This window comes from Bubalus kerabau, chromosome 2 (genome assembly GCF_029407905.1).
Source record: "Bubalus kerabau isolate K-KA32 ecotype Philippines breed swamp buffalo chromosome 2, PCC_UOA_SB_1v2, whole genome shotgun sequence".
Classification (NCBI taxonomy): domain Eukaryota; kingdom Metazoa; phylum Chordata; class Mammalia; order Artiodactyla; family Bovidae; genus Bubalus; species Bubalus kerabau.
In genome coordinates, this window is record NC_073625.1 from 8,191,969 (window position 1) to 8,458,723 (window position 266,755).

Consider the following 266,755-nt stretch of genomic DNA (forward strand, 5'->3'; position numbering starts at 1 on the left):
ATGGAGACCCAGGCCGAGTGAGGAGACGGGACATGCGGTGATGCCTCCTCTGGTTCTCGCAAATCGCTCTGAGGGGATGGTTTCTTGATCTGTAATGAAGGGCTTGCACTGGGCAGCTTCCAGCCCTGACATCCTATAATCTTGGGATACTGATTAATCCATGGGTGTGAGGTGCTGGGAACCTGGTGACTCCATCAAGTTTCTGACGCTCACCGAGCCCCACATGAGGTTAACTCTTACGAAAGTGCGATCTGGGAGGATTTGGGAGGCAAAGGGACAGACGATGAGGGTGGGGCGGGTGTGGAGGGCTGGGGAGGAGTTCAGTTTTTGGTCTGCTGCGTCCCAGGTAAATGTCAGCATTACAATCTGCCTTCTTGAAGGAGCCTGCGACGCAAGCCTAGAGCCGAAATGAAGCGGTCACAGCCTGAGGGAGGATCAGGAGTCACGGGCAAGTCAGTTTCAACAGATATTTGTTGAGCTCTGAAGGGTGCAAATGTTCTTCCATTCAATCTGCAAGCATTTATTTAACATTTATTATGTGCCCAGCGCCCCAACTCTGCAGGGTGGGAGGGTCAAAAAAAAGGAGACACTGTCTCCCATCAAATTCAGCAGAACATGCAGCTATGGGCCAGTGGGAAGGGCTGTGGATTTGGGGTTCACCTCTGAGACCCCAGTGTTTCATCTGTCAAATGGAGAGTTCATTGGAAAGACCAATATCTTAAAGTACGTAAAACGCTTCATAAAAGCCTAAATGACATAAAGTATATAACAGGCTTCATAGACGCACAGAGCCTGCTCTACACAAAGTCAGCTCCGTGTCTTCAATGACGCCATCAGGCCAGCCAAGCACAATGAGCCTGCCCCTCCTCCGCCCCCAGATTGTTCCACCACGGGGAAAGGTCGCCAAGAAAGCAGCAAGGTGAATGCAAAAGGAGGAATATTTTGATTTAGGACCCAAGTGAGTTTTAGTCCCAAACCAGGAGCTGGGGCTTTCTGACCTTCCCCATCTTTTAAAAAAAAATTATTTATTTTTAATTGAAGGATAACTGCTTTACACTAGCATGTTGGTTTCTGCCACACATCCACACGAATCAGCCATAGGTACACGTACGTCCCTTCCCTCTTGAACCTCCCTCCCACCTCCCAGCCCATCCCGCCCCTCTAGGTTGTCACAGAGCCCCGGTTTGAGCTCCCGGAGTTATACAGCAAGTTCCCACTGGCTGTCTCTTTTACAGATGGTAGTGTATATGTCTCTATACTACTCTCTCCATTCGTCCCACCCTCTCCTTCCCACCTCTGGGTCTGCAAGTCTGTTCTCTCTGTCTGCGTCTCCATGACCTTTCTCATCTTTCAGCGGCTTCATACTCCGGGTACTCACGCCGCAGTCCACCGAGCGTGTGCCCTTCACCCAATCTCCTTGCCACCAGGCGAGGCGGTGAGAACAGGGAGGGAGCGGGAACAATGAGCTGTCTGCACCAAGCTTGGGACATCGTCAGTGGAACACCACGCTGCACAAACACAGGATGTGACTTTTCAGCTGCTGCGGAGGGAGGGAGAGTGGTGTGTGGGGAGGTGCCCTCCCCCTGTCCTGGGCCAGTGTCAGGGCCAGGCCAGGGGACAGGAAATGATCGACCACTTCCCAGGGTGCTGGAGAGGGCAGAGCAGTCATGGGGGTGGGCAAGGCTCGAGCCATCCTGGAAAGGAGGCTGCCCTCATTCTCCAGACTGTACTGGAGGGAAGCAGAGCCTCCCTGGAGACTCAGCCATAGAGGTGAGGATGTGTTTGCAAATGGACCATGGGCTGGAAGGCTTGCAAGAGGGAAGCAGGGATCCTGGCAGAGCACGCACTCCTCTGGGGAGTCCTGTGTGTGCAGACATCCCGAAGAGAATCTCTGAGTCCATCTCAACAGGCACCTGAGGAAAAGCCAGTCCTTTGTCTTCTTGCCCTTGTGATTTTGATGTGGAAGGTCACGAGCCACCCCAGAAGCAGGCTCTGTTGCCTTTGGGCCCCTCCCAGAAACCCTGACTCTAGTGCAACTAAAGCAACAAGTCCCTCTGTGTCCTTTCTTTAAAAACTTTTTATTTTATATTGAAGTATAATTTGATTAACAGTGTTGTGATTCCCTGGTGGCTCAGTTGGTAAAGAATCCACCTGCAATGCAGGAGACCTGGGTTCAATCCTTAAGTTGGGAAGATCCCCTGGAGGAGGGCATGGCAACCCACTCCAGTATTCTTGCCTGGAGACTCCCCATGGACAGAGGAGCCTGGCAGGCTAGAATCCTCAGGGTCGCAAAGACTTGGATACGAGTGAGTGACTAAGCACAGCACGCACAGTTAATTAACAAAGTTGTGACAGTTTCAGGTGTACAGCAAATTGATTCAGTTATTCATTTACATATATCTATTCTTTGTCAAATTCTTTTCCTATTTACGTACTTACATAATATTGAGCAGAGTTCCCTGTGTTAACAGTAGGTCCTTGCAGGTTATCAGTCCAGGATCTCAGAAAAAGAATAGAGGCACAGAGTGCAAGAAATGTTTAACAAAGACCTAGAAGAACCAAAGAACAAACAGACAAAGAGGAACAATGCAAAGACTGAGATGAAAAAATACACTAGAAGGAATCACTAGCAGAATAACGGCGGCAGAAGGATAGATAAGTGACCTAGAAGACAGAATGGTGGAAGTCACTGCCGCGGAACAGACTAAAGATAAAAAGAATGAAAAGAAATGGAGGCAGCCTTTTAATGGTTCTCACAGGGCAGGCACACCAGGGGTGTCTCCTCTGCCCCACGTCCCTCCACTGGTACAAGTTTGAGGTTTGGGGATTTTTTTTAAAAAGAGAGATATATTCAAATTACAAGCAGCACTATTTACAACAGCTGAGACATGGAAGTAGATGAATGGATAAAAAAGAGGTGGTACGTATATACATATGTATATACAGATGAATGGATTAAAAAAAGGTGGTAGGTAAATACATTGAAATATTATTCAGCCATAAAAAACAATGAAACAATGCCATTTACAGGAACATGGATGAACCTGCTGCTGCTGCTAAGTCGCTTCAGTCGTGTCCGACTCTGTGCGACCCCATAGACGGCAGCCCACCAGGCTCCCCCATCCCTGGGATTCTCCAGGCAAGAACACTGGAGTGGGTTGCCATTGCCTTCTCCAATGCAGGAAAGTGAAAAGTGAAAGTGAAGTCGCTGAGTCTTGTCCGACTCTTAGCGACCCCATGGACTGTAGCCTATCAGGCTCCTCCGTCCATGGGATTTTTCAGGCAAGAGTACTGGAGTGGGGTGCCATCGCCTTCTCTGTGGATGAACCTAGAGATTATCAAAGATATGATATCCCATACGTGGAATCTAAAATACGATACAAATGAACTTAATTACAAAATAGAAACAGACTCACAGACATAGAAATCAAACTTATCAAATCAGATCAAATGAGAGGGGAAGGATAAATTAAGAGTTTGGGATTAGAAGATTTATATATAATTAAAACTATTATATGTAAGATAAACAGCAAGGATTTACTGTATAGCACAGGGAACTATTGAATATCTTGTAAAAAATCATAATTGAAAAGACTCTGATAAAGAATATACACGTATGAATCACTTTGCTGTACACCTGAAACGAATACAACATTGTAAATCTTCAATAAAAAGATACAATAAAATGAATAAGTGAGTTAAGTGAAGTTGCTCAGTTGTGTCCGAATCTTTGTGACCCCGTAGACTGTAGCCCACCAGGCTCCTCCATCCATAGGATTCTCCAGGCAAGAATACTGGAGTGGGTTGCCATCTCCTTCTCCAGGGGATCTTCCCAACCCAGGGATCGAACCCACATTGCAGGCAGATGCTTTACCATCTAAGCCACCATGGAAGCCCCTTATAAAATGAATAAATACATAAAAACAAGAGCTTCCAATGGAGCCTTCTCTTTTCCCAGCTCTTCTAGGAACTGCCTTTGAAAAAGACTCAGAATGGATTTACTCATTGAGTACTTACAGCATGAGAAATGCCACACCGAGCATCATTAGAAGACTACAGAAATGAAGATGATTTTGGTGACTCTTATAGTCTGGTCAGGGAGACAGACTTGGACACAAATCAGCAGCATTAGGCAGACAGCACTCATACTACCATGGAGGATAAAAGGGACTTCTTCCTCCAGGAGGATGAAGCAGGTTGGACTGGATGGTGGGACCATGGGTGTTGGTGGGGGGGCTTCCATCTGGAGCCAAGCTCAGAGGAGGGGAACCATAAGAAACTGAATATTTGGGGGTGGTCAGAGTCACCCTTGGGTGGAGTTGTGGTGGAAGGGGAGAGAGAGAGGTAGTTTGGGTAGCAGGGTGACTGTTTGGACTCTTCTCTGTGAAAGAAGGAGCAGGGAACATTTTCTAAAATGGGAACAAGGCTGTCGGGATGGAGTGGGCGCAGAGCAGGGAGGCCCGTCGGGGGTCACCGCGAGTCCAGGAGGGAGAGGAGGTGACTCAGCCCAGGGCAGTGTGTCCTCTGGGTCCTGGTCGCTCCGCATCTAAGTGGGGCCTCAAGGAGCTGAGTGTGTCTCATGGAGACATGGAGGCTCCATCCACGCCAAGGGGACCACTGGGCACGGTGCATCCAAGGACACCTGGGTGGTCACATGACACACGTTCTTCTGCGTTTGTGCTACAGCTTGGGGTCTGCAGTAACAGCCCTTTCTTCTAGATGCTTCAGTTAAGGGGGAGAGGAAGGCCAGAGAATAAGCCAGATCCAAGGGTGGGGAGGCTTCCCTGGTGGCTCAGACAGTAAAGAATCTGCCTGCAATGTGACAGACCCAGGTTCAGTCCCTGGGTCGGGAAGATCCCCTGGAGAAGGAAACGGCAAGTCACTTCAGTATTTCGGGAAATACCGGGAAATCCCATGGACAGACGAGCCTGGTGGGCTACAGTCCATGGGGTTGCAAACAGTCGGATGTGACTTAGTGACTAAACCAACCAAACAACCAAGGTGGGGGTGAGCCGCCAACACTCCACAAGCCCAGCTGAGCAGTGGTGCAGCCTGAGCATTGTAGAATTGATGAATGTCCGTTATGTGCTGAGCTGGTTATGCACCATCTTCCCCCTCCCACCCCCAGATCTGCTCTGTTAAGTGCCTGGTTTGGGAGGGTGACTCTTGTTCCCTGCTCTAGAGTTGGGCTTGACCTGCTTCTAAGGAATTGGACCTCAGACACCTGCCCACACACTATACCAAGTCTCTTCGCTCGTGTCCTCTGGGCATGGTAAATTCTAGTCTATGTACCACCTGCTTCCTGCCAGGACCCTGACTCATTGCTATCCATCCTTTCTATGTACCACTAATCCTCAGGACTGCCCTGGGAGGCGTTAGTTCCATTTGGTAGATCAAGAAAGTGAGGTGCAGGAAGGCTCCTGGACCACACCTGTCCAAGGGGCAATTGTGGAGGCTTCAGGCTGGGAGGCGTGACACGTGATCGTCCTGCTGACCTTGGCCACCGCAGGGAGGTCGGCCTCTTTGGACCCACAGCCAAGCCTGCATGAGCGAAAAATAAACTCCTATGTGTCAGCCGGGAGATGGGCTAGCTCACGACTCATCCTGAGCACCAGGCTTCTCTACGGTCACTTAGCCAGTAAATGGCAGGACCAGGATACACGCAGGATACAGAAAGCAGGCAGGAATTAATTAGGAGGAAGAAAGCTCCACACAGCGCTACGTCGAGTGAAACCAGAGCCCCGGGGAATTTTCTGTTGCTCACTTTTCCCACAGCTGTTCTACCCTTGCTAATGCAACCATCCATAACATTAGGACCTTACGCTTCTTGAGGGCTTCTTGTTTGCCAAGAAATGTGCTAAAGGCTTTACCTTAACTGGACTTCTGCTGAGATGTGCACTGTTATTATCCACATTTTTCATTTGGGGGAACTGAGCTCAGAGACATCGAGTAATTTTCCAAGTTGATATGGATGGTAAGCATCAACCCTGGGGTTTTTACTTGGACCATGTAACGTTACTTTCTAATGCCTCCCAAGACCACGGCCAATGCCAACAAGGAAAGGTGGTGTGAAAATACAAACACACACAAACACCGAACCGCTTGTGATGGAAGGGAGCAGATCCAGTGAGCCCTGAATGTTGGAAACATCCCCCCAGGCTCCGGCCACGGCGTCCAAGCATGTGCTCTCACCAGCCGAGATGAAGTCTTCCATCAACAGCTTTGAGCTACTCTGACAAACCCCGTTCCTGCTCCTACACGTGACTTGGTTTCCATTTTGCAAGCCCAGTGGGGAACTAGGTTCTTGGCACTGGCTCACCACGGGAGCCCCCTCAGTCCTGGCAACCACAGGATCTTCATCGTGGTGGGACAATCACACACCAGCCACTGTAACTGCGATGTGCAAACCATTCTTCTGGGAGACAATTAAACCTGGCTAAGAGTGGGCCTGACCTGGTTGGTGTCCAGCATCCAAGGGCCCATCCCCACAGGAGTGACATTAACCGCAGCGCCCACCACACCTCATCCTCATCCTGTGCGGTACCATTTTTCCTCTATGATCATCTTTACTTCTGTATCCGTCTTCCATTTGGTGCGTATAATTACACGCAGGCTAGCAAGAAATTCACATTAGGGAAGCAAAGATGTATAATTGTTTAATGAGATTATTTAAGATTAAGTTCCCTGAATATCAGAATGCAGCCTTTTTTAGGCATTCCCCTGTCCCCGTGTCTGAGTCTGTGGCATCATCCAAAATATAAACAACATTCATATATCCAGGGACATTCACTTCAAGGCTTTTTTTTTTTTAGCAGTGTGTTGGGGGGAACTGGCATGGTACTATTTCTTTTCCTACCAAAAGTTCCCCTCCCTCCCAGGGAAACAAGATTTTGAATATGGAAGGAAACTTCCTTTTATAACATATGGTATGGTGGAGTGTGTGTGTGTGTGTGTGTGAGAGAGAGAGAGAGAGAGAGAGAGAGAGAGAGAGCTCAGTCGTGTCTGACTCTTTGCTATCCCATGGACTGTGGCTCCTCTGTCCGTGGAATTCTCCAGGCAAGAATAGTGTGGTGGGTTGCCATTTCTTCCTCCAGGGGATCTTCCTGACCCAGGGATTGAACCCACATCTCCTGCGTTGGCAGGCAGATTCTTTACCACTGAGCCACCTTGGAATCCCGTAACTGACATACAACACTGTTTAAAGTATACAGCATAATTATCTGATTTATATGTGTTGCATGTTGATTACCAATTAAGTTTATTTAACATCCATTTTCTCAGATAGTTGCCAAAAAAAAGAAGAAAAATGTTTCCTTCCTTCTGATGAGAATTCTTAGGATTTACTCTCTTTGCAGCTTTCAAGTAAACCACACAGCCATCATGTTAACCACTGCATTCAAGTACTTATTCATCTTTTAACTTGAATTTTGTACCTTTTGGTCACCTTCGTCCAGTTCCACCTCCCTCCACATCCTGCCTCTAGTGACCACAAATCTGACCTCTTTTTCTGAGTTTTGGCTTTTGTTTTTATTTTAGATTCCACATATAAGTGAGATCATAACGTTATTTGTCTCTCTGTCTGACATTTCACTGGGCATAATGCCTTTGAGGTCCATCTATGTCATCACAAATGGCAGTATTTCCTTCTTTTTGGTGGCTGAACGATATTCCACTGTTTAATTACCGCATTTTGTTTACCAATGCATCTGTCAAGAGACTTCTTGTTTCCATATCTTGACTACTACAAATAATCTTTCCAGTGACTGTACTTTTGAGAAAGCAAGGGAAATTCTCAGCACTCAAAATGAAGCGAGCCCAGGAAAGCACAGGTTCTGGGAGTTTCTACGTATAGACCCCAGGAAAGTATTTATGGCCTCGGTTTCTGAGAGCCGTGGATATGAGTGGCCCCATAGAGTAAAAACTCTGGTGCTGGGAAAGATTGAAGACGGGAGGAGAAGGGGACGACAGAGGATGAGACGGTTGGGTGGCATCACCGACTCAATGGACATGAGTTTGAGTCAGCTCCGGGAGTTGGTGATGGACAGGGAAGCCTGGTGTGCTGCAGCCCATGGGGTCGCAAAGTCGGACTCGACTTAGCAGCTGAACTGAACTAAACAGATGGAGTAAAGAGACAAGGCCTTGGGTCCGTGCAGGTTGGGAAGTTGGAAATACGATTTCTTACATATATACACCACTCTCAGCATAAAGATGGACTCGAATGGCTCTGTACCAGCAAAGACATGACAAAGAAACTCATCTGCTTTGACCCTGACTCTAGATATGGGGGAAAGTCCTCTGAAAGCATATAATCACGGCCTTCCCTCAATGGGTTTAAGGAATGAATTTGAGCCATCTGGGCCGTCCAGAAACTCCAGGACTGGGAACTGTAACTTCCAGAGGTCTTGGGTTGAGGGCACCTGGAAGAATGAAAGGTAAAACCTTTTTGGAGGTTTGCATACTCAGCCAAAGCTTCGTGTGATTCCACAAATTCAGCTCGGTAAGTAGGACACAAGCTCATAGCCCCAGTTAAAAATGCAGGAGATAACAAGCCTCAGAGCAGGAGCCAGCAGGACCAGCCATGGGAGGGCAGACCCCCAGATGCTGGCAAGTCCCCTGAGAACTAAAGTGGGCATTCCACAGCCTTTAAAGAAGCAAAGGGCTTCCCCAGTGGCGCAGGGGTAAAGAACTCTCCTGCCAAGCGGGAGACACAGGTTCAATCCTTGGGTTGGGAAGACCCCCTGGAGAAGGGCATGGCAACCCACTGCAGTATTCTTGCCTGGGAAATCCCATGGACAGAGGAGCCTGGTGGGCTAGAGTCCACGGGGTCACAAAAGAGTTAAACACGACTTAACAACTAAACAGCAACAACAATAACATAGAAATAAAAGAGGGAATCAAAAACAGAAGCAAGAAATAAAATACTACCAAAGAGACAAGACAGACTTGAAAAAAAGACCAGTACTTTAAAACAAAATAAAACCATGATAGTAACAAAAATTAAAACTCAATGGATAGGTTAAAAGGTAGCTCAGTCAAGCTGGAAGAATTGGAAGATTCTTAGATAAAAGATTATATAATCCTTTCCTGGCCCTGGATAATTCAGTCTTCTTCTTTTTTTTTTAATTTATGTATAGTTGTATTGCAATGTTGTGTTAAGCACTGGTGTGCTGCAAAGTGACTCATTTATAAGTATATATACAGTCTTCCGTCTTTGTGTATGTTCAGGCCCTAAGCATCCAACCTGGTCGACTCCTCATGACACTGGGGTCCTAGAGCGATCTGATGTCACATGGGACAGAAGGACATCCAGTCTTTACATCAAGGTCAAAAGAACAACTCCCAACCTGGCATTTCCACTGACCACTCAGGGCCTGTAGGTCACAGCCAAAGAAGGAAGGGTTGGACTTTTAAATGAAAATTTTCTTTTGTAAAGCTACGAATGAGAATGAAGGTTTTCAGAAGCCAGCCACACAATTTTCTATTTAGGAGATAATATTTTCCCCCTAACTGTGCACAGTCATTCTGGTACATCTTTGGGGACTTAACCTTATTAACAAACGAACAGCTGAAACTTGATGTGTGTGCAACTGTTTAATGCTGAAATCTGCTCAAGGAAATGAGTGCGTTTGTGTAAAAAACTTAGGACTTTATTGTGCCCCAATAAGATGCTTAATTCTGTTGTAAACATAAGAGACAGGAAGAGTTGTGAACAGAAAAATACCCAGAGATCTTCCCCAGAATGCAACACAGAGAGATAAAGAAATGAAAAGCATGTGTGAGAAAGAAAGAAACACGATAAAGGACAGAATGTGTGTGTGTGTGTGTGTGTGTGTGTGTTCAGTCACTCTGTCACGTCTGACTGTGTCAGCATGGACTGTAGCCCACCAGGCTCCTCTGTCTATGGGAATCTCCAGGCAAGACTACTAGAGTGGGTTGCCATTTCCTGTCCAGAAAGGACAGAATTATAAGGTTTAAATCTCAGTGAGCTGGAATTCCACAAAAGAAAGAAAAAGAAAAATCAAACATCAAAAGGCAAGAAATTTTCCTGAGTTGATGAAAGATGGTGATTCTTGTTTAAGATGTGAAGCAGAGGGATTCCACGGTGACGGTAATCCCCCAAACTGTATGTTAAAACATTGCCACAAGCATATCTGGATTCATCGCTTGTGCCGTTTTCTTGTTTCTCTCTGATGCGGACGTGAGGCTGGGGTTCTCTCCGTGTCAGAAAAGGGAAGAAGTTAATGGCAGAGGCAACAGGCAGACAGGTGACTCTGAGGATGTCAGGACCCTGGGAAAGAGTCTATGAAAGGTCTCAGAGGGGTTACCGAGCCGAAGGTACGTTCATCTGAGTTGACAGATGAGGTAACGGGTGGGCTTCAGTGAGAGGGAGGAAATCCAGGACTATAATTTAGTAAGAGTTTTCTGGAACCTCAGTGCTAGAGCGGATTAAGTAGTTATGGCCTCGTGGCAAGTTCATGGGAAAGAGCCAGAGGGAAAATTAACTTGTATTTGACATGAAACACATACTCTCTGGGTATTCATCAGAGTAAATTATACGCAGTGGAGAAGTTTAAAAGCACTTCCTTCCCCCCTCCCCAGCTTAATGAATATGTACTGTTGGATCACACTGGACTGCCCTCCTGGTTTTAATAAACAGTCAACAACTTCTGATGCCTATAATCTAGTGTTTAGTTGTCCCTACTTATGATTAAATGGAAGGGGGATACACATTACCATAATCCCTAGGAATTGCACAATATTTCCCACCAACCCCTGGTTCCCTGCTCCTTAGCACAATGCGGGACTCCAGCCAGGCTGGCAGGCGAGGCCGTGGGAGAGGGCGGTGGGAAGTAGGCTTGACCTTGGGGGAGCCAAGGAGTCGTGTGAGCCGTCAGGCTGCCCAGCGGGAATGGAAGTGGCCAGCTGCCTAGGAAGGTGTGGGCGTGCTGGGTGGAGGTGCTGAGGCGGGCATTGTTCCTCTCACGCGGCTCTGAGAACTCAGGACGGGGGCTGCCCACAGCACCTGGGATGGTGCTCTAAGCCCCCAGTTCACTGGGGGATGCTGGGGACCCATGGCCGCTAGAGGGGGGTGGTTCAGGCTGGAGGCACTGCCGGGAGAAGCCTGGCCTTGGCTTCCTCCTTTCCTCCCGAGTCCACCTTGACTTTTCCACCAGCCATTCGTGCAGCAACAACACAGAAAACCCTAAGGCAAGGCCTATATTTGCACAATGAAAAGAGTCAGAAGGTTCCAGGAGGGCTTCTTAATGTGTGTGTGTCAGGGGGAGCACTGGTATATACTCTGCTTATCCTCACAGCACAGCTGGGAGGCAGATAGAGCAGGTGCGATCGTCCACATTTCAGAAAAAGGCACTGGAGAGGTGAGATCACGTGTTGAATGAAGGTCAGTGGCCAAGCAGGGGCCAGGTCTAGGTCTCCTGACTCTTAGTCAAGGAATCATTCCATCCAGACCTAGAAGCATCCTAATTAACACAGGGGAGTAAATGAAGCTCTGGAGGCAGGGATCCGACGTTAACTTCTACCCCCTTGACTGTGCTTGGATAAGCCAATATTCACAGGTGACTCCCTAATCCAAGTGATGATAGAGAAGAGTCATGTTAATGTCCCAATTTTGACTAGTTTGGTCCTAAAGCTCTAACCAGGTGGTTTCTGAAAGCATTTCCCACTCTGTGTGCACAGATTGCAGAGTGGGTAATGGTCCTCAAAATGCCATCCATTCTGCTGATGCAAGAGTATCTGACACCAACAGGTGTGGCCAGTATCATCACAAATGTAGGCGCATCACATTATGACCCTGAAAACCCCCCAGGTGTTATGGTCCCAAGTCTGAACTAAACAGACACGAGTTTGGGAAGGTCAGAGGGAGATGGAGAGACCCAGAGCAGCAGGCGGTACCACAGACCCTTTTCCCATCACCTGGTTCTTACTTCTCCGTGTCCACATGTACTGCTGGCTTCTGCTTCCGCTAGAAGTTCAGAGAAGAGGCAAAAAGGCCAGCCACCCACCCTGGGACTATGGGATGTCTAGGATAGTACTGCTGAGTCACTTTCCTACCCAAGCCAGGTATGAAGGGAAGGCGCCTTCCAACTCCCGCTGACGCAAGCATCCTCTCCGCCTCTCCCTACCCCATCTGAAACGCCTACTAGCAGAGGTTCTAACATAGGCTCAGGTTGCAGGGGGTGAGGGAGTGTGCTGAGAAAAGGAATCATTGAAAATAAACTTGATGCGGGAGTTACTGTAGTTTGTTAATTATTTCCTTAGAAGGTAGAAAGTAATCAAACAAGTTTTTAATGAATTTCTGCCATAGACTCAGTGCCATAATGGCCACTGATGGGCCACAGAAACCCCTGGAAGGGGCTGAGATCCAGTTAGAGTGTGACTTCAATGGATAACCCCAAACCGCGTATATTGGCTTCCCTGGTGACTCAGATGGTTAAGAATCTGCCTGCAATGCAGGAGACCTAGGTTCAATTCCTGGGTCAGGAAGATCCCCTGGAGAAGGAAATGGCTACCCGCTTCAGTATTCTTGCCTGGAGAATTCCACGGACAGAGGAGTCTGGCAGGCTGCAGCCCATGGGGTGTCAAAGAGTTAGGACATGACTGAGAGACTAACACTTCACTTCAAACCACATACAACAAAGCACTGGAATGTGCAGCGGAGATCAAAGCTGGCTTCCCAGTACTCCAGGATGTCTTCATGGAAGTGTTTCTAAGACACCAAAGTGCCCCACCTTCCACTAGACTGGAGGGCAGGGACCAACAGGGCAATGGATGGTCCCTGGGAGTTGGTGGGATGCTATACATTTGTCCGGAGTCAACCTTGCCTGCCTCCATCTGATTTAGTTAGGACTGGAAGGAGGCAGTCTGGATAAATTTGTCTGGATGAATCCTGAACAGGCAAGGACCCTAAACACACACACACACACACACAAACATGCACACCCACCTTCAAACTCTTTGGAAGTCCAGGTGACCTCCAAAAGTCCTGGTGACATCCAGGTGAAGGATGGTGACATCCAGGTGAAGGATGGTGACCTTGCCTTGTCTGCTTGCCTGTCTTGTATGACACATGGATGCACTGGACCTGAGTCACAGACCTCTTGGTAAATGAGAATGCACAGGTGAGGGACTGAAGCTAGGCGGGGCTTCTCCGCCTCAGCGCTGACCTTGGGGCCAGGCCATCTTTGCCGTGGGGTCTGCAGGATGCTCAGCACCATCCCTGGCCTCTGTCTACTCCCCGCTCCTAGCATCACCCTCCCCCTCCCCTCCTACCCCCTCCCCCCAACCCCCGATCAGGATGATCACCTGTGTCCCTAGCCTTGCCAGACGTCTGACCTGCTCCAGAGAAGGGGACACCATCCTAAGGGGCCACAGTAGGGTGTCCACAGCACGTGGCTATCCCTTCTCATCATTCATCACCTTTGAATCCCTGGACAAAGCCACTTGGCCTCATCAGGTGGTATTTCTTGAAACCTGAAGGGAATTTAGAGTTGATCAGAATCCAGGCTCTCCTTTAGAGACAAAGGCCTAGCAGGGAGCTTCATCTTCAGGGTGGTGGATCTCAATGAACCCTTCAGCATGTTCACTGTGCGGTCATTTAGATCTCTGGCCAATAGCCCAGCCAGCCAGCCCTCCCAGGGCCAAAGTTTACCACGTGGTAAGAAGTCACACTCAAAGGACTTCCCTGGCAGTCCAGTGGTTAAGACTCTGGGCTTCCAGTGCAGAGGGCATGGGTTCAGTCCTCAGTGGGGGAACTAAGATCTCATATGCCACTTCCCCCAAAATACATTTTTTTTTTTAAGTAGAGCTTGGAGCCTGCCTTCCCTGAGGGTATCCAACAGGTCCTTGTTGGGAGTGGGTTATCAGATTGTGCATTTTGTGTTGGACATAGACCCAGAAAACTAAACTCAGGTCATTTATTCCAAGTAAGTGGGGAGGAAAGCTGGCAGTTAGGAAGAAGCTGGGCAGGAATGGTTCTGGCCGAGGGGAAGCATGGAAACGCCGGTGGCCAGGGCTCTGTGGGTGTGTGGAATGCCCATGCCTGGCCTCTGTGGGACACGATTGTCGAGGGGAGCTGCAGGGCAGGGAGCAGACTGAACAGCCTTCGGCGCTGTCCTGATGGCCTTGAATTTACTCCTGTAGGCGACGAGGAAGACAGGGTCCAGGAGAGCCAGTTCAAGGCAGGAGGATTAGCTGGGAGGGCTCTGCAGCAGGAGCAGGGGCACGCGGAGGAAGGGAGAGGGCTGGGAAATCTGCTCAAGGATGTCAGCAAGGCTCAAGGACAACACCCAATGTCTGGGGGGCCTTCCAGCGAGACAGCAGCACAGAAGGAGTGGGGGTGGCCCTGTGCACCCTGAACGCCTGTGGGACTTCAAGTGGGCCTTCCAAATGTGGGGGGCACATCCAGGCTGGAGAATGGGGTTGGAAACCATGCATTGGGAGGAGGTGGTGGGTACCTGTCATGTGGGATTGGGTGACATTGCCGGGGGAGCATGGGTCAGAGGAAGGGGTGTGGTGGGGCCACCAGTGAACCGAAAGGAAACCTCTCTCCAGAAACCACCTTCCTGAGCAGTCCAGCCATTCCACTGGAAGTCATCAACCCCTTCCAGTCCATGATGGTTTCCTTTGAAACAGGAACAGTGGGTGGAATTGCCCAGGCAACTTACAAACTTTTTGTTTCTCAACTGCCCAAAGTGTTCACAGACTTTTATTTCCCACCACCAGAGACTCTCCTAAAGGCACAGAATGCTGGCTGGCACGCTGGCCGGGTTCCAGGATCCTTCTAATGAACTGTGAGCCTAGCATTTGTGGACAGCATTGTGCAACTTCTAAGGTCTGTGGTCTGAGGGTTTCATCCACAGCTTAATCGTCGGTGTAGACCCTTAAGATCTAGATTATAGCTTTCAGAGGTTATTGGCGGTTTACTGAAAGCCAAAGGAGAGTTCCCTTTTGCCATGGATTTGCAGTTCTCTGTATTTGCATTGGGGAAGGAGGTTTGCTTTGAATCGCCCCCTCTGCATGTAATTTCCTCTGATGAGTACCTATAGTGTCTGTGTTTCAGACACATGAAACGTGACTTGATATTTCCCCCTGGCTGTTTCCCATGAACTTGACCCTCTTGTTACATGGAGACAGTAGTACTGGCTGGAACCCTTCTCCAAGTCTTCTCGCCTCATCAACCATTTCAGTCTTTTTGGCAGTAACCACACCTCAGTCCCTTAGCTCTTTGATGCTGAATCAGATTCCTATCCCTCGGGGGAAAAGATAGTTTAAACAATGAGCTTTTTCTAAAACATTTGTGCTTTGTTTCATATTCCTATTTTCTTTTTCTTTTTTTTTTTGGATTTTAAGAAAAATTTATTTTATTGAAGTATAGATGATTTACAATGTTGTGTTAATTTCTGTTGTTCAGCAAAGTGAATCAGTTGTACATATATAGACATCATTTTTCATCTTCTTTATGGTTTATTGCAGAATACTGAAGATAGTTTCCTGTGCTACATAGTAAGAACTTGTTGTGTATCCCTCCTGTATAAAATATTAATAGTTTGCAGCTGCTAATCTCAAACTTCCAGTCTGTCCCTCCCCCGCCCCTGATTGAGTCCCTTGGTAACCACAAGTCTGTTCCCTGGTCCATCTGTGTTTCATAGATAAGTTTTCTTGTGCCCCTTTTTTAGATTCCACATACAAGTGTCTTTCTCTTTCTGACTTACTGAGTATGATGAATCCCTAGGTCCATCCATGTTGCTGCAAATGGCACTATTTCATTCTTTATGGCTGAGTAGAATTCCGTTGCATAGATATATATTTAAAGAGTCGGACACGACTGAAGAGACTGAGCATGCGTGCACCACACCTTTCTCCATTCATCTGCTGATGGATATTAGGTTCTTTCCATGTCTTGGCTGTTGTGAATAGTGCTGCTATGAACATTGGGGTGCCTGCATCTTTTGAAAGAGTTTTGTCTTGATATATACCCAAGAATGGGATTGCTGCATCGTATGCTAACTTTGTTTTTAGTTTTTTGTGGAACCTCCACACTGTTCTCCATAGTGGCTGCACCAATCTACATTCCTACGAACAGTGTGGTGGTGGTTTAGTCACTAAGTCCTGTCCGACTCTTGTGACCCCATGGACTGCAGCTCACCAGGCTCCTCTGTCCACGGGATCCTCCAGACAAGATTACTGGAGTGGGCTGCCATTTCCTTCTCCAGTGTAGGCAGGCTTTCTTTCCTCCACACCCTCTCCAGCATTTACTGTTTGTAGACTTTTTGATGATGCCCATTCTGAATGGTGTGCGGAGATACCACACCATTGTTTCAATGTAGTGTAGCTTTGATTTGCATTTCTTTGATAATTAGCAATATTGAGCATTGTTTCATGTGCCTGTTGGCAAATTATGTCTTTTTTTCAAGAAACATCTATTTAGATCTTCTGCCTATTTTTTGATTGGGTTGTTTGTAAAAATGTTCTATATAATTAATTATACAGAAGGCTTGGAAAGATACACATCAGATTGTTAACATTTATTACTTTGATGGGAAGGCTGTGGGACTCTAGGGAAAAAAACTGAATTAAAAAAAAAAACTCTTTTAGCCATGAGGCATGTGGGATCTTAGTTCCTTGACCACGAATTGAACCTGCACCCTCTGTACTGGCAGTGCAGAGTCTTAACCACTGGACTGCCAGGGAAGTCTCAAGACTGGATATTTTTAAAAGGAAGATGTCTATAGTTAAAATTTAGCATATGCACACAGTTAAAAGGAAGCAAGAATGATCAGCAAGATGTTACTAGCATATCTCTTAGGTGGAGTGGGATTTCAGGTGAAAAGTAGAAAAAGCATATATATATACATATGTATGTATGTATATTCACATTGGCCACCTATTGTACTCGTATTAGTGCTTTTTTGTATAATTTTTTGCTTCTTTCCTTAAGCTTTACATTTTCTGTCTTTATTGATGAAAAATTAGAGTTCAGAGCTGAAGGTAGGACTCAGAGATTAGAAGATGCCTTTGAGTGATCTGGGAGTGGCAGTGGTCCCAGGCCCTGCCGGCCTCAGGCGGTACTCACTGGAGAAGGATGTGGTCACAGGAGTGCGACAACACAGAGATTTCCTATTTAAGAATGAAACCTCCACAGCTCCTTCTCTGTGTGTGCTGGACAGTCATGCCTGTGTTGTGGGGGATATACAAGCTGGTGTTTCTCAAAGGTCAACTTAGTAGGGTTCTGGAAACCTAAGTCTATGTTTTATGAAATCCTTACCAGTTTCTTACAGCAAAATAGAACTGTGTGAGAATGTCAGAGAGCTAAGCACTACAATTCATGATAATGTGGGGAAGGGTCTCAGCTAGGAGACTGAGGTTCTAACTTTGTTGTTGCTTAGCTGCTCAGTTGTGTCTGACTCTTTGTGACCCCATGGACTGTAGCCCGCCAGGCTCCTCTGTCCATGGGATTCTCCAGGCGAGAATACTGGAGTGGGTTGCCGTTCCCTTCTCCAGGGGACCTTCTCAATCCAGGGATTGAACCTGTGTCTCCTGTATTGGCAGGCAGATTCTTTGCCACTGAGCCACCATGGAAGCCCCTGGCAAGGAGACAGGTTCTAATTTTAGTTCTCTACCAATTAGCCCAGTAGGATCCTTGTAAATTGTTCCTGCCCTTTGGGACTTAATTTTCCAATATATGTAAATGGTTGGAGATTAGTGCTTCTCACACTGCAGGGTTTAGACATATCTTGGGAATTCTGAGTTCTCTGTGAGAATTATTTTTTAAAAATCAAACTTGCAGAAAAGTCACAAGAGTAAGATAAGAACACACCCTTCACTTCCACTCACTAATTTATAGCCTTTGCTCTTCTATTAATTTTTTCACATTGATGAAATTCACATTGATGAAATTTTACATTGATGAATTTCCCTGGATCCTTCTGCTGCTCCTTCTTACCAAGGAGTGCCCAGCCTAGGTGTCTGTCCGTGTTTATCTTTCCTTTGGGGACGGGCAGGACTGCTCTTATTTCCAGGGGGTACCCAGAAAATGACTGAAGAGGTCTCTACAACATCCACATCAAGTAAAGGTCAAATGATACCATGGGGCCCACTCTAAATGATGGTTGTCCGGTAATTTTAACAGAAAGGAGCGGGCCTGTCAGACCCAGGAAAGCCCTCTCTCTCAAGTTATTAGCGTATTCACATCACCAGTAGCAATTTATTTCGAGCAAAACAACATCATCTGGCAAATTAATGTTGTAGGTTAAATTGCATGGGCTTGGAAGTAATATATTTATTGAACTGGTAAATCTGTTTTATTATAGCTCTTCAAGAGCTACAAGCATAAGGAATTTATATCAATAATAATGTTGGTGCAGACTACCATAAAAATAAAACTGGGGACACAAAAGAATGTGTTCCCAGGGCACATTACACATTAGTCCTGTTTGTAAACAGTGAGCTGGAAGAGTCAAGTTCGGAAGCTGTGCTTCCAGGGGTGCCTTGGGGAGAGGAGAGCGGGGGAGAATAAGGCAGTTGAAATAAGTGGGCTCCTTTATCCCATTTCGGTACATTGGCATTCTGGGTAAGATCTGGTTTAGAAAAAAGGAGTTTGGGTACCACCGATATAGATTATTCCTAAAACTCCTTTGAGCTTTAGAAACCAAAACACATTTATTTTTCTGACAATGAAAATTAGTGTCATTGTTTGGACTCCTCTTCATGTCTCACTGTCTCGAGTGTGTGTATATGAAGTTTTGTGGGTGTGCATGTGTTATTCAGGGCTCTCCAGAGAAACAGAACCAAAGTGGATACACATCCATTTTCCTGGGGACTTCTCTGATGGTCCAGGGGTTAAGAATCTGCCTTGCCATGCAGAGGACATAGGTTCTATCCCTGGTCAGGGAACTAAGAGCCCACATGCCATGGAGCGGCTAAGTCTGCCTGCCACAACTAGAGAGTCCATGCACAAAAATGAAAATCCCACCAGCCACAATTAAGACCCAATGCAGCCAAATAAGCAAAAAATAAAGTTAAAAAAAAAAGTGAATTATTCACTCTGAATGTAGTATCTGGGTCTTAATCATTGCACTTAATAAAAGATAAAAGAAAGATGTTGCTTGCCATATCAGTAAACAAGGCATGTCGCAGCCACCAACATTACATTACATTACCGCCAGCCCAGCAGTGAGCCCCGAGGGAATCGGGACGGGCAAAAGCCCTGCAGTCACTGAAACAGCGCATCCTGAGGCCACTCAGGATGAGAGGCCACGGGATACTGGCCCAGATAGCTAAGGCGCACACCAAGGAGTGATTTCAGTGAGCCCCGAATCTGCATCTTCCCATACACAGGAAAGCACCAAATTCATTAACTTGACATCTCTGGTTTTCTTTAATTAACAATGATCTTTTGATGTTCTGACTATTTGATTTTTTGCTGCAAAATCCCCCATATATCCTGGTATCCACCCCCGCCCCAGCCTCTTTGGAACAGTCTCTCAGCGTTATCTGAGATGCTGTGTCCCAGGCTTGAAGTCCTCAGAATGTCCGCTGAATAAAAGATAATTCTCAACTTTTAGACTATGCATTGTTTCAGTCAATATACACACAGGAGACAGCACGGGGAAAATTTATTTTAAGGAATTAGCCCACATGATTATGAAGGGACATGCCCAGAAATCTGCAGGGTAGACCAGCAGGCTAGAAACTCAAGAAGAACTGACGCTACAGTTCAAGTCTGATGATTGTTTGCCGGCAGACTCACCTCCTGCTTAAGTGAAGTCAGTTTTGTTCTGTCAACTGATTGGGTGAGGCCCACCCAAATTCATCATTGCAAGTGAGGTAACGAAGTCTCCCACTATTACTGTAAAACTCATCTGCCCCTTCCATTCTGCCTGTTTTTGCTTCATGTATCTTCATGGTCTGTCGTTAGTTTTGCAAATGTTTATAATTGCTGTATCTTCTTGCTCTATTGAAACTTTTATTAATATATAATGTCTTTCTTTGTCTTCTGTAAACATTCATGATTCAGTCTATTTTTTTTAATTTTATTTTATTTTTAAACTTTACAATATTGTATTGGTTTTGCCATATATCAAAATGAATCCACCACAGGTATACATGTGTTCCCCATCCTGAACCCTCCTCCCTCCCCATACCATCCCTCTGGGTCGTCCCAGTGCACCAGCCCCAAGCATCCAGTATCGTGCATCGAATCTGGACTGGCGACTCGTTTCATATATATTATACGTATTTCAATGCCATTCTCCCAAATCATCCCACCCTCTCCCTCTCCCACAGAGTCCATAAGACTGTTCTATACATCAGTGTCTCTTTTGCTGTCTCATATACAGGGTTATTTTGTCTTGTATTACTATGGCCATTCCTGCTCTCTTTTGGTTACTATTTGCATGGAATGTCTTTTTCCATCCTTCCCCTTTCAGCCTGTTTGTTTTGGGGTTTCAGTAACCCTAACCCATCTCTGTCTTTTCCTGCTCACACTCAGGTATTTGCATAGATGGGATAAAAGGGTATGCCGCGAAGCTGTGCTATGACTTTGCAGGCCTCTCCAAAGAGCCCTGATTCTAATTTGGCCTGAGTCCCAGCTTCCTGTGTTGTTTATCTGCTGCTCGAGTGACTCCTTGTTGCCTTCCTGGGAATGCCTTTCCTCTCTGGGTAAGACCGTTGCTCTACTCCTCCGCAGAGGAGGGACTATCACCATTTTATCTTGGATGATGGACGAGCTTTCCAATTGAAGTGCGAGCTGAAGATGGCACGGCCCCTTATGCTCCTTATGTACTTACCTTTGATCCGGTTGGAGTTCAACACATGATAGTCTCATTCTATGATTAAAGGTCTTTATTCTGCTCCCCAGTGACTCTGTACATAGCCTGTGCCCTGCACTACCATCTCCTAACAAAGCACAGTCTCGCGCCCAAATCAGCCTCCACATGGCACATCTCACAGCCCCTGTGTAAACTCAACACAGTTAAAACACAGTTTAAAAAGATTTTTTTTTCAATCAGAAAAGCAAAGCATGCTCATTAGAAGAAATATGAGATATACACAAAAGGAGAAAAGATAGTATCACTATTAATTTCACCACTGTTAACAGTTGAAATATTGTATTAAGTTTAAAAATTCAGAAAAATATAGAATAACTAAATCACTCCCTAAAATAGCACATATTAATAATTTGTCATAAAAGGATTACAGAGACCTTTCATTGGGGCTTCCCTGGTGGCTCAGATGGTAAAGAATCTGCCTGCAATGCAGGGTTCGACCTGGGTTCGATCCCAGGTAGGGAAGATCTCCTGGAGGAGGGAACAGCAACCCACTCCAGTGTTTATTGCCTGGAGAATCCCGTGAACAGGACTACAGTCCATGGGGTCGCAAAGAGTCAGACATGACTGAGGGACTAATTTTCTTTTTTCACTTTCTAAAAGAAATAGAAGATGGCAAATAAAGCTGAAGTGACTTTTGTCCTTCCCAGGTGGTGGTCCCTGCCCTCCCCAGAGGTAACTGCTCTGATGGGAGAAGGGGTGAGGAACAGAGGAGCAAGGTAACCACAGGAGTCCTGCACAGACATCCAGCCGGGAGGCCAAGCTTCAGGCTGCGTCTCCGCAGTGGGCTCAGCCAGGACTGCCCCAGATGGCGCCCGGGGGAATCTGACGTAGATTCAAGGTGCCTGTGCTGGAGGCCAAGCCTTGAGTCGAAGCCTGGGGCCCCATTTCCCTTTCAACACTGCTTGTGTTTGTTTCCCAGAGCTTGGGATACAAGCCATTTGGGGAACAAAGGGGAGATTTGGGTTGGGGCTCGGACCACCAGGGAACACACGAGCTGGCTGTGTTCCTGGGACAAGGGCAGCTCAAATCCAGGACTCCGTGGGGTGGTTTCCATGGGCACGAATTGGCCCGCATCAGAATTCCAGGGCACAGATGCCCTTCCCCAGATAGGAAGTGACCCTCGGAACAGAGCGTGGCCACCTCTGGGCGAGGTTCACACGTGCTCCCCCATCCCCGGGTCATGGGACACTCTTCCCGGACCCCATCACCTGCAGGCATGGAGGCGCGCCTGCAAGCCTGGTCTCTCCCAGGGGCATCGGAGGGGAGGGGCGTTGCCTGGAAACCTGATGGCGCCTGCATCTCCTAAGAGGAGACAGACTGTGAGGGACCACGGGGCCACCACATTCTTCTACTGGGCAGCCTGGTCCAGCTCCGATTTGTGACGCTTCCATTTATGAAACAGGGCAGAGTAGCCTCAGCACTCGGCCTCTGCAGAGCATGGTGGTGAGTGGTCAGCGCTGTCTTTGCCAAATGCCAGGTGTTTTGGGAAAAAAAAACAAGTCCACTGCAGCTGGAAGCGGGTAGTCATCAGCTCCCGGCAAGGATGTCAAAAGGCTGCATTTCTTACCATGGAGTTATCGTCTAATTGGCTTCCCCGGTCACTCAGACAGTAAAGAATCTGCTTGCAATGTGGAAGACAAGGATTCGATCCCTGGGTTTGGAAGATCCCCTGGAGAAGGGAATAGCAACCCACTCCAGTATTTTTGCCTGGAGAATCCCATGGACAGAGGAGCCTGGCGGGCTACAGTCCATGGGGGTCACAAAGAGTCAGACACGACTGAGTGACTAACACGTTCCCTCTGCTAGAATGTCTTCTCACTCAAGGAAATCAGAGAGTGGAGAGCTAACGGGAGTGGGCAGAGGCAAGGAAAAGTAATTCCCATGAATGTCCAGAGGGGTTTGGATATTTTCAGCTAAAAGAAAAGGTAAATTCTCATTCAAATGGCTTAAGCCATTCTAAAGGAGATCAGTCCTGGGTGTTCTTTGGAAGGAATGATGCTAAAGCTGAAACTCCAGTACTTTGGCCACCTCATGCGAAGAGTTGACTCATTGGAAAAGACTCTGATGCTGGGAGGGATTGGGGGCAGGAGGAGAAGGGGATGGCAGAGGATGAGATGGCTGGATGGCATCACCGACTTGATGGATGTGAGTTTGAGTGAACTCCGGGAGTTGGTGATGGACAGGGAGGCCTGACGTGCTACAATTCATGGGGTCGCAAGGAGTCGGACACGACTGAGCTACTGAACTGAAGCCATAGGAAGTATAAGAGCTCCCTAGTAAGAACTCTATAGAGATTGGGCAGTGGCAAGGCTGGTTTTATAAAAACAATAATGTCATCAAGGCCAAATTGGCTGTCTCTTTATGCTCTGTCATCCTCCACCCTCTGACTTGTTCACTGATTCTCCTCATGGGTCCCAAATGGCTGCAGTAATTCCAGGCTTCATATATTAAAAACAACATCCAGGCAGAAAGAGGGAATCAACCCTATCTTATATCCCATTTGAAGATTGAGGTAACCTTTCCATGGTCCTCAGAAGATTTCTCACATCTCATGGGCTCACAGGCACATTTAAACCAGTGATCTAGCAAGGGGAACGAGAGCGCCATATTGGGTTAGACAAAACTAAGGTGTCCCCTTGGGGTTGGAGAGGGCCCTACAGCCCTACACAGCTGTGAAGGTCAAGGCCAGTCAGAGGAGGGAAAAATAAAACCGGGGCTCTGTTAGAGGAAGGAAGGTGGGGAGTGACTGACCCAGGTGTGCACAGAGTTGGACTGTAGAAGCTAGAGGTGGAGCCAGAATGAGAATTGGTGTGAATAAAGGGGAAAAGCAATTCAAATAGCCTTGAGTGCTCATGACCAATTTTGTTGGATTGGTAGGTATGTGATAAGTGGCATGCAGAGGAATAGGTGAGCTCAGTAATTCTCAAACATTTGGTATTTATTCACAGTGGCATGTGTTTGTGTTTTGGTTGTGCTGGGTCTTCGCTGCTTTTGCACAGGCTTTCGCTAGTTGCGGCGAGTGGGGGCGCTGTTTTCGTTGCGGTGCGTGAGTTTCTCGTCGCAGTGACTTCTCTTGTTGCGGAGCATGGGCTCTAGGTGCATGGCTCTCGGGAGCTGCAGCTCATAGGCTCAGCAGTTGTCACTCAAGGGCTCTAGGGCACAGAGCCTTCATTAGCTGTGGCTCACAGGCTCCATATTTGCAGCTTGTGGGCTTAGCTGCTCCTTCGCACATGGAATCTTCTGGGACCAGCGATTGAACCTACATCCCCTGCACTGGCAGGCGGATTCCTACCCACTGAGCCACCAGGGAGGTCCCACAAGTGGCATTTCTTCAGCTGTGTTTTAAACTATATTTTCCACAACAAAAGAAAATTTAGTTGTTTTACATTTTACACATCTCTTTCATGTCTGAGTTATTATAAAAAAAGACTGCTCTCATATCTGCTTCTGCATTCAATCTGCTGTGTTGGTTGAAGTATATGAAGAAAATCTAGCTTCACACAGATAAACAAGAAAGGGGGGTAGCATTTTCAATTTTTTTCAGATGATTATGGATATTCTTTTTTGATACTACACCAAACCTCGACAAATAATAGTATTGAAAGTTTACTTACAAAGTGGAATCAGGACCATACTAATGAAACCTTCATACCATTTTCATGGTTACATTCAAATCCATGAGTCTGGCACTTTGGATGGATATTTTACTCATGAGTATCTCTATAACAACACAGATTTTTTCATTTGGAAAATATTGGTTTACTGAGTTATGCAGATCTTCTAAGCGTTGACATACTTCAAACGACACAAAAGAATCCATTGAAGTCGCCATCTATCTATCCTATAAAGTATTGGGAAGCTGTTGAACGCATGGTGGTGAATTCAGGTTTTACAGTATGGTGAGGTGGTGAAGAATCTATCTGCCAATGCAGGAGACACAAGAGACGCGGGTTCAATTCCTGGGTCGGGAAGATCCTCTGGAGGAGGAAATGGCTACCCATTCTGGTATTCTTGTCTGGAAAATTCCATGGACAGAGGAGGACTACAGCCCATGGTGTCACAAAGAATCGGACATGACTGAGTGACTGCGCACAATTTTCTCCTGAAAGTTCAATCTTAATCATAGCAAAAAAAAAAAAAAAATCAGTTGCTTTCCTTGGAATAAAGGGCTCACTCTGTTAATTTCCAACACAATGTCAGCCAAATACCCAAGTCTGAATAATCATGGTTAGTCTTTCTGCTGTTTTTTAAAGTAAAAGTGGTGTTCCATGACAAACGTAGCTTGTTTAACTCACGACTGAAACACGTGAAAGAGTTTTTCTCTGAGACAAACATCAAACTTCAGCCCGCAGCGTAAGTGCTTCCATTTTGTCAGGGAGAAATACCAGTACCATAATGATGTGTATTCAAGGAGTTGCGCTCTAATGAGATCAACAAAGTTTACAGGTTTGTCAAGGACACTGCTAAGTGAAACTGTTTCGTGTTTTCTTTTTCAGCTTCACGGTCCACGTTAGGAGGCTGGGTCCACGTTAATGCCACTTCCTCGATTCATGCTAAGGTGCCACCAGTTTGACTCACCTTGGCTGTTGTATCATCCATGCAAATGTCAACAGCCTTGTTCCAGGATAAACCGTGAGCCTCAAAAAAGTTATTCGACACTTTGTGTTTCTTGCCAAGCAACGAGTTTGTTGTCAGAAAAGGTCTTCGGCTCTTCAGCGTTTGTTGCCAGGTGTTCCCATGAAAGGTCTCAGATGTTTATTAGTTGGGGTTGGTAGTGGATTAAAAAACAGCAAACTCAGCCACCTCGATAGATTTGTCCATGGTAAAGGAAAAGTACAATTCTGCGCATGAGACGTTAGTCCATTTAGCACCTCTGTAGCCCAAACTTTCATGTAATAAGTTAGTGTTACTGGGAAGCAGCACTATGGTGATTTCCCTAAAGACCTCATCCAGCAGGCATTCAGCATTCAACTGTAAAGATAGCTTTTCAACTATGCTGTGCATTTCTTCAGCCAACCTAATAAGATAACTTATGCTGAAAGTTGGAGAAGGCAATGGCACCCCACTCCAGTACTCCTGCCTGGAAAACCCCAGGGACGGAAGAGCTTGGTAGGCTGCAGTCCATGGGGTCGGTAAGAGTCGGACATGACTGAGCAACTTCACTTTCACTTTTCACTTTCATGCATTGGAGAAGGAAATGGCAACCCACTCCAGTATTCTTGCCTGGAGAATCCCAGGGATGCAGGAGCCTGGTGGGCTGCCGTCTATGGGGTCGCACAGAGTCGGACACAACTGAAGCGACTTAGCAGTAGCAGTTAGCATGCTGTAAGTTGTTCTGGAGGTTTCCTCATTCCTATCTGAAAATCTGTAACAAATAACTTTTTGGTTTTAAGGAGCTCATCATGCCTATATTTAAAATATTAAATTCCTTTTTCGGGAAAAGCCGAGTGACTGGTCTCCAAGTGATACCACAACATAACTGGCATCACAATACTCTTTCTTTTAATTAATGAACATTAGCTTTTAGTGTGATTCTAGGTACACAGCAAACTTGAGCAGAATTTACAGAGAATTCCCATATACCCACACCCACTCGACCATCTACATCTTGAACTAAAGTGGTCCATTCATTACAACTGACGACTCATCATTATCACCCAAAGTCCATAGTTTACATTAGGGTTACTCTTGGTGCCGTACAGTGTATGGGTTTTGATGAATATAAATGACACGTGTCCACCCCTGTAGTATCATAGAGAATACCTTCACCGTCCTAGAAAAATGCTGTGTGCTCCGCTATGTCATTCCTCTCCTTCCCTTCACTCCTGGTAGCCTCTCACCTTCTTACCATGTCCATAGTTTTGCCTTTGCCAGAATGTCATATAATTGGAATCATACAGCTTGTAGACTTTTCAGATTGATTTCTTTCACTTCGTAATATGCATTTACGTTTCTTTTATATCGTTTCTTGACCTGATAGCTCGTTTCTTTTTAGCTCTGAATAATACTCCTTTGTCTGGATGTACCACAGTTTATTCATTCATTCACCCACTGAGGGACATTTTGGATGCTTCCAAGTTTTGGCACTCATGAATAAAGCTGCCATAAACATCCGTGTGAAGGTTTTCCTGCAGACGTGTTTTCAGTTCATTAGGATAAATACCAACGGGTGCCACTTGGATTATGTGGTAAGAGTACGTTTAGTTTCATAAGAAACTGCCAAACTGTCTTCCAAAGTGGGTGTACCATTTTGCATTTCCATCAGCAACAAAGGAGAGTTCCTGTTGCTCAACATCTTTGCCGGCATTTTCTGTCCTTTTGGATTTTGGCCACAATAACAGGTTCATAGTGACACCTCGTTGTTTTAATTTGCAATTCCCTAGTAACCTATGATGTTGAATATTTTCACATGCTTACTTGTCATCTGTATATCTTCTGTAGTGAGGTGTTTGTTCAAGTCTTTGGCCCATTTTTAAATCGGTTGTTTGTTTTCTCGTTGTTGAGTTTTAAGCCTTCTTTGTATATTTTGGAGAGCGGTCCTTTATCAGAGGTGTCATTTGCAAATATATTCTTCTGGCTTGTGGCTTGTCTCCCCGTTCTCTTAACAGTGACTTTCACAGAGCAGAGGTTTTTAACTTTGATGAAGTGCAGGTTATCAACTATTTCTGTCATAAATCGTATCTTTGACATCATCTCAAAAAAGTCATCACTATACCCAAAGTCCAGAGAAGGCGATGGCACCCCACTCCGGTACTCTTGCCTGGAAAACCCCATGGATGGAGGAGCCCCGTAGGCTGCAGTCCATGGGGTCACTCAGAGTCGGACCGGACTGAGCAACTTCACTTTCACTTTTCACCTTCATGCATTGAAGAATGAAATGGCAACCCACTCCAGAATCCCAGGGATAGGGGAGCCTGGTGGGCTGCCGTCTATGGGGTCGCACAAGGTCGGACACGACTGAAGCGACTTAGCAGCAGCATACCCAAAGTCATTAGGTTTTCTTCTATGACATTGTCTAGGAGTTTTTATAGTTTTGTATTATACATCCAGGACTATACTCCATTTTCCCTTAATTTTTGTGAGGGGTGTGAGGTCTGTATCTGGACTAATTTTCTTTTGCGTGTGGATGTCCAATTGTTCCAGCACCATTTGTCAAAGAGACTATATTTGCTTCTTTGTAATGCTTTGCTTCTTTGTCAAAGACAGTCGACTATATTGATGTGAGTCTTCTTCTGGGCTGTTTATTCTGTGCCATTGATTTATTTGCTTTTTCTTTCACCATTATCACACTGTCTTGAATACTGTAGCTTTATAGGGAATCTTTAAATAACGTAGTATCGGTCTGACTTTGTTGTTCTCAATATTGAGTTGGCTCTTCTGGGTCTTTTGTCTCTCTATACAAACTTTAGAATCAGCTTGTTTGTATCCACAAAAAAACCTTGCTGGAACTTTGATTGGGGTTGCACTGAATCTGTAGATCAAATTAAGATGAACCAATATCTTGACAACATTGAGTCTTGCTATCCGTGAACACAGAATACCTCTCTGGTTTTTTTAGTTCATTTTGTGTATTATTCATCAAAGTTTTGTAGTTTTCCTCTACAAAACTATATACAAGATACAAGTAGATCTTGTATATATTTTGCTAGATTTATACCTAAAATTTCATTTTGGGGGTGCTGATGTAAATGGTAATGTTTTTCATTTCAGATTCCTCTTGTTCGTTGATGGTATATAGGAAATCAATTGACTTTTGTATAGTAACCTTGTATCCTGTAACATTGCTATAATCACTTAGTTCAGGCAGGTTTTTGTTGATTCTTCCATACTGTTTACATGGATGATCAAGTCATCCGTGAATAAAGACACTTTAATTTCTTCCTTCTCAATTTGTATACCTTTTATTTCCTTTTCTTGTCTTATTGCCTAGCAAGTTACACATTCTTCTCAAATTCACATGAACCATTCAGCAAGATAAACCACATTCTGGGCCATAAAAATCGCACCGTAACACATTTAAAAGAACAAAAATCATACACGTGTATGCTCAGACCACAGTGGAATTAAGCAAGAAATCAATAACAGGAGGAATATGGAAAATCCCCAAACTTTTGGAGATTAAACAACATACTTCTAAATAAAACATGAGCAAAAATAAATATCAGGAGACATTTAAAAATTTTGAACAAAATACAAATAAAACATTAAAATTTTAATAATATACTGCAAAGGCAGTGCTTAAAGGGAATATTATAGCATTGAACACATATATTAGAAAAGAAGGGATTTCTAAAGCCAATCACTCAAGCTTCTCTTTTAGGAAACCAGAAAAAGAAGAGAAAATCCAAGGTAAGCAGCAGAAAATAATAGTAAAAATGAGAGCAGAAATTAATGAAACTGAAAACAGGAAATCAATAGAGAAAATTCATAAAACCTAAAGTTGGTTCTTTGGAAAAATCAATAAATTCGAAAACCTTCTTGCCAAGCTAAGAAAAAAAATGATGACACAAATTACTGTATCAGAAAGGAAAGAGAGGGTACTACTAAAGATTTCGTGAACGTCAAAAAAATAATAATAAAGGAATACTATGAATATCCCTGGTGCTTCTCAGTTCCTCTCCTCATCTTTGGGGGGACAGGATGGGTGGAAGGGGCTGGAGTTGGGCTTTTCTCTTCCCCACGTGAAAAGTACGGGGATCTGAGGCCAGGTATTTCCCTTCCCCGAGGTCATTAGGCTCCAGTAAATCCCTGACAGGCTAGGCTCTGGGTAAATAGTTCCTCCTAAGGGAAGCCCTTGTTAAGAAGAACAGAATTCTCTGAATCTGTCACAACGGTTATTTTCCCCTTCCTCCTGGCAAAAGCACAGGGATTTTTTTTTTCTGATATGCGCTATGAGCTCATGGAGGTCAGTTCAGTTCGGTTCAGTTCAGTCACTCAGTCGTGTCCAACTCTTTGCGACCCCATGAATTGCAGCACGCCAGGCCTCTCTGTCCGTCACCAACTCCCGGAGTTCACTCAGACTCACGTCCATTGAGTCAGTGATGCCATCCAGCCATCTCATCCTCTGTCGTCCCCTTCTCCTCCTGCCCCCAATCCCTCCCAGCATCAGAGTCTTTTCCAATGAGTCAACTCTTCGCATGAGGTGGCCAAAGTACTGGAGTTTCAGCTTTAGCATCATTCCTTCCAAAGAAATCCCAGGGCTGATCTCCTTCAGAATGGACTGGTTGGATCTCCTTGCAGTCCAAGGGACTCTCAAGAGTTTTCTCCAACACCACAGTTCAAAAGCTTCAATTCTTCGGTGCTCAGCCTTCTTCGCAGTCCAACTCTCACATCCATACATGACCACAGGAAAAACCATAGCCTTGACTAGACGGACCTTTGTTGGCAAAGTAATATCTCTGCTTTTGAATATGCTATCTAGGTTGGTCATAACTTTCCTTCCAAGGAGTAAATGTCTTTTAATTTCATGGCTGCAGTCACCATCTGCAGTGATTTTGGAGGTAAACCTCTCAAAATCATGGGGACCCCCATGCCTGGATCTTCTTGGAGTTTTTAACTCTCAGACTGTCCCCTCTGAGTCTCCAGAAATTCATCATTTATAGTTCAGGTTCCCTACCCAGGCACTGGGTCCCCCAGAATTTCCCACTTAAAGGTTTCATATCTAGTCAGTCATGATCCTCTCCACTTGTCTCTTTAATTTTTGGACAGCTGCTTGCTATATGACTTCACTGCTCTAATGACAGATCTAAGAGGTTGTTGATTTTTGTTTTGTTCAGCTGTGTACTTGTTGGGATGGAATGACCATGCCTAAGCTCCTTACATGAGGGACCAGAAACCAGAAATCACCCACCATAATACTTTCAGAAATAGTGATAAATTATTAACATGTATACAGCCTTCACCGTATTTTTATTTCTTATTCATGATTTCACCCTTTTTCTTTGAAAGTTCCTCCCTTCTGAGCAGAGAAATGACTATGTTTGTAGATGGTGAAGCTGTGGGTTGAGAAAGTAACCAATCATCTTTAAAAATAAGAATAGGGGGCTTCCCTGGTGGCTCAGTGGTAAAGATTTTGCCTATAATGCAGGAGCCATAGGAAACGCAGTTTTGATCTTTGGGTCTGGAAGATCCCGTGGAGGAGGGCATGGCACTCCACTATGGTATTCTTGCCTGGAGAATCCATGGACAGAGGAGCCTGGAGGGCTACAGTCCATAGGGTTGCAAAGGGTTGGATTAAAGCGACTTAGCACGCACCCATGCATGATTGCAATAGAGCCAATATTTTATAAGAACTATAAATGTAACATTGGAGAAGGCAATGGCACCCCACTCCAGTACTCTTGCCTGGAAAATCCCATGGACGGAGGAGCCTGGTAGGCTGCAGTCCATGGGGTCGCACAGAGTCCGACATGACTGAGTGATTTCACTTTCACTTTTCACTTTCATGCATTGGAGAAGGAAATGGCAACCCACTCCAGTGTTCTTGCCTGGAGAATCCCAGGGACGGGGAAGCCTGGTGGGCTGCCGTCTATGGGGTCGCACAGAGTCAGACATGACTGAAGCGACTTAGCAGCAGTAGCAGCATAAATGTAACATAACCTTTAAAAATTATGAATCACTATATTGTATACCTGTAACTTATGTAATACTGTACATCAATTATACTTGAATTTTAAAATCTCCAAAAAATGATTGCAAATCAAAGCAATAAAGTGTGCTTACTTCTTTTCCATGTAGGCTGGAGGCAAACTTTAGGGTGTCAAAATAACTACTGTATCCACAAATCAATCAATGTAATACACCACATTAACAAATTGAAAAATAAAAACCATATGATTATCTCCATAGATGCAGAGAAAGACTTTGACAAAATTCAACATCCATTTATGATAAAAACTCTCCAGAAAGCAGGAATAGAAGGAACATACCTCAACATAATAAAAGCTATATATGACAAACCCACAGCAAACATTATCCTCAATGGTGAAAAATTGAAAGCATTTCCTCTAAAGTCAGGAACAAGACAAGGGTGCCCACTTTCACCATTACTATTCAACATAGTTTTGGAAGTTTTGGCCACAGCAATCAGAGCAGAAAAAGAAATAAAAGGAATCCAAATTGGAAAAGAAGAAGTAAAACTCTCACTGTTTGCAGATGGCATGATCCTCTAGAAAACCCTAAAGACTCCACCAGAAAATTACTAGAACTAATCAATGAATATAGTAAAGTTGCAGGATATAAAATCAACACACAGAAATCCCTTGCATTCCTATACATTAATAATGAGAAAATAGAAAGAGAAATTAAGGAAACAATTCCATTCACCATTGCAAGAAAAGAATAAAATACTTAGGAATATATCTACCTAAAGAAACTAAAGACCTATATATAGAAAACTATAAAACACTGGTGAAAGAAATCAAAGAGGACACTAATAGATGGAGAAATATACCATGTTCATGGATTGGAAGAATAAATATAGTGAAAATGAGTATACTACCCAAAGCAATTTGTAGATTCAATGCAATCCCTATCACACTACCATGGTATTCTTCACAGAGTTAGAACAAATAATTTTTTTGTTTTTCTATTTCCACAATTTGTATGGAAATACAAAAAACCTCGAATAGCCAAAGCAATCTTGAGAAAGAAGAATGGAACTGGAGAAATCAACCTACCTGACTTCAGGGTTTACTACAAAGCCACAGTCATCAAGATAATATGGTACTGTCACAAAGACAGAAATATAGATCAATGGAACAAAATAGAAAGCCCAGAGATAAATCCACACACACATGGACACCTTATCTTTGACAAAGGAGGCAAGAATATACAATGGAGAAAAGACAATCTCTTTAACAAGTGGTGCTGGGAAAACTGGTCAACCACTTGTAAAAGAATGAAACTAGAACACTTTCTAACACCATACACAAAAATAAACTCAAAATGGATTAAAGATCTAAACGTAAGACCAGAAACTATAAAACTCCTAGAGGAGAGCAAAGGCAAAACACTCTCCAACATAAATCCCAGCAGGATCCTCTATGACCCACCTCCCAGAATATTGGAAATAAAAGCAAAAATAAACAAATGGGACCTAATTAAACTTAAAATCTTTTGCACAACAAAGGAAACTATTAGCAAGGTGAAAAGACAGCCTTCAGAATGGGAGAAAATAATAGCAAATGAAGCAACTGACAAAGAACTAATCTCAAAAATATACAAGCAACTCGTACAGCTCAACTCCAGAAAAATAAATGACCCAATCAAAAAATGGGCCAAAGAACTAAATAGACATTTCTCCAAAGAAGACATACAGATGGCTAACAAACACATGAAAAGATGCTCAACATCACTCATTATCAGAGAAATGCAAATCAAAACCACTATGAGGTACCATTTCACACCAGTCAGAATAGCTGCGATCCAAAAGTCTACGAGTAATAAATGCTGGAGAGGGTGTGGAGAAAAGGGAACCCTCTTACACTGTTGGTGGGAATGCAAACTAGTACAGCCACTATGGAGAACAGTGTGGAGATTCCTTAAAAAACTGGAAATAGAACTGCCTTATGATCCAGCAATCCCACTGCTGGGCATACACACTGAGGAAACCAGAAGGGAAAGAGACACGTGTACCCCAATGTTCATCACAGCACTGTTTATAATAGCCAGGACATGGAAGCAACCTAGATGTCCATCCGCAGGTGAATGGATAAGAAAGCTGTGGTACATATACACATGGAGTATTACTCAGCCATTAAAAAGAATACATTTGAACCAGTTCTAATGAGGTGGATGAAACTGGAGCCTACTATACACAGTGAAGTAAGCCAGAAAGAAAAACACCAATACAGTATACTAACACATATATATGGAATTTAGAAAGATGGTAACAATAACCCTGTGTACGAGACAGCAAAAGAGCCACTGATGTATAGAACAGTCTTTTGGATTCTGTGGGAGAGGGAGAGGGTGGGATGATTTGGGAGAATGGCATTGAAACATGTATAATATCATATATGAAACGAGTCGCCAGTCCAGGCTCAATGCACGATACTGGATGCTTGGGGCTGGTGCACTGGGACGACCCAGAGGGATGGTACGGGGAGGGAGGAGGGAGGAGGGTTCAGGATGGGGAGCACGTGTATACCTGTGGCGGATTCATTTTGATATATGGCAAAACCAATACATTATTGTTAAGTTAAAAAATAAATAAATGAAATGGAAACAAAACAAAACATAATAACTACTGAACAATAATGAGGTTAAAGAGATCATAGCAAATATAACTGAAGGTAGTAATAGCTCAGCAAAAGTACTAGAACAAACTTAGTTAATGTCTGAAAATGCACATATTTATATTCTAAGTATACTTTCTTGGAAAATTGTGGAAAACATTCCTGAGCAAATGAGAGCCAAAGGCAGATAATGTTGCAATATTATTGTAAGAATAGTTTCAACCTTGCAAACTTCCTAAAAGGGTCTTGCCATCTCACAGAGATCCCCAGAAATTAAATTAAGAAAGTTAAATGTGCATTAATTTTTTTAAACACCATCCTTGTAGAGAAGGATGCTGTATCAGCACAAAGGTCTGGAGACGTACAGACAAGATCAAACACGGCTCCAGGCCTGAGCACCAGTTAAGGAGGAATGCGGTTGACCAGTTGTTTTTTTACCCTGGTGCTTACAGTGGAAACAATGACTATCACAGAGGCTCTATGGAAGTGTTGAGACACTTTAAGTTAAAGGAGAAAGGACAGTTTAAGTTAGAAGAGAGGATACCACTCCCACATCCACAGTCTTTGAGTTTAGGGACTTCCCAGGTGGTCCAGTGGTTAAGACTCCATGCTTCCAACGCAGGGGTCACAGGTTCCATTCCTGGTCAGGGAACTAAGAAATTACATGCTTTTCAGAGTGGCCAAAAGGAAAAAAAAAAAGTTTTTGAGTTTAATTTGTCACTTTAAATTTATTTATTTATTTAAAATTTTAGCTGTGCTGGGTCTGCATTGCTACTTGGGCTCTTTAACTAGTTGTAGCAAGAGGGGTTACTGTCTAACTGTGGTGCTCAGGCTTCTCACTGCGGTGGCTTCTCTTGCTGCAGAGCACAGACTCTAGGGTTTTCAGTTCAGTCCAGTTCATTTGCTCAGTCGTGTCTGACTCTTCGAAACCCCATGAATCGCAGCACGCCAGGCCTCCCTGTCCATCACCAACTCCTGGAGTTCACTCAGACTCACGTCCATCGAGTTGGTGATGCCATCCAGCCACTTCATCCTCTGTCATCCCTTTCTCCTCCTGCCCCCAATCCCTCCCAGCATCAGAGTCTTTTCCAATGAGTCAACTCTTCGCATGAGGTGGCCAAAGTACTGGAGTTTCAGCTTTAGCATCATTCCTTCTAAAGAAATCCCAGGGCTGATCTCCTTCAGAATGGACTGCTTGGATCTCCTTGCAGTCCAAGGGACTCTCAAGAGTCTTCTCCAACACCGCAGTTCAAAAGCTTCAATTCTCCGGCACTCAGCCTTCCTCACAGTCCAACTCTCACATCCATACATGACCACAGGAAAAACCATAGCCTTGACTAGACGAACCTTTGTTGGCAAAGTAATGTCTCTGCTTTTGAATATGCCATCTAAGTTGGTCATAACTTTCCTTCCAAGGAGTAAGCGTGTTTTAATTTCATGGCTGCAGTCACCACCTGCAGTGATTTTGGAGCCCCCCAAAAATTAAGTCTGACACTGTTTCCAGTATTTCCCCATCTATTTCCCATGAAGTGATGGGACTGGATGCCATCCGGATGCCAGGGTTTTCAGGCTTCAGTAATTGCAGCTCCCAGGCTCGAGAGCACAGGCTCAGTAGTTGTGGGCTTAGTTGATCCGTGGCATGTGGGATCTTCCCAGACCAGGGATTGAACCTGTGTCTCCTGCACTGGCAGGCAGATTCTTTACCACTGATCCACCAGGGAAGCCCCTAACTCATCACTTTTTAACTTCAGTTTCTTCACCTCAGCCTTCTTCATCTGTAAAATGAAAGCTTTAGATGAGATACCTAGTCTCAAAAAAATCCCTTGCTCTTGCAATCATTTCTAATGAATTCATGTGCTGAAAAGTACAGTAATTCTTACTCTCCCAGTGCTGCAAAGTTGTATCAGCTCACAAGAGGGCACGAAAATATGGCCTTAGCAGTGTCTACAGACACATAATCGCCCACACCAGTGCGGTCCCCAGAACAGATAACAGCACTTGGAGAGTGCTTGGCTTGGAGAGTCCATGAGATCAAACTCCAATTCTAACCAAAAATATCTCCACTATTTGGCCTGCAGGAAAAAAGGCGTAAACAAAAGCCTTGATTTGACTAAAATACCAGCAGAGAGGGACACCATCTGTGACCTTGCTAAGGAATTTTAGAAGTGAGTGGCTAAGAGAGAAATCTGCAAGATGGCTGGAGTATTAACTGACTGTTCTAAAGGCTGCCTAGGAAACTTAACCAAGAAAGAACAAAGCAACAATTAACCAGCCTGCAATGCTTCAGGTGAGTCCCACCTAAAAGCCCAGTGGAAAAAAGTGTATAAATCACAGCTTATTGGAAAATAGGAAAGAGAAGACAGACATTTCATCTTTCGGGGTAAGAACAAATGGCTACATCTTCACATCTGTCCTCCAAACTCATGTGACCAAAATGTCTCCCTGGTCCACCCTGGCAGGAAATATACACAACAGGGAATTGTGAAGCCCATGGTTCAGCCTAATCAAGGTGACACATTTGAAAACCACTGCCACTGGATGACTTGCAATAAAAATTTTCTATCCTGGCTCTGTTAAATCAAAATATTGTAAATAACCTTTAGAGCAGCCGTCCCCAAGCGTTTTTGGCATCGGGGACCTTGTGGAAGACAATTTTCCCATGGATGGGGGGCGGGGGCAGGGGATAGTTTGGGGATGATTCAGATGCATTCCATTTACTGCGCACTTTATTTCTACTATAATTACATCAGCTCCACCTCAGACAATCAGGCATTAGATCCGGGAGGCTGGGGACTCCCACTTTATAGTTCTCACAGAAGGCCTGGTTAAATAAATTAGAATGTATAAATTGAAATACTGTACAGTCATTAAAAAGAATGAGAAAGCTTTTGCTTTACTGATAGGACACAGTCTCTGAAACACTGTGTCTGTTGAAGAAGGGAATTGAAACAAGAGGGCTTAACTAAATGTATCTTTGTTTACTTACATATACATAAAATATCTCTGAAATGATATGCAAGAAAGTATTGATGTTCACTGATTCCAGGGGGGAGAAATAGTGGTTTAGGGACAGAGGAACCAAGAAAATATCTTTTCACACCCTTTTAATTTTGAATCGTATGAATTGACCTATTTTTAAGTTAATTAAATTTTAAAAAGTGGAAAAAACCAAAAGGGTGCTTACAGAATATTCAATGTGTACCCAGCATTGTGCTACATATTTTCAGGGCCACTGGGATAACTCAGGATGCTCAAGCCTGGAGCGTCTCTTGCCCTGAAGGATATAAGCATTCTCCTGGGATTTAAATGTTAGTGTCTTCTGGGGACCACTTCTTTTCTCACTCCTCGGTAATCCCATCCACTCTAGTAGATCTTGTTGTTCAGTCAGTAAGTCATGCCCAACTCTGTGACCCCATGGACTGCTGCACACAAGGCTCCTCTGTCCTCCACTATCTCCCAGAGTTTGCTCAAACTCTTGTCCATGGAGTCAGTGATGCTATCTAACCATCTCTTCCTCTGTTGCCCCGCTTCTCTTTTTGCCACTAATCTTTCCCAGCATCAGGATCTTTTTCTATGAGTCAGCTTTGCACATCCAGTGGCCAAAGTATTGGAGTGTCAGCTTCAGCATCAGTCCTTCCAGTGAATATTCAGGGATGATTTCCTTTAGGACTGACTGTTTGATCTCCTTGCTGTCCAAGGGACCCTTGTCTTCTCCAACACCACAGTTCGAAAGCATTCATTCTTTGGTGGCCAGCCTTCTTTATGGTCCAGCTCTCACATCTGTACATGACTACTGGGAAAACAATAGCTTTGACTATATGGACCTTTGTCAGTAAAGTGATGTCTCTGCTTTTCAATTCACTGTCTAGGTTTGTCATAGCTTTTCTTCTAAGGAGCAAATGTCTTTTAATTTCGTGTCAGCAGTGATTTTGGAGCTCCTAAAATAAAATCTGTCACTGTTTCCACTTTCCCCCCTTCTATTTGCCAAGAAGTAATGAGACTGGATGCCATGATCTTAGTTTTTTGAATGCTGAGTTTCAAGCCATCTTTTTTCACTTTCCTCTTTCAACTTCATCAAGAGGCTCTTAGGTCCTCTTCACTCTTTGCCATAAGGGTGGTGTCATCTGCATATCTGAGGTTATTGATATTTCTCCAATCTTGATTCCATCTTGTGCTTTATCCAGCCTGGCATTTTGCATGATGTACTAGGCATGTAAGTTAAATAAGCAGGGTGACAATATACAGCCTTGACATACTCCTTTCCTGATTTTGAACCAGTCTATTGTTCCATGTCCGGTTCTAACTGTTGCTTCTTGATCTGCATACAGGTTTCTTAGGAGACAGGTAAGTTGGTCTGGTATTCCCATCTCTTTAAGAATTTTCCAGTTTGTTGTGATCCACATAATCAAAGCTTGAGCATAGTCTATGAAGCAGAAGTAGATGTTTTTTCTGGAATTCCCTTACTTTCTCCATGATCCCACGACTGTTGACAATTTGATCTCTGCTTCCTCCGCGTCTTCAAAATCCACATTATACAACTAGAAGCTTTTGGTTCATATATTGCTGAAACCTAGCTTGAAGGATTTTGAGCATAATCTTGCTAGCATGGGAGCTTTCCAGGTGTTGCTAGTGGTAAAGAATCCACCTGCACTGCAGGAGATCCGGGTTTGTTCCCTGGCTTGGGAAGGTCCCTTAGAGAAAGAAATGACAACCCACTCCAGTATTCTTGCTTGGAAAATCCCATGGACAGAGGAGCCTGGCGGGCTATAGTCCATGGGGTCGCAAAGACTTGGATATTCACTTGGTATCTCCAGTTTTCTTGAAGAGATCACTAGTCTTTCCCATTCTGTTGTTTTCCTCTATTTCTTCACATTGTTCACTTAAGAGGCACTTTTGTCTCTCCGTGCGCTTCTCTGAAAATCTGCATTCAGTGGGTATATCTTTCCCTTTCTGCTTTGTCTTTTGCTTATCTTCTTTTTTTTTTTTTTTTGCAAAGAAGAGAAAAGCTATTTGCAAAGCCTCCTCAGACAACCACTTTGCCTTCTTGAATTTCTTTTTCTTTGGGATAGTTTTGCTCACTGCCTCCTGTACAATGTTACAAACCTCTATCCATAGTTCTTCCAGCACTCTGCCTACCAGAGCTAATCCTTTGAATCTATTTATCACCTCCACTGTACAGTCATAAGGGATTTGATTTCAGTCATACTTGAATAGCCTAGTGGTTTTCCCTACTTTCTTCAAAGTAAGCCTGAATTTTGCAACAAAGAGCTCATGATCTGAGTCACAGTCAGCTCCTGGTCTTGTTTTTGCTGACTGTATAGAGCTTCTCCATTTTCAGCTATGAAGAACATAATCAATCTGATTTCGGTATTGATCATCTGGTGATGTCCATGTGTAGAGTCATCTCTTGTGTTGTTGGTAAAGGGTGTTTGCTATGACCAGTGTGTTCTTTTGAAAAAACTCTGTTAGCCTTTGCCCTGCTTCATTTTGTATTTCAAGGCCAAACTTGCCTGTTACTCCAGGTAACTCTTGACTTCCTACTTTTGTATTCCAATCCCCTATAATGAAAAGGATGTCTGATGCTGAAGAAGCTGAAGTTGACCAATTCTATGAAGGCCTAGTAGATTTAACTATCATCTATACGCTAAATTGTTTCAAACACATGTCTCTAAACTTGGGATCACCTCTCAGTTTTAGCCATACTATATATATTTGTAGTTCATTTTGAGAGAGTGGTTTCTACAAATACCAACACTCCCCAAAGCAAATCAACCATTTTCTCCACTCTCAAAGACTGCCCCTGGAAGCCCCAAACCAGATCCTCCTCCCAAATTTCCCATCTTAAATGGTTTTCCGTTCTGTGCTTTATTGTTATTAAAATGAGAGTTAACTTTTACAAGTCTGTCCTATCTTCTGCTTTGGCTTGAATGCTAAGGAAAACTTTTCTTATACCTAAATCAGATACAAATGTGTTCATGTGTTGTAAAGTTGCTAAGCCGTGACCAACTCTTGCGACCCCATGGACTGTAGCTGCCCAGGCTCCTCGCAGTATTTCCCAGGCAAGAATACTGGAGCAGGTTGCCATTTCCTTCTACAGGGGATCTTTCCAACCCAGGGATGGAACATGGGTCTCTTGCATTACAGGGCAGATTCTTTACCATCTGAGCCACCAGGGAAAACCCCATGTTTTCTTCTATTTCTTTTGTGGTTTAATTACATCTTTTTTCTTTCTGAAATGTATTTTGGTCTGAAGTAGCAATCTAACAACCCAACACCACTTATTGAAAAAAAAAGATTCATCTTTTATTTGCTTGAATAAGTTTTCGGCTGATTCTCTGGGGTTTCCAGGTAGTTAAAAACTTTCACTAATGAAAAGTTTTCCCTTCTTTCCAACATTTATACCACTTGCATTAGTCAGAACATTTTGGTTACCTACAATAGAAATCCTACTGAAACTGTCTTAGGCAAGAAACGAAAGTACCAGAATGGACAGAAGTTGCTTCCATCTTGGCTGAGTTTAGGGATACATATGATGTCTTATTTGTCTCTCTGACCCCCGCTCTGCTTCTTTCTCTGTGGTTCTCCTCTTCAGATGGGTGTACTGGAACACAGTGCTCAGTCATCCACAGACCCTCACTTAACAGACTCTTCTTGCCCTGGAGACATAACTCCATGGAGTCTTACTAGGCTGCCTGACAATGTTATTTTTAGTCGCTCAAGTTGCTGAAACCCAATACAGAAGTTGGCATCTTGTGCCAGGGTCAGGCAGCTCTATGAATAACTGTACCAGTTAGCTAGACAACTGGAGTTGGACCACACCTTCTTCTCTTGTTGTAAACGTCTTAGTCCCAGGTTATGGAGAGGGAAATGGACTGGGGAGGTTTCCATGACATCGGCATCTATTGATGCTGCTCTTCAAACCAGTCATCCAGAGCAGCTGCTGAGGGATGCCCGTCCACCTGGCACAGCCGCAGTGTCTGGAGGGAAGTGCCCAGCCCCACCCAGGAGTCTGGGTTTCCTCCCAGTTCAGGGTCTGCCCACGCCCACACCCCCACCACCATGGCAAACACCAGAGTCCGACTCACAGGGCTTAACCCTCCGCACTAGAGGTGAGAGCAAAGTACAGAACTTAGCTGTTGCAATTTGGCTTGATTATGAGACTGATTTCAGTATTTTCAAATATTTGGCTTTGTCTATTTTGTTTCCAGCCAAGCCACCTTGGTCTGGAATTTGTCACTTTGCTGGGACATTTTACTTAAGGCTTTGACTCTGATTTGAGCCTTAACTTCATGGGGCCTGAGGTCTGAGACCCAAGGGCCCCTTAGCTGACTACACAGATGACCGGCTTTCCGGCCTGGGGTGGGTGACCCTCAGGAGCCCCAGCTCCACTTTTTCCCTGAGGGTCTTTTACTTACAAACCCACTCTCTGTACCAATTTATACCCCACTAGAGCCTTTTGTATTTGAAAGCCTACTGTCCTCCTCATAAGTTTATTTTCAAAATCTGAGTCTGTTTTATAAATAAGTTCATTTGTATCATTAAAAAAAAAATTAGGTTCCACATATGAAAACCCCACTCAATTTTAAAAAGCCAAAATCATATAGGCCACAATTCTGCTGTCATGATGCAATAATTTTAAAAAGTAAAATAGACTGTTCTATAGAACAGTCTTATGGACTCTGTTGGAGAGGGAGAGGGTGGGAAGATTTGGGAGAATGGCATTGAAACATGTGTAATATCATGTATGAAACAAGTTGCCAGTCCAGGTTCAATGCACGATACCGGATGCTTGGGGCTGGTGCACTGGGACGACCCAGAGGGATGGTGTGGGGAGGGAGGAGGGAGGAGGGTTCAGGATGGGGAGCACATGTATACCTGTGGCGGATTCGTTTTGATGTTTGGCAAAACTAATACAGTGTTTCAAGTTTAAAAATAAAATAAAATTAAAAAAAAGTAAAATAGAAATTTCAATTGAAAACAGTCAAAAATCTTTTCAGTTCAGTTCAGTCGCTCAGTCGTGTCCGACTCTTTGCGACCCCATGAATTGCAGCACGCCAGGCCTCCCTGTCCATCACCAACTCCTGGAGTTCACCCAGACTCACATCCATTGAGTCAGTGATGCCATCCAGCCATCTCATCCTCTGTTGTCCCCTTCTCCTCTTGCCCCCAATCCCTCCCAGCATCAGAGTCTTTTCCAATGAGTCAACTCTTCGCGTGAGGTGGCCAAACTATTGGAGTTTCAGCTTTAGCATCATTCCTTCCAAAGAAATCCCAGGGCTGATCTCCTTCAGAATGGACTGGTTGGATCTCCTTGCAGTCCAAGGGACTCTCAAGAGTCTTCTCTAACACCACAGTTCAAAAGCATCAATTCTTCAGTGCTCAGCCTTCTTCACAGTCCAACTCTCACATCCATACAAGACCACAGGAAAAACCATAGCCTTGACTAGACGAACCTTTGTTGGCAAAGTAATGTCTCTGCTTTTCAATATGCTATCTAGGTTGGTCATAAGACACTCTAATTACAGAGTAAGGCCAAAATGGTATTTAAAGAAATTCATCACTTGAAATGACTTCATTACTAATTAGGAAAGTGTTAAAATAAATACATCAAGAATTCTCTTAAAGAAATTAGTAAGTAGAAAAACTATGTATTTTTTAAATCTAAGGAAAGCAGAAGAAACTGAGAAAGATAAGAGCCAAAATGATGAATTTTAAAATGCAAAAATGGTAGAATTAAATAAATTCAAGAGCCATTTCTCTGAAAACAACAAGCAACAATCAAATAGACACACCTCTAGTAAGTCCAATTATGAAAAATAAACATATAACATTAAATATTAGAAACAGATGCAGAAGAGATTTAACAAGTATAAAAAAAGACTTCTACAAATTAGAATATTTTCAAATATTTGAAATGTTGGAGAAAATAAATGCTTTTTAGATAAATTAAATAAACCAATATCGATGCAAAAAGAAATAGCAGAACTGAACAGATCAGTAAAGTTTAAAAGAGTTGAACTTGTCATTAAAAGACACTGCCAGTGAAACAGGTGTATATCCCAGCCAGCCCAAAAGATGAGCCTCGTCAAACTTTCTAGGAGTAGATGGTACAAATATTACTTAAAATCACATGGACACAGGGGAAGATTAAAGATCTCCCATCCATTGTACCACGTTAACATAACTTTATATCAAAACTTCACACAGATAGACAATTAAGCCCAATGTGGATGTTTCATGCCTGGAGACAGCCCTCTTTCTAGGTGAATGCGGAAGGGAAGTAGGTGAATTGATAATTTAGTCCACATGGGGTTGGTTCCCTCCTTCGGGGTGGGGGCTGAGTGCAATTGTGTTTGTACCAAGAATTGAGTGTTTTGTAAACTTTTTAGAGGAATATACATTTTTATATAAAAAGGAAAGTAAAGATCTCAAAACAATACATAGCCTTACCAGTACAGCTATCCTGATATTTTGTTATTCTAGTTCATTTTTTCCAGAGCCAAGCAACACACGAAATTAATCTTCTACCATTAATAGGTGGCAATTCACAACTTGAAAAACACCTGGGAAACTGGGATGCCCTTAGGAGGTGCCATCCATAGAGCAATGAGCATGTATGGACATGCATGTGTGCGTGTGTGTGTGTGTGAAAGAGAGAGAGAGAGAGAGAACACAAAGAGGACACACTTGTCCTCTGAAGGCTGTTATGTCACAGATATGTTCTGAATACGTGCTAAACTCAGATAATGCCCTTCTTGTTCATGGGGGTGGGACCTGTTACCTTGGTCACAGCCAATTGGACCAGAGCTGGAGCCTGAAGCCAGCTGGATTGCAGCTCCTCAGATGCTCATCATGGCTCCTTCACTGTATACGCTAGTTTGAGAGAGTTTCTATGTGGTGGGAGGGATAAATTAAGAGTTTGGTATTAACATATATACACACAAACATATATATAATACATGAGGACCCACTGTATAGCTCAGGGAACTATATTCAGTATTCTGTAATAATTGATATGGGAAAAGAATCTGAAAAAGAATGGATATATGTATAAGTGGGCTTCCCAGGTGGCTCAGATGATAAAGAATCTGCCTGCAATGCAGAAGACCTGGGTTCAGTTCCTGGGTCAGGAAGATCCCCTGGAGAAGGGCATGGCAACCCTCTCTAGTATTCTTGCCTGGAGAATCCCATGGACAGAGGAGCCTAGCGGGCTACAGTCCACAGGGTTGCAAAGAGTCGGACATGACTGAATAACTAACACACACACACATATGTATAAGTAAATCGCTTAGCTGTACATCTGAAACTAACATAACATTGCCAATCAACTCTGTTCCAGTATAAAGAAAATTAAATTAAAAAATAATTTGAGAGGGTTTCTAAACTTGCCACCAAAGCAGCTCTCATTGAATAAGCATAGGAAATATCTCTAAGGTACAAAGTTTGATGTAGACTTTTAAAATCCATTATATCGTCTTATCAAATACATTGTTCAAATTTTCCATTTCAAGGGTTGGCCCACTATCATCCACAGTCTCAGTCAGCTCAGGCTATAACAAATTCCATGGACTGGATGACTTCAACAACATTTATTTCTCACAGTTCTGGAGGCCGGAGGTATAAGATAAGAGGTCCAGCAAGGTCAGGTTCTTGGCAATGGCCCTCAGAGAGAGATCCCATGTGTCCCCCTCTTTTACAGGGTATCAACTGTCACGACCTCATCTAACTCTACTCTCTTCCCCAAAATCCCATCTCAAATCCCATTCGCTGGGGCTTAGAGTTTCAACATGTGAATTTGATGGGGGATATGTTCAGTCCACGGCACACAATAATCTAAGCTTCCTTCCTATGAAAGAACAAATTAAAACCCAAAGCAAGCAGGAAGAAGGGAATATTAAAGATAAGACGTGAGTTCAATAATACCAGAAACAAGAATGGTAGAGAAATCAATGAACCCAAATCTGGTTCTTTGACAGATTAAAAAAAGAAAAAAAATATTTGCTACACTGACCAAGGAAAAAAAGGAGTCACAAAATAGCATTACCACGACAGAACATGCAGATATTAAAAAGATAACAAGAAAACACTATCAAAAATTCTATGCTCATGTATATGACCATTTAGATAAAATCAACCAATTCTTTGAAAGATAAAAACTCACTCAAGAAGAAAATAGATGACCTGAAATAGTTCCGTATCTATTGAATACATTGAATTTGTAGTAAAATAAAATTAAAACTTTCTCATAAAGAAAGCTTCACACCCAAAGGGTTTCACTGGCACATTCTACCAAATGCTTGAGGAAGAAACAACTCTACATACTCTCTTCCAGAAAATAGAAGAGGAAGGAATACTTTCCAACTTCTTTTATGAGGTCAGCATTACTCTAGATCAAAAGTAGACAAAGATATTACAAGAAAACTACAGACCCATATCTCTTAGGAACATATAAAACAAAAACTCCCAGCAAAAATGTTAGCAAATTGAGCCCAGAAATATATAAAAATGATAATACAGCACAACCAAGTGGGGCTCATCCCAGGAGTGCAAAGATATTTTAATACTTGAAAATCAATCAGTGTAATTTAGCATATTAATAGACTACAGAAGAAAATATGTGTTAATTCAGAATGTGCCTGATGATACCTTGGTATAAGCCTTTAAAATAAATTTTGTCTTAAACTTGATGAATGCTTTTAATTTGACTACATAGGATTTCTTCACCTAGGAAAAAAAAATTTTTTAATTTGCTTTTGATAATTCCTTCTGCTTGATTTTTTCTGATGTTTTCTGTAGGAATACCAGCTATCCATGTGTTGGATGTCCTTGTCCTCTAAACACACATTCTCTGTGTTTCTCTGCTATTTCCCCTAAATTCTAGGATACTTTCTCAAGCCTGTGTTATCAGTTAACTACTGCTCTATGACAAACCACCTCAAACAAGATGGCTTAAACAGTAACCGTGTATTACTCACAGGTCAGCAGAGTGGCTCTGCCCATCTGAGCTGGACTCAGCTAATAGCTCAGCTTGGCTTCCTTCACCTGTGGCCAGCGGGAGGGATCACAGCCTTTGGCTGCGAGGCTATCTATAGCTGGAATGACTTGACGCTGCCCCACGTGGTCGCTCATCTTCCACAAGGCTAGCTTAGGCACGGGCTCAAGGCAGACGGAAGAGAAGGTGGGTAAGGGCTTGAGCACTTGTGAAGCCTCTATACAAGTCAAGTTTGTTCCTGTCTCTTTGTCAAGTCAGACAGCAGAGCCCAAAGTCAGAGTGGAAGGGACTCCAGAGCTATAGAGTAAAGGGCGTGCACGGGGGGAGACTATCACTCAGGGCCATTAATGTGGTCAGTCCACCACGTGCTTCCTTCACATTCCCTATTCGATTCTCTACACAATTCTGGTCCAAAGATTAGATTTTGCTGTTTTGTTTTTGGTTTCCTTCTTTTCCCTTTTTAGCTCATCACAGACCCGTTTCATTTTCCTCTATTTATACTTTGTGACTTTTCTGTTTTATCGTGACCGTGTCTTTTCTTATTCTGCTCAGTTTTTGAAAGTTTCTTCCGGTTGTTGGCGTTCCCATCAACGTCTTCAATATGCCGCTGCTCTAAACTTTGTTGCAATACATTTCTATAAGCCTCATTTGACCTCTTTTGAGAGAATTATAAAATGTTTTTTATCAGTATTTAGACCACATGGCCTCACTCTGTCCATTTGAGGGATGAGGCACTACCATGCCTAAAATAGACAGCCAGTGGGGAGCTGCTGTACGACACAGGGAGCTCAGCTCGGTGCTCTGTGACGCCCTAGAGGGGTGGGACGGGGGTGGGAGGGAGGGTCAAGAGAGAAGGGCTATGTATGTACACATGGCTGATTCACACTGTTGTACAGCAGAAACTAACCCAACATTGTAAAGCAATTGTACTCGAAAAGAAAACCACATCACATGAACCTGGAGATGATCATACTAAGTGAAGTAAGCCAGACAAAGACATATATCATGATATCACTTCTATGTGGAATCTAAAGAAAGGGACACAAATGAACTTCTTTACAAAACAGAAGCAGACTCACAGATATAGAAAATAAACTAATGGTTACCCAAAGTGAAAGGGGTCAGGAGGGATAAACTAGGAGTTTGGGATTAGCAGAAAGAAACTGCTACATATAACACAGATAAACAGCAAGGTCCTGCTGTATAGCACAGGGAACTGTATCCAATATCATGTGAGAAACCATGATGGAAAAGAATATTTTTTAAAAAAACAACGCATGTTTGTATATAACTGAATCACTTTGCTATACAGCAGACATTAACGCAACATTGTAAATCAATTGAAAAGAAAGAATTCCATTATTGCTTTTCAGGAAGAAGTGGGAAGGATATTCTGAATTGCAGGCAGCTTCAATGGCTACCATGACTATGGATGGAGGAAATTCACGGAAGATGGGAATGTTCTTCTCCTCCTGGTCACCAAGTGGCCCCACAGGACGGCAGGGCAGACAGAAACACGGCCTTCCACAGGCCACTTTAGACACGTTGGATTTCTTCTCTCCCACACCTTTGTAGGCCTGAATTCGGCCCTGGTATTTTCCTTAATGAATGCTTTTAATGTACCTTGTGTAAGACATCATTGTATTTCGTCTACTCACCCTACAAATTAAATTATTATCTTAATAGTTGACTAAATGGAGACCGATTTAGTTAGGTTAGACCCATTTAGTGAGGTTAAGTATTATATCCGGGTTCATATAATTGCATCTCTTCCGACGACTCAAGCAGTAAAGAATTTACCTGCAATTCAAGAGACTCAAGAGACCTGGGTTCGATTCCTGGGTCAGGAAGATCCCCTGTAGAAAGAAATGGCAACCCACTCCAGTTTTCTTGCCTGGAAAATCCCAGGGACAGAGGATCCTGGGGGGCTACAGTCCATGGGGTCACAAAGAGTTGGACACGACAGCATAGATACAATCTGTGATCACATACCTAATGAGAGAGAGACCGATAGACCTAGAATTGCAGTCCCCACCCATTCCTATACCCACCCCCAGTCTCCACTGGAGCAGGAAAACATATTGATGTGAAAGAATTCATCTCCCCTTCCCCCTCCTAAAGCCTGAGGCAGTGTGCTTTAGTGGGAAAGGTACGGATTTAGGAGCCAGAGAAGTTGGGTTTGGGATTTCGTCTCTGCTACCGTTGGTGAGATGGTACCTTGGGTCAATCCCTAGACTTTCCTCACTCTCCAGGTAGCACTAGTGGTAAAGAACCTGCCTGCCAAAGGAGGAAACGCAAGAGACGCAGATTTGACCCCTGGGTTACAAAGATCCCCTGGAGGAGGAAAGGGCAACCCACTCGGTATTCTTGCCTGGGAAATCCCCTGAACAGAGGCGCCTGGTGGGCTATAGTCCATGGAGTTGCAAAGAGTTGGACAGCTGAGCGACAGAGCACACACACAGCTAAGTATCTCATTTATACAGAGAAGTATAATAAAATCAGCTGTCTCCACCACCGGATACAGGAGAATCACGCAGGAACGTGTGTATTACAAGTCTCTGCGATAATCATAGGACCAGTTCACACCTGGATAGTCCTTTGTAATTTTCCAAGTGCAATCACCTTCTGAAATAATCCCTGTTTTACAGAGGAAAACCGAGGCTGAGAGCACTTGGGTATTGTACAGCTCACAGTCTGCAGAATTGGAACTGAAGCCAGCTTTTATTCCTCCAAATTCTATCACTTTCCCACACTCTAATGCTGCCACCTCATTTTCAAAAAGATTCTTTATTTCTCCAGCAGTTAACCATAGCATTTCATCCCAGAGCTTAGTCATTTTAAATTCTATTCTTAATTTGGTTTATATACTACTTTTTGGGAGCTCACCTATTGCACTAAGGAGATACTAATAAGTAAATAATGTCAGTTATTCATTATTCGTTTACTATTTTAATACAGTAAATCATATCGTCATGGCCAAAAAGTACGAAGCAGTTCTTTAAAGGTGCTTGTGTTAAAACCAGTGAGGAAATTGGGCCTGACATGTCCTAATCCCTGGTGCAGCTGAATACCGTTGCTAGTAGGGTGATTTTCAATAAAACTGAATATTCTCTTTTCAATACCATTTTGGAATTGAATGGTATTGAAAACAGAAATGATATTTTCAACACCATTGTTGGGTGACATTTTCAATAGAATAAACAGCTTGCCTGCATCCTAAGTACACACTTTTTAAAAAAACTCTCCAGCAGGTAACTATGTTTACATGGCTCTTTGGTCCTGGAACATATCACCGTCAAAGTGGCTTCAACCCTCCAGCCCGCTCTCTGCACAGTCCCATTGGAGAAGGCCACACAGACCTACCCGAGGGCCCGTTGGTCTAGATGGTGTCAATGCAGCCTTCTCATGGATTAAAGAGGAAATCAGCCAGCAAGCCTAGGACACAGGGTACAAAAAGAAAAGGCAGCAGACTGGGGCTGAGCAAAAGCAGAGAGGCAGAAGGAGAGAGCAAAGTCAGGAAACTAGAGGCAAAGAAGAAAAAGGACTTTGTGTATCCTTGGCATTGGCATCGCCCTGAGATGGGTAGATGCGCAGGAGAAGAAAGGGTGCTAATTCATATTCAGGCTGCAGAAGCCAAAAGGAGCAGTTTCTAAGAGCAGAGGCAATTAACTCACTGCCCACACACACAAGAGAAGCTAACCAGCCCCTCCTGACTGTCTCCTGGTTGGACTGGTGAGCGGCATGGACTCAGCGGGTCTCATGGCTGCAGGAACCTGCTGCAACCAGGCTTGACTTCCCCACATGCCCTGGGGTCTAGGTTGCTTTGCCCACGGCTGAGGCCACAGTGAGCCCAGGGACCAGCTGGCCTGCTCAGCTCATTCCCCAAGAGGAACTACTTTCAGCTTCAGGGTTTATGATTCCACTGCATTTCTATGTAAAACAAATCCCACACGCATCTATATTAAAATCAGAGTCCAGTTTGGAAAATGGTAGATGAAGTGGGTATGACCTCATTGTTGAAAACACAAAAATATGAAACTATTTTTTTAAATCATCCATAATCCCATAAACTCAGAGTAGTTAAAAAGTAATTGATATGTAACTAGGCTCTATATTTTCATAATAGTCATATAAAAAGTAACTGTCTGAAACCACCTCACCTTCCAGACAGAATCAAAGGATAATGACTCTGTTCTTACCTCTCGGTGTAGTATTTTCGTCCCCTTAAGTAATGCTTTTAACTTAGGCTACAGAATTCTAAACAATATTTTGTACAATAAAAACATCATAAACAAGCTGCTGCATGGGAGAGAGAAACCTCTGAATGTTCAATATGACAGGCTCAATTCCAGATTCGCTCCTGATCTTAGTCAACGTGCTTTTGTGTTCTTATGAGTGGGAGCTTGGGTCTGTGTACTCTTTTGCAGTCTGTTTTGTTCAGTGTATGTCATTTTCCGGACCCATTCCCCTAACTCATTTTTCCTTTGACATTGCAGGAGCCAGATTTATAGCCAGAGCTCCTGAAATTTTATTTTATTCTAAATTTTTACTGGAGTATAGTTGCTTTACAATATTGTATTAGTTTCTAATGTAGACTGACTCATTTTCTAAGCTGCCATTTCCCCCTTCGCTCAGTTTTTTAAAATTATATATATATATATATATATATATCAGAGGAGGCAATGGCACCCCACTCCAGTACTCTTGCCTGGAAAATCCCATGGACAGAGGAGCCCGGTGGGCTGCAGTCCATGGGGTCGCTCAGAGTCGGACAGGACTGAGCGACTTCACTTTCACTTTTCAACTTCATGCATTGGAGAAGGAAATGGCAACCCACTCCAGTATTCTTGCCTGGAGAATCCCAGGGACAGGGGAGCCTGGTGGGCTGCCGTCTATGGGGTCGCACAGAGTTGGACACGACTGAAGCGACTTAGCAGCAGCAGCATATATATATATGTTTTTTTATTGTGGGCTGTGGGTAGCCTTTCCCTTCTCCAGGGGATCTTCCCAACCCAGGGATTGAACCCAGGTCTTCCTCATTGCAGGCGGAATTTTTACCAGCTGAGCCACAGGGGAAGCCATATATAGCAAGTGGGGGCTACTCTCTAGCTGTGGTCCACGAGCTTCTCAATGCAGTGGTTTCTCTTGTTGATCCAGGGCTCCAGGGTGCGTGGTTTCAGTAGTTGGGGCACCTGGGCTCAGTAGCTGTGGCTCCCCGGCTCTAGAGCGCAGGCCCCCTAGCGGTGGCGCACGGGCTTAGATGCTCTGTGGCACACGGGATCTTCCCGGCCCAGGGAGCAAACCCATGTCCCTTGCCCTGGCAGGCTGATTCTTTACCACTGAGCCACCAGGGAAGCCCTATATATTTATTTTTTAACAGCTGCGGCTGGAGTTGGAATTCTTTTTTAAAAATTTTATTGGAGTATTGTTGCTTTACAGCATTGTGTTCATTTCTACTGTACAGCAGGGAGAGTCAGCTGTATGTAAAATGCAACCCACTCCAGTGTTCTTGCCTGGAGAATTCCATGGACAGAGGAGCCTGGTGGGCTAATAGTCCATGGCGTCACAAAGAGTTGGACACGACTAAGTGACTAACTTTCATCAAACAGAGAACGCTTTATGAATTTGCGTGTCATCCTTGCCCCGGGGTCATGCTAATCTCTATATTGTTCCAATTTCAGTATGTGTGCTGCTGAAGCAGGCACTCCCCAGTTCTGATTTTAACCCCTCATGCCAACAGTTTTGTTCCAGCCATGTCACTGGCCTGCTTAGAATCTTCGCTTGGTTCTCCGTTGTCTTTAGAATCAAAGCCATGTACTTCTCTGGTGGTACAGTGAATAAGAATCCACCTGCCAATGCAGGAGACACGGGTTCGACCCTTGGTCCGGGATGATCCCACATGCCGAGGAGCAGCTGAGCCCGTGCGCCACAACTACTGAGCCTCTGCTGTTGGGCCCAGAGGCGCAACTACGGAGCTTGTGCTCTAGGACCCACTAGCCGCAACTACGGAAGCCCGCCCGCCCTAGAGCCTGTGATCTGAGAGAAGCCACTCAGTGCGATGAACAGCCCGTGCCCTGCAAGGAAGCTAGCCCCCGCTCACCACAACTAGAGGATGCCCATGCCCTGCAGTGAAGGCACAGCCAGATAAAAAAAGAATCAAAGTCAAACATACGAATGCCTTCCCAACTGACCTCTTCGCTTTGTCCCCTCCTCCAGCTCTGGATGCAGAGAATTAATCAGACTTGATAAGCACCCCTGAGTTCTCTCAAGGATGGATGCCCACACCAGAGCCCACAGCCCCACAGCCCTGCACCCACTTGGCACTACCCAGCTTGCTGATCTTGCTGGTCTAACTGGTTCTAAACTCTGTGTAGACCAGTGATGCTTGATGCTTTTGGTTTTCTCGTCTGATCATTGCTTACTCAGAGGCTTTATCATCTTCACTGGGAGCACCCCTCATTTTCTCCCTGATTTGCCTTAGATCCTTGTTGTCAGTTTAAGATACCGCAAAGCTCGCCTCTTGGATCCATCAATATTTAATCCACATTGTCCTTCATTGAAGAGATATTCCCAGTTCTGTTGAACATTAATTCCCATATCTTTTGTTGGAGTGTGTTTGTGAGTTTTAATACTCATTCTTCACGATTATTCTACCACAGTCTTCTATGTGAAATTAATCATCACCTCCTCTAAGATCTTGAAAAACTTTATAATTCCTTTGTTTTATCCTCTTTTAAGAATGTCTTTTGATGGTCTGTTTCGCTGTCTGAAGTCTGACCTCCTCAAGCATAAGGACTGGGCGTTATTTATCTCTGAATCCCCAGTGCATTCTGACTCATGGTAGTTCCATGTTGGTGGAATGAATTAGAAGACCTGTGTTAGTGGTCCTGTGGTTCCGTTCAGTTCAGTTCAGTCGCTCAGTCATGTCTGATTTTTTGCGATCCCATGAATCGCAGCATGCCAGGCCTCCCTGTCCATCACCAACTCCTGGAGTTCACTCAAACTCATGTCCATCAAGTTGGTGATGCCATCCAGCCATCTCATCCTCTGTCATCCCCTTCTCCTCCTGCCCCCAATCCCTCCTAGCATCAGGGTCTTTTCCAATGAGTCAACTCTTCGAATGAGGTGGCCAAAGTATTGGAGTTTCAGCTTTAGCATCAGTCCTTCCAATGAACACCCAGGACTGATCTTCTTTAGAATGGACTGGTTGGATCTCCTCGCAGTCCAAGGGACTCTCAAGAGTCTTCTCCAACACCACAGTTCAAAAGCGTCAATTCTTCGGCGCTCAGCTTTCTTCACAGTCCAACTCTCACATTCATACATGACCACAGGAAAAACCATAGCCTTGACTAGACGGACCTTTGCTGGTAAAGTAATGTCTCTGCTTTTCAATATGCTATTTAGGTTGGTCATAACTTTCCTTCCAAGGAGTAAGTGTCTTTTAATTTCATGGCTGCAGTCACCATCTGCAGTGATTTTGGAACCCAGAAAAATAAAGTCTGACACTGTTTCCACTGTTTCCCCATCTATTTCCCATGAAGTGATGGAACCAGATGCCATGATCTTACTTTTCTGAATGTTGAGCCTTAAACCAACTTTTTCACTCTCTTCTTTCACTTTCATCAAGAGGCTTTTTAGTTCCTCTTCATTTTCTGCCATAAGGGTGGTGTCATCTGCATATCTGAGGTTATTGATATTTCTCCCGGCAAACTTGATTCCAGATTGTGCTTCTTCCAGCCCAGCGTTTCTCATGATGTACTCTGCATATAAGTTAAATAAGCAGGGTGACAGTATACAGCCTTGACGTACTCCTTTTCCTATTTGGAACCAGTCTGTTGTTCCATGTCCAGTTCTAGCTGTTGCTTCCTGGCCTGCATATAGGTTTCTCAAGAGGCAGGTCAGGTGGTCAGGTCCTCCCATCTCTTTCAGAATTTTCCAAGTTTATTGTGATCCACACAGTCAAAGGCTTTGGCATAGTCAATAAGCAGAAATAGATGTTATCTGTGTGGAATTAAAGGAAGTCATTTCCTCTCGGCTCTACAACTCCTTAGCAGAGGACCTTCCAATCCTGTGGTCTCTTGCCCATAGTTATTTGGAATTGGAGCATCAGAGGATGGTCCTGTGAGACCTTGAAGTAGGGCGGCCCTTCAGGGGGCGTATGAGCTGCTCATTAAGGAGAGGGAGTGGTCTGCAGAGGAGACAGCTAGAGTCCAGGGGGCCAGGGGAGGGAGATCAGGTTTTCCTTGGTTCTCGCCAGGTTTTCTGCTTCTGATGCCTCATGAAGCTTTGGTCATAAGGTACCTCTCTATTCCTTTAACTTGAGACCTCGCCAGTAAATGTCCCAGAGATACCTAGTTACCTGTTTTCTATTCAGTAAGAGAACCATTGCGACTTTCACGTTTTCATTAGAGGTCATAGTAACTTACGCAGTATTATGGCTAAGGCAACGTTTTATTCTTTTACTAGACATGGAGAATCCCATGGACGGAGGAGCCTGGTGGGCTCAGACAGCCCATGGGGTCACAGAGAGTCGGACATGACTGAAGTGACTAAGCATAAGACATACAAAGTCAACTCACCTTCAACTTAGTCATCAACAGATCTCTTCTTAACTGGCTTCTCTCTTGATTCTTCAGTTGGGCACTACCATGCTTATTGCAACTGAAGTCACAGGCCTCATTACAACTTGATTAATCTTTATGAATTAACAACAGCAGATGGTAAAGAATCTGCCTGCAATGCAGGAGACCCGGGTTCGATCCCTGGGTGGGAAAGACCCCCTGTAGAAGGGGATGGTTACACACTCCAGTATTCTTGCCTGGAGAATTCCATGGACTGAGGAGCCTTGCAGGCTACAGTCCAAGGGGTGGCAGAGTTGGTTATGACTGAGCGACTAACACTTCACACTTAAGAACATTGATTATGTAAACTCTGTTACTGTCTAGGATGACACGAATTCACTTTATATTCACAGTTCTTGGCATCCAAAATTTTCCACATGAAAGAGGAAAACTCAATTGGTGGGAGGACCCAAAAGAAAGGCAGGAATCAAGATCCCTCATTTATTTTATGTTTTTAGGACATAAATAAAAGCTAAACCAGTTCTAAGATTTGTTTGTCGTAGTTCATATAGTACCTGAATTGAGTATTCAGGTATTGAGTTCATATAGTTCATAGTACCTGAATTGAGTATTAAAATTTTTTTTCTTTGCCTGGTGCAGTTTGTGGGATCCTAGTTCCCCAATCAGGGATCGAATCTGGGCCCTCAGCAGTAAGAGCACGGAGTCCTAACCACTGGACAGCCAGGGAATTCTTAAAAAAAATTTTTTTAATTGCAGTATATTGATTTACAATGTTATGTTGGTTTCAGGGTTGTGTTGTGTTCAGGTTCAGCAAAGTAATTTATATACATATACACATGCATATATATACAGTGGCTCAGTGGTAAAGAATCCTCCTGCCAAAGCAGGAGACGAAGGATACAAGTTTGATCCCTGGGTCAGGAAGATCCCCTGGAGTAGGAAATGGCAAGCCACTCCAGTACTCTTTTCTGGAGAATCCCATGGACAGAGGAGCCTGGCGGGCTACAGTCCATGGGGTCATGAAAGAGTAGGACACAACTTAGCAACTAAACAACAACACATATATTTGGATGTTCTTTCTCATATTCTTTTCCATCATAGTCTATTACAAGACATTGACTATAGTTACCTGTCATACGTAGCATGTCTTTTCGTCCATTTTGTCTACAGCTGTGTATCTGTTAATCCCAAATGCCTAATTTAGCTCTCCATCTCTCCCCTTTGGTAACAGAAGATTGTTTTCTATGCCTGTGAATATGTTTCTGTTTTGTAAATATATTTATTTCTGTCATCTTTTTAGATTCCACAAATAGACAATGCCAAGTGATACTTGTCTTTCTCTGTCTGACTTACTTCACTTAGTAGAATAACTTTTATGTCCACCTATATTGCTGCAAATGGCCTTAGTTCATTCTTTTGTATGGTTGACTATCAACAACCTCAGATATGCAGATGACACCACCCTTATGGCAGAAAGTGAAGAGGAACTAAAAAGCCTCTTGATGAAAATGAAAGTGGAGAGTGAAGAAGTTGGCTTAAACCTCAACATTCAGAAAACAAAGATCATGGCATCTGGTCCCATCACTTCATGGGAAATAGATGGGAAAACAGTGGAAACAGTGTCAGATTTTATCTTTTGGGGCTCCAAAATCACCGCAGCCATGAAATTAAAAGACACTTACTCCTTGGAAGGAAAGTTATGACCAACCTAAATAGCATATTGAAAAGCAGAGACATTACTTTACCAGCAAATGTCCGTCTAGTCAAGGCTATGGTTTTTCCAGTGGTCATGTATGGATGTGAGAGTTGGACTGTGAAGAAGGCTGAGCACCGAAGAATTGATGCTTTTGAACTGTGGTGTTGGAGAAGCCTCTTGAGAGTCCCTTGGACTACAAGGAGATCCAACCAGTCTATTCTGAAGGAGATCAGCCCTGGGATTTCTTTGGAAGGAATGATGCTAAAGCTGAAACTCCAGTACTTTGGCCACCTCATTCGAAGAGTTGACTCATTGGAAAAGACCCTGATCCTGGGAGGGATTCGGGGCAGGAGGAAGAGGGGACGACAGAGGATGAGATGGCTGGATGGCATCACTGACTCGATGGACGTGAGTCTGAGTGAACTCCAGGAGTTGGTGATGGACAGGGAGGCCTGGCGTGCTGCGATTCATGGGGTCACAAAGAGTTGGACACGACTGAGCAACTGAACTGAACTGAATATTTCATTGAATACATATCTGGATCTATATGCCACATCTTTACCTATTCTCCTGTTGATGGACCCTTAGGTTGCTTCCATGTCTTGGCTATTGTATTCAGTGAATTTTTATTTAAAGAAATTTTATTGTATAATATAATACAGACCCCCAAATCCACACAAAACAAATATATAGCTTCATTAGTAATTATAAGGCAGACACCCCCTTGTTATTACAACTCAGGTCAGGAAATAGAGCTTGCCCTCCACCCCACGTGGCCATCACGATCACAGCTCCCCTCACGTTAAGCTTTAATTATACAAATGGCAGCAGAATTGTAGGCAATTATGCAAATAGTTTTCCAAAGAGAGTATTTACATATATCAGATTTTAGCACTTAAAATGATTTAAAAATCCTACTTGCAGTACAAAAATTATGAACATATTAATCACTACGCTCTATAGTTTATTGTGTGCTCTCTCTATAGGTAGATGGACATGTATATATCTTTAATATATTATCCTGGACAGATGGACAGACATTTTTTTTTTTAATATCTTATCCTCACTACACCCCTTACAGGAGTTTATTTAACAAACAAGGAAGCCAAAGATCAAAGCTAAAGAAGTTTGCTCAAGGGATAAAACTAGAATTGAAATCAAGGACCTTTCCAGGATCCCTTTCCAGGATCTCCTGCTATGATAATTCTAAATGGTTCTTATTTGTTGTTAAACAGGTTTACCACAATCTAAGAATGTTCTACTCTTGGGGTCACAAAGAGTCGGACACGACTGAGCAACTGAACTGAACTGAAGAATGTTCTGTTGCTGTATGTTATAGAAAGTAAGAAACTTCACTATTTTTAAAATTATATCACACAACCATTTCACTCTTGAGAACAGTCTCTTTCCTTGATTCATTCTAGCATTCTAGCAATGCTTCGTTTTTAGCATAAAATATGTAGGCTGGCTCAAAGTGAGTATACAACAATTCTTATGGAATACGTATTGTCAGATGCTACTACTGGGAATTGCATTTAACCCTGAAAACAGTTCTTTGAGGTAGGAGTGATTATCTCCATTTTAGAGATGAAGGTACCAAGTGCTATAGGTAAGAAAAAGAGCGGGGATGGAAAACAGGTCTTTCTGAGACCACAGCTCACACCACCAGCCCCTGGGATGCCTGCCCACCACACACACCTACTGACCTTGTGTTCACTCGGTCACTGGTGGTACCTGTGCTGCAGTCTTCTTTTTAAAAAACTGTAATACTCTTGAGTAACTGAGCTGAAACTGTAGCAGAAGGATATAATAGAAGCAGATGAGCAAACCCCACAGCCTGCACGTGCTCCTAACCCTATGCCTCTTGGCTCTTTTCCAGATCTACATGTCAAGAAATTAGAAGACAATTGCTTCCTGGCAGGAAAGCTACAGCAAACCAAGACAGTGTGTTAAAAAGCAAAGACGTCACTTTGCTGACAAAGATCCGTCTAGTCAAGGCTATGGTCTTTTCAGTAGTCATGTACGGATGCGAAAGCTGGACCATAAAGAAGGCAGAGCGCTAAAGAATTTATGCTTTTGAACTGTGGTGCTAGAGAAGACTCTTGAGAGACCTTGGACAGCAAGGAGATCAAACCAGTTAATCTTGAAGGAAATCAGCCCTGAATACTCATTGGAAGGATTGATGCTGAAGCTGAAGCTCCAATACTTCCACCTGCTGCGAACAACAGTCTCACTGGAAAAAAACCCTGATGCTGGGAAAGATTGAAGGCAGAAGGAGAAGAGGGTGACAGAGGATGCGATGGTTGAATGGCATCACCAATTCAATGGACATGAACTTGGGCAAAGTCCGGGAGATGGTGAGGGACAGGGAAGCCTAGTGTGCTGCAGTCCGTGGGTTTGCAAAGAGTCAGACATGACTTGGCGACTGAACAACAACAGAATAAGGGCTTTGGAGCAAAAGGAAGAATTCAGCCCATCCTTAATATTAATAGAAAGCCCTGGCGCCTGCAGTTTCTTTGATTTACCAAAAGGATACACATGAGAAGAGGTATGGAAACCTTTGCATCATACTTATTAGTTACTGTGGATGTTTTATCAGAGAGTGTTATGACAGAGTGGCAATGAAAGAATAACGTTTTCCATGTGAACTGGAGTTATTTTGAATTTAGTTTGTGCAGCAATTTATGTAAGCCTGTCTGTCACTGTGAAAGGCCTTGTCTTCTTTTGTTTTCAAAGTCATAACTTAAATGACAAGCAAATATGTTAAGTGGCTTTTGTGAACTGGCTACAAGCTTTGCGTGCCCAGACTTGTCTGGTACAAAGTGTACAAAACAGTCGTGTGATTTATAAACTATGGGGTAATTGAATGAATACAAAGAAAAAAAGGAATCCTCTATATTTTAGTATTTGGGAATGATACTCTAAAAATACTGTAAGGAAATTTTGCTGTTATTTGCTTGACTTTTCTCTGATGTCCAAGAGACTTGAATAAGGCTGATAAATCAGGCATGCTAATTTATTCCCCAGCAATAATATCTGTGCTATTTTCCACTGGAAACAATGCTTGAACCTCCAGACCATTCCATTTCTACCATGAGGATCATTGAAGCACAGAATAGCAAGGCTCTCAAGAGATAATATAATTCTGGTTTTTAACATTGAGACTTTCCCTAATTTCTATGGGCCCATATTTCTATCAGGAAAAAAATGGAGATATTATTATTACTTGAAGGATGACACAGAAGACTGAAGGTTTTGGTTTCTTTTAAAAGACTTTTTTGATGCAGACCATTTGTTTAAAGTCTTTATAGAATTTGTTATAATAATTGCTTCTGCTTTATGTTTTGATTTTTTTGGCTGCAAGATATGTGGGATCTTAGTTCCCCAACCAGAGATCAAACCCACAACCCCTGCACTGAAAGTCAAAGTCTCAACCACTGGACTGCCAAGGAAGTCCCCGGAAGGGTTTTGGGCATCGTCAAAGTGTGAGACATCTAGCCATGTGTTCACACATGGCAGTTTCATTTGATGACTTGATTCCTATACGTTGTAAGTTTTCCTGAGCTAGCTGCCTTTCCTGGGACTGCAGAGAAAGCTGAAGAATACATGCTATTGTGCCCTGGAGGCATTAAGAACTCCATGCATGTCTGATTTTCTCTTCCAAGCTCTTAAATATAGAAATCGGTTACACAGTAAAAGAATATTGAACAGCATCACCAAAGATTATCTCATTGCCTTCCAAGGGGCTCAGGTGGTACATCATTTAGGATGTGAACATCCCTGGGGGAAAGGCAGTCTTGTTTCCATTTAACAGACGCACAAATTGAGGCCTGGTGAGGTTAATAAGGTACACTCATATTCAAATAGAAATTGCACAGATTGAAACAGGCTGAAGCCTGGGTTTCAAGTTCTGTGTTCTGTTAACTAAACCATTATCTAGTTCATTTTCTCTCTCAGTTGGTGCTTTCAAAATTGTCCCAAAACATGTAGCAGTCAAGACTTGTCTTTGATTGCATTAAATGTGACTTGATACAAACTAAATCAAATTCGAATTATATTTTAACTTCTTAGGAGAAAGACGAATTAGATCCTTCTGATTGGCCCAAAATCAGAAGTTGTAATAGAGTTCAAAAGGAAATGGGTTGTTTGGACCATGAAGTGACTTCCCTCTATTCAGAATTGCTTCAAGCTAAATTTAAAATTTACTCTCAAACAGCTTGAGAAAGCAAACGTCATCTTCAGTCAGAGCTATCGGTAATAGAACACTACGTGTCTGGTTAATATGTTCAGTTCAAAGTTCTCCACAGCTATAATTAAGGACCAGTGTTTTCAAAAATTTTACAACTCTTTTGAAGCATACTTGGCTTGCCAAGGTCTTTTTTTAATAAACAAAGAAAGCATATATTTTACAAGTATTAAGTTAACATAACTAAGCGTTGTTATTAATTCTATTTCACTATGGCAACAGGCCTCGGGCTAAGAAGACACATTAGAAGTAGCCAAAAATACCCAGAACATTAAGTAAAGCTAGCGTGCAACCAGATAAGCCAATTTTGAGTAAGTAACCACTTCTCCAGCTACTTTGATTTATTTATCATTGGTAGATGAATGAAAATCTGTCCTTGGAACTGAGGTTTTTAAAACCCAGTCCCCAATCCTCTGCAGAAAATACCGCAGGACTCGAACATGAATAAAGAAAATTAACGCTGATGGTCAAAAGTCTCAAGGAAGAAAAGGAGGAATTCTTTTCTCTAAAAGATTTGCTAGTAAAGCTTTGACACCTCAACACAGCTGCCTGAAGTTTGTCTGCAATCAGCCAGGCCAGTGTCCCCTCCCGCGGTCCGGACTGTTGACACAGTTCGGTTAGTTTCTGTCCACGACAAATTGGCACTTGTCACAGGCCCTTGCCACCCACCTCTATAAGGAATAGATCAGGTGCTGCAGCTGCTGCCCTTCGACACCCCCTGAAAGGAGTTCAGGGTGGAGAGCAGGGATGAGGCACTCCGTACTTTAGGAAAACTGGGAGGGCAGGTCTTCAGTGAGATGTTTTCAGGAGCTGATTTTATGAGCCCAACTCTTGTATCGCCTCATATCCAAAAAAAGCACTAAAATCCTTTACAGTGACGACTGCTCCTTGTGATGAGCAGAAACCTTCTGGAAAAATATGTGCTTGATTGCATGTACTCTCCCTTCCCCAAAATCACATACCGACATTCCCCGCTGCCTCCTTGGAGCAGCTTCTCAGAGCTGTGTGCGGTGCTGTCTCCCGGGCTGCAGTTCTATTTTGCCCCACATAAAAGTAACGTGAAACTTTCATGTTGTGTATTTTTTCAGTCAACATTTCCAACTAGTAGTACTGTGTTGATTGAGGTTTTGCTGATATATGACAGTAATGTCATTAGATATTTAAAATTTTTGTCTTTTATGGGGGTAGAGTGTTGTGTTCATTTCAGGTGTACAGCAAAATGATTCAGGGATACATATACATTGGAGAAGGCAATGGCACCTCACTCCAGTACTCTTGCCTGGAAAATCCCATGGACAGGGGAGCCTGGTGGGCTGCCGTCTATGGGGTCACACAGAGTTGGACATGACTGAAGTGACTTAGCAGCAGCAGCAGCATACATATACATATATCTGTTCTTTTTCAGATTCTTTTCCCATATAGGTTTGCCTGCACAGAGTTCCCTGTGCTAAACAGCAGGTCCTTTTTGATGACCTACTTTTACATATAATAGTATAGATAGGTTAATACCAAACTCCTAATAATATATCCCTCTCCCCTAACCTTTCCCTTTGGTAATCTAACCATAAGTTTGTTTTCTCAGTTTGTGAGTTTGCTTTTGTTTCGTAAATAAAAGTTCATTTTGTAAATAAAGTTCATTTCTATCATTTTTTTTAAAGGTTCCACATAATAAGTGGCATCATGTATTTGTCTTTCGCTCTCTGACTTATTTCAGTTAGTATGATAAACTCTAGATCTACTATATTTTGCTTAAGAATGATAAATCGTGGAAGATGGTGACAAGTAAATTCAAATTGTGGTGCTGTTGTGATCTGCTAAATCTGAATGTAACCACAGAGAAATTAATTTGTAAAAGCAATCACCTGCACCGTGACTACTCTTTCAAGAAAAAGATGGAATTGGTCCACTCAAGACGGTCTGAAACCAGCTGGTGAATCTGTGGTTTCCCGGCAACCCCTGGCAGCTCAGGCCAGCTTCCTTCTCTTCGGAATTCAAAGAGCTTTGCATTTGCCAGCCTTTATTAGTAGGTGTAAACGAGTTTGTTGTTATTGTTTAGTCATATCTGACTCTTTGTGACCCCATGGACTGTAGCTCGCCAGGCTCCTCTGTCCATGAGATTTCCCAGGCAGGAATACTGGAGTGGGTTGTCATTTTCCTCTCCAGGGGATCTTCCCGACTCAGGGACTGAACTCAAGTCTCCCGCATTGCAGGTGGATTTTTTACCACTGAGCCATTAGGGAAGCCCTAAAATGAATTTAAGAAATCTCAAACCAATGGAAATATAAATTTGGAAAGGTAAATGTGTAACAACACACACACACAAAAGCTAACATTTTGGGATTGTTTGCTTCTTTTTGATTTTCTAGGCCACCATATTTATCGGTATGATGAACTAAAATTTAATTACTAATTTTTTGAAGAATAATTGTGTGTATATATATATGCATACATATATATACACATACATATATATGCACATATTTTTGTATGTATGTATATGGGCTTCCCAGGAGGTGCTAGTGGTAAAAAACCTGCCTGCCAAGGCAGGAAATGTAAGAGATGCAGGTTTGATCCCTGGGTTGGAAGATCCCCTCGAGAAGGGCATGGCTACCCACTCCAGTATTCTTGCTTGGAAAATCCCCTGGACAGAGGAGCCTGGCAGGCTATAGTCCATGGGGTCGCAAGAGTTGGACACGACTGAGCACACTTGCACGCATTCAGGATTGGAAGAGGCAATCCCACTGTTCACTTTTCTTCATTTGTAAAATGGTAACCAAAAGCACATCTCTATTCCTACCTCACTGAGATGCCCTGTTTTGATAGGAAACTGTAGAATCACTCACTTTATTTAGGAGTTCTAATGCATCTTATCATTTTGGTGGAGGAAGAGGTGACATTCTGATTGTTTGTGTTGGAACTAAGGTGGTGAAAGTGAAAGTCACTCAGTCATGTCCGACTATTTGCGACCCCACAGACTCTATAGTCCATGGAATTCTCCAGGCCAGAATACTGGAGCGGGTAGCCTCTCCCTTCCCCAGGGGATCTTCTCAACCCAGGGATTGAACCCAGGTCTCCTGCATTGCAGGCGGATTCTTTACCAGCTGAGCCAACAGGGAAGCCCAAGAATACTGGAGTGGGTAGCCTATCCCTTCTCCAGGGGATCTTCCCAACCCAGGAATCAAGGCGGGGTCTTGTGCATTGCAGGCAGATCCTTTACCAACTGAGCTATCAGGCAAGCCTGTGAAGATGATGAAAGAGGGCAGAATTAGACTCAGGGGCCAAATAAATAGGTATTTAGTTAACTGTTTTCATGATATGATTTCAGAGGCCATAAACATACTTTTATCCCTAAGAATTACCTCTCTGTAATGTTTGAAAACTTCACTGCTTTCCAACTGGGGGCTTTCTGTTAAAATGCAGAACAAACACCCCATAAGAAGTAACACTTTGACTGTTATCAGTTATTTATACTTTTGTGGAAGTGTGTTTTCGATTCTTTCTTGGAATAGATTTTGATAGACAGCAGAAGGATTTTGGATACTGTGGGAAGAAGCAGAGAAGAAATAAACATAATGTTGTCCAGACATCTGCTTTTCAGTTTGCCAATGATTCAGTTCAGTCACTCAGTTGTGTCCAACTCTTTGTGACCCCATGGACTGCAGCACGCCAGGCTTCCCTGTCCATCACCAACTCCCGGAGCTTGCTCAAGCTCATGTCCATCAAGTCGGTGATGCCATCCAACCATCTCATCCTCTGTCATCCCCTTCTCCTCCTGCCTTCAATCTTTCCCAGCATCAGGGTCTTTTCCAATGGGTCAGTTCTTTGCATCAGGTGGCCAAAATATTTGAGCTTCAACTTCAGTGGAGATTCATATGGTACAAAATATAGAATCTGGTTGACCAAGAAGTTGATTTACAAATGTTTTTCTATAACAAAGTGATTCCAAGCTTATATAAAAATGAAAACAGTACAAAGTGTTCTACATACTCTTCATTCCCTCTTGATAAGAGCCCCTGCTTGCTCTATCAATGTCTTTCCCCAACTGATTATTCATTATGCCTAGAATTTGCTTAGATTTGAGTTTCCAGGTGCTGGCACTTCTTTTTTTTTTTTTCCCCCAAAGAACTTTCTTTAGTATTTCTTGTTCAGCAGGTCGGCTGCTGATAAAGCCTTTTGATTATCATTTACTTGAAAGTATTTTATTTATCTAAACATCTTTGTCATGGCTACTTTGAAGTTCTTGTCTGCTAATTCAACATCCAGGTCCTCTTGGAGTCAGTTTGTTTTGACTATTTTTTCTCTTGACTATGGACCATATTGTCCCATTTCTTCTCCTGACTGTGGATCTCATTTTCATGCTCATTCTTGTACTTTTTCATTATATGTTGGGCATTTTGGATGACATGGTATTAGAGACTCTAGATTCTGTTAATTCCCTCTGAGAAGTGTTGGGTTTGTTCAAGCAGATGATTAAATTTGGCCAGATTCAAATTGTACCTGGCCAATGGAAAGCACCAGCTGAATGCCGCCCTTAGTCCCTTCAGCTGTTTGATTTCTGCCAGGTTCCTTGGGGTCTCTCACGTAGATTCAGGGATCAGCCAAGGACTTGGCAGAATTTGTGTGCAGATTTTGGGGTTCCTCCTTCTGGGGTTCACTTCTTTTTGGCGATCCACTTTTTTCTGTGATATTCTTCCTTACTTTTCAGTTTAGAAGTTCTGAGCTCTATCCTGTTTGTCAAATCAATTTCACTGTAGCTTTCTGCTTGAGTTCTAGTTATTCTCAACTGGTGGACTAAGAAATACCTTCAGGCAAAAAACCCATATAAACACAAATCTCAACCACTGCTGTTCCTTCTTTCAAGGGTTATCTTCTTCCTTGTTTCCCTGTTTATGCCTTCTTTCAAATTGTTTTCATGTTTTGTTCTGAACTCATTATCTGTAAGAGAGTCTGACACAATTATTCCTCCATTACCAGAAGCAGAATTATTTTAAAAATAAACACCAATTTTATAAATTTTATTATTTTTTTACTTTACAATATTGTATTGGTTTTGCCATACATCAACATTATAAATTGATGAGTTAATTAATTATTTCAGCAACTATCTACCAAGCATTTACTCTGGACTAGTTACAATGGCACCCCACTCCAGTACTCTTGCCTGGAAAATCCCATGGATGGAGGAGCCTGGTGGGCTGCAGTCCATGGGGTTGCTAAGAGTCGGACACGACTGAGTGAGTTCACTTTCACTTTTCACTTTCATGCATTGGAGAAGGAAATGGCAACCCACTTCAGTGTTCTTGCCTGGAGAATCCCAGGGACGGGGGAGCCTGGTAGGCTGCCGTCTATGGGGTCGCACAGAGTCGGACACGACTGAAGTGACTTAGCAGCAGCAGTTACTATTTATGAGAAAGCATTCCAGGTACAAGATTTATATTAGCACATGCTGTGTGCTTAGTTGCTCAGTCGTGTCCGACTCTGCAATCCCATGGACAGCAGCCCGCCAGGCTCCTCTGTCCATGGGGATTCTCCAGGCAAGAATACTAGAGTAGGTTGCCATGCTCTCCTCCAGGGGATCTTCCCAAACCAGAGATAGAACCCAGGTCTCCCGCATTACAGGCAGATTCTTTACCGTCTGAGCCACCACGGAAGCCCATATTGGCATGTAGTCAACTTAAATGTGCCTGGTTTTTTAAACTTCAAAATAAAATGTTATTCAGAGACATAATCCCTTCCCCCAAAATAAATAAAATACCTTTACTTGTTATATCATAAATATTTCATGTGGGACTTTTTTTTTCCAGATTTCTGAGGTCAAAGGGATTTGCAGTTGAGTTTAACAACATCAACATTGGTTGCAGTTAAAAATTCTCAGCTTTCTTCAGCCTGTTTGAAATCTGTCAAAATATTTCTTTCATGAAAATCCCCAGGATGGAGCCACTCTTTCCTAATAATGAGACCTCTGTTGCTTCTTGATTTGGAAGAGAATAAAGAAACTTTGGAATAAGAAACATCAAAAATAAAAGACACGAGTAGCACAGTGCTCCTTCAGTATCACATTTGGGACAGAGACGCTCCAATGACCCCAGACGGTTGCTTGCTTCCCCTCTGACTTATCCTTTTCCTAGCTTGGGTGTGCCTGCTGTACAGCTTTAGCTTTTTACTGTATGTAAATAAAATAAAGGTCCGCAGACTCCAGCGTTAAAGGCTGCTTGTTCATTTGTGGGTGAGAGGTCCAGGGTAGGAGAAAGACAACCTGTTGCTGGAAGTTTCCATGTAGGGCTCACCTCAGTTCTTTGGTTAACTCCTCATCCTCACTCTTAAATCCTTAATCAAGACTTAACCTCACCCATACAGCCTGGAAAGAGGCTGAAGAGGGGCAAAAAGACAGGTGGGAGATGCTTCCTGCTCTGTAGTTTTGTCTGGCTCTGACTTTATTAGGGAATCGCGTGGGAAACACATGAAGACTAAGCTCCAGTCGCTCTTCTGTGAGCTTTGCTATTTTGCATAACGTTGGATATAAGCCAAATGTCCTTTTTATTTCCAGAACCCATATGTTAATCCCAAACTCCTAATTTATCCTTCCCCATGACGTTTCTCCTTTGGTAACTGTTTGCTTTCAAAATCTGTGAGTCTTTTGTTTTGTAAATAAGTTCATTTGTAAAACTTTTTTAAAATTTCACATATAAGTGATATCATGTTATTTTATATACAGTAGTGTCTAAGACACATTTATTCTTAATATCTGAAGTTACTTTTAATACCATTTCCTCTCTTACTTTCACTGAATACTTGAATATATTTCCAACATTACAGCAATCTTACCATAAACTCTGCGTCTTACTTCCTGGTGAATCCTCAAGAACTCCACCGGAAATGGTGTAAGGTTGAGAACAAACCTTTGTGCCCTTGGAGCAGTGGGCTGGCCCAGCTGTGCACCCAGGGGAGCTGCCCATGGCACTAACCTCGCATCTTTCATGCAGTGAAAGAGAGGAACGAGGAAAAGGAGAACACCAGTGTTAGTGAGCTGTTTATTAGCCATTCCGCTTTTCTTCCAAAGAAAACAGCTCCTTCGTGGACCCTTGATGGATTCCCGGGGGCGAGGGGGTGCAGAAGCAGGACGGTCAGCTGGCGTGGCTTTGAAGTGTGGCCGCAGGGCATCCCCCCTTCCCTGCTCAGCTGTGGAAGCAGAGAGGAAACTTCAAAGCGGCCTCTCCATTGATCCTGCTGGTAGGGGGTGTGACTCCCATCATCAGGCTTTACAGAAAAATGAGGAGGAATCTTCCTCTCTCACTCACCAGAGTCCAATGTTCACCATCTAGTGGATGCAAATAAAAAACCATCTGATACTGTCTACAGTACAGCTCACTCAGTCGTGTCCTATGCGACCCCATGGACTGCAGCACGCCAGGCTTCTCTGTCCATCACCAACTCCTGCAGCTTGCTCAAACTCACATCCATCAAGTTGGCGATGCCATCACCATCTCATCCTCTGTCATCCCCTTCTCCTGCTCTCAATCTTTCCCAGCATCAGGGTTTTTTCTAATGAGTCGGTTCTTCACATCAGGTGGCCAAAGTATTGGAGCTTCAGCTTCAGCATCAGTCCTTCCAATGAATACTCAGGACTGATCTACTTTAGGATGGACTGGTTGGATCTCCTTGCAGTCCAAGGGACTCTCAAGAGTCTTCTCCAACACCACAGTTCAAAAGCATCAATTCTTCGGCACTCAGCTTTATAGTCCAACTCTGACATCCATACATGACCACAGGAAAAACCATAGCTTTGACTAGATGGACCTTTGTCAGCAAGGTAATGTCTCTGCTTTTTAATATGCTGTCTAGATTGGTCATAGCTTTTCTTCCAAGGAGCAAACACCTTTTAATTTCATGGCTAGTGGATACAAATAAAAAGCCATCACCATCAGTTTTGTTGTGATTTTTATTTATTTAGGTACACAGTTTGTTCAAATCAGCTGAGATAGCCAGTTTTCATAATTTGTCCAGGTTTGTGCCTCACATCAGTGACAGCATATGAACCACTCCCACTCCTGATTACATAAGAGCAAAGTTTAAGAGACTGTTCTCTCGCTGCTCTGCTTGTCCCAGGCCATAATTACCACTGTTTACAATCCTTCAGTCTACGTATTCATTCTGGGTACAGGTGGGGAATTCAAACTCATCTGTGGGTTAAGAAAGAATTATTCCATGTGATCAACAATCCACCTTATAAAATATATACATTTTTGAGTGACATAAATTTTAAAATAAGTGCAATTTTCTTGAAATTATTTCATTTGGCCTAAACTTTTTCATTTAAAATTTATATTCTTGGGACTTTCCTGGTGGTGCAGTGGTTAAGACTTTGCCTTCCAATCCAAGGGGGGCAGGTCTGATCCCTGTTTAGGAAGCTAAGATCTCACATGTCTCTTGGCCAAAAAACCAAAACACAAAAAACAGAAACAGTATTATAACAAATCCAATAAAGGCTTTCAAAATGGTCCACCTCAAAAAAAAAAAAAAATCTTTAAAAAAACCCATAAAATTTATATTTTTTACTTCATAATTGTAAAGGAAAAGGCAATAACATTTAAAATATTAACTAACTTTTAAAATTGCATTTTGATTCAAAAACAAATTCTTAATTTTTTAATATTAATTGGCTGCTCTGGGTGTTAGTTGCAGCATTTAAGATCTTTAGCTGTGGCACGTGGGATCCAGTTGCCTGACGGGGGCTTGAACCCCAGGCTCCCTGCACTGGCAGCATGGATTCTTAGCCACTGGACCACCAGGGAAGTCCTGAAAACAAATTCTTGAACAGTTATATGGACAGTTAAACATACCTGCTATTACCTCCAACCAGTTTTTCTTTAAATAAATAGGAAAAACTGGGCAAAAACATTTCAGTGTTTTCAGCATGAAGTTTTCAGCATAAAAATGGTACAAGGTATGAGTCTACCAGAAAGCTTATTATGGTTAAAAAAAAAAAAAAAAAGCCCAAGAAGCTAGATAGTTAAACATTTATAGTCATAGGATCCCAAAGCAAGTAGCTAGCACCTGTCAGAGGTGCCCATGTATTCAGCAGCACAGCCCTGGCATGGCTGGAAGAAGACTCTTCTGGTGGAAGGAACTCGTGGGAACACAATGAAGGGGAACGAACTCCAGTCCCAGGCAAGTTCCACAACTAGCTGGGGGGTGTGCGTCAGGATTTCATGGTGCAGAAAAGACAGTTTCCTGTGTGACTCCTGAAGAAGCAAAGATGGCTAATTCAACCGGAGGTGACAACAGCCACAGGAATACACATTAGTTAGTCCCTTATCCATTACGACATTTATCCCACGACAATCGAAGAGGAAGTTCTTTCAATGATTTGATTTTTATTTTTTAATTTTGCGAAAACGTTCAAAAGTGGCCTAGGCTCCAAACTCTTGAGCTTTTGCTCCTGACTGCATCCTGAAGCAGTGAAGGTCTTCACAAGGTAAGACTGCCACCTCTGCTGACCATTTACCTCCCCAGACTCTCTGTGTTCAGGCCTTTGGAGGCATTTTTAATTTGTGGAACAAATGATTTGGAGATAAAATTTTAAAAAGTGAAACCAAACACACCAAAAAATTGGGGGGAAAGTCACAAACAGAATGATTTTATGGTCATGATTTAGTAGCAGGAGGAGACTGCACTATTGAACAACAAGCATTTATGCTGCTGATTTTCTGAGATTTCATTCTAGCGAGAGCTGCACACTGTCAGTTTGGCTCTGTGGCTGCTGATAGTCATACTTCCTGGCTATTAGGAAATAAACAAAAGAAAAAACAAGAAAAAAGGAGATACAATTAATAAAGTCTCAAAATCATTATGAGCTCACATCATTAAATTACAGTCAAGTCATGATTCTCAGTAAAGAATTAGCTTGAGAGTGAAAGTGAAAGTGAAGTCGCTCAGTCATGTCTGACTCTTTGTGACCCCATGGACTGCAGCCTACCAGGCTCCTCCATCCATGGGATTTTCCTGGCAAGAGTGCTGGAGTGGATTGCCATTTCCTTCTCCAGGGGATCTTCCCAACCCAGGAATCGAACATGGGTCTCCCGCATTGCAGGCAGACGCTTTACCGTCTGAGCCACCAGGGAAGCCCCAAAAGAATTATCTTAGAATTAAACAATTTTTTTTCACTAGAGGAAATTTATGATACTTTGTGATCCTCTAATTTCTCATCAGTGCTGATATCCATTTTCAAATGTTTATTATTATTGTTTTGTACACTGGCTTATTCAGAACACTAAAATACAGAGTGAGTGCATGCTCAGCCATTTCAGTCGTGTCCAATTCTTTGTGACCCTATGGACTGTGTAGCCTGCCAGGCTCCTCTGTCCATGGGATTCTCCAAGCAAGAATACTGGAGTGGGTTGCCATGCCCTCCTCTAGGGGATCTTCCTGATCCAGGGATCAAACCTGCATCTCCCATGTCTCCTGCATTGGCAGGCGGGTTCTTTACTACTGGCACCATCTGAGAAGCCCAAAATATAGGGTAAACACTAATAAAGCTACTAAACTCAAAGTAACATTTTGTAATGTCCTTCTTTCTTATCCTCCATCTCCACCTCAAGAGAAATGATTAATAATGCTTTTGCCACACCATAAGGAATTTGACTATATATCAAATGACAAGCCTAAGACATTTACTGAACATTGTCATTAATGTAAACGAGAAGAAAAAACAGACTTGCAATTCTGTACCGTTTTTGTTTTTCTGAGAAATAATTATTGAAGGTCTTAACCTGAAAACTAGAGAGTGGAGGGCCAAAGTCTTGTGAATGGTTTAGCTTTGAAGCTTTCAGTCTCTTTGTTAAGTTTTTACCAGCAAAGGAAGAAATACTATTTGTTTATATACTCAGGGTAGATCCAGACTTTTGTGGCCTAAAACTTATACAATTTGGGGGTTCCTCTTTAAGGAATCTGCCTGCAATGCAGGAGACCTCAGTTTGATTCCTGGGTCAGGAAGATCCCCTGGAGAAGAGATAGGCTACCCACTCCAGTATTCTTGGGCTTCCCTGGTGCCTCAGTTGGTAAAGAATCTGCCTGCAATGAGGAAGACCTGGGTTTGATCCCTGGGTTGGGAAGATCCCCTGGAGAAGGGAATAGCTACTCACTTCAGTATTCTGACATGGAGAATTCCATGGACTGTATAGTCCATGGGATCACAGAGTCAGACACGACTGAGCAACTTTCACGTTCACTCTTTAAGGAAAGAGAAGAGAATCTGGAAGGAAGAGATTTTGTCTGCTTCTTTCTTGACCCTATGGACTAAATCAGGATTACATATGTCATCAACATTAAGAATGATGCAACGTGATGGGACTCATTAAATGTGCAAATACTCACTGTTTATAAGAACAACAGCTTCGAATCCACATCCTAATCTCCATAATCAGTGAATATGTTACCTTCTAGGGCAGAAGGGACTTTAAAGCCGTGATGAAGGACGTTGAGAGGGGGGATTATGTAATCACCTGGATTATTTGGCCCAACCTGATCCCAGGGGCCCTGAAAATCAGAGAACCTCTACTGGCTGAGTTCAGAGACAGAGGGGGCTATAAAAATGCAAGAATGATCAGAAAGACGCAATGCCACTGGCTTTGAAGACGGGTGAATGAGGCCACAAACCAAGCAATGCGGTAGCTTCTAGAAGCTGGAAAAGGCAAAGAAACACACTCTCCCTCACAGCCTTCAGAAAGAAACAAAACTCTGCTGACACCATGATTTTAGCCTAGTGAAACGGCTGTGGGACTTTTAACCTATAATTGTAAGATTTGTGCTGTGTCAGCCACTGAATTTGTGGTAATAGAGCAGCAACAGAAAACTAACACACCTTACAAATACAGGCATTTGGACAAATTTCATTTTTATGCCATTTTCATTAAAGAAGAAAAAGAACGGTACACTGGGTTTAAAATTGTATATGCTATGCTAGTGGATTTTTTTTTTTTTTTTTTTTTGATGCCAACTAACTTCTGGGAGTTTCTTGTTTGTTTTTGTATTTTGGCTGCCCTGCGCGGCATTGCAGATCTTAAGATTCCCCAACCAGGAATCGAACTCTGGCTTCTGCAGTGAAAGCACCAACTCCTAACTGCTAGGCCACCAGGGCACTCCCACTAACCTCTGTTTTGAGTAGGCATCAGGGAAAACCTAGTCCTTTAACTTTCCATACAGAGCTTCTCGCTCTCTGTGTTTTTGTTTTTAATACTTAGGTTTTCTTGGGGATTTTTTTTTTTGAGGTAAAATACAAAAACATTGAAATTTGCATTTTCGCCATTTTTAAGTGGTTCGGGGACAGAAGCTCCATTTACACTGCTGCGCTGCCACCGCCGCACCCGTCTGCCCGCCACCCCGCGCTGGCCTCTCTCCTCCTCGCACAGAAGCTCCCTGTCCCCTCCTCCTCCAGCTCCTGGTGAGGACTCCACTCTGTCCCTGGGAATTTGCTTCAGAGAAGTGAAATCACACACTATTTGTTATTTTGTGAGTGGCTTCCTTCGCTCCTGATAAGAGTAATTATGGAGCATAACGTCTTCGAGGTTCATGCCTGTTGTGGCACCCGTCAGAATTTCCTTCCCTTTAAAGGTTGAATGACCCCCTGCACGCACAGACCGCAGGCTGTGGACCATTCAGGAGCCAAGGACACTTGGGTTGTTTCCATCTTCTGGCTACTATGAATAATGCTGCTCTGTTAAATTCAGGTTTACTTCTTATTCTGAGCTAGTAACACATGAATATGACACAAAATGCGAAAGGGACGCAAAGAGGAAACACTGAAAGTGCATCTTCCTCCCAGCTGATCAGCCCTGCGGCCCCTTTCCACAGAGGAGCTGCTGTCTATAGTTCTCAGGGTGAAATTTATGCTGAAGAATTTTTAGAAGTTCTACTTGTGTTAGAAAAATTATATATATATATATATATGTATTTTTTTTTTCTACTTTTCACCTGAAATTCCAGTCTCCTGAGAGATACACTAGTAATATCTTGCTGATCATTCTTCCTTGCTTCTTTTTATATCCATGAGCATGCATGCATTCACATTTAAGATTTTACTGCAGACATCTTTCTTTTAAAAATACTGTCTTTTCTCCTTGAGTTCCACAGCATCCCCAACAAGGTAATGAATGCTAATAATCTCATGTGTATCTTTCCAAGATTTCCTCCAGGCTTGCATAATTATACAGAACATTTTTACAAACAATCCTATCAAAAAATGGGCAGAAGACTTAAACATACGTTTCTCCAAAAAAGACATAATATAGGGCCAATAAGCACATGAAAGGATGCTCAACGTCACTAACTATTAGGGAAAGGCAAATCCAAACTACAAGGATCAGAATGGCCAGCATCAAAAAGTCTACAAATAATAATGTGGAGAAAACAGAACCCTCCTACAGTCTAAACTGGTACAACCATTATGGAGAACAGGATGGACGCTCCTTAAAAACTAAAGCTATCCAATCCTGCAACCCCACTCCTGGACATATACCCAGAGAAAACTGGATATATGAAAAGGTACGTGCACCCTAATGTCCATAGGTGCATTATTTATAACAGCCAAGCCAAGTTCACTATTATAATAGCCAAGACAATGAAGGCAATTTGAACGTCCATATAAGCGAAGTCAGAGAAGGAAATATCGTTGATACCACGACATCTTAAAAAACAAAAAAGATATAAATGAACTTTTTTACAAAACAGAAATAGACCCACAGACATAAAGGAGTGGGGGGGAGATGAACTGGGAGGTTGGGATTAACACACACAACTGAATATAAAATGATGACCAACAATGACTTACTAAATAGCACAAGGAACTATACTCAGTATTTCGTGGTGTTCTATAGGGAAAAACAAATCTGAAAAAGAATATACATATATATAAATGTATGACTGAATCACTGGGCTATATACATGTAAACACAGGTGTAACACAACATTGTAACTCAACTACACGTCGGTAAGAAAAATGAGATAGAACATTTTTACTACGCATACATGTTGTAGTCACTCAGTGTTAAAGGAGTGGCACCCTAGCATATATACAATTATCTCTTGCCCTTCCTCATTTAATGGCACACCATGAAGCCACACCTCATTTTTTTTAATGGTGGCATCAGAGGTTGTGGCTTGGATGCAACATTCACCCTAGCTCTGCGCCCTTTAACCTTTGTTTCTTCTCCACCACCTACACACTCAGTGTTCGGATTCACAGGATATGTTAATAACCTCTGGCCTGGAAGCTGCTCCTATACGCATATAATGTGGCTGCCGTACGCAGTCATTTAATTGAAACTGAAGTGACTGCAAACTCTGTAAACACAAAACTCAAACCCAAACTAAAAGTAGCTTCAACTCAAAACCTCCCCTTAGCTGGATCCTCAAAGTGCTCGTGGCCACCTCAGCGCCACTGCACGTGCGGCAAGTCAGAGGAGGACCAGACAGAAATCTCATCGACTAGCAAAACATCTAATTCTTGCTGAATTTTCAAAAACATGATCACATGAACAGCTTGGTAGGGCTCCTTTCGGGGGGACGGCTCCGCATGGGGGAAGGGTCCTGAAGCTCTAACTTCATGCAAACCGGGTGCTACGCGTCTATTATCAGCTAATTTTTTTTTCACTGAAGTATAGTTGATTTAAAATGTTGTGCTAGTTCCTGGAGTATAGCAAAGTGATATACATATATATACATATTCTTTTCCATTAGGGTTTGTTACAGGATATTGAATATAGTTCCTTGTGCCACCATCATTTATTTCTGATAACCTTTGAAAACTACACACAAATTTTTTAAAAAAGTATGTATTAAACATGCTTATGTATGTAATAAGGCTTCCTAGGTGGCGCAGTGGTAAACAATCTGCCTGCCAAGCAGGAGACGAAGGTTCGATCCCTAGGTCAGAAAGATCCCCTTGGAGAAGAAATGGCAACCCGCTCCAGTATTCTTGTCCAGGAAACCTCATGGACAGAGGAGCCTGGTGGGCCACAGTCCATGGGGTTGCAAAGAGTCAGACAGGTCTGAGCGACTGAACAACATATATGTAATTAGGCAGAGTATACTTACAAATGGAGTACATTTCTAGCTGCTGTCTTAAACGAATTTTGCTTATTGTGTCATAAAAGTTGGGCTCTGACAGAGTTTCTGCTGGAGGTGGCAAACTGAATATCCTCATAATTTTCCTTTTATTCCTAAAACACAAAAACGATGCAGAAAAGAGATTTGTATTCTCAGCTATGGCACTGTAACACTCTCGTGATTGTAGTAACCAGAAGCTGCATTAAAAGGACGTAAGTGGCCATGAGTCCCTCTTCAGTTTTGTCCCCGTGAGATGCTACCTTGGCTCAAGTATTCTTTCTTTCACTAAAAGTAAGAAGCTGTACATGTACAGTCACAGAGTTACAAGAACGGAAAAGCAGTGACTGAATACACCCACTTCATACGACATGTCTCTCCTCATCTCCACAAAAAATGCCCTATTGTTTAGAAAAATGCACAGACAAAAAAAGTACGATTATTTTCCTCCCTGTCATGTCATGCAAATAAAGCTAATTTACTGGGGGTAGTGAATAAACAGAATGTGAGCAGACCTTAATTCTGGGAAACAATGAATAAAACTATTTCTTAAATAGAGTAGCATGGCCTTAGTGGGGTCATCTAGTTAAAACGAACAACAGCCTGTCTATGCTTTTAAAACAGTGGGGTGGGGAGGAGGCGGCAGCTCTCTTCAGGGGACCGCTGTCGCCTGCCAGTGGCCCTGGGGTGATCCGTGGGGGCTCTTCTCGCCCCTCCCCCCAGCCTGGAGTCCAGGAGGCCAGCGGCTCAGGGTTCACGGGGCTGTGAAGGGCGAGCCTGCGTGTCCCACGGGCAGGGTGAATCTGAACTATTTCTCAGGCCAGGCAGCAATTATTCTTGGATGACTAATTATCCCGGACTGTCTAAAGCCTCTGACCTTGGTACAGGACGTCACAAAGCATGTGGCTATGAGCAGAAGCAACTCAATCCAACTACTGATTTCTTCCTCTTCAAAGCAACACCTCCCTCCCTTGTTGTTCACTGTTCTTAAGGAGCCAGGGAGTGTGGAAAAGGACAGTTAAACTGTGCGACAGTGAGCAGGAAGTGACTCATGCGCCACTTCGGGGACACAAAGGTTAAATAAAAGCCCCTGTTCTCGGGGGACTGAGTGTTTGCGGGATGGACAGACAAGAAATCGAACCATACAACATCATTCACTAAGTTCTGGGACACAGTCATGCGTAACAAACAGAAGGGAAAGCTTGAAATGTGCGAGGACAGAAGTGCTGAACATGTAGGAGTTGGTGTTTGTGCATTTCAGGGACGTGGGCCAAAAATATGTGCTCGTCCGAGGGTGACAGTGAACTGGCTGAGTGATAACTCTGAGCTATATCAGAAGTGATAGAATGGGAGTACAGAGCAGCTGGCCTGGGAGCCGAGAGCTGCACTCACAGCCCGGCTCTCAGAGCAGCTGGGTTTTGCAAGCCAAGTCCTGGTGTCTGGTATTTGAGGGCAGGGCCGAGGAGAGAGAGCTTTCATAGTAGGAACCAAAATGCTGGTGAAATCATTTTTGTGCATTAAATTTAGATCAAACCAACCAACCTGCAAAACTTGCAAATGCTCAGGATCTTCTCATCAACCCTGAGAACCTCAAGCCTTTACCTCTTGGCATACATGAAGAGCCCGAAGCTGACGAGTATCACCACCAGGTACACGTTGGTGGCTTCATTCCAGGCCTCGTGGACGCTGTAGTCCATGGCCCCGTCGTCCCCCATCACTCCGTAGCCCCCAGGCATGGGCCTGTAAGACAGTAAAGGGGGCAGGTGACGGTGTGACGGCTGGACAAAGGCGGGCAAAGAGAGGGCCCGCAGGCCAGCGGCAGCCCCTGCTTGTCTCCCTGTGGCCCAGGAGCCAAAACTGGTTTTACATTTCCAATGGATACATTTTAAACGGTTGAGAGTACTACCAGTATCTTCCATTTTTGCCTCACAGCCCTCAAAGCCTCAAATATATACAATCTGGCCTGTTAAGATGTACAAAACAGAAAACAGACTCACAGACTTAGAAAACAAACTTATGGTTACCAAAGGGGAAAGGGGAGGTGGTGGGGAGGGATAAATTAGGAGTTTGGGATCGATACATATGCACCACTTATATATCAAATAATCAACAAAGATCTACTGTGTAGCACTGGGAACTCTAATCAACATTGTAATAAACTATATCGGAAAACAATCTGAAAAACAATGGCTATATGTACACATATAACTGAGTCACTTTGCTGCATACCTGACACTAACACAATATTGTAAACCACCAATCATACCTCAATATATTAATTAATAAAATAAAAAATTAAGTTAAAAAAAGGCAAGAAAAAGTTGACCAACCCTGATCTAGATCACTAAGGCACAGAACGCATTTCCCCTTATTTCTGACTTTGAAACATCACAGTTCCTACTTAAAAGTTCAAACTTGGAGATTAAAAAAATATTTCTAAAAGGATATGGGTTGAAATATCACTGCACATTTTCCAACCTGTAACTATTACCCAGGCAAATGCACCTGAATACTTATGACACAGGCCCACACAACTGGCTGGGATGCTAAGAGAACAGCACAGTGTTGGACTCGTGACAGTGGCTTTGATGAGATGCGCTGGCCAGGACCATGCTCTTCCACAGGCCCCTGACGCACCTGGAAAACGAAAATGCCTGCAGCTTTATCTATGCAGCCTTGGCCTCCTGGCCAAATGTGGTTGAAAGAAGCTATAAAAAGTCATTTTTTGCTATTTACACAGCTGTGACTTCTATTCAAGGAAGTGCATTCTTTGGACAGTCCCACAGAAAATAAGAGTGATAACAGCAAGTGTATCAAGTAGCAAGGGAAAGACTCCTGGTTTCTCACTTGCCGTTGGGAAGTTCATTGAATTGTTCCTTAAAGAGAAAGTTCTTCCCTTGTGTTAAATCTCAACTAAGTAAGTATAAATGACTCAATATGTGGAAGAAATTCAGAAGTGTTGTTTTAGACACTCTATCAAAAGGAGAAAAACTGAACAAATGACAGGTGATAACTTACTGTAGTTTCTAATGATAGTCATTTTCTAATACCAAGAAAAAGGGTATGTGGAATGTCTAAGAAATCATTTTGCAATTTTTTCTAGACATCCTAAAATAGTGAAAGCATTGTAGAAATTCCTCCACTGAAATATCTGTCCTATGAGCCTCCAAAATGTTTCTTAATGTAGATTTGTCTCAGTTAATAAGTGCACATTAAGGGCAGAGTCTGTTTTCTTTCTTACAGGTTGCTTCTGCATTAAATGAAATTTCCCCAGGGTCTGCTCCCAGGTCAGCTGGCATTTTGGCCCCTTTCTTACACCTGCAATCTCTATCAGAGGTCTGGGGAGATACTGTACTCATTTACAATAAAGTGAGTATCACTGAATGGCCATTTAACTTAAATTCTAGACACTGAGAGCAAGAGTAATGTCTCTGAAACATCTTTGTGTGTCTGATGAAAATACAAATTGGTCTTAGGAAAATTAGAGACTAATAAAAACAGAATTTAAATGATAAAATTTTATAGCTGCAAGATCTAAACATTACTAAATCATTAAACATACACAGTTACTAGCTACTGAAGACTGGCGATGGATTTTTTTTTTTTTAGAGAGTGGGAGGTGCAGGGGGATTTGACATTACTCAGTTTCGATTCTTATGCCTTAAAACTGAACTCCAGAGTTTCTCTGAACAGTACCATTATTCCTGGTAAGTAATCAGCCTATCTTAAAAGGGGAAACTTTTGGAAGATCAGAGACGATAACTGTCTTTATGGGCAAGGAATCTAGAATTTTTTTCTAGATTTTTGTTGGTGCCAAAATGTAAAATAACAATGACTGTTTCGGCTGTAAGAGATGACTTTAGGGCTTCCCTGGTGGATCAATGGTAAAGAATCTGCCTGCCAAAGCAGGGGACATGGGTTTGATCCCTGGTCCGGGAGGATCGCACATACCTCAGAGGAATTAAACCCTTGAGCCGGTGCTTTAGAGCCCAGGAAACACAACTGCTGAGCCCATTTGCTGCAGCTACTGACGCCCTTGTGCCCTAGAGAAGCCCCCACAATGAGAGGCCTGTGCACTTCAACTACAGAGTACCCGCCCCCCGCCCCTGCTCGCCACAACTAAAGAAGAGACTGTGCAACAACGAAGATCCAGTACAGCCAAAAATAAATAAAATTATTTAAAAAAAAGAGAGAGAGCTGACTTTAGGTGTCTGATTTGAGAAGCTGTGGAAGGCCTGGCGTTACCATGCCATCCCTGAATGGGGTAGGTTTTCAGGATTGGGAGTTAACAAGAAATTAGAGAAGGAACAAGGAACATACATATCTATGGCTACTGAGACATCTTGTAGGTGCCCTTTATCTGACACAACTGTGAAAGGGTCTCCTACCTGTGTTCTAACACCTGACTGTTCTGAGCCAGGTTAATCTCTTGCTTCAGAGTTTCACTAAATTCTGTTCCTGCACCCCTCAATACATGGTGTGTTCCTACAGAGCTGTCTTCCTCCTGCTACAAATATGCCAGTCTCTTGTTATATCTGGAGAAGGAGTCTAAAGGACTGCTGACCACAAATGGTGAAATTTTACCAAGAGTTATACAACTTGATTGGTATGCAATGACACTATGCAGTAACACTACTGTTCCGGGGACATGCAGTTGAGTTATTTTTAGTACTGCAGTTGTGAAAGATTTGCACCAGGGGTAGGCCCGTCCTGCCCATTCCTCCATCATGACCAATGACATGACTGTGTACGCCTGTCCAAAGTCACCGTGCAGACGATGGCTCCCTTGTGGCCTGAACTATGACCAGCCCCCTCCCAGCTCCCCACAGGCTAACCAAGTGTACACACACAACCTCCCTCTTGAGGACAAAATGCCCAGGGGCATTACAATGGTTCCTTCCTGGCAAATTAAGGGATATTTCAGCAAGCTCGCCGTGTGCTTGGATTGTCATGCAGGGCTTTTCTGAGAAAACGGAACCTTTCCCACATATTTTTCCTGTAAATCAATGCTTGAACTATTTCAGCAAGGAGTTGCTGAAATAAGTATCTAGAACTTAAAGGAGAACTTAAGTATCCAGAGATAAAGTTGGTAAAACATGAACAACTAGGGATAGATTTCAGTTTGACAAACTTCTACGTAGAGAACTAAACCTCTTCTTGGGATCAAGTGACTGTATCATAAACTATATATATATATATATATATATATATATATATATATTTTTTTTTTTTTTTTCTCCTGTTTGGGGTTCCTGATACTACCTCTGGTGGTGGTGGTTTGGTTGCTAAGTCGTGTCTGCCCTTTGCGAAACTATGGACTGTAGCCCACGAGCCTCCTCTGTCCATGGATTTCTCCAGACAAGAAGATTGGAGTTGGGTGGCCATGCCCTCCTCCAGGGGGATCTTCAATTTTGAAGATCCCTTGTCATCACGTCTTAAATGTTACCAATTTCCCCTCTCACTTAAGAGCTTTGTTATTTTGAAACGAATCCAGATGAGAATCACTTAAACAGTTCCACGAGTTCCTCACACAACACAATCCACCACCACCATTGACTGGATTCTTTTTCTCTCCATCCTCCGAAGCGCTCAAGGTTTGGGGCTCCCGGAGCGGAAGGGGACAAAGTTACGGGCCAACCCGCGGGCCGATGAAGGGCAGTGGGCATCTGAGGGTGCCCGTGCCGGGCAGCCCAGAGACTCGGTGACTCACCACCCGCGTGCTGGGCGCACTCGAGCTCCCACTTGGCAGGAGCCCCGGGGGTAACGGCGGCGGTGAGGGTGAGAGTTACACAACTCGCCCGGAGACACCCCCCGGCGGGGGAGTCACGTACTTGCGCGCTCCCGGCCCGACCCAGACGCTCGAGGCGCGCTCTTCCCGGAAAGCAGAGCGGGGGCCGGACGGTGAAGCCCCGTCCCGGGGCGGGCAGCGCGCGGCCCCACCCGCCAGCCCTGGCCTTCCAGCCCGCGTCTCTGGGGCGCGGAGCCGGCGGCTCGCCCCGGGCCTGGGGGCGGCGCGGCGGGGCGGGGCGGGGCGGGGCGCGCGGCGGGGCGGGGCGCGCGGGGCGCGGGGCGCGGGGCCACTCACGCGGCTCGCTCCGCCGGCTGCGCGCGGCCGGGCTGTTGCGCGAGGGCTCTTTGCGCCGCGCCGGCGGCCGGACGCGCGGACCCGGTTCCCGCGCGGACCGGACAGCGTCTGCTTCGTCACTTCCTGCCTGCCCGGCGGCTTCCGGAGGGAACGAGGAGCCAGGTCTTTCCCCCTCACCCACCCCGCCCCGCCCCGCTCCCCTGTCAGGGCGCGACCCGGGGAGACGCGGCCACGGCCCCGGGGCCGCCCGCGGGCGCGTGAGTGCGGCCCGGCTCCCCTCCCCGGCCCCGCGGCCCCCGGGGCTCGGTGGCCCGCGTCCGGCCGCCCCGGCCTGGAGTCCACCTGCGTCCGGCCGCGGTGCGCCCGAGCGCGCGCGGCGAAGGGACGGGGGCTCCCGGGAGCCGTGGCGCCGGCCCGGCGTGCGGGGAGGGCGTGTGCCTTGGCCGCCCCCGCCCCGGGTCGAGATTCAGCTTGGAAACGCAAAGATTTCCCCCCCCACCCCCCGCCCCAGTTCGTGATGCGGGCGTAGGGTTACTTTTCGTATTGACTTAGGAAAGCACGTGCTCTCCAAACTGGCTTTTGCGCTTTCCCTGTCATCGTAAATGATGCGTGGCCGAAGCGACTGAAATGTTTTAAAAGCCGGATGCGCCCAGGATGATGTAGTCATGTCAGTTTAAGTGGCTTTGGGGTATAATTTTGTGTGTGTGTAAGGACTTGCAAAAAAAATTCTGGCAAGAAACATGTAATGAATTTATGTAGGATTTCAGCGTCAGTATTGAAGTAATCAGATTTCAGTGGTTGGCACAGCCTCTCAAGTAAATGGCCCCTTATCCACGAGGTTGAGGTCTTAACTGTTCATTTTGAGCGAGTTCTCTAGGATCAGCTGACTGCTGATTATAATTTGCTCTAGACGACGTAGAGGTTGTGTCCTTAGTTGATAAGCAGAGATTAGAGCTAACATTTAACATTCTACCCCGTAGCAAGTTTTCTCTGCTTCTTTTCGGATCATTCTGTTCAAATTAAACTCAAGTCTGTCTAGATGAAGAGCATTGCTTGGTGCATAACATAAAAGCTTTATTTCTAGTAGTAACACGTATTAGCTTATATACATTATGTATATATAATCATGCTCTACAACTGTTTAGTATGATTCCAAAGTTGGAAAATTAGGAACAGTAATACTGGGCAATGTTGAGTAGTGATTGTTTGCCAGACTTGTTTCAAATCATCTACACGCTTTATCTCATTTAATCTTTGGGATAACTTTTTGCATAAACATAGGTTACTCTTAAATACTTGAGTACACGAGTTGGATTTGAATGTGTCCAAATGGTGAATATGTACATTAATTGTTTCTGTTTCTGTAAAACAAGGGTGTTGGCAATATAAAATGACTGAGTAAAATGTGTTTTTCAAGTTGGAAGATGGCTTTTCAATTCCGTGGAATTGCAATTAGTCCCTTTATTGGAGTATTCAGTAGTTTCCAAAGCCCTGTGTCTCTTTTTAATCAAAGTTCCCATTACATGTCATTGTCACTCAATCAACAGGCTGTGCTTGGACGTTCAGAAAAAGTAAATGTTGGAAAGCCTTAATTGCCCCTGGTGAAAGGTCTCCTCTTACCCTGTTTAGTCTCCTAGTGACATTCCTAATTAGGGGTTAACAAATGACATACAGGAAGGGTGATTTTCCAGTACCAAACCGAGGGAATAAAAAACAGTGGGTTGGCTGTTACTTTGTTGATGAGTCTAACATTCATGGGTACATGAAGGTTAAGAATGTTCTGTAACCTATATTGTAGGGGTTCTAACCTCATTTTTCAGTTTGCCTTTGAATGTCTTAAACATATTCTAGTCCAGTACTTTGTGCATGAAGAAATTTTTGACTGGATTTAATTGAGTAGTTTGGACAGCCTTAATCAAGTTTATTCTGGGTCTTCCCTGGCAGTCTACTGGTTAAGACTACTTCCAGTGCAGGGGGCGTGGTTTCCATCGCTGGGCGGGCGAGTTGCGCAGGGCAACCAAAAAAAAAAAAAAGATTATTCTGTTTCCAGGGGCGATGGTGGGATCCAGCAGTATGCATCCTATGAGAGCAGAAGCTGTTGAAAGGCCTGCAGAGGATGAGGGAAGCGCTCAGAAACGTGTCTCATTTGTGATGAGAGCGTGTTGGACTTGACCCATCTTTGTATAGTGGTCCGCCATCAGCAAGGGATTGAGAATGCTTTTGCCGGTCGATATTTATAAGAGGTTCCTTTACCCGAAGGCATCCTCTTCCGGGAGGAGATGAGTGGAGGTTTGTCATCAATGGAAGGCTGTAGAAGACAAAGATGCAAGTGTTAATCCTTCCGCCCATCGTGACTAACTGATTCCTGCCACCACATGCATCTCCAGGCCCTTCCCTGGGAGATATTTGGTGTCTGTGGGCAGGCCCTAGAAGAAGAGGGAAGGAAGGGAAAGGGTGGGAGGAGCCAGAGCACAGGGCTTTATGAACGGGCTTTCATTTGGGCCTCCATAGCCTCTGAAAACCTTTCCAATAATACTGACTGTGTGTGTCTGTAAACCTCTTATATGTTATTTGTGTTCAGAAATAGTAGAGAATGTCTCTTTAATGTGCTTCATAAACAGTGGAGCATATTGAGAGTACAGAACAGGAAAAGTTGTTAACTTCTGTATGTTTGCCGTTGTTGGAAGCTGGAGCGACTGTAATGCCAGCCTTGGCTCCTGTCTGTGAGGCACTGAAGCTGTGTTGTGTTCCATCTGAGAGGAGAACACCCCTTCCTCCTTCCTTCAGAACTCAGCTGTCACGGGGAGTGAGTGCCCTTTTAGGTCCTGCGGCGCTGGGGCCTTTTCTAGGTCCTGCATGGCTGTATCTCGGCCTGCGGAAGGTGTGCAGTGAATGTTTGTGGGATGACCAGGTATGCTGGAATCCGCTGGAACCTACTGTCTGTGCCCACCTCTTGTGGAAGTTCCACTCGCCTCCAGGGGCAGGGAGGGCCACTGCAGGCTTGCCCTCTCCAGGGTCCCAGCTCACAAGGAGCCCTTGGCATTCAATCTTTTATGGCTTTATATTGTTACAGCAGGAGTGTTTTCCTGTGTTTTGTTTCCCCACCTGAAATACAGGCTGGTCAAGGGCAGGGAATACATGTTTGTACAGGTCTGTGTTTGAGAACTTCCTTGTTCATCCGGTATAACAATCTATACCAAGTAGGTTCATTTTTACCTCTTAAGTGACTAGTAGGTGCCATGGGGAGCGTCAGAAATACTCAAGATGCGGTCCAGGCCTCAAGTGAGTAGTATCATCTTTGGGCAAACATTGTGTACATATGTGGAACGGTATAAGAATTTGGAGTTACATAAAGCAAATAGTCGGAGAAGGCAATGGCACCCCACTCCAGTACTCTTGTCTGGAAAATCCCATGGACGGAGCAGCCTGGTAGGGTGCAGTCCATGGGGTCGCTAAGAGTCAGACACGGCTGAGCGACTTCCCTTTCACTTTTCACTTTCATGCATTGGAGAAGGAAATGGCAACCCACTCCAGTGCTCTTGCCTGGAGAATCCCAGGGACGGGGGAGCCTGGTGGGCTGCTGTCTATGGGGTCGCACAGAGTCAGACACAACTGAAGCGACTTAGTAGCAGCAGCAAAACAAATAATAACAGCTACTATCAATGGAGTGCTTAGACTGTGCTTTTGCATCTAGATTTATTTGACTCTCAATCCTGTTATCCCATTATAGCCCCACCTTTTACATGGAGAAACTGAGGCACAGAGAGATTCAGCCACGTACCTGAGATCACAATGCAAGCAGTAAGCTAGGGAGATGGGATGTGAACCCCAGGCAGCCTGGCTGTGGATCAGTGTGAAATCTCCCAGAGCTTTGCTTTATCAAAGATAGAAGTGAGAGCTAGAACTTGACCCTAGTTTCTCAGCTCTACAGACTCTTTTACAATTTCAAAGTAGTACTCACAGTGGCCGTGACTCGAAGCTGCAGAAGCAGTGCCGGATTTTCCAGGCAGAAGAGGTTGATAATGAAATGGTTGAGGGGACTCTCTATTTTGATATGACTGAAAGCACCAAGAAGAGAAACCGAATTTTGCGTTTCAAAGCTGAGTGAGGAGTAGGACACTTGCATGGCAGACTTTTGTTGAATTCTAGGACAGTGATTCAGTAGGACAAAGGGCCGTGAGTGTTTAAGGTACTAGTTCAGTGTCTGCTCATGTGAGATAAAACAGTACTGAATGAACTTGTTACTACCGTTCTTTTAAAAAACACTTTTAAACCCCTAGTGAATGTAACTTACCAGGATGGGCGTGTCACCGAAGGCTTCTGGTGCCCATCTGTCCAGTTGCCTGGTCCTTACGTGAAATCTTGACCCACTTCTTCAACTTGTCTTGGACAATCGAGCACACTCTTGGGGCCCAGAGGCCTCTTCCAACCAAGTTGTATTTCTCTGGTGGAAAAAAAAAGTAAAACAGCACTGTTGCTTTGGTGTGAGACCTGGAGGGAGGTCACTCGGAAGCCACGTGGACTCGGATGAGGGCCCGCAAATAGAACCCAGCAAGATGAAGGAAAACGGTATTCTTCGAAAGCCCAGTTTTGTGTCCCTTTAGTTGGGAGACAACAGTGTTATCTTGTGGGTGTTGGGCGCCGACAGAGTCCACTGAACCCACATGACCCCGCCGATAGGGAGCACCGCCATTGGCCCTGGAATCTGAGGAGGAGGTGCCCTGGAGCAGGCCTGGGCCTGGTTAGCAGCTCTGCAGGTACGTGTTCTGGGGGACACATCGCTTCTGCTGGGGGGTCGGGGGACAGCCTGTAATTTCAGTAAGAAATGACACGGTGCTGCTTTCCTTTTAACATCAGCTCATATTCTGGGATGGCCTGTCAGCGAAGGAGCTGATGGCTGAGAATGTTCCCCGCAGTTGTGTTCTATTTAAGTATCCAAGGCTACAGCTGGGGCTAAAAGAATCTACATGGAAGTGTTTTTATCCAACTGGCACGTTAGCCTCAATCTTAGTTTCGGCCTCTTCTCTGAACAGGGGATTTTTAGAGAAAGAGACAATGATGCAGTGATTCATTTGTCTTAAACCTGTCAAGCTGGGGTAATGGTGTCCCTCCTGCCCAGTTTTATGACTCTGAGGGTGGTAGAGTGGCACCCTGACCAACATGGCAGTGGTTTAAGCACGAGTGTGGACAGAACGACCCAGGGCTCCTTATACAGTGACAGTCACGGATGCCTCCACCTAATCACGAGATTAGAGCGCTTTAGAGCCACAGCTGGAGGGGCAGCTGTATTTGAAGTCCTCCTCAGGTGATCCTGGTACCCGTCATTGGAAGAACAAGCCCTGTATTTTATAGATGAGAGAATCAGGGCAAACTTAAATGGCTTGCCTACAGCTGGCTCAGTGGTTTCAAGATTTTATCACCAGATAGTGTGCGATTTCAGAGTTTTACGGCTGGAAGAAATTTTCCAGGGCATCAATTCTGTAACTCACTTTATGGCTGCATATAAATCACACTTGTTCAGACCATTTCCAAGTCAGATATGAACACAGAGAAATAATGTTTTCTCAAAGCCCGTCTTCTGTCCTGGCCAAGGTAAAGATCAAAATGTCAGTCACCAAAATTTCTTTATAATTTTAATGGATACTTTTTGTTAATTTCAGGAACAGCAAGTTATTTGCAGTATTTTTTATTATGTAACCTGTGATGCCCTATAACATTTTTTTGGAAACTAGAGAATATTTAAAACTGAAGTGAAAGATTGAAATTTTTTATGAGTTACTTATTGTTCAGTCTTAGCGAGAATTTTCACTACTTTATTAGAGCTTCTTTTGTTTTGGAAATCTAGTTGATTTTTAACTTTTTGTTTGTTTGTTTGTTTTCTTTTCTTTTCAGGGCATCCTACCTTGGAAACAGCACAGTTTGGCTTCCATGTCTTCTGTGGGCTTAGAGAATCCTTTTTTCACCATGTCGTCAGTAGGGACAGAGAACCAGGTTGGTTCCTTCAAGACGTGTCCCAGTGCCTTGGAATAGCAGCCATTCCCAGAAGTAAATTATCATGGCAGATGCCTGTGAATAGACTGTAGGGCCAAGTGACCCGATATAATATTCATGGAAGAATGGTTTAAAAAAAGAAACTGAAGAAAAGGCAAATTTCAAGAAGCAACGCAATGCCGTTTAGGGTTTTTGAGCAGCTGAAAGAAGATAGTTCTGCAAATACGGAGTGGCACGACTCGCGTGTCTTACATGGTCTTTGTTAGCCCATTGCTTTAGTGTGTGATGTTTGAGTTATTTTTTCCTCTACTGCTAAAGCTGGTAATCTGCTTACAATCAGAGTTTCCTTCTGTGTGGACAGAAAAGTAGTCGATATAATAGGGGAAATGGGATCTTGTATTGGATGCTGGCCCCAGACGTTGACTTTCACTGAAGAAGTCCTCGAAGTGCTGGATATCGAGGAATTGCTTCTGCTCAGTGATTGTTCAGAGCTCTGTGACTTCAGGGTCATTTCCTTTATCTTCCTCCAGCCTCTGTGCTTGCCTGCTTTTTTCTTGCATGGATTTTGGAAAAATCCGATGACTATATTTTTTCAGCTTAAAAATAAGAATTATGTGAATCACAGCTTCACGAACAGCCTTTCCTAGGATCAAAAGTAGAGTAATTGTCATTCTTTTTCAGAATGGCTCTTTTTTTTTTTTTTTTTTTTTTTTTTTACTGTTTTTATGTTCTTATTCGGTGTTTTGTTTTCTTCCTCTGTTTTCTAGAGGGAAATGAAGCATGATCACGATGTTCTGTTTTTAGTTATGTAGGAGCCCAGATGTAGAATTTACAGGAAATTTACATCTTTCCCCATTATTGTTCTAACCTTGTTTTAAGCTTCTATCGGACTTCTTTTTAGCAGTATTGATGTAAAGGCCACGTTCTTACTCTGCCCTTTCTTTTTTAGGGTGATAGTAAGAAGCAGGGATTTCTCCAAACACTGATAAGCCCAAAAAGAGAAAAAATGAGAGAGGAAGCTTTTGTGATTAACAAATGAAGCAGTTGATCATTAAGGTCATTGTTGTGTGTGTACACATGGTCAGCGTGAAAGTCAGTGTGTGGGTTAGAGCTAAGATGGTTAACAGACATGAGTGAATTGTACTGTTTTCAGCTCTTCTAACTTTTGCCAAGTCAGTTGACCTCATCAATACTTTTTCTCCTCTGGAGACTGTGGAAACCATTGTTCTTAATCAAGTTTTACCGAACAGAGAAACAGAAACGAAACAGGTTTTAAAATTTAATAAAGCGAAATTCCTGAAACCGTTTGTCTTTTTTTTTTTTTTTTTAGTATTTCCTTTCACAGAGGCTTCTTTTTCCTCCCTCCTTCTTTTGCCTTTCTGCCCTACCTAGTTATCGCCCGGTCTCACTTTAGCATTTATTTCTCATCTGTCCAGAATTTCTTGTTTGGTGTCTTTCCTTCCTGCCTTTTTCTATGACTCAGCCTCCTGTCGAGAATGCTTTCTGTTCTCTTTACCCTCGGTCTCCTTGGGCGTACCCCTTCTTGGCCAGCCCCTCCGGTCTTTTCTGGTTATCTCTTGCTGGTCCCCATTGCCCTCCTAGCCCCGCTCGTTTCTGCCACCCTCCCTTGAGTGATGACTTCTCCTGTACCCCCTTGTCTCCTGTCTGTAGAGCTCCCTGGTCTGTCATGATTTCATTGAGCTCTGATTCCTGCTCAGCACACTGCATTTGTGGTGTTTTCTTCCTATACCTTTTGTGTATTTGCTCCATGAGCCTTTTTCTATTTTCCTTGTCCCTGGGTGGCAGGCATCACTAGATGAATTTGTTGTCTGTATTTGCATGGAACCCACGTCCTTGCTGTGTATTTCCTGGGTAGCCAGGATGAATCAGTTATTATTAACTTTTCTTGGAACATTGAGCTTCCTGTGTTTTCTGCTTCTAAGAATTAGATTGGTATTCTAGAAGACTAAGCTTACTCCAAAGAGAGGGTAATCATCCGATGCTGGCATTTTTAACTTTTTATTCAAGAGTTCTTGCCATTTCAATTCACTGCCTTGCCTGGAAAGAGTAAAGACAGACATTCAAAGCAGGTTTGGGGGTAGGGGTGGGTGGAAAATGAGAAGAGAAAGGTAAATACCACAAAAGGACACATAGTCAGTTTCTAGAACTAGAAGGAAAACAAACCACAAACCACAGACACTTAAGATTTATTAGGTAAAAGGTTCCCTTAAAGAATAAAAAGTATCAGTAATTCTGAATGAATGTGAATACAAGGTCATCTGTTTTTTTAATACTTTCAAGTTCTAAGACTTGAATAACAAAACAAACTTAATCTTGTAAATATTTTATTTTGAGAGACTTGATGTCTCCTTAAGTATTAACCCGTGTCATTTTGTAACAGTCTCAAACTGTCATTAATAACCAACCCTGTTAGCTTCTTGCCTCGGAAAGCATATGAATTGTATACTTTTGTCCCTTTGGACTCTGGAGTCCTGATGAAAAGGTAGCTTTTTAGCAAAATATTATGCTGTTGATGATTTACCTTGTCGTATTTTTCCTTCATTCTTGCATGTGTTATGAGTGTGGTGCTGTGTGTATAAACTACTGGAAGTAGACTAATGTGAGTACAGATGCCGCTTTATTAAAAAGGAAAACCCTGTAAAGCACACAGTGTTAGTTGCTCAGTCATCTCTGACTTTGCGATCCCCAATCCCCTGAACTGTAGCCCGCCAGGTTCCTCTGTCCATGGAATTCTCCAGGCAAGAATACTGAAGTGAGTGGCCTTTCCCTTCTCTAGGGGACCTCCCCGACCCAGGGATTGAATCTGGGTCTCCTACATTGCAGGCAAATTCTTTACTGTCCAAGCCACCAGTGAAGCCCATAAAATGTAGTGTCTAAATACTCCTCTTAAGAACCACCCAACAAATGGAAGCTGATCATACTGAATCTTCTTTCTGCCAGGGTCTGCCCTCATTCTGATGGTGGTTGTCAGGTATCTTGGAGCCGATTCTGTCATATTCACCACTTGTGAGCAGTTAGGAAAAGCAACATCAGAACCACTGTGAGGTACTAACAGGAAATGTGTGCAGACATGCCGAGTGCAGCACTGTGGTCTGAGGTTCCAGAGATGGGCAAGGTGTGGGCTCTTCTCTCCAGAAGCTCATCACTGAGTAGGGAATTGTTGACGAGCGAACGCTACAACACAGTGGGACAAATGCAAAAACATGTTTACACAAGCAGCTGCTATCACAGGAACAGATTAATTGAGAGAGTCAAAGTATAAGTCAGAAACCTCGGAATGTCAGATACAGTGTGTAGATAATGGCTGTGTGTGTTGTGATTATGAAGTCACGGGTGGTCCCTCCCTTATTACCTGTGTGAAAGCTCTCAGACGCAGTGTCTCCACTTACAAATAGTGAAAATCGTCTAATAATCTTGCATGGGTTAAAGGAGGTAATATGTATAAGGGGCCATATGGTTCCTTATGGGCTTCAGGTGGCTCTAGAGGATGGTCCCTTACTCATATTATTGTTTAAAATTTGGCGAACACCCGGTAAAGAATATGGGAGATGAATGTACTCTTACAGCGTAGATAATGTTGCCCAAAACAGTTGGAATTCCCATTTCACATATGCTTTTATAGTTTTTAGGAAAATTTAGCTTACTCAAAACCTTATAGTCAATCTCTCTCTTTTTTTTTAACCAGTTTATTTCCCTTAGTCCACCTGCCAGATGTAGTTCTCAATGACAGTTATTTCTTCCCATAAGTCACATCCATTCTCAAATTTAAAATTTGCTCACTTAAGCATATGTAATAAAACTATGCCATTAGCTTTTAAAGTGTTTAGCTAGAGTGACATCACTAGGATGGGTTCTCATAACAACTGCTTTCAGAAAAGTTGGAGGAAGACTTACTGGATACAGACGCTTTGGAATGTGTTATAAAGTCAGTCTTTGTGTAGTTATAATCTCAATGCTTGAATTTTATGTGAACCTGAATTTAGTTCCTGGATTATATCTACGTTTTTGTTCTTTCAAAAGGTGTTTACAGTAACTTCTGTCAACAGAACCAAACTGCACAATCTGCATTTTCTAGTGTAGTAGAAAAAAATTGACAGGCTTCCCTGGTGGCTCAGTGGTAAAGAATCCACCTGCCAATGCAGGAGACATGGGTTCGATCTCTGGATTGGGATGATCCCCTGGAGAAGGAAATGGCAACGTACTGCAGTTTTCTTGCCTGGGAGATTCTATAGACAGAGGACCCTGGCAGGCTACAGAGCATAGTGTAGTGAAAGAGTCGGACACGACTTAGCGCCTAAACAATGACAAGGAACAATTGGCACAGTGATTTAATATTATTTTGCTTATGGTTGGATTCATTTCTTCCTAAATTAGCAGGTCTTAAAATATGGGTCTGTCTTAGACCATATGATAAATCAGGCTGGGTTAAGTTTTAACTGGAGACAAATGATTCTTCTGATCTGGGTTGTTTAGCTTTGTTACAAAAGTCCACTAATATCATGATTAGATTTGTCTATTCTCTTGTGATTTTGTGAATTATAAGGCTTATATTTGGGATAATTTTTAATTATCAGTATTGAGATGGAAGTACCAGCCCTGAATTTTGATCAAAATATATGTCTTGTCTAAAGCATCTTCAGTAAAGTTCATTGTTTGCAGTCAAGGGATTTAAATCAGTTTGGTTTGAGTTTTATGGCTGGTGTTAACTTGTATTGACATTCCATTCACAGATAGGGAAACTGTATTTCCATAGCAAGGGAGACTTGGTACATTACTATTCCAAAGTTTAGTTTTAAGCTGGCTATGATTAGACAAGTGGCTTTCACTTGGTATTCTCAGCAGCAGTCCTGTGGGCACGTTAATGTGTCTAATTGCCCTAATGAATGTCTAGTTGGCAGAGGCTTTGGGACCTCGCAGCAGATGGTGTGGTGTGGGCTGAGGTGCCGATCTTGTCTCTGAGTGCTCTCTGTTACAGTCTTTGAGAAGTGAAATTTTTTCTGATAGTGTTTTTTTTTCTTGAAAATTTTTAATATTATTGTTATTATTATTATTGGTAACAATAACAATTGCCCTTATGGAGTCTCAGTAGGGTCAGGCTCTTGACATACATTGAACTCTGTGCTACCACTCAGATAATTTCTAATAAAATTTGAGGTGATAAAGTGTATTTATGTAGTATATAAATACATGTTTATATTGATAAATAAGCAAGTAAATGCTAGGTCAGTTCTGCAGATCCGTAGGCTTGTTGTGTTACACTTTCCCCACTGTTAAAACGAGGGCAGAGGAGGTGATTGACCCGCCCAAGGTCACACGGACAGTAACTGGTGAAACTAGGATTACATTCCAGGTCTGATTAAATTCCACACTTTCCGTCACTTTTAAAATGTTTGCCTTTCTAAAATGTACTGCCTTTTAAAATGTTTCCTCTTGGAAAAGTTAAAGTTCAGCTGTTTTATAAGTGCATGTTATTTTGAACTAAGATGGACTCTATATAAATTCTATGTGAGACGCCTAATTTTTCCCCCAAATAAAGCAATAGTGTTCCTGAGTATGGAGGTTAGTGAGGCTCAATGTTAAATGTATCCAGTACTCAGTGGAGAAACAAAGCCAACTATTATAGAAAAGTACAAAGGAGGTGGTGAGAATCGCTAGGTCGGTGATTCGATGTATGGTTGGTCTTCCAGACTTTTTGGCATATAGATATGTATATGTGTATTTTTTAAGCAAAAATAGTTTTATACCATGTGCTGTCTAGTAACTCGTCTTTCATTTATTATATATTGGCCACCATTCCGCAGCATCATGAGTTGATATATCTTCATTGTCCTTTTTCATTTTCTTAAAACGAACCTTTTTGTTTTAGAACAGTTTGGGGTTTGTAGGCTGTTGCAAAGCTAGTACAGAGAGTTCACCATTTGCCCGTCACCAACATCTTACTTTGGTGTGGTGGTGCGGTCAGAACTACTGAGCCAATATCGCTACGTCGTTATTAGCCAAGTCCAGCTTCCTCAGACTTCCTTATTTTTATCTCTTGTCTTTTTCTGTTCCAGGACCCTGACCAGGGCTTCATGCTTCAGTCCTCATGTCTCCTCAGGCTCTTCTTGCCTGGGATAGTCTCCTAGACTTCTCTTGGTTTTTATAACTTGGACAGTCTGGGGGGGCACGCTGGTCAGATATGGTCGCGCGCCCCTCAGCTGGGATCTGTCTGGCGTTTTCCTCCTGGTTCAGCTGGGGTTGTGTGTTTGGATGAGAGAGACCCACGGGGGCAGAGCGTGGTTTTCATGGCATCGTTTCAAGGCTACATCTTGTCTGCGTGACTTTAACCTTGATGTCCTGGCTAAGGGGGTGCTTGTCAGCTTCCCCCGCGAACTTCCTCTTTGCCCCTGGTTTCCATCAGTGCTCTTGGGAAGAAGGCAGCCCCCACGTCAGGAGTGCGGGGTCCTGCTCCACCTCCTTGGGGCGGGGCAGGGGATCTCCCCACGGTGTTTGGAATCTTCCGCACAGGGCGTTTGTCTGCTCTCCCAGTTATTCATTTGTCCAGTCATTGATTTATATCTCTGCAGACTGATGGATATGTATATTGGTGTTATAATCGGATACAGTCGTGTTGCTCTCATGGCTCCACCTGTGGCCAAGCAGAAGACCTTTCAGTTGGTTCCCGTCTTCCTTGGCTATACCCGTTTTTTTTTTTTTTTTTTTGATGTGGACCATTTTTAAAGTCTTTAATGAATTTGTTACAACATTGTTTCTGTTTTATGTTTTGTTTTCTGGTCCTAAGGCATGTAGGGTCTTAGCTCCCTGACCAGAGATCGAACCTCATCCCCCTGCATTGAAAGGTTTAGTCTTAACCATGGGACCACCAGGGAAGCCCTCATACCCTGTTGCTGTGAGTTAACATCTTCTTTTTTTCACACAGCTGCTCGGTATTCCATTGTACAAGAATACAATAATATATCTAATCCCTCTTTGGCATTCCATTGTACGAGTATACCATAATATATTTAATCCCTCTTTGATAATTTAGGTATCAGGTTTCTCACCATTGTAAACAATGCTGTGATGAGCAGTCTTCAAAAACTGTACTTATGAAAACGTTGTTCGGTCATCCTGGAGCGGTTGCTGCATTAAAGGGCCCGCCAGTGTTACGTTTCCAGTGTCCCTGACTTTCTCTTAAGGCTCTCTTAAGCAGATTTCTGAGGAGTGAGCGTTTTCACCTGACCTGGGAACACAGTGGTGTGTTTATCACTGTTGTCGCCTCCCTTTTTGCTTTTTTTTTTTTTTCATGTGATCGGGGCTGGTTGGTGCAGGTGGCACCAGAGGTCCCGAAAGCTGCTTTGAGAATTAATCTCCATGTCTCTGTCACCCCAGCCTTATCTGTCAGTTTATGGCCAATCTTGTTTAAAACTTCCATCCACTCCCACCACCCCCACCACTGTATTATTTGCATTGAATTTATGGATGGAGTGATGAAGGGCAGAAAGTTTCCTCTTGCTTTTTCTAAGCCAGACTGAAGCCAAGCCTCACTGCATTACTGTCTTTAAAACTGTTTCATTGCAGACAAATACTCATCTTGCTCGTCCTTGTGGTCATTGTATGCAGATTCCTGTCTTCTGCTAACCTCATTCAGATTATCTTGCCTGTCTTTTGACAGGATTGCAGACTTTCCCTTTTCTTCCATGAGTAGGCTTTGTTATAATCACCTTTGTTTTCCTCTCTGTTTGTGGTATTTCTGAATTTTGGCTCACTTTTATCTCCTATTTTCATTCATCGAGCACCTTTTAAAGAAGCGTCACCCTTCTTCTCATTTCTAAGCAGAAGTTAAAAGGAAAATAAAAAAAACCCACAGTTTCGAATTCTTCTCTGGTCGAGTGCATCCAGTTATCCCAGGGCTAATGTGTATCGTGGGTTTTAAATTCTTAGAAGACGCAGTTTCAACCCAGTGTGCTGTGAATGTGGGGAGCTTTACATCTGTAACATTTCACCTACTCTGCCTGTTTTACACTACCTTTTAAACCCTTCTTGATAAAGTAATAACTCTTCGTTTCCTTAAAATCCTCTCTGCTTTGAGATGGTCTTTTCTTAACTGTGATATCATTGCTGCGTGCCAGCTGCGTGACCTTAAATGCATTTCTTACCTTCTCTTTCTGTTTCCTCATCTGAAAGTGAGGCTTTTCTGCAGCAGCCACCTCACTGGACCGAGTGTTGACTGGACGAGATCTGCTGTAGTGCCTGGTGTGTGATATTGCAGATATACTCTGTAAGTATTCCCGCCATCTTTTCTTCTCCAGTTATCTCACATACCTCCCTTAACTTGTCTATGAACGTAAAACTGTTAGTTGCTCAATTGTGACCAACTCTTTGTGACCCCAGGTGTTATAGACCCTGGCGGGACTGCAGCCCGCCAGGCTCCTCTGTCCATGGGATTCTCCAGGCAAGAATACTAGATCGGGTTGCCATTCCCTTCTCCAGGGGATCTTCCCAACCCAAGGATCGAACATGGGTCTCCTGAGCCACCTACATTAATTAGATTAAGAAAAATGGTTTATCGTAAGTAAGCTTATGTTTCCTTCAAACTCATTTTAAACTTTTTGTCTTGAAATGGTTACGGATTCACAGGAAGTTGTAAAAATACAGAGAGGTCCTGCGTATCCTTCACGCGGTTTCCCACAAAGGCAGCTAGTACAAGAGCAAAGACAGAAGTCAGACCTTGGTACAACCCACAGCGCTGAGTTGGATGTCTCCAGTTCTACAGGCATGCATTTGCGTGTGTGTAGTTCTGTACTCTGGTACAACCCACAGAGCAGACTCTGTTGTCTCCAGTTTTACACACATGCATTTGTGTGTGTATGTAGTTCTGTGCAGTTCCATCACGTGTGAAACTGAAATTCACTCAGTCATGTCCGACTCTTTGTAACCTCATAGACTATACAGTCCATGGACTTCTCCAGGCCAGAATACTGGAGTGGGTAGCCTTTCCTTTCTCTAGGAGATCTTCCCAACCCAGGGATCGAACTCAGGTCTCCCACATTGCAGGCGGATTCTTTACCAGCTGAGCCACCAGGGAAGCCCAAGAATACTGGAGTGGGTAGCCTATCCCTTCTCCATCAGATCCATCATGTGTAGATTCGCATAACCCACCACCACAATCAGAACATAGAACTGACGCATCAACCCAAGGCTTTCTGCTTGCTACTCCTTCATAACTCTCCCTCTGCCCACCAGCCCTAAGTAACCACTAATCTCTTGTCCAGCTTTATAATTCTGTCATTTTGAGAATATTATATAAATGGAATTATGCAGCACGTGACCTTTTGAGATTAGCTTTTTTAAAGTCCTCATAATGCCCCTGAGATGCCTTCTCGCAGTTTCTTCTGTTTTACTGCCTAGTACTGGTGCCTGGTATGGATGCACCACAGTCTAACCATTTGTCCTTTGGAAGCACATTCAGGTGGTTCGCTGTTCCATGCTATTACAATAAAGCTGTCATGAGAAGCCATGTGCGGGTGTTTTGTGTGGACCTGAGTTTTCATTTCACACATGCTTAGGAATACAGTTCCTTGATCAGAACTCTTTGGATGGGCTATTGAAAGTGTCTTTGAAAATACATGCTAATACCATCCACTGGAGGGAATACTGGAGTGGGTTGCCGTTTACTCTCCAGGGGATCTTCCCAAGCCAGGGATTGAACCCGGGTCTCCCACATTGCGGGCAGATGCTTTAACCTCTGAGCCACCAGGGAAGCCCAATACCATCCACACTTAAATATAAAGGCAATTAAAGTAATATATGTTGTCATTGTCCTTTGTTTTAAACTATCTGTATAAATTGTGGCGTGCGCCCAAAGTATAGAATCCTGTCTTCTTTTTACTGTACTGTAATGTGTACTAAATAAATATTTCATTTGGCTAATGAATCCCCTTTCATATTTTATTAACATGTTTTCTCAGGTATATTATTGTTCTCAGATACTAAATTTGAGTGGGAGAGATGTTTCATATAATGGTTTCTCTGGTTTTCAATTTTCTGTGATGTGGTAGAGATGAATTTTTAAAAATACCTCTAGATTAGCACAAAAAATCAGCAAGTCCATCATTGACTAATGTCTGGCAACATTTCAGATAATTGGTAGGTCCGTGCTGATGGTTTTTGCTTTCCAACATCATGTTTGAGGTCCTAAGATGTTTCATAAAAACATTGCCCCCAAGGTTTATAATAAATGATGAGTCATTATTCAGATGAAGCTACAAATACTCTTTTGATATGTGAAGGGCTTCTATTGATGATAGCCATGGATTTAAATAACTTTTTTAACACATTTAGTATATTGTCACCCTGCTTATTTAACTTATGTGCAGAGTACATCATGAGAAACGCTGGACTGGAAGAAGCACAAGCTGGAATCAAGATTGCCGGGAGAAATATCAATAACCTCAGATATGTAGACGACACCACCCTTATGGCAGAAAGTGAAGAGGAACTAAAAAGCCTCTTGATGAAAGTGAAAGAGGAGAGTGAAAAAGTTGGCTTAAAGCTCAACATTCAGAAAACTAAAATCATGGCATCTGGTCCCATCACTTCATGGGAAATAGATGGGGAAACAGTGGAAACAGTGTCAGACTTTATTTTTCTGGGCTACAAAATCACTGCAGATGGTGACTACAGCCATGAGATTAAAAGACACTTACTCCTTGGAAGGAAAGTTATGACCAACCTAGATAGCATATTCAAAAGCAAAGACATTACTTTGCCAACAAAGATCTGTCTAGTCAAGGCTATGGTTTTTCCAGTGGTCATGTATGGATGTGACAGTTTGACCCAGGAGATCGGTCCTGGGTGTTCATTGGACGGACTGATGTTGAAGCTGAAACTCCAATACTTTGGCCACCTCATGCGAAAAGGAGTTGGTGATAGACAGGGTGGTCTGGCGTGCTGCAATTCATGGGGTCGCAAAGAGTCAGACACGACTGAGCGACTAAACTGAATAATTTGGGCATCAGAAGTCCACATAAGGATGATATGAATTATAAACATTGGACAGGATCAACTGATTTGATCATTTTTGGCTTTTCCAAATACGACTATCTTCTAGCCTTAAAGTAACTAATAAAAAGTTCTTTGTAAAAAAAAAGAAAAGAAAAATGGAAGAAAGAAAAGAGAATGAAATGTAGAAAGCAGTGATTCTTAACTCTGTTCGAATTATCTCATTAGCTTTAAGAATGAAACAAGTACCTACAACCAGGCCAATTAAATTAGAATCATTGAAAGTGCCGCCCAGGCACTGGTATTTTAAAAAAACGCTTCCAGGTAATTCTGATGTTTAGCCAAGGTTGAGAACCCCCGAGCCAGCAGACAACAGTGTCTCTGCTCTTGTGTCTTCGCTTTAGAAGGGGCTAGTGTTTGTGCTTCATGCATGCATCTCCCACGTATTAGACTCATGGATTCTGCATTCCTTTTATTTATGGCTCTGCCAGGATGGATATTTTCCTAAGGGGAAAAAAAATCACACCTGTGGACTGTGGACACATTTAATCTACACCACACAGCTTTCATAAGTATAACAGGAGAATGCCTGTGACGGTGAATCAAGTACCCAAAACAGTGAGAAACTCAGCATCACTGAAAAGTCAAAAGGAAGTTAGATTTGGTCCAAGGCATCCCGTGGGTGGAAACCTTTTGGGGACATCAGAAATAGGTTTAGAAAACCTGCCTAAAGTGTTGGGGTAAGAGAGCTGAGTCTATTTATAGATCCTGTTGTCAACTTTATTCATTTATTTTCTTTTAGAAATGTATTGCTTTGCAAAATCATTATTTGCTTGTAACAAGCGAAAGTATGCAGGGATGAACAACAACAAAATCCATTCCTCCCCACCATATTCACAGATGTGAATTTGTCTACACCTTTTCCTATATTGAAAAAAGTATTTTTAATGACATAAGATTTGTTAGTTTTGTTTTTTTTCCGCTTTTCAAGTAGGATCATCAGTTTAGTTCAGTCGCTCAATTGTGTCTGACTCTTTTCGACCCCATGAATTGCAGCACACCAGGCCTCCCTGTCCATCACCAACTCCCAAAGTTCACTCAAATTCATGTCCATCAAGTCGGTGATGCCATCCAGCCATCTCATCCTCTGTCGTCCCTTTCTCCTGCCCCCAATCCCTCCCAGCATCAGAGTCTTTTCCAATGAGTCAACTCTTCACATGAGGTAGCCAAAGTACTGGAGTTTCAGCTTCAGTATCAGTCCTTCCAATGAACACCTAGGACTGATCTCCTTCAGAATGGGCTGGTTGGATCTCCTTGCAGTCCAAGGGACTCTCAAGAGTCTTCTCCAACACCACAGTTCAAAAGCATCAATTCTTCAGCGCTCAGCTTTCTTCACAGTCCAACTCTCACATCCATACATGACCACTGGAAAAACCATAGCCTTGACTAGACAGACCTTTGTTGGCAAAGTAATGTCTCTGCTTTTGAATATGCTGTCTAGGTTGGTCATAACTTTCCTTTCAAGGAGTGAGTGTCTTTTAATTTCATGGCTGCAGTCACCATCTGCAGTGATTTTGGAGCCCAGAAAAATAAAGTCTGACACTGTTTCCAGTGTTTCCCCATATATTTCCCATGAAGTGATGGAACCAGATGCCATGATCTTCGTTTTCTGAATGTTGAGCTTTAAGCCAACTTTTTCACTCTCCTCTTTCACTTTCATCAAGAGGCTTTTGAGTTCCTCTTCACTTTCTGCCATAAGGGTGGTGTCGTCTGCATATCTGAGGTTATTGATATTTCTCCTGGAAATCTTGATTCCAGTTTGTGCTTCTTCCAGCCCAGCGTTTCTCGTGATGTACTCTGCACATAAGTTAAATAAGCAGGGTGACAATATACAGCCTTGACGTACTCCTTTTCCTATTTGGAACCATACTCAATACATTATTCTAAAGCTTTCTTTTCCTCCATAATAGAGCATGGCTATTTCTCCAGATCAATAGATCTAACTCTTGTTTTCAAAAAATGAATAACATTTTAAACATATATAATTTATTCAGCCATTTCCCTGCGGATGGATATTCAAGATGGCCCCTCCTTTATTCCACTATAAACAGTGTTGCAACACGTATCTTTGTATGTATAACTTTTGTATCTAAAGTATTCTTATAACCTGTGGTTTGGTTTTCCTCAGATTTCTTAGTTTCTGTATATCTTCTCTGATAGAATTAGTGAATTAAGATCAGTTGAATTCCAATTAATTGGCTTCTTCAGGGCGTTGTTGGGCATTAGATAGAGAATCAGTTATTTTAGAAATGGCACTGAATGGATCCTAATGACCATAGGTATTTTTCATAGCTTCTAGAATTCCTAAGGTTTTACCTCAACAGGCCAATGGATGGGCTTCCTGGACGTCCTGGAACCATCTGATGTTGATTGCAAAACTGTGTACATGTGACATCACTTTGCCGACAGTGGTCTGTCTAGTCAAAGCTATGGCTTTTCCAGTAGTCGAGTACAGATGTGAGAGTTGGACCATAAAGAAGATGAGTGCCAAAGAACTGATGCTTTCGAACTGCGGTGCTGGAGAAGACTCTTGAGAGTCCCTTGGACTGCAAGGAGATCCAACCAGTCCGTTCTAAAGGTGATCAGTCCTGGGTGTTCTTTGGAAGGCCTGATGCTGAAGCTGAAACTCCAGTACTTTGGTCTCCTGATGCAAAGAGCCTACGCACTGGGGAAGACCCTGATGCTGGGAAAGATTGAAGGCAGGAGAAGGGGACAACAGAGGACAAGATGGTTGGGTGGCATCACCGACTAGATGGACATGAGTTTGAGCAAGCTCCGGGAGATAGGAAAGGACAGGGAAGCCTGGCGTGCTGCAGTCTATGGGGTCGCAAAGAGTCTGACCCAACTGAGTGGCTGAACAACAAATCCTTGTGATGGCTTTCATCAGATTTTCAGCAGAGCTGTTCCCTCAATAAAGGCTGAAAATGGATAAAATCAGATGGTAGTTCTGAGCCTCAAGATTCTATAAAGCGATCTTTGGGACCACAGGGGACTTTTGAGTTTCTATTGATAGCAGATTTAAATCACAGTGTCCTCTTTCTGTAAAGACTGGATTGAGAGAAGTTTATCTGACTTTCCAGATGACATCAACCTAGGAGAGATGACTAATGCCATACAGAGCAGACTCGATTCAGAATCATCTGGATAGCTTGTGGCAGCGTTCTAAATAAAATCAGCAAGAGGAAGCATCTGCAGGAGTCGAGCATTGGCTCACACGCCCTGAGATCAGCTAGAGTTTATTTGACCACAGGCTTCTGCAAGCTTCTCTGTCATGCAGCTGCTAAAAACAGGCACTAGACCACACCTGGTGGTTGTGTTGATGCCTGTGACCCACGCTTCGGTGAGACACTAGCAGAGCAGGGAGACAGTGATGGGCTGAGAAGTGGAGTCACTGAGGATCCCCCGGCGGTCGGCGGGGAGTTTATTATTGGAGCAGAGGGAGAGGGTGTGAGAGAGCAGTGCAGATCAAGGACCACCAGGACCAGAAGGTGGTTTGCAGAGCTTGTGCTGTGGATCTCAGGTGCTCGGTAAATATTTGATGAATGGACATTACAAGGCAAAGGATTTTGACTCGATCTGAGCTCTAGTGAGGGCTTCCCTGGTGGCTCAATTGGTTAAGAATCTGCCTGGAATGTGGGAGACTTGGGTTCAATGCCTGGGTTGGGAAGATTCCCCTGGAGGAGGGCATGGCAACCCACTCCATTATTTTCCTGGAGAATCCCCATGGACAGAGGAGCCTGGTGGGCTACAGCCCATGGGGTTTCAAAGAGTCAGACACGACTGAGCGACTAAGCACAGCACGCAGCACAAGCACCTAGTGAGAGGCCTCCAGGGATGGGGTGGGGCCCTGGAGAGTCACGACTTCAAGCCTAGTGATGGGCGACCAGGACCGGGGCTTTGGAAGGAATCTCGCTGTGAGTGAGAGGTGGTGCTGTAGGACTTAAATACCCTTTTCATTGGATCATTGTATTTCTTCTCTCGGGTACCTGAACAGGAGAAAATTCTAAGATAATGTTGCAGGCTCTTTTAAAGTACTTTTTTTGATGCTTTTAACTCAAAGGCTATGTGACTGCCAGTACAGGTATTTTTAAAGGTGCCGAAATGTTGAACTGTAACAGGTTTTTATCCGAAACGTGCAGTGCATAAATTATTCCACTGTTAAACCTGAAGTAACTAGTCTAGACTTGTAGTGTATGGTTTAAGAGTTTATTTTTGTTTCTTTAGAGAGGAGAAAAGCCACATTCTTTTCATGCTACAAAAAGAGTAAAAAAGGAAATTTCACCACTTCCTGGCTTCGTCGTGGCCTCCGGGAACACAGGACACTTATCTCCATTGGGCTAATTGTTCTGAATCCTGACTCGGATGATAATAGCTCTGCGCGGAATTGGCGTCATGCTTGTTGTCTACACAGGCCTGCACCTGAGTCTGCACACTGCCCTGCGGAAGTGTAGCTCTGATACTTCACCTGGTTGAGACGCAGATATCTCTTATTGTCGCTCAAATAATTGAAACAGTGTCAGAATCCTTAAGATGGTGGAAGTAGATATTGTCAAGTTTTTTTATATAAAGTTTTGAAAGAAAAACAAAACCCTGTATCTCACACTAGTGATTTTAGAACAGGGTGGGAGCTGCTGCCACTTAGGACCATGGTTTCCACTCCTTCTTCTGGTGCCAGAGATGTTAGGTTAGGGGGTGGGCTGTGCCACCTGCTGGCTTGGCGACCCTGTTCTTCCAAGTCTTGTTTGCTCACTTGCAGAGACAGGTTAGGATAGCACTTAAACCTGCAGAGCGGAGCACGTGCTGGGGCCTAGCACGTGTTTAGGGAGCTCCCTATTCTACGACTGTGTCCTCCACTGTACCCGCCTTGAGCTCCTTTCTTTTTTTTTTTTCCTGATTCAGCAGATAATGTCATTGATACATCTTGTACCATCTTGAACGTGGCATATCTAAAGGTAGTGTGTATATTCCCTCCCCTGCCCCTTCCTCCTCTCCTACTGAACCTACTTCTGCTCTGTCCTCCTGTCCCTTCTATTTTAATGAATGAGGCCCACTCACCAGGCATGCTGGGGGCTCTGGAGGCTTACTCTCTGGGATTGAATTCCCACTCCACCACTTCACACTGCCTGACCTTGGACAGGCTCCTTAATATCTCTCAGTCTCAGCTTCTTCAGTGATGAATAAGATGGCAATTCATCTTCTAGAATTGGGAAGACTCACTGAGATGAATACACGTTACCGCTTCGTGTCGTTCCTGACATTTAAGTAAGTTGATCCCTTACAACTCTCAAGCTGGAAGTGGGGCGTCAGCCCGAATCCCTCCTTCCCTTCACCTGGGACTCATCAGTGCTGTTGATTCTACCTCAAGTCTCTCTCCTCTTGCTGCTGCTGCTGCTAAGTCGCGTCAGTCGTGTCCGACCGTGTGACCCCATAGACGGCAGCCCACCAGGCTCCCCCGTCCCGGGGATTCTCCAGGCAAGAACAGTGGCGAGGGTTGCCATTTCCTTCTCCAATGTATGAAAGTGAAAAGTGAAAGTGAAGTCTCTCAGTCGTGTCCGACTCCTAGCGACCCCATGGACTGCAGCCCACCAGGCTTCTCCGTCCATGGGATTTTCCAGGCAAGAGTACTGGAGTGGGGTGCCATTGCCTTCTCCACTTCTCTTTCTAGTCACTGCTTTTAGGGTCAGGATTTCTTCACTTGAATCCACTACTCAAAAGAGGTTCATAACCCCTTGAAATTATTTGTACATTTTTTGACATGTGCATTTTTCCTTAGGAAAAGGCTTTTAGCTTTTCTTTGTTTAAGGCTTTTAACTTTTATCACTCACTTTCACACAGGTTGGTGACCCAGAAAAGGTTAATACTAACTACTGGTGTAGACTCCTCTTTGTCTATATTCGGGAACCTGTAAATGGACATTCCTCCCCTGGTCTCTGTGCCTCTGATCTACTCTTTTATTTTTTAATTTTAGAATATTATTTACTTATTTTTTCATTTTTATTTGTTGGACTCACCCCATGGCGTATGGGATCTAGTTTCCTGACCAGGAATTGAACCCATGCCCTCTGTGTTGGAAGTGTGGCGTCTTAACCAGTGGACCACCAGGGAAGTCTCTCTTGTCTGCTCTGCATTCTATTGCTCAGTTAGCTTTTTCTCTTTTTTCCTTGTTCTTGCATCCTCATCCTGCTTGTTTGGTTGTGTTGACTCCTTGTTGCCTGTAGTTCTCACCCCGACCACATGCTAGAATCACGCGAGAAGACTTTTAAAAACACCAGCGCCCAGTCCCCATCTTGACCAATTAATTGATACTAGCAAATACCAGACATCAATTCTGTCTTAAAGTTTCCCTGGAGATTTTGACATGTAGCGGGAATTGAGAGCCTCAGGGCGGCAGGACGGTGCGCTGATGAGAGTTCACATGGCCCGCAGGGACCTCAGCCATTGCCTTTTCCAGCCTAATCTTCTGCCTCTTCCCCCGTTCACATCCTGTCCCTTACAGTCCGGGCACATAGTTCTTGCTGTTCTCAGAACAGACTCTGAGCTTTTGCCTGTCCTGATCGCTCTGCCTCAAATGCCTTCTGCTTTTTCTCTGCCTGGTCCTTTACCCTCCCCTCAATGCCAGAGACAGTCGCAAGCCTCCTTGTGCAAATTCCTGTTACATAGGCCTTACGCTATATTAGTTATTTCTGTGTCTGTCTGCCGTACCGCACTGAACTCCTAGAAGGTAAGATCCTTATTTATTTCATCTCTCTTGGGCTTGGCACCAGCTTAAGAAGCTCCCTGAGAGTCTGACAAATAAGTAAATGAAAGAGGAAAACAGCAGCCCACTCCGGGGATCAGGAAATTTATGGGGTTGGGGAGAGTAGTAAATATAGTCTAGCAGATGGGGTGAGGAAGGCTTGGCAGATGTTTTATCCTCTAATATTGCTTTGAATTTGCTACAACACTGCCTCTGTTTTATGGTTTCGGGGTTTTTGTTTTTGTTTTTTGTTTTGGCTGGGAAGCACATGGCATCCCAGTCCTCAGACCAGGGATCAAACCCGCATCACGCTCGTGGAAGGTGAAGTCTCAGTCACTGGAAGGCCAGGGAAATCCCCTCTACTGTTGCATTTTCATACTTTTGTCAAAAGGAAAGATGCATGTATATATGTGTTTCTCATGTGGGACTGGGAAAGTCGAGACCAGCTTTGAGAATAGCCCCAAACACCGTTGAGCATAAAGTCATGTCGTATTTGTCTCCTGAGCTGGCCCAGAGATTTCTGAATGAGAGATGGAGTCAGCCGCTTCGATGATGGCAGCTGTTTTGCCCAGTGGATGGTCCCGGCTTAGTTACTGACTTAAAGATATCCTTATATGGACAGCCCTCCAGACGTTATACGTTTCTAATTTTGATCTCACCTCTGGCCTTTGTGTTTTAGCTGCTGCCTTCTCTTGGATATTTTTAATACTTTTTTCTCAGTGTGTCTCAGAATTGTCTAACACATTCTAAAGAATCATAATTTAAATTTGATTGATTCCTCCTTTTCTTCAGTGGCCAGGATTAGTTAAATTTTAAAAGAGATTACTTTTCGTAAATAATCTCAGAGAGACTCTTTTGGACATTGTGCGGGGGGATGTTTGAGGTTTTATCCTAATTATTTTACTCAACACTGACCCACCACTCCACGCTTAGGAGAAGAGATGACTTGTTTAACACTTACACAAAGAACAGTAAGTAGTCTGATGTCATGATTTGTATGTATTTCTGGTATGCTGTGTATGAACAGCTAGCATACTCTTTGTCTAACTGGCTGTTGATTATCCTGTAATCCTGTATCATATCTTAGAGTTGAATAATGAGAACAAAAATTTTCTTATTCAAAATCGAAGTATTGGTTGGAATTTATTAATATGCTGCTCTTTTATGCGTCCATCATCTTATTTAAAAAGAGGGTTTATTTTTTACTTTTTAATGTTAAAGTATAGTTGTACAATGTTTTATGAGTAACAGGTGTACAGTATAGCAATTCACAACTTTTAAAGGCTTTGTTCCCTTTATACTTATTATAAAATATTGGCTATGTTCCCCATGTTAAGCCTTAAAGAATCTGGGTTTATCAAGAATTCTTCCTTTCAGTGTAGTTTACATGAAAAGATCTTAAGCAGTGAAACTGAAAAGATTAATTTTTAGTTATTTTTTAGGAGCCTTTTTTAAAAAACAGATCTGACTCAAAGAATTGAGTGATGTTCCCTCTCCTGGCAATTGGAGAGACAGGAATAGAATGTCAAGAAAAAGAACAGACCAAGTCTTACAATGTGAGCATTAAGGTCTAAAATGGGTAACTGTCTCCTGTTTCACAGTCTGCAATAACCACAGATACCCCAGTACTGCTTGTCCACTCTTCCTGTGTGAACCAGGGTCTCTGTAAAGAAGCTGGTCTCTGTGTTTCAGACAACAGCCTCTTGGATTATTATAATTACTGGGCTGTTACAGTTCTGAGAGCTGAGTTGTTAGTCCTTCTTTGCTTATCACTGAGATTTTGAAAAATGAGCCTTCATGGGAGCATTTGTTAAAATGAAATATACAGTGCTTGAGGCAGAATCACGTACATCTATCTCAAGAGATAGCCTCTGCTCCCCCTAGAGAAACCAACTACCTCCTGGGTTCTTGTAGCCAAGTGAAGTTAGAATCTCTTACAAATATTTCAGCTCCTGAAATTTGTGGTTGATTTTGAACCACTTATTGCCAAAGTGACCACTTCTCAGTGTGTCTGGTTGGGAATGGACTGCGTCCATTTACAACAAAAATATTAAAAATCAGAAAGTAAATTCTTAATTTCCCAGCTCTCTTGGTAAACTGGTACCAAGTGTTGTGTTTCCCCACACACGGGCATTTTAGGAGGGCTGGGCGGCTTGAGAATAGACTATAGGAGCCCTGAGCACTTACTCGAAATTACTATTTGTAAAACATTGTGGCTTTGGACTACTGTTAATGAGGGTCCTTTCAGCTTTACCCTGCAAATTTCCTCTAAAAACTTAAAATTTGAGTCCCAAAGTAGGATAGATTCTCTACTATGTACAGGTGATTCAAACACAATTTCCCCTTCCTTATTATTTTAGGTAGGTAAAATATATATTTTTACAAATCTGTGCCAAGTACCGTTCTGAGTGTTGTATGTGCGTTAACTCATTTTTACAACAGTCTGTTAACTTGCCCGTGGTGGCTCGGTTAGCAGGTAGTGAAGTTGGGATTCAAATGAACCCAGAAGGGTAACTCTTATTAAAGAACTTGCCTACAACCTACAGTCCTCAGATAGTCTTAAATTGCAAGTTAGAAAGTAGGGTAAAAAAAACTCTAAAAAAAGTTGTAGATGCTTCTGAAACAAATTTAATTGCTTGTGGATTGAAAGAACAGAAATAAATATTAACTGATAATGTACCAAAAGATTTTGGAAGTTAATAGCTTGTTGCCCAGTTCTTAACAATTTTCCTATAATTGGATAGAATAAACTGAGAAGGGGGCATTTATCATTAGTGGTTCAGCATAACTTGTTAATTCAAAGTCTCTTCACCAGTGCAGTTTGATTTGTTGTAGGTGAAGTTTTTGCCTATACATTATCTGTGAAAAAGAGGTCTCTAAGCAAATAGTGTAAGATTGCAGGAAATGTTTACTTATTTCAATGTAGCAGAATATTTTCAAGTACTTTTAGTATAATCTATCAACTGTCTTCAGTATTTTCATCTTAAAAGCGGGAAATTCAGCTTCATATTTACTAGATTCATGTAATAAAACTTCAGTTAAAAAATTTTCAGTTTGGATATATAACTACTTGAAGCCAAATTAGACTGGAATTAGGATTTTGTTAACCCACCTTTTGAGTCACGTGGCTTAAAATCTTGTTTTTCAGGGCTTTTGTTTCCCCCCTGAAATCTTAGATTGCATTATATTTAAGATTTCTTGTTTTGCATTAACTTGAATGCTAATAAGTTATAGAGGTCAGATGGTCCTTAATAAGCCTATGCTTGTTTTTCCATTGAAAGTGTTTTTATTACATGAGACATTAGTGCAGCTTTGTTTGAATCTGACAGCCATGCTATGTCTGTCTAGCAGTTTAGTAAGCCTGGCATCCCCCAGGCAGAATTGTTGCCTCAAGAGAAAGAGGGAAGGACAGTCTCCAATCTTTTAGCTGAGTGGAGGCTAATATTGGGGCATATATGACCGTGTGCTGTAGTACAGTGTGAACTTCAAAGGGAAAATTATGTACATATGAGTCTAGCATCTAGTACCGGAGAAGGCAATGGCACCCCACTCCAGTGCTCTTGCCTGGAAAATCCCATGGATGGAGGAACCTGGTAGGCTGCAGTCCATGGGGTTGCTAGAGTGGGACATGACTGAGCGACTTCACTTTCACTTTTCACTTTCATGCTTTGGAGAAGGCAATGGCAACCCACTCCAGTGTTCTTGCCTGGAGAATCCCAGGGATGGGGGAGCCTGGTGGGCTGCCGTCTATGGGGTCACACAGAGTCGGACACGACTGGGGTGACTTAGCAGCAGCAGCAGCACCTAGTACATACCAGGTTCTGTCCTTGATAATACAGCTATGTCTGTATTTCTATATTCATGCACATCTGTCTACCTGTCTTGCTATGTATGCATAAACGTGTGAGTTTGTTTATTTAACAGAATGTTTGGAGAAGGAAATGGCAACCCACTCCAGTACCCTTGCCTGGAAAATCCCATGGACGGAGGAGCCTGGTAGGCTACAGTCCACGGGGTCACAAAGAGTCGGACACGACTGAGCGACTTCTCTTATATATTATGCAACAGGCACTGTTCTGCATTCTTTACAAATATAAACCCATCTAATCTTCATAGTCACCCTGTGGAGTTTGTATATTGTTATACCCACTTCCAAGATGATGAAACTGAGGCACAGAGAGAGAATTAATTGCCCAGACTCAACAACTAGAAACTAGAAGTGATGAAACTAGAAGAAGCCTGGGCAGTCTTGCTCTGGACTCCATACTCTCATTGGACATTTTCAGCATTGATTTGGAGAAAGGAAGCAACTTTATCAGTGGTCTAAACAGCTGTTAATTGACAGTGCTTAAACCTGTTTCCCAGACATATATGGTACACACATCCATCACAGCGTTCCTTTTCTTCCGACTTTGCACATGTTGTTGGTTCTGTATAATGTTCTTTCCACTTCTTTCACTGTTGAAAGCTTAGATCAGTCGCTCAGTCATGTCCGACTCTTTGTGACCCCATGAATCGCAGCACGCCAGGCCTCCCTGTCCATCACCAACTCCCGGAGTTCACTCAGACTCACGTCCATCGAGTCAGCGATGCCATCCAGCCATCTCATCCTCTGTCGTCCCCTTCTCCTCTGCCCCCAATCCCTCCCAGCATCAGAGTCTTTTCCAATGAGTCAACTCTTCGCATGAGGTGGCCAAAGTACTGGAGTTTCAGCTTTAGCATCATTCCTTCCAAAGAAATCCCAGGGCTGATCTCCTTCAGAATGGACTGGTTGGATCTCCTTGCGGTCTAAGGGACTCTCAAGAGTCTTCTCCAACACCACAGTTCAAAAGCATCAATTCTTTGGCGCTCAGCCTTCTTCACAGTCCAACTCTCACATCCATACATGACCACGGGAAAAACCATAGCCTTGACTGGACGGACCTTTATTGGCAAAGTAATGTCTCTGCTTTTGAATATGCTGTCTAGGTTGGTCATAACTTCCCTTCCAAGGAGTAAGCGTCTTTTAATTTCATGGCTGCAGTCACCATCTGCAGTGATTTTAGAGCCCAGAAAAATAAAGTCTGACACTGTTTCCACCGTTTCCCCATCTATTTCCCATGAAGTGATGGGGCCGGATGCCATGATCTTCGTTTTCTGAATGTTGAGCTTTAAGCCAACTTTTTCACTCTCCTCTTTCACTTGCATCAAGAGGCTTTTTAGTTCCTCTTCACTTTCTGCCATAAGGGTGGTGTCATCTGCATATCTGAGGTTATTGATATTTCTCCTGGCAATCTTGATTCCAGCTTGTGTTTCTTCCAGTCCAGCGTTTCTCATGATGTACTCTGCATATAAGTTAAATAAACAGGGTGACAATATACAGCCTTGATGATCTCCTTTTCCTATTTGGAACCAGTCTGTTGTTCCATGTCCAGTTCTAACTGTTTCTTCCTGACCTGCATACAAATTTCTCAAGAGGCAGATCAGGTGGTCTGGTATTCCCATCTCTTTCAGAATTTTCCACAGTTTATTGTGATCCACACAGTCAAAGGCTTTGGCATAGTCAATAAAGCAGAAATAGATGCTTTTCTGGAACTCTCTTGCTTTTTCCATGATCCAGTGGATGTTGGCAATTTTATCTCTGGTTCCTCTGCCTTTTTTAAAACCAGCTTGAACATCAGGAAGTTCATGGTTCACATATTGCTGAAGCCTGGCTTGGAGAATTTTGAGTATTACTTTACTAGTGTGTGAGATGAGTGCAGTTGTGCGGTAGTTTGAGCATTCTTTGGCATTGCCTTTCTTTGGGATTGGAATGAAAACTGACCTTTTCCAGTCCTGTGGCCACTGCTGAGTTTTCCAAATTTGCTGGCATATTGAGTGCAGCACTTTCACAGCATCATCTTTCAGGATTTGGAACAGCTCCACTGGAATTCCATCACCTCCACTAGCTTTGTTCGTAGTGATGCTTTCTAAGGCCCACTTGACTTCATATTCCAGGATGTCTGGCTCTAGGTCAGTGATCACACCATCATGATTATCTGGGTTGTGAAGATCTTTTTTGTACAGTTATTCTGTGTATTCTTGCCACCTCTTCTTAATATCTTCTGCTTCTGTTAGGTCCATACCATTTCTGTCCTTTATCAAGCCCATCTTTGCATGAAATGTTCCTTTGGTATCTCTGATTTTCTTGAAGAGATCCCTAGTCTTTCCCATTCTGTTGTTTTCCTCTATTTCTTTGCATTGATCGCGAAGAAGGCTTTCTTATCTCTTCTTGTTATTCTTTGGAACTCTGCATTCAGATGTTTATCTCTTTCCTTTTCTCCTTTGCTTTTCACTTCTCTTCTTTTCACAGCTATTTGTAAGGCCTCCCCAGGCAGCCATTTTGCTTTTGTGCATTTCTTTTCCATGGGAATGGTCTTGATCCCTGTCTCCTGTACAATGTCACAAACCTCATTCCATAGTTCATCAGGCACTCTATCTATCAGATCTAGTCCCTTAAATCTATTTCTCACTTCCACTGTATAATCATAAGGGATTTGATTTAGGTCATACCTGAATGGTCTAGTGGTTTTCCCTACTTTCTTCAATTTCAGTCTGAATTTGGCAATAAGGAGTTCATGGTCTGAGCCACAGTCAGCCCCTGGTCTTGTTTTTGCTGACTGTATAGAGCTTCTCCATCTTTGGCTGCAAAGAATATAATCAGTCTGATTTCAGTGTTGACCATCTGGTGATATCCATGTATAGAGTCTTCTCTTGTGTTGTTGGAAGAGGGTGTTTGTTATGACCAGTGCATTTTCTTGGCAAAACTCTATTAGTCTTTGCCCTGCTTCATTCCATATTCCAAGGCCAAATTTGCCTGTTACCCCAGGTGTTTCTTGACTTCCTACTTTTGCATTCCAGTCCCCTATAATGAAAAGGACATCTTTTTTGGGTGTTAGTTCTAAAAGGTGTTGTAGGTCTTCATAGAACCGTTCAACTTCGGCTTCTTCAGCGTTACTGGTTGGGGCATAGACTTGGATGCCTGTGATACTGAATGGTTTGCCTTGGAAACGAACAGAGATCATTCTGTTGTTCTTGAGATTGCATCCAAGTACTGCATTTCGGACTCGTTTGTTGAAAGCTTATCAGCAGGCAAATTCACATGTTACTTTCTCCAAGGTGCCTTTCTTGACTAACCCCAGCAGAAGATTCCTGGTGGAATGGATTTTTACCCTTTGGGATGCTCACTGATTACCCTCTTACATGGTGGAACGTTTATGTATGTGCCGTCGTGTCTTCTATCGGATTATAAGCCTCTTGGAGGCAGCTCTGTCACTAACACCATGTTGTCTACCATCTTGGGCATCCCGCCGTTTGTTCAAATCTCGTTAATGCTTGGGAGTTTTGGAATGGCAGGAAGCAGTTGTTTAGCAAGTGTCTGTTAAATGGATGACTCTTAGGAATGCATGGTGAGGATAAATTTTCCCCGTGGACTTCTAAGGATACTTAAAAAGATCAACTGTCTAAAATAAGTATTTAAACAGCAGCAGTAATATTGCTGCCTTTATTTTTACAGTCCTGATACAATTGTTAAAAATTATGCAGAATTAGCTGTTTATCAAAGTCTTAAAAAAGAACTGTCTTGAAGAATTGGCTACTGTGTATATATATTTTTAGCTTACAGAAGTGCAGAAGAAAAAGTTTTATTCTTTGAATCCGTTTTCTCTGCTCACATGTGCATAAATGGTACTCTTAATCCATTTCTGAAGTATTAGGATGGACTGAACAGCCGTGAACGTGGCGTGCTGCAGTCCATGGGGTTGCAAAGAGTCAGACAGGACTGAGCAACTGAACTGAACAGTCCAACTGAATGTGAACTATACCCATGTAATCAGTCTGAAGGCCAGGATAGAGAATCATCTTTTAAAAACCTGTTTTTATTTGTTTATTTATCTGTGGCTGTACTGGGTCTTTGTGGCTGCACACAGGCTTTCTCTAGTTGCGATGCGTGGCCTTCTCATTGTTGTGGCTTCTCGTATTGCCGAGTGCGGGCTTCAGGAGTTGCGGCTCCAGCTCTAGGGCTTCGGCAGGCTCAGTAGTTGTGGTGTGAGGGCTTAGCTGCACCTCGGCATGTGGGATCTTCCCAGACCAGGGATCGAACCTGGGTCTCCTACATTGGTAGGCAGATTTTTTTTTTTTTTTTTTTACCACGGAGTCACCAGGGAAGCCCGAGAAGTCATTTCTTTAGCGGAGAGCTGTAGCCTTGAAGACCACATAGATTAGTTTGGCTCAAAAGTTTGTTCAGGTTTCCCTATAAAAGGATGCAGAAAAACCTGAATGAACTTTTTAACCAACCCCATATTTGTTTCTAATTATAGGACGAAACAAATAAAGCTTAAACTTAACCATTTTAGCAGTTTCACATTCAGACCGTATCACTGTTTCATTTTAGTTTGAGTAACATGCTGGTGGATAGGACAAAGTAATTGTAGTAATCAGAACTGTGGGTTTTTTAAAAAAGAGAATTGTGGGTTTTTAAGAGTAAGATAGACACAGATTAGTCTGAGAGGGTTTCATTGGAAAGTAAGGGGATGGACCGTTTACAGACTGTTTGAAGATTGTGTATCTGTGAGTTTTCGCTGTGTAACAGGCCTCCTAATTCTAGCAGCCAGGAAAAGCAAGCCTGAAGTCTCACGGTTCCGTGGGTCACCCGGGTGACTCTTCTGGTTGGATGGTGCTAGCCAGTTGGTCTCTGAAGTCAGCTGGCAGCCTGGCTGGGGCCGCCTGGCCTGGGGTGGCCTCCAAGCCTGTGGGGGCCATCGTCGGGCTGGCTGTGGTGGGGCTTCAGTGCAGATGGCAGGTCTGTGCCCCATGCAGTCTTACCCTCAGAAGGTTAGGTGGGCGTCCAGGGGTGGTCTCGGTGCCCTGAAGTGCAGCCGGAGCGGAGGCTGGCTCCCCGACCCCGGGCCTGCACTAAAGTCTCTGCCTTATGCTTGCTGTTGCCCTGCAGACCAAGCCCAGAGTCGGTGTGGGCCGGGGCTCCCCCGGGGTGTGGGTCCAGGGAAGTGGGAGCCGATGGGGGTATTACCGTCCCATTGCCCGGACACGGAACTTGTGCTAACGGTCGCTCAGTGTCCCTCGGCTCTGAGCCAGCCCTCGGCTCCCAGCACACACTGCTGGAGTGGAGGACACCTAAGCCGGCTGCCCAGGCCGCAGAGTTTTCAGAGCCAAATTTACAGGCCCTGGCTTCCCTGCAGCATGTCACGATCATTTGGAGCCCCTTTCAACCTTTTATTCTTTGAAGCTTTGAACCGTCAAAGCAGGAAGCCTCTCACCCTCCCTCAGTAACGTCCCAGTCGGGGGCTGTGGGTGTAAAGGCGGCAGTTTACTGGGAGCGTGTGCCCGGCGGGTGCCGGCGGCTGGAGTCCTTGCCATCCCTTGATGTCGCATTGCCGCCCCTGTTTTACGGGGCAGGTGGGGAAGTGGACTCACACAGGTCAGCTGAATTGCCCAAGGTCAGAGTGGTGCCCAAGGTCAAGCGGGTGGGTTAGGAGCTGCCTTTTGAACTCAGATTTTTCTGACTTTCTCCCCAGTGGACTGGTGATGGTTTTTTGTTTTTGTTTTTTTTTTTTTTTGAGCATGAAGCCATTGAGTACCCTTCATGCCATCCTCTGAAAAACTGGTGACCATGAAATGTGAATTTTCCCCCTTTTCTGCTTCTTTCCCACCCTGTCCTTCACTAGTTGGAATAAATCACCAGGTTTAATTTGAAGATGATGAATACCTCAGAGAGGAAACGTTCCTGCTGGTTCCAGATGTCCTTTTTAAAAATATGTTAGAATAATTAATCTCTCTGTGACTCTTGGAGATTTCAAAATAAAATGCAGAATCCTGAGATAGCCTAAAACATATATTTAAAATTTTAGGGGAGAGGGATAAATCAGGACTTTGGGAGTAGCATGTACATACCATATTAAATATATACAAAATAGAGAACAGAGACCTGCTATATATTAGCACAGAGAACTATGCCCAATATCTTCTAATATCCTATGTGGGAAGAGAATCTGAAATAGAATATGTTATAACTGAACCACGTTGCTGAACACCTGAAACGAACACACACTGTAAATCAATTATACGTGAATAAAACAGTTAATTTACATTCATGAGAAATAACCATCATTTAAGAATGAAACTGTGCCCCCTGTCTCGTGCACTCCCCTAGTATGCAGCACAGAGCTGCGCGTCTTCAGGGTCGCAGGAACCGTGTGTGTGGCGGGTGGGGAGTGGCGGTCTGTCCGTCTCACTCAAGACGTGTGCTCCTGGACGGTGCAGAGGCCTTGTCTTTCCCGTCTTCTGTGTCCTCAGCACTGGGTCCTGGGGTGGGAACGTTCCAGTGCTTGTTACCTGGTCCCATACGTGGACTCTATGCCCAGGGATAGGCTCTGTTCTGCTGTCTCCTCCGTTTCGTCCGTCTGCCCTCCTCTTAGCCCTTTCTTTCTCTTTTCTAAGTCATCTTCCTCCCATCTCAGTTTGTCTGAGTTCCTCAGCTTTCCCTTTCTCCCACCCTCTCATTGGCAGTTTTTCTATTCACTATCTGTTTTCTTTTTAATGTTTTATATTGGAGTATAATTGATTTACGATGTTGTGGGTTAGTTTCAGGTGTGCTATCTTTGTGACATGTTGAAATGACCGTATCTTGGATATATGGAGTTCAATTTAAAAAATTATTAAAATTAATTTCACCTGTTTATTTTTACTTTTTTAACGTGATTTGAAATTTTTGAATTACAGAAGTAGCTTGCTCCAGTGGGTCCTTATCCAGGTCAGTTCATTAACTTGAGTTTTTGTTTTGATTTCTTGGATCTGCTGGACTGGAGACCCACAGATCACCTCCCCTCACTGGCACGGCTCTGCCTCCCTCCCCCCGCCCCGCCCCACAGTGTGTGACCTCAAACAGGAAGGCTTTCCCTTACTTTTAAATGATGCCCAGAGATTTCTCTCTCCTGTCACAGGTATGCCCAGGACAGAGTACAGTTGACCCCTACATTCTTCTCGCTAACGAAAAGGGAACAGCAGGGTGACTCATAGACACTGGAAGATACACTATTTACTTTGGAATGTTTCAGTTCTTGGCTCTTGGGACAGGTGTGGCCACTGTTGAAAGAAACAGTGTAGTCATACTCACCGTACTTGACATGTGAAGACCTGGAGCACTGCCCAGCGTCCCCTGCCTTCAGCGTCAGGACGTGGGATCCACTCCCTTGTTTCTCTCTGATGCCAGATTCAATGCATAGCTGCTTATGGTGTGTTGGCTTTTTTGTTTGTGGAGGGAAGAAGTACTGTTTGGCTTAGAAACTCTTTGACTGCGCCGTGACATAGTAAGTTAAGGATCATTGTATCGAAAATAGCCTCACGATGTCCTCCTTTGCTGCTGAGAATTCAAGAGTAAGTTCACTGTAGATCACAGAGAATTGATCGTATTCACCCAAGGTCAGTCATCTTTGATAAGTACCAACTTCTTTCCTCTGGGCTCGGGGTGGGGTGCCCCACCTCAGGGACTTGGGTTGGGGTGGTTGATGAGCGCAGCTACCATCTCATGGGGGGTGAGCAAGTCCTGGCTTCCGCTGCCTAAAGCTGGGCTCTGGGGGTGGAAACACCCAGACTGGCTGCCCACAGTTTTTGTAAACAGCCAGAAGGGGGATTGTGCTCATGCCAGTGAAAACCAAGCCGTTCACCACTTTGGGTGGCGTGCCACATGTGCCGGTGCTTTGTCAGGACAGGGTCAAGTCTTGCGGCTCCGTGTCACCTGCCTGTGCCACAGTTGACCCGGGATTTGGGGAGCTGAGCAAAATAAATCTCCTGAAATCTAAACTGCATATGACATTTTAAAATTAGAAAAACAAACAGCTCTGACAAGATTTGCAGGATTATAGCTAAATAGTTAATATGGAAGACATGCCATGGAGTGGTTAGAAGGCGGGGTGGAATAATCCCGTGTTGATTTAGCGAAAAGCATGGAACAAGCCGTTGAATTTCCCTGTTTGCCCAAATGTTTAAAAAACAAAATGGAAAAATGACATCTCCCAGAGATGTTCGGAGATTTGATTGATGTTCATGCCTTGATATCTCTCATGAAGTAGCCAATAAGAGCAAAATATATTATAAGAACTCAAATGTCCACAACAAGCTAGTGTGAACCATCTTGAGTAGATACTAAGGAGTTTGGTGTCCTTGACCTGGGTTGTACTTACTGAGGCAGTTTGTATTTTTCAAAGAAAGTTCCGTGCCACCTCTGTGTACTTGGGGTCTTTAACTGTCAACTTGAGCTTCAACACGATTTATAGATGGTCTGCCACCTATAAAGGACAGTTGACCAGTTCTAGCCAGCCAGGCAGTTAAATGCACTTCAAAATGCTTCTTGCTAAGGATGATGGCTTTTGCGAATATTTGAGATGTTTATTCTCAGTTGTAGTCTATTAGTAAACCTGCATCCTCATAGCGACTCCTTGGGAGGTGCAGAAGACAAAGCCAGAGAGCAAATAAATTAGTTCATTATGTAGCGAGAAAAAAAACTTTTGTTTAAGGTTCTTTGTTGATAGACTTATTGGTATGTGTCTTGGATGCCTGTTCAGTTTTACATAGTACCAGATCTGGGCTTCCCCCGTGGCTCAGTGGTAAAGAATCCGCCTGCCAGTTCAGGAGACGCAGGTTCCATCTGTGGATAGGGAAGATCGCCTGGAGAAGGAAATGGCAACCCACTCCAGTATGCTTGCCTGGGGAAATCCCATGGACAGAGGAGCCTGGCAGGCTGCAGTCGACGGGGGTCACCAAAGAGTCAAACGCAACTTAAGCAGACCAAACAACAGTACCAGGTCTGATCGTGCTATGTAAATAATCTGAGTGAATGTCCCTTGACTTTTTTTTTTTCTTGTGAAGAGCACACAGCACTGCCACCTTGTTGCCAAAGTTTTGTCTGATTTGAAAGAGCTGAAAAATCCAGTGAGTGCCTGTGCTGAAAAAGAGCTCGCCCTCTCCGTGGGCCGGCACTTGTGAAAACAGCGAGGAAGGAGATAGCACCGGGGGACCGCATTCAGTAATTAGCATAATCACGATGCTCTGTATTGTTCGAAGGGCACGCCCCTTGGCCGGAGCTCCCATTAAGAGGACACCGATGTTGTCCCAGTGAATAAATCCCGGCGCGTATGATGCGGATCAGCGAGTTCCTGCGGGCTGCGCCGGTGCGGTTAATTTTAGCAGGGGGTTTGTTCTATGAGTTGTAAAACTGTCTACCCGAGTAGAAGTTAGTAAGCTGAAATGTGACTTCTCGGCCAGTGTGGGAGAAGCCTATTTTAGACTTAGACTGTGTTGGCGATCGGGAGAGCGGTCTCTGAAGGATTGCAGTCCCCATTTCCTTTGAAAGTTCTTGTAAGTACCGGCTGAATCTTCCGGATTTCTCCTTGTTCTTTTCGCCCTAAGGTCTCCCTCATGTTGCTGTCCATTGTCATTTTATCTCTTGGGAAAACGGGGAACTCTGGGCTGAGTGCTTTAGAGGCTGCTAAGAACGGTGGCCAAAGGTTTTTCCTTAAACATATCTCACTGCAGGAAACCTGCCTCACTTGATTTTCCCAAGAGAAAGTATTTGATTCTTACTATTTTTATCTTTGCAAAAGCAATCCGTGCATTGTTGCATACTTTATCTGTTGAAATATTTGATTAATGGAATGGTGTGTCATTGAGCTTTATTTTCAGTGGTGACCTAACTCTTAGAGGGGGAAAAGGTTGAAATTGGACTCCTGATATACCTACTGTGAGCTACAGGTTTATGTACAGATGTAATGGGAGTGTCAAATGTAATTTTGTGAAATGTGTAGGTAGTTTTTGTTAAAGGAGGATTTGGTGCCTAAAAATAGACCCATGTCTAAAGAGAAGCCCTTAAAAAATAAAATAAATTTAAGAGGAAGCCTTTGAAAAAGTAATTGAACTTATCCTCTAGAAGATTGGGTTAGGGATCAGAATTAACCAAAGGTCAGGAAATTCCCTAGCTCAACTGCTTTTAATTCAACAAGTCATTGCCAACTTAAGTTTGGACTGAGGAAAACAAGATTTTAATGTAGAATCATTTTAATTACGTCTGAATCACCTGGCTTGGTTCAAAGTGTTTTAATTCACAAGACGCTGACTTCATGCCAGACAACTTGCTTATAACACAGAGCCTGGCAGGAATTCCTTTATCAATTAACATGTATATTCCCTCCCCAGCCCTGGGAATGTCGATTTTAATGAAACAGTTCTAATGCTCCCAGGCATCAGGGTTCCATCCTCTGGGCCCAGGGGAAGGCATACCCTCAGATGCCTTTTTCCATTTGGAAAGCTTTATTTAAAGACTTCTTTGTTACTATGTATTGTCCGATTTTAAATCCCAACAACCCAAGGTGCCAACAATGAAAGGAAATGTTTCAGGGTACATTTAGTAGGAAAAGAATGTAAGACGGGAAAATAGAATTGAGGGCTTGGTCTATTTTTGGAAGGAAACTTTATTTTTTTTAAACTGAAGTCTTTTTATTGAGCAGAAGAGAAATTTGCTGTCCAAATTCATTGCAATTATAACAGAAAAGTCTGTAATGTCATCTTCAGCAGTTGAAGGGACTTTGTTCCAGGATCTCCTTTGGAATATATACTTTTATCCAAAGAAAGTAACTGTTCTTATTCTTTCTTTTAACTGTTAATGAAGTACCATCAGAATCTCAGTGGAGTGTTTTTAGAGTTACATTGTGGTTGGGTGTTAGATCCTCCTCAAGCTATTATTCAGCCACTCAACTGTAGTTTAGTCCTGCAAAAAAAAACTCGTGTAAGATTTGTCCATTTTTAAAAATTTAACAGAAGGATGTTTCCCAAGGTGTTTTTACTACGAGGAAGCATATGTGCTTTTAGGAGGAGTTGCTAAAATGCTCGTAAACACTTTCCGAGTGTTTGTTTTCATGATTTATGTGCCGTGAGAGAGTGATCCAGGAGAGGAGGTGATGTCAGTGTTGGTGTGGGAATGTCAGGAGGGTTTGCTGGAGCGGAGACCCTCCTCCTGCGGCTCACCGGTGCCTGGGGAAAGGAAGGGGTCTCCCAGGAAGGGACGGGGGTCTCAGTGTGCTCCTGGGAAGAGACCGGACTGCTTGTGACCTTGACTGTGACCTTGGCCGTGACCAATCACAGTGAGCTCAACACATAGTCACCAGCAGGAGGTCCAGATGCTGAGAAACGCGGGCAGCTTTGTGGCCTGGGGAAGGAACCCAGAGCCCTTGGCTCCAGCCGTGTGTAGCCATGTGTCAGACACGCCTGTGCTGTCCATCGTCCCCCTGCACCTGACTCTGCACGTGTGTCCTCCAGCCTGCTTAAGCTGCTCTCCCTGGCCGCCTGCCCTCCTGTCCTCAGCCTCCCCCTCTTAAAATAGTCCTAGCCCCGGAGGCTGACAACTCCTGATCACAGGAGATTGCTTTTCCTGGGATTTCATTCCTAGAGAAGAGCCTTCTGCTCTGAAGCTTTGAGGGGTTTTCGGGAACGCAGAGAGGCGCCTTCTCTCTGGGTCCCCTTTATCCTCTGTCAGCATGGCCAGAAGGGAACTGAAATGATCTAACAGGTTGCCCTTTGGTTGGGAGCCTAATGCAGGTGCTCAGTGATCACACTTCTAGAATGTTCTCTTTCAGAAGGAAACCTTGCAGGAATAGGGCTTGATCCACTGAGTTTTTCACTGTTTCATCTGGCATGAAAGGAGCAGTGAGCAGAGGGTGTCTTCCGCACTGCGCGTCTCGGGCACAAGAGTATGGTAATAGGATCTGGGCCCCGGCAGGAATGCCAAGAGCTCCTGGACGTGCTGAGAGACTATTGTTATTTAGCATGTATGAAGCACCCCCAGAGCCATACAATGCACAAAGAAAGCGTAGTTCCTATACTCCAGGAGCCCACGTGCTCATGTTAGGTGGGACGCATAGCGCGGGCCCGACTTGACACTGAGTGAACTGGCAGAGCCAGGAAGAGAGGAAGAAAAGGAGAACACGGGGGGGGGGGGGGTGGGGGGGCGGGGGCCTGTGGGCTGCTGTCTCCATCTGGGCTCCTGCCTCGTAGGGGTCGGGCAGCCAGCAGAGCCGCCGGGCCCTGCTCCCCTGCCTCTCCCTGCCGCTGGGCAAGGGATGGAGGTGAGAGGCCCCCAGGGCCCGGTCCACGGCCCAGGGTCACTGTGGCGAGTCCCACACAGGGAAGGGGACCAGGAGCTTCACCTGCAGCTGGAAAGCACCTGTTATTCATCTGTAGAGGAGGCAGCTTGACACATGTGTACGCTCAGCTGCTCAGTCGTGTCCAACTCTTTGCGACCCCAGAGACTGTAGCCCACCAGGCTCCTCTGTCTATGGGATTTTCCAGGCAAGAATGCTGGAGTGGGTTGCCATTTTCTCCTCCAGGGGATCTTCCCAATCCAGGGATCGAACCTGCATCTCCTGCGTTTCCCGCGTTGGCAGGTGGATTCTTTACCACTGAGCCACCTGGAAGCTCCTATTAGCTCCATTATTGCCCCCAGAAACATCCAGAGCACCATCTAGCCTGTGCATGAACCACCTACACGTTCAAACATGTTATAAATGTAAGGAGCATCTTTCTCCATACAGTGATATTTGGGTAGAAATCTGATATTTGGGTTCCAGACTTTCTCTCCCTCTTAAAAACTGATACACAATTGAACAGGTTACTTCGCCCAGTTGGGGATGTTGGGTCAACTGTTACATTAGTTAGAGAAAGGCTTTGAGCTTCTTGGAAGAAAGGCATTTCCCAAGGTCAGCCCAGTGTTACTGCAGCCCATAAAGGAGTCAGAATGGCATGAATCAGAGGGCACTCATAAGGCAGGTGCGGATGTGAGAGATTAATACCCAGGAGGATGTGGTGTGAGTCATTTTCCCTTTATGTTCAACCTCATCCCATCTCTGACTAAGGCTCCAGGCCTATTTCACAGCCCCACAGCTAAGAGGGCTTCAGAGAGAGCTCGACAGAGAACCTCAGAAATGATTAAAGGCCTGAAAAACGATGCCTATAAAAGATGTCAGGAACTTCTATTATTTAGCCAAGAGGAGGAAAAAAATGACCAGGGGGGGCTCTTGAATTGTTATTCCGGCATCTGTATTCCAGGGCCAGGGGACAGAGGCCAGCTGGTGTCCAGCTTGTTGAGGATGTAAGGGTTTGGTCCAGTGACGGTTAGGGCAGAACCGTGGCTCTCATGGTGCAGCCAGCCTTAGTCCCACCTGGGAGCTAGTGAAAAATGCACATTCTCGGGCCCCACCCAGGACCCGTTGATTCAGAAACTATGGGGAGGGGGGAGGGCCCAGCAATCTCTGTTTTAACTCACTCCCCAAGTGATTCAGATGAAGTTGGAGGACCCCTGGACAAGGTGCAGAGAGAGAAGAGTCTTATAAAATGGGGAATTGGGGTACTGGAAGAGGTAAGCTGTTTTCCTGAAGCCATCGAAACCTGGGTCTTGTTTGCAGAGTTTTCAGTATCCCGTCCGAAGTCAGGAGTTAAATGACCTGTCCGAGTCCCCGCCAGCCTTCCCTCCTCTCTGCATTTCCCGTCACTTGGAGAAGACTAATAATTAACCAGGAGAATTTTGCAGTTACTTTTGTGAGCTCAGTAGTTAGGCCCCTGCCCGCGTCAGATGGGGAGCAGATGAGAGGCCGATGCAGTCACGCGGTGCCGTCAGGTGTCACCGGCTCTGCTCTGTACAGCGCGTCATTGAACAGACTGTCTCCTCGGGGCTTTTCAGCAGCCACCGGTGGGCAAGTTTGATCAGCGGTGAAAACGGGGGCCCCTTGGTGCCAGTCCGTGGCCCCTCCATGTCACAGGATGCTGTGACAGTCCCCGTGTCGGGGGGACTCGTCTCCCTCTCAGAAGCAGGGCGGCTGGGGGGAGTGACCCTACCCCACTCCCCCCTCTGTGTCCCTTGCACTGCGGGAACGCTGACCCATGCTTGCACGGGGACTTCCATCTGACACCTGGAGGCTGGAGACAGGGGCACCTCGATATATTGTGTGAGTGGGTCTCTCCCGAGCCGGGGCACGGGGGCCTGTTTACCCTGCAGCAAACAGCCAGCCAGACACATAGTAGGCGCTTCACACAAATAAAGTGAATCATTCCATCGTAGTGTCCAAGGCCACAGGTGCCCTGCCTCCATCCATGTGATGAATGACCTAGAGTCAGGCGGCTCGCCATTCGGGCCTCCCCAGTCCAGATGCTCCAGCCTAAGCGTCCCTCCCCGCCCTCCATCTTGCACGTAATACAGAAGCATCTCAGTTTCATGGTCTTTGCCCTTTTGTACATTCTTCCTGTGTGATTTGCTTGAAGGAGTGGTCTGGGGTGGAAAGCAGAAACTCCAAAGAGTGTGTCTGTCCGTCTGTTACACCCTGTATGGCGTTTGGGACAATCAGCGCTCTCTGCAATCCAAGTGAAGGAAGGGTTCCCTGAGGACATGTTCTCACACTGCTGCCTAGAAAGTGTCAGCGGGAGTGGGCTGCTGTCCCCAGAGAGGCCGTGTCCAGCCTGGACCCGGCCCGGAGGCCCTCGGAGCTTGGCCCTGAGAGCTGGAACGGGGGCACCCTCAGCGTTTGTTCTCAGTTACGCATTTGCAGAGGAGTCCGCATTCCTTCAGGTGAGGGCAGTGTGGCACGGATCCCAGTGTGCCCCGTCACGGGAGGCAGAGGGTGGAGGTGGCAGGTGCGTTCTGCGAGTTGTCACCCAGTCCTCAGACCTTGTTATCTTGGAACAAACAGACTTCTCAGACGTGAGGCCGCGTGCACCGTCATGTCCCACGTCTGTGTCACGTGTCACGCACACCGTATGTGAGGCCTGGTCCATGTTCTGGTTGCACCCAGAGAACACAGGTTTATCTCAGCAATTCAGAAGCAGAGATGGCTGACTCTGAACACCTTGGATCTGCCCCTGAATTGAACATACTGTCTTTTAAACTCCTGAACTCTCAGTAACTATATATCCAATAGAGGAAATGCCCAGTGGCTAGTTGATTTGGTTCTTCACAATAGCAGGCAAAGGCTATTTTCATTGCTATACAAAGAAAAGTGACGGAATAGTCTTTCTTTTGGTATTTTCACCCTGGCAACAATAATTTTGTTTCTAAAGTCAGTCATATCTAGTCGAGAGATGTGTCATTACAAATGAGAATGGTTAGGTCATTTGGGATTAGCTTTATCTCATGGCAGTTGGTGAATCAAAAACTGTAACTACTTTGAAAGGAGAGAAAAGGAAAACTCCTTAGTTTTTAATTAGAAAGAATTACTGACCTAATAATTCAAAGATCCCCAGAAACAACCTAATAAGGTGCATGGACCGTAGCCCGCCGGGCTCCTCTGTCCACGGGATTCTCCAGGCAAGGATACTGCATAGCCGTTCCCTTCCCCAAGAGATGCTTCTGACCTGGGGATCAAACCCGGGTCTCCCACATCACAGGCAGGTTCTTTACCATCTGAGCCACCAGGGAAGCCAAATAATTTATGGTCCTGCCCCATAATGCAGCACGCTGCAGCTGTTTGAAATGATGGTGTTAGATGTCTATGGAGTAAAAAAACTAGCAGGTTACAAAAAAGCTTACATATCAGCTCATTTTTTGAATGGAAGATATTTTTAAATGGGTATTCATAGCTTTAATTCCTTGTTTAAAAGGAAGGCAGTTATATGCACATAAAAAATAATGCAGTGCCCCAAATATGACAACAGTTAGCTGTAGGAATGAGCTCATGTTTTCCCCTGGCTTTCTGGTTACCTGTATTTTAGGCTTTTGTCTTCAGTGAGCATATATGACTTGTGAAATAATGAAAACCTTTCTTTTCAAAGCAGAACTGTTGTAATTCATTTTTACTTTGACTTTTATATTTTATTTGATTCAGCAGTGGCCTCTCGGTGGCTTGCGTAACTAATTCCTCCCCCTGAGGATAAAGCGAGCACACCCAAGTGTACACAGAAACAGTGGTCATCTTGCAGCGGTGGGCTAGGAGCAGTGTTCCTTGTTTGACTTTCTCCTTTTCTGTATGTACCAAAAATTTTATATGCATGCATGTTGGGCTTCCCAGGTGGTGCTAGTGGTAAAGAACCTGCTTACCAATGCAGGGAGGCATGGGTTCCATCCCTGGGTCGGGACGATCCCCTGGAAAAGGAAATGGCAACCCACCCCAGTATTCTTGCCTGGGGAGTCCCATGGACAGCGGAGCCTGGCGGGCTATGGTCCACGGGGTCACAGAGGGTCAGGCACCACTGAGCACACGCGTTCCAGGCACAGGCGAAAGGCATCCGGCAGGGGTCTGCTTTGTGACCTCAGTGCTCCAGAGGTTCCGTGAACTGTCCCACGAATCTCAGTTTGGCCAGGTTCACAGAGAAAACAGTGGCACCCCACTCCAGTACTCTTGCCTGGAAACTCCCATGGATGCAGGAGCCTGGTAGGCTGCAGTCCATGGGGTCGCTAAGAGTTGGACACGACTGAACGACTTCACTTTCACTTTTCACTTTCATGCATTGGAGAGGGATGTGACAACCCACTCCAGTGTTCTTGCTTGGAGAATCCCGGGGACGGGGGAGCCTGGTGGGCTGCAGTCCATGGGGTCACACAGAGTCGGACACGACTGAAGCGACTTAGCAGCAGCAGCAGCAGCAGCAGTGTTATGTGGAGACGGAAGGCAGGGAACTGGCAAATAAAACATATTTTTTAAAGTCATTAAAATAGTATGCCTAGCGTTAAGATTATTCACTTAGGCCCAGAATAGCAGAGGGTGGAACCATGGCCGTGGGCTTTGGGTTGTATTTACGCAGCACTTATCTGGGTGGCCTCTGCGTGCATCTCGGCAGCGTTAGCCGAGGTGATAACGGCATAAGAGAGCATCTGCTGCTAGGTTACTGCTGCCAGATGTTCCTGGCATGTCCTTATGGTCTTAATCGGAAGGGTATTTGGGGGAATTGTTTTGGTATTGGTGGTACTTGCCTTAAGAAATTCTTGAGCCATAACAGGAGGCCTCCCTTTCTACCCATTTTGTATGGTGACACGAAAGAATAAATACTTTTGATGGCTGTGGCAAAGGGTTCCCTTTGAAGTCTGTTCAGACGCTAAGCCTTGACCAGAATGAATGGATCCATCACCAGGTTCACTTGGGGACAGAGGTCTGGGTTGAGATTGAGTTGAATCCACTTTCAACAAGACTGATAACCTTAAACTTAAAGCGGAAGCGCCTCGGGAAGCCAGATGGATCACGCTGTGGCCTAACCTTTGGTTCAGAGCCTCTGTTACTCATCAGGAGTCTTTCCCAGAGTCCTGGGAGCCCAGAGAGCTGGTTTTTCAGGTTTCCTTCTTACTGTTTTCATCCTTACAAGGAGCGTCCTTCTCCTCATCCTCTCCTTCCTTTCTTCATCATCTTTGCCTCTTTCTCCTGCAATGGTATGGTTGGAATAATCTCGTAATCCTTCTCCATGCTCTCGCCTTCCCCAGGAAGTAAAGACACATCCCACATGGATTTATCATCTTCTTCTCTGGGCAGGGGAGGGGAAAGGAGCAGTGGGTGAACCCTTTAACTCAAATAGTCAGATAGCCAGTGGATGGAGCTCTGTTCCTGGGAGGATATGTTGATGGCAGCCACATCAGCATATCCTCGCTGCCAAGTGGGTCCAACTTCCATTGAGTCACAGATTCCTCCTGCGTTAAGTGGGAGCACAGACTTGTATCAAGATGAGTAAGTCGGAAGTTACAGTTTGATTGACAGAAGGCTTTGCCAGTTGATTAGCATGAAGGAAGAGAGAACCTTTTTAGAGGAGAGAAAGCAGAAAAAAGTATTTCCTGAGGCTCTAGGCTCTGTTAGAAAAGGCAGGAAGCTGATGGCTGTCCAGGGAAAGGGTCATTGAATGTTGGCTTAAAAACTTGGACCGAGTTCATTTTCCTTTTTGGTTTTTTTTTGTTTGTTTGTTCATCTGTTTTTTGTTTGTTTGTTTGTTTGTTTCTGTCTTTTCTCTGAAGACTGAAATCGGAAATGAGAAGGTATGGTTGTACTCAGCGTAGCGAGGTGGCTGGGAATTATAAATGAACTCATCAACGAGTAAGAAAGTTTTTAAAAGAAAGAGGGATTGTTTTCAACCTGACCTGAAATTGGAGTGGCGCTGGAGCAGGGTTGGGGGCCCACTGGGATGGCCCATCACTGTGTGCCTCAGCCTGCCAAGTGGAGTCGAGAATCCCTGGGCACCTGGCAGGCAGCACGCCCACCCTCCTCTGTCAGGCCTGATTTTTGCCATCTCTACTTTTGTGGACATTTTTCTGATATTCCCCCTATCTTTTAAGTCATAATGTCTTCAGGCTCTGTGAGCCTTGTGAGTAACAATTAAGGGAATCCAGAATTTTGACTTGAAGAAAAATGACTTGAAGTCTAATCCAGAAGAGACTTCTTTGGCCAGGTAGAAAAGCTTGACATTATCATGCAGCAGTTATCGTGCATTATCATGCTAACTATTAAGTACTAGAAGGATCTGGTTTTTAGTTTGTATATGTGTTCTGAGATGAAATGATTCCAGTAGGCAATCATATAATAAGAAAGATTTGGTTTTTGTCTCCTTTCAAGAACTCAAGTGATCAATTGGATCTGACTCCAGGTGTAGAAGTATCTTTTCTTAAAAGGCAAATCCAGTCACTTAAAAATTTACATACAGCAAAATTCACTTTTTCTGGTGTACAGCTGAATGAGGTTTTACACATGCGCGGGGGTTTATGCCACCAGCACAGCCAGGATACAGAATACTCCCAGCTCTCCAGCAATTACCCTTGTGCTGCCCCTTTGCTTTCAGATGCTCCCTCCATCCTTTGCTGTCTGAGCAAAGTAGTCTCTAAGCCCCAGACGTTGTGGTAGAGCCTGGAAATCTCACTAGCTAAGGGGGCTTAAGCACAACCTTTGACCTGTAAGTAGCTTATGCTGTCCCATGGGTGATTTCTAGCAAGCCAGACTACAATACAAAGACGTGGGGCATATCTGCGCAGGCACAGCAAGAGCTACACATCGTAGGGAAAGGAGATGTCACCCAAGTCGTCCAGCCAAGTGAACAGCCAAATAACAACACACCTCTGCGGGGTGGGAGTACCAGTAACCAGAGTTGCTACAATATAAGTTGTCCTTTGTAAAATGTCCATTTTTCAAGAAAAATTTATGAGACATGTTAGAGAAACTGAAAAGTGTGATACATACACAGGAGAAGTAAGCAGACAGCAGAGACTGCTTCTGAGGGACCCATTTATTAAACTCAGCAGACAGAGACTTCAGAGCAGCTATTATTATATTATCTTAGTTCAAAATCTAAAATAAACTATTCTGAAAGAATTCAAGGAAAATTGGTGGCAGTGACTCATCAAATAGAGACTATCCTTAAAAGAGATAGAAATGATAAAAAAAAGAACCAAATGTAGTTATGACACCAAAAGCAAAGGTAAGGATAGATAAATTGGGCTACAGCAAAATTTAAAGTTTCTGTATATCAAAGGACACAAGCAATAGAGTGAAAAGTCAACCTACAGAATGGGGGAAAATATTTGTAAATCATATATCCGATAAAGGGCTAGTATCCACAATATAAATATATGAAGAACTCCTACAGCTTAAACAACAGAAAAATAAACTGATTCAAAACTGCGCAGAGGACTTAAATAGACATTTCTCCATACAGATGGCAAGCAAGCACATAAAAAGGTGTGCCAACAGTAATCACTAGAAAAGTGAAAGTCAAACCCACAGTGAGATATCACCTCATGTCCATTGGGATGACTTCTCCTGAAAAAGAATAACAGAGAAAACAGCATGTGGAGAGACTGGAGCCTTTGTGCACTGTTGGTGGGAATGTAAAATGGTGTAGCTGCCATACAAAATAGTATGGTGGTTCCTGAAAAAATTAACATATTTATCATCTGACCCAGAGATTCTGCTTCTGGTTGTATACCCAGAAGAACTGAAAGCAGGGACTCCAAGAGATATTTGTACACCGTTTTAATAGTATTATTCACAATAGCCAAAAAGTAGAAGCAACCCAGAAATCCATCAACAGATGAATGGATAAATAAGATATGGTCCATACATACAATGGACTGTTATTCAGCCGAAAAATAAAAGGGAATTCTGACACATTGCAACAAAGATAAACTTTGAAGACATTATGCTAAGTGAAATAAGACACTCACAAAAAGACAAATAGTGTATGATTTCACTCATGTGATGCACTTAGAACAGTCTGATTCACAGAGACTGAAGGTAGAACTGTGGTGGCCAGGAAGAATGGAAAATTATTGTCTAATTTCAGTTTTTCAGTTTTGTAAGATAAGTTCTATAGGTGGATGGTTGTGATGTTTACACAATGATGTGAATGTACTTAATGTCACTGAACTATACACTTAAAAATAGTTAAATGGTAAATTCTATGCTTATTTTAATCACACTTAAAACATTTTTTTTTAAATGGCAATTTTGGAGTTGAAAAGTACAGTAACCAAAATGAAAAACTCATCAGGAGCCTCCACAGTAGATTTGCATTTTCAGAAGAGAGAAGCAGCAAATTTGAAGATGGAGTGGTAGAAGTTACATAGTCTGAAGAACTGAAAGAAAAAAGGAATGAGGGAAAATGAACAAAGTCTCAGAAAAACATGGGCCACTGTGAAGAGTCCCAGCAGGAATACCAGAAGCAGAAGCGAGAGAAAGGGCAGAAAAACACCGTCAAAGAAGCCATGGCTGGCACATCCCCAAAGCTGATGAGAGACAGTATCTGCACACCCAGAATGCTTAACAAATGCCCATTAGGATGAACACAAAGAGATCCACACCCAGGCATATTGCAGTCAAAATGCTGAAAGATGAAGAGAAAGTGGGAATGCAGAGAGGCAGATGTGACTCAGGGCGTCTGGGGGAAGCCCAGGGACTCTCACAGCAGTGGCGGCCAGGCAGCAGTGAGAGGGCCCAGGAAAGTGCTAAGAGAAGCCTGTGTCCTGGGGAGCTGTCTTTCTAAACAGGAGCATCAGCGAGTAAATAAAGACTGGGAGAATGCCCTGCTGGCAGGTCCGCCTTACGAGAAATACTAAAACAACTTCGGTTCAGTAGGCTGAAAGGAAGCGACACCAGACAGCAATTGGAATACACCCAGGAGCTCCAGTAGGTGATGAAGTAGGTGATGATAGAAGACAGTATGTATTGCTTTCTATTCTCTTAACTGATTTCAAACATCATGGAAGAGCAGCTTTTATCTGGTGGCTTTCTGGTTATTATAAGAAAGCTCTGTATGTTCACATACAAGAGCCTTCCTAGCTCTAAGTTTTCTAAAAGAAACAGACAAACGGAGCTACTGCCTTGCCCTGGGAAGTTTCTGTCTTAACCGTACATGAGGAATGAAGCAACAGGAGCACTCTCAGAATCGGGAAATCATTTTCAAAGGAATCTTATAAACTGTCTTTTTTTAAAAACTTCTGTCTCTATGGTTTTTTGAAGGTGATATCAAGCAAATGCTTATGGTCTCTTAATTTAATTGTTGTTGTTTAGTCACTAAGTTGTGTCCAACTCTTTGGATTGTACCCTGCCAGACTCCTCTGTCCATCGAATTTCCCAGGCAAGAATACTGGAGTGGGTAGTCGTTTTCTTTTCCAGGGGATCTTTCCAACCCAGGGATCGAACCCATGTGTCCTGCTTTGGTGGGTCGATTCTTTACTGCTGAGCCACCAGGAAAGCCCCTCTAAATTTAGTAACAAGACTTTAATTTCATAGTCTCAGAGGTATGAAGAACTGCTAAATTTTCACCTGACTTACCAACCAAATTTATAGACTCACTGCCTTGTTTAGGCTGCTTTACATTACTATTTTGCCCTTACTGGTGGAATTGAATCAAGTTTGTTGCCTTCTGATGGGGTCCTTCAGAGACTTGAATGGACTTTGCTTCCTTGAAGAGAGAAAAAGTCCAACTAAGTCATTTTAATATTTATTTATTTGTCCTCTCTTGCTTCTGCCTAAGAACTATTGCTTAAGAACCTCTGGGATGAAAATAAGAAATACAGGGCTGTAAACTGAGCATGGATAATAGTTAAGATAATAATCTTCATCTGTCAACTCTTCCATTTATATTAATGTTCCAGTAATAGAAATAATATGTAGTGGTAGCAGGAATCAATGTTTTTATAAGTATCATTCACATTTTTATTGAACTTCCATTATACTCAGAATAAAATTGGCAAATAAATATGTAAGAACCAAGATGTCTATTTATATACATAGTTCCATTTTCAACCGTGGCTGAAGGGAAAGTATTTCCCTAATATAGCTCCTGGGACTTGGCCAAGCAGCCCAACACTTCAGGGCACAGAATAGGAACAAGCGATCCTTAGGTTTGCCAGTTGATAGAAAGGATATTAAGTGATTTGCTCCTGAAAGCAAATCTGTTTTTGGTTACAAGTGAACAAAAACAGGTGACCTAGAATATTTGGAGGGAATCTGTGTCTATAATGCATACAGAAAGGGAAAGATGTTCAGAGGCCGTTTCTGTCTGGGAGTGGAAATAGATAATATAAGGCTCAGCTATTCATATCCTTGGGTTTCAAGCAGTATTGCACTTAAAACACTCTGGCAAGGTGGTCGCAACCTATTTTTCAAATCTCCACTGCAGGTAATTCCACATTTCCAGTGGGAGCTCATTTCACTGTGCGGCAACCTATTGAGTTACAAAGTTTTCTCCTCCTATCTGAGGGTAGCTTTTCTTATTAATGATGAAAGACTGCTGTATCTCCAATTAGATAAAGAGGGGCTGATAATATATTTTCTCTTGATAGCCTTTTCATGGCAAATAGATGAGGAAACAATGGAAACAGTGACAGACTTAATTTTCTTGGACTCCCAAATCACTGCAGATGGTAACTGCAGCCATGAAATTAAAAGACGCTTGCTCCTTGGAAGAAAAACTATGACCAACCTAGAAAGCATATTAAAAAGCAGAGATTTTACTTTGCCAACAAAGGTTTGTCTAGTCAAAGCTATGGTTTTTCCAGTAGTCATGTATGTGTGTGAGTGTGACCATAAAGCAAGCTGAGCGCTGAAGAATTGATGCTTTTGAACTGTGGTGTTGGAGAAGACTCTTGAGAGTGCCTTGGACTGCAAGGAGATCCAACCAGTTCATCCTAAAGGAAATCAGTCCTGAATATTCATTGGAAGGACTGATGCTGAAGCTGAAACTCCAATCCTTTGGCCACCTGACGTGAAGAACAGACTCCTTGGAAAAGACCCTGATGCTGGGAAAGATTGAAGGCGGGAGGAGAAGAGGACGACAGAGGATGAGGTGGTTGGATGGCATCACCAACTCGATGGACATGAGTTTGAGCAAGCTTGGGGAGTTGGTGATGGACATGGAAGCCTGGCGTGCTGCAGTTCATGAGGTCTCAATGAGTTAGACACGCCTGAGCAACTAAACTGAAATGAGCTTTCACGTGGACTCACTGAATTATCCATTTAAAGTGGAAACAACAGATAAAAGCTTTCTTACTTTAACCCATCACTCAGTCAAATCCCATTTGAACACCACAAGGCAGTCTCACTTACACCTCCCGAGGCGATCTTTCAGTTTTTAAGAAATATTTTTCATGTAAGTCATGTAGGACCTCCTAGATCTTTCCTTCTATAGGTCAGATCATCTCAACTCCTTTAACTCTATCTTATTTGAATGAATTTTGCTTTTATTTCTTTATCCTTTAAAAAAGATATGTTCTTATTTACTAGGTTTAGCCAGCACCTTCCCAGAGAGCAAAAGGCTGTGTGGAAAACATCTAAATAACACAAATGCTTTATAAGCCCAGAAGAAATTTAAATGTCAGAATGACAGGAATGCAGAGGGAGACTGACTGTACCAGGAATGAGGGCTGAGCCCACAGGCTCTGCAGTGGAAACTGTTGCTGGGGGACGAGAAGAAGTGGGTTCACGTTGCATAAACTCATGAAGGCCACTGACTGCATGGCTCAAGAAAGGGTCAGAGCTTTCCACCCGCTCTCCCCACAGGACAATCCTGTGGTTCATGGTTCCAAGCTAAACTGCCTCTTCCCAGCCCTGTGGTCTCTGGATGATGCGCAGAACTCGAGACGTCATCGGACCTTGAAAACGTTCCAGGATGCAGGCTCTGCAGCATTCCTGGTTATCCGCTGTCTTTATCACCCTCTAGTCTTTCCCCATCAACTCTGCCCTCCCGTTCCCTGGGAGGCCAGGACTTCAAGGCATCTCAGCTCCAGGGCAGAAGCCAGTGTCACTGAGAAGGTCTGATGGATACCTCCCCAGGGCATCACTTCTGCTGCTTCCCTCGGGGCACCTCCTGTGGAGTGAGTGGGTCATCACAACCTGCACTTCCAGCGAGGACAGTCACATCTTCAAAAGGACCAAAATCAGAATAGATGACTTCTAAAGTCCCTGGGTGTTCATTGGAAGGACTGATGCCGAAGCTGAAACTCCAGTACTTTGGCCACCTGATGCGAGGAGCTGACTCACTGGAAAAGGCTGTGATGCTGGGAAAGATTGAGAGCAGGAGGAGAAGGGGACGCCAGAGGATGAGATGGTTGGATGGCATCACTGCCTCGATGGACATGATTTGGGTAAACTCCAGGAGTTGGTGATGGACATGGAAGCCTGGCGTGCTGCAGTCCATGGGGTAGCAAAGAGTCGGACACGACTGAGCGACTGAACTGAACTGAGTACCTTCAGACTCAAATGTTCTCTAAGTCTCTGAACCAAGATAGGCTAAAAGAGTTAATCACATAGGTACCCTCAAATACTGTGAAGTACTTGGACCATCAGGACAGTTTCTTATTCTTGGGTGAAGTTCAGTCCTGGCAGCCAGAACCTGCAGGGACTCATCAGGAAGGTGAGAGAAGAGACCAGAGAGGGAGCAGGTGTGACCGAGGAGGGACCTTCAGACTCCCGCACACGGGAGGCCCCAGACCACACAGAGACCCGTGCCCCCAGGGCTCAGACAGGAATGGAGAGACAGCCTTGAGAGTGAGAAACAAAGATAAGAGAAATCAAGAGAACAGGCCTGTTCATACAGCTCAAGTCGTGGGTTGTAAGGAAGAAAGAAATCTGAGAAGCCGAAAAACAGGCAGATTCATATGAAATTCATTTTGTTTACTAGGAAAAACTAAGCTTATTTTGGTGTTACATTCCTAACCTGGGCGGGGGGAAATGTACTTTTCTTTGTACTGTTTTGTAGGCATTTTTTTCAATAATACAAGTAGTAATTGCTCATGGTAGAAAATTTCAGTAATATAAAAAAACGTAAAGAACCCCCGGAGTCGCTCTAAACTTGGGCCTGTGTCTTCAGCCCCATGACTGGTGCATTCTTCAGCGCAGCTGCAGTGTGGCCTAGGCCACTGTGTGAACTCCTTTTTCACTCAGCATTATTACTGTGTTCCATTGTCATGCAAAGCTCTCACGTTACCCCATTTTAGTGACTACGTAAAACTTCATCTTTAGAAGTCAGCCGTGTCTCCTCAGCCATTCTCCTGTCTGGCTAAGGAAAGTTAGGCGGTCTCCTCTTTTCTCACGATGGTAATAGATGACACTGGATTAAACATCTTTGTACACGAGTGTTTATTCACATTTCATATTATTGGTTTTTTTAACCGTTGAGAGTCACGTCATAAAGAACACCCGTTCCCCGCCTGAGTCCTCCTTGTTCCAGGTAGAGGACCTGGCTGGCCCCGCCTCTGGCCCAACCTGGCAAGTGTGCGAGCACCATTCCGCGTACGAAACCAAACACTGTCACTCGGAACTGTGTAAATCACTTCTGCCTGTACTTACGGGGGATGACATTACAGGACTGACTTTAGAATCTGGTGTCGGAGTTGCAAACAAGGTGACACTTTTATGATCTCATCCGCCCGTTTACTGGAACCGACCTCCCAGAAGCTTCGGCACATGAGATGTCCACAAATTTAGACATCACGCGTCTCCAGCCCGTGGCCCTCCACAGATGTGATTTTCAGCCGAAATGGCTTGTATTCGCCCTGACCTCAAATGCTCATGAAATGCCCTGACCTCTGTTTGGCTCCTGTGGAAGGGATGGAGACTTGTCTCCACAGGACGACCCGTGCTCTTTTCTCTGTAGAAATGCTCAATGCCCATCCTGAAGGGCAGTCAGTGGGTGATCCCGGCAGTGGGCCTTCCTCTCTCATCTCTGACCTCAGAAAAGCTGTGTCCGAGTCCCTCTCTGGAGGACTTCCCTGTGATGCAGCCCCTCCTTGGGTCTCATTAGCTCTTTGTTTCTCGATGCCACTGCTTGGAGCAAGGGTGACAGCTTGCCCCTGACTCTGGTCGCACTGGCTGGTTGCACTGCGTTTAGCTGGAATGTTCCTTCTTTCCTCGCTGCTCTTTCTTTTTTTTTTTTTTTTTTAACTGTTTAGCTTTTATACTTCATCTCAGCTGGACAGTGTGGCAGGAAGGGAAAATACCAAATCTGAATTGTATTGTTTTCTTTTCATCCCCCTCAGCTCTGTTGAGGTATAATTGATAAAGTGGTAAGATTATCATTTAAATATTACAATATGAAATGTACCCTGTGGTGGTTTTATGTGTTTTTATACATATACATTGCAAAAGAATTCCTCCCTTCTAGTTGATTAACACATCCATCCCCTCACAGTTAATTAATGCATCCATCACCGCACGTGTTTATATATTCCAGGGTTATTTTCTAAGCAGCCTTACTGAAGCATAATTTATGTACAGGCAAGCCCACCAGCGGTCAGTGTACAGTCGCATAAGTTTTGACACACATGCATAGTAACACCAACTTCTCGCGAGAGAACATATAGTCTCCTGTAAGACGTGTGTTTCCATTTCTCTGGGGTCTGCTGGCTTGCACAGGAAGCATATGCTTTAGGGTATGAGAAACCCCTGCGTTCTCTTCCAAAATGGCTTTCCCATTTTGCATGGATTTTTTTTCCTAGCACTTTTTTGAGTTCTTGTCTCTCTACCCCTTCACCTCCGTCCACCCCTCCACGCAGTTCCTGAGGCTTACGGTGCGTGTCAGTCTTTAGGCAAAGACAAGGCCAGAGTTTGTACAGCAGGAAGAAGAGCAGCCCTCGAGGGAGGTGGGGCCGTGTGAGTGAGGAAGACCCTTCTTGAAGGATTTTGGACCCTTACACTCTTATTCTCCCTGTGACTCCCCCGATAACCAATAACTTCAAGTTGCTTGCAGCCAACCACAACTTGCAAACACTTTGAAAAAAATGGATTTGACCCTGACAGTAATCCCAAAAAGTCCATGTGTTGTTACTGCTGCTGCTGCTGCTGCTGCTAAGTCGCTTCAGCCGTGTCCGACTCTGTGCAACCCCATAGACAGCAGCCCACCAGGCTCCCCCGTCCCTGGGATTCTCCAGGCAAGAACACTGGAGTGGGTTGCCATTTCCTTCTCCAATGCATGAAAGTGGAAAGTGAAAGTGAACCCGCTCAGTCGTGTCCGACTCTGTGCAACCCCATAGACGGCAGCACTGCCCCCCCTTTACAGATGATGAGACAAGACTTCTCTGTGGTCACGTCGCGGGTTAGCAGCAGGGCAGGCTCAGGCCCCAGGTTTCCTGCCCATCACCCAGGGCTTTCTCTGCCACGTGCAGACCCCTGTGCTGAGCCGGGACCTCACACACCACTGTGCTGTGTGCCCTTCCTCCCGCTTCTCAGACAGGGCGTGGACGTGACTTGCCCAGGGCAGCTGTAGACTAGGGTGGACCAGGGTGACCTGACCTGGGCTCGTCCCCTTCTCCAGGTGGGAGAAACAGGTGCTCCCCTTTAATAGTAGAGAGGAAAGGAGGGGGCAGGGACACTCAGGGCTGGGCCGATGTCCCGGCCTCTTCTGTTCCACTTTGCACGTCTTAGTGTCGCTCTTATCAGGCTGTGTCCGTGCTCCATCCCCGGCACTTCTGCCTCCGTCCCCCTGTTCCAGGTGGTCCCTGACCTTCTGATGTCGTTTTCTTCCCCTTCTCTCTCCCTCCTCCCTCCTTGTCCCCTCTGCCCCTCGCCCCTCCCCGCCTCCATCAGGAGAGCACCCGTCTGCCTGTCTCCAGCGGAGAAGGCAATGGCACCCACTCCAGTACTCCTGCCTGGAAAATCCCATGGACGGAGGAGCCTGGAAGGCTGCAGTCCATGGGGTCGCTGAGGGTCGGACACGACTGAAGTGACTTAGCAGCAGCCTGTCTCCAGGCGCCTCTGCTCCCAGTGCTGCGTGGCTGATCTGGGAACAGGCCCTTTAAAAGGGAGCTGAGACCTGTTTCAGACCCTTCCTAGTAATATTTCAGTTTTTCATCATCTGTGTGAAAACGTGAAGCTCAGTATTTTCTGTCTTAAATATACTGTTATTTTTGAGCTATTTTTTACCTTTTAAGCCTGTGAAGTCAACGAGCTACTCAAGAAGAATGTTAAGAGACTCATGACAAGGTCTACGTCCTAAAAGGTGAAAAAAACGTTTGTGCTCGCTGCCCTGTTTTCTGCAAGATTCCCAAAGTGAAATCTTCGATTCTGTTGAAATATCACCAGGGGAAAAAACTCGTCATCTTTACATCTTATTCGTCAGGCTCACCTGCAGGTAGCAGAGTTACTGGATTTTACATCCTGCCCCTGAAGGGATACCTGTCTCCCCCGCCTCCATTTCGACCTAAATGTCAGCACTCCCGATGCAGTGCGGGCTGCCGGGAGAGCAGGTTTTTCATTTTCAGAACGTTGTGTGTGTGAGCTACCTGGGGCCTCAGGAAAGGAGTTGGGAAATTACTTCAGAGCCCCGGGTTTTCTGCGTGGGGACCTGGCTCCTTCCTGTCGTCTGCTGGCAGGAGGGCCTGGCCTGGGTGCAGCCGCAAGCCTTCAGAAAAGATCCTCACAGGCCAGAACGACACAGGGGACCCTCTGCAGGTATCTGCTTCTGAATCAAGCCAGAGGATGGAGGCAACTGTTAATTATGACTCAGTTCATGTCAGTAAATAAGATTAAGCCTCATCAAGTAGGACCTTGCCCTACTTAGGCTGTTTCCTAGCAGACCCAGGAAATAAGACATTTTATAGATTTATTGAATTCCTTCAGCATCACAGGGGCAGGAGAAGGACTTGGGTGAAACGTGACGCTAGCTCAGTCAGCGTCCTTCAGGATCAGAAGTTTGTTTTGTTTTGTTTTGTTTTTAAAAAGCTGAGTTCGAGATTGGCAGGTGAACTGATGGAAATAGGTGTGTACTTGGGGAAAAAGCTGGAAGTCATCTTTGAGATTCTTTTCTGCATGAGTCTGGGTCCCCGAAGAGCCCACAGCCCACCGCTGTGGACCTGCTCGTCTGGGGCTGGTAGGTGCCAACTGGGGAGATGGTTAGACCCCAGGCCGGCAGGGGTGGGGGCGCTGGAGCAGACCTTTGCTGGGAGGGTCAAGGGTCTCCTGGGGTGCGACCGTTGGCAGCATTTCAGAGCAGGACCCCCCGATCCAGGCTTCTCTGCGCACCGAAGTTTATTAAATGCCACAACTCAGCAACATTCCTGTTCTTAAGCAGTGTACAAACCTGACTAGAAATATTCTGAGAATGTTTGTTTTCACGCTTCTGTAAACATTCCGATTCCCAGGGTGGGAAGGAGGGTGTTGGGGAGAGTTGAGTCAACGCTGACAGAGGAAGAGAGTCTGGAAGCCTCCCCGCAGGAGCCCTGGGAGCGCGGCTCAGAGCTGAAGGCCCAGGCGCCAGGCCGCGTGGGGTGAGCTGAGATGTCGGCTCACCGGGGAAAGGCAGGCTCTTGTGAACATGACCCATCGGGGACACAGACCCTACAGACCCTCAGTACTTCTTGCGGGAGTCCGAACTCTCCTCCAGTGCAAGAGGTCGGGGCATCGGAAAACTGGCCATTTAGGGGTTTTCACACTCGGGCAAGGAGAGGGAAGAGGAATGCTTGGTTCCAGCCCCCCATCACGTCCTGACACTTCTCAGAAAAGCTCTCTGAGGAGAGGCAGGAAGAACAAGGCATTTGCTGGAGGTTTTCTGATTGGCGTCGCCCCGGGCTGAGCATCGCTGCTGAGGAAGAGAGAAGGCGTTTTCATTGCTGCTCCCACACGCAGAGCCTCTGTCTGCAGGACTGCCGTGAACACACGTGTGTTTCCATCCACTGCCTCCAGGGTCGCGTCTAGGCGTCCCCGTCGCAGCATCGAGTAAATATTTACCTGTAGTCTTATTCCAATTTCAGTTTTTATATTTAAATCTTTCACTTGGGGTGAGGTAGGAAATCTCACTTTTTCTTCCTTCCAGATAGTTAGCAGCTGGCACGTTGGCCCAGCATCACTTATTGAATAAGTCGAATTTCCACCCTGATGTGATCCACCACCCTGCCCCACCTTCAAATTCCTATTTTCTGACCCAAGCCTCCTGGTTGGGCCTCGGCCCCTCTGAATTTGGCCACGTTTCTTGACAAGCTACCGCTACTGCTCACACGGTGGTTTTCCAGCCCGCTGAGGGCTCAGTTTCAGCAGTGCGACCCTGTTTTTCAACGCATCCTGTTGTGTAGTTATTTAAGCACTTCATTTTGCTCATGTTGGACAAAAATCAATGAAGAAAATCAAAGTGTTGGTACTTGCAATAGGAAGTAGGCTGGGTAAATATCACGCAAGATGGAAATGATTTCGTCTCTTAAAAGGGGCAGGCCTTTCTCCTCGGCCAGGTGCTTCGGAACTTCGGGGTTGAGTGTGAAGGAGAAAACATAGATGTAATTGTGGAGATAAGCTGTCTAAGGTCATGTGAGTGGGAGAGAGAACTTCTGCTTGGAAGTAGTGCCAGGGTACCACAAAGGCTGTGAGAACCCTCAGTCCAAGCAGAGGCGGCCCGAGGGCCTCGCCTTACCCCCTGCGTGTGTCGGTGTCCAGCCGTGAGCTGTGCCCAGACCCCACCCTGCCACCGACCAACAAAACCAAGCACAGTGCAGATGGGAGAACACCCTGCCCGGTGACTCCTCAGCCCAGCACTCCTGTCTCCATCCCCACTGACAAGCCAGCACTGCGTCCCAGCGGCATCAGCCACCGGAACCCCTCTTTCCATCCCTCCTCTTCCGTTTGTCAGCACCCTGTCCCTGGCTCAGGACACCCATCTACACCTGCACCGTGCAGGGGCCTCGGAGGCAGTCTCCCCACGTCCCCTCCTGCCTCCATCCTGGCCCCCCTCTGCACTGTGGCCAGGGGCCTCCAGGAAGGGGAGCCTGAGCACATCAGCACCCTTCTAACAGAGCCCCCCAGTGTTAGCAGGTGGCTACCAGCAGTGTGGTCCAGCCCAGCCTGCATCTCCCCCCTTATGCCACTCCTTCCCAACTGGGAACTGCCTGGAGTGACCCCCCCCAGTCCCAGGTTGACACCCCCATCCTTAGGTGGCAGGGGACCCCCCTCCTGCTCACACAGACCAGGTGTGCCGTCTGTGCGCTCGTGAGGCTGCACGATGTGGGCCTCCCGCTTTAGCACCTGCCACACCTGATAGTCTGACATGTGTCTGTTGATGAGCATCCGTCTCCCTTCCTGGACCACATCCCATGTCACTCAGCATCTTCCCAATGACGGGCCCACTAGGGCGCTCAGTAAACAGCATCCTGTGCTGTCCTCGTTGGCCTCTGGGCCCCCTGACCTGACCGATGAGGCTTCATCTAGAACTCTTTGTATTTCAAAGTAGATAATACTGGTCCAGATGCTGGTTTGACTTTGTATTTTCATTTATCGACTCAGTGCGGTCTTTTTCGCACGACTCCAGAGTCGCGTGGGCTACAAAGCTTAGAAAGTGAGAAGGTGGTCGGGCATACTTCCTGCTTCATCCTGGGCCTGTCATGCCGCCAACACGTGTGGTTCTGCATTTTAGTTGATCATTTTTCCTGAAAAGATGGTTCTATATATATATTGATTTGCTTTTATGTATTTTAATTTGGAAAGCACGTCACGACAGTATAGAGTCTTGGGAGGAAAGAAAAACTTGAGCTCTACTACTGCTTGTAAGCTCAACCACTGTTACACTGTTAATGAGTCACCTCTGGGTCTTTTATATACCTTTAACATTGCCACATTCATAGGTACGTAAATTTTGTGTCCTGCTTTTTTCCCTCTAAATAACCTTAATGTTGACTGATCGTTATATTTTATATGACATGGTGTATGAGGCTGACTCAGTTCAATAAGCATTTATAGTCATCGTTCTCAATGCTGAGAACCACCCAAGTACACAGATGTAGTACTCTGTGTAATAATAGACCACCACAACTCTGAAGCTTTTCATGATATTTTTCCTTCACGGATGTATTAATTCTGTAACATCACCTCTTCATCCCAGGAAGAAGCCTATGCAAGAGTTTTCTTCCTTTCTCTAATACCTTCTTTCTTCACTTACTGAGCAACTTGACTAGGGCTTATCCCATGCTGGATGCTAGTCTGTGTGCTGGGGACATGGCTGGGAATCCCCATGCATAAAGCCAGACGGGTGTGAGTGAGTGAACGAATGAATGAGGTGGTCAGTAGAAGAGGCAAACAGGTGGGTGAGAGAGAGGGATAATGGCATGGGGGGGTGGCGCTGCTGTTAGACAAGGTCGGGGCCCGCTCTGGTGGTGACGCCTGGGCAGAAAGGGACTTGGAGCAGGCGGTGAGCTGGCAGAGAGGCTGTCTCTGGCCCAGGGACCAGCAGGTACGAAGGCCCTGAGCTGAGGGAGCTGGCGGTTTTCATACAAGAGGCAGGAGCAAGTGAGGGGAGGAGGTGGGCAAGGCCTGAGGTCAGTGAGCCCAGGCGGGCTTGGGGGATGAGATGAGATCTGGCAGGGGGTGATCTAGGGAGGGAGCCCCGAGCAGATCTGGGGGAAGCCCCAAGGAGATCTGTGGAGGAAGCCTGGGGATCGGAGGGCCCCCCAGATATTCTCAGGGCTCCACCATATCTCCTTGGAGCTGCCCCCAGATTTCCTTGCAACTCCCCCCACAGATCTCCCTGGGGCTCCCCCCATATTTCCCCAGGGCTTCCCCCAGATCTCCTTGGGACTCCCCCGCAGATCTCCCCAGGGCTCTGCAGGGGAACCCTAAGGACATCTGGGGGTCCTGGGGAGACCTGGGGGTGATCTCCCGGGCTGCGCTCAGGCGTCTGGCTATCCCCAGGTGAGGTGGGAGGCGGGGCGTGGTGCCTCGCTCTCCCTCGCGCTCTGACAAGCTGGCTGCACTCCAGTGTCCCCACCCTGCTGGGAAGCCCCGCAGCTTCCTGCTCCCCCGTCGCCCTGTGGACGAGTCACTTCGTGCTCAGACACAGGCTTGGTAAGCTCGGTGTGAAGTGTGTGTGTGAGCAGGTGGGCAAGGAGCCACACCCCACCGTGTCACAGCCACGGTGGGGTAACCCTGCTCCAAGAAGTTAGGCGTGCTCCGTGTATTTGATGAGCTCTGTAACTCTGAATTTCTCATTTCTTTTTCTTTTGCTCCTCTGTCAGAATTTTTTCCTTCTAAAATAAAGGCCACATATATTCTTCGAATTGTGTAAAAAGTACCCTAGTAGGACTTCCTGGCAGTCTATAATCGTAAAGCGTGATTACCCTCTGAAGTTTTAGAATCAACTCTTTTTTGGTGGTGGCAGGGCCAGAAGTTAGCCTGCTTCTAATCTTCTAGCGTTGCATTATGGTCCGATCGGCCACACGCATGCGAAAGGGAGAGCCCATGAGTCGTCTCCAAACACTTCTTCCTGAAAGAACAGACCATTGTCGCCCATTCCTCGGGGTGACTAATTCCTTTTGTTTTCTTTCTGACACAGGAGGAGCCCTCACAGCTTCCCCAGGTCAGGAGGGAAAATATGGAATGTGTTTTACCGCTGACTGAACACAACCCAATGAACTGTCCTGACAGTAGTTTGAAAACCAGCAGTTAGCAGTTTGTCCAGCCGCAACATCATCCGGCACTTTCCAGAGCAGACTCACTGTTGACAGGAACTCTCAGCCTCACGCCCCATAGAACCTCAAGCTCGGCCGATTTCAGAGATTTTCGCACAAGAAAAGCACCCAGCGCCCTGCGTCCACAATGGCGATGGATGAGTACCTGTGGATGGTCATCTTGGGTTTTATCATAGCTTTTATCTTGGCGTTTTCTGTGGGTGCCAATGACGTTGCCAATTCGTTTGGCACCGCCGTGGGCTCGGGCGTGGTGACCTTGAAGCAGGCCTGTATCCTGGCTTCCATCTTCGAAACCACCGGCTCGGTGCTGCTGGGGGCCAAAGTCGGAGAGACCATCCGGAAGGGCATCATCGACGTGAACCTATACAACAACACCGTGGAGACGCTCATGGCCGGGGAGGTCAGTGCCATGGTCGGTAAGTAGCTTGGTCTTCCCACCCGTGGGAATGTGTCCCGACCCACTCCTCTGCCCAACTTCTGTCATACCCATAAATGAGACTTTTGCTTTAACTTTTCAAAAACTGGTTTGATAGTTTTTTTTTTTTTAATAAGAGTATAGGTGATTTACAGTGTTGTGTTATTTTCAGGTGTATAGCAAAGTAATTCAGCAATATATATATATGAAATATATGTATATGTATATTTTTCAGACTTGTTTCTCATTCATTATATCTTATTTGTGCTTTCTGTATGTTATGATTTTGGTCAGTGTCCAAATGTCAAGCAACCATTTCTTTCTTGAATGTGTTCAAATAGACTTTGGCTAAGTCAGTGCTTTTCAAAAAGTCCAGAAAAAAAAAAAAGATATTTGTAGCATAGCTCTTTGTCATTTTAAAGCTATTTGAAAGTTCTTAAAGAAAGAACACGTCAAAGTGAACGTGTTTCAGAGGTTTAGTTAGGTTTATTTATAAACCTTGATGGTTTATTTTTTTTTCATATATTTTTCATTAGTTCTGAGGCGATGTTTTAAAAACTTGGATGCCAAAAACCAGTTTTCATTAGCTTAACTTTTGTATTCTCAGTTTAAGTTTTAGAGCAGTTACCAAATGAATCTTCAGTGCCTGTGTTTCAAGAAACGTTGGTCTTCTCTGTCATTTGTCATCCTTTTGTTGGTTTTTGTTCAGATTTTCTAATTCTGCCCCTGGGAGTTCCATCTGGTATGCTTGTTTTGTTTTCTGGCCAGAAGACCATTTGTACATCACCTGTTTGCAGTAGGACCTCTTATGGGTAGGGTCAGGGTGCCTGGATGAAAGAGCATCGCTGGCTGGATGAGCGGTTCCTTCTCTGCCCATGCTGATCCCAGACCTATGGCAGCATACGGGTGCTCCCTCACCAAGCTGAGAGGTTCCGGCAGCAGGGCCTTAAGTGCAGCTGACAAGACCCTTCTCCGCTTGCCTCTAGGTCCAGGTGACACACAGCAGGCGGCGGGTCTGCATGGGCAAGGGGTGCGGGCGAGAGGGGGTGTCCTGCCACTTTGTTTGCAGCAGCGCACATGCTTTTGTGGGGAGAGCCGTGCCGTGGAGGCCGGATGCTGGTGGACTGAGAACACGGCTCCCGAGATGAGTCACCAGCAGCACGTCTGTAGCACCAGGGGTGTGCAGGTCATTTGCCAGGTGTAGGATGGCCCATCATCTTTTTTGTGGCAGCAGGTTAGTCTGAGTAGTAGTTGAGGTCTTTGATTGGAAGCAGACGCAGGTCCTGAGTAAGGAATTAAATACTACTAAGCAACTCAGCAGTGGCCACAGGACTGGAAAAGGTCCGTTTTCATTCCAGTCCCAAAGAAAGGCAATGCCAAAGAATGCTCAAACTACCGCACAGTTGCACTCATCTCACACACTAGTAAAGTAATGCTCAAAATTCTCCAAGCCAGGCTTCAGCAATATGTGAACCATGAACTTCCAGATGTTCAAGCTGGTTTTAGAAAAGGCAGAGGAACCAGAGATCAAATTGCCAACATCCACTGGATCATCGAAAATGCAAGAGAGTTCCAGAAAAACATCTCTCTTTGCTTTATTGACTATGCCTCTGACTGTGTGGATCACAACAAACTGGAAAATTCTTAAAGGGATGGGAATACCAGACCACCTGACCTGCCTCTTGAGAAACCTATATGCAGGTCAGGAAGCAACAGTTAGAACTGGAACAACAGACTGGTTCCGAATAGGAAAAGGAGTTCGTCAAGGCTGTATATTGTCACCCTGCTTATTTAACTTATATGCAGAGTACATCATGAGAAACGCTGGACTGGAAGAAGCACAAGCTGGAATCAAGATTGCCGGGAGAAATCTCAATCACCTCAAATATGCAGATGATACCACCCTTATGGCAGAAAGTGAAGAAGAACTAAAGAGCCTCTTGATGAAAGTGAAAGGAGAGAGTGAAAAGGTTGACTTAAAGCTCAACATTCAGAAAACTAAGATCATGGCATCTGGTCCCATCACTTCATGGCAAATAGATGGGGAAACAGTGTCCGACTTTATTTTTTTGGGCTCCAAAATCACTGCAGATGGTGACTGCAGCCATGAAATTAAAAGACACTTACTCCTTGAAAGGAAAGCTATGACCAACCTAGATAGCATATTAAAAAGCAGAGACATTACCTTGCCAACAAAGGTCCGTCTAGTCAAGGCTATGGTTTTTCCAGTAGTCATGTATGGATGTGAGAGTTGAACTATAAAGAAAGCTGAGCGCCAAAGAATTGATGCTTTTGAACTGTGGTGTTGGAGAAGACTCTTGAGAGTCCCTTGGACTGCAAGGAGATCCAGTCCATCCTAAGGGAGATCAGTCCTGAGTGTTCATTGGAAGGACTGATGCTGAAGCTGAATCTCCAGTACTTTGGCTACCTGATGGGAAGAGCTGACTCATTTGAAAAGACCCTGATGCTGGGAAAGATTGAAGGCAGGAGGAGAAGGGGACGACAGAGGATGAGATCTTTGGATGGCATCACCGACTCGATGGACGTGAGTTTGGGTAAACTCCGGGAGTTGGTGATGGACAGGAAGGCCTGGCGTGCTGCAGTCCATGGGGTCGCAAAGAGTTGGACATGACTGAATGACTGAACTGAATCATATCAAGCAGAAATTAAGGTTTTGCCAGTCAGAGTGATGCGGACAAGATATATTGAAAGTAAAGGAGAAGTAAAAACATTGCTCAAGTTCAGTCTTTTTAAATATTGGCATGTAGTTGATTTACAATATTGTGTTGGTTTCAGGTATATAATGAAGTGAGTCAGTTACACATGTATCTTTTCTTTTATAGATTCGTTCCCCATATAGGTCGCTACAGAGTATTGAGTAGCACCCCATGTGGTCTAGAGTGATGAGGTTCAGCCTTAACATCGGTTTCTCCCTGTGTTGGATGGGCCCTGTGGGGAGTGGTGGTACTTGTCGAGGAGATTTGTTGGTGAGGCTGCCCCGGGGCCCCAGGTGGACAGGCCTGCGAGCTGAGCTCCGTGTCACCACTGACTTGCTGTGTGGACAGCATAACTTGTCCAGCTTTGGGGTTTTCCCACCCCTGGCCTAGTCTCTCCACTCAAAGAATGAAGTATACTTACCTCCACTAGAATTTAGGTTAACCAAAGCAGTTTGTGGTTTTGCTTGAATAACTTGATTTTGTTTGCTTTGGTTTCTTTTTTTTTTTTTTTTTTGATGTGTGGTTAGATGAATCTCAAAGCCTATTTTGTTGGGAGTTGGTGAAATGAGAGTTACCTAGACATTTAAAATTGGTTTCCTTGAACATGAGAATTCTGGGTAGTTTTGAGATGGTGATATAATTATGTTTGGCTCAGATCAAGATGATTCTGTTCAAATGCCTGAATTCTCCCAGTCTTCCTCTTTTAAAGCCAACATCCCTTTCTTTTCCCCTTTTCTCCCTTGTCTTTTTTACTCTCTTTTTTTTCCTCTTTTTTCTTGAACTTTGCCCCAAGCCCATGGGTCTCTGTTTTCCCATAGCATGATGGTAGTGTTAAGTTGATTGGGTGGAAGACGTTGTTCACGCCAGCCAGGCTTCTCGAACATGGCCTCTCTGGGAACTCTAGCTCAGCCCTAAAGCAGTAGTCAATCCACTTAGTATGAAACCACCCATGGTTCCCAAAATCCACTGAGAATTCAGAATTCTCCATCTTTTCACAGCAGTACCCACAACAGCGTCACCGAGCCATCACAGTGAAGCACCCTAGGAAGTGCTGGGTCTCCTCACCGCCCTGTAACCCACACCTGCTCTACCATTCTTTCATCGTCTGGGAGCCCGTAGTCTGAGATGCCATCTTAACCCCCCAGTCTCCCCAGGCTTTGTCTCGCACCCTGTGTTGTTCAGTCGTGTCCAACTCTTTGCAGCCCCATGGACTGCAGCACACCCGGCTTCCCTGTCCTTCACTATCTCCCAGAGTTTGCTCAGATTCATGTCCGTTAGGTTGGTGATGCCATCCCACCATCTCATCCTCTGCCGCCCTCTTTTCCTTGCGCCCCAATCACACACTTAATCCCTTCCTTCATGGCAGGTCACCTTTAGCTTCAGGTTAGACTATCTGTTTCCCACGGTTTTTCTTTTTTAAGTATTTATTTCTATGTGTGGATCTGGCTGCACAGGTCTTGGTTGTCACATCCAAGAGCTTGAGTTTCAGCATGCAAGCTCCTAGTTGCGACATGTGGGCCCTAGATCCCTGACCAGGGATGGAATCTGGGGCCCCTGCATCGGGAGCTCGGAGTCTTAGCCACTGGACCTCTACAGGAGTCCTTTCCACTGTTTTTCTTAATATTAATATAATGCCATTCACTTTCAGGATTCCCCAAGGTTGAAGAGGCCTCTCACCCACTCTCGCCTCACAAGACCCCTGCACACAAGGCTTCTGTCTTTCCCTCCATCCTCCGGTCATTTCTCCCTCTTTCTCTCAGGCAGTCCCATCCCCTGCCTCTCCTTACAAACCTTCCTGTTGTAAAGTCAGCCCAGGGAGAGGAGAGTGGCTTTCAAGACAGAAAACCGCATGGTCTGAGTTCATGTAGGTCAGTTTTTCTCATTCTCATAACATCACTGGGTTACTTTAATTTTTGTAAGACTATCAATCATAAAGGTTGCTTTTTCAGTTCTGGTTCTGTGCTGTGTAACACACTCCCAACTCTGGCTTTATTTTTAAAACAATCCGTCCCCCTAGGAGCCCAGGGCTTAGGTGTCCCGGCTCACAGAACTGTCCGCGGGGGAGCGTGGGCGCCGCCATCCAGCCTGTCACCAGGTTGGCAGCCCCAGGCTGGTCCTTCTGCTCCCAACACACGTTTCAGGGATAGACTTGGGGTCACGGCCTGCTTTGGCTCGAAGGTCATGGTGCCCAACGCTCCCAGAGCAGCTGTCAGCCTTGCTGCACAGTCCGGGACCTCCCGTGAGCCTCTGTAGCACAGATATTTTTGGAGAAAATGCCAGGGGTCTGTTTGAAGGCACTGCTGCTGCCAAGCAACCAGATTTCCAGAATTAACGTTTGGGATTAATGACGCGCCCTGTTTATCAGCCCGCCCCTTTGTTCCCCTGCGGCCCTTCGTGAGCGTTTCAACAACTGTTTCTGAAGGCGATCTCTCCCCAGCTGATGCTTTTAATACTCCCTGCAAAACCTGATCTGCTTATGAAAATATCTGGAGTGAACTCTGGCCTAGAAAAACACGAAGCCTGGAAGAGGGTGGTGAAGTTGAGGTGAAAGGATACAAGCCAAAACCCAGGGATCCTCTTGACTCCTGAGGGTTAGCAGGCTTGGAGGGAACAGGCCGAAAAGGCCTGGCGGCCGGGCAGGGGCTGGGGGTTGGTGCCCAGTGTGGGGTTTGCTATCACAGTTGCTTCTCATGGGAGAGGCAAAAATATGAAAAGCAACATGGGGTTACACTCTTTTTTTTTTATTGAAGTATACTGACATGACATATTGGTAATACCAGTTTTAGGTGTACAACACTGTGATTTTTTTTTTTTTTTTTTTTTTGGCTGCACTGGGTCTTCATTGCTGCTCGGACTTTTCTCTAATTGCATTGAGTGGGGGCTACTCACTGGTTGTGGCTCGCAGGCTTCTCTATGCAGTGACTTCTCTTGTTGAGGCGCACAGCCTCCAGAGCGCTGCTTCAGTAGATTCATGGGCTTAGTTTCCCCTCGATATGTGGGATCTTCCCAGACCAGGGTCAAACCTGTGTCCCCTGCATTGGCAGGCAGATTCTTAACCACTGGACCACCGGAGCTTTCCTGGTGGCTCAGACAGTAAAGAATCCACCTGCAATGCGGGAGACCTGGGTTCGATCTCTGGGTTGGGAAGCTACCCTGGAGGAGGGCATGGCAACCCACTCTAGTATTCTTGCCGGGAGAATCCCATGGACAGAGGAGCCTGGTAGGTTACCGTCCATCGGGTCGCAAAGAGTCGGACATGACTGAGCGACTAAGCACAGCCTGGGACCACCAGGGAAGTCCTAACGCTGTGATCTGATGTTTGTATTTTGCCCTCTTTTGTATCGATTAGTATACATAGCCTGTCTCCAGTCTCCTTATGATGCAACCAAAAGATGTTACCTACAGCAGAATCCTCTCTGATACACGGCCTTTCCTGTTTCTCCTTGTTCATTGGTTCCAGTCTCCTGCTTGGTCCTGGCCATACTTCACATCAGAACTGACTCATCACCTGCATCCTTGCTTAAACGTGACAGAGTCAACTTGTAGCTGGCATCAGGCTTTTCTTTTTATACTGTCAAAGACTTTTGCTTGAATAAATCATCATTATCCCTTCCGTGTTGAAGAACGTTTCTAAAGTTATTTGAGTGGTTTCTGTTGGGACTTTGTTAAGAAACAATCCGGAGACAATTAACCCCAGTGAGGGGTGAGGAAGAAGGACTGTAATTTGGGTTTCTTCCTTCTGTGGCGACCTAAGACACTGCACCGTGTCCCTGACTTTCCTCTGTCTTTGTCTCTTGTCTTCAACCCACAGGCTCAGCTGTCTGGCAGCTCATTGCGTCCTTCCTGAGGCTCCCAATCTCGGGGACTCACTGTATCGTCGGGGCCACCATAGGGTTCTCCCTCGTCGCAATTGGTACCCAAGGTGTGCAGTGGATGGAGCTGGTCAAGATTGGTAATTGGCATTTTCTTTTACGTATAAGAAGGAAAGTTTACATTTTCTAGAGTAAGTGTTATTAAAAGTTACCATTATGTTTTTTCCTTTAAATGTTCATGTATGCTGATAATACATTTTCCCTTAAAATTTCTGTTAGCAAAGATGGTGAACTGTTAGGCGGTTTTCTTTGTTTTAAACTCCAGGTGCTCTTATCAAATGCCGCATTGTCATTCAGCTTTGAAAACCAGTGTCTTATGTGCTGTTCACAGGGAGTTAAGAAATTTACCTGGTTGAAATCAGTTTGTAGTCAGAGAAAAGCTGTGGGCCTTTGTCCAGGAGTCAGCGTTCCTGGTGATGGGGAAGTATGGAAGTGAGGTGCTCACCCCCACTGCATCCAGGAGTCCCCCCTTCCCAGCCTACCGGGTGCTCCTTCTGCACTGCGGGCTGCCCAGTGGGAACTGTTTGGAGAGGTCTGACAGCTTGCTTCCTGCCTCTGACTTCTTCAGCAAGAGGAAAATCCATCAAACCCCATAAGTACCCACATGCCGACTGCGAAAAACACTCTCTCACCCACCTCCATCGTCTTATGAATCATAGTGGCCTCAGGACCCCTAGCCTGAACAGACCCCTGACCTGCCAGTCAGGACACAAATATCCAGAGAACTCACCTGATCCCAGGAAACTCAGATGAACTCCCCAGAAACGCACCTGAGATCTTCAGAAGCTCACCTAAGTTCCCCGACTCCTGAAACAGGGGTTCAATTCTGGCTGCACTTTAGAATTACCTGGGACAGCAATAAAGATATCAGTGCCCAAACCCCTTTCCAAACCTTTGAAATCAGAATTCTGTAGCTGGAGCCGGAACGTTAACTGGTTTTTGGAAACTCCCGCAGATGTTTCTAGTGTATGGCCAGAGGCTGCGGAACAGTGCCAGGCTGCCCTTGGAATATGAAAGGGACGGGGCCCCCTTTTCAGCTAGCCCCGCAGCTGGCACAGGAAGGGGCTCAGTGGGAATCAGAGGAACCGTCTTCAGAGGCCAGAGCTGGGGTGGCCACGTGTGTGGTGGGCTGGAGGAGTTCATGCTTGTTGGGGTGGGGTTTGTGTCTGAGGGTGGTGACCCCCATGTGGAGGTCAGTGGGTTGTTGAGTTCTGAGTTAAAGGTGAATAATTCTAGGAATGTTTGTTAATGTGTATGCTGTATGTTAGTTACTGCTTTTTATGTAAATAGGACCTGAATTGTGTAGAATTTTAACATTCATTAGATTTTCTTTTAATTATTCAGTTGCTTCTTGGTTTATATCTCCACTGTTGTCTGGTTTCATGTCTGGCGTGCTGTTTGTACTGATCAGAATGTTCATCTTAAAAAAGGTAAGCGAGTTTATTATCTTTTTTAGTTAAGTTTTAGAACTAAGTTTGGTTCTGCTCAATAAAAATTAATAGTGAGAGGGCTCAGGGGGATAATTACTAAGGCACAGCCCCCAATGTTGGAATCAGACATTATTATAAAGCAGGCTGAGGACTCAGGTGGAGTGCCCGGGGGCCCCCCGGAACCAGGACTGGACTCAAGGTGCCCTGCCCTGTGACTTAGTTCACTGGTCAGCATTCCCGGGCACTAATGCTCACACCTCAAAAAGGAAAGACAATGGTTTTGTGACTGGTAAACAGAATAGAGTGAGATAGTGTTACGATTTTGAAACTGCCCAGCACTAAAAACAACTGGAGAATTTTTTTACCCAGATGGAAGGTATCTTCTGTTTTCTAATGGAGAAGGGAAGCATGAGACACTGGATTTTTTTTTTCCCTGCCCTTGAGGACAAGATAAAAAGAAGGAACTACACCTATGGGGGTACATTTTTTTTAATCAAAAATAAAATGAGATGAAAATGAAAACTTACTGAGATCAGTGTTCTAGGGGAATGTCAGGGGTTGTTGCAGCGCTTTCTAAGCCCTGCCGCTTGCCCTTGGTCACTCGGCACACGCCAAGCCCATTGGACGTGCCTGCCTTGAGCTGTGTCCTTACGTGGCTCTTCTTCGAGTCAGGCTGAGGTCTCTTGGGTAATCGCACACTGACCATCCCTTCTCCTGGGCTCCTGCTGTGCCGGGACCTGTTAGCATCTTGGCAGGTGCCTGGTAAGCCTCCCCCTTTTATTTCTGCTGCCCCGGGCATCCCTGCCAGGCGGGCTCCTGCCCCTCCTCTGCCCCCAGGTGTCCCTTCCTAGGAAGCCACGCCTCCCACCCCAGCTTCCACTGGGCTCCTCCCTTTATGTTCCCACAAGCTCCCTGCCTTCTCATCACTGCGCTCTCACATCGTCGTGCAGGGATTTATTTCCTGCTTGGCTCCCTGTTCACTCTTTGTGAGGTCTGTTGAGAGTGGACACCGTGACTCCCTGTTCACATGTGTAGGCAGCGCCCAGCTCTGCCCAGCCCTTCCGAGCCGCCGGCTGAGTGTCTATTGAGAGAGAAAAAGGCTGCTTGGACGGGTGACAGGTGATGGGTGGATGGAAGGAAGGACAGAAAGGAAGAGGAAAGGAGACGGGGCTCGGTGAGACCGCTGTCATCGTGTGTTAAGAAGAGGTTCTCTGAAGACTTCCCTGTGGTCCCGTGGTTAGGAGTCCATGCTTCCAATGCAGGGGTTGAGGGTTTGATCCCTGGTCAGGGCACTGGGTTCCTGCATGCCTTGTGGCGAGGCAAAAAATAAAAAGAGTAGGTTATTTAAGAAAACATAAGGTGATTCAGTTACAGCACACAAACAGAAGACTTTACACCTTCACAAGTTACCAGTTAGGAGTCTATCTTTAGTAGCTGTTGTCCCCAGAAAAGAACAGTTTGGAAGCAGAGGTGGTAGGCATGTGAGCATGTGGGCATTCTGTTTTTGGTTCAGCCTGGGTTCCTGTCCCGGGTCCATGGCAGATCAGGGGGCAGCATGCTCCTCCCAGGCCCTGCCCGCCCCTTCATACCTGCCCTTCACCTGCCAGCCTCTGAGCCTGGCTGGGACTCCCACGCGGCTGCATCACCTCCCACCCCTGCTCTCAGTGCTCCTTACACTTCACTTCCATTCACTCTGGCCTCCTGACGAGTGCTGGGGGCCGCTAGAGACATTCTAGGCGAGCTCTTGATGCGCTTATGTTCCGCTGCTGCTGCTGCTAAGTCACTTCAGTCATGTCCAACTCTGTACGGGCTTAATTTCTACACGTCTGCATTTGACAGTAGGAACCTTTGAGACAGTCTCTCCTGATCCTGACTTCCGTAGCTCACTTCAAGAGGAGGGCATGGCAGCCCGCTCCAGTATTCTAACCTGCAGAATCCCATGGACACAGGAGCCTGGTGGGCTCCTCATCAGGGTCGCAAAGAGTCGGACACAACTGAAGTGACTTAGCATGCACATGTGCTACCGATCCTGACTCTGTAGCTCTCATCAGTGTTTAGACCAAAAAAAAAGAAATGTTTAGACTTGATTTTCCTGTAATAGGGTAGGTAATAGATTCATATCAATATACAAGAGTGTTTTACACAGTCATTAGAAAGTAGCCCCTTTTTGAATTATTTAAGCAACACCTACATGCGAGTGCTACATTGAGTTCCCAGTTCATATTTTTGCTTCAGAATCCTCTGTGGATCCAAACCCTCAAACTCGACATTTTTCCTCTGTAAACTCTAAATTTCTAATATTCTCCCAGGTGATATTTTGCCTTAAACATGTGCAGTACTGTTCTTGTTGAAACGTTAGATTTAGGAAATGTTGTACCAGAAGCCTAAGGTTGTTAAAAGAAAAAAATGTTTTCTTAGACAAAGAGCCCACAGTTCTTTTCAGTGTGACAGTTGAAGGTGAAATGCTCTACTTTGTGAAAAGATGTGGAAACTTGTAGCACGTGGTTCTATATTTACTTTATGTATTTCAACACAGCAGACGTGTGTCACAGAGTCACATAAAATCTAGTAGCAACGCCGTGGTGTTGAAGTCACTTGACTTTCTCAGGGCGTCCTCGGAGGGTCAGGCCTGAAAATATTTGTGGAAGGTGGATTTTAGGGGGCCAGCGTGCACATCGTTAGAATAGCGAGCACCCTGGGTTCTGAAAGGGGAGGCCGGCTTGGGGCTTGGGTCCTCGTAGCTGGCCTCACCTGCAGCCCTTCTCTGTCCCCAAGTGTCCCGCCAGCCCACGCGGTCCCTGTGCTTCGATGTTTCTGCTGGTCCCCGTGGCGGCCCTTTGACACAGCGCTCGTGTGGGAAGGATAGCCCAGGCCAGCGCTGGGTCTGGGGGTGCACACAGCCCAGGCGGGGCTTTCCCCGAGCAGCACTGCATGTCATCTTGCCCGCCTGCAGACACCCCCTGGAGTCCTGACCTGCCCCCTCATCTCCTTACCCCGTAGGAGGACCCTGTTCCCAACGGCCTCCGGGCGCTTCCCGTGTTCTACGCCGCCACCATCGCCATCAATGTCTTCTCCATCATGTACACCGGAGCCCCAGGTAAGAGCCCTCGGCCAGTGGGCGTGTGAGAGTCCAGCCTGGGTGGTGGACTTGGGCCTGGCGCTATTGCTGGCCGCCAGCCAGAAGTGCTTCTCGTGGTCTTTACGGAGCAGAGCGAAGAACAGGAGGCACAGTTACTTGTTTTACATATTCAAGAGAGGTGTGAAATAGAAAAGCCAGAGACTTGGGTTAAAAAAAAAAGACGATTAACATCCCCTTCCTGGTGCGGAGTCACAGGACGTGATGTGGCAGCCCGAACCTCCCTGAGCTGGGGGCCCGGGGGCGGGGGAGGAGGGGGCAGGTGTAAACAGTAGGTCCTCACCCCGGTCAGGGTTGGGGGGCTGCCACGTGTCCACAGCACAAACATCCACCCTGCATCCCCAGAACTCATCAGGCCAGTAAGTCCAGTCACCAGAGCTGTGCTGTTTCGTCCCCCAGATCCTCAAACCAGTGGTACTTCTGTTTTCAGAATTCCTCCTTTTCTTCCCATTCTGGCGGCCTGTGTTCTTTTTTTCCCAAGGGCTTGGGGTGGGGCCTGGTTAAAAGTCCCTTTCTTTAACCTTTTTAGTGGGTAAAATGCTTTCACGCAGTATTGGTATTCGCACACATCTCCGTGTTGATGAGCTCGTAGGGGCCTCACTCAGCATCTCCGTCCATGTCTCTGCGGAGAGGACGGTGGAGAGGGGTGCCCATTTCTCCCTGGGATGGGCCTCCTACAGCCGGATCCTGACACACCTGTCATCGTGGGGGCGTCCGGTCAGTGGAGAGGCTCGCAGTGGTGTTTTCCTTCTCGCTAATGTCCATTAAGGATTCATATTCAGTTATGGGCCATATCTGACAGAAATCTCCCTGTCTCTGTTGAAAAGATAAAGCTTCTGCTAAATGGTGCATCCTTACAGTCGAAAGCACCCTCTTCCGAAATGGGGGAAATCCTTATTAATTTCGCCAGCGGGGTTTTCTCAAGGCAGTTTTTCTCAGGCCTTAATAGCCGTATCTGACTGTATGTTTGTGTGCTTCATGCTCTCTGAATGGTTCTTTTTAATTCTATTTCTTTTTTATTTGTGGCTGCGCTGGGTCTTCCTCGCCGCGCATGGGCTCCCTCTGGCTGCGGCGAGCCAGGGCTACCCTGTAGGGCGGTGCCGGGGTTTGTCACCGTGCTGGCTTCTTTGTTGCGGAGAACGGGCTCTAGCTGCATGGGCTTCAGCAGTTGTGGAGCACGGGCTTCGCTGCCCCGAGGCACCTGGGAGCTTCCCAGCCCAGACCCATTACACCCTGCGTTACAGGCAGATTTGTTACCACTGAGCCACCAGGGGTGTGCCCCACCGCGCCGCGATTCATAGCACTGCGTAACCTTCTACTTGGGCGTCTTCTGAAGAGCGTTCAGAACATGGCTCGTACAGCTTTGAAGAGTTGAGGTCAGGGCTTTCAGATTTCAGGGGCAGGGGTGGGGGCAGCGGCGAAGCATCACACCTGCTGTAAGTTACGTGAAAAGTGCAAGGTAAGCGTCATGGTGAGCTGGAGAGAGGTGAGACCCTCGCCTCAGACAACAGCAGCCTGATGGCCCTTCCGGCTTGATCATTCAGAGTATGAAGTGTATTTATCAAAGGCTGTTTCCATGATCCCTTAAAAAAACAAAAAGCAGAGGCGGAGGCAGAGAAAAAGCAGTTCTCCGGTGTGAAGGCCACCCCACCCCAAGTCTGTGCATCTCACAAAGCTTTCGCGTGGTGCTGGGTGGGCCCCGGAGCACCAGGTGGGAAGTCATCTGGAGCAGAGAGATGACCTGTCCACCCGAGCACTTGGTCTTGGTTTTACTCAGCTCCCAGAGCCCAGGTGAGCTGAGCAGAAAGACGAGCAGCCGTTGATGACCAGACGGCTCCTGCGCTAGTTACATAAGAGATTAAACAAGGAAGGCGAGGGGCCCTTTGTCAGACAGAGTCCTAGAAATGGGAACTGGTGGAAATGAGAATCATTTCTTTCTAAATCCTGTATTTTTTTTCCTAGCCTCTATTTCTCTCTCTCCCTGGTTCTTGATCTGAATGTCAGAAGACCACAAATGTATGATTTTTATTAAAATTTGACTTTTTCTAGACTTACCTATTTTTTCCATCACTTCTTTTTCTCATCTATAAAAAAAATATTTTAATTTTTTATCTTTTGGCCATCACTTAGTTCCCAGCCCAGGGATCAAACCTGCATCCCTTACATTGGAAGTGTGTAGACTTAACCGCTGGACCACCAAGGAAGTCCCTGTTTTTCTCATCTTTTGCTGCAGTTTTATTGCAAATTCTCTAGAAGAATCAGATTACTACGAGATAAAATTATGCTACAAAAATTAAACTATATAATGAAAGAGGCAACCAAGGATAATATAAATACCTCATCGAGAAGTTTTGAAGAATAATAAAAAATAAATGCTTTTATTGAGCTGAGTTTTAAATGAATTAACTCTTCTAGGAAATCAGTAATATTGCCAACATCTCCTGACAGGTGGGAAACAGGCACAGTGAAGCTGGCTGAGTGCTGAGGCCATATAACTAGTGAGGCATAGAGCAGACTTGAAAGTGGGCAGCCTAGTTCCAAGCCCCCATTAGGGTACTCCGTTGGCACGTGACAGGCAGGGGTCAGACACCCAGCATCTAGTCCCTGGTCCCCGATGTCACTGTAAATGACGATCAGAATACATCGGCCTCATACATCCTTTCCTTTCTCCTCACTCTCTTTAAAGACAGCTTCCAGGGAGTTCCCTGGCTGCGCAGTGGTTAGGGCTTGGTGCTTTTACTGCCAGAGCCTGGGTTCAATCCCCAGCTGGGGAACTAAGATCCCACGAGCCATGAAGCTCAGCACCTCCCCCCCCAAAAAAAAGGCTTCTAATATATTTGGAAATTACGTGGTTTTGTATCTATTTAATGTCCAGGTAGTGTGAAGAGGGTGGCTGCCCCTTTGTTTGGGAATATCAGGAAGTCGGTATGAGAACCTTGGTGATGGATACTCACCTAGGAACACAGTCGACACTCCCCGTGCTGGGAGAGCCCATCGCTTCCTCTCCCCGAGCCTCTGCACCTCATAAAGGAGAGATGGGTGGGCAGGAACCTCTGTGAAAGGGAGGCCACGTGACAGGAGGTGATGAGGGCAGAGCGCTGAGCTCGGGGGCTGCTCACGATATGCTCAGGGGTCTGGGGGGCGCGGTTTCCTTCCCTGCCATCGGTCATCTCTTCAGCCTTACGTCTCCAGCGTGTCCTGAGTCAGCTGTCTCTGTCTCCCCACACACGCTGCTGTGGGAGCTTGTCCTTACTTGAAGTTTGGGGGTGAGGGGCTTTGCATAGGGAAGGAAGGTCAGGACAGAGGGTCCAGCCAGAGTCCGAAAAGGTCTTTGCTGAGGTCTTGCTCTGGGGAGTGTTTCTAGAATATCCATCCAGTAGTTGAGTCCAAATCCTATTTTTATTTAAACATTGAAGGTTAACTTCGCCCTTGAAACTAAGACGTTAATTCCATCCTGTCTCCTCATGCCAGCTTCTCTGCCATCTGCTGGGTCGTCTGTAGCCCTGGTGTCATATCTGGGGACAAGTGAGCCGGGAGGACCCAGTCCTCTGCCTCTCTCACAACTGGCCGGCCTTTCCGCCGATTTTGAGATTTAATCTTCCTAGTCCTTTTCTTCCTTAAAATGTTTCCATTCAATGTAAGGGGCCTTAGAGATAAGAGGAAAGAATGAAATGTTCTAACAAAGAGTGGTGGCATCAACCTAACCCTGTTGCAACTTTCAGAGACTCTGATAAGTGGCACTTTTCCCTGTGGAGTTGGACCCCGTGGGTCCCCATGGGCTGAGTCACGGAGCTCTGGTTTGACTTCTCCCTTCCTCCTCCCTGAATTATTTTGAAGTTGTTTATATCTTGGGCTTAGTTTGATTTGTTTTACTTTGTGTTTGACGTGACTTGTCTCAGAAGTCATCCTTATACTTCAGAGACCGAGTTAGCACTCTTCAAGAATTCTTTGCCTTTTTGTCCTTAAAAAAATAATTCACAAGAAGCAAAAATAACTTGAGGAAATAAAGTGGGTTGGGTTGGATAAATCACTTGGGTTGGGTTGGATACAAGCCTGAAGTTTATTTTTGATGAAGGGCTTCAGCTGGCGGGACCTGGTTTTTGTTCTGCCTTTCTAGAACAAATGCTGAGTGAGGCTCATGGCACACGGCTTTGTGGAGTCGGAGCAGACTAGCTAATGACACTTCCCACGTCCAAGTGTGGTCCCTGCACCAGGAGCATTGGCGTCACGTGGTCACTTGTCAGAAATGCAGATCCTTAGGCTTAGACCCGCTGAACCAGAAACACAGCCCAGCAGTCCAGGTTTATGGGACGGAGCGCTCGGGGTGACCTGATGCTTGTGCGTTTGGAGGGTCCCTGCCCTAACCACCTCTTTACCTATTGTTGTTCTTCAGTTGCTAAGTTGTATCTGACTCCTTGCAACCCCATGGACTGCAGCACACCAGGCTTCCCTGCCCTCCACTATCTCCTGGAGTCTGCTCAGATTCATGTCCATTGAGTCGGTGATTCCATCCAACCATCTCATCCTCTTCTGCCCTCTTCTCCTCTTGCCCTCAAGCTTTCCCAGCATCAGGGTCTTTTCTAGTGAGCCAGCTCTTTGCATCAGGTGACCAAAGTTGGAGCTTCAGCTTCAGCATCAGTCCCTCCAGTGAATATTCAGGGTTGATTTCCTTTAGGATGGACTGGTTTAATCTCCTTGCAGTCTAAGGGACTCTCAAGACTCTTCTCCAACACCACAGTTCAAAGGCATCAATTCTTTGGAGGTCAGCCTTCTTTATGGTCCAAGTCTCACATCCATAAAGGACTACAAGAAAAACCAGAGCTTTGACTATACAGACCACTTTATCTAATAACCCTAACCCTAATCCAAACCCTAATAATATGATCCTTTCACCATAAATGCTTTTATCTTATCACAGTCCTTATGTAAAGAGGTGCTCTTCAAAAGCCCTAACTCCTCACCAGCAGATGAATTCTCTGACTCCACCAGGCCTGGTTGTCTGGCTTCCCCAAAGTGGTCTGTGCCTGAGATGGGCTGCCTTCTCCTCCTCTTCCTCCCTCTCCCCTCCTCCCCTTTCTCCATCTTCTCTCCCCTCCCCCTCCTCCCTCTCCCCCTCTCGCCTCTCCCCTCCCCCTCCCTCTGCCCCCCACTCCCCTCCCCTTCCCCCTCCTCCCACCCCCTCCCCTTCCTCCCACCCCTCCCCCTCCTCCTTCTCCCTTCCTCCCCCTTCTCTATCTTCTCTTCCTTTCCCAGCTGCTCTCTCCCTCTTCTGCCTCTCCCCTCCTCTTTCCCCTCCTCCCACTCCCCTCCCCCTCCTCCTTTTCCCCTCCTCCCCTTCTCCATCTTCTCTTCCTTTCCCACCTGCTCTCTCTCCCCGTCCTCCCTCTCCCCTCCTCCTCCCTCTTCTTCCCACTCCCCTCCCCCTCTCTCCTCCCCCTCCTCCCTCCCCCTCCTTCTCCATCTTCTCTCCCCCCCCCCCTCCTCACCCTTCTCTTCCTTTCCCAGCCTCTCCCTCTCCCCTCCATGTCCTCCTCCTCTTCCTCCCCTAGTGGCAGCCCTTCTGGTCCAGCCCCAGGGAACCCAGAGCATCAGGCACCCCTGATGACTCAGGAGAAAGATCTTGGTTCCCAGAGATGCTCTGTGTTCTGTGTTGAATTTTTACATTCCAAGCTGTAGGGAGTGGGCGTTGGAGCTGGGGTGGTTCCCAGCCCTGGGTGGGGAAGGCCTGAGCTGAGAAGAGTCCAATTTCACTCAGAGCAGGATTCAGAACAGAGTGATTTGAACTCACTTCCTTCTCAGAACTGTTGTTAAGTAAACCCTGGTTTGAGAAAGCTAGTACCATATGCAGGGGGAAGAAAAATCCCAATTATAGGACAGATTAGGAAAGAGCATTTTGTAATTTCAAAGTGGTGCTTCATCTTCCTAAAGTTGCCCCAGGATTCCTCTTACCTAGGGAGCTCCTCCAGTGCTTTGAACATGTTGATCTGAAACAGAACAAAAACTAGTGACTCCATTTATCAGGGAAGGGAGGACTAGCAAAAAGAGATTCTTCAAATGAGGTCTGCGTGTGTGTGTGTGTGTGTGAGTTACTGTGGGAAAATGTCCGCAGTATACTGTTATGTGAGAAATGCAGGCCCAGAACAATATATACAGTACAGTCTACATCTACTAAATTTAAGGCAAGTAAAAGAAATCCACACTCTGCACTAGATGTTTGTTTATCTCTAGAAAATGCCTGGGAAGATACATACCAAATATTTATCAGTGTTTCTCTGGGAAGTGGGTTCAAGAGGGGAGGACAGGAGGCATTTTCATATTTGTACATCCTACAGTTTTGTATGGCTGATTTTTAAAAAATTTTTATATTATAGTGGAGTATAGTTGATTTACTGCATTGTGTTAGTTTTAGGTGAACAGCAAAGTGGTTCAGTTACACGAGTCTGTCTGTCTTCGGATTCTTTTCCCATGCAGGTTAGCGCAGGATGCTGAGCAGAGGTCCCTGTGCTGCATGCACAGGAGGTAGGGCGGGTGGATTATCTATGGCTGATCTTTTTTAATCTTGTATTATTTATAAAATTCAACCAGAGAAAGGGAGAAGAGAGGGTGCTGGAGAGGTAGGTGAGAGGTGTAAGGGACTAACATGGGCTAGAGCCTGAGGGGTTTGGAGAAGCTTCGTTTTCCCACAGTAACTAACACACACACACCACGTGGACCTCGTTTGTAGAATCACTTTTTACTAGTCCTCTCTTCACTAATAAATGGAGTCACTAGTTTTGGTTTTGTTGTAGAGCAACATGTTCAAAGCATCAGATTGTAACAGTGATTGTTGTATGTGAAAAATAAGGGCTGTACCAAAGTAAGGACTCCGGAAGACCATGAGTGGGTGTAACGGTTCTCTGTACTTCCTCCCCAAGTCCGTTGGATACCCTGATCTTCAGGGGGTTTGGGAGAGAATTGCAAGGATGCCTGAGGTTTGAGCTGAATCACTATTCATCATATCTTTGCTGTTCAGAAAATGAAAGAGCTGGACATGAAAGGCCATTGAGGGCTGGAGCCGGGCCTGGGCTTCCGCGCGCCCAGTGTGGGCTCCTGGCAGCCGCTCCTGGCCGAGGGACGGAGCAGTTCAGGCCCAAGCCGTGTCCTACTTTGCCTTCCCCGGGCTGCGGCCGAGCCTCAGCGCCCTCTTGAGCATCTTATCCGAGGATAATCTGAGACCCTAGCAGGAAGGCCATTCAGTACCAAGTATTTTTGTCAAAAATTTTATTGTAAAAAAGTCTACCTTGAATTTTCAGAAGGAAAAAAGTTTTCCCCTGAAAGTGCATTGATTGAAGGGCTTTTCTGTGCTGGATTTTTGCATTTCATTGATTTTTTTATCCATGAAACTTGCTTCTGTATATTTAGTACAAGTTAGAGCTGGGTCCTATAACTATTAGTCAGCATCTCTCGCATGAGGCTTTGAAAGTAAGTCCTGCTGCTCTTTTTTTTTTAATTGGAGCATAGTTGATTTACAGTGTTGTGTTTGTTTCGGGTGTACAGCACAGTTAATCAGGATTATATACACATGCTATGCTAAGTCGCTTCAGTCGTGTCCGACTCTGTGCGACCCCACAGACGGCAGCCCACCAGGCTCCCCCGTCCTTGGGATTCTCCAGGCAAGAACACTGGAGTGGGTTGCCATTTCCTTATGTACATATACTTAACACATATAATACATAATATGTATGACATATAAATACATAACTATATAAGCACATAATTTATAATATGTCATATATAATATAAATTATATAACTTAATGTATGATTATATAATTACATATTAAGCATATATTATATAATATACTTATTTTAATATAAATTTATTTTAATTGGAGGTTAATTACTTTACAGTATTGTATTGGTTTTGCCATACATCAACATGATTCCGCCACAGGTATACACGTGTTCCCACATACTCTTAATGTATATTGTGTATTATTATATCATGTGTATTCTTTTTCAGGTTCTTTTCCCTTTAAGATTTAACCTTATAGGTTATTACATAATGTTGAGAATAGTTTCCTATGCTATATAATAGGTCCTTGTTTATCTGTTTTATATATAGTAATGTGTATCTGTTGGGCTTCCCAGGTGGATCTAGTGGTAAACAATCTGCCTGCTAATGCAGGAGACATAAGAGATGCAGGTTTGGTCCCTGAATCGGGACGATCCCCTGGAGAAGGGCATGGCAACCCACTCCAGTATTCTTGCCTGGAGAACCCCATGGACAGAGGAGCCTGGTGAGACAGTCCATGGGGTCACAGAGTCAAGACCCGACTGAAGCGACTGAGTATGCACAGTGTGTATCTGTTAATCCCAAACTCCTGGTTTATTCCTCCCTCCTTTCCCCTTTATAAGCAGAAGTTTATTTTCTATGTCTGTGGGTCTGTTTCTGTTTTGTATATACGTTCATGCTGGTGTGTGCTCTTGATGCTCTGTTAATTTGCTAAATTGCTGGAATAGTTCAGTAAGATCCAGTCCCCATTCTGTTCCTCTCTCTTTCTCACCATCAGCAACTCACCCATCTTCCTGGTTCCTTTGCCCTTCGCCATCTTGCCCCACCCCTGGCTTTCTTCCCGTGTCTCCCGCCCCTCTCACCCTCTGATCTTCCATCCAGTCCTGTGACTCAGAGGGTGGCTCCAGAGCTTCCTGGCCACTTTCTAGGCCAAACCGATGGTGAAGGCGGTCGTGATGGTAAAGGTTCAAGAGGAGGTGACCTTGTGGCTCATTGTCCCCACGAAGCATCGTGAGCCTTGTGTGTAGCAGGCCTCAGCCTGTCCCTTTCAGGTGTGGGTCCTGATGCCCTCTGGAGCCTGTGTAACCTCAGTACAGAGATGGCCCAGAAGGAGCATGTGGAGCGGCCCTGCTCTGCCCTGCTGTGGGCTCTGCTTAGAGGGGATGGAGGAGAAGGGGGCCTGGGAGCAACAGTGTCCACTCGTTCAGACACTAATCTCTCCAGCCCCCGGGCTTCATGCCCCTCCCCCAGGATCCAGAGCTCACCTGTCTTAGATCAGGTTAAGGTAGTGAGGCCAAAGTAGCCCAAGTGTCAACTTCATCATCAGCTCAACCAGAAGTCGTAAAGCAGACGGGGAGGACTCTTCAAATGCCAGGTAGTTTTAAGCCGCAGTTGGTTTGATGTTGGTAATTAACAGTTACCATTCAGTTCAGCAAGAAACCACATCAGTGTGGTCCTTCCCCGTGTCCGGACACTGACACGCAGACACAGAGCAGAAGCGGGGAGCCCCAGCCACAGGCACGGCCGAGTGAGGTCAGCCTGAGTGGTTTTATAAGCAGCTCCAAGCCTGGATCCAGAGACAGAGCCAGGGCTGGGGCGGGGCTGCTGGCCGCCGCGGCGCAGCTCCATGTGGGGCCTTGCTTGCTGGTGTGTCCGGGTGCTGGAAGGTGGAGCCGCCTGGCTACTGAGTGTCTGCTCCCACCAGTGACCCTTCCACGGTGCCAAGGCTGGGTGATTCTGGTTCTTACTTTCCATACTTGTATATGCTAATCCTGACTCCCTATTTAGAGTATTAACTACCCATTCTCCCTCTTACCATTACCAAAATGTCTAATAATACCTTACCTGAATAATTTTCAGTTGATTTATACATATATATATATATATATAAATAATGGTTCTTGTCCAACTCTTTGCGACCTTATGGACTGTAGCCCTCCAGGCTCCTCTGTCCATGGGATTCTCCAGGCAAGAATACTAGAGTGGGTTGCCATTCCCTTCTCCAGGGGATCTTCCCGACCCAGGGATCAGACTCAGGTGTCCTGCACTGCAGGTGGATTCTTTACGGTCTGAGCCACCCTTACTTTTTATAGAATGGTTAACAGTGAGCAATTATATGCCAATGAAAAAAATAATGGAAAAAAAGAAAGTCAGTTTTATATTTAAAAAAAAAGAACAGTTAATAGTAACAAAGCCTGCAGCATTACAGGTTTATTTAAGAGCAGAGTTTTAAACAGTTCACTTATTTCAAACTTTAAAAAAACAGTTTAACAATTTACAAAAGTGTGTGCTTATTATAAATTTTCAAAATTAGCAGTATGAAAGCAGAAAGTAAGTGCTATAGGAGCCTTTAGCAAACAAACAAGCAGATACATAAACAGACCTGATTTTGCTTCCCAAATGACTGAGTTTCTGATTTTCAAGTTATTGAAATTTTTTTACAGTTTTTTTTTTTCTTTGCCTTCTCTGTTTTTGTCACTATCCCTGTGCTTGTGACTAAGAGCCCTTCTCTCCTTCTATTTAGAAAGAATGTGGTATAATGCTGAAGGCCTCGGGCTTGGGAGTGAGATGCCAGGGTGGGTGGCCTTGTGCTTAAGATGGATAGTGTACAGCACAGGGAGAGACCCCTCCTGTTTCCCATCCCTCCACAGGAGTGACCGCTGGTTCTTCCCAGAACGTTTACGATCTGTTCAGGAGTGTACACTTGGCCGTGGTGGGGAAACAGCAGTGTTTCTCTTCTAGACATAAGTTGGGTGGTGCTGCACACACCGTGATCTCGCTGGCCTTTCTCACTTAACTAGACAAGAGCATCTCTTCTTACCAGTCCATTTGTCGTGACCTTATTTTACGCCATGCACCACGCTGACTTCACGCTTCCATGATGATGCGTGTGTCACTTCTCTTGCAAACTCCTGCTGTTACAGGCAGTGCTCTAGTGAGTGCTCTCGTGCCTGTCTCCTTGTGCCTGTGCAAGGGGGCATCTGTGAGTGTCTGAATCACACCTGTGTCACCAGGGGAGCTGGGCTCGGGGCCCTGCAGGGCAGGGAAGCCTGATGTCTCTCCACCTTCCACCTTTTTATTGACTGAGGGAATGGCAACTTTGTGTGCTGGACCGGACAGCAGTGAAAAGCTTTTCTGTGTTGTAATTCCATGAGTTGGCCCTCGAAAGAAGAATTGAGCTTGAAAGTCAGTGTCCTTTGAAAACACTTTTCTATCTAAGCTGACTTTATTTTTTTTTAAACAATAAAAGGGTTTATTTATGCATATGGAAGCCTTCACAGAAAAGAAATGAGCACTCAGAGAAGCAGTTAGACTTCAGGACTTATGTACCGTTTTGACAAAGGTTGATAAATTATGGAGAGGCTAGGAAACATACGGAGGAAGCTAACAGGAGAGAAGAGAGTGTGGCAAGGTCTGTTTGTGCAGACCCATCTTGGTGGTGGTGCCAGGTCTCCAGTGATGGGAGTCACTCTCCTCTTCCTGGAACAAGGAAGGCACGTTTCTCCCAAGAAATTTATGCCCTGTTGTCCGGCAGTTACAAAGCGGGGCAGCAGACTCTTCCTGCGTCTGCTGTTTCTCAATTTAAGCTGACTTTAAAAAAGGTTTGTGTGTGTGGTCCAAGCGTCATGTCCATTTAAAGCCGGGCTGCTGACTATTGAGAAACCAGAGAGGCGGCCGCCAGCCTTGCTGTGGCCGCTGCAGCCATGGGCTTCGGGCTGCCCTGGGGAGGCGGGGGCGGGCATCGGGAGGGAAGACAGACCCCTTCATGCCCCCATTTGTCCACTCAGGAATTTAGGTATTGAGATAATACTGTAAATGGGTTTATTCCCAACTTAATATGTCGTTTGTGCCAAGTTGGTCACTTTTTAATGATCAGCTTACTCACTGAGTTAACAACAGAGTCACAGGGTAAACAGTACATCTCCATTATTTCTTTACAATTTTATAATTCATTTATTTGGCTGCGTTGGGTCTTCGTCGTGGGCTTTCTCTACTTGTGGAGAGGGGCCACTCCTTGTCGTGGTACGTGGGCTCCTCACTGCAGTGGCTTCTCTTGCTGCGGAGCTCTAGCGCCCGAGAGCAGCAGGGCCGCAGGATGCATGGGCCCAGTCGTTGCGGCGCACAGGCTTAGTTGCTCCGAGGCATGTGGAGTCTTCCTGGACCAGGGGCCCGTGTTCCCTACACTGAGAGGTGGATTCTTATCCACCGCATCATCCAGGAAGTCCCAGTCGTGTGTCTTAAAGACAAGACTTTGTTCCCCAGAAAAAGTCTAGCACAGTGTTGTGGCTGAGAGTTTTATTAAACACAGAATCCAGATGATGCACTTCAGGGCCGGGGAATGGCAGGAGTGGGGATGTCACACCTAGCCTTGGAGACGTGTCCCGTGACAGCTGTGTCCCCTCTGTCCCCAGTGATGGGCCTGGTCCTCCCCATGTGGGCGATCGCCCTCATCTCCTTTGGGGTCGCGCTGCTGTTCGCCCTCTTCGTGTGGCTCTTTGTGTGTCCGTGGATGCGGAGGAAAATAACAGGTAAGTGCTTTTCTGTTCTTCTGATCTGCACAAAGGCTCTGATTCCTAAGCCTGCAGGCATCATGCACCGTGATCCTAAGTGCCAGAGGGAACATGACCACGGTCAGGCCGGTCCCTGTCTCAGGGCGCCTGCCTGCTTTCTGGCTCAGACTTTTCCTGGCTAACTTGGGATCCTGGTGAGAATGAGGTCCTCGTTTCCATGGGTAACGGCAGGTAGCAAATCAGCAGCTTAGCACTGCCCTCCCTCAAGAATGGTGAAAGGTAAAAAGAGCAGATTCCGAGTGTGATAACTGGAATTCCCACGCATCTCTGGTGAAATAAAAACTGGTACAACGATGGGAAAAGTTCGTTTAGCAGTTTCCTATGAAGTTAAGCAAACATTCACCATATGACTTAAGTAATTCCACCCCTAGGTGTTTATCCAAGAGAAGAAGTGAGACTCGTACACAAATTAAGTCATACTAGCCAAGAAGTGGAGACAAGCCACAGGCCCATTAACAAGTGAGTGGATGACCAAACTCTTCATACAGCAGAGGGCGGATGAGCAATGAAGAGGGCGAACTCCCAGGAGGAGCCACGCACAAACAAACTCATCCTGCAGGGCTCCAGAGGACAGCCATCCACAGCCACAGAAACCAGTGGCTGCTGGAGTCACTGCAGAAGGGGCTGTGGGGGGACTTTGCAGGGACAGGAGGGGGCTTTAGAGACAGAAGGGCACTTTAGGGGCAGGACAGAGCTCTGCAGGCACAGGAGGGGACCTTGCAGGACTCTGTCTTAATTGGGGGGTAGTTATAGTCTGTACTTGTTTGTCACAGGTCATCTACCTGCACATTTTAAAAGGTATAAATTTCATCGTACGGAAATTATACCTCTGTGAAAGCAGTTTTTTAAAAAAGAAGACCCTGGCTTAGAAAACCGCAGCAGCTACTTTCCTGTCACTGGCAACATGATTGAATTCCAAGCCTTACGGCCACACGCTTTACAGGGCTGGCAGAAGAAAAGAAGAATTTCCTTTTGGCCTCAGAGGGTACCTTACAATCATGGTTTGATCCGGACATATCTGAATTTGAAACCCACATTTCAAAGAAAAACTGAACAACCGAGGAGACGTTACCATGCTTATGAATGGGAAGGCTCAATACTGGAAGGATGTCCGTTCTCAAATCGATCTGTACATTTAATGCATAAAAATCCCAGCAGGATATTTTGTAGATTTAGACAAGTCACTTTAAAAATGTATATGGAGGACTTCCCTGGTGGTCAGCCTGCCATTGCAGGGGACGGGACCCCAGGAAGATCCCTCATGCGGAGAGCAGCTGAGCCTGTGAGCCATAATGAGGGGACGCCCCCCTCCCCCATCGCTGCAGCTAGAGGAAGCCCTCACTCAGCAACGAAGACCCAACACAGTCAAAAAGAAACAAGTCATTAATTTAAAAAATTTTATAGGGAAAGGGACTGGAATGGCCAAAACAAATCTGGAGAAGAGTAAAGTTGAAGGACCCATGCCACAAAAAGCTACAGGAGAGTGTGGAACTGGCGAAGGGATAAACACCTAGATTAACAGAACAGGATAAAGTCCAGAAACAGACCTACAAATATGGCCAACTGATTTTCAACAAAGTCAGTTGTTGAAAATCGCTGATACAATCAATGATACTGGGATAACTGGGCATCAAATGCCAGAAAAAGAACCTTGACCTAAAGCCTTACACCTTGGGGAAAAAAAAAATTAACTCAAGATGTATCATAAGTATAAATAGAAAACTATGAAACTTTGGGAGCAAAAAGAGGAAAACTTTTGGGACCTTGGGTAGAGCAAAGAATGTTGAGGTTTGATACCAAAAACACAATTCATAAAAGAAGTTGGTAAATTGCACTTCATCAAAATTAGAAACCGTTGCCCTGTAAGAAACACTATTAAGAGAAAAGACAAGCTGCAGACTGGGAGAAGGTGTTTGCAAGTCCTCTAACAAAGGACTTGTATTCAGAACATATGAAGAAAGCTCAGAAAACAACCTGATTTAAAACAAAAAACTTAAATAGCTGTTTCACCAAAAAAAGATACATGAATGGCAAATGAGTACATGAAAAGCTGCTTGACATCAGAAACACAGATTAAAATCACAATGAGGTATTCCCACACATCTATTTTAATGGCTTTAAGGAAAAAAAAGGACAGTGCTAAATGCTGACAAGGCTGAGGCGTGGCTGGAATGTTCATTCATGCACTCCTGGTGGGAACGCAAAATGGTATAGCCGCCCACGCAAGGAGTTTGATGGTTTCTTATAAGGTTAATCACTTACCCACTCCTAGGTGTTTACCCTAGAGAAATGCACCTTTAAATTCACACAGAAGCCTGGAGATGAATATTTGTAGCAGCTGCATTTGCTATCACCAAAAACTAAAAGCCTGGATTATCCACAGAACACACACACACGTATTTATGGAAATAAATACATCCACATATTAGACTGCTGCTCGGCAGTGAAGACGAGTGGGCTGCTGAGCCTGCAGCAGCATGGATGAACCTCAGGCGCATTAATCGTGCCACGTCGGAGGAGCCAGCCTCAGAAGCACGTCTTATGGTTCCATTTACATGACATCTGGAAAAGGCAAAACTGTAGGGACGGAGACCAGACGGTGGTTGTCAAGGGCTGGGGCAGAGGGCCTGACTATAGGGGTAGGCGTTACAGGAATCTGGACTTTTAAGATTTTTTTTTTAATGTGGACTATTTTTAAAGTCTATTGAATTTGTTACAATATTGCTTCTGTTTTATGTTTCGGTTTTTTGGCCACAAGGCACCTGGAATCTTGTGGGGATCTTAGGTCCCTGACCAAGGATTGAACCTGTGTACCCTGCATTGGGAGGTGAAGTCCCAGCCACTGGACCGCCAGTGAGATCCCTAGACATTTTTTAGAACCAGAATTCTACACACACAGAGCCAGTTTGCCACGTGCAAGTTTTAAAAACTAATAATTAAAATACTACATTAGTACATACCACTTCAAACTAAGTAGCAATTTCACACTATGAAGGATTCATATCCAGCTGCTGCTTCCTCTCCTGTGTAGCCGCTCCCTGCTCTTGGTTGAGAAGGAACCCCACCCCCACCTTAAACATCCTGCTTGTCTGGCTTAACCCCAGTGGGAGTGATAAACTAAACTTGAACACTCTTGATGTTTAAAGCTTTTTCTGATTGTTGTTGTTCAGTTGCTAAGTCGTGTCCGACTCTGTGACCCCATGAACTGCAGCACGCCAAGGCTTCCCTGTCCTGCACTAATTCCCTGAGTTATGGACCATAAAATCTTTGCTCCCACCTTTAGGCTGTAATGTTACAGTAGGAAACTGACATTACTACTCAGTCTGGCTTGCCAAGAGATTTTTTTTGGCCAGTGACATGTATTTTGACATTTCAACATACAGGTACCTTGTTCTATTCATTTAAGTACAGACTATGGCTAAGGGCGTGGACAGAGACTGAACTGACTGCATGTTACTGCCTGGGTGACCTTCAGCCCCGTGATTCAGTCTCTCTGGGCCTCAATTTGCTCATTTATAAAATACAGAAAATGGTAATACCTGTTTCATACGTTAACACATTTTGGGGGGACTTCCTGATGGTTCAGTGGTTAAGACTCCATGCTTCCACTGCAGAAGCCCAGGTTTGATCCCTGGTTGGGGAGCTAAGATCTGACAAACTGCACAATGTGGCCAAAAAACAATAAAAAACAAACCAAAAAAATACAGTTTAAAAAATCTGTTATTATCTTTACAGATATTAACTTTTCTCATCTACATTGTAAGCAGCTTGAGGTCAGAAACCTGTGTGTACCTTTATTTGTTCCTTGTAGTAAACAAACTTAGTTTTTCTAAAAAAATCTGTCTTTTAGATTTAGAAAATATAGAGATAGAGGTATAAAGATTGAGGGCAGGAAGAGAAGGGGACGACAGAGGTCGAGATGGTTGGATGGCATCATCGACTCAGTGGACGTGAGTTTCAGCAAGCTCTGGGAGATGGTGAAAGACAGGGAAGCCTGGCGTGCTGTAGTCCATGGGATCACAAATAGTCGGGACACAACTGAGTGACTGAACAACAACAGAGACTGAAGTGATCTATCTAGGTAAATACAGAAACCAGGGTGATGCATGAGTGTATCCGGCAGAGGAACCGAGAAGACCGTGTCCGTGTCAGTTGGGTAGGTTAGAGCTTAGATGTTTCCTCAGGGAAGTGTGAGGCAGCAAGACCAGGAATCCACATACCAGATCTGATTACCAAGAATGCACTCCAGCTACAAAACCACTTTTTGAAAATCCCTAGTTTCTTTTGAAAGTAGAGGATTTTTAAAAGCAGAATCTCTTTGTTCCTTTTGAGGAAAATGATTTACTTGTTTCCTAAGACTTGGTGACCTGAGGAAATCTGAGCGCAGTCTCTTATTGAACAGAAGAAAAGAAACAGACCCTAACTATCTATGAAGACAAAAAGGGTAAACATTTCAGCGATTCTGAGGTCAGCGTAAGCAAACAGAAGGCCGGTCTAGATGGTTGTAGCATTTACAGAATGTTTACCTTGGGAATCAGATCTAACCCTGTCTTTTTTGTTGCTTTTGGATAAGATAACTCAGGGCTGAGCCTCCATCTTTCCCTCCGTAGCTGAATTTTCTAGCCTGTTTCCCAGATTGAATTGTCCACTTTATTTTCCCTTTTTTTTTTTGTTCCCAAAGTATGAAAGTATCACGATAAATATTTATTTTTATATTCATTTGTCAAAAATAAGAATTCTCTTCCCAAATTTTCAGTTATGACTCTTATTTTCTTCAGGCAAATTACAAAAAGAAGGTGCTTTATCGAGAGCCTCTGATGAAAGTCTCAATAAAATTCAGGAAGTGGAGTCCCCAGTATTTAAAGAGCTGCCAGGTGCCAAGGCCCATGACGACAGCACCGTCCCCCTCACAGGCTCGGCTGCAGAGCCCTCGGGGACCTCAGAGAGCATGTCGGGGGGTCACCACCCCCGGGCCCCATATGGTAAGTCCCTGGGGGCTGGGGCGGCGTGCGGCAGAGGCAGTTTTGGGGGACAGTTGGCCTGCATGTGGCAATGGGGCTCCAGTGCACACAAGTGTCCCCAGAGAAAACTCAGGGGCTGAAGGGCCCAGGGCTTGGTCAGTCCCAGACCGGGCTTGTTCCTGTCCCATGACTTTCCTCCAAGAGCCATTCACCTGCAGTCTCCCAGCAGCACCTCTGGGCCCCTCACCTGTGTCTTCCACACGCAGTCAACTAACTGCCGGAGATCAGATTATCAGTTTATCCAGCTTTGTATACAAACACCTTCCTCCTGGGAGATGCAGAGAGAAAGCTGATGTTGGAACCGGGGCAGTGGTCCCACTAGAGAATCACGGAAACCATCAGGCCGTAGTGGGGGTCCTCTCTCCCACAGTGTTTGTGGACAGTGATGGGCCAGCTCCTGCCTCTGCCAGGCCTGCCTCCCTGCAGGGGTGCTGGCACCGCGGTCCAGGCTGGATCTGCAACTTGGCCAAGAAAGAGAATGATCTCTGCCAACTGATCTGACAGACTGCCTTTGACTGTGTCCACCAGCCTTTTTTTTTTAATTGAAGTATACGGTTGATTAAACAGCATGGTAACTTCTGCTGTACAGCAAAGTGATATATATGTGTGTATATACATATATATATATGTACATCCTTTTTAAAAATATTCTTTTCCATTATGGGTTTATCACAGGATATTGAATATAATTCCCTGTGCTGTACAATAGGACCTTGTTTATCCCTCCTATGAGCTTACATCTGCTAGCCCCAGCCTCTCACTCCATTCCTCCTGCCCCAAGAACCGGTCTGTTCTCTCTCTGTGACTGTTTCTTTTTCATAGGTGGGTTCATTTGTGTCATATTTTTAAGGAGCACTTGGAGTGTGTATCTCACAGGGAAATGGGTTGAGTCCCTCTTGTAGCAAGTGTTCTGTAAAATAAGCTCCTGATACGGATCCTCCTCCTACCTGTTCCTGGAAAAGGAAAGAGTGCTTCCGTATTTTAGGAGAGTGCAGCATCGTCTTTTAACTGCCATGCTGTGTTGTTAGTTTTACCCTTTGCTGTATGTTTCCAAGTTTCCCTTTTTATTTTTACCATACTGCATGGCCTGCTTAGTCAAGTTGGAAAATAAAGAGTACGGTGGAAAAATGCAAAAACCCTCACTGTCCAACCTTCCTGAGCTGACATGGTGGCCCCACAGCACCCCAGGCGTGGACTCAGTCTGTCCCTTGTCTCTGCAGGACGGGCTCAGTCTGTCCCTTGTCCCCGCAGACCGGGCTAAGTTGTCCCTTGTCCCCCTCAGGCCGGGCTCAGTCTGCCCCTTGTCCCCGCAGGCCGGGCTCAGTCTATCCTTTGTCCCCGCAGGCCGGGCGCTGTCCATGACGCACGGCACCACCAAGTCACCCGTGTCCAATGGGACCTTTGGCTTCGACGGCACGGCGCGGGCCGACGGCCACGTGTACCACACGGTGCACAAGGACTCGGGGCTCTACAAGGACCTGCTGCACCGCATCCGCGACGAGCGGCCGGCCGACGGGGCCCCGCGGCAGCTGCGGCGCAACAACAGCTACACGTGCTACACGGCGGCCATCTGCGGGCTGCCCGGCCTGGCCACACGCCGCAGCGACACGCCCGCGCCCGAGGACAGCGAGAAGCTGGTGGCCGATGCCGTGGCCTACTCGCGCCGCCGGCTGCGCTACGACAGCTACTCCAGCTACTGCAACGCCGTGGCCGAGGCGGAGATCGAGGCCGAGGAGGGCGGCGTGGAGGTCCGGTTGGCGCCCCCGCTGGCCGAGCCCGAGCCGCCGCGCGACGACCCGGCGGATGAGGAAAAGGAGGAGAAGGACTCACCCGAGGTGCACCTGCTCTTCCACTTCCTGCAGGTCCTCACCGCCTGCTTCGGCTCCTTCGCGCATGGCGGAAATGATGTGAGGTCAGAACCTGGGCGGGGCGGGGGCGGGTGAGGGCGGGGCTGGGGTGGGGCTGGGTGATGGGCGTGGTCTTGTGAAGGGGTGGGGTGAGGGGAGGGGCGGGGTCAGGGTGAGGGGGCGAGGCGGGCACGGCAGATACCTGGCCCACCCTGGAACCACGCGGGTGGCAACCGCCCGGGGTGTGCCAACACCAGGTTTTGTCCACAAGTGCAGCACCTGCATCTTCATGGCGCAGATCTTTGAGTGAACCAGATACAGGGAGAGTTGGCCTGGGGTCAGAAATCACAACAGGTGGAATCAGTAGAGCTGGGCTTGGAGCCCTGATTCTGCCCAAGCTGTCCCGGCTTCCTACCCTGGCCTGAGTCCAGTGCCGTTTGGCCTCAGTGCCTTTTGGTTTCGAGGCAGAGAGAGGAGTACCCAGGTTTCCCCCAAGTTCTACAAGGGTCATATGTGAGCAAGTAGCTCCTGTAGTGGACCAGACCGCGTCGTGTGTCAGAAGAGGGAAGTGGGAGACCCCGGCTGCTGTGTTGGATGGCCGCTCCAGTCAGGAGGGTCCCCGAGGGACACCTGCAGGGACTGAGGGCACAGCTGTGACGGCATCTTTGGAGAACCTTCCAGAAGAGGGAAAAGCACTGCAAGGCCGAGGCAGGAGTGCGCCTGGTGGGTTTTCCGGAAAGAATCACTAGCAAGAGCATGGAGAGCTCAGGTCAGCTGGGCATGCAGGCCAGAATGTGTAGGAGTGCATAGAGTCTGGCCAGGCATCCGGATCAGTCACTGAATTTTCAAAGCCTCGGTGTCCCAATCTGTGAAATGGGGGTAAAACTAGTACCAACGCCGGAGATTTCTATGAGGATTAAGGGGAGGTGCTTATATAATAAGATAAGGACAGTCCCTTCCCATAATCAATGTCCAGACATTTGCACTATTATAGTTATTATGCAGCCTGATGTTTCTGTCCAAACGAGGGAAACGTGCCATCGTTATATTATTTTGGCCCAGTTACATGACTCCATTTTACACCATGTGCAGCTGCGTTTCTGTTCTTTTTAAAAGATGTCTTCCAGCCACACAAAGAGGCCTGGACAGCTTATGTTCTGCTCAGCGTCACCTAGGCATTGCCATCTTATTTTATTGGGGGCACCATGTTCTGTCCTCTCTTAATAATTTTTTACTCCCCTCCCCCACCAGCCCACTTCCTCCTCCTTATCACAAATTATTTATGGAAAGCCTGGTACCAGCAACACGTTATGAATTGGATCCCTTTCCTTTAGAACTAAGTTCCAGTTAAGGAGACAAGAAAGGCATACTCCTGAGAAAGTAACAGAACACCCCAAAACAGCATTTCAAGGCCAAGGAAGAGCCTAGGCGGCAGCTGCCGCAGGTGGTCAGAGTGTAGAGCAGCTGCTTGCAGTTTGGAGGCTGATCTTCAGGCTTTTGAGCAGGGATGTAGTCGGATGAAAGCAAGATTTAGAAATAACAGTGCAGCAGTGAGGAGGGGGCTTCTGTTTACTCAACAAGTGGGTGTTAAGTTTGTACCAGTCCTCAGAGCTGAAGCACTTGTAACTTACTCCAGGCCTACTCAGAACAGTCCTTTGTGGTCCTAAGTGAAAGGAAGTGAAAGTGTTAGTTACTCAGTCATGTGGCATGCTTTGTGACCCCATGGACTGTAGCCCGCCAGGCTCCTTTGTCCAAAGAATTCTCCAGGCCAGATTACTGGAATGGGTAGCCATTCTCTTTTTCCTAGGGATCTTCCCTACCCAGGGATCGAACCTGGGTCTCCCACACTGCAGGCAGATTCTTTACCATCTGAGCCACAGGGAAGCCTGCAGTTCTAAGTGATACCCCTCAGAGACCGGGAATCTGAAGCTCAGAAATGTGACTTTTGCCCAGGGCCACACAGTTAGAGAGAAGCCAACGTGGGAAGACAGCTCTTTGTGACTCGGTCTCCAGAGTGTGGAGGGTGGGCTGGGAACCACAGGCGTCATTCAAAGCCTGTAGGGAGCTTGGGAGTTATCACTACATCCTGACAGCAAGCGAAAACCAAATAGACTGAAAAGTCAACAACTCTTCTTGGATCTCGAAGGGAGAGGAGAGCACAGGACAAACCACTGCCCCCAGGGTCGGAGAGGCAGAGATGCAGGGAGTCCTGGAGGAGGGACTCAGGAGTGGATGCTGTGGTGAGAGCCATGGAATCCTGGACTGGAGCAATGGGCCCTGGAGGCTCAGGGGAGACAAGTAGAGTTAAGGCTCTGGGGGACCCAGGGTAGAGGGGCCCCACTATCCAGAAGCCCTAACAGTGAGTATCAGGGAAGAGGAATCCCTCCTGCTCTGGGGGGAAGGAAAGCAGCCACTAGACAGAACAGAGATTGTGTGCTTAGCCAGGCTGCACTCAGGAGATACCGGGTCACCAGCGCCCAGCCTGCAGGGGATTACTGCAGGCTAACTGACCTGGAAGGGGAAACACACTCCAGACTGCCCTGGCCTTCCCCTCCGGAGAAGGGAAACTCCCAACTCCACCATCCTGTCTCACATAAGGAGGGAGGAAATACTGAGAAACACTTGCCAAGTTCACAGCCCAGAGGCACAGTCTCAGAGAGGTCTCAAGACCTCATCAAAGGGGTCATCAAAGGACCCACAGAAGGCTTCTGCATTCCCAGACCCACCACATCACTAATAGCCTATTGACAGCAGTTCCTTCTACCCAAAACATCGCATCTGCATATCGAGAAACATTTCCGAGGCACACCAAAAGGCGAAAACCACAACTGGAAGAGACAGAGCAAGTAGCAGAACTGATATGGCAGAGATGTTAGAATTATCAGACCAGGAAGTTTAAAACAACTATGATTCATATGCTGAGGTATCTGATGGACAAAATAGGCATCCATTAGATGGACAGGTAAGCAGACAGATGAGAATCCCGAGAAAGAACCAAAAGGAAACACTGGAGATCAAAAACACTGTAATAGAAATGAAGAACGCAGGGGGCTTTCCTGGTGGCTCAGTTGTTTAGAATCCACCTGCCAATGCAAGAGGAATGGGTTTGATCCCTGGGCCAGGAAGATGTCACATGCCATGAAGCAACTGAGCCTGTTGAGCCTATGTTCCAGAGCCTGAGAACTGCAACTGCTGAGCCCATGCTCTAGAGCCTGTGCTCCAGGAAAGAGAAGCCACCACAGTAAGAAGCTCGTGCATTGCAACTGGAGAGTAGCCCCTGCTGGCCACAACTAGAGAAAAGCCCTCATAGCAACAAAGACCCAGCAGAGCCAAAAATAAATAAATAAATAAAATTATCTTTAAAAAATGATGAATGCCTTTGATGGGTTTATTAGTAGACTGGACACAGCTAAGGAAAGAATCTTTTAGCTTGAGGGTATGTCCATATAATCTCAAAAAGCAGAACAAAGATTGAAGAAATACAGAACAGAACATTGAAGGACACCGGGAACTACAAAAGGCGTGGCGTAATGAGAAGAGGAGCAGGAGACGGAAAGAAAGGAACACAGGAGATAACTGAGTCACGGCAGTGACAGGGTCTCTGTAAGCTGATGTCAGACATCAGACTGCAGATCCAGGAAGCTCAGAGAGCGCCAAGCAGGACAGATATACAAGAAGTGCACGTTGGCACATCAGACTTAAACTTCGAAAAATCAGAAATACAGAGGTATCTATAGATATAGGGGGACAAAGATAAAAATTATATACAACTTCCCCTCAACCCTGCAATCAAGAAGAGAGTGGAGTGAAATAGTTTGTGAAGGGAAAATCCCACCAAATCAGACTTGTACACCCTGTGAAGTCCTTTAAAAGTGAAAGGAAGTCTTCAAGAGAAATAAAGACCTTCTCAGACAAAGAAAAAATGAGGGAATTTGTGAAAAGCTGACCTGCCTTGCTGGAAGTGTTCAAAGGAATTCTTTACATAGAAGGAAAATAATGTGTGTCAGAAACTCAGATCTACATAAGGTCAGGAAGAACACCAAAGAAGGGCTAAGTGAAGGTAAAAAGAACAACTAATTTTTCTTCTTCTTCATTGATCTAACAAATAAGAATTATTTCAGAACAATAAAACCAACAGTGTAGTCAATTATATGTTTATGTATATGTTATATATATATATACATATTTAGTTTAATATATAAAAACATCAACAAATTTTAAAAAATAGAAATGATACAGGGTCTGCTCTGAGGCCATAATTGAATTAAACTACATGTGTGTGTGTGCGTGCACATGTGTGCACACTTGTGTATGCTTGTGTTAAGTGAATGAGTGATAGCAATGATACAAGGGATGGAAGGGTGGAATTAGGGTTATTTTTTTAAGCTATCTACACTTAACTTACATGGTTTATATGGTAAAGAATCTGCCTGCAGTGTGGGAGACCTGGGTTTGATCCCTGGGTCCGGAAGATCCCCTGGAGAAGGGAATGATAACCTACTCCAGTATTCTTGCCTGGAGAATTCCATGGACAGAAGAGCCTGGGAGGCTATAGTCCATGGGGTGGCAAAGAGTCAGACACAACTGAGTGACTAACACTTGCACACTTTTCACACCAGTAAAGTATTAATAATGTTATTGCAAAGGGGATTTGGATTAACCCTAGGTATATATGGCAAGCTCTAGGGCAACCATTTTAGAAAGTTAGCAAAAAAGAAGTATAGCCAATATGCGAAGAAGGGAGAGAAAAAGGAATCATATGGAATGCTCAGTTAAAACAACAGAAGGGGAAAAAAAGGCAGATGACAAAAATAGGAGCAAAGAACAAGGACAACAGATAGAAAGCACCAACAGATATGGTGGATGCTAATCCAGCTATGCCGGCAATCAGTTTGAATTTCAGTGATCCAAATGTACCAGTTAAAAGATAAGAGATATCAGAGTGGATCAAAAAACACAACTCAACTCGCTGTTGTCTACCAGAAACCCACTTGAAATGTAAAAACACAGCTTAAATGTAAATTGGATTAAAAAAAGGAAAAAAAAGTAAATGGAAGAAGGAAAGTATAGCATGATAACACTAAAAGAAAGCAGGAGTAACTGTTGATTTCAGACAGAGGAGATGTGGATAGATCCAGCAGCAGAAATCAATAAGGACGTATTTGAGCAAAACAGACTATCAATCAACTGTGTATAAATCAGTAATCAAAGATTACTAGAAAATCCCCAAATACATGGAGATGAAACCACACACTTCTAAATAACATATGAAACAAAGAAGAAATAGCAAGAGAAATGTTAAAATGTGTTAAACTAAATGAAATTGAAAACACATCAAAAGTTGTGGGGAGCAACAAAAACAATGCTTAGAAGAAAGTTTATAGCATTGAATTCATATACTGCTGCTGCTGCTGCTAAGTTGCTTCAGTCATGTCTGACTCTGTGTGACCCCATAGATGGCAGCCCACCAGGCTCCCCCATCCCTGGGATTCTCCAGGCAAGAACACTGGAGTGGTCTGCCATTTCCTTCTCCAATGCATGAAAGTGAAAGTGAAGTCGTGTCTGACTCTTAGTGACCACATGGACTGCAGCCTACCAGGCTCCTCCATCAATGGGATTTTCCAGGCAAGAGTACTGGAGTGGGGTGCCATTTCCTTCTCCAGAATTCATATACTAGGAAAGAAGAAAGATGTAAAATCAATAAGTTTCCAGCCTAGGAAATAAAGAGCAAATTATTACTTAATCCAAAGTAAACAGAAGTTAAGAAATAATAATTAGAGCTAAATAAATGAAATTAAAATCAGGAAATGAATGGAGAAAAATCAGTGAAACTAAAAGCTGGGTCTTTGAAAATATTAATGATATTTATAGGCTTCTAGCCAGGCTAACTAAGGGAAAAGGAGAACACAAATTGCTGATACCAGAAATGGAGAAGTAGACATCACTATAGATCTTATGGACAATAAAAAAAGTTAATACTATAAAAGCAATACTATGAATAATTTTATGTTCACCAATTTGATAAGCTAGATAAAATGGACCAGTTCTTGAAAGACAGAACCTGCCCAAACTCACACAAGAAGAAATAGACTACCTGATAGGCTTGTATCTATGAAGAAAATTAAGTCAGTGATTAACGATCTTTCAAATCAGAAAGCACCAGGCCCACATGGGTTTACTGGTGAATTCTACCAAGCGTCTAAGAAAGAAATTATACTTGCCTACATTTCTTTCAGAGGACAGAAGCAAAAGGAATACTTCCTCACTTATTCTGTTCAGATCAGATCAGATCAGTCGCTCAGTCGTGTCCGACTCTTTGCGACCCCATGAATCGCAGCATGCAGGCCTCCCTGTCCATCACCAACTCCCGGAGTTCACTCAGACTCATGTCCATCGAGTCAGTGATGCCATCCAGCCATCTCATCCTCTGTCGTCCCTTTCTCCTCTTGCCCCCAATCCCTCCCAGCATCAGAGTCTTTTCCAATGAGTCAACTCTTCGCATGAGGTGGCCAAAGTACTGGAGTTTCAGCTTTAGCATCATTCCTTCCAAAGAAATCCCAGGGTTGATCTCCTTTAGAATGGACTGGTTGGATCTTCTTGCAGTCCAAGGGACTCTCAAGAGTCTTCTCCAACACCACAGTTCAAAAGCATCAATTCTTCGGCACTCAGCCTTCTTCACAGTCCAGCTCTCACATCCATACATGACCACAGGAAAAACCATAGCCTTGACTAGATGGACCTTTGTTGGCAAAGTAATGTCTCTGCTTTTGAATATGCTATCTAGGTTGGTCCAGCATTAACCTAATACCACAACCAGACAAAGTCCTTACGAGAAAAGTGTAGACCAACATTTCTCATGAAAGTGAAAAGTGAAAGTGAAGTGACTCAGTCATGTCCGACTCTTTGCAGCCCCATGGACTGTAGACTACCATGCCCCTCTGTCCATGGGATTTTCCAGGCAAGAGTACTGGAGTGTGTTGCCATTTCCTTTTCCAGAGGATCTTCCCAACCCAGGGATCGAACCCGGGTCTCCCGATTGTAGGCAGACCCTTTACCATCTGAGCCACCAGGGGCTCCTAAGGATATGCTAGTACCTTAGGGCAGTATAGGATATGCTAATGATGGATACACGTCAATTTGTCTAAACCCATAGAACATATAACACCAACAGTGAACCCTAGTGTAAACTGTGGACTTCAAATGATTCCAGTGTGTCACTGTGGGCTCCTCAGTTGTAACTGATGTTCCACTTTGGTGGGGATGTTGTTGATGGGGAGACTTAAAGTCTTAATTAAAAAAAAAAAAGCTGTGGAACCCTCCCCCCAAAAAAGACAGTGTGTGCTTGTCAAGAGCCTGAGTGACGATCATGGTCTCGGGGCAGGGTGAGCACCTGAGTGAATCCTAACTCACATCCCAGTTCTGCTTCCTGCTTGTGACATGATTTTAGCATCAGTTTTCTCATCAGTAAAATAGGAGACCAATGCCTACTTTGCAGGGTTGGCCTGAGAAACAGATACATGGTTTGTGGTTCCTTTGTGGGGAGGCTGACATGGTTGCCCCACACTGGTAGTTGATGTTAGTAGCTGTGCTGGCAATGAAAATGGAAAGAAATAGAGAAAGAAAGGAAGGAAAGAAGAACTTGGTTTTTGTGTCCACTTCTGATTTTTCAGTCCCACCACCATGAAGATGGCTACTGTAGAAACAAAGTAGCAAGTGTGGGCAAGGACGTGAGAAATTGGAACCGTTGTGCACTGTTGGTGGAAATGTAAAATGGTGCGACCACTGTGGAAAGCAGTCTGAAGGTTCCTCAAAAAATAGAGCAATTCAAGAGATAAAGGCAACCCATCACTTCATGGGAAATAGATGGGGAAACAGTGTCAGACTTTATTTTTGGGGCTCCAAAATCACTGCAGATGGTGACTGCAGCCATGAAATTAAAAGACGCTTACTCCTTGGAAGGAAAGTTATGATCAAGCTAGATAGCATATTAAAAAGCAGAGACATTACTTTGCCAACAAAAGTCCATCTAGTCAAGGCTATGGTTTTTCCAGTGGTCATGTATGGATGTGAGAGCTGGACTGTGAAGAAGGCTGAGCGCCGAATAATGGATGCTTTTGAACTGTGGTGTTGGAGAAGACTCTTGAGAGTCCCTTGGATTGCAAGAAGATCCAACCAGTCCATTCTAAAAGAGATCAGTCCTGGGTGTTCTTTGGAAGGAATGATGCTAAAGCTGAAACTCCAGTACTTTGGCCACCTCATGCGAAGAGTTGACTCATTGGAAAAGACTCTGATGCTGGGAGGGATTGGGGGCAGGAGGAGAAGGGGACAACAGAGGATGAGATGGCTGGATGGCACCACCGACTCAATGGACGTGGGTTTGAGTGAACTCCGGAAATTGGTGATGGACAGGGAGGCCTGGCATGCTGCGATTCATGGGGTCGCAAAGAGTCCGACATGACTGAGCGACTGAAGTGTCCATCAACAGATGCATGGATAAACAAGATATGATGTGTGTATGCACACACACACACCCAGTGGAATATTCTTCCTTAAAAAGGAAGGGACTTCTGTCATAGGCTACACCACCGATGAATCTTGAAGGCATTCTGATAAGTAAAATAAGCTAGTCATGAAAAGACAAATCCTGTATGCTTGCACTTATGTGAGAGACCTGGTATAGTCTGTCAAATTCATAGAGACAGAGTAAACTGGTGGTTACTGGGGGAAGGGGAAAAGGCAAAGAGAATTCTTATTTAATGGGTATAGTGGTTCAGATTTTCGTGATTAAAAATTTTCTGGAGGCCTGTTTAACAACAATGTCACTGTCCTTAACACTGCTGAACTGGGCAGTGGCAGCGGTTGCTCAGTCACTAAGTCATGCCCAGCTCCTCGCCCACATGGCCTGCAGCACGCCAGGCTCCCCTGGCCTTCACTGTTTCCCCGAGTTTGCTCAGATTCATGTCCATTGAGTCAGAGATGCTATCTAACCATCTCATCCTCTGCCACTCCCTTCTCATTTTGCCTTCAGTCTTTCCCAGCATCCGCGTCTTTTCCAGTGACACTTAAAAAGTCAATGGTAAATTTTTTATTTTAGCCATAACCAAAAAAATGGCTAAATTGTTATCATCACTTAGAGATTACACAGGCAAACCACAAATGCGGTAAGATAGGCTATTCTCAAGGCTGAGAAGTCATTGACTGTTGTGTACAGCATCATCTGTATGTGTGGACACTTGTACAATTTACTTGTGTGCTTTGTTTTTTTCTCCTAGTAATGCCATCGGCCCCCTGGTGGCTCTGTGGCTGATTTATGAACAAGGTGCGGTCCTGCAAGAAGCCGCCACTCCCGTCTGGCTGCTGTTTTATGGAGGGGTTGGAATTTGTACGGGCCTCTGGGTGTGGGGGAGACGAGTGATCCAGACCATGGGGAAGGACCTCACCCCCATCACGCCGTCCAGGTGAGCGGGGGGCAGCCTTGGAGCGGGTGTGTCGATGTTCCCCTGCACAGCCTGTTCTGGGGGTGGGGGCGGTTCGCAGAGCGGGAGTCTCCGAGCACCATCTCCCCCATCGCCTTCATGCTCTGCTGGCCCCCATCCGCGGTGGCACTGAGATCGGAGAAAGGGATGGGAACGGAGGCAGACGCGGAAGGGGAAAGAAGACACGAATCCACCTGCAGCCCTTGTTCCCATCCCACTGGGGGTCTTACGGCCTGAGGTCCAGAGAACCAGTGGTAAAGGCGGGTGGGGACTGCCTGTCCCAACACTCTCCGCTCACCGGCTCCACCTGCTGGCAGGAGGCCGCTGTCACCTGCTGCCCTCAGGGGTGATTACATCCTTCCTGGGCTGCCTGGGCTCAGCGGCTGGGGTGGGGGTTGGGGGGTGCCCTGCCCTGCCCTGGGGTGGGGTCTGGAGCCTCCCACCTGGCTTCCTGTGGTCCTCCTTTGGAGATATTTAGAAATATTAGGGGTCAAATAAATCCACAAGAGAATTTTCCAAGTACAACTAAAATTCAGAACTACATATTTTAAGGGCTTCCCTCATGGCTCAGTTGGTTAAGAAACTGCCTGCAATGCAGGAGACCCAGGTTTGATTCCTGGGTTGGGAAGATCCCCTGGAGAAGGGAATGGCAACCCACTCCAGTATTCTTGCCTGGAGAATTCCATGGACAGAGGAACCTGGCAGGCTACAGTCCATGGGGTCGCAAGAGTCATACGTGACTTAGCGACTCCACCACCACCACCACCTATTGTAAAAGGTCTTGAAATTCATTTTAACGAAAGATTCTAGCATTGATTTGAAGAAAAACTAGTAATCTGAGCAAAAAGTCACTCCTTTATAATAATAAGTACACATTTTTGAAACAAGTGTGTGGTTTTCCCCGCGTCCATTTAGAAACGACGTGTGTACAGTTTTCCTTGCGGCAGGTATTCCTGGCCCAGCTCCTTCAGGTGAGGTTTCTGAAAACCCAGCAGGGAGACAGGACTCGCTCCTTAGGGCTGAGCGCGGCCCCGCAGCGAGCGCTGTGTGATGCTGCTGCGATGTCCCGGCTCTGGTGCCGTGCGGCCCAGTCCACCCGGAGGTTCTGGCGAGCCCCTGGCGGTGCCCTGACGGCCTCCCATCTCCCCTATAGTGGCTTCACCATCGAACTGGCCTCGGCCTTCACCGTGGTCATCGCCTCCAACATCGGGCTGCCAGTCAGCACCACACACTGCAAGGTAGGAGGGCTGGCCTGGTGACCAGGGCGAGGTGGTGGGGGGTAGTCGGGGCGGCTCTGGGTGTGCACTCAGGGACGGGAGAGTCACCTGGGGTCTCCTGGGGCGTATTTTCTTCTCAGCAGCCCCTCTGGGCCCTCCCCGCCCTCCTTCCCTGTGTCCTGGTTCCCTCACTGGGGGTTTTGCATTGAGGTCCTGCGTCCATTAACATGCTCATAGGCCTGGGTAGGGTGTGGAGGGGCGCATCACTCAGTGCCCCCACCCCCTCTGAAGGGGCCTGGGAGTGGACGGGGGACAGACACAGGCACAAATTGCTCATGTAAGCATAAGACGTATTGTTTCAGTTTTCTCTTCTGTGTGGTGGTCAGAGCAGCCCTATTGCCTTCAAGTCAATTGCAGATGATATTAACCTCTGGTGATGTCAGGCTCTAGAGCTCAGGGTGAGAGGGAATTAATTCCTTGTCTAGCGCTGAGATGTTGGAGCTGCAAGGAGCCTTCAAGATGAAGAAAGAGGAAACAGGCTCTGGGAGTTGTCCAAGGGAGCCCCAGGGTGGGCCAGGCTGGAACCCAAGTCTGCTAACCCAGGACTGCCGAATACCTGGGGGAATTCTGAAATATCCCCAGGGGCCTCCGGTATACAAACATAGCCACTAACTTCAGCAAAACAGAGGCCCGTTCAGATTTTCCTAGGTCTGGTGGCTCCTGTCATTCGAAAAACTCACCTGTTCTGCTCTGTGTGCGGTGCTGTTCTGGGCACCGAGGGACCACGGTGACTGCCACAGACATGGCCTCCTCACACCCAGTCTCAAAACTCCCACCCATGTGTCTGCAAACAAGCACTGCTAGGTGTGAAAGGCTTACAAAAAAGAGTGAAATAATGCCATTTGTAGCAACAGGGATGGACCTAGAGGTTTTCCTATTAAGTGAATTAAGTCAGACAGAGAAAGATAAATATCATATGATATCATTTATGTATTGAATCTAATTAACAATGATACAGATGAACTCATTTACAAAACAAAAGCAGACTCACAGACATAGAAAACAAACTTACGGTTACCAGGGGGTAAGGGAAAAGGAGCGGTAAATTAAGGGTCTGGGATCAACAGATACACACTACTATATAAAACTTTAAACAACAGGGACCTACTGCACAGGGGACTAAGCTTAATATGTTACATAACCTATAGCAGACGAGAACCTGTGTGTGTGTGTATATATATATTATATATATATATATATATTATATATATATATATATATATATAACAGAATCACTTTACACCTGAAACTAACATAACACTGTAAATCAACTACAATTAAAATAACTACAAATAGGGTCACTAGCCTCTAGGTTTCAGTTATCTAATCTGGAAAATGGAAGGACCACCTTAGATGACTTGTAATACAGATGCAGTCTGGTTCCCCTGCTTCTCAGTAATTCTGTTGCTGTTAGTGCTTGGTGATGGACTTAATCTGGAAACATCCTCAAAAAGTTGAAATGACAGCAAAGACTACCACCTTATATCAACACAAGACCTCATTAATAGTGAAGCCATGGGACTCTGGGCCCTTTGTGATCCAAATAACATAGCAACTAAAAATACAAGGGAAAAGCTGTTAGAACTCAGAAATTACTATGTCTAAGTCTGTGACAAATGAAGAAGACAGAATTACTTAGGAATGTAAAGGATTTGAATAGATTTATAGTAGTGTAACTGGGCTTCCCTGGTAATTCAGATGGTGAAGAATCTGCCTGCAATGCAAGTGACTTGGGTTCAATCCCTGAGTCAGGAAGATCCCCCTGGAGAAGGGAATGGCTACCCACTCCAGTGTTCTTACTTGGAGAATCCCCATGGACAGAGGAGCCTGGCAGGATACAGTCCATAGGGTTGCAAAGAGTTGGACACGACTGAAGCTGCTTAGCATATATACTTAGCAAGCAGGATACAGTCCATAGGGTTGCAAAGACTTGGACACGACGGAAGCTGCTTAGCATATATACTTAGCAAGCACACATGAAAAATAAATATGAAACAAGAAGTGGGGAAGGCAGTGGAAAACCTGATCAGAACAGTAGGAAGAAATTAAGGAAGTTCTCCAAAAACAATTCTCACCTGAAAAGGCGAAAGGAGGAAAATGCTGCTTGACTCCAGATCTCGATGGAGTCACTGGTTAATCTTTTCCATCTTAGAAGAGAGAATTCTCACATTAAATGAACTTGCCATAATATAGGAGAAAATAAAACAGGAAGCCCTCCAATTTGTTCTATGAAACATATACTGAATAACCTAATACTGAAACCTGATTGAAAACACCACAAACAGTCAAAGCTGTCTTTCCAGATGTATGTTGATTTAAAAAAAAAGAAAAAAAAACTTTAAGTAAGATGCTAATAAATGGCATCAACAATATTATAAAAGAACATTTCAACAGGACCACATTGATCTTCTGGGTTGTCAGAAAGTCGGCTCTGAACAGGACAGGTCTTATCTGCTGCCGATACCTACACAGGGCAGTCCCCTCACAGACCTCGAGAAATGGGTGTTTACAGACGTCTTCAGTATAGTACGGTTCATCGATCCATTAGAAAACAACATATGGCTGTCTGTCTGTTGAGTCCATTCCAAAAAGACATTTAATAAAATTCAGCATGGATTTCTAGACATTCCTGGAATTCAGTAAAAATGACCAAGTTTGCAATTAAAAAAAACACAAAAATTTGGAACTTTTGTCTGTCAGCAAAGATAAAAACAAAGAACTCCTCCATAGTTGCAAAAAAAAAAAAAAGGTACTTCAGAAAAATCCTAATAAAGTGAGAGATGTACATGGAAAAAACACAAAGCTCTGCTCACAGGTCAAAGAAAACCTGAGTATGAGGCACACTGTGTGGTTGGGTGGGAAACTCGGTTTATAAAGACGTCAGTTCTCAAACACGATGCCAACCAAATTCTTACAACTTTACAGACTAAGGCTACAGTTAATTTTGTGGGCTAAACTAGCAGGAATATAAAATGATCTACAAAGAGAAACAATGACAAGGGGAACAGCCTGGCCACATAGGAAGTCTGTTACAAGGAAACAGGAGGCAAGAGGGTGGGGAGAGAGGGCAGATGGGCAGAGAGTTTCAGGTTGGGATGACAAAAAAGTTCTGCGGGCGCATGGTGATGATGGTTGCCATTAAACTGTACACTTAAAAATTGTTAACGTGACAGATTTTTGTGTTGTATATTTTACCACAATAATAAGAAATTATATACTTGTATAAAAAAGTAGATAGGTCAGAGACAGAACCTAGTACCTATAAGCGTGTAGTTTGACGAAGGAAAATTTTGACCAGTAAGTGATGTTGGATAACTGGCTTTCCCCCTAGAGAAACAAATTTAGACCCACAGTTGTCAAAATACGTGCTGTTATATGATGGCTTAAATAATATTTTAAAATTACTTTAGAATAAAATAGAATTTTATTTTAGAAAATTTAAAATAAATGAGAGTATGGGCTTCCCTGGTGGCTCAGTGGTAAAGAATCCACCTGCCAATGTAGGAGACATGGGTTTGATCCCTGATCCAGGAAGACCTCACCTGCTACAGGGGAACTAAGCCTGTGTACCACAACTCCTGAGCCTGTGCTCTGGAGCCCAGGAGCTGCAACTCCTGAGCCCATGGGCTGCAACTAGTGAAGCCCACAGGCCCTAGAGCCCGTGCTTCTCCAACAAGAGAAGTGACCACAGTGAGAAGCTTGTGCATCACAACCAGAAAGTGGCCCCACTCGCCGCAACTAGAGAAAAACCTGCACGGCAACAGAGACCCAGCACAGCAAAAGTTAAGTATTTTTAAATAAAGGAATGAGTTAAATATCAAATATTCAAGCCAAAGATAAATCACAGAAGAAAAGTATAGCGTATTTTAGTGTATGAAATTAGAAATTTAAAAGTGAAAGCAAAAACACTGGCTTGAGAAAATATTTGCATTAAATATCAGTTAATATTTATTTAAACACCACATAAATAAGATCTTAAATGATCTGGATAACCACGATGTGTAGCCTCTCAGAGCCAGACGTCCTGGAGTGAGAAGTCAAGCGGGCCTTAGGAAGCACTGCTGCCAGTGAAGCTGGTGGAGGCGATGGAATTCCAGCAGAGCTAGTCCACATCCGGAAAGATGGTGCTAGTCAAGTGCTACACTGAACATGTCAGCAAAACTGGAACACCCAGCAGTGGCCACAGGACTGGAAAAGGTCAGTCCTCATCCCAGTCCCCAAGAAAGGCAGTACTAAAGAACATTTGACTGCCGGACAGCTGCGTTCTCTCTGCGCCAGTAAGGTAGGCTCAAAACCCTCCAAGCCAGGCGTCAGCACCCCAGGAACCGCGCACTGCCAGGTGTCCAAGCTGGGTTTAGAACAGACAGAGGAACCAGAGATCAAACTGCCAACATTCGCTGGATCATAGAACATTCCAGAAAAACACCTACCTCTGTCTCATGGACTACACTAAAGCCTTAGACTTTGTGGATCATAACAAACTGGGAAAACACTTGGAGAGGTGGGAATACCAGACCATCTTAGCTGTCTGAGAAACCTGTATGTGGGTCAAGAAGCAACAGTTAGAACCCTGTGTGGAACAACTGACTGGTTCAGTCGGGATTGAGAAAGGAGTACAACAAGGCTGTTTATTGTCACCGTCTGAATAACTTGTATACAGAGCACATCATGTGAAATGCCTGGCTGCATGAAGCACAAGCTGGAATCAAGACTGTCGGGAGGAATGTCAACCTCAGATATGCAGATGATGCCACTCTAATGGCAGACAGTGAAGAACCAGAGTCTCTTGAGGGTAAAGGAGGAGAGTGAAAAACCCAGCTTAAAACTCAATATTAAAAAAACTAAGATCGTGGCATCTGGTCCCATCACTTCATGGCAAATACAAGGGGAAAAGGTAGAAGCAGTGACAGATTTCCTCTTGGGCTCTAAAATCACTGCAGATGGTGACTGCAGCCATGAAATTAAGAAGACCATTGCTTCTTGGCAGGAAAGCTATGACAAACCTAGACAGTGCATTAAGAAGCAGAGACATTACTTTGCCAACAAAGGTCTCTACAGTCAAGCTATGGTCTTTCCAGTGGTCATGTGTGGATGTGAGAGTTGGATTACAAAGAAGGCTGAGCACCGAAGAATTGATGTTTTTGAACTGTGGTGCTGGAGAAGACTCTGGAGAGTCCCTTGGACTGCAAGGAGATAAAACATGTCAGTCCTAAAGGAAGTCAACCCTCAATACTCTTTGGAAGAACTGGTGCTGAAGCTGAAGCTCCAGTACTTTGGCCACCTGATGTGAAGAGCTGACTCACTGGAAAAGACCCTGATGCTGGGAAAGATTGAAGGCAGGAGGAGAAGGGGGCAGGAGAGGATGAGATGGTTGGATGGTATCACCAATGCAGTGGACATGCATTTGGGCAAACTCTGGGAAATGGGTGGGGACAGGGAGGCCTGGCGTGCTGCAGTCCATGGGGTCTCAAAGAGTCAGACACAGCGACTGAGCAACAATAAGAGACACATTCAGATTCCAATATGTAAATGGGCAAAATACATGAAGAGACCTTGTGTTATCAGGTGTTATTTTAACTGTTTTTTAATATAATTTATGTAAAATATTGTAGTTTTAGGTGTACAACATAATTTGATATTTTTATAGATGATACCCCATGCAGTTATTATAAAATATTGATTATATTCCCCATGCTGTATATTACATCCTTGTAATTTATTTTATACCTAGTGATTTGTACCTTTTAACCCCCTTCACCTATTTTACTCCCCTCTGGTTACTACTAATTTGTTCTCTGATTCTATGAGTCTCTTTTTTGTTATACTTAATTTTGTTAGATTCCATAGAAGTAAAAATATACAAAATTTGGGTCTCTGACTTATTCCACCAAGTGTAATACCTTCCAGGTTCATCTATATTGTTGCAAATGGCAGAATTTCATTCTGTTTTATGGCTGAGTAATATTCCTGTGTGTGTATACCATTTCTCCTTTATCCATTTATCTATTGATAGACACTTAGGTTGCTTCCATATCTTTGTTATTGTATGTAAATATTGTTGGGGTGCACATTTTCAAATTCGTGTTTTCAGTTTCTTTCGATAAATACCCATGAGTGGAATTGCTGGATCGCATAGTAGTTTGTATTTCCAATTTTTTATGGAACCTCCGTACAGGTGGATAACATCAATTTCCATCTCCTCCAACAGTGTCCTGGAGTCCCCTTTTCTCCACACCCTTGCCAGCATTTGTTATCTGTGGTCTTTTTGATGATAGCTGTTCTGGCAGGTGATGGCTCATTATGGTTTTGATTTGTATTTCCTGGATGATTAGTGATGTTGAGCAGCTTTTCATGTGCCTGCTGGTCATCTGTATATCTTTTTGAGAAAAATGCCTACTTAGGTCTTCTGCCCATATTTTAATCAGGTTGCTTCTTTTTTATACTGGAGTGTATGAACTGTTGCCCTCTTCTCCTGCCCTCAATCTTTCCCTGCATCAGGGTCTTTTCTGGTATAATCATGACATTGTTGCTAATAGGAAAAAATTGGAGGGAAATTGGAAATGTTTAAATAAATTAAGGTACATCCACCTAAGGGGTGTACCATTTTTTATGATGGTCATAAAGGTGCGAGCACTATGGGAAAATGCTTATTTTCTTAAAGGAAACAGTAGTGTTCCCTGTTGTTTACAAATATAGGCATATTTATTAAAAATAACATAAAGGAATACACAAGCGTGACAAGAGCGGTGTTCTGGGGTAACTCACTAACAGTGGCCACCTGATAACTCTGGCCACTTGATGTGAAGAGCCGACTCACTGGAAAAGACCCCGATGCTGCGAAAGACTGAAGGCAGAGGAGAAGAGGGCAGCAGAGGATGAGATGGTTAAATGGCATCACCGACTCAATGGACATGAATTTGAGCACACTCCAAGAGAGAGGGAAGGGCAGGGAAGCCTGGCACACTGCAGTCCAAGGGGTTGCAAAGGGTCAGAGACAATTTAGCTACTGAACAACAACTAATCGTGGGTAACTGTCCACTTCTCCTATTTCATAAACTTGCAATAATATGATTCTATTTTCTGCATTTTAAGAAGTGTTCTGAGAGAGTGTGTGTGGATAACCCTAAAATTTGAGTATGTTCTCTTATGTGTGAGATAATCCAGCCTAGCTGAAGAGGGTCTGTAACAAGGAGTCTCATCTCAGAAGCCAGTGTCGGGAGACTTGACTGCATTTGAGGGCCAGCAGGACCTAGCTAGTCTTTGTGCAGCAGAAATGTCTCGATCGTCTCCTGTGTACTAGAAACTGGTTTTAGACAAAGGATTTACATACAACGATCATCTAATGCTCCTTAGGTGGGTTGTTATTTGCTACCTGGAGGTGGTATGGAATTCCCAGTTAATCACAGCTTGGGTTGACAAAATGTCAGATTAACTTCCTTAAATATGCTGTTGGTTTTGCTGTTCCAGTTTGCGTCCATAAACAAGTGAAGTGCTGGATTTTATTTTTTTGGCTGACCTCAGAATACACCCTAGTTGCTCTTTGAACTTCATTGGCCCCTGCTGACTCTGAAATAATTCTGGGTCAGTGGAGACAAAGCCTGTTTCATGGAGATGTTCAGGGGCCCTCCCAGGGGCCAAGGGCACCCTCATGATGTCGCTGAGCTTCATCAGAGCTTAACTGAGGTGTGAGATATTAGGCTTATCTCATGATAAGCCTTTCTCATGACTTCCATTTTTAGAAACTTAAAAGTTGTGCATTTTTTTCCTTTGTAAATTTCATAAAATGAACTGCGAGTGTACAGAGAAATAGTGAAGCCATGTTAACATCCTGATCTTCAAGTATCTCTATTATTTGTGAAACATGATTGACATTTTAAAACCAGTAATATTTATGTCCCATTTGATTAATTTTTTAATCAGTAAAGTACAAGGACTGCAAAGCAGTTGGAGAAAATGTTTAAAATCAAGAGCCCTCAGTTCTCATCCTCAACCTGCCATGACTTAAAAATCTTCCCACCCGCTACACCCTCTGGAAGGGTTTTATCTTCCACAAACTGAGCCACGTGGATTAGATCTTTGCCAAGATCTCCAGCTCCAACGTTTTATGATGCCTTTGTTCTAGGAGAAGCGTAGGTTACTGCCGTTTCATTGTGTACGTACAGTAAGGCTCACCGCTGTAATCAAGTCTCCTGCCTGGGGAATATTCAAAGTAAGGGCCATCACAGCTGGTTGATAAAGCGCAGGGAGAATAGAAAGCATTTACTTGGCTAAGCTTCCATTCACATAGAGCAGAATACACGTGGAAAAGTGCTTCAGAACTGTACTCTGGACAGAGTAATCCTAAAATAATAGTAGCTAAAATCTAATAAGTGTTTTTAGAAGCTTTTCATCAGATTTAGGGGAAGAACCGGGCATCTCACACTGCTGGTCGAGCGTGGGCTGTGCCACACCTGGGTTCGCTCTGACACGCCTGTGCTCCTCCAGGTGGGCTCGGTGGTGGCGGTGGGCTGGATCCGCTCACGGAAGGCTGTGGACTGGCGCCTCTTCCGCAACATCTTCGTGGCCTGGTTCGTGACGGTGCCCGTGGCCGGGCTGTTCAGCGCTGCTATCATGGCTCTCCTCATCCACGGGATCCTTCCGTTCGTGTGATCGCTCCTTGGCGGCCAGCAAACGGGGGATGGTCCGCGGCGTGTGCGTGGGTGGTGTGGGCTCACACGCACACGCTGTGCCCACCACGGGCTGTCCCCCGGCCAGTGCCTCCACGCCCCTCTCAGATGTTCCAGACCACACTGTCCACCCAGGTGTAGAGTCATCGTCCAGAGCTAACTTAACTACTGTACATAATACTGTGCGTTCAACTGGTATCGTGGCAACATAACATGGTGCGGTTACTTATATATTAAATATATATTGTATACATAGAATAATAGCTAGTATTATTTCAGACATCCTCGAGATGGGAGTGGAGCTTCCTGCCTAGATTTCAATATTCAACAAATCTTTGTACATACCGATTTCAGCGGCAGATTTTAAGAGCCTTTTAAAAGGAAAGTGTAGACTGGAAGACGGTATTTCCCATCTAACACACTGTATCGTGAGTGAGACACAGGCAGCGGCGTTGGGAGGCGTCTGCGTGCTGCTGATACACTGGAACAGGAGCTCACCAGTGCTCTCACTGAAGCCCTGTTCAGATACTGTGTGCTGATTATGTAATATATCATGGATTGCTTCTGTAAATACTTAAAACTGTAATTTTTTAATGGTGTGCTTCCCTTATACTTTTTTGATCAGAGAATTTTGGAAAGTACCAAAGAAGCAGCGGAATAGTTTGCCAGTATTATATTTTCATACTGTTTGTGTCCCCACCCCACCCCCACTTTCTCACTAATCCCAGGATTAATCCTGGGTGTGGCGAGACCACCTGGAGCAGGGTGTATGGTGCGATGCCAGCCCCCACCACGGGCACGTCCCACTTCCGGCCCCCACCATACCCCGCCCTGCGGCCCGCGCCAGATCCTGGCCCCTCGATGGTGTCAGCGTAGAGGAGGTACCGACACGAGGACGGGTGACCGAGCACTACATGTCAAGTCCAGTTTAAACTCCCGCCCCCTCCTCCCCTGCAGCCTGAAGAATGGGACTCTGACCTCGGTCATGAGGCAAGCGCTTTGGCCTTTTAGAAATCCGGGAGTGGGGAGGGTTGACCTGTTAAGACAATACACTGGACTTGAGGACTTCCATGAGGCCTTCACAGAGCGGAGCATCCCTGGTTGCTCTGCTGTGGTCCCCACTGGAGTCTTCTCTTTTTTTGATAGCGGGAGGAAGTACGACTAATGCAAGAGCCTGAAACTGTGGAAATGCTGCTAAAACTTTTATATTGACAAACACTTTCTCGGTACTTCATTGTGATTTTTCATTAATCAACCATATTAAATTTATAATAAAAAATGCCCCTCAAAAGTTTGCCTCTGAAGTCTTTTTCTACATACCTTTGTGTTTTCTGAGTTTCCACAAAAATAAAAGCTATAATTTGCTTCTATTTTTCAAATACTTTTTTTCCCCTCTTATTTTACTACTGTTACCTGTTTGTGCCCAAGGTACACAAGAGGAAAGAATGTCCCACAGCCCGGCCACGCGTCACACACTGAGCCTTCAGTGCTGAGCCGTCTGCCAAGACAACTGGTCCCCAATGGAGCCTCTGTCACACTCTGCTCAGACTTCCCACTGCATACTTTTTCTTTTAAAGGAACTTTTCTAAAACTGTTCCTTATGTTTGGTTATACAGGGTCTTGGTTGCTGCTGCAGGCTTTCTCTAGTTGCAGTGAGCAACTAGATTGAACCTATGTCCCCGGGTTGGCAGGTGGATTCCTAACCACCACCACCAGGGAAGCCCCCTGCTTCACTCTTAAGTCAGCCAGACTCAGCAGCATTGGGGCCGCAGCTCGCCCGTCTAGGGCTGAGGATGCAGCCAGAGCCCACGTTCTATCTCCCTTCTTGGCTCGAGCAGCCAAGAACACAAGGACACAGCTCCCTGGAGCCTCAGGACCTTCAGAAGGAAACTTCCAGCCTCTGTGGCAGAAGCCATGCTGTCTGTCTCCTTCTGGGGCTGGGAAGGTAGGAGAGGAGGAGGGCTGGCCAGGTGGAAACAGTTCTTTCTCTCCGCAAAGAGACTTGCCTGCCCTGATTTTTAACTGGTACTTCAGGCCTTTCATGGCCCTGCTTTTGATAAAACTATAAAGAAAGTTGTTTCCTCCTAAACTTTATAAGAAAAATAACAGCACAACACAGTATCAGGTTGCAAGCTGTGTCCTGGCAGAAGGGCTGCTGTCTCAGTCTCGTCGCCAGGGTGACAGAGGCCCCGATATGAAGCAAGACAAATGTCAAAACCACGCGGGGCCCTGCAAGAGAATCTTTCCGATGCAGACACACAGGCTGAAAGGGTGGAGAAAGGTACTCGGTTCAAACGGAAACAGAAAGCTGGGGAAGCGATGCTCGTCTCAGTCAAAACAGAATTCAAAGACTAACAAAAAGACAAGGGCGTTACACAATAATCAAGGATTAATCCAAGATCAATTCAAGAAGATTATGTAACAACTGTGAGTATATATGCACCCAACATAGGAGCACCTCAATCCATAGTGCAAAGATTAACGGACACAAAGGGAGGAACTAACATTAACATAGTATCAGGAAGGGACTTGAGCACCTAACTTACATCAATGGAAGGACAGAAAATCAACCCAGAAACACTGGCTTTCAGGCCAGTCTCTGCGTTGTTTTTATATGTATATAATATTCTATGCCAAAGCGGCAGAATACACATTATTCTCAAGTGCACAAGTTACAATCTCCAGGACAGATCATAAGCTAGGCCACAAATCAATTCACAGTAAATCTAAGAAAACTGAAATCCTGTCAGTCCTCTTTTCCAGCCACTGCACTGAGACCAGCCAGTGACTGAAGAGCGTGCAGAGATAAGCCTGGCCCGCTGCCCCTTCCCCCTGCCGCCCCCGGGTCATCTAACTGGGATGGCCTCCCACTCCCGTGAGGGCAGAGGAGGGACCCTCCCAAGGGGATGGGATGCTGACAGTCTTTGCTTTGAGTTAATCAGCCTCCTCCTCTAAAAATGCACACGCTTCTCAGGCCAGGGGCCCCCCTGCGCCCCTGACTTTCCTGTGCTGAGGTTTTGTCACCACACGCTCTGTGGCGCAGAGACAGGCGTGCAGCTCTGAGGGGCTCCTGGGGAATGCAGCCTCCCAGCCCGGCCTCCGGTCTCTCTCCAGGGCAGAGCCTGCACGCAGCACAGGCTGCAGACCATCAACAGAGCCAGAGCAGGACGCATTTGCTAGTCATTTCCCAAGGCCAGCAATCTAGAGGTTAAACCAAACTGAATGTCAATTCCAGACTGGGAGTTGGGAGGTTATTGGGGAAGGGAGGGAGGAAGTCAAAAGGAACCAGACAGACTGACCTCCAGGGCAGGAGGCCTGGACCCCACAGCTAGGCTGGCACCTTCTGCTGGCAGACAACAGTGGCACCCAGTGGTGTCAAATGTACTTGCAATCATGTCCGTCTTTCCAGAACCTTTTTAAATTGCAGCAGTGAAGTCACCTCACAGAGTGTTTATTACATCATAATTCAAAGAGCTGTCAGAAAGGTCAGGAATTATCTGTGCCGCTTTGATGGCCAGAGGTAACTGAGTACCTGCCAGAGGAGTCTGGATGCAGAAACCCCAAACCACGCCCACCATTTACCCAGGCCCGCATTCACTGAATAAACATCCACGACGTGCCCATCATGTGCCAAGTGCTGGCCTGGCCACGGGACACAAGAAGACAGGCCTCTTGGAGCTCATCCTCGGGGGAGGTGGGTGAGCAAAACTACCAACACGAGGTGTGACTGCCCCCCCGGGGGAGTGTGCCCAGAAGGCGGGAGCCAGGGTGGCAGGGGGCGCTTTCACACAAGGGGCAGAACGTTGGCAGAGACACCAAGAGCACCGTGACGGTTTCAGCGCTGGTTCCCTGGGAGACGCTGTTTCGGAGCCTGCAGAGCAGCCGAGAAGCACTTCTGACAGGCCGCTCACAGGAAGGTCTGCAGGTGGTCAGCCGCCCACCAAAGGCCAAACAAGCTGGCTGGAGTGAGGCTGCAGAGGCGAGACTGAGGATGGCAGCAGGGTCAAGAATGAATCGATGTTAAAAGGGAAAGTCAAATAATGGCGAGGCCACAGGAGTTGTAAGGCTAACAGGGGCCGGGGGTAGGGAAGGAGAGGAGGGGGACCTGGGGAGCGGAGGGGAGGTGCTGAGGGGCATTTTACGGGGGACAGCAGAGCTGGTGAGTATCTCAGCACCAGCGCACTGGGGAGGCTTCCTCTCCTAGGCGACTGCACTCCAGACGCCTGAGGTCACCGTGAGGGGCCAGCACAGGGCCTGGCACGGAAGCTCAAACGTGCTCCTTTCTGCTACAACTGTCGTGACGAGGGTACTTAGATCACAGCCCAGCAGCCATACAATCCAGTGGAGTTAACTGCGGAATAAAGGCTGAACTCCACATCCTTCTGTTCATGTCTGGGTTACCATATCAACACAAAGACTGGCTCTTCGGCTCTACAAGAAGAAATCACTTAAAAAACACACACACAAGGAAGGGAAGAAACACTGGCCTGCAGCAACCTTCCCATCGGCCTCGGACCGTAGATACAACTACCCTCGTCAGACGAGTTAATGAAGCGTATGAGGCAGCATCTCGCCGGCGGTTTTCTGCGTCTCCTCGGGCCCCCAGCATTTCCATCCCCTGCCCTTACAACCGCCCAGCTGAAGAGATGCCCACAGTGACAGCCTTTAACCCCAGGAACCACCAGGGTAGCCCAGCTAGCCCAGCTCAGCATCCCATCCACGCTCAGGTTGCACAGAGCTCTCCCTGAAAGACAGGCGTCCACTACACAGAATGAATTCGTCGTTTACCCCCTCATCCCTTCTCCTTTGCTGTTGTACTTAATCTCCTGTGAGGGCAGTTCAACCCACAGAGACAATGAGAAAATAAAACTGTATCGTGTGGCTGGTATCACAGGTGATACCCGACATAAGCAGCGGTGGCTGGAATCTGGATTCTCATAAGAGGACCTTTGGTGGTGGCAGGGAAATGCCTTGTAGCACTCACATCTTCCAAAAGCAGCTGTGTCCAGTTGTTCTTAAGATGCCTGACTTGGAAAGTGAGGAATCTGAACAGGCCAATCAGAGAATTGTAAGTATCAGTGGACCCACGTAAAGAGCTCCATCTCACTGGCCATTAGGGAAACGCTATTAAGACATTTTTCCTCTAAAAGTGGTAAAAAATCTTTAAGTCTGTTAACATTCAGCCTTTATGCGGATGCAGGGGAACAGGCACCCTGACCAACATTGGTAGAAACACAGGTTGGGACTGAATTTCTAAAGGGTGACTTTGTACTACTGATCAAATGTGCACCGTACCTACGACTCAGCACCTACCTGCCAGACACTGACCCTGTGGACTTGCACTAATACAGCGGCCACTGTTGTGCATGTGCTGTGCAACTTTATAAAAAAACAATTACAGACAGCCATCCGCCGACCTGCTTCATGCTGCCGAGTGGGACCATGCGGACACACCCCATCTTCAGCACCACAGAAGCGTCCACTGGGCAGTGCGCCATGGGGACACTCACGGCGTGGACAGAGCTACGTGGACAAAGGCACTCAGTGCAGCACAGTCTCTACAGCAAACTGAATACAGGAAAGAGGGGCATAAATGAACACCACACTGATTCAGAAGTATAAAAATGAAAAATACGAGGCACAGCTTTACAGACAGAAAAACTGCTTTGTTAACTTGAACAGTATGCTGCAAGACCAGACACGCGTTTTCACATTTTAGAGACAGACACTGACGAGGTCACTGAAGACATGGAAAAGCACCTACAAGGATGCAGGGCAAACTGCCAGCGGCAGCGGGGGGGCGGGAGGGGGGATGGCAGGTTTCGCTTTTCCTTACCACTACACGGACTGAACCTGCTGCAACCAGCACACGGTGTTAAAGTTTTTTTTTTTCCTGGAGTTCTACTTTTAGAAAGACAATATACCAGTAAGCCCTGAAGATATCCCGTCTCCTCATTCCTCTTCTGAACTGCTATTTCCATCCTCTGGGCATCATTTTTCTAGATCAAAAGCCTTGTCCCGAGACCCGGGGGGCCTTGGGTGCGCCCCCTGCTCCAGCCTCGCCCCGGCAGCATTTCCCCGCTGCCCCCTCTCCACCCACTGACACTCTTGCTCCTCCCCAGCGACTTTACAGAACTACCAGGAGGACAGACTCTCTCACTGCAACCGGCAGCGAGGAGCCCAGCAGACGTGCCCCCGCCCAGCAGGACGAGGCTCGGCCTGACACAGACCAGCAGCAGCAGCAGGGAGGCCAACACAAGTGGCGGCGACGGGCAGGAGCACAGACCCGTTCAGACCAGAGCCCGCCTGCGAGCGCTCCTCCCTGCAGAGTCGGTCACACCAAGCACGAGCACCCAGCACCGGCAAGTCCAGTCGGTTTATGTTCCAAATGTGATGGGTTTATTTTACTCTGATGCAAAACCAAAGATTCTACTACCATACAGAGACCAATATATTACAAGGTCATGAAAAAGTGGTGTGTGGGACATGCAGGACGCGATGGACAACTGGAGGGTCGGGTCATCTCCTCTGAACATGACACTACACCGTCGCTGAGGAACACACTGAAAATAACACTGCGGAACTGAACTGAAATGTGGCACGAACATGACAGCTTCCGGGCAGCCTTCAAGCACCTCCCTTAGGGTGGACTCAGTACCTAAGCTTCAGTGTGGGGAGGAGTACAATTCTTTGGAAGAATAAAAAGTTCACACTTTTGAAATTTCACAGAAGAATTTTAAGGCCAAAACATAGTGGGTTCATTTCTCTTCACCTCCAGGGACAAAGCTGATGCTTTATTCAAAACCACATTAAGCTTCTAGTTCAAATCCCAGACCGACCTTGTGCCCTCCTGCATTGAAGTTCTTTCCATCGATTAGAGCTGACAGGGTCAGTTTCACTCCTGAGAAGAAGAAGATCACAATTACTTGTAACAAGCATCACAATCAGATTCTGTGTTTCCTAGAAACCATGGGTGGAGTCAGCGGCATGGGTTCAGCTGGCAGAGAGATTACAGCTATTACTAACTTAACACTAGGGATCCATAACCACCTCATCTGTAAAGCAGTCAGGACACACTCTACTTGGAGTTCAGACATAAGAATAATGAGTGATCAACCAAACTCACAAGCCAGAGGAACCAAGTTATAATTAGAAATACACGCACGTATTTTAAAACAAAAGCAACGAATCTGTTTTACTTCAAACAACCAAATGTTACACAATTGTCTGAACTTCCCTAAAGTGACTACAGGTTGTCTGTAATTTTCATTATTCCTCACTCACGTACTCCAAGCCCACTGTCATTCATTCTATTACTCACCTGGTCGAAGGGTCTGAGTGTAACCCAGTCCAATCAGGCTGGCATTGTTTACTTTAGCCTAAGATAAAGAGATGAAACAGAAACAGAAAATCAATTTTGTAATATGCAAGGCCAACACAACCACTTCATGCATCAGATTTCCAAAGCTGAAACACCTTAGGACCAATCCAGAATTACTGAAACTGAAAGCTAAATTAATAAATCTTTTAAGAAGTCAGTAGGACTAGTAGGGACAGAGGGGGCCTTGAGCATGCAGCTTAAAGGCCTCGAGCAGAATGTTAAAACACCGTGTGGCCAAACGTCCCTCCCTGTGTGCTGGATTCCTCTGAGATACCAGTTTTACGACCTCTGACAGGGCTAAGAGAATGAACTCTAATGACAGAACGATCTGGGATCAAACCCTGACACTGCCTCTTACTGAGTGACCCTGGGCAGCTACCTGACCACTCTAAGTCTCAGCTCCCTTGTCTGTAAAATGGGGGAGGAGGGCAGTATTATTCACCGAACAAGAGCAGTTGTGAGGAATACATGAGATAATACATACAAAGTCTTAGCACAGGACCTGAAATTTAAGAGCTCAATTAGCATTATTAACAAGAATTACTAATGGCAATTGGGCTTCCCTAATAGCTCAGTTGGTAAAGAATCCGCCTGCAATGCAGGAGACCCCGGTTCGATTCCTGGGTCAGGAAGATCCGCTGAAGAAGGGATAGGCTACCCAGTCCAGTATTCTTGGGCTTCCCTTGTGGCTCAGCTGGTAAAGACTCCCGCCTGCCATGCGGGAGACCTGGGTTCGATCCCTGGGTTGGGAAGATCCCCTGGAGAAGGGAAAGGCTGCCCACTCCAGTTTTCTTGCCTGGAGAAGTCTACGGATTGTATGGTCCTTGGGGTCGCAAAGAATCGGACATGACTGAGAGACTTTCACTAACGGCAACAGAAAAAGTGATTGAAACCCAGGAATCTATAGATAAGAAAATTTTGAGGCCAAGAGATAAAATGACTTGAGAAGATCAAACAACAAATACGGGAGGAACCAGGATTGAAACCCATGTTTCCTGACTTCAGGGAGATGCTCCTCTCACTACACAGTGACCAGCTCAAAGTTAATAAAGAACACGCAAACCACGAGCACATCACGTGTCCACATCCTTACAGAGAGAGAAGTTCTGCAGTCCAGCTTGTACTTAGCAGCGATGCCGAAGCGGGTGTTGTTACTGCCAGCTGTCCACGCGAGGTTTATCGACGTTTCAATCTTCTCGTTCACCTTCTGGTAGATGGACCCTCCAAACTCAGTGCCATCATTCCTGTTTTCAGGGCACAAGAAAACCTCGTTAAGTATCTAGTTTGTTACAATATGGAAACAAATTCCAAGACTATCTAAATCAGGGTCTTGTTTTATAACCACAGATTTCAGTAAACTTCTAGCATAAATGACTGTCAAATAAAAGTTATATAATTTATAACCACATAATTAAAGCACAGTAACATCTGATTCATTTACTTGGCTCCCCCACATGATATAAATTTCTTAAACAGCATTGGACTAGGCACAAAGGCTGACACCAAGTAAATATGATCTGTATGTCTCTCAGTTGTTCATAGTACTTAGAAACTTCAAAATAGAGTTCTACGAAGATTCTGTGAAAAAACATATAAAGTAGTACATGTCAATTCTGGATTTCATTCAAAACACAATCTCAGCATAAGAAAGCGCCTTCCATGCAACAGCTACCAGGCATGACCCAGGGTACTGTTTCAGAGCATCTCAGAGCTCAGCCCCCGAGCTCTGATGGCTCTCCTGATAATACTTTCACCAATTTCAATGCCTCTGTCTACACCACAAGTGACTTTAGTCATCATAAGTGGATTAGAGTGTCTAGTGGATGGCAATCTGCAACACTTCAAAAACAAAGAGCTAATCCTTCTCTTTCTGGGACACTGGTCGTGCCCAGTAGGCCAAGACATGAAATAACAGTTTCAAGTTCAAATTCATGTAACCAACAGAGTGCGGCCCACAGACTTGAATCCAGGACTGCTCTGGGGACCTTGCTACTTCTGAACACAACACAGGTCCCTGGGGTCACACCAGGGTCCCTGAACACCTCCATAGAATTACAATGGCGCTGCTCCAGGACTCTCCGATCAATCAAGGGGTTATTCCTGATCCAAGAGACCTGCTTCCAGAAACAGCCGAGATGAGCAGGGAACCAGAGGAAGCAGCAACACCTCTCCAAAGGACCCCTCTTATCAAAGGGAATCCTTGCCCTCGCTCTCTCCACTCCAGGCTCGGAGACCAGCAGCGAGCACCTGCGCCAAGGGCACCAAGCCTGACTTCGAGGCCAGCACAGCAAGGCCGGGTGTCCACCGCGGCATCATTACATGCAAGCACCACCCCCTGCCGATCTGCGCAACATGCTAACGGCTACCATCCTTCTGGGCGGCTGTGCCGGCACTAGAGGAGGAACTCCGAACTTGGAACACTCACACATGAGTGTGCAGCTGGAAGTCCGCGGCCTTGTAACCCAGGGCGAAATTATTCTGTGACAGTTTGGATTTGGCTGTGTCAAAACTCATCTGATAGCCAGCAAGCCAACCTTCAAAGGCCAACACAGCCCAGCCATAGATGGTTGGTCCTGAAAAATCTATATCAACATTACTGCCAAGACTGAAACAATCCCGTTTATATGAGGCCTTCAATTTCCCACTCTTCTTTCTGTAAAACAAACAAAAACAACATGAGCTTTTACTGCGGTCTAGGAATCTTGAGAGTAAGATCCCTTTTCTCCCCTAATGTAAATATTATTTTGGTAGAAGGCACAAATAGACAATGTTTCAAATGACTTAGCTCCACAAATGTAATTTTGCTAGGATTTGAAATATATATACTATTTTTTACCTATTCTCTAAGTTCAGATGATAGGGTATTTCATGATTAACTTCATAAAAGCGTAAGTATAAAAAGGTGCAAGATATTTCAGTACCAAATCAATAACCTGAATGCATATGTATACAGACATACAAGAAACCAAATTCCTTTAAATTTTAAGTTTCCAAATGGTACAAAAGGTAACACCCAACACAATTTTAGATTATTAACCTGTCACAGAGATAAATGTACTTTATTTTTTGGTAAGCATGTTTATTTTCCTCAGGTCAGTGTTGTCTCCCTGGACAATGTGGGATAGAAGTGTATACTTCTGAAGTGACTCAAGGAGGGGTGAGCCTGCCGCACGGCTCAGGAGGACCGCGCCCCACCGAGCGCCGCTCCTGTAGAGACAGGCAGGCAGGAAACAACAAAATCCCCGCTTTTCAGATGAAAACACTGAGCCAGAGAAGCTGGGGGATTTACAAAGGCTAAGAAATCAAGTGAGCAGAACCGCTCTTTACACGTTCTGCTGCCAGGAGACAACACACTTTTCTCAAGATGTTAACTTCCCAGCAAGACCTCACATCCAAGAATCCTCGGGATAGCTTAAAAACATCTAGTCTCAGACCCTTCTCGCTCCTACATTTTTCCCACAATGTGCCTCTTTGAATTAGATTTACAAGTTCTTGTTCATCTGCCAAGATTTCAAATGAAAACCAGCCCCTGCCTCCGGCGGTCTTCCTCCCCGTCTCCTGCACACACAGGTCTCTGCTTGCCTCCCCTTCTGAGCTCCTCCCGCAGCCCCCTCCTCCTAACCTTTCCATCCCTTCAAGAAACAAGACCATTTCAGAAAACGGGGTTGGGATAATTACCCTGTGTTCGGTACAAATATGGTATCAAGAGTCAGTTTCAACCCTTCAGCCAACTGAAAAATAAAGATTTAAATTTAACAATTAGCATTTTTCAATTCTTTTCTTGACTTGAGAAACCAATTCTAAAGTTTTCTCTAACTTATTCGCTAATAAGGAAGTCATTAAAGAAAGACAAACATTAGATTATTTCATAAATTGCCTCTTCTTCCTTTTCCTACCCCCATCCCTCTCCCCTCAGCCCAGTTCTTCATCACGATTCTCACCAAAAAATGGGTGACGTAAATTAAGAGTACAAAACAACAAAATCCCAATGTGACAAAATAATCGTGATACTCTTTCGAAATTATTATGGTAATTGGACAGTTAACAAACCAACCTAAGTAACTTATTCAGCTATACAGTTGCATTATCTATCTATGATAATGTGCATACAGACATACCTCAAAAACTAGTGCCCTGAATATAGCAGGCACTTGACAAGCATCTGCTGAAAGAGTTTCTCTTTGAAAACATTAAAGAATTTTTAGAACCATTTTTCTGTGGAGTCAGTTTTGCAATGTTTACAAAAGCAAAATTAAATCACTACAAATAGCTTGGTCTGCTCAGGAGACGCCCAACTGTTTAACAGTAAGTAGAACTGGTCAGAACAAAAGATGTCATAATTATGTACTCACCAACAAAATCTTACTTTATAGAAACATAAAACATACCAGAGAAGGCCATGTGCAGAGAAAAAAATACAGCAACTAGACAGTACAAGATTTCACTCAGATTATATCTGGACAACATATACACTGTGGACACACTGATGACACAGTCTGTTCATCAGCTCATCCCCAAGATCAAGTTCACCCTACAAATAACTTCCAACACTCTCGTACCTTATTCTCCCAAGAGATTTCTGTCCCAAGAGTATTGTCTGTGTTCCACTTCTGCGTGAAGGTCAGTCCATAGTTACAGATCTTGTATTTGGTCTCTAGGTTGCCTGATGCTTTCCCTGTATCAGTGTAAGCATGACCAGAAGTAGAAAATTCCTGGTAAGAAAAAATAGTTAAAATCAGCTCACCAAATAGAAAATATTCATTCCAGAAAACAGTATTCAATGCAGCAGAAACCAGTACAACTGACTTTCTACCACAACCCTACTCTGCAGCAACTTACTTCCTGCTCTCCTTCTTTCCTTCTAATCTCTAGACATTTTAACCAGTTTTGCAAACTTCCCATTACTCCACCTCTCTTACTGATATTTCTGTTCCATATACCCTTTTACTAAATAGGAATCCCAAACTCTATCTTTTAAAAGAAAAATATCTTTACTGAAAATGCCTTTCCTAAAAAGACAAAAATATCGAATCTTAAACATTTACTTCATGACATGAAAAAGACTTTATTCTTTATCAGAACTTTTGAACTATTAGTTAATTTTGAAGTCTTTAAAAAATCCCCAAACACTGGAAGTTTTAGATTCCCTCCTTTTAATAGGGTCATAACTTCAATGCATTAAAAACTTTTTAAAATTTTCATTGTGGTGAAATACACTTAACCATTTTTATGTGTACAGGACACTGGCATTAAGTACATTCACACTGTTACGAAAAATGTATTGCTTTTGCCCACAAAACTATCTGTAAGATTTTCAGATCTATAAACAATGTCAATATTTGAAAGTATCTATCCATTTTTCATTACAAAATGCAATGTTGTGAGTTATCCCTCTCCCTCCCTCTCCTCTGTCAAACAGTTACTATGAATGGCTCAAAAGAAATCCTCCTCCCTAGTTAGGTGTCCCTCAGTCATATGACAGTAAGCAATTAGAAATACATCTCCTTCTAGGGGGAAGCAAACAGTCAGCACCTGTCACTGACAGTCTAGGAACTGTCAAGGAAACCACACTGCTGACTGGCCCTGCTTTTAAAGCCCATCTCTGAAATACTGCCAACAGTCATGAAACGCAGCAACTCCGCCCCAGTTGCTTTACCACCTGCAACATGAATCCTTCCTCCACCAAACGCTCTGCCCCCTAACTCGCGTTCTATAGGCTGATGACACAACTGGGAAACTGTGATCTGTTTATCTACACGGCACAGCAAGTTTTCAAAGAGACTATCACACTGCACACTTAGGGCAAGGCCTTGGCAAAAAACAAAATGCTGGTCATGTTTTAACGACTCACATCACTTTCTTTTAGTAGATCCAGCTACCGAGTGTTTTATTTTTCACATTTACCTTTTATAAACTTGTAAGTATAGCAAATATAAACCTTAATTTTGGTGCAAAAAATTAAGGTAGAAGCGTATTTAGTCTGTATTCCTTTCTTATGATCACTATTTCTTCGTCTGAAGCTCTGTCAAAAATCTAAAATACCAGAGGTCCAAATCTCAAACACAAGGCTATAATTTTCCTAAGCTGAGTTCCAGGTTCACAATTACTTCTATTTTTGTTTAATTTCATAATTAGCTCAAACAGTGCAAAATATATTTATAACATGCACATAACATCTACAGTTCTGCTGTCGTGCTAGTATGCAACAAAACAATCATGGAAATGTTACTGTTATAAATGGCATATCATACAAATAACAAGATATGATCTCGGCAATCTGGAGCAAGGGATGAAATTTTTCCTAAATCAATACTAAAGAATAAAAACAGCCAAAAGACAAAGCACACAAATACACTGTTTTTCTTACCATCTGAATGAATATTCACAGACAACAGCAGCATGAAAGGGAGATAAAATTTTAGTTGTTGATTTTCTCAACACAAAACTACCTTAAGCAAATGTGAAATACTAATTAAAATGAGTGTGATTTTTCTGTTTTAATAGACTACATAATAAAATCCCATCTTAGGAGGGTAGTCGCATAAATATTTATTTACTACTAGAAAACCCAGGGAAAGAATAGTGACAAACCAGGATTAGACGAAGAGTGAGACAAAGCACCATAAATACTCCACATGCTTTTTGCCCTTCTAATTAAATCGTTATATCCAGAAATAAAATTTGCACTGGTTTGAATAGGCAAATACCAAAGAAAAAAAGATGCAGCCAATATGGAGAAATCAGAGAATAAGGTGAATGTAAACTTGATCTATTTGCTGAAACTTATTAAAAGCTCTGGTTAGTGATGCTCTGATAATATGGTGATATATCCTTTATTTCTTAACTTCCAGGGAAAAAAAGTTTATGAACATTAATAAAAGTTGACTAACGTTCTGCATGTATTTCTACATTTGTTTCAACTAATCATGATGGGACAGAGACTAAAGTTAGTTTGTTTTTGTAAAAGGGCAACAAAATTTGCATGAACCCAATAAAAAGGAAGCAAAGATTTTAGTGTACACATACATATTCACAAAAGTATAAAAATGCGGCATAAAAAAATATATATACACACAAACATACATATGTATACACATGTATTCTATATCTTCTGAGACTAAGACTCAGAATACTTTTATAAATGACAAACAAAGATCTCCCCCCAAATTCAACTTGATTGTCCTTGGGCTCAAGTGGCTGAGTGGCTCTCTGAAATCTGAGAGGAGGACAAAGCTGTAGGAAAGAGAGCGTAGCACCAAAGGTATCCTGTTTCAAGTAACTTGACTAAACAATGATTTTCAAACAGGTTCCTTTAATTATGCTACATCTATTAACAGTATATTGAGTACTTACCACTCCACTACATGACTTGGTTCTCAGATCTATTTTGACCATGCCAAATCCTAGAGACACACACAAAAATAAGTGATGTACAAAATGTGACATGCACTCCAGTCTTTGCAATTTAGAAATTATGAAAATAGTCCCTAGTACATTTCATATGGAAAATAGTCAGTATTCCTGTTAGGTGAAAGTTCCACAAGAAACTGAATTATAACAAAATTCTAACAAAAACTGAATTGTAACCAAAAATTACAACAAAATGCTAACAAAAATTTAGCGTAATTTTTAAAGCCAAAATAATAAAGACATATTTCTAAAATATAAGTTAAAAAAACCTATGGATAAAAGAAAAATGCACTATTTTAAGAACCAAAATTATTAGAAATTATACATATATACAAGCTTAAAATACATAATTAACGTCACTAGTTAATAAAAAAATCAAATGTGTACAGCACAAAAACTTAAAAATTTCAAGACTAAATTTTTAAAACCAAAACTAAATGCCTACTTGGTTTCAAACACTGTATGTTCCTCCAAAGAAGTCAAAAGCTGGGTTTTCATGCTCATGAAAACACTGCCATTATTTGGAGGAGGAAAAACACACTCCATGCTTTAACTGTCCCCAGAGCTAACCAAAGGAGGCACACATATATTACAGATTTATACTATTTCACCCCACAGATAACATTAAATATGCAAATATGTGTTTATGTATGCAATGGCTTTTAACGCTTGTGGCACTCCACCTCTAAAAAAAGAAGTCTAGTAACCTGCTAACAGTTATCCCCTTAAATCTTGTGAAATAGATTAATGTTGACTTAACCTCATTTTACTGAGCACGGTATCTCCCCTATCTTAGGCATGCAGTATGAATGCTTACCCCACACTGGCAATTTACAATAGCATACTTACCATATCCTTTGTTGAAGACATCTTTGGCAGCCTTTCCTAGGTCACAGTAAGTCGGTGTGTTACACATATCTTAGAAAGAAAAATAAGGACAAGGGGAGAGATAATATTTAGTGCTTATTCACCGTTCCAGTGCTCAGTTCTGTAAGATGAGGTATACAGGGTTTCTTGCTTTGCATCATTAATGCTTAACCCCTAAGGCAAGCAAAGTGCAGAGAAAGCACTGCTCCTTTAAAAAGAGCTTCCCAGAAACCTGGAGAATGAAACGATGTTTCTCATGAGATTCAATGGAGGTCATCTTTCTGATTGCATTTCAAAGAAGAGAAATTTCTTGAACGCTGAAGCAGATGTTCCGTTAAACTGGACTTTCACTTTTTAAAAGAATGCAAAAATGTGCATTAGTAAAACATGTCTTGAGCAGTTGTAAAGCCAGAGAGCTGTATAAGATGACAAAGTAAATTTTCTGAGGATCTGTAAAGCAGATGCAATTAAACATCTTCAGGGCTAACATTTTCGCCACTCTGAAATTCAGTTCTTAAGAATTACCACACTAATTGAAGTGTATTCATCCAGAATACACCCTCTCTCAAAACTCTTCTTAAAATACACTGCTATAATCTAACCTATTAACCAGATAGAGGATAGATCCTACCTGCAGTAATCTGCTTACCAACAATCGGTATACACTCTAAAAGTTAGTCTTCAAAAACCCTAGCTAGGTGCTTCACTCCATCTTGCCTGAGGATTCAGTCAGCTTCTCTACTGCCAACATGACCCTCACTTCACAATTCTGAGGCCAATCAACACTGCTGAATATACCATCCCTTTGCCCTTTCTGCACAATAGGAAATCTCTTCCAGCAGCATCCTCAAGTCACGCTGGAGCACCTCAAGCAACCCCATTAGCCCCACTGTGCATGCTAAGTTGTCAGGCTCCTCTGTCTATGGGATTCTCCAGGCAAGAATACTGGAGTGGGTTGCCATTTCCTCCTCCAGGATCTTCCCCACCCAGGGACTGATCTGGCCTCTCCTGCGTTTCCTGCCTTGCCAGGTGGATTCTTTACCACTGAGCCACCTGGGAAGCCCCTGTTGACCCCATTACTACCCCAGTAAAATCCAGAGCACCAGCGCGCCCTTGCAATTCCGATGCCTCAACCACCTACACGTTCAAACTTATTTATTTCTATTTAGCAGAGCTCTTAAGTCTGGCCTCCTGCTAATAAGTTTCCGCCTATTCCACCACACCCGAACACAACACACACGTTATGGTGCACATCTTCACTGTGAATTCATTTAAAATGTGTTCCTTAACCTAAACCTGTCCAATATGACAGACATTAGGATATGTTAAGAGAACAGAGTTTAAGAACATATATAAAGTGGAAAGAGTAAAGATGAAGAAGATAAATGTACTGAGTCATACCATAATAAAACTTTGTTCTAGGCCACAAGGTTTCAAAGTTCTTTTCCAGAGCAATTAGTTTACAAGTCCTTTGTGTCCCAACCATCAATTTGAGACTTTTTACACATTGCCAACTGCAATCTGATATTACTCTTTATGATCACAAACGACGGTGGTACCTGTTGAAATTCTGCCTGAAGCCCATAATTTGGGAGGTGAAGTATAAAAACTAGAGACTACGTACTCAAATATTAAAAACGTTAAGGCTTTATAGTTTGCTTTAAAAAAAAAAAAAAAGGAAAGATACACTTAAGTGTTCAGAAACCTCCATCTAGGGACCCATCACAGTCTTTTAGCATTTCGCTTCTTTTTCAAAAGCACTTGCTAGACACTACAAAAGTCGCGTGGGGGTTGGGGGGTCGTCTAGCCTCAACTGCGCCCAGTTCAAGCTTTCTTTTCCAGGCCCACGATCCCGATGGGAAATGCACTGCTGGTATGAGCAAGCAAAAACTCGAGAAGCCCCAGACACGTCACGTTCCAACACATTGCTGCGGCTCTGCCAATGCACTGGTCCATGGACGTGCACGGCGCCCCCGGGCTGCAGGAGCCGCAGGCGGGGGCGGGGAGCGAGGGGAGGTGCCGGGGTCGGGGGTGGGGGAGCGGCGGCTACAACAGCATCACCGTCGGGCAGCCAGCTCGCCTCGCCCCCGTCAGCTGGACGTCCAGCACCCTCCCGTCAGGGGCAGGGAGTAGAGGGGCCCCCTGATGCTGGATGCCGAGGCCGAAGAGGAAGGCGGGGCTCGGGGGTTCCCGGACCCGCCTTCCCTCGAAGCCAGCCTCCCGGGGACCGGCCGGGCCGAGGCGCAGGTGGCGGCGCGGCCCACCCGTCCCCGGAGGGGCCGGTTCCCGCTGCACCCACCCGCGGGCCCGCGCCCCGTTCGGCGGCCCTGCCTCCGTTAGCCGCCTCCCGCGGGTCCCTGCCGGACGGCCGCCCGCCCGCCAGCCCCGCGGCCCCGGCTCGCCTCACCTCCGACCGGAGGGCCCGTCCGCTCCGCTAGGAGGGGCTTGTCCGCTCCGCCAGGGCACCGCTGAAGGTCTTCTTCGGACCAACGCCGTCCGCGCCTGCGCGGCCCCACGCCCGCGGCGCCTGCGCGCCCCGAGCCCCGAACCCCGCGCCGCGGCTGCGCCGGAGAGTCGCGCCGGGGGCGCGCGCCGCGAGCCTGAGGCTGCCCAACACCTCCAACTGTCCGAGTGCGCGCGCGCGCCGCGGAGGCCGGCGCGCGGGGGCAGACAGGGTGGACGTGAGCGCGCAGGCGCGGAGCCCGCGCCTTTATCCCCTGAGGTGCCCGCTCTCGCGAGAAGGTGCGGAGCCCACTAGCGACCTTTACCCGCGGAGGGGTCGCCCCCTGCCGCGTCTTTCTCCGGCGGACACCTGACAGGCCTGTGAGGGGATTCCGTCTCAGAGTGACTGAAATTCAAGATTGTGGCCTTTGGTCACCTCATCTTAACGATGAGAAACATAGGTCCCCAAGGGTAAGTGGCATGACTTAAAGACGACACTGGAGGAGTAATCCAAAGGGAGAGAAGAGGCGGATGAGGGACAGCTCTCCTTTAGAGAAGAATTCCAACTCATAAACGTACAAGAAATGACAGAAACAGAAAATCCCCGCTTTGGAGCCACCAAGAACTGCGTCAGGCAGAATTCATCAATAGATGCTGGACGGTTGAGGATATTCGTCCAGTTCCAAAGTACTATCCCACAGATGACTTAGTGAAGAGAAAAGGATACCTTCACATCAAACGCATCGCCTAAACCGAGTGATGGAACTGTGCAGCGCCGGGAATGGTACAGACTGACGTCTTGTGTGAGAATGACTCGCCCAAGAAGTGCTTTCTCTCCTTTCCGGAGGAAACAGACAAACCCAGCTGAGGGGCAGTTCTGCAAAACAACCACCTGGTCTCTTCTAAAAACGTGAACTTCATGAACTGTTAAGAAGACTAGTCAAGTGTTGTAGATTAAAGGAGACAAAAGATATGACCCTGAGAGCCATGTAATCCTAAATTGCACCCTGGATCAAAAAACAAAAAGCAGCTATTGAGGGTCATTATTGGGACAATTGAGAAAATTTGAATGTCGACTGTATTAGTATTGTAACAATGTTAAACTTCCTGAGGGTAATGATTATACCTTGATTATGCAGAAATGGGGACTTCCTGGTGGCTCAGCTTTAAAGAATCCTTGTGCAATACAGAAGATACAGAGATGCGGGTTCAGGAAGATCCCCTGGAGGAGGGCACCGGCAACCCACTTGCCTGGAGAACCCCATCGACAGAGGATCCTGATGGGCTGCAGTCCATGGGGTTGCAAAGTGTTGGATGCGACAGAGCTCGCATGCTAACAGGCATGCATGGATAAATGGCCTGTTTTTTAAGGAGATATATAGTCATTCATAAGTGACATAGCGTGTGTCTGCAACAAACTCTCAAATGGTCAGGAAAAAACATTCAAAATGTTAACAATTGGTGTATCTACGTGGAGGATCTATGGATCTTCATTGCATTATTCTTAATCTTTCCTATAAGTCTAAAATTATTTTTCAAGATAAAAAGAAGAAAACCCCACAAAGTCTTTGATACTCAGAACATAATACCAGGTTGCTTCTTGAAAGCAGAGGTAAAGATGATTTCCCTGCTGTGTTTAAGCATTTCAGGCTAAGAAAAGATAAGATGCTTGCTCCCAAAGGACTCATAATGTGAGACTTGGAAAATGAGGCAGAAAATGATCAATGTCATTGGCAAAGCAATATAAGTTAGTAGGCTAAATAAAATGAGTTTTGGAGTCAAAAGATGCTGGGTTGGCACCTCAGACCTGCCAACCCTGTGGTTGTTGGCGTACAACTCTACGTCTCTGTTTCGACATCTGTGAGAGAACCAAATAAGGTCTACTTCAGAGGATTGTGCTGCTGCTGCTAAGTTGCTTCAGTCGTGTCTGACTCTGTGCAACCCCATAGACGGCAGCCAACCAGGCTCCCCCGTCCCTGGGATTGTAGTCGATAGTAAAGACGGTGATGTATCCAGAGTACACAATGATCCACCTGGCACATGGAAAATGTTCATTAGTTAATAACACAGATGAAAACTAATATGCTATAGGCGATTAAAAGCCATGCAAGCAAACTTAGATTTATTCACATCCAGACGAATATTAGAACCACAACTCCAGCCTGCACTTTGGCACAGACCTGGCCTTTGTCGGGCCCAGCAGGTCATTAAAGTCTATAAAAACCACTTCCAACAGGAAGCTGGCAACATTCCTTCCTTGGGCTTCTTCATCCAAAGTCTTTCCTTCTGAAGGGACCTGATAATACCAGTCCCAGGTCACACACACAGGACCTCCTCTCTCTCCCAACATGCAGGAAGGCGGTAAAAAATTGTTCTGGAAAACAGCAGCTGCAGAGGGAATAATTCCATTGTTTCCTATCACTCTGACCCTGCTGGCTCAGCAGGATCCACAGTTATTCTCAACATTCACATCAAGCCTCTAGCCTCGGCCACCTCCAAACTACAGCTAGTTCTCACACCCTGCCCACCCACACTGGGTTCTGAATCTTGGGAGGCATAGAAAGGACTTTCTCAGTCCAAATCCTAATCACCTGGCATTCTTTTCCTATAAAATGTCTAGAACCAGAATTTTAGGGCAGGGAGGGTACTTTAGGTTCCTTCTTTTGTGGGACATTTGCTAAGTGCTTACTGTGTACAGGGCACCATGCTCAGAACTGATGGATGAGCACAAACCCGGAAGCATCTAATTCTGTGTGTGTCCAGAGGCCCTGGTGAGCAGGTTTCCAACACAGGTCACCTGCTCTAGTCAAGATAACCTTCTCTGTCTGCCTTCGTTACCTTTGTGAGAGAAAATCTCAAAGGGTTAGTATAGTTTTACTCCAAAAAAAGAAAAAAAAAAAAAAAAAAAGAACAAAAAACGGAGAACAGAAACCCTGCAGTGAAGATTTGGTATCTCAATTGCCCTAAGTGTAAGGAAAATTAAGATTCTGAAGCCAGCAACGTTATTTAATTCTGTTTCTTTAAAGGAAAGGGACCCTCTGGTTTCAGTTCAGTTCAGTCACTCAGTCATGTCCAACTCTTTGTGACCCCATGGACTGCAGCATGCCAGGCTTTCCTGTCTATCACCAACTCCCGGAGCTTCCTCAAACTCATGTCCATTGCGTTGGTGATGCCATCCAATCATCTCATCCTCTGTCATGCCCTTCTCCTCCCACCTTCAATTTTTCTCAGCATCAAGGTCTTTTCCAGTGAGTCAGTTCTTCGCATCAGGTAGCCAAGGTATTAGAGTTTCAGCTTCAGCATCAGTCCTTCCAATGCATATTCAGGACTGATTTCCTTTAGGATGGACTGGTTGGATCTTCTTGCAGTCCAGAGGACTATCAAGAGTCTTCTCCAACACCACAGTTCAGAAGCTTTCAAGGACTCCAGAATTGTGATGAAGGGTGAGGACCCCTTGGCATCTTTGAAGAGGAGATTCTAGCCCTGTCTGTGAGCCTCCTCTAGGGGGCAGCAGATCTCGGGGGCCCCAGAGGTGAAAGCTCCTCACTGTGCCCGGGATGGGTCAGGTGAAGGAGAGGAATGGCTCCCAGGGCACAGGGACAAAGATCCAAGACTATGTTGTTATATGTTTAGGGTGTATGTGGTACCCTTAAACTCCAGGTCTGACAACTTGCCTTAAGGCAATAGACTTGTGCAGAGGTTCATCTTGAGTAGCTTGAGTGAGTTACAGCAGCAGGAGATTAAAAACCAATTGATGCTTTTGAACTGTGGTGTTGGAGAAGACTCCTGAGAGTCCCCTGAACTGCAAGGAGATCCAACCAGTCCATCCTAAAGGAAATCAGTCCTGAATATTCATTGGAAGGACTGATGCTGAAGCTGAAACTCCAATACTTTGGCCACCTGATGCAAAGAACTGACTCATTGGAAAAGACCCTGAAGCTGGGAAAGATTGAAGACAGGAGGAGAAGGGGACGACAGAGGATGAGATGGTTGGATGGCATCACTGACTTTATGGCAGTGAGTTTGAGAAAGCTCCGGGAGTTGGTGATGGACAGGGAAGCCTAGCATGGTGCATAGTCCATGGGGTCACAGAGTTGGACATGACTGAGCAACTGAACTGAATTAAATTGAATGGCCGACACTTAGAGGGTTCATTAAATTGTAATACACCCATATTTGGGAGTATGGTTCAACCATGTGTTCTGCTAATATCTGATCATCTGAGGGAAAGGCCCAGTTTAAAAAAGTGGGGTTAGGGGGACAAAAGTTTAAGTACTGTGTAACTCCGTGTATGTGTGTATATGCATGTGTTACCATTTTACTTAAAGAAAAAGCAGGTCTCCTTCACTGCAGGTGGTTTCCCTACCATCTGAGCCTCCAGGGAAGCCCCATAGACGTGGACTTTAGTAATGGCTTAACTCTGGACTGGTGATAGATTGATAATACATGCATTATATATTAAATAAATAGATGCTGTATATTTGTGTGTGTGTGTGTGTGTGTGTGCGTGCATAGAAGAAATGTTGGGAAAATGTTTCCAAAATCTGACAGTGACTCTGCTGGGTCAGAGTATACGTGATTTTTACTTTCTTCACACTTTTCTGTATTTTCCAAAATTTCTAAAATTTGGAAATGTGTTTCTGTTATAATTAGAAAAGTTAAACTGACTTTCACAAGGTGGGGAAGTACCTAGGTTCGTGAGAAGGGCTGTGCTGTGCCCTGGGGAATTTCCACAGAAAACTGGGAACTGCAGCTGGGATCAGTCCCTGGAATTCACGTTGGGCCTTCTGGGCGCTCAGGTCCCTCTTGGCCACAAGGGGGCACAAGGAAATGCGGTAAAGAAAAGCTGACCCTGCAGGTGAATGCTGCACATGGGAGTCAGGGTGATGAGCCCAGCCCTTCCCTTGCCCCCAGAGCCTCATCCAAGCTTTCCATACGATTGTGAATACAGTTATGGGGCTTCCCTACCCAAGTTAGAGTCCAAGTTGAATGTCAAAAGGGCAGGAAATATTTACAAATTGTTTTTATGAGGAAACCAATTTTGTCAATGTTCCACTTGTGGATTTGGGTACAGCCTGGCTTACACAACCTGGAAATTAGCTCATCTTAACCACTCGCTAGTAAAGCACTATGATCACTTTACACAAAGGATACGTTAAGAAAAAGGAAGGTGACATATTCCTATGTAATCTGAAAATAGGAAGCAGCAGCGTCCCTTTGGTGAATATATAGCTGTGTTTCAGGGAACTTGATGTTTTGGAGAATGGTCTTTGGTTAGTGAACTGTGGAGTGTGGTATGCAGGAAGGAATAAACTTAGGAACCAGAACATTTGCGTTAAATCCGAGGTCTGCCACTCACTAGCTGTGTGACCTTGGGCAAGTTACCTGACCTCTCTGAGCCTCAGTGTCTTCATCTTTAAAATGGAGATTCCCCAGAAATAAACCATCGGGATGAGGCCCGCCCAAGGGGCCCCACCACATGGTTTTCTGTGGCCAAAGTTCTGAGGAGGCTTGGACCACTCCCAGGGTTCACCCCAGACAGGAGACAGATCACACCCAGCGAGTCACAAACAACACAACTCCCAGGACGATAGAGAAGCCAGATGCAGACTCACCCTGAAGGGGTGCAGAGTCTGGACCCTGGGAAGGGATTCTACTACTTGGGATCCGTGGAGAGCACCCCAGGGAGGGTCAAGGCCCACAGCCTCTCCCCTCCAGTGGCGACTCTGTGTGCAGAGCTCAGGACAGCTTTATTGAGATGTAATTGACATGAAACACTGTGTAAGTTTCAGGCGTACAGTGTGATGGTTTGACACATACAGGTTAAGGAAGGAGTCCTTTAACCCCACATAATTATCATTTCGTTACTATGGTGAGAGCACTGATGCTCTACTTTCACAGGAACTTTCCAGTTCACAGCACAGAACTGTTAACTGTAGTCACCAGAGCTGTTCATTTTTTAAAATTTGCTTCTTTAGAATTGGGACTCCAGGCAGGTCTGGGGTCTCCTAATATTGTGGGATTCACCAGCTACCTTTGAGGAAAAAGAATCAAATTCCATTTAGGGTGCAGACCCCATCTCGTCCGCAGGCCAGTTGGATTCCCCTTTGTGTGCTCCTTCCCTGAAACAGGCAATGGGGTGCGTGTGGGCCACTGCTCAGGTCCACTCTGTCCTGCAGAGTCATACACGGTGGGTGGGGGGCTCAGTTCCACGCTCTCCCTTCACAACCCTCTGGCCTCCTGCTTACAGACGCCACAGAAAGACCCTGCGCTGGTCACACACCCCTAGCCCCACCCTGCATGGTAGAGGCCGCTCCTTGGCCTGGAGGGCTGGTCATCAGGCTACGGTGCCACCAAGCTCTGACGGCACAGGGGAGCAGAGGAGTAAGTGGGTGAGTTACAGGGGTGCAGAAGGATGTGACTGAGAGAGTGAAGAGCAAGGAGGAGAAAGAGAAAGACTCAAATGATGAAACCATGAGTGATAACGGCGTAGGAGAAGACAAGCTGAAAAGAAGAATGGAAGTTGGTCTCCACTCAGTTCTTTAGGTTTCTGTCCTGCTCCCTGCAGTGTATTTACTATTAAATTACAGTCAGTACAGTGAATAAAGGACTTCCCAGCTGGTTCAGTAGTAAACAATCTGTCTGCGTAGCAGAACACTTCAGTTTGATCCCTGGGTTGAGAAGATGCCCTGGAGAAGGCAATGGCAACCCACTCCATTATTCTTGCCTGGAGAATCCCATGGACAGAGGAGCCCAGTAGGCTACAGTCCACGGGGTTGCAAAGAGTTGACAACTACTTAGCGAACAATAAGAATAAAGCAAAGTGGACTGTGCAAAAAGGCCTTGCCAGAACAAAGAGGCCGAAAGGGCCTTGTGATCCACTCTAGAACATAAGTGTATTTCAGTTGAAAAGGAAACCACCCAAGTCTCCTGCACTGATGAGTTCAGGCTGCCGGGACCCTCAGTGGCATCAGCAAAAGGCCATCAGTTCCCTGAGTCAACTTAGTGCCAAGGCCTCATCCCAGCGCCTGACTCTTGCCATGACCGAAGACAAGCGATGCTGTTTCCAGCTAACGTGTATTGAGACCCGGGCAGCTTTTTAAACATCTTTCCTTGCCTTTTCACAGCAGCATCTGCTGTCACTACCCCCATGTCCGTGTCTTGTGTTACACGTGTGTCAGGATGCAGAGGAGGAAGAGCAATGCTGTGGTCTGAATGCTCGTGTGCCCAGATTCACGTGTTGCTATCTTAACTCCCAGTGTGATGGTGTTGGACGTGGGAACCTCCCGAGGCGCTTGGTCTGGAGGTGGGGCCCCCGTGAATGGGATCAGCACCCTCGTGAAAGAGCCCCCTGCAGAGCTCCTTGGCCCCTCCTTCACTTGTGTGGAGAAGGTGACACAGAACCTGAGCACATAGGGACTCTGACCTCAGACCTCAGCTTGAATGCAAGCACCTGGTCCATGGGATTTTCATTACACAGAAGTATGGTGTGTTAAGTATGTTAGGATCCATGCATCACACTCAGCATCATCAAATTGTTTTTTGCCCAAAGAAGGCAGAGCACAACCTTAATTAAGCAAGCTAGGGGCCCCAGGTGTCGTTCTCAGCTACATGTCTGCTGTGGGGTCAGGAGGGCTGAGGCTGTTGCTGCAGGAAAGGGAGGTCCTAACACCGTCTGACTGCACAACTTCGAAGGGGGGCCACTCACATAGACACCTGTCGGGTCCAAGTGGTGCCCCCAGGGTGTGTGACATCACAGTCACCTCCCCCATCATCTACCTGCAAATTCCCCAAAACCTGGTCTGGAGGAGACCTCCAGGCCACAAGGAGCTGAGGCTGAGAGGCCCAGCCAAGGCCACAAGATTGGTGACAGGCCAGACTCCGTCTACCTGACTGCATCCAGGCCACTTCCAGAAGTGGAACCACCCAAAGGGGCAAGACATCTGGTAGACCCAGTTCCTCGGCGGTCCCTTCCTGACCTCAGTGTTTACACGGCTGCAGTGATTACATGGATCCTGCAATCTTTGTCTGCCCTCATCAACCTGCTCCTCTCATCTTTGACTTATTGAACATTTCCTGTGAGATGCTGCCAAAGACCTGCTCGTTTCAGTTCCTTTGATTTTCTTTTAAGAGAAGCAGAATGTATGGAAATCAAACTGGCTTTGACACGGCAGCCATAACAAAGCTTCGCTTTCCGGGGTGAATATGAACCGCAGTGCTGTCTTTGACGTGAACTACAGCAGCTGTCGCTGGAGGGCACAGGCGTCGGCTCCTACACACCAGCCTGCACCCCACTGCCCAGCCTTGGCATCACCCATGGGGGTGGCATCTCCCTCCGTGTTGCACCGGGGTGGCGGGGGGTGGAATTTCTTTTCTAGAATTTTAATTTCCTCTGAGCTCAGTCGATGCTCCCTGATCCCGCCCTTCCTTTGGGCCAGGAGCTCCCTGAGGCATGAGGAGGACCAGCTCGGGTTGTCTGTTGGCCCACAGTCCTTGGCAGGGACAGGAGGGCACGTGAGGGCGTCCTCACGTGAGGGGCCAGGCTCCCAGCATGGGGAGTGGGCTCTGCAGTGCTCTGCCATCTGCATCTGGGAACTCAGGGGCCCTGACCTACTGTTGCTGTTCAGTCGCTCAGTCGTGTCCGACTCTTTGCGGCCCCATGGACCGCAGCACACCAGGCCTCCCTGTCCTTCACCATTTGAGTTTACCCAAACTCACGTCCATCGAGTCAGTGATGCCATCCAACCATCTCATCCTCTGTCGTCCCCTTCTCCTCCTGTCTTCAATCTTTCCCAGAATCAGGGTCTTTTCCAATGAGTTCGCTCTTGCCATCAGGTGGCCAAAGTAATGGAGCTTCAGCTTCAGCATCAGTCCTTCCATTGAACATTCAGGACTGATCTCCTTTAGGATGGACTGGTTGGATCTCCTTGCAATCCAAGGGACTCTCACGAGTCTTCTCCAACACCACAGTTCAAAAGCATCAATTCCTTTTCAGCAGAAACACTTCTGAAACCTTCCTCTCCCCTCTGCTCCTCCCTGGCATCCACTTCCGACTGCTCCATAATCTCTAAGCCGCGGACTGAGATCAGCCTGAGGGTGGTGAGCACAGCCACTGGGCATCCTGGCTGAGGAACCCTGACTGCTATCTGCAAGCAGCCTCTGCAGATCTGGAAATACCCCAGGTCATCTTCCAGGGAGACTCTAGTATTTATGTCCTCAAAGTCGCTCTGGCCTTTGGGAGACCTAGAAATAACAATTGGTGGGGCGGTGGATTTTTCTTTGGTGCCTAGGATTACACTGAAGGCAGAAGGAGAAGAGGGCGACAGAAGATGAGATGGTGGGATGGCATCACCGATTCAATGGACATGAACTTGGGCAAGCTCTGGGAGATGGTGAGGGATGGGGAAACCTGGCGTGCTACAGTCCGTGGGGTTGCGAAGAGTAGGACACGACCGAACTACTGAATAACAACAACCACCACTGTATTACACAAACTTCTGCTGAGTGCCACCGAGGAAGGGACGTGTGGTGTGCTGGGTCCTGAGGTTTACGTGAGGATGGCCTGGGATAGAGCATCTGAGTGCCAGTTACTGCACCAGGCCCGCTACAGATAGTAATGCCCTGAACCCTCCGAAGTAGGACTTCCGGGGAGTCATGCCACTTTACAGTTGTGGAGATGCAGCCCAGAAAGGTGGAGTGTCTTGTTCAGAGTCACAGTAAATGCATTTATTTATGCAGTCTTCCGTCACATAAAACAATGTATGGAGCTTCTATTATGTGCCAGGCCTTCAAAGCATGAGGATACAAAGATGATACCTTCGTCCCTCGTTGTAGAGACAAACCAGTGTCCAATCACAATAGAGTTTTATAAACACTACGGTGGGCAGATGGACGCTTCCAGGAGTCAGGGGCTCCAGGGAAGGCCCGTGTGGTGCTCCCATCATGTCCACCTGACTCTGAAGCTCTCAGTCTTGCAAGGCTGAGAGAAAGTCAGACAGAGACAGAGAGGAGAAGCCTGCTTTTCAGTCTTGTTCCCGGTTTGCAGCCTCCTGCGTCTGGTATGTCTGAATCCTCACGTCCTCTCGTCTGTGGGAGCGGCACTCCTGGAGGACACAAGGGCTAATCTTCTGTCTCCACGCTGGATACCCAGCAAAGCCTTGATGACTTGGATCACAGTGCTCCTGGCCTCTGTCCCACCGCCCCCAACCCACTTTCCAACCCGAATTCCATCTACAGTGCATGACCATCGGTGTGTGGGCTTAGTTGCTTCAGTGTCTGACTCTTTGCGACCCCATGGACTGTAGCCCCCCAGGCTCCTCTGACCGTGAGATTCTCCAGGCAAGATTACTGGAGTGCGTTGCCATGCCCTTCTCCAGGGGAGCTTCCCAACCCAGGGATGGAACCCACTTCTCTTAGGTTTCCTGCTTTGGCAGGTGGCTTCTTTACCCCTAGCGCCACCTGGGAAGCCATAACCATCCACCTGCGCACAGAATTAGAAATGTGAGGGTGACGTGAACTCCTCCGTTTCACTCACATCAGGCGATGGAGATCCACGCGCAGAATCCCATCCTCGGTGGTCCTCACTGTCAGCGCGTCGCCCCAGCACACTGGCCTTCCTCTTTGCCTCCTCCACCTCCTCTTCATTGGCCCCGCATTCACTTTCACCCACTGTAACCCCGGCTCCACACCGCTGCCAGCACTGCGCTCCTAAAAAGGATTTTAAATTAGATCCTGTCATTTTAAAGTTCAAATATCCCCAGTGACTTTCTTCTGCTTATGAAATAACGTCTTCTGGTTCCCTTTGCCTGTTATCAGTTCTTCACAATCTAGCCTTCTCTGGTCTCTCCACCATCTGCCCCAGTCACACAGACTCTCAAGAACTGATATGTGCCTTCCTGCCCCTGTACACACTTCATTGTCTGAGCCTGAGGCGAGATCATCCCCTGCTTCTTAACCTAGAGAACTCCTACTCAACCCACAAAACCCAGCTCAAATAATCCCTCCTCCAGAGGGCTAATCACGACCTCGTCTGTGATCCTCCAGCCCCACACTTCTGCCTTTTTGTTAGTGTTTGTCATAATATATAGAAATTCTCCCTACATATATGTCTTCTGGCCATTAACTCCTCACGGGCAAGGAGCATTTTTAGCTTTTATTCCCAACACCTAATCATAGGTTCTGCTGCATACAAAGTTCTCAGTGAATATTTGTGCCAGTCCTTTTTGTCTGTCTGTTTTGCCAGAGGCTTCTGCTGCCCTAAGATTCTCTCTTCAGTTAGGTAACAGGAAGCAGAGAAACCCAGCAAGGAACAAACCCTGGGGCTTTCTCTTTTATATTTGGTCATAATTGTCCAACTTCAAAATAAATTCTGTAACACACCTAGTCACCAGGCATATCCTACAATCAAAGGGTGTTTGATGTTGGTTTATGTGAAAAAAGTAGTCCTTGCAGAAGAAATAGCTCCTCACTCCACACAATGGAGGCAGACATCCCAACACCAGGAAGAGAGCCAAGTAACAGAGCCTCAGGTCGCCTGCCCCAGCCACCGGGGCACTGGGCAGCCTTTGAGGCTGAGAATGGTCCCCTGGCACAGAATGTCCAGGTTCATCTTGACAACTGAGGTCAGTTGGTTCTGGAAGAAGACCCAGTGATACTAAGAATGATATTGACGGCATAGAGAAAATGCGTCGTTAGATTTTAAAGGGCACCTTACATCTCAGGTACTGGAATGAATTTACCCTGAGAACAAAGCCAACAGTAAAGGGATTTTTAGATCAAAATTCAGACTGTTCTACCCTTAAGTACTTAGGCAGTGACAAAGTGTTGGTCACTCAGTCATGTCCAACTCTTTGCGACCCCATGGACTATAGCCGGCCAGGCTACTCAGTCCATGAAATTCTCCAGGAAAGAATACTGGAGTGGGTTGCCATTCCCTTCTCCAGGGGATCTTTCTGACCCAGGGATTGAACCCAGGTCTCCTGCATTACAGGCAGATTCTTTACCGTCTGAGCCACCAGGAAGATAAGTGCATATCTAAATTATTTGACTTAGGTAACAGTTTGACTGGAAAAAAAAAATCAGACAAAAGGGGATGAAGCAGAAGTTATAAAAATTTAAATTAGGAAAATTGAAAATGCATAAAATTCCCTCTGAAATCTGCTATATTGGAGACTGTTCTGCTTCAGTCAATTTACCATCATACAACACAAGTTAAATCCACTGCTCAATAAAATGCACCCAAACTTCCTAGTAAGTTGTATAAATCTATACATACAATGGGCTCTCTGGGGTTCTCATTAAAAGGACAACTTTCGTAAATTTCATTATTTTCCTAATTAAATAATCCTAACTTCAAACAGTTCCATTTTCATCTTAAGGAGAATTATTTTCCAGTTGACATTTAGCCCGAATGGGTGCTGTTACATTCACAGCTCTTAAGCTGTTGGGCTCTTTACATCTGGATGCCAGAGCTAATCAGAGGCATCGTCCCTCGTTTCTACCTGAGCATAGTTTAAAATGTCTCAGTACGTTTGTAACTCATTAGTTTTTGGCATCCCGCGTAGCACATTGGCTAATAGGAGCCATTCTTTCTTGGGAGCACAATTAGCTGTGAAAACAGATCTTAGAGTGGACTCCCTCCTCCCCCACAGGATTATGGGAGGTAGGAAATGCAGGTGATTATCAGAGTTTGCCTTTGATACAGACATCCTGCTCCTCTGCTGGCTCTTTGAACTGACTTTGATGGGCCGTAATTAAGAGGGATTCAACCCCTGGAGGAGCAGCGGCTGCAGTCCTGGCTCTTGCTCCCACCTCGATTGAGTCCTTGTTTTGAACTATTGATCAAACAGATTGCAGGGACTTGTTCTAGCCTGTGTGGGGCAAGGAAGGAAGGAAATGAAGGAGGAGGGAGATGGGAGAAAGGAGAGTACGCGTCTATAAATAGTTCAAGAGGGAACCTGCGGATCAGACCTCGCTTATCGCATTTCACACACCTTCCTCCCTTCTCTTTCAGAAAAAGCAGTTCCCAGCAACTTGCTGAGTTTCCATCTCGGCCAAAGCTCCATTGCGGGTGCAGAGCTGCCCAGCTTCAAGGAGGACGCAGGGAGGTCTGAGAGGGTCGAGGATGGTGGTGGTGGTCCTGCTGGGGCTCGGCTGGCTGTGCACCCCCCTGGGAGCCCTGGTTCTGGATTCCAACTACATCAAGAGCTCTGCTGGTGCACAAAGGGCCCAGAAGGTAATGCCCTGCAAGGGAGGAGGGCTGGGTGCTGGGTTTGCATGAAGCATCACTCAGGTCAGGGTCTGAAATGGTTCATCTCAACTAGCCTGGGAGCTGGAAAGGCTATGAGCTGGATTGAAGGCCTCCTGGGAGAATCCAGTCAACTTAGCATTAACTCACCTGAGAAGCCTAGTGGCTTTTCAGGGCACTGAGCTCTCAATTCACCTATAAATCAGAGAGGAAGTGAACACCGAGAAGGCTGTGCCACGTGCCAGACCTCTGATACATAATACCTTGCTTCCTTACAGCTTCAGATAGTTGTCACGCCTCCTAACGACGGATGATGAAAATGCAACTCAGAGATGCTAAGGGATTTAACTAAGGCCACGCAGTCAGGGAATATGGGAGTTATTAGTTCAGTGCTACATGGCAAGGAGCACCGGCTTGTCACCGTCTCACTTCACAGAACTGTTTTATAGGAAATTTTCATATCTGTTTGAAAAAGCATCAGTTGTAGATGAGAAAAGCCGGTCTTTGGAATCTGTTGCTCTGCAAATGAGGCATCCCTAAGAATCAAGTGACTCGGGTGAGGTCCCCCGAGGGCTACTTGGCCAACAGTGACTGATGGGAGTCAAAAGGTCAGCCAGATAGAGCTGCCACAAACACCAACCTTCCATCTCATTAAACTGTAGCACAGTGTCGAGGGCTTCTAGCCACAGAGCAAGAATCTTGTAAACAGAGACTTCTCTGGTGGTCCAGTGGCTGGGACTCTGCACTCTCAAGGCAGGGGGCCTGGGTTTGATTCCTGATCAGGGAACTAGATCCCACAGCTACAACTAAGGCCTGGTGCAGCCAAATAAACAAATAAATATATTTTTTAAAAAAATCTCATAACCATCTCTATGACACACGGGAAAACATTTTCTTCCATTTTCACAAAGAACATAAAAATTAAATTCTGGGTTTAAAAGTAGGACAATTTTTCAAACACAAATAACCTTTGCAGCACATAGGTCTCTTTGTTGGTGATTTGCTCTCCCCTTCGTGGGAGAAAACCAACTCTAGTGGAAAAAAATGAAGATGCTGCTAGAGGCTTGCAGCAACGTTTCAAGGGCCTCAGCATTCGGCTTCCTCCACCTCCTGCCTGCAGTAAAAAGTCTGCTTACATCTCACTGGATTCTCTAGCCCTGTGAACAAATGTCCCTTCACAGGGTTCACAGTGCGTGTCTGACAAGGACTGCAGTGCTAGAAAATTCTGCCTCCGACGTTATGATGAGAAACCGGTCTGTGCCACCTGCCGTGGACCACGGAGGCGGTGCCAGCTTTCTACTATGTGCTGCCCGGGGACGCTCTGCATGAACAGTGAGTCGGCCTGGAGCTTGACAGGACCGCTGTGCTCCAAGGCGGAGACAGCACCTGGGTCTCTTGGACGACGATGTCCCACGACAGGCACTCTCTAAAGGCTCCCTGAAGTCGTTCTTGAAGCGAATCTCCCCAGCTGCCTCTTTTCGATGCAGCAAAATAGTTCCTTTCCTGGCAACAACTCTTGCCAGCAACGTGGAGATGATTTTAAAGGAACGGTGCAAGTTGGAATCACTGTTTCCACTTTGATTCAGTTATTTAACCCCCTTTCTTTGCCTTATGTGAGATATAAATATTTAGCACACGTGTCCCAGAAACCTAGACAGTTACACAGAGACTGAAGGCAGAGGCCCTGCCAAACTCTCTGGCAGCCTGAGGATGTGCCTGCCCGTGGTTCTCGGCCTCTAACCCCGCCCACTTGTCTCTCAGATGTCTGTACTCCAGTGGAAGAGGCAGCCAAAGGGCCGGAGAAGGGGACGGACGACGAAGACGACATAGACATAGAAGAAACAATCAAGCACCCAATGCAGGGGAAGTCAAATACTACAAAGCCACAACCCAGGAAGAGTAAGAGCAGCATTCTAAATATGAGTGTGTGTACATATATATATGGGCTCCCATATATATATGGGTGGCTCAGTGGTAAAGAATGTGCCTGCCAATGCAGGAGATGTGGGTTTGATCCCTGGGTCAGGAAGATCCCTTGGAATAGGAGATGGCAACCCACTCTAGTATCCTTGCCTGGAAAATCCCATGGACAGAGGAGCCTGGCCGGCTGTACAGTCCATGCGGTCATGAAGTCAGACGTGACTGAGCAACTAACACACACATACCCCAGTTAAAAAAAATACATCCAACAAATATAAGCCAATAAACTTGTTTAAAAAAAAAATACAAAAGAGATGAACACAGATGAAGTAACTTTTCATTCTCAAACAAAATACAAACTTCACTAAGATGCTTTTTAAACAACTGTAATCTTAAAATCCAACCTTTGACAGAAAGCAGCTGGAATGTTTGAGGGTGAACAGGCTGCTCCTGGTGGTGTCTTTAGGTTAACTGGTCCCCTCGTAAGCAGTGGTCTCTTACCATGTCAGTACACATCCCTTTAATAAAACACTGATGGGTGATACTTACTTTGTCTCAAGACAGGAAATCCCATCTTTCTCTGACAGATGTTTTAACTTGGTTGTTGTTCAGTCACCAAGTCACATCTGACTCTTTGCAATCCCATGGACTGCAGCACGCCAGGCTTCCCTGTCCCTCACCATTTCCCGGAGTTTGCCCAGGTTCACGTCCATTGAATCAGTGATGCTATCCAACCATCTCATCTTCTGCTGCCCTCTTCTCCTCCTGCTCTCAGCCTTCTCAGGCAGTATCTTCTGCTCGGGAGAGCTGTCCGTTTCACTGCTGCGCTCAGCCTTGGAGCCGGGCATGCTGCTCCAGCCTTAGTTTGCCAGCTTATCCTCCCTGCCTTGCCTCACCCCAGTCACACCCCCACAAGCCACCCGCTTATCACGAAAGCCTGTGTCAATCTTGTTACAGGACATAGGGGAGAAAGATGTCTCAGAGATTTCAACTGCGGGCCTGGACTTTGCTGCGCTCATCATTATCGGACCAAAATCTGTAAACCGGTGCTCCTGGAGGGACACGTCTGCTCCAGGAGGGGTCACAACGACAACACGCATGTTCTGGATATCTTCCAGCGCTGTAACTGTGCGCCCGGGCTAGTGTGTCAGAGTCAGGCGGCTCAAAATCCATTACACACACGGTTGCACGTGTGCCAGAACGCCTAACGGCTGCAGGTCTAACCCAGCAGAAGTCTCAGGCATGCGCTCACACATCTTCCCATCTTCCCATCTACACATCTTAAAATCTAATCTTGTAGTCAGTGAAACAAACTGAGCTGGAGAAGCTGTCTTGTGATGAATAGAAACTAGTTTGGCTTTTTGTCTGTTTCCGCAGAAAAGTGGACGTGATTCTAGAACAAATTTAGGTTCATCTAGTGATTCAGTTAGTTCAAATAAATCTTTTAAGTACTTTCTGGTGAAGTTCTGATACCTGATGGGAATTGGGCGGGGAGGCGGAGTGACCGTTTATCTGTTGTTAAATTAGCTTACCAGGGAAAATTTCCTTAAAACCCCTACTGTTTATAATCCTTCATTTCTTGGAAGGGAAATACCCTCTCGCTACAAAAACAGAAACTTGGTTAATAAAGACATAAGATTCAAAAGATAATAGCCTATGTTGGTACAACCCATTGCAAGTTCCAAAGTACTTTTCCATTATTTTGTTTTCAATAGCCTTACTATTTAAGAACTTTTCATATTTTTGTATTGATATAATTTCTGTATTTCAAAGCTTGAGCTTTCAAGGACTGCCTGACCATCTGTACTCAAAAGTTACACTGGAGGAAAACAAGGGGAAAAAAGTGAAATCTTTGTCTATTAGAAGTTTAAATGGTCATATTTGATACAAATGGGTGAATGTTGGAAAAGACCCTGATGCACGGAAAGGTTGAAGGCTGAAGGGGATGACAGAGGACGAGATGGTTGGATGGCATCACCGATGCAATGGACATGAGTTTGCGCAAGCTCCGGGAAATAGTGAAGGACAGGGCAGCCTGGTGTGCTGCAGTCCATGGGGTCACAAAAAGTCGGACACGACTGAGTGACCGAACTGAACTTAATTAGGGAAGTTCTTTCTGATGGATTACAATCAATTGCTACAGATTTCATTTAAGAGATAAACCACACATCTGTTCTTTAGTTTATAAGTATTTATAACAAAATCAAATATGGGTCAAGCAAAGAAAAAAGTTAAATTTATGAACTTCTCTAATCTCTAAAAAAGCCTGAACCCTCTTCCAGAGGCTGGCCCCTGGGTGCACCTTAACTAATTTATAATCAGTAAACAGGAGGAAAGGTAATGAGGTAATGTAGTTTATAACATAAGAGCAGGAAATGAGAAAATAAAAATCCCCATTTAAGATTTGTTATCATCTCATCTCTTAATTCTCTCTACTGACCCTTAGTAAAGTGCAGTCATGAACAGAATATATAAATTTAAACGTTTGCTAATAAAGTTAGAACTAGATCACAGCTGATAATCATACAAGAGGTTTTATTGACTATAGTGCAGGCTACGGCATGAAGAAGAAATAGTTACTTAAAAACACCACAGACCCTTACATAGCAAAGCTTAAGAAATAAATTAAGACTCTGATTGGGCTGTGCCGGGGAGGATGGGCCTCACTCGCTTCGGTCCTTGGGCTCCCGGTATTTCCACTGGATGTAGTCGAAGATGTCCTTCTCACTGTCCACGGGCAGGGGCTCCCCGGCAACGCCTGCAAGGAGGGACAAAAGACCTTCCTCGTGAGCCAGTTCTGGAGCTCAGTTACAGAGGGGTCAGGATGGAGAGCTGAATAGGACTTGCTTTCAGAGGGAAAAGAAAATAGTCCACAAGCGACTTAAAAAGACCTCCCTCAAGAGCTTCTGGTCACACTTTGCCACACACATTATCCCCAGCGCTACACAACGAACCTGAATACCTCAGCTCTGGCCCTCTGAAGTGACCCTAATCCATGGCTCTCCTCTCTGCTGGGTCCCCCCGTGCCAGAGAAAAGGCCCCAGTGAGTCCCTCTGCAACTCGGCACAAAGTCCCTGGACCAGCAGTGCAGCGGCCCGCAAAGCCCACTGAAGCGAAACCTGCATTCAGGAGGGTCCCACGTGGTCTGTACACCCACCGACATGTGAGAAACAAGGCCCTACTTTACAGTTTTAGGACAAAAAGACGAAATCTTCATTCTCCTAGTAGATCACAGTAGACCACATAATAAATATACTGTGAAATGTTAACAAGATCCATAAAACAGACTAAGCAATTCTTACTCTTTAAACTTTGAAAGTTTGGAGTCAAAGCTACCAAGTTTGGCCTGACACTGAAAGGAGTAACACCTGAGTTTTTCAGAAATCTTGGAGGTACATTTAAGAAAACAAAAATCCTTTAGATCAATAAGAGTTTTTTCTTTTTTTACTGACCATGGAAGTAGAAAGAATTTAATCCATTCTAACACAGAAAATAACTAAATCTTGTCATCATGAGCTGAGGGCCTGGGAACACCTATGGAGCAAAGCTTTCTTTGTTGCCTGAGGGACTAACAATTCTAAAGAAACTACAATTAACTGCCATGGTTACTTAAAGGCTCTTAGAAAAACCAAAGTTGCTAAACCAAAATATCCAGATGACTGGGATTATCTCCGATGCGGACACAAATACTCACCAGTGACGCCCAAGGGACGGATTGTGTATTCATTGATTGTGAAGCCTTTTTCTAGGGCATGAGCTCTCATATTCTTATTGAAAATATCACTCCCAGTGAAATAGAGAACACCGCAGTAATACTGATCCTTGGGTATCAACCTAAACAAAATAAACAATCGAGCAATCCTTTACTATGCATTTCAAACTTAGCAAAACTAGGACTCATAATCAGTAAGGCACAACACAAGCCTGCGCAGTCCAATAACCTAAAGAGACCACCATCACCAGGACCATTCAAATGACCTCAACCGAGCAGTTAGTTCAGGCTTCAGTAAACGACACTCTGCATGGGGTGTGGACAGACCCAGAGATGGTCTCAGGACCACCTTCCCCAGCGGGATCCACCTCATGCTGTGGAAGGCACCTTATCAAGAGGCAAATCCAGAGATGATAAAGCAGATTCTGTGGATAGTGTTACTCTTTACATACTTTCAGGCCAAACTGTCTATTGCAAGGACATACGGCACTTCAGGGGCTTCCCAGGGGGCGCTAGTGGTGAAGAATCCACCTGCCAATGCAGGAGAAGTAAGAAACGAGGTCGGGAAGATCCCCTGGAGAAGGAAACGGCAACCCACTCCAGTATTCTTGCCTGGAGAATCCCATGGACAGAGAAGCCTGGCAGGCTACAGTCCACAGGGCCACAAAGAGTTGGACATGACTGAAATGACTTAGCAGTAGCATGGGACTGCAGAATGAAAAGGGATCCTGGATATTTATGCAAATTCCAAGATATAGAGAGGGAGACGGGGAAAGGAGAAAAGAAAGGAGAAGTTAATATGTCAGCAATAAATTTTGAGCAATACCTGATATCAATTCTCCTGTGTGGATATTCCTTTTCATCGTTTTTACTGGGAAGCTGGCAAACACCCTAAAAGGGATATTTAAAATAATGTTTAAAGATTTTTTTAAAAGACTTCAGGCTTAATTCTAATCAAATATTGTTAAGTGTGAAGTTACTTTTGCTTTAAACGGAGGTGGTTTTAGAACTGTGAAAACCTGTAACTTAACTTTTCTGTGCTCTATATATTATCACCCGCTTTGTACTGTAATCCTTCATGATTACTAAAGAACCAAAGGAAACAGCAGATGATGGTTCATCTGGCTTTTTTGTGACTCCAAACAAGAAAATAATCAAGGAAAGCACGAAAGACAGACCAGAACAAACAGAAAAAAGCAACTTGGAAGAAACAATGATTATTCAGGGAGACGAAAACACACACAAAAGCTATCAGTAATCTTCTCAGATTACAGATATTTATCCATGATACAAGGACAGAATGCTACAGAAAAAGAAAACTCTAGGAAAGGATTTAAATCAAAATAAAAAATATTATAGAAGAACTGGAAGTTGGAGATATCTTCCAGAAATTAGAGAAGACAGAGTACAATTAAGAAAAAAATTAAAAGATAGAGGACCGTTTTATTCCTTCTCTATAGGGGAGTTTTCATTATACTTTGGTAGTTTTTAAACAACAATTATCAAGGTCTGTTTTGTTATCGTTTCCTTTTCCAGAAAAATGGGTTTATGGGCTGGGCAACAACCCATAGGTAAAGTATGTAAAAAAGAAAAACATCGCCATTTTTCAAATTTAAAGCTTCAAACGCCACATTCCGAGAAAAATACACAAGTTACAAGCTTCCGGTTCTGAAGGGCAGTCGAGCTGGTTCACACGTCACTAAAAGTCATACATTTCACTCAGCAACACATAAAAATCAAAATCTAAAATGGTTATTTTCTTTAGCAACTCCTCTGGCTGAGAGATTAACGAATCCTGTTTATCTTCAAATATGAAACCTACCTTCTCAGGCAGTAACAAGTTACAACTCAACCTTCAGATGGAATTACCTTGCGGATATGGAGGTTTGAGCAAATTGGGCAATGATCTTGCTGTCTGTCACATCAGTAACAGGATTTCATCTAATGTCTTTGTTCCTTTCCTCAAAGCTAAATTTTATTTCCTGCACTTTTTCTGAAGTGCTGGTGTTAAAGATTTCTCTGTATCACTATAAATTCTTTATTAGAGTGAGTGGGTTAGTTTTGTTTGGCATTTCAGTGAGGTAGTTTCATGCTGACTGACTGAAATAAAGCCTCTTCCATTCCTCTAGTATGGCCTAGGTTTCTCCTAGTGTCCCGTGAAATCCTCACTGTGATCACAGAAAATCATCTTCTGAGGCCAAACCTGCACAAAAACGCTAAAATATGAGTGGTACTCATCTATATAAAAAGGTATCTAAATGCAGAGGAAATTGGTTTTTCTTCCAAATGTTATTATATTCACAGGAAGAATAGCTGAATTAACTAAAGACCATGAGTCCACAAGAAGATCTGAATAACCCTGACTTTCCTAAGGTTTGATTACTATTAGTTTAAAGGAATTCATGTTTTAAAGATAACTTTAAAAACACAGAGAAGGTTGTATCTTTCAAACTATTTAGTCAGCGATTATAGCAACAAGATATTCTGAAATCAACTGGATCGATATAGAGTGGAGTTTATTCTACTTCATAAGCTGAATTCACTTTGCAGCCAATTTCCTTTCAGAAACCCAGAGATCTTAAAGCTTCTTTGGTGATCTTCACTAATGTTCTGTGCCCAGAGTCACTGCCCTGACTCCTCCCTGCTGTCTCTCCCCCGAGAAATCTGCTGGGCTAACTCCCTCACCTCAAGCCTCTCCCTGCGTGTCATCTCAGTAAGGCCATCCTATTTAATACCTTCTCCTGAACTCCCTAGATGGTACTAGTGGTAAAGAACCCGCCTGCCAATGCAGGAGATGTAAGAGACCTGGGTTTGATTCCTGGGTCGGGAAGATCCCCCGGAGGACAGGGCAACCCACTCCAGTATTCTTGCCTGAAGAATCCTGTGGAGAAAGGGGCCTGGTGGGCTACAGTCCACAGGGTTGCAAAGAATCTGACACGACTGAAGTGACTGAGCACACACTTATCTTAACCTACCATGCAACTTACCTACTTAATATAATCACTGTTGACAAGCAGTCCCTTCCACAGCCCTCAAATAAAAGCGCCACTTAAATTCACTCATCTGTCCCATGCTCCTGGGGCAGAGCCTAGGACACTGCGATGCTAAACACCACATTTGGTGAACTGACTGAATACAGCCTCTCATCTGACTGATACCCCTCTCCCCACTTTGTTCTTTCACAGCACCACCCTCTCTCTGTCCATCCCTTCTTCTGTTTCCCAATTTTATATCTTATAGACTACTGCCTTCCTCTCACCGATCTATTTCCAAACAGAAACACACTATTTTTATATTATTATTATATGTTATCCTAGTATAACACTCTGCACAACTCTTCAAAGATTCAGTATCTTCAAAAGATATTTGTACAGACGCTTCAAAGTTTCCACGTATATGGCCTAAATCTAACCTGCGTGAGAGTCGTTTGACAGAGGGCAAGGATATCATTTTATAGATAAGAAAATTAAAGCCTTACAGGAGTAAAGCAACTTGCCAATATCGCACAAAGAACTGGCAGTGGAGCTCAGGCGTTCACCCTGTACCCAGACCCGCTCACCACAACGCAGCACGCCCACACCCACCCCGTCTTTGCCGCTTCTTACTGCCTCCAAAACAAAACGAGTTCAGACTTGACCTGGAGTGCTTCTCATCCTAACAAATATGAACGACAAAGGTCAAGACAGCAGGCTCACAATGGCCTTTTCTAAGCTTCAGTAAATACATGAAGCATATGACAGTGCCTGAACTTTATATACAAACCCACTTAGACGGACGCTTACGTCACAACAAAAAGGCCTTAGTCTCTTGATCTTATGGTCATTCAAGTCTTCTATACTTTAAAAGCAAACAAACAAACAAAAAACCTGCTTTCTTATTTCTCAGCCTGTTTTCTTCTTGGAATCGGTTTGGGAGGATTCCCTTTCTAGCAAGATCTGTACATGTGCTGCCAGATATATACAAGGACGGGAAGGCAAGAGACAGCCAAGATTCCCACCAAGCCCGTACCCAGGATGGGTGAGTGGCCCTGCCTCTCCCACAGCACAGGTTCTGTAAAGGCTGACCTGGCTGACTCTGCAGCATTTGGCTGCCCATGACCTTCCTAGCAAAGGATTCTCTTTGAGAAGCTACTAGGAATTCCACTACCGTCAGCAACTCTCAGCATTCATGAACTTGGCTGCCCACCTCCCTTCGCAGTTTACACCCAGTCCAGCAGCTTGTAATCTGTCCTTGTATTCTTGCTAGCCGGATTACTACAGCCTCTGCTGGTCTTCCCTCTGGGTCTCTTTGGGCACAGCAGAATGCTGTTCAGACTGTAAAAAAATGCTTCTGCTTTTTTTTATTGAATAAACACCTTCCTGGGGGCTAATTCTGAAAGCAGCTGGTGCAGTTCGCCAGCAGACAGCTCACGGCCTTTCACAAACATGACCACTGCGGGAAGCCGGTGAGGCCACACGAGCTCCCCGAACATGCGCAGGCATGCCAGGACACTTCCCTTACTACTCAAAAACAAAACCAAAAACCCCAAACTTGTCCAGCACATATTATTTTTAGAATTTTATCTGACTGAATGTTCTTTAAATATAAGATTTGTGCACATTCATTTTGAGGGAATTAAAGATAAGCCAAATTCCAAAGAATGTTCATAGGGCACATTCAAACCCTATTTTTATTAATATCTTGGGTGCATACACTTTTGGACACAGAGTTAAAAGCTCAAAACCTGACAGACTCAGGAGAATCGATAAAAATTTAATTCCCTAAAACTGATTGGGATTTTTATTTTTACCTTTCCCAAAGTTCTTTTGAAAATATTGATAAAGTGTGGCCAACTTAGACAATATACTCTCACAGCCCATTAAAATCACCATGCCGAACTTAACGACGTTTTCTGCACGTGATTAAATTACACCAGATGGACCATTTTTAAGCATGTAGTTCAACTGCACAGAGCAATTCACATGGTGTAACCATCACCACCATTCATCTCCAGAACTGTATTGTTGTCTGCAGCTGACACTGTCCCCACTGAGCACTCCCTCCCACCTCCCTGCCACCCTGCCCAGGCCCTGGCAACCACGGTCTAGTTTCTAAATGACGTGGCATTTCAATTTTCTGTTTCAACCATCTTCTACTTTCAGCTAAGACTGTCAAATCTACATGCTGAGACTCTTGCTAATTTTAGCCTAATCCATGCTCCAGAAGTACAGGCTCTTTCCTTTCAGTTACACAGCTCAAAAAAAGGGAGCATGGAGAAGACAGGGTCCGCATGCTATATTTAAGGGAGCAGCAGACGAAGGCGGTTTGTTGCCTTAGCCCTAGGATTTCTCCCTGCCTCCAGTTTCTACACAGGACCATTTATTAATCTGTTTTTGATCCATCGGCCATTTGTCTTGAGTCCTTGAGCCTTAATTCCCCAGGAAGACCACAGGACTTCAATGGTCCGTAGCAGCGGGTTTCCCAGTGATGCTCTGCAGGTGCTGCTCCCCTACCTACCATCTCACACTGCATGGCTCTTCCCCTGGACGTTCCATCACTGACCCTGATGCCTTCTTTCCTTCATGCTGTCACAGATAATACTCTTCAGACAATTCTCATCTCACTTATTAATACATTCTGAGTCAAAGAATATTTGCTATTTTAGGGAAAAAAATATAATGGGTCGAAGTCATTATGGATATTTTAAAAAGAGCAGATTATGCCTAATTACCTATTCCATTATCTTGATGAGGGTGAAAGAAGAGAGTGAAAAAGCTGGCTTAAGAATCAATATTCAAAAAACTAAGATCATGGCATCTGGTCCCATCACTTCATGGCAAATAGATGAGGAAAAAGTGGAAACAGTGGCAGATACTATTTTCTTGGGCTCCAAAATCACTGTGGATGGTGACTGCAGCCATGAAATTAAAAGATGCTTGCTCCTTGGAAGAAAAAGCTATGACAAACCTAGACACTATATTAAAAAGCTAAGACATTACTTTGCTGACAAAGGTCCGTATAGTTAAAGTTATGGTTTTTTCCAGTAGCCATGTACGGATTTGAGAACTGGACCATAAAGAAGGCTGAGCACTGAAGAATTGATGCTTTCTAACTGTGGTGCTGGAGAAGACTCTTGAAAGTCCCCTGGACAGGAAGGAGATCCAACCAGTCAATCCTAAAGGAAATCAACCCTGAATACTCTTTGAAAGGACTTATGTTGAAGCTGAAGTTCCAATGCTTTGGCCACCTGATGCGAAGAGCCGACTCACTAGAAAACACCCTGATGCTGGGAAAGATTGAAGGCAGGAGGAGAAGAGGGTGACAGAGGATGAGATGGTTGGATGGTATCAGTGACTCAATGGACATGATTTTGAGCAAAACACGGGAGATACTGAAGGACAGGGAAGCCTGGTGTGCTGCAGACCACAGGGCTTCAAAGAGTCACAACTTAGTGACTGAACAAAAACCACCACCACCTATTCCAATGGCACAGATTATTTACAAGTGGGGAATTTTGAACAAACTCTTTACCAAAATATTCTCAGATTAGAGAATATATCCCCTCCAAGGTCCAGAATGCCCTATTTACTGACGGACACTAAGCTACAGCGAGGTCACCACACTTGTTTTTTAAATGTGTTAAGTCAAGCGAATACTCACCATGAACTTTGTTTCACCCTTTGACAGAGTGTCTGTAATAAAATGGATCTTTTGTAACTGCTCCACAACACGATGTAACAGTTTGGGCTGTAGAATCATAATCAGGGATAAGAAAAAAAAAGCAATTACTCTGTTAGAGCAAGAAAGCATTTTTAACATGAGTTTTCTGATGCTCTCTGCGTAAATGCCTAGTTTTCCTATGCTCTGACTACTTTTCCTTCTAACAGAAAATTCACCTTATCAAATGAAACCACTGCTTTTCACCAATACCATGACACCTCCAAACAGACATCATTTGTCTTTACCTGTTTCATAAAAAAAAGTTACCTGCTTATCTTTAAAAAGTATATATTCCAAAATAAAAAACATTTGCCTTCATGGGTCTTCTAATAGAGGTAAAGTTTCTTAATACAATATTTTTAATAGCAAAATACTTCTATGTCAAAGCCTAAATATTATACTGGATATTTCTAAAGTATCTATGCTAGGCAATAAATGATTCTGGAAGTATCTTACTAAATTTCATCTCTTTCAAATCTCAGGCTGTTCTGTCAGTTCTCTGTGGAAAAACATATGCATCCCTTTCAACAATTTACTTTTTGCCTTTCACAGAATTCAATCAGTACAAAATGATTCAACTGACTTTCAGAAAGATTAAAACAAAAACTCATTCTGAAAATACCCAACTGTCTCTTAGAAAATGATATTCATTGCTGTGTAAGACTGATCACCTTTGCCTGTAAGTTCAGAGGTACCTGTTTGGCTGACTCAGAGGTAAAGCTTGGATGGGTGAGAAGGACATCCATGTCACCACTGGACTCTGCACCTGTAACAGCAAAAAACATGCATGGAGCTCCCCTCATAAACCTTATCAGTGAGGCAGATGCTGAACCGAGGTGATGGCGCATAGACGTTCTCACTGCCTAACTTTCTGTTTCCCTGTGTTTCACATTCAGAATTAGTTAAAAGACTTCAACTTTCTGTCCAAGTATTCAGGTTTATTGATGTAAACACCAGAATCTCAGATAACAACAGTAAATGACATTAGATATGCATTGTATACAATTAGTTATGTTATTTAAAATGCACCTAAGAAGTTACTCAATAATGATAAAAACAATATTTAAATATAGCTTTAAAAATACAAGTAAATGTCTAAGACTCTCAAACAAACAATATAACTCTGTATTAATCAGAAAATTCACTTCAATTCTTACGAATGCATTCATTTAAAGAATATTGGTAACCATTACTATTATGGTATCATAGATAAGAATACTAGACTATCTGAGCAACTGCCCAGAGAATTCCTGACAGTCTATTACCACTTCCTAACCAAAACTCTAGAGGTGGCCATGGATTTAGTCAGACATCTATTCCAAAGTTTATATAAAGTTTTTCAATTTCAACTTTGTAAGATAATAGGGGTAAACTAGGTTGGATCATAAAGAAGGCTGAGCACCAAAGAACTGATGCTTTGGAACCATGGTGTCCAAAAAGACTCTTGAGAGTCCCTTGGACTGCAAGGAGATCAAACCAGTCAATCCTAAAGGAAATTAGTCCTGAATATTCATTGGAAAGACTGATGCTGAAGCTCCAATACTTTGGCCACCTGATGCGAAGAGCAGACTCATGAGAAAAGATCCTGATGCTGGGAAAGATTGAAGGCAGGAGGAGAAAGGGATGATATAGGATGAGATAGTTGGATGGTATCACCGAGTTCAATGGACGTGAGTTTGAACAAGCTCCAGGAGATGGTGAAGGACAGGGAAGCCTGATGTGCTGCAGTCCATGGGGTTACAATGAGTTAGACACAACTGATAAAAAATAACAATTTTAAATTTTAGGTTACGCTTACAAAATTTTGGATTGAGTGGTTCTTACTTTGCTCATATTCACATAGTAAATCAAGATCTAGAGAACCTAGTTGTTTTGAGAACTGGTTTTAAACTGGTGTTCCTGAGACATTAAACTTTGATTCATTATAGAAAACTTTGAAAATTGAAGTAAAACAAGAAGCAAAAAACCTACCCAAAGCTTCACTAGCATCTGGCCAGACAACAACTACTAGTATTTAATACACCTAAAATTATGTTATGTGAGTGCTAAGTCACTCAGTTGTGTCTGACTCCTTGTGACCCTATGGACTGTATGTAGCCTGCCCTTCTCTGTCCATGGGATTCTCCAGGCAAGAATACTGGAGTGGATTGCCATGCCCTCCTCCAGGGGATCTTCCTGACCCAGGGATCAAAACCATGTTTCTTATGTCTCTTGCACTGGCAGAGAGGTTCTTTATAATATTATAATAAAATTATGTTATAAATTTTATTAAAATTGGTCATCAAAAAAGCCCATGCTGGACTTCCCCAGTGGTCCAGTGGTTAAGAGTTCGCCTGCCAACGCAAGGGACATGGGTTTGATCCCTGTCTGGGAAGATCCCACAGGTCATGGAACAACTTAGCCTGTGTGCTACAACCACTGAGCCTGCACGCCTAGAGCCCGTGCACTGGGACAAGAGAAATCACCGCAACAAGAAGCCTGCTCACCACCAGGAGGGGCTGCCACTCGCCTCAACTAGCGAAAGCCACGTGCAGCCATGAAGACCCAACGCAGCCCAGAAACCAAAACAGCAGGAAAAAACCCACCCTATCATAAAATCAGCATGAACTTCCTCTCATTTACTCGTATATTCCCATTTATAAACAAATAAACTTAGCTAATACTATGAGGTCTTAGCAAATCTATGAAGTAACACAAGTTACATCTTTTTAATCCATGTTTTTTGTATACATTAGCCAATTTTAACAGCAAGGCATGAATAACCTAAGATTAGGAAGTATGTTACCTCTTCTGAAACTGCCACAGACTGTAGCAATGTATTCAGAATCCACTTTTTTAACTTCACTTAGTACAATATCCTAATAGAAGAAAAATTAAGTTAGTATTCTAAAAATGGCTTTTCACCAAGTGACATTCTCAATTCTAATTAAAGAATATAATTCAGGGCACTCTTACTTGCATTTGTAACATTTCTTCACGAGGAATTCTTTTCTCAAAGTCCTCAAAATATCTTTAAAGACAGAATAAGTAGACAAAAGATTTTTTGTAAAATTTAAATCTTAACATTAAACTGTTTACTTTATCGAGCATCTTGATACAAGCAAATATTTTAAAAATCAAGACGAATATTCATTAAGAGTAAGATTGCAGGGGGTGGGGGGAGGCAGTGTGAGGAAAGGTTTACTCTTAACTTGGATCAAAATCCTTAAGTGTCACACTAACTGATATTGCAGATATTCCATTCAAATTCATTTTAAATAAACTTCACATTTCAAGAGTAAATACATATATTTAAGTTAGTATGGATTCAAGTTAGACTGCTCCCTACCGGCAAATTCAGGGATTGCAATTTACTGCTTTTAAATCCTGAAAAATACTTGTATAAATATTTTAAAATATGATCCTACAATATGGATGAACTGAGACAACATTATGCTAAGTGAAAGTTAGTCACAAAAGGCCAAATATTATATTATTTCATTTACATGAAATATCCAGAATAGCCAAATCTATAGACACAGAAAGTAGAACAGTGGTTGCCGGGGGGGAGGGGGGCAGCTAGGGAGAAATGGAGAGTGACCACTAATGGGTTTGGGCTTTTCTGGGGATAATAAAAATGCTCTAAAATTGACTATAGTGATGGTTGTACAACTCTGGGAATATACTTCAAAAACTCATTGACTTGTATACCTTTACGTGGGTAAAGTATATGGTATATGAAATGATATTTCAATAACGTTATTAAAACATTGTTGTTGTTCAGTCACTAAGTTGTGTCCGACTCTTTGCAACCCCATGGACCCCAGGCTCGTCTGTCCATGGGATTTTCCAGGCAAAAATAACTGAGTGAGTTGGCAATCCAACTAAGTGGGTTACCAACTCCTTCTCCAGGAGATCTTTCCAGACCAGGGATCAAACCCATATCTCCTGCACTGGCAGGCAGATTCTTTACCACTGAGCATTATCTTAGTATTAAGTAACATCCAAGAATGATAAATAAACTGTTCAAAACCAATTCTCACAACAAGCAAGTTCTTCAGAAGATGTCCATTTACTATGTACGTGCAAGGAGAATGGGAACCACATCATCCTGATGTCTCACTGATTTGAAGTTTTGGAAGGTCAGGATAAATTTTCAAATATTGTGCTAAGGCATCATCAGGCAAGTTCAGAAAGTTATTAGGACTGAATGGCCAATAAGACAATACAAGATCAGAGCAGATACAAGCTTAGGGTAGATATGGCTAATGTACTACATGCTATAAATAGTTAGAAAGGAGGGGGCTCTGTATGTCACACCTGACAAAGAAATTACCCATGCTGACAGATGACATGTCTACTAGTTATTCCTATTCTGTTATTTAGGTGTTTGGGCTTTTTTTTTCCTATTCCTTTTTTAAAAAATTAAAGTGTTTCACAATCATGGCCCATCTTCTCAGGTAGACTAAAATTCTTGAGAGCTACACTGAACCTGTCTGTACCCTAACCTCACGCGGAGTGCAGTGCTTTCAACAATGTATGCAAGAAATAAACACCCTGACTGACACCCTCCATTCTGTGTATTTTAAGAGGAAGTTCTCAGCCAAAGTCAAGGGAATGAGGGAACCAAACACACACACACACACACACACACACACACACACACAACACGTGTGAATACAAGGATACCTTCTACAGGAGTATGCAACAACCTTAACGTTTCTGAACAGTAAAATGATTTGTGTTTAGCTAAGTCTGAAGACTTAAGGGGTACAGAAGAATGGCTATAAATTTTTTTACTTTTACACTTCAAGTGTCGAAAGAAAATTTGCTATCTTACTTTAGCCCAATTCGTTGATGATGGTTCAATTTATCTTCATTTTTTCTGAGATCTGTATAGAAGATAAATAAAGTTAAGGTGCTAATTTCTGGGAAAAAAACATTTTCCAATTTTTTGGGGAAAAATGCTAAATTCAGTGATCCTTTCTTCAAAGGGCTACCTAGAGAAACACTGGAATGACTTTGAAAAGACAATGAAAAAACTTTCAGATACTAAAGACTCGATAAAGGTGACTTCAAGTCAATGTAGTAAAACCTAACAGTTGATTTCATAATCATTTTTATTTACTGAGTCAAAATTTCAGTTATAGTTATATAAAACAGTACATGAAACATATCAAGATTATACAAACTTTCACTGAGTACAGCAAAAAGCAGCCTTGTAAGGACCTTCTATTGTTGTCCAGTCGCTAAGTTGGGTACAACTCTTTTCAACCCCATGGAGTATAGCTTGAAAGGCTCCTTTGTTCATGGGGTATTCCTGGCAAGAATACTGGAGTGGGTTGCCATTTCTTCCTCCAGGAAATCTTCCTAGACCAGGAGTTGAACCCATGTCTCCTGCACTGGCAGGTGATTCTTTACCACTGAGCCACCAGTGGTGGCCACCACCTTTCTAAGGACTTATTTGCTTATTCTATAATTAACAGCAGCCACAGAAGTTCATTCATATTGTTCATTTGTTCATTCACTCTTTCAGTGAATTAATACTGTTTGTGTACTGATTTGTGCAGCCACTGTGCTAAAAATTCTGTTGAAAGGAGTGGTATCACTGTCATTTTTTAATCAGAAAAACTGTCATGTCTTAAACTGAAAGTGACTCAGATCCATCTGGATGGTCCCTTCATGGGTACGAACACAGGCATGAGCCTTATTAAAGAAATGAAAGGATAAGTATGATTCGGAAGCAATGCCTATGGTCGTCCCTGGGCTTTCCTGGGGGCTCAGTGGTAAAGAATCTGACCACCAATGCAGGAAACACAGGTTCAACCCGTGAGTCAGGAAGATCCCCTGGAGAAAAAAAAGGTTACCCACTCCAGTATTCTCGCCTGGAAAATCCCAAGGACAGAGGAGCCCAGGGGGCTACAACACTTGAGGTCCCAAAGAGTCCGACACAGCTTACCAACTGAACAACAACAACAAAATGGTCACCTGATGTTCACAAATTCTCTCTGGAGATATAAAATGGAGGAAGATAAGCACCTTTATGACACATTGAGCATGTAATATTTGTGCACACAAAATCCAAGTATATGATTGAAAATGCAACAGAAATATTGAGTTTGTTATATACAGAGATCCAACAGCTATTACACTATGTATCTGTGAACAGTGAAATAATCTAAAACCATCACTATAGATCCTTGACACTCCCAAGTGATGCAACTGAATACCTCTGAGGAACAAACTCTTGGCCTCCTTAACCAATATTTTACTCAGATAAATGATATATGCCACATGCAGAAAAGCACTAACCCTCCATGAGATGCAGGTATAGAACAAGTTCACTCTTAGCTGTGAGATTCACACAAATTCTTAACTTAATAGTATGACTGATTAGTCATACCTTTTGAGAGTCAGTTATTATTTTTAGGTATCAAGCACTTTACTGAGTTTTTATAGACATTACTGCATTAAATCACATGAGATACTACGAAACTATTTTGTAGCTGAGAACCTGGAGCATCACAGTCATCTATTCTAAGAACCTGGTGGAAACTGGATGCAATCCCAGGTCAGTCTCCAAAATCTCTGTCCACCTAATCATTAGGGTTGCTTATAAATAGTTGAGCCCACAAATATTTATCCCCAAATGCCACAGATGGACCGTAATGAATCAATATAGTACATACCCTTGAAAGCATGAAGAGACAGATTATGCTTAAAAGATTGCTATATTAGGTTTAAGGAAAATGTTTTACAATTACTTGACTTCTATTTTTATCACTTCTTTGAAAGCAAAAATTCCTTCAATAAGAATTACAAGCCTCTTAACAGAATTTTTCTCAATATACATGACTTGGCTTTTAGGCTGAATGTACAGGATTTCCACGGTCTAAAATTTTATTTTAAAAAAAAGAAATTTAAATCATCTAAAAATCTGCAAGTGAAGTTAGTATCTTTAAATCAAGACGCCACCCCTTGCTCTTCTTGATTTTCTTCTGAATTATAGAACAAAACAGTTAAAATGGGAATATAAACTACACTTTACATCTATTCTCTACTGTATAGTTAAAAAGAAAATCTTGTCATTCATATCTCCCTGCAGTAGGAAATGACAACCTACTCCAGTATTCTTGCCTGGAAAATTCCATGGACAGAGGAACCTGGCAGGCTGCAGTTCATGAGGTTGCAGAGTCAGACAGGACTGAGGATTGAGCATGCACGTCATTCGTATCTACTAATTGAGAAAGGTTTTTTTCCCCCAAGTTTCAGTTTGTTAGAGCATCACTGGTCCTTCAGGACCATATCTGACCTGAAATTAGGGACCAACTGTACAGACTCACCTTCTAATGTCTTAATTCCTTCATCTACAAACTTCCTTGCAGCAGATGGACTACAAAGAAAGAAAAACATCATCTCAATATCAAGTGAAACTCAGGATCCTTATAACAAATAACCAGTAATGTTGTCTCTTGTCAAACATAGAAGTTACTGGTGAGCTAAAAAAGACCTGCTAACTATTGTGTGGTTACTTTGTGAAAGTCGCTCAGTCGTGTCCAACTCTTGGTGACCCCATGGACTATACAGTCTTTGGAATCCTCCAGACCAGAATACTGGAGTGGGTAGCCATTCCCTTCTCCAGGGGATCTTCCCAACCCAGGGATCAAACCCAGGTCTCCCACATTGCAGGCGAATTTTTTACCAGCTGAGCCACCAGGGAAGCCCAAGAATACTGGAGTGGGTAGCCTATCCTTCTCCAGGGGATCTTCCCAAACCAGGAATTGAATTGGGAGTCTCCTGCACTGCAGGCAGATTCTTTACCAGCTGAGCTACCAGGGAAGCCCAAAAGCCCAAAGTGGTTACTTTGGTAATGTTCAAATCCTTGAAGCCTTAATCTAGGAAGATAGTCATGAACTTAGACATGAAAAAGATGTCCAAGCAGCTAGGTGTCATGACACCTATCTACTTTACTCATAAACCAGACATACAGGCCCTTGAAAACTATTCATTCTTGCAAATGAGATTTAATAAGGGCTTATTATGGGTCAGATACTCCTCTAGGTGCTGAAACTACTGTAGGAATAAGACAAGTAAGGGCCCTGCTCTTACCTATTGACACTCCAGTAGGTAGAGAGAGACAATAAAGAGATATATAAACAAAGAAAATACCAGGTAGATGAATTAGAACAGGGTACTATGACAGAATGGCTGGTCTTCTTTAGATTGGGTGATGAGGGAAGGCCTCTCAGATGATAAATAAACTGAGATTTTAATGACAAAGAGCCTTGGTACAGAAACTGTGTGGTACAGAACCTGATATTCGTATCAGGAAGGCAACTTGAAAGCTCGGAGACCTGGGCCCTGATTCTGACCCTGCCACAGCTATCTCAGTTTCTATACTCAGCTTTCTTGCCTGGAAAAAGAACAATGTAACAGACACTCTGTAAAACAAATGCTAACATTTTATATTGATAATTGTTTGGGGGCCCCAAAGAGTTATGCTCCTTTTCTATATACTAGGTTTAGGAATTTAATATATTTTAAATGAACTTTTATTGAAAATGCTGCCATTAAGAAACAATCATCATATACCTATGCCTCAATCCATCAAGACAATAATTAAGTAAAGTATTAACATTTTGGTGTTAATCTTTACTCTACTGAGTATCAAATTTAAGATAAAGGTGCCTCTATTAAGAAATACTTCACTGCTTGTTCGAAACTCATATGCACTGTGCTACAGGGGAAAAAAAAAAAAAAAAAGGCATTTTAAATGTTCAAGATAAATATAACCAGAGAGGCAGAAGAGACATAATTTGGAGGGAGTGATAATATGCCCACAGAACAAGTGCTAACAGAGCTCAGAGGAAGTAAAGAGTATTTCTGGCTGGGGACTCAAACTGGATTCATCAGGGAGCTGACAGGTCTTGAATGGCACTCTTAGAGTCGAGGCAGCAACTGAAGAACCAGCTTCAAACATGTAAAGTATGGAAGAGCGAAGTACGTGGGCGAGGCACAGAGGTGGCGAGGCACAGGTTTTAAAGGGAAACAGCAACTTCTTTAGTTCGGCTGACACACAAAAAATTAAACCAACCCTATGACTGTATCTGCTTAAAAAAGAATTCTTACCCAATGCCACTAACTCGAGTCAGGAAATTGATGGATGAACTCGTATCATCCTGCCGAATCTTTAAGGAAAAAAAAAAAAGTCTAACAATGATTTAGGAATGCTTTGAAGACTCAAACGATCTTACTAGAAATACACTAGTCTGCTAAGAGACTTATTAAGGGCCATTACATTTGCCTGGATAACCCGTGCAGAAGTATTCATGTACAACCTCAGTGGTTACAAGTGAGTAAGGAAGCAGATGAAGATGGCTCATTTCTCATTCGTCCAATATTTTTTAAAGGCTTATTCATAAAAGTCCAGAAGTGATACAATTACTATCATCAGAATTAAATAAAACCATAAAAAATGCTTGGGAGGATTTAAGGATAAAAACTCTAAAAGATAACAATCGCTTAGTTTAAGTTTATAATCTCCCTTCTAACTGGTAATGAAAATAAAGAAATAATCCTATTACAGAGGCTAACAGTCTCTTAAATGTCACATAAAATAAGTGAACATTTTAGAGGAGCGATATTTAAAATACAGGACACTTAGCCATAAACTGCTCCTTCCTTAACCTACAGAGTCTCATGGAGGGGGATGATATCACCTACTCTGCAATGGTGCTACATGATAGCTGTCATAATTATCAAATAAACAAATAAGTAAAAATTTTACCTTTTCCAGTTTACGCAATTTTCCAGTAGCTAAAAACTCATCAATTTTTTCAGCAATTTTTGTTCCTACTCCAGGCTACATAGAAAATAAAAAATACAAAAGCCACATAAATAGAATGCTTACCAAATCACTAGAAGATAAAGTAAAAAATGAGAAATGAAAAACCAATAACCATTACATGATCATTTTCCAAAGGACACAGGTAATTGAGCACCAGTAAAAAAATATATATATTCTCCCAAAGACAAAATGCTTAAATGACTGCCAAATGAAAAGCCCTAATAAGACAATTTTAAATGACTTTTGCTTTTTAAAAAATTAACTTTTGTTATAGAAAAGTTAGAAACTACAGAGCTGAATAAAGAAAAATATTAGCATCATTTGTTAATTTCATCACTCTGAAAATTAAACTATAATCTTGCCACTTAACATCTGCTATATACTGACTTTTTTGCAGTCAGTATATACACATACATACACATACACAGACATGCAAAGTTACCTGTGTATGTATATTTACAAGTGTATATATATATGTGTGTATATATACCTACTTTTTTCTTACAAAAGTAGAATTACACTGCTTTGTAAAGTGCTTTGACTTAAAACTACATCATGAACAAATTCATGTACCAATAAATAAATATAACTACAACCACTTTAATGACTTCATAGTGTTTCACTGTATGAACGTATCATAATTTACTTAAAAATGCCCTATAGGAGAACATTTAGATGGTTCCAATTTCTGATATTATAACAATGCTGTTGTGGACTTCCTCTGGAACAGAGGAAGCTTTCTCAAGCTTCTGCACACCCCAGCACCACCTGGGGAATGTGTTAAAACACAGCATGCCATGTCCTGCCCTAGAGTTTCTGATGCAACAGACTGCATTTCTAACAAGTTCCCAGGCAATGCAGAGGCTGCTGGTCTGGGTACCACACTTTGAGAACCAATGCGGTAAACTGCACAGGCCAATGTGACAGTGACCAGCTCCATGTGACTACTTAAGTTTACATTAATCAAAATTATAAATTCCTCAGTCATATTAGCCACATTTTAAGAGCTCATTGGGCTTCCCTGGTGGCACCGTGGTAAAGAATCTGCCTGCCAAAGAAGGAGTCGCAAGTTCAATGCCTGGGTTGGGAAGATCCCCTAGAGAAGGAAATGGCAACCTACTCCAGTATTCTCGCCTGGAAAATTCCATGGAGAAAGGAGCCTGGTGGGCTACAGTCCATGGGGTCACAAAGAGTTGGACATGACTTAGCGACTCAACAGCAATGAGAGCTCACTAGCTAAATGTGACTCACATTCAGTAAATATATACTGCACAGCACCACTCTAGAATATAAGCTCTAAGACAGCAGAGATTCTATCTTTTCACTGCTTTATCTCTAGCACCCAGATGCTCAAAATTTATGAGCTAGTGAATCATTGTATAAATATCTCTCTACTGGTTTCCTCAGGATGAACTGCTCAAAGTGGAACTGCTGGGACAAAACACACACACATTTTGCCAACATTCTGCCTCAACATCCTTCAGAAAAGCTATAAATAACCAACTTCAATCAGCAATAAATGAGTATCTTTCTCTCCACATTGTTGTCCACACTGTGTATTTGATAATTTGGTAGGCACTATATAACTGAATTTGCAACTTTGATGTACTAGTGAAGTTGAACTTTTCTTCATGTTTATTGGTCCTTTTTAGTTAAGTGTTCAACAATTATAACATGTGCCATTTACTTCCTACTGTCTCTTAGCCTGAAGTTCACCCTTCTATATTCTTAATTGATTTAATGTTTAAATAAGTGTCCAAAGACCACTGAATGCATAGTCAAGCTCTGAAAATAGCAAATATAGGTAGGAGTGAATAAAAGAAGTAGAACAAAAAGGGGAAACTGCTAGCGTTTCTAATCTCCTAAAGCAAAAGATATATACAGATTTGAAGCAATTTTGGCCTAAGCTACTTTCTAAACCAAACATTAAGGAACAAAAGGCAAAACTCTCATTCTGGAAATGTCAGGTTTCTAGATTACTGAGAAGCATTCACATGCGCCAGAGAGTAGGTTTGTGCTTTTTAAATTAACAGTGAAAATCCAGTCTTATGCAAAAGGAATTTTGGATATTTCTACATTTTTGTTAGAGATATACCATGAGCTCAGATTTGGGATAAGATGCATAAGAACTTGTGAAAAGTTTGCCTGTAACAAATGAGCAGGCTATCTGCAATTACCATAAAGAAAGAAATTCAAGGTGATAGAAGGGAAGCACAAGTGGTAAAACTGGGTCAGTCCAAGAGAGAAACTTGGAATTAAAGCCCAAGGTATTTAAAACGTGTTAGGCTAGTCTGTCTGGGGAGGATTTACTGAAGTTGAGAACTGTTAATGGCACAAAGGATTTAAAAACCCCAAGCACAACTTGTGAGTAATAAACAAAAGGTGGACACATGACACGTAATCACTGCGGATCTGTCAGTCATAAGACGGATAAGATTGATGCTAATGTTATAACTCTGAAAAGTGAAAATAAAAGAGCACTTATAGGTCACACTCTACAGCCTCTCATGAGAAAATCAAGGACAGTCAGATACTAATATCTAAATTCCAGAGGGCTTTCGAAAGACCTACACAGGCAGGTAAAGAATAAAAGAAGGTGGCAACTATCAGAACCTCGACTTCTCAAAAAGTCATGTCAATTTGGCATTGTTAACAACAAATGCATAAGATTTGGTCCTTAATCTTGAGGAACTTACAATCGTTTATCAACACGAAGACTTCCCTAAGATATTGTTAGCGATGTTAATGCAAATTACCAAGAGATGCAGGTAAACCTCTAGAAACTGTGACACTGCCAGCCTACAGGGTTTCATGGGAACTACAGGGGACTGGGCTAAGTGCCATACGAGGCAAAGGGGCTCAATCACGAGCTTATTAGCAGTAAGTAAGATCTCCCTGGGAACAGTAACTCTAACTCACAGAAATCCCTCTACACGGGCATCAGAACGAATAGCGAGCAAGCAGATGTGCTAGTACCAATCTGTCACCACACTCTTCTTACTCTCAAGCAGAAAATTAATGTGAAAATGAACACACACATACACGGCAAAGTAAAAGAAAATTGTAATTACATATATTAAAAAAACTTTTTAACCCACACCCTCCTCCAATAAACACACTTGGAGCTTGAAAAAGTATGCTTGAGATAGCATTAATATTATTCCAAGAAAGCACTGAAATTTGCCTGTTTGGGTCAAGGGCAGTTTCAGAGGCAAATTTCGTTTTGTGGGAAACCACCAAACTGGTACATGTGTGAACTCTTCGGTCAACTTGCTCACTAAACTTACCAGTTTCTTAGCTTCCGCTCCACTCTTTATTTTGTGTGGGTACTTTGCTATCACAGATGCTGCTTTTCTACAAGGGGAGAGAAAAAAAAGGAAAACCAATTAGAAATCCAGTGAGGCAGTTAATTTTTCTTATACATACAAGCAAATAAGCAGCTTAAACTTTTACCAAGATAACTAATTTCCCACATCTCTGTAAAACTTAAAAAACTCAACGAGCTGACAGATCATCCACATCTCTAACTTTTAGAAGTATCCTGAAGATCCTCACATTTGAGAATAACACAAATTTAATCGTATATGTAAAACTAGGGTGATTTAGGAAACTAGTAGGCTTTCCTTTTGGGGATTAAATGGAAAATATCATTGAGCCTTTTTTAAAAATAGCTGTGCTGTCCTGTGCTTAGTTGCTCAGTCGTGTCTGACTCTATACATACATATATACATTTATACACCGTGTGCTAAGTCACTCAGTTGTGTCCAACTCTTTGCGACCCCATGGACTGTAGTCCGCCAGGGCTCCTCTGTCCATGGGGATTCTCCAGGCAAGAATACTGGAGTGGGTTGCCATGCCCTCCTCCAGGGGATCTTCTCAACCCAGGTATCGAACCCAGGTCTCCCACACTGCAGGCAGATTCTTTACCGTCTGAGCCACCAGAAGTGAAGCGAAATCAAAGTCGCTCAATTGTGTCCCACTCTTTGCAACCCCATGGACTATACAGTCCATGGAATTCTCCAGGCCAGAAAACTGGAGTGGGTAGCCTTTCCCTTCTCCAGGGGATCTTCCCAACCCAGGGATCAAACCCAGGTCTCCCGCATAGCAGGTGGTTTCTTTACCAGCTAAGCCACCAGGGAAGCCCTTAAAATAGCTAGTTTTTAGAAACTGTTCATAATCATATTTCATAAAAAGTGTGCAGCTAGTAATATTCAGACTAATATCCGTATGTAATACATACTAAACTGGCTTATGGAGGGTTATTTTAAAATTCATGGCTTAAAGCTGTATTCCCGTGTCCAGGTACCAGTTGTTTTTTCATTGCTCTGTTTCAGTTCCACTTAAAGCACTGACTTGCGATCCTTTCCATCTCTACACGTACCCTGTTCAGTAATCTGGTGACAGACTGGGTCCACCCTGGGAGCTCACTGACGGTATCCTGTCTATAATTTCAATGCTAAATGTAGATAAGCACTGATGTCCGTACAGAGCAGCACTTCTAAGTCTGAAGCATAAGTACTGGATAGTCTTTGGACCTTCGTTTTTCATTCTATTCTAGCACATGTAACCTTTAGACCTAGATTTTTTCTGATTTCTCTATTAGCATATTACTGATAATGAGTCTGGAAAGGTAGGTTGAGTGCAATCTGTGGATGAAACTGTTTCAGCAAAGACAAGTAGTTCCACATAACTGGCACTATGACACAAAGCCTGAAAGGGAAGAAGGGTTAAATCATGAAAGGCCTTTTGTATGCATGACACTTTGGGGCTTTATCAAAGGAAAGAGAAAATATTTAATTATTTAATGTGCGAGAATGACAAGATCAGGTAACTATTTTTCCAGAGAATACTTTGGCCACATCAAAAGAAACATGTATGGGAACTGAGGGGTGGGGAGGAGCCGTCAGGGGTGTAAGGCATCACCTGCTTTTCCAGACTTATTTCCCACTCAGACTATATCCCCTAAACAAACTGAATTACTGACTCCCTAGAAAATGAAATACCCCTCATGTCTCAATGCCATGGCTCATTTTGTCTCCTTTCTCTAGATTGTTCCTTCTCTCACTTAACTCACTTATCTTTCACTTTGGGCTCTGTCAAGACCAAACACCTCCTCTCTGAACCTGCTAAGACTCAAACAGAATACAGGGTTGGATATCTAATTTTCAGATCATCAAATGTGTGGACTACAGTACAATTACTTTACCTAGAAATTCACAAGAGGTAAAGAAAGGGAGTGTAAACAGTTTTTAGTTATGTTGAGTGGGAAGGAAAGAAGGAAGATGAGTTTAGTTTTGAAAGGGAAGAGACAAAGGTAACAGGCTTGAAAACCTGGAGAAAACTTCTGTGAGCACAGATCTGGAGTTACGGACTGGTATTCAAAGCCAAGAACGGTAAGACTGCCAACTACAGAAGTGAGAAAAAAGGGCGAAGGGCATTAAAAGGTAAGAAAGAACAGAAAGTTGTGCCATTGTGGAAGTCAAGGTGAATGTCACTGAGAGTTCAGTAAGATGTGATATGGGTGAGAGGCTTTCAGAGAAACAGCAGGAAGGAAATCACAGTGCAATGAGATAAAGAATGGCTGGGGACGCAGAAAACCAGACAAGGAACACAGATTCTTCAAGGTTAACTGTAAAGTGGAGAAAAGAGAAAGGTGCTGGCTCAAGGGCTGAGGCAAATGAAGAAGACTGCTTTGTTGCTCTTAAGAGCTGAGGGACTGGACACGCTTCCCAGTTAAGGGTGCAGAAGCAGATGGATGGGGCATTAATGGCCGGGATAAGGACCCTGGTGAAACGGACAAGGATGGGATCCAAAAGGCGACAGAACACCCACTGACCAACCAGATGGAAATATTCCCTTGGTCCACATCCATTTCACAACACAGGCCTCACTGTCTTTCATTAGGGCTTGAAATCAAACTGCATTTTCAGTAATTTAAATTTGTTGATGGGGAAAAGTACCTATTAACCTATTTTCAATCAGAACTGGGAACCAATCAAAACGGATCCTACAGAGCTCTGCCAATTCTCCCAGAAATATCGCAGGAAGGTGCCACCAAAGTCAATACCCTCAGTTCTTGCTTTTTTTTCCTTCCTCCTGCAGATGGTTCAAATATCCACGGGGACCCTCAGCCCCGTCAACTGCCACACATCCCAGAACGCATGCTACCAGAGAACGCTTGCACCGTCCCACCTGTAGGCATTGTATTTGTGGATAGCCTGGTTCACGTTCTTCTCAAAGTTTGCGAGTTCTGAAAAGGCAACAAGAGGTCCGGGTGAACAAGAGCCACGAGTAAACAAACAAGAACCGAGTTTCCTGGAAGGAGGCGTTAACCACCTCTTAAGCACCAGTGATCCCCCGCGGGCACACCAGGTCAAGGCAGCCGAAGCGCGCGACTCGAGGGTCCCCAAGCAGCGCTGACAACCGGCCACCGGCGGCGGAGCGAAGGCCGGCACCGAAGACCCCGCGCTGCGAGCGGCTGACTCCTCCTAGGCTGTCAGGACGGCAGGGAAGGAAGGGAAGGCGGCGGGGAGGCAGGAAAGGAGAAAGACGGCGGCGCCCGCCGGACTAACCTGTGAGCATGTCGGTGATGCCCCCGTTGAGAGTCTCCTGCGGCGCCTTCCGTTTGCTCATGGCGGCCCGCGCCCGAGGACCACGGAGAGCTCACCGCCCAGGACAGCCCCCTCTCCCAGCTCTGAGGAGACGCCGGGACTCGCCGAAGGGGGAAGGACCAGCCCAGCGGCGGCAAAGCCACCGCGACCGGCTGAACAATGGCCGCCTCTGACAGGGGGCGCGTCGCGCGGCGCCTGAGTGACGTCACGAGCTGGGGGCGGTGCCAGGGCGGGACTAGAGGCTTCGCCCGAACCCTGTGGGTGGGGGCGTGGTTAGGAGTGGGGGCCAGGGGCGGGGCTTGCACGGCGAGCCAGTAAAAGGAACCTGGAGCGCGCGGGACCAGGAGGAGGAAGCCCGAGCGGAACTTCGGTGTGGAGGTGGGGATCTGGGTGCCTCGGGATTACAAGCCAGTGGGGTTTCTCTGGGAAGGCCAGGATTCCTGACGTAAGGCGTTGGACCTGTCTTCCCGGTACATTTCTCTGCAATCCTCCCCCTAGGAGGGGAAGTCGGGTTTTGATTCTTAAGTCAAAACTTCAGATGATGGGATTATGTAAGATGATGGGGTAGGATACACACCATCTGTGTATAATGATGAGTTACCGAATGCATCACGTGCTTTAGGGGCATCACGTGTGAGTAGGGGCAACACCAGCGTCAGACTTACTGTCCGATGCTTGTGTGAGCCCGCGCTGCAGAGGGCTCCTGTAAGCCTCCTGCGGGAGCCTGGGACAAAACCCACGGATCCCAGGACAGCCTCCCACACCAAACTCTTTAGCAGATATGCCAACCAGTGTCCAAGGATATTTTATGTTTTATTCCCCTCCATTTGTGCTAGGTGGAGAAGGAAATGGCAACCTACTCCAGTATTCTTGCCCGGAGAGTCCCATGGACAGAGGAGCCTGGTGGGCTATGTCCATGGTGTCACAAAGAGTCAGACAGGACTGAGCAAGTAACACATTTGTGCTAAGGGCCAAAGTGAAAAAACCACTGACAATCCCTTAACCTAGCTAATGAGCAATGCAACTGCCAAGTCTGCTTGAGAAGTGAAAATGTGACATCAGCAATATTTTATTTACAAGAGTAACTCCTGAGGTTCATACTCAGCTGTCAATGCCAGGCAATTGCTCTCTGTATAAATTAAAAACTTAACAAAATAATACATCAACACTGTAGCAAAATCTGAGAAATGTATAAAAGGAGAATAGAAAATAATTAACATCAATGAGGGAGAAGGCAATGGTAACCTTCACTCCAGTACTCTTGCCTGGGAAATCCTATGGACGGAGGCAGACACAACTGCACGACTTCACTTCCACTTTTCACTTTCATGCATTGGAGAAGGAAATGGCAACCCACTCGTGTTCTTACCTGGAGAATCCCAGGGACGGGGGAGCCTGGTGGGCTGCCGTCTATGGGGTCACACAGAGTTGGAGCGACTGAAGCGACTTAGCAGCAACAGCAGCAGCAGCTTATCCTTGGCCTTTAAACTTTATTCTAAGCTTCTCAACACCTTAAGTCCCTTGAGAACATTTAGATAGTCTCTATTCTCCTTTTTCCTATGCAGTCTCTATTCCAGATTTTATTCCTATTATTTTGTTCTGAAGGATGGTTATTTCTCATTAAAAAAAAGTTTGTATTCACCTCTAAGTGATGAAAGTTACAAGTTTGGGAAATTGTGAGATCACTGTTTATGTGTGTGTGTGTATATATATATATGATATATATATGATATATATATATATCATATATATATATATTTTTTTTTAATCAGTTTCAGAAAACCCAAGGAAAATAATCAGTACTCTGGACCAACTTTATCTTCTTGGACCAACCAGTAACATTTGACCCACCAGGTCACTGTCTTCTTGCTGTAGTTTTACTGGCTTCTAAGTTAGTCCATGCTGTGGGTTTTCCTTCTTCTTTGCTCTCCCTTACTCACCGCTCCTTAGCGGTTTTTTGTGTCTGTGCTGGTTCCCGGCTTCTCCTCCACCCACCAACCACCTTCTTGGGAAAGTGCCTGCGGCCTTGATCCTCTAACTGGCTTTTCCACCTTGTCCAGTTTTAAACGCCCTTTTAAACACCACGTCTCCCAGCCTGGCACTCTGTGATGACCTAGAAGGGTGGGATGGGGCATGGAGGGAGGCTCAAAAGGGAGGGGATATGTATATATAATCATGACTAATTCGAGTTGATGTACAATAGAGACCACCACAGCACTGCAAAGCAATTATCCTCCAATTAAAAACTATATATATAAAAAAAAAATGACGTCTGGTTTGAAGACTCCTTTTCTATTTCTAGCCCTGATATTCCTTGAGCTCCAGTCTCATATATCAAACCGCAGAGTGGACATCCTCCCTGTCCATCATCATAGACATTTGATGATAAACTGTCCTACAAATTCTTACTTCTTGCCCCCACTAACTGCTCCTTAACTCTTCCCCGTCTGAGTTAATGATACTTAATCTGCCCTGCCATCAGGCCAAAACCTGTGGAGCCATTCTTAACTGCCCTTTTCGTACCCCACATCCAATCTGTCAGCAAGTCTTGTCCAGTTTGTCTCCAGCATATCTATTCTGACTTGGATTACCTCTCGCCACCTCTGTGCCACCACCCTGGTCCAAGCTACTGTGATTTTGCTTCCTTGTTACTGCCTGGAGGGAGTGGGCTCCCCACATCTGCTCTTCTTCCCTACGGGCCATTCTCCACATGGGACAAAAGTGATTTTTTAAAAACATGCATCAGCGTATGTCATTCATTTGCTTAAATACCCTCTCATTGCACTTAAAAGCACACTCCTTTCATGGCCTACAAGGCCTCATGTGATCCACCTCCTGCTAATTCCCCCGCTTCGCTTCTTGTCACCTTCCCCTTTGTCTGGGACACACGTGTGCACACAGGTGCCTGCTTCAGGGCTCCTCTCCCATTGTTCAGGCAGCTGCCTGGCTTCCTTCCACTCATCGCTTGAGTCCCCGCCCAGGAGCCGCATCCTTGTCACAGTCCCGAACACTCAGACACTCTCTGTTCCATTCTTGCCTTTTATTTTCATCTTAGCATGAAAAATATTTGAGGGACTTCCCAGTGGTCCAGGGTTGGTATCCGCCTTCCAATGCAGGAGAAACAGGTTCAGTCTCTGGATGGGGAAGGATTATCCCACATGCTGCAGGGCATTAGCCCTTCGCCTGCAACTACCTGAGCTGGTGAGATCTAGAGCCTGGGCACTGCAACTAGAGAAATTTGCTGGGCTGCAACTGAGATCCATCATAGCCAAATAAATACGTTTTTTTTTTTTCAAAAAATAAAAGTATTTGAAACATACACACACGTGACCTACCTGTTACCTGCTCCCTGTCCCACTCTCCCTCCTGCCAACATGGATTTTAAGCTCCCCCCAGGAGAGGGGGGGGCTTCATCTTTCTTTTCCACATAGAGATGCTCCATAAATACTTGAATGAATATCCTAAATTGTAATCTTACTAAAGTAAAGAGGTAAATATTTCAAATGACACAGGATATTGACCAATTATGATGTGGGATGGTGATCATCCTGGGTTGGCAGGGACTGGGAGGTTTATTGGGATACAGAACTTTCAAGGCTAAAACCAGGAAAGCTCTGGGCAAACAGACAAGTCGGTCATCCTAACTTTTGTCACCATTTTGACAAACTGACAGTAACAAAATCTAACTTGGAATATAGATTCTGAGATTCTTCTAGGACTCCTAACTAGAGCAATTTTAAAAATAATTATTTACTGAAAATCTACAAAATTGAGCAGAGGAGGGGGAAAGGAGGAAAGGGGATTGAAAGCTTTAGAAGCCACAGCAGTCATTGGGAGAACTGGAAAGATTCACACGCAGTGCAAAGGAGTGAGCGGAGGTGGCTGGGAGGAAATCAACTGATGAGCAGGAGGAATTCCATGGTGGTCCAGTGGCTGGGACTCTGCACTCTCACTGCGAAGGCTGCGGGTTCAATTCTGGTCGGGGAACTAAGATCCTGCAAGCCACATGGTGTGGTCAAAAAAAGAGAAAAGGTGATGAGCAGGGCCTCAGGGCTCTACATGGAAAGTGTTTTGGCTCCTGCAGAAACACCATTCTCTACTTTAGAACCTACAAGTCTGTGGACTCTCTTGGGAAAACGGAACGTTAAGAGCTGCTGTGGGGATAATATTTTTGAAACTTGAACTGTCAATTTTTTCCACCCATCCCAAGACAATAATTGAAGTTGTTTCTGTTACAAAAAAGTTATAGGAAAAAAAAAAAGTAAGAGAGTAAAAAGTTCTTGTCTCTCATTTCAAGATTCCCAAAGCCTGAAACCTTTAAAGAGATAGTGCTCGGTACTTCTGAGACAAAATGTGATTGAGGAAGTTTCTCTGGGGGTAAAAAGTGCTCATTCAATCAACAGATACTTACTGTATACCTATTAAGAGCCAGGCACTGCTCTGGAGTCTGGGTATATGGCAATGGACAGACCGAGTCCCATCCTGTGGAGGTTTGTTTTTTTTTTAATTGAAGTTTATTTACAATGTTTTGTTAGTTTCAGGTACCAGCAAAGTGATTTGGTTATATATGGTTATATACACATGTGTACATATAAATATATTGAAATATATATATATATACACACACACACATTCTTTTAAAAAAATATATATATACACACACACACACACACACACACATTTGGGGACTTCCCTGGTAGTCCAGTGGTTAAGAATCTGCCTTGTAATACAGGGGACACTGGTTTGATCCCTGGGCCAGGAATTGAGATCCCACATGCCACAGGGCAACTAAGCCTGCATGCTGCAACTAAGACTTGATGTGGCCCAATAAATAAATATTAAAAATATATCTATACATACATTCTTTGAAAATATACATAAATACATATAATCAAATATTCTTTTTAAATATATATATTCTTTAAAATATAATCAAATATAGACTGTAAAAAGTCTATACATTTATATAAACATTCTTTTAAAATTCCTTTCCATTATAGATTATTACAAGATATTGAACCTAATTCCGTGTGTGCTTAGTCGCTCAGTTGTGTTTGACTCTTTTTGACCCTATGGACTGTAGCCCTCCAAGCTCCTCTGTCCATGGAATTTCCTAGGTGAGAATACTGGAGTGGGTATTTCCTACTCCAAGCGATCTTCCTAACCCAGGGACTAAACCCCACATCTCCTGTGTCTCTGGCATTGCAGGTGGATTCTTTACCCACTGAGCCATTGGGGAAGCTATATGACAGGAGTTGTTGTTTATATATTTTATATAGGGTACTGTGTATCTGTTAATCCCGTTCTTTGTGGACTTTTTTAGGCGGGGCGGGGAGGGGGGAGCGGGTGGAGGGACAAATAAATATATCTGATGGTAGTAATTAGCATAAAACAAAGAAGACAACAGAGTTACAGGGCAGCCCTGGGAGGTGGGGCAGGGAGTGGGTACCAGGCAGAGAGGCTGGCCAGGGGAGCCCTCTCTGATGAGGCCACCGACACAGAGAGATGTAGATGAAGAGGAAGGGACCCTGGATCCCTTCTATCCACATTACTGTGCAGTATCCACTTTTCATCGCCTATCACAACTTGTTTTAAAAATGGAATATTTGTTACTTTTAAGTAGAGAATCACAGGTGGAAAAATGGTCAAGCAGGTTCTCCTTACTTCACTTATGTGGAACCCAAACATCAAAGCGATGAACAGAACCAAGCTGGTATGAATGATGATCAAGACTTGATTTGGCTATTTTGAGCGTGCTGCCTGTCTTGCGTGTGGTATAATATTGATTGTTCTCAATTAATATCTCGATATGATTGCTATAAATTTCAACTGGTCTACCCAACTGTGGAGCATCATCCCGTGAGAAATCTCCAGCACGGAACTTCACAAACCACTTTTAACAAGTTCGATCAGTCAGAGCCCATTCTCTATACACTGCACAAACTGCTTGTGTTTCAGATGCATTTTTACCTTTAAACAATAAAGCATCATATGCTGAAAATGTTCTTTTCTTCCATCTTCAATATTTAAATGGCCACATGAAAATTCAGCAATCGTGGTAAGTTTTTTTTAAGGCATGATGATGTGACAGCTGTCACAGTATGATGTAACAAAATTATTTTGAATGAACTTAAAGACAACTAAGTGCTGCTGCTGCTGCTAAGTCGCTTCAGTCGTGTCCGACTCTGTGCGACCCCAGAGACGGCAGCCCAGCAGGCTCCCTCGTCCCTGGAATTCTCCAGGCAAGAACACTGGAGTGGGTCACCATTTCCTTCTCCAATGCATGAAAGTGAAAAGTGAAAGTGAAGTCGCTGAGTCGTGTCCGACTCCTAGCGACCCCATGGACTGCAGCCCACCAGGCTCCTCCACTAGAGCCATCTTACAGAAAAAGACTGAACGGACCTTTTGGCCAACCCAATACCACTAAGGAAAAAAATGCCATCAACCAAATGGCACAATATCATAATGCTAATCCCCTATGACCAATGGATGAGTCACACCAGCTCTTGTTGCTTTGAATTTTTTCAGCTCTTCGGAGGGACCTGGCAGTCTCTCTCACCTTCAATTGCGTTGCCTAGCACGTGTGACTGACAGTCCTTTGGCTCGAATTTCATTGACAAATGGTCTTGCCTTTTTTTGGCCATCGTCTGTTCTTACAACCCTTAAGAATTTGGTGGTTACTTTGAAAGAAAATGTGGAATTATGGTCATAATGAGCACTCTTTTTTTGAAGTATAGTTGGCTTACGATATTATACTAGTTACAAGTGGACAACATAGTGAATCACAGTTTTTAAAGATTAAGTTTTATTTAAGGGGATTATAGAATAATGGCTATATTCCCTGTGCTGTACAATAGCTCCTTGTAGCTTATTTTATACATAATAGTTTGTACCTTTTAATCCCCTATCCCTATCATATCCCTCCCCTCTGGTAATTACTAGTTCATTCTCTGTATCTTTCAGTCTGTTTCGGTTTTGTTACATACATTTGTTCACTTTGTGGTTAGATTCCACATATAAACAACAATACAGAGTATTTGTCTTTCTCTGTCTGATTATTTCACTTAGTATGAGCATCTCTAGGCTCATCCATGTTGCTAAGCACTTCTTGCATGTACTTAGAACATAGTCTTAAATGTCCACATCACTCACAATCTTTCCTTTTCCATCATTACCATCTCTGCCTCTTCTCCCCAAACTCCCCCATCACCAACATCCATCCACAAAACTGGGCTTCCACCTCCAGGGAAGCCCAGTTTTGCTGTTAAACTTTTTAATTTTAAAATAACTATAGATCCATGGAAAGTTTTAAACAATGACAAGATTTGCAAGAAGTTGCAAATACACTATAGAAAGATCTCACGCAAGATCCACCTTCTGCTGCTAAGTCACTTCAGTCGTGTCTGACTCTGTGTGACCCTGTAGACAGCAGTCCATCAGGCTCCCCCGTCCCTGGGATTCTCCAGGCAAGAACACTGGAGTGGGTTGCCATTTCCTTCTCCAATGCATGAAAGTGAAAAGTGAAAGTGAAGTCACTCGGTCGTGTCCAACTCTTCGCAACCCCATGGACTGCAGCCTACCAGGCTCCTCCATCCATGGGATTTTCCAGGCAAGAGTACTGGAGTGGGGTGCCATTCTCAAAACCAGGGAACTGACACTGAGTAAATGTGTGTGTGTAGCTCTACGTCACAGTATTACATACAGATCTGTATAACCACTGGGGCTTCCCTGGTGGCTCAGAGGGTAAAGAATCTGCCTGCAGTGTGGGAGACCTGGGTTCAATCCCTGGATTCGGAAGATCCCCTGGAAGAAGGCATGTCACCCCACTCCAGTATTCATGGGTTTCCCTGGTGGCTCAGACAGTAAAGAATCCACCTGCAATGTGGGAGACCCAGGTTCAATCCCTGGGTCAGGAAGCCCCCCTGGAGGAGAGCATGACACCCCACTCCAGTATTCTTGCCTGGAGAATCCCACGGACAGAGCAGTCTGGCAGGCTACAGTCCATGGGGTCGCAAAGAATCAGACACGACTGAAGTGACTAGGCATGCCTGCATGCACACACCAGAATCAAGATACAGAGTTCTACTACAACATAAGCATCTCCTTTGGATTACACTTAAATATCCACCCTCCAACATTCCTAATTCCAGGAAATCACTGATTTCCTTGTATTCTCCATTTCATAACAGTCATTCTGAGAAAGATACTATAAATGGAACTACACAGTTGTGTGACCGTTTGAGACCAGCTGTTTTTTTCACTGGAAATAACGTCCTTGAGATTCATCCAAATTGTTGCCCGTACCAACAGTTCATGCTTTTTCATTCCTGAGATCTCCAAGTTGTATCATAGGTTTAACTAATCACCTGTTGTAGGAAGTATTGTTTCCAGTTGTCAGCCATTAAAAATAAACCTGCAATGAACACCCTTCTGTGTGGACCTAAGATTTCATTTCTCTAGGGTAAATGCCAGGAATATGATTGATTGCTGAGTCATATGGTATCCATTTAGTTTTTCCTAAGAAACTGCCAAACCATGCCAGAGCACTGATTTACATGCAATGTATGAGTGACTCTGTTTCCCATGGGTTCACTTCATATTGTTACTATTTTTAAAGTTAGCCATTTTGATGTGATAATATCTGATCATGAATCATTTTAATTTGCATTTGTCTAGTGACCAGTTCGGAGAAGGCAATGGCACCCCACTCTAGTACTCTTGCCTGGACAATCCCATGGATGGAGGAGCCTGGTAGGCTGCAGTCCATGGGGTCGCTAAGAGTCAGACACGACTGAGCAACTTCACTTTGACTTTTCACTTTCATGCACTGGAGAAGGAAATGGCAACCCACTCCAGTGTTCTTGCCTGGAGAATCCCAGGGACGGGGGAGCCTGGTGGGCTGCCGTCTATGGGGTCGGACAGAGTTGGACATGACTGAAGTGACTTAGCAGCAGCAGCAGCAGTAACCAGTTATAATGAACATCTATTTACATGACTGCCATTCATATGTGTGTGTGTGTGTGTGTGTATTTTTTTTGTGTGTGAAATGTCTCTCCATGGCTTTTGTCCATTTTCTAATGAGATTGTTAATTTAAAAAGATACTTTGAGAATTCTTTATATATTCTAGAGGAATCCTTTGTGAACTATATGGTTTGCAAATATTTTCTCCAAGTCTATAGCTTTTCATTCCCTTAAGTATCTTTCACAGAGAAAAAGTTCTCAATTTTTATGGAGTCTACTTTATTGATTTTTAAAATTTTATGGACCATAGTTTTGAAATAATGCCTGAAAACTTCACCAAGCTCTACACCCTGAAAGTTTTATGTATTTTTTGTATCAGTTTTATAGTTTTACATTTTATACTTAACTCTGTGATCTTTTTTTTTTTTTGCTAATGGAAATCCAACTATTTGTTAAAAAGACTATCCTTCAGGATTCCCTGGTGGTCCAGGGGTTAGGACTTGACTCTCACTGTTGTGGCGTGGGGTTCAATCCCTGGTCAGGGAACTAAGATCCTGCAAGGCATGTGGTATGGCTAAAAAAACAAAAGACTGTCCTTTCTCCATTGAGTTACTTTTGCACCTTTGTCAAAAATCAGCTGGTTGTACTTGTGTGGGGCTATTTGTCGGTCCTCTATTCTACTCAATTGATCTATGATGCATCTATTTATCTAACACCACACAGTCTTGACTATAATGTCTTGAAACTGGGTAGTGTCACTACTTCCGGTTCACTCTTCTCTTTCACAATTTAGCTCCTAAGCTCCAAGTAAATTTTAGAATGATCTTGCCTATACTTACAAAAAGTATTGCTTGGATTTTTATAGAAATTGTTCAGCCTGATTATTAATGTGGGGAGAACTGATACTTGAAATCACTAGGTCATCCAATCCATGAACATGATATTTCTCAATAATATTTCATTTATTTAGTTCTTTGGACTCCTTCATTCTCATTTTTACAGTTTTTGGCATGCAAGTCCTACACATTTTGTTAGGTTTACACATAGTTTTTTTTTTGGTGGGGGGGAGGTTCTTGGGATCTATTATTATTTTTATACAATGTTAAAGGTTACACTGCATTTATAGTTATTACAAAATGTGGGCTACATTCCCTGTGTGTACATTACATCCCTGAGCCTGTCTTACACCGGTCGTGTGTATGGACACCGTATGCTGTCCCTCCCCGCTTCCCTTTCCCCATTATAGCCACTACTTTGTTCTCTATATCTGTGAGCCTATTTCTTTCTTGTTACAGTCACAGGTTTGTTGTACTTTTTAGATTCCACATATAAGTCATATCATGCTGTATTTTTCTCTGACTTATTTCACTTAGCATAATGTCTTCCAAGGGCATCCATGTTGCTGCAACTGGCAAAATTCCATTCTTTTTTATAGTATTCCATTGGAAACAGTGTCAGACTTTATTTTTGGGGGGCTCCAAAATCACTGCAGATGATGACTGCAGCCATGAAATTAAAAGATGCTTACTCCTTGGAAGAAAAGTTATGACCAACATAGATAGCATATTGAAAAGCAGAGACATTACTTTGCCAACAAAGGTCCGTCTAGTCAAGGCTATGGTTTTTCCTGTGGTCATGTATGGATGTGAGAGTTGGACTGTGAAGAAAGCTGAGCACCGAAGAATGGATGCTTTTGAACTGTGGTGTTGGAGAAGACTCTTGAGAGTCCCTTGGACTGCAAGGAGATCCAACCAGTCCATTCTGAAGGAGATCAGCCCTGGGATTTCTTTGGAGGGAATGATGCTGAAGCTGAAACTCCAGTACTTTGGCCACCTCATGTGAAGAGTTGACTCATTGAAAAAGACTCTGATGCTGGGAGGGACTGGGGGCAGGAGGAGAAGGGGACAACAGAGGATGAGATGGCTGGATGGCATCACTGACTCGATGGACACGAGTCTGAGTGAACTCCAGGAGTTGGTGATGGACAGGGAGGCCTGGCGTGCTGCGATTCATGGGGTCGCAAAGAGTCGGACATGACTGAGCGACTGATCTGAACTGAACTGATTGTATATGTACCACATTTTCTTTACCCATTTATCTGCTGATGGGACATTTATGTTGCTTCCATATCTTGACAATCACAAATAATGCTGCTATGAACACTGAGATGCACGTGTACTTTTTGTAATGTGTTTTTTTTTTAATATATATACCCAGAAGTGGAATTGCTGGGTCATATGGTAGTACTATTTTCAGTTTTTCTAAAAAGCCTCCATACCGTTTTCCATAGTGGCTGTACCAATTCACATTCCCACCAACAGTGTACTGGAGTTCCTTCTGCTACACACACTTGCCAACATTTATTTGTGTTCTTTTTAGTGACAGCCACTCTGACAGATGTGAGGCGGTATCTCACTGTGGTTTCGGTTTGCATTTCCCTGATGATTAGCTGAGCATCTTTTCATATGCCTGTTGGCTCTCGGCATTTCCTTTTTGGAAAAATTTCTCTTCAGGTCTTCTACCCATTTTTTGATCAGGTTGCTTATTTTAAAAAAATATATATTGAGGTACATGAGCTATTTGGATGTTGGATACTAATACATCTAAATATTAATTTGGTTTTGGGTTAATTATAAATGCTAGTGTATTCTTAATTTTGGTTTTCATGTGCTCATCTAGTATAGAATTTTGAATGTTTATCTTGTATCCTGTCACTCTTTAGTTTTAGGAGAGCTTTTGTAGATTCTTTGGAATTTCTACCAGGCAAACAGATCAGGAAACAATGGCAACAACAGACATTCTTGGGCTGCAGATCACTGCAGATGGTGACTGCAGCCATGAAATTAAAAGACGCTTGCTCCTTGGAAGAAAAGCTATGACAAACCTAAACAGAGTATTGAAAAGCAGAGATATTACTTTGCCGACAAAGGTCCATCCAGTCAAAGCTATGGTTTTTCCAGTGGTCATGTATGAATTTGAGAGTTGGACTATAAAGAAAGCTGAGCACAGAAGAATTGATGCTTTTAACTGTGGTGTTGGAGAAGACTCTTGAGAGTCCCTTGGACTGCAAGGAGATCCAACCAGTCCATCCTAAAGGAGATCAGTCCTGGGTGTTCATTGGAAGGACTGATGCTAAAGCTTAAACTCCAATACTTTGGCCACCTGATGTGAAGAGTTGACTCATTGGAAAAGACCCTGATGCTGGGAAGGATTGGGGGCGGGAGAAGGGGACGTCAGAGGATGAGATGGTTGGATGGCATCACCAACTCAATGGACATGAGTTTGAGCAAGATCCAGGAGACACTGAAGGGCAGGGAAGCCTGGCATGCTGCAGTCCATGGGGTTGCAAAGAGTTGGATACAACTGAGCCACCGAAAAATAACATAAACCATCATGCCATCTGCAAAAAAAGACAGTTTTATCTCATCATTTCCAATCCCTATGTCTTTTATTTCCTTCTCTTGCCTTATTGTGCTAACACCTCTAGTATTATGTTAAATAACAGAAGTGAGAGAGGATATCCCTGCTTTATTTGAATTGGAAGGGGAAAAGTCTTTCACCATTAAGTAAAGCGGTAGTTGTTGGTTTTTTGTAGATGCTTATTCAGTTGATGTTTCCTTATAGTTCTATTTTTCTGAGACTTTTATCTTGAATGGGTATTGAATACTGTCCTAAGATTTTCTGCCTCAATTGATATGATCGTGTGATATTTCTTCTTTAGCCTCTGTGTGATTACACTGATGGATTTCCAAATATTGAACCAGCTTCATATCCATGAAAAAAACCCACACTTGGTCATGGGTTATAACACTGCTGATTTTTCATTATTATTCTGTTAAGGATTTTTGCATCTTTGTGTGTTTTCATTTTCTGTACTGTTTTTGTCTACTTTGGTACCATGTTAATGCCTTCATAAAGTGAATTGGGAGGCAGGTATACTTCCTCTGAATTCTATTTTCTGGAAGAGATAGTGCAGAATAAGTGTTAA

General features: G+C 44.6%; 5 protein-coding genes, 1 long non-coding RNA gene and 1 other non-coding gene across 14 annotated transcripts; 2 read left to right on the forward strand and 5 right to left on the reverse strand.

Moving 5' to 3' along the window:
* Window positions 1-51,680: 51,680 nt before the first annotated feature.
* Window positions 51,681-51,784, reverse strand: LOC129645118 (U6 spliceosomal RNA). Its single transcript, XR_008711212.1, has one exon. It is a non-coding gene; the product is annotated as a U6 spliceosomal RNA (small nuclear RNA).
* Window positions 51,785-68,526: 16,742 nt separating this feature from the next.
* On the reverse strand, window positions 68,527-81,925 carry SMIM19 (small integral membrane protein 19). Of its 3 annotated transcripts, none has more exons than XM_055566994.1 (4): window positions 81,788-81,925; window positions 77,305-77,442; window positions 75,694-75,818; window positions 68,527-70,383 (listed from the first exon to the last, which is right to left on the reverse strand). In XM_055566994.1, exons 2-4 carry the CDS (start codon window positions 77,436-77,438, stop codon window positions 70,319-70,321), a joined length of 324 nt encoding a protein of 107 aa, XP_055422969.1. In that variant the 5' UTR covers window positions 77,439-77,442; window positions 81,788-81,925; the 3' UTR covers window positions 68,527-70,318. The 3 variants fall into 3 exon arrangements, with proteins under 3 accessions (XP_055422969.1, XP_055422970.1, XP_055422971.1); XM_055566995.1 differs by lacking the exon at window positions 81,788-81,925 and adding an exon at window positions 81,534-81,738; XM_055566996.1 differs by lacking the exon at window positions 81,788-81,925 and adding an exon at window positions 81,413-81,539.
* Window positions 81,813-195,711, forward strand: SLC20A2 (solute carrier family 20 member 2). Of its 3 annotated transcripts, XM_055566990.1 has the most exons (12): window positions 84,090-86,544; window positions 87,680-87,778; window positions 143,355-143,906; window positions 150,434-150,574; window positions 151,839-151,924; window positions 154,925-155,021; window positions 167,246-167,362; window positions 172,183-172,386; window positions 173,770-174,337; window positions 183,545-183,730; window positions 184,902-184,986; window positions 193,510-195,711. In XM_055566990.1, exons 3-12 carry the CDS (start codon window positions 143,618-143,620, stop codon window positions 193,672-193,674), a joined length of 1,938 nt encoding a protein of 645 aa, XP_055422965.1. In that variant the 5' UTR covers window positions 84,090-86,544; window positions 87,680-87,778; window positions 143,355-143,617; the 3' UTR covers window positions 193,675-195,711. The 3 variants fall into 3 exon arrangements, with proteins under 3 accessions (XP_055422966.1, XP_055422965.1, XP_055422964.1); XM_055566991.1 differs by lacking the exons at window positions 84,090-86,544; window positions 87,680-87,778 and adding an exon at window positions 81,813-81,949; XM_055566989.1 differs by lacking the exons at window positions 84,090-86,544; window positions 87,680-87,778 and adding an exon at window positions 117,942-118,967.
* Window positions 169,733-171,337, reverse strand: LOC129642971 (uncharacterized). Its single transcript, XR_008709960.1, has 2 exons — window positions 170,944-171,337; window positions 169,733-169,966 (listed from the first exon to the last, which is right to left on the reverse strand). It is a non-coding gene; the product is annotated as an uncharacterized LOC129642971 (long non-coding RNA).
* A 4,356-nt stretch (window positions 195,712-200,067) lies between the features above and the next one.
* VDAC3 (voltage dependent anion channel 3) lies at window positions 200,068-212,558 on the reverse strand. 2 transcript variants are annotated; one of them, XM_055566993.1, is made up of 9 exons: window positions 212,519-212,558; window positions 209,332-209,400; window positions 208,426-208,475; window positions 205,632-205,784; window positions 204,751-204,803; window positions 203,498-203,725; window positions 202,166-202,316; window positions 201,013-201,070; window positions 200,068-200,592 (listed from the first exon to the last, which is right to left on the reverse strand). In XM_055566993.1, exons 2-9 carry the CDS (start codon window positions 209,396-209,398, stop codon window positions 200,501-200,503), a joined length of 852 nt encoding a protein of 283 aa, XP_055422968.1. In that variant the 5' UTR covers window positions 209,399-209,400; window positions 212,519-212,558; the 3' UTR covers window positions 200,068-200,500. The 2 variants fall into 2 exon arrangements, with proteins under 2 accessions (XP_055422968.1, XP_055422967.1); XM_055566992.1 differs by lacking the exon at window positions 212,519-212,558 and adding an exon at window positions 211,757-211,944.
* Window positions 212,559-224,914: 12,356 nt separating this feature from the next.
* Window positions 224,915-228,165, forward strand: DKK4 (dickkopf WNT signaling pathway inhibitor 4). Its single transcript, XM_055569295.1, has 4 exons — window positions 224,915-225,025; window positions 226,219-226,369; window positions 226,799-226,936; window positions 227,915-228,165. Exons 1-4 carry the CDS (start codon window positions 224,915-224,917, stop codon window positions 228,163-228,165), a joined length of 651 nt encoding a protein of 216 aa, XP_055425270.1.
* A 1,307-nt stretch (window positions 228,166-229,472) lies between these two features.
* POLB (DNA polymerase beta) lies at window positions 229,473-253,973 on the reverse strand. Of its 3 annotated transcripts, XM_055567002.1 has the most exons (14): window positions 253,767-253,973; window positions 253,387-253,444; window positions 250,482-250,548; window positions 247,135-247,209; window positions 246,477-246,535; window positions 244,691-244,740; window positions 242,188-242,239; window positions 240,324-240,378; window positions 240,154-240,226; window positions 238,064-238,134; window positions 237,309-237,395; window positions 231,496-231,560; window positions 230,652-230,791; window positions 229,473-229,715 (listed from the first exon to the last, which is right to left on the reverse strand). In XM_055567002.1, exons 1-14 carry the CDS (start codon window positions 253,825-253,827, stop codon window positions 229,621-229,623), a joined length of 1,008 nt encoding a protein of 335 aa, XP_055422977.1. In that variant the 5' UTR covers window positions 253,828-253,973; the 3' UTR covers window positions 229,473-229,620. The 3 variants fall into 3 exon arrangements, with proteins under 3 accessions (XP_055422977.1, XP_055422979.1, XP_055422978.1); XM_055567004.1 differs by lacking the exon at window positions 230,652-230,791; XM_055567003.1 differs by lacking the exons at window positions 240,154-240,226; window positions 240,324-240,378; window positions 242,188-242,239.
* Window positions 253,974-266,755: the final 12,782 nt, after the last annotated feature.

What these genes read in the sequence shown, in the direction of transcription:
- SMIM19 (XM_055566994.1), bottom strand. Translation starts at nt 77,438, where the DNA reads ATGCCTGGGGGCTACGGAGTGATGGGGGACGACGGGGCCATGGACTAC. An exon ending in CTCTTCATGTATGCCAAGAG is followed by an intron (nt 75,819 to 77,304) that starts GTAAAGGCTTGA and finishes TTTGTGTTTTAG; the next exon opens with GAATAAAAGGAAAATTATGA. An exon ending in GCTAGAAATGTACTCCATTT is followed by an intron (nt 70,384 to 75,693) that starts GTAAGTATACTC and finishes ATTTCCTAATAG; the next exon opens with CCAGGAAGTATGACTATCAG.
- SLC20A2 (XM_055566991.1), top strand. Translation starts at nt 143,618, where the DNA reads ATGGCGATGGATGAGTACCTGTGGATGGTCATCTTGGGTTTTATCATA. An exon ending in GGAGGTCAGTGCCATGGTCG is followed by an intron (nt 143,907 to 150,433) that starts GTAAGTAGCTTG and finishes TTCAACCCACAG; the next exon opens with GCTCAGCTGTCTGGCAGCTC. An exon ending in CCACCCCCGGGCCCCATATG is followed by an intron (nt 172,387 to 173,769) that starts GTAAGTCCCTGG and finishes TTGTCCCCGCAG; the next exon opens with GCCGGGCGCTGTCCATGACG.
- VDAC3 (XM_055566993.1), bottom strand. Translation starts at nt 209,398, where the DNA reads ATGTGTAACACACCGACTTACTGTGACCTAGGAAAGGCTGCCAAAGAT. An exon ending in ATATTTGTACCGAACACAGG is followed by an intron (nt 203,726 to 204,750) that starts GTAATTATCCCA and finishes TTTGTTTTACAG; the next exon opens with AAAGAAGAGTGGGAAATTGA. An exon ending in ACTGCAGAACTTCTCTCTCT is followed by an intron (nt 201,071 to 202,165) that starts GTAAGGATGTGG and finishes TCTTTATCTTAG; the next exon opens with GCTAAAGTAAACAATGCCAG.
- DKK4 (XM_055569295.1), top strand. Translation starts at nt 224,915, where the DNA reads ATGGTGGTGGTGGTCCTGCTGGGGCTCGGCTGGCTGTGCACCCCCCTG. An exon ending in GTGCACAAAGGGCCCAGAAG is followed by an intron (nt 225,026 to 226,218) that starts GTAATGCCCTGC and finishes GTCCCTTCACAG; the next exon opens with GGTTCACAGTGCGTGTCTGA. An exon ending in GGGGACGCTCTGCATGAACA is followed by an intron (nt 226,370 to 226,798) that starts GTGAGTCGGCCT and finishes CTTGTCTCTCAG; the next exon opens with ATGTCTGTACTCCAGTGGAA.
- POLB (XM_055567002.1), bottom strand. Translation starts at nt 253,827, where the DNA reads ATGAGCAAACGGAAGGCGCCGCAGGAGACTCTCAACGGGGGCATCACC. An exon ending in CACAAATACAATGCCTACAG is followed by an intron (nt 250,549 to 253,386) that starts GTGGGACGGTGC and finishes CTCCCCTTGTAG; the next exon opens with AAAAGCAGCATCTGTGATAG. An exon ending in AATTGCGTAAACTGGAAAAG is followed by an intron (nt 246,536 to 247,134) that starts GTAAAATTTTTA and finishes TTTTCCTTAAAG; the next exon opens with ATTCGGCAGGATGATACGAG.